Genomic DNA, 288358 nt, shown 5'->3' with positions numbered 1-288358 from the left:
GTGGCTCCAGCAGATCCCGGGAACAACATAGGAGATCTCTGTCCAGAAGAGCGCAGTCCTGGGAACAGCTAAGATACTGCGCAGGACCCTCAAGCTCCCAGGCCTCTGGTAGAGGACCCGAGCTTGAAGGATAAACCGCCCGCAGGGGCGTGCTGGGTGGGTTTTTTTTATATACATATGTGTGTGTGTGTGTGTGTGTGTGTGGGGGGGGGGGGGGGGGGTTATAAACATGCAGTAATATAAGCATATAGTATTTATATCAATAGATCTGGTTTTAAAGTGCTTGATAAGTGTGTCATTTTGCTGCATGTAGCAGAGTAACACAATGAAAAGCACAATTTAGCTAAATAAAAAAATGAAAGTCTCAAATTATATACCTATAAAAATATTTTATAATATTTTGTATTGCATATCAACAGTGACGGCTAGGCAGTGTGAGAGTTAGAAAATATGTGTTCAAATTCTGAAAACACTGAAATATGGAAATATTGCATAGTAACTGTTGAAGGAAAGAAACATTTATTTATTCTCATTGCAATTTACTGAAACAGACATTTAAATAAAACAAAATCATAATTATCCAGTTTTAGAAGTTTTATCAGAGCATTGAGTTTGTTTGTTTCAGAGCTTAAATCCTAGTAAAAAGATTTTAACCCCACGAAGCCTGAGCCGTCAAATAACTGCCAGAAAACTATAATTTTGTCTGGCAAATAAAAAAAATTACATTTAAATGTCGGTTTATATTTATAAAATACCTTTGAATTTAAATATGTTTTTGTACAATTTATTGCTTAAAATTGTATGCAAACATGCAAATATGCAGTTTATTCAAGGGAAAACACACACTGATGATGATGACTAAAAAAACCCCATTAAATTTGATGCACTTGGATTAATTACTGCTTTCTATCATTCTCACTTTTTAAAATGATGAGACATGAAAGTCCAGGTACGTGTTGGTAATATAGGAAGGTGTGTGTGTGTGTGTGTGTGTGTGTGTGTGTGTGTGTGTGTGTGTGTGTGTGTGTGTGTGTGTGTGTGTGTGTGTGTGTGTGTGTGTGTGTGTGTGTGTGTGATGGAGCTGCTGACAGGTATTTTCTCCAGCCTGGACTGTAACAACCTCACCTCTCACATATTTACTGCAGATTTTCCGGAGAGTTCCTGAGTGTGTGATGAGGTGTTTGGAGATTAGAGGCTTAAACTCCTTCAACACTCTTCCACCTTCATCTCTGCTGGGAACTTCTCATCTTCTCCTCTCAGTTCTCCTCCTCTGCTGATAAAGTGAAGGGTCTTCAAGGGTTCTTCGCTGAGCTGGGAGGTTATATTTACTGACTTATTCCAAGTGCATGCGCATATCTGACAAGGTATAAAAGTTCCAAAATGAACTACAAAAAAAATCCACAGGACTAAACTGGACTGTTACTACACTCGTGTTTCTGAGAGGAAGTCCAGTTCTGCTACAATTCCTGCTCATAGTGCATAGTGCTAATGATTGTTGTTGGGGGGTTTTTGAGCGTCTTAAGGCGACTGCTGTTGTGATTTGGCGCTGTGCTTCTCTCCTTCTGTTTCTGTTCTTGATGAGACAGCTTCTGCTTAACTTAGCTTTTCTTTTCTTAGAGGGGAGGTGGAGGAAAGGTCAGTGGTCAAGTGAGTGTTAAAATGACCCTAAGAGTCAATAACGGTCAGCGTTTACATCTCAGTCGCTCTTCAAACACTCTCTGTCATGTTTTAATATCACAATCTCTGCGAGACATTTAAACACAGCTGATTCACACACATACACACACGCACACACACACATCTGCATCGTGTCCCGATGAGAAACACAGGTCAGGTGACAGGAAGGAAGCGGGGTAGTGCTGCACCTGCAGGTTATTCGTACCGCACGGCTCCCAGAGGACGCGTCTGTGAGCTTCCTTCATCACAACAATGGAGCATTCTGTCCTCAGACAGCAGACATTCATACAGTCTGTGGGAGTGCATTAAAGCTGCTGATAAACACCCCTCAGCCCCACCTCCACCGGCATGCAGACGTCCTGTAAAGGTGTTAAGAACGCGCTTCAGTTTTTCGCTTTGAAAATAAAGAGCTCTCACATATAAAGTGGTCAGATGTCGTTTCTGCATCTACTCTTTGGTTTAAAGTTTCGCCATCGATGTGCTGATGTTTTAATATCTGGTACTGCTGGTGAGCATTTTCAATTAAATCTACTTCCTATCTGAGTGTCGGCAACACAGCACACGATCATCAGCAATACAAGACACATGTAGAGGTTTAAATAATTAAATAAATTGTAATTTTATTGTTGTTTTGGGGGAAAGCAGAACAAATGTGTCAGACTGTTTTAATGCAAGTACAGAATTCACATCTATCCATTTTTCTGAATGCTTATTCTACTCAGGGTCAAGGAGGCTGGCTGGAGGTTGGGTGCGCTCAGAACGGGTCACCAGTCTGTCCCCGGGCTAATTCACAGCAGGAATGTGAAATAATCCAACCACCGCAAAGAATAAAAACATGAATACGCCCTCTAAAGTGTCAGCATATTCATTCCACACCAAACAGAATGTGGTTGGTGCTGTATCGTGTTCTTTTACACATCGGCCATATGTATATGTATTTATAGAGAGTATTCAGGACTTGGAGAATTCAGGACTCGGAGGTGTTTCAAGAGATGGTATCTGGGCAGGATGTGTCTGGCTTGGCTTTGTCCAAACACCAAATCACAGGAAGCTGCTAATAAAAACATGTCAGGCATCAATCACTCAATGTGTGTATTCACAGAGAAGCTGATTTCCTTTTACCAGAAGAATCCACAGATCTGCTGTTTCAGAGAGCATCCTCAGACAGCAGGCAAGTTATTTACTGTGCACGTTCCACCACTGTCATGATGCTGTTTAAGATCTAAATATAAATACAATGCAATGCTAATCTCATGAATCCAAATTTCATAGACAATAGAACACAGAAACACGTCCACATCCAGACGTGCATTTCATGGAAGGCCTGCATATTTCAGCAGGAGGATGCTAAACCACAGACTGCATCTACTCCAGCAGCACGGCTTTGTAAAAGAAGAGTCCGGGTGCTGAACTGATCTGCTTGCAGTCCAGACCTTTGACCAGCTGAGAACATCTGGAGCATCATGAAACCCACAACAGGACAAAGCAGTGGCAGGACTGCTGAGCAGCTAGAATCCTCCATCAGACCAGAACGGGGCAACGCTCCTCTGTTAAAGTTTACAGCTACTCTCCTCAGCTCACAGATGTAGACAGAAGAAGACGGGATGCTGTGCAGTGGCAACAAGGAGCTGCGCAGTTCCTACAGAACAGCGCATCAGCGTTCCAACTGGTTCCACGTTCAAATTCTGTCTGTGAACTGATGCAGACTCAGTGTCTAGGTGTGGTTGTGTATCATTGGTCTGTAGATTTTATATATGTGTACATGCTGCAGGTTTGTAAGGTCACCAGGAGGCAGGCTAACAGCAGTGATGAGCTGTTTTTGGTACTTTGTCTCCTGCGGATGAGACAGACGTGTGAGGATACCAAGAGTGTCTCTGTGCTGAAAGTGAAACTAAGGAAATCGGTGAACACTGCCCACTGCATCAGTCATCGTCTGAGCTTTTAACGTGTGTTTGATTTGTTTTTAGCTTCTTTGTCTTGATGAACTTTTCGAGCAGTTAGCATTCGATGTACACGGCTACATGCTGTTAGCTTTGTGGTGCGGATGGATGGATGGATGGATGAACAAAAGTCCCACAATCTCTGCAAATTCAACGACCCACATTCTACGTAAAGGGTCAGGCAGCAAAACTCAAGGATTTCTGTACCAGTCGTGGGAGTGCTCCAACGCCACCATCTTCATCTGGAGCTGATGAACATCGTCCCCATACTGCTCCGTATCCATTATAAGATTTGCACTAATGGACCCCAGCAGCAGAGGAAATGCCATGTAACTGTGGAAAACTCAGCTCTGCAAACAAAACGGTCCTGCTGTGGAGGAGACAAAGGAGAGCGACACAAAACTGAAAGAAAAAGGATCAAACTCCAGACAGCTGCAGATGCAACACCCTGAAAACAGGCAGAGAGGCTGAAAGGGTTTCTGCTGCATGATTTGCATGTCCATGGTGCTGCTTGGAGTCTCACAGGTCCTCCCAAAATTCAAAGGAGTTGTGAGGTGAAACAGCATGAGCTGAAACTGCACAGAGGACTCTGAAGCCTCTGCGGGAGCAGTTATCTGCTCAGACACGAGCCGTGCTCCATGTTGTTTCTGAGCACACTGCCTTACTATAAAAAGTGATGTGCCCGAAGCAGTGCTTAAAGCCTGAAGGAGTCTGAAATCATATAACGTCTGTGATTCAGCCCAAGGAAAAGATGTTTAACTAACTGTGTGAGGGTTCATTGAACAGTCTGTAAGGACACTGTAACATGATAAGCCTGATAAACATAAAAAAAGAAGACAGAAAAGAAAAAAACATCTTTTAATCACTTTAACAAGTTATTGCAATAAAAATTGAGTTTCTTCTTATTTTCTGGAAAAAAGATGACAATTATGGTGTGTGTGTGTGTGTGTGTGTGCGTGTGTGTGTGTGTGTAATGGATGTCCTGTGGGAACGAGGGGTCGAGTGGTGTGAGGTCCGAGGCGTCGTAACGACGGACGGGCGGCGAGCACCATTTAACTGAGAATAATACACCATTTCCTCCCATTCTCTCTCTCTCTCACACACACACAGTGTATAAACAGACACACACACACACCTCCCAGTCATGTTCCCTTGTTCCAAAAGGATTTCCGACTCACGGCCCAGCACTCTGGCTCAGCGCTCCCTGAGATATTACCCTCTACACACAGAGATATTCCTCCCTTGACACGCTGCGTTTCCTGCTATAGGATGGCCCTGCTTGTCCTCTGTGACCCCCGACACCAATAAACCTCTGATATCATCAACACACACAGAACCGGGAGTGCGTTGGCAGCAGCTTCTCTTGTAAAACAGCTTTAACTGAAACTAACTGTGTTTAATTGACATCTGAGTTTCTGCTCATTTATTTTCGTTTGTTCCTTTGTTTTCCGTCTCAGCTCAGAAGCAGAGGTTTTCTGACTGACGCCGTGTGAGGCTGCATGAACTGAGCTGTGTTAGTTTGTCCCAGATGCAGTCCACAGCTGAACTCTGGGAAAGTTTCACCTGAGCTCCACAGCTGCAAGGCAACACCTTGGAGTGAGACTTTTCAGTCCAGCAGAAACCCAAGCTTCTGTTTCTGTCAGTGTTTGGTGCCACTCTAACTAATATAACAGTTATTGTACTTTGTTTATCTCCATGATGGGTGGATGGACAGTCAAATATTCCATTTCCTGTGTGCTGTCTCACACGTCATTCATGTGGGAGATGGAACTAAAACAGCAGCTTGAGCTAAAACTTCTGGACCATGCTCAGTGCCACAAAGTGACAAGAATGTGACGATGAAGCGCAAACTCAGCACAACCCCAAAGCTGGCACTTTATCTGAGCTCCTCTGTGAGCTTGGCTCTCAGCTTTGTGGTAATAAAGAAAGATTTTCCTATTATGGTACGGGTTTGTGTAGATACACTGTGGACTTCATATGAATAATGCTTAAGTGATGTAATGAGTGTAGCTCTTCTTAGAGCTTCACAGAGGTCTTCTTGGAGAAGTTCATCATCCCTCTGTGCTTACTGCAGCTCTGCACATCAGCCTCATTCTTGAAAACATGCAGCAACAAGTGAAATAATGCATTACTTTTTCTTTTTCTTTCTTAAAAGTACAGAGTAATGCGTATTACTTTAAGTCACAACTCCCAAGTTAGAGGGCGAATACGAGCCTCATAAAATGAGTCAGAGTTGTTCCAAACTTTAGCTTTACCAAATTCAAAACAACAGAAATGAAGCACAACAACAGCAAAAATCATAACTACGGTTTCACCGGGCGGCCTCATCAGCGGTGCAATGAGAGAGACCTGCAGGATGGATATATGAAGGACCATCACAATCCTAAAGCATTTTATTTTGAAAGTTGATGGGTTTAGTTCACCTCCTCTCCTGTAAGTCTTTTGTCCCTTAGACTTGACCTTCCAGGAGAGCGAAACCTGAGGACAGCTGACTGCTTCATTTTTGAAGTGATGAAATAAAAATTCTGATGTTCTCGGAATGTGTACGGACTATTTGACTCCAGCTAAATTAAAGTTGTTACTCGACTGGTAATTTGTTAGAAGTGCAGTACTGTCATTTCATGACTTCGTGCAGGCACGCATAAAGTAAGCAGACCTTTTAAGATTCAAAAATGTAATTACTGATTTTTAAACTGAGTCAGGATTCATCACTCATGTCTTGGATAACACCTGGAGTTCTTGCTGTCTTCATTAACTGACCCGCAGCAGAGGTTTCCATCCCGCAGGAAAAATCTGAGATTTCATTGCATTTCAGATTTGAGCTTTAATGAAGGCCTTGCTGTGTAGATGTGTAGACAGACTCACTGTTACAGTAATTACCCGGACAGAAAGAGGAGGAGCTCAGCCAATGAGAGGGTGCTGACAAGCCCACTTGAAGTTATCAGAACGAACGGAGAAACGGTGGAGGGGGAGGGGGGGGGGGGTCCTGTGTGAGTCTGTGTGCTCGTATCTGCATCAATGTGAGGACCAGTTTGGTTTTAGTTAGTCCTCGCAGTGAGACCAGTCTGTGTATCAGTGTGTGTATCAGTGTGTGTATCAGTGTGTGTGTTGGTACAGTATAATTCCTGCATTAAATCCTTGTTGCACCGCTAACAGATTAGCAGGTGTGAAAAGACAGATGCTTCTGTGTGTGTGTGTGTGTGTGTGTGTGTGTGTGTGTGTGTGTGTGTGTGTGTGTGTGTGTGTGTGTGTGTGTAATATTCCCACAGCTCCTGGCTGTGTTCACTGAAACCCAATCATCGTGTGAGAGAGACCAGACACACACACACACACACACACACTAGCCTTTTTCTGACATGTCATACGTAATGTTTCTGGCTAAAGCATCTTTCCGGCATGGCAGCAAAGGATTGGTGGATGCAGGTCCAGTGGGTCAGAGCCTCATTTTAAAGTGAAGATTGAATCTGGTGTAAAAATCAATAAATGGTAAATGGCCTGTATTTGTATAGCGCTTTTCTAGTCCCTAAGGACCCCAAAGCGCTTCACACTACATTCAGTCATTCACCCATTCACACACACATTCACACACTGGCGATGGCAAGCTACATTGTAGCCACAGCTGCCCTGGGGCGCAAAAGCAAAGTAACATCACATACACAAAACACAGTTCAGACTCACAGACAAGAACTTGAAGTAACGATTTGGTGAGTGACTTCTCTCGGTCAGGACGTTTGGCCCTCTCTGCTTCATGTCCGTCAGCTGACTGTGGGTGTTTCGTGCTCATCTCTCCTAGCATTTATGTCAAGCTGAGGTCCAACAACTTACTGTGTCTTGAGATACAACTCACCCCTCTTTACTGCACGATGGTAACCGCTGATGTCTGTGCATCAGTCTCTTTCATCCTGCACAAATCCGGCCAACGCTTCCAAGTTCATGTCGTTTTTCCTACTGACCACATTCAGCTTCCTGACCATCTCTCCAATGTCCTTCTAGGATGGAGTGTTAGAGTTAAATGGAGTGTTAAAGAAAATGTTATTATTGTTTTGAGGGAAAAAAAAGATATTTGGACCAAAATATTTGATGTATCTCTAATTCCATCACACCACAGAGACCAACGCTCAAGCTGCAGGTTTTCACTGTTAAGACGTGCCTGAGGACGCTTGGTCACCACCTTCACTGACCTCCTGCCTCCAGTGGGCTGAAGCTGAATGTACCCAAAACCTTCATGATGCCATTTCAGCCTTCTGCTCTATCAGCCTCTTGCTAAAGTGCTCTGAGCAGTCAGTAAGACGAGAAAAGTACTTTATAAACTTTTTTAAAAGTATTTTATACTATGGAATAAAGCATCAGTGGGGTGAGCTGCTGGAAATAAAAGGACCTCAGAGCTTCAGAGGACCTCAGGTTTGCGGTGCAGCAGTCACTCTCAGACCTGCTGCCTGATATAATCGTTGTTTTCTGATGGCCTCGTTCCCATACATGCACGCATGCGCACGCTCGTGTACGTGCGTACTCCCTCCGAACCAGACGCACCTCAGTGTGTGTGTGTGTGTGTGTGTGTGTGTGTGTGTGTGATTCCCAGGCTTCGTGGGAAAGCTCCATCGGCAGAGGAGGAGGAGGAGAAGGAGGAGAAGGACTCACCGGTCAACAGTCCAGTCTGCAGCCGACACCCAGGCCACCTGTCCCGGACTTCTGGCCGGACACGCACCGCTGAGAGAAACCGGAACCCTGTGAAACTAACGTGACTTTTATTTGGAGAAAACGTTTTTTGTCTCAGGAACCTGACCCCGTGGATTAACCGCACACGCTCTTAGGGCACATTAACACCAGATCATCAGGACCCACCGGGTTTCGATCATTCATTCACTCCGGTCTGATCTCCGGTCAGCAAATTCGCAGGAGTAAAAGAAGTCTTTGAAACCTTCGCGTCTCCTCCCGGGACAGACGGCCACATTTCCCCGCCAACAACGCGCTATGAAGCGGCCGTGCGAGGACAGCAGCTCCGCGGAGAGCGAGGTAGAGGAGACCATCGACGTGGGCAGCGAGAACATTTATCCGGGGTGAGATTTCACACACGTTTCTCTTTTTCTTATGACAGAAATGAAAACATCGCAGTTCGTTTAGCTTATGTCTTTATATTTCACATCGTTTCAACCTAAATGTTGACGCTCACGGAGCTCTTTATTACTGATGTGTCTAAACAAACATTAATCGCCCTAAAAATAAATGTGAGGAATTTTAGCGGTTCATAAAATGTCACAAAAGATTATTGGCAAACCTTTCATTTCTAATCAGATTTTCCAGTGAATGAGACAAAAAAGGAACATAAATAAGACATGTAAATACAGGGACTTTGTGCTTCAAAAATGAGTCAAACAAAAACGTTTGCTAATTCAGCAGATCTCCTAAAAACCGAGATGAGCACAAGCTTTTAATTATTCCTGAAAGAAAAGGCAAAGGAGAATAAACATGATGAAAACTGCGCTCGTTTTTACCGAGTGACGTCACTGAACCTTAAAATCCGCTCAAAGCTGGAAAAAGTTCAAAACAATAAAATTTTACTTTCAGCTAATTTTCCCTCCAAATTACTTTTCATGGTTTGTTTGTTTTGGTTTTGTTCAGTTTTGTATTTCTGAATTTAAAAGTGAATTTAAAGGGCTCGGTTTATTCCACATGTTCTACTATTTATATTTTACTTTATTCCTGCACAGCTGGAGTGGAGCACCCACAATTTCGTTGTACATGTATAATGGAAATAACGGGCTATTCTATTCTATTCTATTCTATTCTATTCTATGTTCACTGTTGGTGAAATGCTCAAATACTTCAGTAAAAATAAAGGTACTGCAGATTCTAAATACACCCTTATAAATACCTTTAAAGTGAACTGGTGCAGTCAAATGCATGCATTTAATAGAAATCCATCAGCGTGTAATCAGCTGCTTTTATCTGCTTTTAATACGATCAGTTTAGTTGAGCGGTTCCCAAGTTAAGGGTTACTCCCCATTCAAAGGATCGCCTGATAAACCTTCGGTGTCAGAAGAAGATGAGAGGAAAGGAAATCAAAACCAGCTTCGTCTCTCCGAAATCTTGTGTATTAATTTGCAGAGTTTAAAGGAGCTGCTTTTTCACCGGAACAGTTCAAAGACCAATGTATAAAGAAATCACGGCATACATTTTATTAAATGTGTTACAAAATTGTTACAAGACTATTTCTGTAAAACTGAACAATCTTTGTCGTTATCTAAATTTAATTGTCGCAGTATTAATATCTTAAAGGTGGTGAAACGAACAAAGCATGAAATGGAAACAGTGAAGTTAAATACCTCAGACTTACACTCTAGTAAATGTCTTCTGTAAGAAGTAGATGCGGTGCTCGTTTATTATATGTTAATATAAAATTGGGCAGTTTAGTCTAATAAAATCTACTATATTTTATCCAAGCATGCAGTGTTATTAATATTCTACACTAAGTGGGGTGATCTGCAGAGGAGTGAGTGGATGATGGGTTAGAGATAAGAAATGAAGACAAACACATGATGAAATATAAATAAATATAAAAAATCTGTCACACAGATTTTTGCAGCGTTTACTCTTCTCTCTCTAACCTTCATCTCTCATAAATAAGCAGAGGAATAAACTTTGCAGTCCCGGTGTTCACATGTTTATGTCGACACAGCGGCGCTCAAACTCTGGGGCGGGTCCCCCTGGCGGGGCACAAAGACACTGCAGGGATCTTTGTGCACCACCAGGAAAATTATGCAGAGAGACTGAGGTGATAATTTATGTGTGTGTGTGTGTGTGTGTGTGTGTGTGTGTGTGTGTGTGTGTGTGTGTGTGTGTGTGTGAGAGGGGGGGGGGGGGTCACTGATGATTTCCTGACATTATTTTAATAAAATCTAACTTTTTATTTTTAGTTATTCATAAAAAATTTCTTGTGTGCATCATGGGCTTCTTTTCTTCTTCTGCGCATGCCTGAAAAGGTCTGAGAAAACCAAATTCCACAGTTCGTTTATTTTCCACAGACACATGAAAGAATCTTTGGTAAGATGTGGCTCTCCAACCACGACGACGCAAGTGATGGCGAGGAAGAAACGCAGAGGGGTAAGGTCACTGTTTCTGTCAGCGGATGTGTACAGGAGTATCCAACGGTGATGATTTCAACTGATTTTAATATTTTTTCTTAAGATTATCGAGAAGAGACGCAGAGACAGAATCAATAACAGCCTGTCGGAGTTACGGAGACTTGTCCCAACAGCGTTTGAGAAACAGGTACCGACTGACAGTCTCCTGTTTACCTGCTGCGTGCTCAGTGGGTGTGTCTCAATTCAGGGGCTGTATAAACCAAATAAAAACCAAAAAAAATCCAAACAATAACATTTTTAAGTTATCTAAGTGACTTATATATCATGTTTAACCTGAGTAGTGAAAGACCACGCGGGGTCTGAAAACGATGTGCCAGGAGTTTGCTGTTCTTGCCGGGCTCTAGTGAGCCTTCATCACCCAGTCAGCTATCAAGTTGGCGGGTAACAGACTTCTCCGAAAACGACAGAGCACTTTTGGCGATATGTGATGTCTTGATAAACCGAGCAGATATTTGAAGTTTACACACCTACTTTCTCGCCTGAAAATATGTTAAAACTTTATATTGTGACCCAGAAAGAGCAATATTTCAAACTCTTTAGCTGCGCTCCTCCACCATTGCCGCATTTGACAAGAATTTTATATCATTATGAAAATACTGGTATTGAAAAGAGTAATAAGAGTAATATTACAACTAAGTAGCTGCCGCCATTGTTGGAAACTGGAAATGGCTGGGCCACACTATGAATCCTGGGATAGGTTGGGCCACTAAGGATACATCGACCCATCTTTCAAATTCGGGGAAATGAAGGACGCATTTGTCAGCCTAATTTGGAGCAGCCTTCTAATAGGGACATCCTTCGTCACGTCGCTTTGACGAAATCAGCCTTCAAATGCGGCCTCCAAAGGATGCAGTCCCTGAATTGAGACACAGCCACGTGTCTGTGCAGCGCTTCCACTCCACTCCAAAATACATTTGAGTGTCATCTGCAAAGAAATGTTTTCTTATATGGGAAATTTCAAGATTTGACCTTAGAAGTAGCAGACAGATGGAATAATAAATCATGAGGTCTAAAACTAAACACTAGACAGGTGAAGTAGGCAGTGAGGAGTTTCACGTACATGCGAGAAGAAACCTGAAATAATCAGCGTAGTTGTCTTGAAAACATTTATCGCAGCGTGCATGTGGGCTTGTTTACAAATTGTTGCTCAGTGCATTAAACTATCGCAGGAATAGCAGAATGGATTTTACAAAAACACAGATATAATCTACAGCAGTTTGTATTTTTAGATTACTAAGCATTAATCACTTGGATGTTACGCTCCAAGTGGAAGATTTTACAGATGATGCATTACATGACTTTTCTTTGCTTAGCAGTTACATTTTAATCGGACTTTTGATCAGACGCTTTTGTGCATGGACAGCTGCAATAAACTCACTCCAAGTGTGCTGCAAACATGGTTTTTATTTCATGTAAAACTTCAGTACTTGGTGAAAGTGGATCAACCCGCAGGCCTGGTTTGGAGTCACCCTCAAAAGAGGATGTTTTACTGGAATCGGTGTGAACTGTTATCTGTCGTCCCTCTCTGTCAGAGTTCAGCTAAACTGGAGAAGGCAGAAATCCTCCAGATGACTGTGGATCACCTGAAGATGCTGCAGGCCACAGGAGGAAAAGGTACCCACATTACTCCATACTACCACAATATGATTTTCTACGCTATGGTAACAACAGCTGATTGGTAGCTAGGCCATGACTGATCAGGGTTTGGATTTTGTTCTGCTGACCTCGCATAAAAACAGAGTTTGGGTATGTACTGGGAGGTCGTCAGTGTGGAAGTGATGCACAGTCAGGTTTTGGAATATTCTAAGTTAAGTAGGCAGAAAGTGACTGAATGTACGTCAGTGTGATGTCCTCTGAAGTGATACAAACAGGACTGTGTGTGTGTGTGTGTGTGTGTGTGTGTGTGTGTGTGTGTGTGTGTGTGTGTGTGTGTGTTATTGAGAGAGAGAGAGAGAGAGAGAGAGAGAGGGCGGTGGTGAGTCCATGGGAAAACGCTGCAGGGATAAAAGTAGTACTTGACCCTGAGCAGCGCTGTTTGCTTTCATAAAGCGGATTGGTGGAGGTGGGGGGCGGGCAGTGTTGGCTGCGTTCACAGGCGGTCTGTGCAGCATTTGTTTGGGTTTACAGCAGCAGAGACGGAGCTGAGAGTACGTCTGGCTCTCACAAACTGAAATCTTAGTGCAAACGTTTCTCTGGAAGTGTTTGGGAAGCAATGACGGCCGTTTGTCACGCACAGTGAAGCTGAGCGTCACTTGAAAGTGTTGAATATTGTCACTCCACAGGCTTACATCACTTCCGATCTTCACTCCACTGCAGACCTTTTCAGTAATGAGATGCGTCACAAAAAGAACGTGTCGGGTTTCTGGGATTCAGACTCAGGCCACTTTTGTTTTAATGCTCCTCAGAGCTTCAGACAAACATAAATGAACCAAGCCACAGTAAACGCAAAACTTATGCACAGTACTTTTTATGTTACATCTGAAGGGATCATGCCTGCCTCCATGGTCAACATTTTTTTAAAGAAATTTAGGCATCTCTGCTGTACTGCATGCTTAAAAGTGTGCAGCGCTGATTTTGGAAAGTGCCTGCAGCCAGTTACCTTCCAGTCCGCTCCTGAAGAAAAGCCAAGGTAAATAGAAGATGAGACTTATTTTCCTGAATTACTGCAAAAACAAAGAAACAAAATACAGCTCAGGCATAAAGACGTCTACAAATAAATCAATAAATAAGAAAGAATGAGGCGGAAAAGTCAAACAAAAAGAGGGAGCATGGCAGGGAATACAGGGGAAGGACTATTTATACACACTAGCCTGAACATCCAGCAGCAGTGCAACAAGACAAAAGTAAAAGCAGTCACACACACACACGGGAGCAAAGGTAACACAAGACATGAACAAGAAATAACCAAAGGAAACTGAAACAGACACAAGAAGACCCGCAGTGAACACAGAGACAGTGACAGAAAAACAGGACTGACAACCTTAACATCATCATTAGACTCCAAAGAGAATGGAAACAGAGGACCGAGACAGAGAAGAACACGAAAGCTCAGATTATTGGTTAATCCAGAGCACAGGTGTTGAACTCCAGGCCTCGAGGGCTGGTGTCCTGCAGGTTTTAGACACGTCCAGCTGATTTAAATGGCTAAATTACCTCCTCAACATGTCTTGAAGTTCTCCAAAGGCCTGGTAATGAACTAATCATTTGATTCAGGTGTGTTGACCCAGGGTGAGATCTAAAACCTGCAGGACACCAGCCCTCGAGGCCTGGAGTTTGACACCCCAGATCCAGAGGTTCCCAAAGAGGGACAAACAGTATCCCACATTGTGGAATTTTAGTTCACAAACACTTCTTATAATGACTAACTACTCCTGTCATTTTGGAGATGTCAGCTCTTTAAACAGTAAAGTTACAGTGGGATACAAATAATATTAGGGTGATCCTGCCACGATTTGTTCCCCCGGTTCAAATCACAGACAAACAGTATCCCACAGCTGTTTATGTTTTTGCACAGAGAGGCATTTTAAAAAAATGTATTGATAGCGATGTTTAATATTATTACACAGGAAAAAAAACAACTACACATAAAATAATTACACCATGACGCCTCTGCCTCTCTAAATAGAGGGACAGTAACTGCGTGTGTATATGTAAGCGTGTAAAAATTGCAGATAGTCAGAGTAACAGTAACAGTATTTTATCTCTATCCGCCATTGTAGAAATTCGTCTCATGTAAACAATAACGTGGCGCACAGTGTGACGTGAAAACGGGCACATACCTTTGACGTTGCGTGACGAACTCCGTATTCCTGGTCCACAGTTAAACGCAAAAATCTCCAACCTGACAGGAGTTTTAAAAAAGTCTCAGTTTTCGGTGATTCGAAACGCTGTTTACGTGTGGACGAAAGGGCCAAACGCATAGAAACGGCTGCGTTTTCAAAAATACCTGTGTAGGTGTGGACGAGGCGTAAAAGAGTCAGTAGTTTATTTTATTGCTACCTGTAATTTCTTGCAGTTTACTTTTATTTGTTTAATTGTTTACTAAATGTTTGAGGTATGAAATGAACCGCACAGGATTTTGAAAACAAAATATGTCTGTTGTGGTTGGAGGTTGTGATTGTGCGGGGGGGGGGGGGTTATTCTGTGCGGTCACATACATGCTCAATGAAGACATGAGCAGACTTTTATTTCATAGACATTTTAATGTGTAACTGATGTCAGCACTGCTCTGTGTGTCCCAACATGACACACAGGCACAGTGTTTGCATCACCTGCTCAGGTGATCGACTCTTCTTTGTTGTCTTCTACTCTTTTTTAAAAAATTATTATTCTAATTTTACTGGCCAATTAACAAACCAGTTTACAGGTGCACTACTGCTACATTGCATAGATCCCAGCATGGTGCATAAATAGGAGACTGATCAGACACTGAACCCTGAACCTTCAGCTTCACCTGTGCTCACCTGTCCTCCCACAGCTGAGCTTAAACCAACACCCCGTCACCCCAAAGTGACTGAGGGAAACCTGTTTAGTGTTTCTGGTGACGTTTGTGTTTCTGGTGGAGTTTGTAATGACTGGCTGCCCTCATAATTTTTCAATTTGATTTAGAATCTGATTTTAAGCCCCGCCTCCCTCCATGATGTTAACCCCACCCTTTTCTGCCTGCAGGTTATTTCGACGCCCACGCTCTCGCCCTGGACTTCCTGTCTCTGGGCTTCAGGGAGTGCGTGACTGAGGTTTCCCGCTACCTGAGCGCTGTGGAGGGGCTCGACTCCGGCGACCCACTGCGCTCCCGTCTTCTCTCCCACCTTGCCTCCTGTGCCTCCCAGCGTGACGCCGCCGCCCTTACAACTGCCTCCCATTCGTCACACCACCCCCAGCAGCCCCACCCCCTGCCTCACCCGTTCCACCACCCGCACCATTGGGCGGCTGCTTTGGCCGCCTTTCGTCCTTTGCCCTACAGACTTAGCGGGCTGGTTTCTCCAGACGTTGGAGGGGGCGGAGGCTCCCAGCGCGGTGTTGTCTCCTCCTCCTTTTCTTCCCATGCAGACTCCACCTCCTCCTCGCCTTCTTCCTCCTCTTCCTCATCCCTCTTGCTCCCCTGCACCCCCACCCCTCTCTCCGCCTCCCTGCTTTCCCTCTCAGCGTCGTTTCCCATCGCCCTCCACGGAGGCATTCCCATCCTCCCTCACTCCTCCTTCACCTCCTCTGCTGCCAGTCCCCCCGTCTCCTCTTCCTCGCAGACTCCACACAGCAGCAGCGGTAAACCCTACAGGCCGTGGGGAACCGAGGTCGGAGCTTTCTGACTGTGTGCTGCTCACTAACCTCTGCTGACAGTTTAACAGCCTGGAAATGTTTGAGCTCCACGGCTGGTGTTAGCATCTCGTTATTAACTTCTTGGGGATGTTTGTGACTGACTTCCACCTGCTGCTTTCACACACTGGCTCGATTCAGAACAGGAACGTGTGGTTTGTCTCCTCTGAGCATAGTTTTCATGTTTCAGCTGCTTCAAACTCACAAAAACTTTGTTGTTTAACCGAGATAAGTCAGGTTAAATATTGTTTATTACTAATTTACCTCAACCCCACATATACAATGCTACTTGCCCAAATGCTCACTAAAAGGTGAGATGTGAATGAGTCTGCCACTGAAAATAGGTCCCAACAGATGCCCAGTTTCCTCCTGTTTGTTAAAAACTAGCTTATTGTTCCAGTTTTTAAAACTGAGAAGCTACCGACAAGACGCCAGGTAATGCTGCTTATCACATCCCATTGCACCGCCACACACCAGGTGTTTTTTCACTTTGATGCACCTGCTGTGCGGTCCACATCAGGGGGCAGCAGGGCCGGGGTAGGCACTGGTCTCATGTGTCAGGTTTAACAGCCAGCAGGCTGTGGTTGGTGTTTCTACTTCTGCTTCCTGTATTTAAAATACAGCCCTTCACAGCAGAAACCCTGTACGCTGAAAAACGGCTGTCAGCGTGAGGGACACATAACCAAGCCGCACCACCAGCTTACTGTGCACCCAGCCGGGACGCTTGAGTTTGACTCTTTGACTCTCTCAGCTGCAGTTTGATGGTGTTAAAGAAATCTGTCCACACAGGTATGAAGCTCCATCTACAGGTGATTAACCACAGACTCCAGCACACCAGCGTCTTTTAAAGCAAACCTGACACAAACTCACGTTCACGTTTAACCTGACTAACACAAACAGACTTCTGTCGTATTTGATCGTTTTGATGGAGAATCTATGAAGTGACAGAAAAGTGTTCCCCAGCAGACTTCAGAAAGCTCAATATTAAATAAATAATATTGCTATTTGATTATATGAAATCTTCTTTAAAGGTTAAAGGTGAACTGTCACTGAACTTTGAGCCAAATGTCTCTGATACCTTGTGTGCCTTGTACAAATAAAGACGACTAAACAGATTGCTGCTGTAGTGAAAGCTCGAGTCGTGACGTCTTTTTCTTATTTTACTTATTTATTTTTTTTATATCTATAATTAAATTGTGAACCGGGCTCTTTACCTGTTGCTCTACTGCAACCCAAAACAGCAGCTCTGCCGCTGTTTTTGACTCTGACGTGTCAGGCAGCGTTGAAGTCTGTAAAATGATTTTTCTGCTTCATAAAAGGTGTTTTTTTGTGTACTGACAAGCGTCTCCGATATTTTTCCACCATCATGTGTGTTAATATGGTGGACAGAATATTCAGAAATGTGTTTGCAGTAAAGAGTTTATGACTATTTTTTAACAAAAAAATAAGAAACAACTCTCAGCAGTTACTGAGGGTTAGTGTTCAGAGAGAGATCTCAGGTAAGGCATGAGATCTCTCACAATGTAAATGCCACCTCATAACGTCATAATTACCACAGTAATGAGGTGGCAATTACATGCATGTTTCATCATTGTGTTTCACTGAACCATAAAGAGACTTACTGACAATAAAAAGACCAGACAAAATTAAAAACGATCACAAAATGTAAAAAAGTAACAGAAAAATGTCCTTAAATAGACACAATGACAAACACGTAAGCTACCATGAGAGAAATAATATACTTAGTTATTTGACAGAAAAAGGCACAAAGACAAAAGAAAATGACCACAAAAAGACACAATGACTATAAAATGACCAGAAAGTAGCAAAAACAATACAAAAAGACGCTTTAAAAATTCCAGAAACAAATCAAAAAAATTGGCCATAAAGGGCAAAGAAAAATGCAACGACAAAAACAACACTTCTACCAGGAGTCACAAAATGATGGTAACCAAAAACAAAGAGAAAATTACTCCTTTCACAACATGAGATGAAAAAGTTCAGAGAAACCAGAAAGACACGAGGAAAGGACCGTAACAAAACAATCCTGAGACAAAGTGACATGAATACAAAGACGCACAAAAATGAGACAGACTATCTTGCAGAGACAACACTACAGTGAGGGGGGAGGAGCTTTTACATGTGTGAGACCAGGTGAGCTGACTTCACCTATTCAGTCAGGTCACGTGATCTTCCTCAGGGCTGGACAAAACAGCAGGTCGTCCACCACAAGGCAAACGTTTTTACCTCAGTATGATGGCATGTGTGACCAACCACACTGTACACACATGCACGCACACACACACACACACTTGTCTTTGCCTTCGTCTTGTGGCTCAATCGCCGTTACAGCCGGTAAATCCTCCCAGAGCACAAAACAGTGTCACTTCCAGCTCAGTGGAGGATTAAAGGCCGACAGCCCTGGGAACGACGCTGCGGGCCGTAAATCTGCTCCGGTCAGCCGACATGGTTCTCACGCTGCGACGCGGCTTTGAATCAAGCGGCAGTAAATTAGGTGACATGATTCATGCTTTATATCCTCACAGAGGGAGAGGACGGATTACAGCGAGGAGGACGTGAGCTGGGCACTGTAGTGAGTACTTACAAACTGATGACACATTTTCATCTCTTAAATTCATCAGATTCCATTTACTGCTCGGATGTTTGACTTCAGTTAAAAGTGCAAATACCTCACAATAAAAATACTCCATTACAAGTAAAAGTACTGATAACTGTATAAAATACACAGTGACAGTTTCGGAAGTCTCAAGCTGAACATGGTCTCCGTCTACCATCTTTAAACCCTCCCTCAGATCAGAGCTGAGACCTGTTTGCTGACGCAGGAGTCGCCCTCTGCTGGCCAAGACAAAGAACACAGGTTTAAGGTGCTTCAGCCTTATTTTTCAGAGCAGGAAATCTTCCATCTTTTATATACAGACAGTGTGCGCTGCAAACATAATTCTGAAAACTGAATTTGTGCAAAAACAAGTAATTTGATCAGAAATAAATACAGTAAGCAGGATGTCTATGTGCCTGCAGCTCTGTGCACTCATACAGATGTCTGACATGAAAAAACACAGCTTAATATATGTATATCACTCTTACTACATACCATTTCAAATAAATGTCATGAAGTAAAAAGTATGACAGTTACACCCAACATATAGTGGAATTCAAGTAGAAAGCAGCATGACATAGAAACACTCAAAGTCAAGTGAGTTTATTTCTATGGCACATTTAAAAACAGCTGTTCAGCGAAGTGCTGCACATCTGGAATAATGAAAAAAACAGCACAAACTGTGAGCAGGTTTGACCATCTGTGCTTTTATCCATTTAAAGCGTAAATGTGCCACATTACTTTATTATATCCTTTACTGTTAACATGACATAACGTTCATAACGTACAGTCCTCCTCTGTTTCAGTGATGCGACTCTAAGACGACATGAGGGAGAACGTGTTGTTTGGACTTAAGATCTCGATCCTGAACAAAGGCCAGACCCTTCCTTCTACCTGCGACAGCAGAAACAGACTGTCATCAGTGAAGTTCAAGGATAGAAGCTGACTTCCATCCACTCCTTGCAAAGTACAGGCCTCAACTCAAACAGGCGACCTGACCAGCTGTGTCTGTGCGCCCCCTGCTGGTACAGATGTGTCAGCAGCAGAGCGCAGACGAGGTTCTTCAAGACTGAGGAAGATTTTTTTACTTTTTCAAACTTCACAATGTTTAATCTAATCACCAGTCACAGAGGCTCAAAAGCTTTTTCAGTTTTAAAAAAATCAGTTGATGAAAGGCCACCTGCAGGACAGGTAGGGGCTGATTGATGAACAGTGGAGTTTGGCTTCACTATGGTGGTGTTTTGAGGCTGGACCGCTGACTGAAAAACTCACCTGTCTCTGGTTTCTTGACAAACCTCACTCCTTGCTCTTCAAATAACTTGCAGGCAGCGTAAACATCAGGAACAGCAATGCCGATGTGACCTGCGTGGAAGCGGGACAGCAGTGACAACCACAACAAGTCAAGCATTGAGAAGCAAACGAAACGGTCTGAACGTTGAACAAACAAGTTCTCACCAAATCCTCACGGCTCATTGTTCCCGTTGTGGTACGACAGATCTGCATCAGACTCCGTGCCCCAGTTACTGACAGGTGGAGGAATATTATTTATTATAAATAATACTCATATCGAGTTTAACTGTTGAACTGGTTGTTTCCATACGTACTGCGTGAGCTCCAGGGTGGCTCTGCGGGAAAATGTCCACACTGTCCTCTCCTTGACATCTGCCGGGGTGTCCGCCTTGTCCTCGTAACCCAGGGAGTAGAAGGTGAAGGCAGAGCAGCACGGGAGAAGTTTGGGATCAGACTGAGGAATTACATCATTCCCAGGATTCGAGTGTAGAAGTCCAGTGAGCGAGCCGGATCTTTGACCCTCAGCATCGTCTGCTGCAGCATGTAGTCCTGCAGAGAGCAGGTGGGGGAGACCAAAGCAGAGCTGAAAGAAGGGTAAACACTGGACTCCTCTGTGCCTGTGCACTTCAAAATAAGAGCAGGAAACACAAACCAGAATCCTTCACATGAAATTTGTCATTTCGTGTCATCCAGACGTCGTTTTATGTCACTTTGTATCACTTTTGTGTGTTTCAGTGTAACACATAGGAGGACACGGAAAATGAACTTTAACATGAATGCAGTGAGATTCAGGATAACACGACGGGCGAGTCAGGAGCAGCGCCCTGACTCGCTCTGACCAATTCAGTTCAATTCAATTTTTATTTAGCAGCGCCAAATCACAACAACAGTCAACTTATATTGTAAGGTAGACCCATACATATGAGAAAAACCCAACAATGTCCCACTATGAACAAGCACTTTGGCGACAGTGGGAAGGAAAAACTCCCTTTGAACAGGAAGAAACCTCCCACAGTACCAGGCTCGGGGAGTGGTGGCCGGTTGGGGAGAGTCACACACAGTGACTGGCTTACAGCTCCCAGAACAGGCTGTGAATGTGCTGTGGCATCAGTCTGTAAGTCTGCGTACTCAGGTACATTCCACAGGTGCTGGTTGGGGATGGGCAGGACACCTTCAGTCTGATGGTGGAACGATAACAACATTTTCACATAAAACTGCAGCTTCACATAAAGCCCTTAAGATAATTTGCGATTATGGCTTTTATACTCATTATTTTAACAAACCTCTCAACTTTACCTGAGTTTCAGGTGTTTAGCCTGCCTGTGAGTGTTGCTGTGGTCTCCTGCATGTTTACACACAGCCATTCAGCGATCAGTCCTGACTTTTGACCCTGTGCCCGAGCTATAGAATCAAATCTGAGCTGTGAGGTTTGAAGCACTGACTTTAGTAAGGGCGTGTCCCTCTGAGCAGGCGGTAGACGCAGCCTTGTCCATTTCTCAGATTCCACTGATGAACGCCATCGGCGGAGCGGGGGGGTAGCTTACTGGGCTAAACAAACACTGATCGGTTTCAGTTATTTACTGATGAACACAACAATGGACATAAGGGGCTTCTTTCAAAGAAAAAAACTCAAGTAGATGTTATTTTATATATTATGCTTTGTATGTTGTTCAGTATATTTCTATGCAAAACAAGAGGAACTTCAATACACAGCAGTATATTCACAGTTTAAACCAGATATTTACATACACTTTAGGGAAAAACATAAAAACCTTTTTTTTTGGTAAACACCAATTTAGAGTAAACTTGTTTTGGATAAATAAATATTGAAAGATCTTTTGAATTAGTTAAATGTCAGAATAAAGAGAGACAGAGCTGTCTATTTTTTATCACTTTCATCAAATGTAGGAGTGCATATACACTAAGTTTATTGTTAATTAATAAGAAAACTGCAGACGATTCCATTCTGAGCTGAAGAAGCTTCTGATAGGTTCGTAGAGTCCATGTGAGTAAATTGGTGGCACAGCTGTGGATGCATAAGGCAAAACACAGAGCCTGTTTCTGTGACATGGGAAAATCAAGAGATGTCAACCAAAACACCAGGAACAGAACTGTGGAGCTCCATAAGTGTGGCTCAGTTTTGAATACAATTTGGTGCCATTTGCAATTAAGAAATACAGATAGTTTCTCTCTTTGCTCTTAAAGTTAACAAATATGTTTTTTATATTTATCAATCTAAAAAAATAAACATTTAGTCTGATTTGATGTTACAATTAAAAAAGTGTTTGTGTTTTTATCTGAAGAGTATGTAAATATCTGGTTTCCACTGTATGTTTGATGATGTTGATGTTTGGCTTGATTGTCAGCATAAAGAGGGAGAGAGAGCAGGTGAGACACACGTTAGTCAAACGGTTGTTTGCCAAAACTCATCAGAACATGTATCTCGTACCTAGTGTAACTTTTTAAATACCATTTGTTACTTTTCAAATTCTACATTTATTAAGTTATGCAGGCTTGTTTGCACAACAAGGCTAAATAATTATATAAACTTTTCTCAATCTAAATAGTGGACTTTGGTAGAATTAAAAAATAAGTGTAGTGCAGGTCTATGATGATTTTTAGTGCTACTATCATCTAGTTCTGATTCTGGTTCTGTCTTGGTTAAGTCCTCAGTAGTTCTGATTTTGAACTGTTGTGTCCTGTTTTAATTCCGGATCAGTTCTGGGTCTGGTTGATTTGGGGTTTAGTCCTCGTGTCGTGATGCAGCCCTGATTTTGTTCTGCCTTGCTGCTTAATTAAAAAACTAGTTTAAGGTGTCCTGCATATGTGATATATATTTTTTCCTATATGAAGTCATTCTTTTTTGAACAAAACTCAAAACACTTCACTTCAACAAATCTTTCAGTCATTTCTAAACATGAAACACACACGCTGGGTAAGTTTTGGTTTTTTTTTGTTGAAGTTGAGACTTTAAAAAAGAGAAAAAAGTTGTTTTAAAATTTATTTTAAAAGATGAAATCATGATGTCTCTATAAATAAACATGCAGGTGGTGAACTGGGGGTGTGATTAAAAAGCCATTTAAAGTAAAATGCATAGTTTGAGATTATACAGTACACATTAGTCTCTTTAAAGTCTTCATTATCTGATGATAATCCGAGCTGAAATCACCAGATTCTAAAAAGCTGGGACGCTGTGAAAAATATCCATAAAAACAGAATGTAAAGATTTGTAACTATTCATCATAAAAAGGCAGCGACACGTCTCAACGGGGCAGCAAAAGTAACATGACTGGACAGAAAAACAAAAAAAAGACTTTAAATATGGAATCATCTACAGTAAACACACTCCTGATCAAAAGTCTAAGACCACTTGAAAAATGGCAAAAAAAATCATATTTTGCATGGTTGGATCTTAACAAGTTCCAAGTACAGCTTCAACATGCAGCAAGAAGAAATGGGAGTGAGACAAAACATTTAATGAGCATGCAATTTACTGAAAACAAAGCTTAAACTGAAACAGGCTGTTTTACAGCTGATAAAAAATTTAGGAACACACCTCCAAAAAAAGAGTAATGAGTAGCTCCACCGTTATTGTTGATCACTTTAAAAATTCATTGCGGCATGCTTGATGCATGAGGTGAGTGGGAATATTTTTCCAAGTGGTGAAGATGGCCACACGAGGGGCATCTACTGTCTGGAACTGTTGTCCATTTTTGTAAACTTCCCCAAAGGTTCTCAATTCAGTTATTACTGAATCATCAATATCATCATCACCATCCTTTAGTTATGCTGCCAGACTCAGGCTGCTGCAAGACTTCCCATGATGCACTGGGAATTTTAGACATCACCACTCCCTTTCATTAACTTGATTTCTCTCTTCTCAGGTTTGTTTCGTTCTCATCTCTGCTCCTATCAGAAGATTGCTGCTTGTCTGTGATCCTGGTTCTGTCTCGTTCTGCTAAAAGGGAGTTTTTCCTTCCCACTGTTGCTGATAGGGGATCATCTGATCAGAAAAGCCCCCTTATCTTTCATTTAAATGTAAAAATATAGACAAAAAATGAAGCTTTATATATGAAATCCATTTTCGTTCAACATAACTTTGACACAATTCTCCTTCTCAGTGAGGCATGCTTGTTATTATTATTAAAATTATTATTACACCTGCGTCAATGACAGAAAGATAAAAATAAACGCCGTTTAACAGAACATGAAACATTACAACTTGTGTACAGTGAACATAAAACACTCACAGGTACAAATATCTTTACATGTGACTGATAATCCAGAAATAAACCCATGAACTACGACCATCTTTCCACTAAAATCACACAAAAACATTTTGATGTTTAATGTTTCTCATCATAAGATGAATGAAAGAAGCTGAATTCAATGCTGTTTTTAAAATTTAGAATAAAAGCAGGTCAACATTTATGCTTTATCAGTTTATGTTTGTCTCCTGCCATCTTAATCCCTGTTTTCAGGCTGGGACATTTACCAAAGTCCCTGCCTCACTTACTTCCTGAGATTGTCAGTGAGACAACAACATCAAATTTTTATATGTTTTGATTTGTCCGGTTGTTTTAATGAGAGAAGAAAAAGGTCAAAAACAAAACACTGAAAAACGTGTTACAGTGAAGCTTCAAACAGACTATCGTTTGTTTTTCAAGGGAAAAAAAATAAAAAATAAAATTGTTTCACAAAATGGGAACAAATTCAATTTAAAAAGTGACCTAAGAGAAATATACATTTATGCATTTGTACGAGCTGAAATGCTTCACTCCTCCCGCGATGCGTTCACAGTCCGATGTGTCAAAGAGTGTGCGCTTAAACGAGTGCAAACGGAGGATAAACAGCAGCCTTTTTTCAGAGCGAGGCATATCCGTTATCTCCGCACCGTCTTGCGGTTCTCCAGCAGCAGCACCACCAGCCGGCTCTTAAGCGTGGGTAGTTTGTTGCCATAGTTCTCCTGCAGAACCGTGTTCATCCGGCAGCGGAGGCTCCGCAGGCTCGGCAGCGAGCCGGAGTCTGGAATGTTCAGCAGCGTGTGAAACAAGTCCAGCCACAGGTCGCTGTGAGGGTTTCTGGGGGGGGGGGGGGGGGGTTTACCATCAGCACACATATGCACAAAAAACGAGGTCAAATAAAGACAAATGGGAGCTTCCTTTGAGCACTCACCTTCTAAACACGCCGTTCGTCTTCCACACGCCTCCTTCGTTGGTCACCTGCATGTACGTCCCAAACAGCATGCAGTACACGGTCCCCGCAATGCCAAAGTAGTCGGTCTGAAACCCAAACAACAGTCAGACCTTCAGAATAAAACTCGTTTTCCATCTTTAAAAGGAGTCTTCAACAAAATCTCCAGATGTTTCTTTCTATAAAACATGTGGGGCTCCAGATGTCGTGGTTCACACATCGGGTGACATGCAAAAGCTCTCTGTTTGAGAACAGAAGGCGACAAGCCTTTTGGCTTTGTGTCAGGAAATGATCGGCTATATGAAGGCACAGCTGAAAATAGCCTCCTATTAACCATCAAAAACAGTCATCAGGTCATGAAATGTGTTCATGACACTTCCCGGTGTTCCTCTGAGTGTCTGAGGGACGCCTGAGAGTGATGATCAGCTGAACCCTATAATCCCCTTTAAATCGAGAGAACTCGGCTCATACAAGATCTACAAGAGCTACAAGATCATTTCCCATAACATCATGCTCTTTTCATTCAGCCAGCTGACTGAGTGACCTGCAGAGATGAAACTCATCATACAAAGACACAGGCTACCATCACAAACTATCAGCTGTGCAAATCTAAATATGAATTATCGCGAGGAAAATGAGACCAGCAAGACCTTTTTAATGAACCTGGAAACTTGATAAGCTGAGTTTTGGACTTTCCATTAGATTAACAACACTACAAAGTTTCCCGTACACAACTCCAGGGACAGAAACAACAAACACTGGGCGCTAACCCACAGAGACATTACTCTTAGCTCTCAAACACATACAGAGTATGAGAGAAGCTGCAGCTCAGGAAAAACCGCACTACTGTCCAATGCTGCTGAAACGTGGCAGTGTTCGACCCTCCCTGTGTATGTTAATGCCTCTTCTTGTCCTTGCTGTGCTCACCTGGTAGTTCCACGGTTTTCCACTCAGCATCTCTGTGCACTGGAAGCCCGACGTCAGGCACTTGGCAGTGAATGCAGTGCCTGCTGGGAAGAGCTCCATGTCGATGCTCTGCCCGAGGTCGACAAGGACCAGGCCGTGGTCCGTGCTCTCTGAATCAAAACGCTTGTTCTCCAAGAACCTGAAGGACACGAGTGATGACGAGGCGTTTCAACAGAGCCTGAAACTGAAGTGTCACGAGGGGAGGACCGGGCCTGCCCGCCTCACCTCTGACACTTTTAAGCTGCAAATACGAGCAGCACAGAGATAAAAACAGCGTGTGATTGGTACCTCTCTCCCAGCAGGAAGTTGTCAGGTTTGATGTCGGCGTGGATGATGTGGATCCTGTGCAGCAGCTCCACCATGTGGAGGATGCAGACGGTGAAGTACATGACGAGGGGCTGAGGCATCACTTTGTCACTGAGGGTTCTGTACATGTTCACAGCGTTCTGCAGGTGGAGCAACAGCATTACAGTGAAACAGAGAAGCTTTAAACCGACCGAATAGTCTCTGCAGACTCCACAACAATGGTTTAAACCCTCATAACAACTTATGGGGGGAAACTGTTTTTATTATTAAGGCTTGTATTTGTAAAATTTGATACCAAATAGGCTGCTTGGCTTCAATTCCACTAATTAGAGCCCCTGAACTGGACGTCTGGACTGTGTACTGTTTTAGCCTTTTTGGAGCATTTTTAATGACATCATCTGACGAATAACAAGGCTGCTGTGAGGTTACCGTGCCAACAGACCGACCCACATGTCCAAGCTCAGCTGTGGCAAGCAAAACTCTAGTATTTAAAGTTTCTCTTCCTTCATACTGATTAACAGTCTTTGTCATCCATGTTATGGATTCATTATGTGCTCAACTTATTGTTTAATTCACTGAAAAGTGACCACTAGAAAATTCTGTAACAAAAGTCAAGTTACGTAAACACAGATCAAATCCGAAATTATGGCGCAAAAACTAAGAAACCAACAAATTACTGGATTTTAAAAACATATATACAAAAGTAAATTCATATCCATAAATCCACACTGACGGTAACTGACCAGTAGGGTGCCGTAGCTGTGAAGCTCACCGAGCAGCACGCTCCCGTTATGGAAGAGGTGAGCTGAGTGCATACTGCTGTAGAGGTGACGGACGTCGGGCCTCAGCCGAGCGTCGAGCTGGGTGTTGATGTAAAACTCCCAGGGGTTGGCCGGCTTCTGAACCTGCAGCGAGGACACATGTGAATCCTGCGGTCATGTCCAAATGTCTCTGAGAACACGGTTCATTTCTGAGATGATTCAATAAGATTTGTTTCACCACTACATTAAAAAAAAGGAGCTGAGTAACACAGAGACAGGGACGCGGCACTCTTCATCCGCAGCCTCACCTTTAAAACGGTCTTCTCTAAGGTCACGGGGTTCGTGGCCTGGTAAACTGTCGCAAAGGCTCCCTCTCCAAGAACGCAGTCCACTCTGAGGGACTCCTTTCCTGTCACGACACAAACATTCATCGTTTCAATCAACACAGCGTACAGTTTTTCTCTGCAGCTGGATCAAAGCCAGACTTCCACACCTAACGGAGCAGGCGCTGCAGATCTTACCCATGCTGATGGTCATTTTTGGAGTGATGTTCGGTATGTTGCACTGCCAGGTGGTGCAGCGCGGATGTGTGGCGAGAGGCGGGCTGAGTCCAGACAGCAGGCTGGAGATCAGTTCGGTGTCCCAGGGATCCGACATCAGCTGGACTGCCCCCGTCTGGGCTTTCTGCGGCGTGTCACTGTTCATTGAGATGTCAGCGCTCAGCCTCAGCCCCCTCTCTGGACTCATGGGTTCATCCTCCCTGCTGATTGATGTCGGGCTCATGGGCACGTCAGCACAGAGCTGTGGGTGCCCTGGACTCATGGGGAAGTCCAGATTCTTGGGCTGATGGGGACTCAGGAAGGCATCCAGGTCTGGCTCGGCCATGGCCTCTGGGCTCCTGATGGCTAGCCAGTCTGGTTTGAGAGCACCCTCGGGGCTCATGGGAACGTCACAGACCTGATTCTGGGCTTGCTGGGGGCTGCTGGGGGTCTCTAGGTCCTCCATGATCTGAAAAGGTTCGCTCATGGGTCTGCCTGAGATGAAGGAGGCCTGTTTGGGTGGCTGCTCGGGGCTTGCATACACCTCCCAGCCGGGCCCCGCTGTCCTAGAGGAGTCGGCAGGACAGAGCGTCTGGTCCCTGAAGGAGAGCACGCCGGGAGGAGGAGGCTGCACCATGGTGAGTGAGGACGCAGTAAGGCAGTGCTGGGCCGCTGCAAACTCCTCTCCCACGATGGTGCCCTGCCTGGCAGAGGAGGGCACCGTCTGGCCGACGGTGCTTTCGTCGGTCGGACTCTGCTCCAGGATGGGGCTAACAGAGGAGAGGACACATCTGTGACATCTGCACTGATAACAGTGACACGAATGGGCAGTGGATACCTGAAGACTGATTACCTCAGCTTTTTGGTCTGACGCCTCAGGTAAGCTTCTTCATCAGCTTCCCCCTCACATTTATTCTCTGTGGGGCAGAAACATTTATTATTTAGGGAAACTTTAGATTACTTTCAGCTTGTTGTTAAAATGAGACAGGTGCGGAGGCTGCGGGAGGAATAAGCCGCAGGTTTGGCTCCTCTTACCTCGGTCCTCGAGGAAGTCGCTGCTGATAAAGGTTTTGCAAGTGAATGGCGTGGAGACGAACTGAGCCAGCATGGCGAAGTCTGTGGTGCTGTTGGGACAGGCGGCGAGCGAGTTGAGCGAGTTGTAGCGAGCTCCCCACATGGTGCTCTCATCTGGGATCAGATCTGAAGGAGTCTCCTGATGAGGATAAGAAAAACACGAGGATGTGAACCTGAAACAAACACACCAAACACTCGTCCAGAAATCTGGAATTTAGCTTAACATGAGTAAATTCACTCACGTTGGGTTTGTCTGCCTTTGACACCGGGATTTCAGCCAGAGCTCTGACTCCTTTAGGCTTCTCGGCATCAGCAGGAGCAGCGGCACTAAACAGCACAGAGACAAAAATAACAGGAACACTTGGCTGTCATGAAGATGCACTTCATTTTATCCTCAAGGTTTCACAGCAGCACAAACATTAAGATGAACTGATCTACAAAAAACATACGACAGAATGAAATGTGTGCCGTTCTGCACCTTGACCCCAGCAGCTGAAAGAGTCCACGACAAACAGGAATTATTTAAAAACGGGGGTTTGTGGGTTTTTCTCATAAAATAAATGAAAAATATGTCTGTGTTTGTTTTAGCAGCCTTTAGCAAACACCATTTCCCAGAAGCCTTGAGTGTTTGTGAACTAGGTCTTTCCTAGTAATGACATTTAAATCTCAGTGTGAGTTCAGTGAGACCTGAAGCTGGAGATCACATCAACATCTGAGTGGAAATCAAAAGTTAAATCCTCCTGAAAGCTCTTTTATTGCATTCACTACACGAGCTAACAGAGTAAACAACTGTTAAAAAAAACAGTCTATAAATTACCACCTTTATTATTCATATTCAAAATTAAAAGCACTAAAGTGTCCCCGAGTCTTCTCAGGCTGAAGCACAAAATTCTCTTATCCTGGATAAGCAGAAGAAGATGGATGGATACAGGACATCCAGCACAGACAGAATATCACACAGGTTACATGGGAGTGTAACATCACAGCTGGGGTTTAGGGTGTCCACAGTGTGGGGGCCATATTTACCTGCCGTTTTCTTTGTTGTCGTCATCCTGAAAGATGGTGAATGGAGTCGTGGTGGGAGGCTTAGATAATGAGGAGGCTCCTCCTGCTAATCATCAGAGACAGAATAATTAGGTTATCTGGAGCGAGACCAAGAATCAGTCTCAGAGGTTCAGGCCTGAGTTTGCTTTGACTCAAACAGGAGGAACATTAATTTTAAGCACTGGTGACCGGATCCAGTTAGATTCTGTTATTATCCCGACTGTGTTCAGAGCCTATTTACCGCCTATCCAGAATCCGGCTTCAGACTCCTTCTCAGCAGCGTGGAGGACTGATGTGCTGCTGAACGGTTCCTCGAGTAAGGTCGGAGCCTGGAACATGTCCATGATCACGCCTGAGTCGACACAAAGAAGAAAAGAACTCAGTGAAGGAGTTTTTACCACAGCCGCCAAAGCCTGAGCAGCAGTGAAGAGCAGTTTGATTAAAGGACAGAGACATAACATGAAAGTAACTCTTTGAATCCAAAAACATTAAATTTGATATAAAAACACCTCTGACGTGACAGCAAAGAGACAAACTGTCGTGCTCACCCAGCGCCTCTCGTGTGTTGACAGTAGGTGATGGCAGCACCCGCGACGGCGTGGCCTGAACGAAGCCGAGCGAGTTATTAGGAGTGACGTGAGACAGGTTAGCTGTGGCTCCCTGCGACACTGAGAGGGACAGAGAGGGCTGTGACTACATCTACCAGAGACACGCAACAGCTCGACAAAATAAAAGCACACTTACCATCAAGCTTGTCCTCAGGCTCTGCAGGCAGACCCACATCCCTGAGAGAAAGACAAGATCAGTAACGCATCTAAAATCATTTCAGTCAGCCATCGAAATCATCATCATGTGTGCAGGAGAATTTCTAATAAAATCGGAATACAATTCATACACTAACTGACTAAAGAGAAAGCTGCTTATTACTCCATTACTTATTGTCACAAACTTTATGGCACAGGCATCATGTAGTGATGAGCCCATCAGCAGGGCTTGAACTTTAACAGAAATCAGACTGTCCAATAATAAAACGATGAGGGACAGAAAAATAAAAATAAACTTGTGTGGGAAACACGGGGGGGGGGGGGGGGGGGGGGGGGTGTTTCCTAAAAAACGTCTCTGTAGCTGTTCTTACATCTCGCATTTTCATGATATTAAATATTAGGTTCAATGTTTTCCTTGCACAACCAGAAACCTATGCTCCACAGAGTATCAGAAGCAGTGTCGAGGGAGTTAGAAGGTACCCACGTTGCATTGTTCTCTGGGGGTGGGAGCCTGTCTGTGCTCTCAAAGCTCACAGGCTGATGAAGTGGCGTATGTGGGACCGCTGAGGCCCAGGGGAGCGGCTCCCGATCTGCAGACTTCTGCAAACCCATGTCCCGCTCAGCTGGGACAGAGGGATGATGGGATGCCACCGAACTTAGCGTGTCAATGTTCTGCTGGTGAGGAGGTTCGGGAATGCTGGCGGCGGCCTCTTGGATGAAGGTCGGCTCGGTGTTTAATCTCAAGCCAAGAGAGCGCCGGCTGCTCAGACGGTTTGAGGGTGGAGGTTGCTTGAAGGAGGGTTGGGTAAGACTCGGGTTTACATCGGCAGCAGTTTCTGCTGCAGGCGGCTGAAATAAAGAAGAAGAAAAGCCTCTCAGACTGACGCAGTGAACCCGATGTGCTTATCACTCACTGTTTTCATTCTTGGATGCTGCTAGAGCAACTTTGCATGATTCGCAGCTCAGACTAATCCTTATTTGTCTATTTTTGCTGGCACTTTGGCTTTGAGCCTGAAGCTTAGGGCTCTGATGCACATTCAGCACAGCCTATTGCATCAGGATGCTTTTGTCTTACCTTTTGAGATGAAGTCTGTCTGATTTCAAGATCGCAGAAAACTTTCTCCGTCAACCATTTATTCCTCTCCTCAAACTCGCTCGGTGTCAGCGCTGACATGAAAACAATAAAAAGGACATTTACTAGAAATCCAGACAAGTGTTCGCAGCACGGATTTATTTTAGCTGCAGAATTAAAAACTCACTGAAGTCTGTCTTGTCTTTCTCCTCCTGCTCACGGAGCTTGCGGAAGTAATTCTGAGCTCGGGCCTCTTCGAAGCATAGCTCAGATTCGTCGCAGACGAGATCTTCTACCGTGTACTCGGACACGGTCTGAATGCCAGAGCCCTGACTGGTGGGAATTGTCCCGGAAGTCTCAGAGCGAGAGACTCTGTGAGCGACAGAAGAAATCAGGTGACATCATGCTGTTAAGATCCTCGAAACTGTGCGAGTGTAGATGAATGTAAAGTGAAGCTCTTCTGCTTCTATTCTCTGTCACAGAAAGCCCATCCCAGTACACGAATTTTTACATTAACTGGAAGAAATTCCACATGAATCAATCCCTGTGAGCCCAAAGCCATCATCAGGCAAAGCTACTCTAGGAGCAACAGCTGACATTTGCCACATTATGAATTTCTAAGATGCTTATTCCACCTTTGATGAGATAAAGGAAGACAGATTTAAAAAACAGAAGATCTTTTTCCAAAAAATTCCAAATAAAACAAACAAACCCTCCTAAGACACTTTTATTTACTGTTCCTGTGGTTAATGTAAATCTAATTTGCTTCCAGAAACACAGTTAAAGGGTGACTTAAACTCTTCCCCCCCCCCCCTATTTCTGTCTTTGAGCCTCTTCCTTTTTCATCTCATGGCTGTAACATGTTGTGTTGGTACGAGCGCACTCTGCTGACATCAGAAACAGGAACCCCAAAAACTGAGTTCAGTGTTTCACTCACATGTCGATGAATTTACTCGCAGGTGGTTTGGAGGGACAGTCCACAGACATCTGTGACAGAGGACGCACAGTGTGAATGGAAAAGCAGAAAATGGCATTCATGCACAATTAGGATGAAAAACCAGAGATAAACACACCTTGTTCTGAGTGACAGGCTCTCTGTGGGGCACCTGATTGGTTAAATTGGAGTTCTGCAAAGGGTTTCGACTTCCTCCTTCATAAAATAGACATATAAAAATAGTCAGACAGTAGAGCAACAATAAAAATTTCTAAAGAAAGAAATCCAACATTATATAATAAAGGAACTTTTAAATAAACCATCTTACCGGACACTGCCGTCTCACTTCTGGTTCTGGTCTGAAACTGCCTGCAGATCAGAGTTTCTGTTAGCCCACAGTATATAACATGCAGCACAGTAACATACCGCTGTCACTGCATGTGTAGAGTGACTACACACAGCCAGATATCATTCACATTAGAAGGCCAGATTAATATCCAGGCTTCAGTTGTTAACACAGACTTTAAATTCTTTCACTTCTTAATTGCACCATCCCTAAAAGATTACAGCAATATTAGAGTTTCCATACCCCAGATTATGTGAACGTCCTGCCCAGACGAGAGTGACGTAAATGCCATCATCAGAGGGTGAACGCGAGGCTCAGAGCAGATGCTCACACTTTATTACTGCTGGGGCTTTCCATCACGCTTCCTTTAGACCAGGAGTCTCAAACTTAAATGAGCTGTGGGCCACTGCTGGCATGGTCACCTCATGCAGGGCTCCAAACCAGGGGTGGGCAACTCCAGGTCTCGAGAGTCAGTGTCCCTGCAGGTTTTAGATGTGTCCTTGAACCAACACAGCTGATTTAAATGGCTAAATTAGCTCCTCAACATGTCTTTAAGTTCTCCAGAGGCCTGGTAACGAACTAATCATGTGATTCAGGTGTGTTGACCCAAGGTGAGATCTAAAACCTGCAGGACACTGGACCTCGAGGCCTGGAGTTGCCCACCCCTGCTCTAGACTAACTTTTTGCCGTGGTTGCACTGGTGTGCCTAACTTTTTTTCTTAGGTGCACCAGCACAAAAGTTAGGTACACCCAAACCTTTCAACCGGCTAGTCGCACCGTGTGTGACACAAGAATTTTTTTTAGTTGCACCACTGAGAAATTAGGGCCCCGGAACGTCTTGCTCAGACCAGAGTGATGTAAATGACGTCATCAGAGAATGAACACGAGGCTCAGAGCGGATGTTCACACTTTATTACTGCCAGGACTTTCACGCTGCTTTCATGCTTCTTTTAGACCAGGGGTCTCAAACTTGGGACTTGGGACCAAACTTGTGTTTGACAGCTGCCTATGTCTGCGTACAAGTGTAATTCTGATCTTAGTCATACAAACTGAAGAAACTATATCCAAATACCAAGACCACACCAGTGGTGATGCCTGACAGATGAACATCGGCAAATCTCATGTCCTGCAGAGCTGATGGCAGATGTTCAGCGTTCTAGAATTCAGCGCTTTCAAGAGCACTGTAAACTCAAACAAATACTACAGTATCTGATGTCTGCAGGTTCCTCAACTTTTTTTAGTAGTTACACTGAAAACAAACCACCGGCCACCATGATGATAGCTGCCCACTAGTGAGACCACATATGTGTGTGTCGTTTTAATACTTTTAATACAGTAACAGGCTGGAGGTTGGTTTAACAACAGCTACACCACAACACAGAGGTTAAACCACTTCCACACATTTCAACTGGCATACTTTCTCTACAAAACACTCTGAAAGGTATCTACATAGGCCAGACTCCCACCGACACTGGCACAGACAGCTTTGTATTTAACCGTCTGAGGTTACCATGAGAAACTTCGTCTCACTCTTCAAATGCTTACTTGTATTCATGGAGAACAGTGCTGGCTGGATGAGCTTGGTTCTCCAGCGCTTTCTGGTATACTGCATCAGCCTGTTCATGCAGTCCTCTCTGTTCAAAGTGCTGAGCCCAGGCCACATACAGGCCAGCTGTCCTGGTGCCGACGCCCCTACTGAAGACCTGACTGTACAGGGAAACAGGGTCCACGTAATAACTTGCCTGTAAGACACAGTGAGGCAAGAAAAGAGCTCGAGTAAGACTTTATCCAACTTAAAAAGATACAAACTATGGAGACAACTGTAAAAATACAATGTTTTAATCAGACTTACACATTTGATGCAGTAGTTCACATATCTGATGTCATTCGCATATTGCTCGACATTCAAAAATCTCTGGATGAGACGCTCAAACACCAGCAACATCCCTCTGCCACCATCTGTAGGTAGCCTCTGCTCCAGGTACTCCACAAACCTAAAGAAGCACCCAGAGAAACTTGCCTTCAGTACTTCTCATTTTGTGTGTATCTTTTTGTATTAAATCATCAAAAAATGATTCACAATATTTTTAAGACAGACTATTATTGTATTTTATTAAGATATTACGCAGTTATTTATCTTTGAGGCTGGTTGGTTTGCTGTTTTGTGTGCTCTGAGACAAGCAAACATTTGTGATACATATATTCAGCCTTAATATCCAAAAGTGTTATTAAATAACCTAAAGCTGGAAATAGACGGTAAAGAACAGGAAGTGTGACTTTGAAAAGTAAATCCAGGTCTACTTCCGACGTCAACACTCAAAAATGAAATAAGCGGACGATCATTTGTTATGTACCTCCTGTGTTAAGGCTGTCTCTTACACTCTTACAGGTTTCAATATGATTTCAATGGCTGCAGGACTAATAACTTTTCCTAAATTACTATAAAACATTACACATCAATGAAAACAGTCGAAATTCTCACTTGATCCAGGCGTCCAGTGGGTCGTCACCTGTGTATGAGGTCAAACTGTTTTCAAAACGCCTGAAGGGTAGAAGTATGAGTAATTAAAACATGTCTGACAGCTACGTTGTTTATGAATTAGTTATAAAAGATCCATACATTCATGTTAGCACTGAAGCTAACCCCTTCAATTGAGCTAACAGCGGCTAACGTCCATGTTCCATCGTGACTTACTGTAAATACGAGGCGATATCCATTTCGCTTTAAGTTAAAAAAAAAAAAGTTCTCCCAAGAAAACCGATAGTAAACTTTTTTGTAGCACTTAATTCCTCTGGTTTGATTGTTTGCTATCTAAAAAATTCGCATATTTAGACTTGTTGTTGTCCTCCGAGCCGCTAACGTTCCCCTTACATTTCAAATTTCGCGCTAAGCCAATAGCGTTTCAGAGGGCGTGGGAAATCCACGCCCATAACACGTGACGCACAGGCGTAAAAAAATTAAACAAAAGGTATTAAAAACTAAAAAAGATCACACAAAGTGCCGTCTATATCAAATTCAAATTCAAATTTTATTTGTCACGTACACAGTCATACACAGTACGATATGTAGTGAAATGCTTGGACAACTGCTCGTGACCTAAAGAAAACAAAAAAGGAAAAGGCTATGAATAAGATAGGAAATAAATATGAAAAATTAAAAAGGGTAAATTTAACTAAGAAGGAATAAAATATAAATTAAGGTTCAAAATGAAATAACTGTACAACACAAATTAGAATGAAGGGTAAATTTAACTGGGAAGAATAAGATAAAATATATAAATTAAAGTTGAAAATAAAATAACTGTACAACAAAATACACAATATAGAACTATATAAGAATGTATGAAGAAATCTAAATATAAATAAATATATACACAATAACAGCAGCTGTACAAGTATTAACCGGAAATGAAGAATATAGTGACCAGTGTTGTGCAAAAAAACAATGTGTGCAAAAACAATGTCCAGAAAGTCCAGTGTGTGTGTAAGAACCATATGTGTGGGTCAGTACTGTGTGGTGGTGTGATTGAGAGACCGTATCGCCTGCGGGAAGAAGCTCCTCCTCAGTCTCTCTGTGTTGGTCTTCAGGGAGCGGAATCGCTTTCCTGACCTCAACAGAGAGAACAGTGTTGTTGGGGTGGCTGAGGTCCTTCACGGTCTTCCTGGCCTTGGTCCAGCACCGCCTGCTGTAGATTGAGTGCAGGTCAGGGAGCTCGGAGCGGATGGTGCGCTCAGCTGACCGCACAACCCTCTGTAGAGCTCGTCTGTCCTGCATGGTGCTGTTCCCGAACCAGGTTAAGATGTTTCCCGTCAGGATGCTCTCTATGGTGCACGAGTAAAAGTTCCTGACCACCTTGGAGGGCAGTTGGAAGTCTCTCAAGCGTCTGAGGTGGTAGAGACGCTGTCGGGCCTTTTTCACCACGGTGTTGATGTGACAGGACCATGACAGGTCCTGCGTGATGTGAACTCCGAGGTATTTGAAGCTGTCCACTCTCTCCACTGGGCACTCGTTGATGACGGGGGTCTGGTAGTTCCTCTCCTGCTTAGTGCTGAAGTCCACTATCAGCTCCTTTGTCTTACTGACGTTTAGAAGGAGGTTGTTCCTCTGGCACCAGTTCTCCAGATTCCTAATCTCCTTCAGGTAGGCCGTCTCGTTGTTATCAGAGATCAGGCCCACCACGACGGTGTCGTCAGCAAACTTGATGATGGTGGTGGAGCTGGTAGTGGCCACACAGTCATATGTGTACAAAGAGTACAGCAGGGGGCTCAGAACACACCCCTGGGGGGCTCCAGTGCTGAGAGTGGTGGAGGCTGAGACATGTCCGCCCATCCTTACTGCCTGTGGTCTGCCAGTTAGGAAGTTGGAGATCCACTGACACATAGATGAGCTGAGTCCCAGATGCTCCAGCTTGGTGGTGAGTGTGGAGGGAATTATGGTGTTAAATGCAGAGCTGTAGTCTATGAAGAGCATTTTAACATAATTCCCCCTTCTAGTGTCCAAGTGAGTAAGTGATGTGTGGAGGAGATGAGAGATGGCATCGTCTGTGGAACGATTTGGACGGTAAGCGAACTGTAGTGGGTCCAGTGTGTCTGGTAGTGAAGAAATGATGAAGTCTCTGACCAGGCGTTCAAAGCACTTCATCACTACTGAGGTGAGGGCTACAGGGCGATAGTCATTGAGAGAAGCAGGGTGGGGTTTCTTCGGGACAGGAACAATGATGGACTCTTTGAAGCATGTGGGGATCACCGACTGAGATAAAGAGATGTTGAATATCTCAGTGAACACAGGAGCTAGCTGGTATGCGCAGTCTCTTAGGATACGACCTGGGATGCCGTCTGGTCCTGCTGCTTTCCTGGTGTTCACTCTCTTGAAGGCTCTCCTTACTTCATGCTCGGAGATGACGAGCACGTTTCCGGTGCTGGCAGTATCTTCCTGTCTGCAGCCGTTAGCGCCGCTAACACTAGCATTGTTGGAGACCTTAGCTACAGCCTCGAAGCGAGCATAGAAAGTGTTCAGCTCGTCTGCCAGAGTCACGGCCGCGTTCGTCATACCGGTTGTTGGTGCTTTATAGTCCGTTATTGTCCTTAGTCCCCGCCACAGGCTCCTGGAGTCACTCTGTTGGAGTTGTGACTCTAGTTTCCTCCCGTAGCGCTGCTTCGCCTCTTTCACCGCCCTCCGCACGTTATATGACGCGGCTTTGTACGGGTCCATGTCCCCCGTCATGAGTCCCGTGTTGTAGGCAGCGGTGCGGGATCTCAGAGCGTTGCGGATGGTTTTATCCACCCACGGCTTCTGGTTGGGAAACGTTGTGATAGTCTTTGTCTCCACGGTATCATCCGCTAGTTTCCCGATGAATCCCACAACCGCTTCCGTAAACACGTTGACATCATCGTCGGCGCTGTTTCTGAACATGCCCCAGTCTGCGTCATCGAGTGCGTCCTGTAACGCGGCCACCGATTGATCCGTCCAGCGCGCGACCTTCCTCTGAACCGGAACTTCCTGTTTCAGCCTTTGTTTATATTTTGGCATGAGGAAGATGGCGGCGTGATCAGATTTGCCAAACGGAGGGCGGGATTGTGCCTTGTAGCCGTCCTTGACCGTAGTGTAGCAGTGGTCCAGTGTCCTTTCACCCCTGGTGGGGCAGGTGATGTGTTGATAAAAGTTCGGCGCTGCGCGTTTGAGGTTGGCGCTATTAAAGTCCCCCGTCACAATAAGCGCAGCGTCCCGGTGTTGTGTCTGGTGCTGTGTGAGTGCCTCATGCAGCTCGCATAAGGCGGTGACCGTGTCCGCTTGTGGTGGAATATAAACGGCACTTACAATGACCGATGTAAATTCCCGAGGTAGATAAAAAGGACGACACATGATGGACAGTAGTTCCAGATTTGGTGTGCAGGAGCGTGTGAGAGTATATTGCCCTTTCTGTGAGATTCAGTTTATTTTACTGAGAAAACAATGCTAAGTTTTACTATTGAAAATTTGAAATGGACGAACGCCATGATTTTAATTTACAGGTTCTCCAGTTGAAGGATCAAAGTAAATAAGACTTTACTTCGAAATAATCCGGAAGCACCTGGTGTCTATGTGCTTAAACATCTTCATAATAAAATTGCAAGAGAAAAAATAATCATCTGAAATTAATTAATTTACTCTAAAAGCAGTGTTACATTTACACGTACATTGTATAGAATATACATTTAAACAAGCAGTATATTTAAACTAAAATACAGACATCTCTTTGTTGTAAAATAAAATAAAATAAAATAAAATAAAATAAAGAATCACTGGTTCAACGCCACCGTTCGAAGCCCCAAAGTAGCCCATGAAAAGCAGTTTCAGAAGCCCCGTACACGCAGGGGGTGGGGTGGAGAAGCGGAGTTTGCGACGTTACGTAGCCGCCATTTTGTTTCACCGGGAGTAAAGAAGCCAGCCTGAGAGCCCCGGCGTGAAAATTTCCCCTCATTCGGACTACCTAAATTACGGCGGAGCTGCATCGTGCACCCAAATTCAGATTCGCATGGTACGTACGCTCTCGAGGCAACGAGAGGGGATGTTAAATTCGGCTATTAACCTGCAGCTTTCTGCACTCTAATGTTCGATGCATTGCACGACCGGGTGCTGTTAGCATAGCAGCTCGTTTTCATGGCTAGCCGGCATTTTGGAAAAATAACGGGCCTGTTTGCATATACTAATGGGAAAATAAATGTGCTCTACGTTATGAGTAATGGGCCAAACACACGGAATCACCACAAATTGCACGTGCTTGACCTTTGGATCTTGTTTAACTAATGCTAATCTCGTGCATTGTGCACTTCCATGCGTACCGCGCTCGGTGAGGCCTGTGATCTGTACGAGCCACAGATGTTAGCTCACAGACGCGTGGTGACTACATGGATGCCGCCTTTTCTGCTCACTGCTTAGCTGCTTGTTTGTGTGCTGTTTGGGCAAGTTTGTTTTTCCGCTGGCGTCTAACACGTGGTGTTAGTTTCGAAGCGCTTGCAGGACTTGCCTGTAAACCAAGTGGACGATGGCGCCAAACTGCACGCTTGATGTTGTTGTCCCACTTTAGTCCGGCGAGTGCGTTGCTGCTGGTGGTAAATGTTTGCTCACTTCTCTGCGCAGATGTCTGAAGACATGGCCACAGATCACGTTAACGGGAACGGGACGGAGGAGCCGATGGACACTACAGCCGAGGTGACCCACTCGGAACACTTCCAGGCTTTACTGGAGGCAGGTTTACCTCAGAATGTCGCTGAGAAGCTGGATGAACTTTATGTAGCAGGTAAGAGAACGCCCTGCCTCCGTTTTCAGCTCACAGTGTGTGCACAGATAAATCCACCCTCCAGCACACAGTGTGAAAGTCAGTAGTATCTGAAATTTGTGAATGAAATGTAGTACAGTACCTGGAGAGGTGATGCAAACATTACAAACACAGGAGTGGTGTGCTGGTCTAGCCTGCTTGAGATGACATGGGGTAGCCCATGAACCAAAGTTGAGTTTGACTGAGTTAAAATATTTGTCATGAACTCTTTGAAATCCTCTGCCACTTTCTCCTTTGTTGTTCAGGTATGTTTATTAGTGTTTAATTACCACTAAAACCTTCCTGCTCCTGAAGGAATGTCAGCACAAGTTAATGAAATTTGTAATTCAGAGCAATATTAACTCTTTTTCGTGTCTTTACTGGTTATTTTGTTAACCAGTAATAAAATAAAACGATGACAGTGAATTAAGCAACACCCTAAATGAACAACAGTGAACAGGGAGCTGATTCAAAGTAGTTAAACCAGTCGTATCAGCTGCTGACAGATGGCTGAGGGAGCATCAGATTGATCATTGTCACACTGAAGTATAGAAATCAGAGAAAATGAAATAACTCCTGTTACTACAAAGGCCTGGGTGAAGGTAGATGGAGGCCAGCTGGCAGGAACAAAAGAGCAGCTGTGTGTCCACGGCAGGTCAACAGGACTGTCTGAACCTCCAGCAGATGGTGACAAACACTGAAAGGAGACCTCAGGGCTTCTTCAGCCTCCTGAAACCTGGCAGTATGACAGGAAAACTTTTATGTCCATAATAATGAAACTGCTTCATACCTTCAGCTGTTTTACTTTGCTTCCTTTTGGATCACATTGATGATCCATCCTCAATCCTCTGTTGCACAACTGCACGAGTCCCACTGCCTCTGTGAACCTTCTCACCTGTGCTGAGTATTGATGAAGTTGATCGGGTTTCTAAAGTTGTATGGGGGTGTTTCTGGTGGGGTCATGTGCGTTTGCCAGTTATTTTGAGGTGTGTTTTGTGTCCGTCAGGCCTGGTAGCACACGGTGACCTCGATGAAAGAGCTATTGAGGCTTTGAAAGAATTCAACGAAGATGGAGCCCTGCAGGTGTTGGTGCAGTTCAAAGAGAGTGACCTGTCACACGTGCAGGTGAGTTTTAAATCATGCGAGACATGAAGGGAACGCTCGGCTGTTTATTTTTACCCCCTAACGGCAGCTAAATGTCCAGGTTTCTAATTTTCTGTTGTTTCTTATTCCCCAGAATAAAAGTGCCTTTCTCTGTGGGGTGATGAAGACTTACAGACAGAGAGAGAAACAAGGGACTAAAGTTTCAGACTCCATCAAAGGACCAGATGAGGCTAAAATCAAAGAACTCCTCGAGAGAACCAGCTACACACTCGATGTTACAACCGGCCAGAGGAAATACGGCGGACCCCCGCCAGAGTCCGTGTACTCGGGTTCTCAGCCCCCTGTCGGCACAGAGGTACTCCTCGTCAATTCATAGAAAATAGGGTCTTGTATTATTTCCTGAGATGTTACATTTTCACATCATGTCATTGGAGAATTTGGTTGTTTTGAAATTAGGAAGCTGTAAACAAAAGGCAGGCACAGACAGAGGTGCTTTAAATGGTTAAACCCACGATCAGAGTGGCGTCAAGATTCACTTCATTAGCTTCTGTGAAGCAGGAATCACTGCTCTGCTGAACAGGCATAAACGTAGCTAAAGTAAACTTACTTATATTTAAGATTTTATAAACCACCACCAATGATTTTGACAATATTTGGTCTGAAATTTTATTCACAAAGGTTTTAAAACTGATACATCAACACTGAGTTTGATTTATAAAAAGTGTTGGGAAGAACATGAAGCAGAAGAAGAAGAGTTTCTTTTAACGAGGTGAAAATTATGCGAGGCTTCAGTTTCTTACTGCTGAGAAAAAAAGATGTATAAATTAAACTCTGAGGACCTAACGAGATGTACTTTGAGTTTTAGCTGCACTGGGGTATATATTTGGTGTATTCAGATATGCTGACTTCGCTGTGACAGGTCTCGCAATGTGATGTGGGCTTTGGATCCGTAGATGTTTATGTGAATTGTTTGCGTGTCATTGGCCTCACGTGGACGGGGGGAACGAATGCACTGCTCAGTTTATCCTGTCATACAGTCACCTAACGGTGCAGAACAAGGAGCATTTCTTTGCTGGATTAAGTGGAGATTAGTAAAGTTTGGGCTGTCAGTTCTTCTATAGCATGAACAGTTTCAGCATTCTCTGTAGTTCCTGTGGTCCGATACTAGCACCGGTTAACTCATCTTAACAGATGAGGCGTTTGTGCAGAAGGCCCCTGACGGTCCAGCTCAGTTATTCCTGCCTAGTTTTTCCCTTCAGCTGTTTTTACGTGGGGTTCTCCACACAGTGTGGTCACCTTTACCTCCTCACATGTTCTCCTCCTCAATATCAGTATCTCACACGAGGTTTTTCTTCGCTTTTCATGAGTTATGGTGCAGTAATATTTGTTTCGGCATTATCACAAGACTGAGCGTAGCCAGTTTTAAACTTCTTAAAGTGTGCAGCACAAGCTAACCCGACACTGTCTCAGTGTTTACCAATGTCAAAATGCAAGGATGCATAAGACTGCAAATATTTCTGTGCATATTTTATATCAATATAACTTTACTGAGCTTTTTAACATGCACGTGTTTAAAAAGGCGTAAAATGTGATTTTCCTGTTGGGCAGCGTTTATAGGAAAAAGCTGTACAGACATGAAGTGTTTTCAGTCCACTTCACTGAAGCAACTTTAAGAGTAACTCCTAATTAACATAAACTGCACTTTTGAAATGAAACCATTTTCAGCTGGTTAACTAATAAATATTCAATAAAACCAGTTTCTTGTGGGTGTTTATATTTAGAATATCCTTCTTTCTTTTTTGTCCTCTTGTAGATCTTTGTTGGGAAGATTCCCCGTGATCTGTACGAAGACGAGCTGGTTCCTCTGTTTGAGAAGGCCGGTCCGATCTGGGACCTTCGGCTAATGATGGATCCGCTGAGTAGCCTGAACAGGGGCTATGCCTTCATCACGTTCTGCAGTAAAGAGGGTGCCCAGGAGGCTGTAAAGCTGGTGAGTTTGTCAGGAGCACGCGGCTGAGCATGTCGCTTTTCTAGAAAGTGACGGCGTTCAGGAGACCTGTCACTTTGTAACGGAGGAAGCTGTAGCTCAGGAGGTGAAGGGGGTTATATTCTGATTGGAATGGGTTTTGCTGGTGGTTCGATCCCTGCTCCAGTCTGCATGCCAAATATTCTTGGGCAAGATGCTAACCCCAGGTTGCTCATGAATCTGTGAATATTAGATATAAAGCACTTTCGCATGAAAACCATAGAGAAAAGTGCTGCATGAATGCGTGAATGAGGCGTGTTGTTCTGCTCTATGAGAATAGGTTACCTCAAAAACCTGTGTGCTGGAAAGGTTTTGAGTCTAATGAGAGTCCATCGGCTTTATTTTTTGCAGTGCAATAATCATGAGATTCGCCCTGGCAAGCACATCGGGGTGTGCATATCTGTTGCCAACAACCGGCTATTTGTTGGTTCAATTCCCAAGAGTAAAACAAAGGAGCAGATTGTTGAAGAGTTTTCCAAAGTCACAGGTAATGCTTTCTGACAGTTTTGTTTTTCTAAGAATGCCCTGCTGTCCTCGTTATTCTGCTCAGAAACACCCAGACTCTTAATATTGAACCACAGGCAATGTTTTTGTTTTCTTTCTTCACCCAGAGGGCCTGAGTGATGTCATACTCTACCATCAGCCCGACGACAAAAAGAAGAACCGAGGCTTCTGCTTCTTAGAGTATGAAGACCACAAAACGGCCGCTCAGGCCCGTCGCCGGCTAATGAGCGGCAAGGTGAAAGTTTGGGGCAACCTCGTGACCGTGGAGTGGGCAGACCCCATCGAAGACCCCGACCCAGAAGTCATGGCCAAGGTGAGCATTGGGAATCTGAAGTGTTCTTCAATCTTTAAGCCATAGGTGTCAAACTCTGGCCCGCGGGCCAAATTTGGCCCGCAGCATAATTACATTTGGCCCGCGAAGCCATACCAAATGACCATTAGAGCTGGCCTACTGGTATTATACAGCTAACATAAATATAGTTTAGTATTAAGCTTTGCTTGTTCCATATTCAGTTTTTCAGCAAAACTTGTTTGAGTCCATAAGAAAAGATTCATTCTTATATCTGGAGCAATAAATATATTTCAATAAATATTAATGTTAGCCCACGACTTTGTTCCAGATTTGAATTTTGGCCCACTGTGTATTTGAGTTTGACACCCCTGCTTTAAGCCAACCACCCATGAACTTAATCCCACCTCTCACTTTAAGGTCTGAAAGGCTTTTGTCCAATTAGTGATTTAAAAGCTCCATTAAATAACCAGTAACTAAAAATAACCTAAAGCTGTGGGATTTAAAGATTAAAAGTTATTTCCCCCCCCCCCCCCCCCCCCCTTTTTTTTTTTTTTTTTTTAAATGCTGAACTCGTTTCTATTGAAACGACAGCAGAGCCAGAGTTAAAGCTGTTAATGAAGAAGGAAAATGTTAAGATCAGATCTCAATCTTTGGCTCCTTTTGATGATCGGATGTCAAATTCTTGCATTTGTAGCTGACTCTCCAAAGCAAACCATGTCTGTGTTGCTGATTCCAGTAGGAGGCCCTGCACTGGCAGCAAAACATCAGTGCTTATGCCCTTTGTGCTGTCTTTGTTTTTTGTTTTTAAACACGAGATAACAAGCTAGATGACACACATCAGCATTATAATGAACTGTTGTATTTTTAAATGTGACGGTGGGTTCATAAAAACTGAATCTTGCCCTTTTTTCCCCTCTTAATTCAGTGATGCAGAAAGTGCCGTTAAACAAGCAATACCACTGAAATCACAAATCTTTGCCATTTCTCTGTATAATTTTAAGGCAGGTTATATAAATAATAATAAAATATTAACATTTAACTACATTCGTGTTGTTGAACATAAATCTGTTTGTTCATATTGTGACCCTTTGTCTTCTTTAAATCAATCAAATTTTCCAAAATATGTGATTTTACTGCCTGCTGATAAATGTGCAGGAGGAGATGAGCTGATTAAATCTGAGCTTTACTTTGTTGCAGGTGAAGGTTTTATTTGTGAGAAATCTCGCTAATGGCGTCACGGAGGAACTCCTGGAGACGTCCTTCAGTGAGTTTGGAAAGCTGGAGCGAGTGAAGAAGCTCAAAGACTACGCCTTCATTCACTTTGAGGAGCGGGACGGTGCGGTGAAGGTATGTGTTACCCTGATGGTTGGCGCTGGATTAGAAACGAGGTGCAGAGACGTTAAGTCTTGTATTCTGTGTCCAGGCACTGGAGGAAATGAACGGGAAGGAGTTGGAGGGAGAGCCAATCGAGATAGTGTTCGCCAAGCCGCCCGATCAGAAAAGGAAGGAGCGCAAAGCCCAGAGGCAAGCGGCTAAAACGCAAATGTAAGAAATGTCTTCTCGAAGCATTCTGAGCAATCAAACCTTTGTTTTTGTCAGACCTGTCTTTCTAACCCGTGCCGTCTTACTCTCATCAGGTACGATGACTATTACTACTACCCTCCCCCTCCCCACATGCCCCCTCCCAGCAGAAATCGGGGTCGAGGAGGGAACAGAGGCGGCTACGCCTACCCTCCTGACTACTACGGTTACGAGGACTACTACGATTACTACGGCTATGACTATCACAACTACCGCGGTGGCTACGATGACCCCTACTATGGGTACGATGACTTCCAGGCCCCAAGCCGGGGGCGGGGCGGGAGCAGGGGCGCACGGGGCGGATCCTCCCCGGCCAGAGGACGTGGCGGCTCGGGGGCACCCAGAGGGAGAGCAAACTTCTCGCAGCGCGGCGGGCCAGGACCAGGTCGTGGCGGGCGCGGCGCAAGAGGAGGCGTGCAGCTGAGAGGGCGAGGAGGGGTACGTGGTGCACGGGGTGGCCGCGGTGGAAATGTAGGAGGAAAGCGCAAAGCTGATGGGTACAACCAGCCAGATTCCAAGCGTCGCCAGACCAATAATCAGAACTGGGGCTCTCAACCCATTGCTCAGCAACCGCTCCAAGGTGGTGATCATTCTGGTAACTATTCCGGTTACAAATCTGACAACCAGGAATTTTATCAGGATTCTTTTGGGCAGCAGTGGAAGTAAACCCCGTAGTGCTTTGATAACAAAACCCGTGTTTGTTTTTGTCTTTTTATTTAGAGACTTGATCTGATTGGCCCTCAATCCCATACGGTTGCCTGCATTTTTTTTCTTTTTGTTTTCCTCAAAATTGGTGACATCTGGCAAGATCTCCTTTTTGTACATATTTTAATAATCCGCTTGGACTCGTCTTAGTCACACTCCCACCTGTTTCTGGCGAACTGGTTTTCTCTCTTCCTTTTGGGGTTTTTATTTTTTATTTTTTTAAAACGACGAAAAGAGAAAAAATACAATGGGCGTTTAAAAGATTTTCCATAACGGAATTTGAAAAAATTTTTAGATGCAAATGTGCTCGAGCTGTCTATTTGGCTATAGCTTTATGTCTGTTTTTAGAAATTCTGGTTACCATGTTTTAAGTAGCTAACGGCAACAAAGCATATGTCTCCTAAACATGTATTTAAATCCAATGAATACGATTTGTATTGTCAAAAAGTAATGCGTGTCTTGTTATTGAAAAGAAGAAAAAAAGGACCATCGTAGTCCTATGGTTTTTCTTTTTTTGGCTTTACATTTTGGCTTGTATTCTTTGCTGTTTGTCTGCTTTAATAAACATACACGCACTCGTGTACAAAACTTCAAATTGTGTTGCAAATTCATGTTTCGGCAAATTCTCTCTTCAAATTACCTTCAAATTTAAGGCTCCTTGTGGAAGAAAATGGACCAAAGGTTTGCCAAATGTTTGGCCACGTGCTACAGTGTCACCTTGCATGCCATCAAATTCAAATCACCTTCTGATAGTCGGCATCTCTCAAGTGCTCTGTATGTGTAGTGACATACTCCATCCTTATGAGTTTCTCTCATGTCCAAAGAACATTGTTTCACAAATTGGTGTCCGAAATTCACTCTCAGCAGCGTCAGGGTTAAGCCCCGCCCCCTACAAGTCTCTTAGTCCTTGTTATCAGCTTTGGTTGGGGGTTTTTTTGGGAGGGGGGGCATAAAAGCACAATTTGATTTGTTTCAAAGTGAAGCTTTTCCTTGTCCCAGAAGGATCTACTTAGCTGTTGAAGGCCTGGATACTAATCTTGCATGTTTTACTCTGGAGGTCTGATAATTGTGCTCTTGTGCATGACCTGCTTCTAGGTGTTTTGTTTTTATTTTACTCCCCTTTTGCTTTTACTGATAATGATGGCTGCTCTTACCCCCCCCCCCCCCCCACCTACCCCCTTACCTTGCTCCCCCTCCTCCCTCCCTCTGTCTGTCTTGAGCCGCGTCTCACCTACTGCACCTCCGTTTTACGTTTAATAACCGGCCCGGCTGACTCTGCTCGCCGTCTTCTCTTTAAGGCATTGCCATGTGCATGTTAACGTCTGAGCTTGTGCGTGTGAGCTCCAGAAACTGTAAATGTGTGTAGATGTGATGCGATCCTGTTTTCAGTTCTCTAATTGCTTCCTTTTGTTACCTGACTAGCAGGAAAAAGGGGGCGAGGCTGGTCCTGATGTGTTGCTATGAGGACTGACGGCGACGCACGCTGCGGGCTTCGGTGGATGAAATGGTAAGGTCAGCTGACTCAATGGTCCAATGGTTGTCCAGCCTTTTATTTTATTTATTTTTTGATTTTTTTGATTTTCAATGTAAAGGAAGGTTTTTTTCATTTTGTTTTTGATCATCTTCGAACTGCCATGTTTGAAGATGATCAGAAGAGTAAACCCCACCTCCTCCAACCCTAAGGCAGCCATGTGAGATGTACTGAGGTCACGGTGGACATCCTTCTGGAAAAGGCTTTGCACTTTTTTAAATTGAGGCTTGGAGTGGTGCAGTGGGACTTGTTGTTTCTGAGTTTTTGGACTGAGACGTGTGAGGTGCCGACACCTGGGTCTCGCAGGAAAACTGGTTCACGAGCTACCTCGGTTTCACGGAAACGCCTCAGATCATCTACTTAAGGAAACTGAGACAGGGCTCGAGCCTCTCCGGCCTTGCAGCAGAGCACTTGATTTAATTGAGGCTCTCGCTGAGACCTGGCACCGGCCGGTCCTGTGGGAGCGAGCCTGAACATGCCTTTTTTTGCTGTCTTTGTACATGAACTGAGTGACAATGAAGTTAACGGACAGATTGTTTTGTCTTTTATTTGTAAGGCTTGAAAACCACAGCCCTCCTCTTCTTCATGTCTTCCACAGCCTGACCCAACAGCTGTCTTAACTACAGATTTAGGATGTCATGTGACATCCTGCCATGTCTAAGAGGGTCTGGAAGAAAATGGGTTACATGTTTTGCATTGTATGTATGCCTCTGTAGACTATCATGCCATGTATGTATGTGCTTATGAGAAATTTACCTGTGGTGTTGACTCATGACTTCTCACTGGTGCGAGTGTAAAGGAGAAATTTACTGCTGGCTGCTCAGTATTTGGAAGGGTGGGAGTTTAAGGCTTGTTTTGATTGAGAAGATGACCAACCAAAGAGCCTGAAAGTAGTTTTAACACTTAGTTTTATACTCCTGCGATTTAAAACTGGTTAAAAAGAGTAAAAATATAGTCAGACATGTTAGAATGAGAGTAAAACATTTTAACATCTGTCTGTTCTTTCAGCGTTAAACGTTGAAGGGAAATGCAGACCTTGATCTGTGGTTTTATTTGAATCAAAAGGAGATAATTAATTTCTTCAGAAAACAAAATTTAAAACAAGTTTTTATGCTCAGTGTCAGATAAAAGCTTTTTCTTTGTTTATTTATTTTTTTAACCCTGACAGATAGGGCTGTGCGATATGACAAATCTCATATCCCGATAGAAGACATTTATCGTCCTGACAACGATATAAATCACAAACATGTCATATTTTCTGTAAATTCTGACTCTCGTCCAACTCGACTTGCATGAAATTTTTTCAGCTAGGCGTCCTTTACCCTGATTCGAGTGTTTTAACCGATGCATGAAACTATACATTTTTAGACATAAGTTGTAACGGCCACCATTTTCTTTCGAAGTTTGAGTCTAAGGTTTATTTTTAGCACCTGACGGCTTTTTTTTTTTTTTTCTTTCTTCTCATCCCTAAACTCTCTGCATACTCTTTGACATGATTCAGTTTATTTTGAAAAGTCTCAACAGGATCTTGAGCTTTATTGTGAAAGGTTTACGTGGAAAACAAACAAGCGGACAGCGGAGCCACGCCATGGTGTTACCGTCGTTGTTGCTAACGACAACACGTAAAAACAGACGCTTGTCCGTCAGTAGTGTGGTTATATTAAATATGAGAAAGAGAGAACTTTAAGAAATTAATATAGCCACTACAGTGACCATCAAAACGATGAAAAAATATTGCTGTAAACACTTTATTTTAGGACACTACGAAACAAACGATAGCGTAATAGGAAACAATAGACGTTTTTATATCATCTTATGATATATATCGTTATATCGAACAGCCGTAAAAGGCCACTGCAGTTTTGTCGTCAAGCCACTCGAACAAGGCTACTTACAGGGTCGGCCATCGTTTAAAAACATTTTAAAATGGGTTCTGCAGGAATACTCGTAACTTGTTTTCCGCTTGATGTTTCTGTTAAAATACTATATTTGGAAAATATTTAGTAAAAGGGGTGATGCCTCCCCCCCTTCATCTTTTGTAGAAACACCCATAAGTCAGTGTTTTTAAAAACACTTGTCTCTAAACACGTACTCGTCCTTTAGAGCTGAAATTTTAATTATGTTGCATCTGCTCTCGTGAGAGAAATGATCTCTGAGCATGAAAGTTGAAATGTATGCCGCTATGACATCGATAAACGCCAGTTTGACCATTTTGAATAATTTCAGAACTTTTAATAATGACAATATAATGAATGAATAATTAAATTATTTTGTTTAGAAACTTGTTTGGAGGTAAATGGTTTGGTCGCTAGGTTTTGGTGGTGTTACCCCCACCATGACGCTTTCATCTTTGTTCTACCTCGCAGAGAGATCAATCACTCTGATCGATTAGTAGAAAGAAAAGAATGATCTGTTACACGTCCCTTTAAAGTAGAGGAATTCTGGGAGATCGGCGGCTCCAGAGTCACTGCATTGTAGCCTTTGGAAGGACAATGTGAGGTTGGATTTCTCCTTTAAGCTCCTTTCAGTGCATTTTTGTGTCTCTGCCTTGTGTTGTGACCTTTGACCTTTGACATGAGCCCAGAGGCTTGGTCTCATGTTGAGCTTTGTCCCATCTCTGAGGGCCGTGCTGCTGCTGCCGCCGCCGCCACCTCCTCTATGGGGAAAAATAGAGCCACATTAGTGTTTGTTTCCATGTTAGACCAGACTTGATTTTATGGGTCAACAATGTGTTTTTGTTTGTTTTTGCTAACGAGTGTGTTTGCAGTTTGCAGATGAATTGTTTTATACTGTACAGCGAGGTGACGTAAACCTATTTTTCTAATAAAGCCATGGACTTTGAACTCGGCTCTGTCTTCTTCTATTTTGAATTTTGCCAGTGCATAATCACATTTCAGAGAGCCTAGAAATGTATTGGTGATGTTTAACATTTATTAAATGCCTTAGCTCAACCCAAGCTCAAAAGAAAGAGCAGGGGTAGGCAACCTTTCTGATGAGTGCCATCTAAAATTTCCTCAGAAGTCAGTGTGCCATATGATTGCATTAGCAATAAATTTACTTATGCTCTATATCAATAGTTACACACTATATAGAACAACTTTATACAATTATATTTGTGCGCAGATGTTGGCAGCTATCAGCGACTAGTTTTCAGCTATTTTGAAACAAAAAAGACTTTTTATCCATAACAGCAAATGAACTGTACAACAGAAAATGCAAATGCTATTTATGGTCTCCTCACAACAATGATAAGAAAAAACTGGGCCAATATGGCATGTTTGTTAATACAGAGATACACATGTTAATGTGATCTCTGGTCTCCCACTCAGAGACACAGGTCCCCGAGTGTCCAGCGTTCAGACGGCTACCTGAGGACTCGTGTGAGAGAAAATCTGCTCACACAGATATGTAGAGCCAAATACTGTCAATAAGGCATTTGCAATGTTCTAAAGGCAGTTAAACTTATTTTTAGCCAATTACAACCTGAATCTGATAGTTGGGGTTGTTAGCTAAGATACCGTCATTAAGAAGCAGCACAACTGTTTCTATGCGAGCTAATTTGCGATGTGCACCGCTGGCCCGACCATTTATTTTTTTTAATGCACCTTCTCAGATTATTTCACTGCGTGTCGTGCCCAGAGTTGGACTGGGACAAAAAATCGGCCTGAGCATTTTGACGAGACAGACCCACCAGGTATTAAAGCCATAAAGCCTTTGAATGAAAACAAACACTGTTGTGACAGTGATGTACAGTCTTGTTGGTATATGTATGATTTCTATACATTTTATGTCAGATAAAAACTTTGGTTGTAAGATTCATCTAATAAAAGCTAGACATTTTAAATGCGAATAAGAAAGAAATGTACTTCTTTGTGCCCCCCTTTCCCTGTTAACACCCTAACTGGCCCCCTGGCAACACTTTGCTAGACCCGCCCCTGCACAGTTACCAGCTGTCGGCTACATAAAAAAGGATCCTGGTGTTATTTGTCTCTCAGAAACAGTTCATAACTTCCCTTCAACTCATTCATGTCACCTAAGGTAAACCTGTTTCTCCATCACCTGCTCAGCTCCGATGATTCAGTAAGGACATCTCCTGGTTTCATCCTCATGTTTCTTTCTCACCACATATACAAACCGATATCATGACCAGCAGCTTTTACAGCTGTGGCTCCAGCAAACATCAGCTGATACTAGAAATGAATATTAAATAAATTCTAACAACAGCTGATCAAGCTTAAAGGTGCTGCTGTTGTTTAGCGCAACATCCGCTGGTTTCCTCCTTCTGGTGCAAAGTGGGCGATAAATAAACAAGAGAGAAAAGCCGATCAGCTGATCATTGATCAGTTTCATGATTGAAGTAGTAACAGGAGAGGGAGGGGGAGAGAATGAGAGAAGAGGCAGCTGTGCAGCATAAAGACGCAGAAAAACCCCAGCTTTGTGTCTTTTTCCATTCTAGTTTAAGTATATTTTCTCTGAATGTGGGACGATTCTGTATTTTACTGGACGGTTGGCTGTCCTTACAAAACGCTTAAAACACACACAAACGTGATGACAGTATTTAGAACAAAGCATGGCTTATATATATTATCATAACTCTGGATTTACTGGCCTGTAGTTAAAATTTAAAAACTTTGAAGTCCGAATTTTCAATGTGGGCTGAAATAGAAACTCAGCGTGGCTGCAGCTTGTTGCTATGTCAGCTTACATCAGTCATGTGATTTGGAGGTGCAGCGTGTCCGTGGACCACAGAGGGTTAATAACACTCACCTTCCTTCCATTTCCAGAGTGTAACATCCACCCACCTGTGTAAAAAGTGAAATTCCCATGGTGTGGTTCAGAATGTGCTCTGGCACAATCATAAGCATCGCTTGCTACTGAAAACAAGAAAAAAGCCGGTGTTGTGCCAAAAACTGATTTTCGGTATTTGCCAAAAACTGATTGCTCGTATTTAAACTGCTATAAGTAACTTGTTGGGCTATACTATGTGAAACATATGTCAAATGCATCCCTTATGGATGACATAAAGTCATCTTGAGCCACAAACAACATTCGTGTAACAAGGTAGAAGGCGCAATCAGTTTTTGGCAGTGACTTTTATATAACCTTTATTTATGCAGTTAAAAAAATCTCATTAACATTAAAATGTCTTTTGTAAGAGTAAGTTGGCCAAGAGCACAGCAGAAATGGCAGCAAATATTACAATAGTTCTGTAAAAATATTTTAAGTGGTTATAATGTAAGTACAATAACACAGAGTTGTAAAGATACTTGAAAAATGGATAATTTTTTAATTCTCTATATAACCCCTTTGTAAACCCTGTTCACCGAAGTCTATTTACGAATATACGTAAAGATATCACACATAAAAAATACACAGAAACATTGGAAATCAGTTTTTGGCAGACAATCACTTTTTGGCACAACACCCGATCCTGCTATGGGCTGAACCATTTGTTAATGGTGGAGGGGGGGTAACACTATGCAATATTTTCAATTTTAGCATTTATATTCACTGTTGACTGTAACTACGCTCAAACTGTTAATGCTATCTTATTTTAATAAACAGCACTGTCATATGCAAAACTGGGGTGGCACTTGGGGTGGCAAGGGATCATTTTAGGGTGGCACTTGCCACCCCATGCCACCCTTCTAGATCCGCCCCTGCTGTAGATACCCAAACAGTTTTGAATATCCAATTTAAATCACATCAGAAATGAGAATGTCCTGTCCCCCTGAGCATTAAATTATCGCACAATAAACTTGTTATGAAAAGCCTGATCTCAGATTATTTACTAGTTAAAGAACAGAAACTCGCTTTCTAATGATCAACCCCCAACTTATCAAAACAAACCGCCTTACCGGAAGTGGCGTTGCTTGGGTCAAGGGTTGCCATGTCTGCTGAAGAAGTTACGGTTTCATACAGTTACAGTAAAATGCTTTACTCAAGAAAGATAATCAAATCATTTTTTTTATTCAGCTAATATACAGATTAAATCACGTGACCCAAAGTAATTCACAGCTCGATGTTTAACTGATTTATAAGCAATACTGGGAGTCCAGTGTTTCAATAGAAAATAAATATACAATAATTTTGCTTCTTGGCATATAACTGACTTAATCAGTATATTCTATTAGTATTATTATCTAATTTTGACATTTAAACTAAAAAAAAAGATAAGTAATGCTAATATCAAAAAATAAAATTCCGACTGTCCTAAAATCAAAGTAACTAGATGAATCTGATATTTCTTTATTGTTTACACTTTAAAGGACACTTCTTTGTACACACGTAAATAAAATAAATAGTAATCCCTGTTTACTGACGTATCAAGTGGAAAAATCCCACCCTCAGCTTCAGCTGACTGTGCTTGAAACGTGTTTATCTGCTGGTCATGCGCCCATCAGAGAGCCTTTAAAGAGGCGGGTACCGATAATTTTTACGTTTTTCCATAGACCTGGCAACTCGCGGTGCGATTACAACTCTTTCCATCTGTTGAGGAAGTGTGTCAGACGTCGGAAATTATTCTGAAACCACGAAGTGAAAACTTTATAAAGTGAAGAGAGTGGATTTTGTTCGGGAGCAGAGTGCGCAGCAGCCTCGGCTCGTGCCACGGAGCCTGTTTTGTGGCTGTCACGGCTCTGACGCTAAGCGCTACGTTCAGGCTAATGCCCGCGACACCCAGAGGGTCAGCCGTGTACTGTCAAGCTGTGCGGGAGAAAGTCCGGATCAGGCCCGAGCCGTGCCCGGCTGTTTCTGGTCATGTCCGAGCTGCCGCTGCTCTGACCGGATGGCGGGAATACTAACGTGTGTGGAGGACGTGAAGCGGCGGCTTAAAGTGCACGTCCTGCGGGAAGCCGGCCGTCAGTATCCGCTCACCTGCTTCGTCCTGGTGTCTATGCTCGCGCTAACGGTGCTGCTCAACAGGTGAGCTCACATGACCCCATTCACCTGGAAGATTCACCGACGTGCAAAGTGTCAGGCGGTTCGTGTGTAGCACTGTGACCTGCACCTGGTCAGTCAGTAGACCAAGGAGCAGGCGCAGGGCAGAACCTGCCTGAGAATATTTAGTTTTTAAGCTTTGTTCTCTGTCAGAGCACCTCCCCGACATATATCTGTACAACAGAAGTCACAGAACAAACAAAGAGGTGCCAAAGGCAAATTCGGCATACTTTATTTCACAAAATCTTGACACTTGAAATTTCCTCAAACACCACAGGTGGCAGTTTATTAGGCAGGTCTTTCCTGTGTATCTGCCTTTTTTGGTTATGGGTTTCCTCCAAAGAAAAATCAGATTTAATTTGCTTAAGTTTTTCTTAGAAATGACCAAAAAGTAAAATGGGAAGTGCACAGGCATCGGCAAAGCCAGGTAACATACACTCTTTGCCTAAACTAAATGCAGTCCAGTCATGCTTAGGTGTACAGCGTCCCCCTCAAAGGTCCACTGTAAACTAGTAAAACCCCTGTTGGGTACAAATCTTCTTTAGAGGTCGTCACAGTGGACCATCTGCCTTCATCTCACCCTATCCCAGCATCCTCCTCTGTCAACCCTCTGCCTGTACTCCTTCATTACATCCATGAATCTCCTCTGAGGTCTTGTTCTTTTCCACCTGCCTGGCAGCTCTGAGCTGTACCTCTGATCGACTCATTTATATTCTTTCCATTTCCATCCTGGTCACTCCCATAGAAAATGTTAACATCTTCAACTCTCCCACTTTCAGCTTGAACTCAGCTGTCTTTTTATTCTTGGACTCTAATGAAATAGTTTTGTATGAGTCTGTCTTATACTGGGCCTTAATGCAGCCCCTTGGTTCAAGGTGTATCTAAAACAAGCTGTTTAAGCTCCACTTTTAAGCCAGCTTTGTTCTGATTGGCTGTCCCCTCATAAACAGAAGGTTTGAACAGCAGATGGGTGGAGCTACTCTGCCTCAGATGTTTGTTCTAAATTACATGGATATTTACAATGGGAAGCATGAGTTTGCTCTGTCACACATAAATTATGCAAAATAAAAGCTAGAACCAGTTTCTACTTTTGTTCCTTTGCCATGTTTTTGTTTTTCAGATTTTTAAGCTGAAACTATCAAAAACCTCACTTTTTCTTTACTTGCCTGAAATAGAATATATGACCCTTTGTCTGTGGAAATCACGTCCATTGCTGCAGTTCACAGGGAGTGAACACTAGGTGGTAAATGGCCTGCATTTGTATAGCGCTTTTCTAGTCCCTAAGGACCCCAAAGCGCTTCACACTACATTCAGTCATTCACCCATTCACACACACATTCACACACTGGCGATGGCAAGCTACATTGTAGCCACAGCTGCCCTGGGGCGCACTGACAGAGGCGAGGCTGCCGGACACTGGCGCCACCGGGCCCTCTGACCACCACCAGTAGGCAAACACGGGGTTAGTATCTTGCCTAAGGACATTTGGCATGCCGCCAGGAGGCAGCCTGGGATCGAACCACTGACCTTCAGGTTAGTGGCTGACCTGCTCTGCCACCTGAGCTACAGCCACCCCTGTAGCTCAGGTGGCTAGGTGGTGCCCTAGTTCATCTCCTCATTCACATGGAGAGTCTGTGTAATGCTCTCCCTGCAGGTATATTCACATCCTGATGGTGTTCTGGTCGCTCCTGGCTGGTTTTGCCACTTTCTACTGCTCCCTCAGACCAGAGACTCTCCTTCCCAGCGTCCTGTTCACCGCGAAGCCCAGGAGCAGAGTGAGGCACACACCTTTACCTGAGAGGCTCTGACTGAATGATGATTTCTGCACACAGACAGGTTTTCTGTGATGAAGTGTACATCTTTACTGACTGATGTTTCTCTTCCTTTGCACAGCAACGGGAGCAGGAACTGTTTCCTCTGGGTCACAGCTGTGCCGTGTGCGGGAAGGTCAAATGCAAGCGTCACCGGTACGTTCACCTGACCTCTGACCCCACATGTTCAGACTAGAAAATGTTTAACAGACGGTGTTAGTCTGAAAGATTAACAGTACTGTCGGCTGATTGGTTAACAGCAGAAAAGATTTGGTCTTAATCAAGGAAACGCACTTCACGATCAAATAATCAAACTTTATTTGTGGATTTTTTCGAGAGCTTCGCAGAGATGGCTGAGCTCTGAGATGTTTCAAAGTAAATCAAACTGCAGAGAAGAGGTAATAGTTCTCAACTATTGTTATTGTTATTTTTAGAAATCTGGCAACATCTTTAAATGCATTCACAACATGAAAACCTCCACTTGTAAATTCCTGTGTGGGGCTTGACACTGACTGGTTAAACTGAGAAGATAACCATCATTTTTCAAACCTCAGAATAAGCCAGATGATAACTGTACCTCAATTCCTCTGCAATTTATTTATGTACCAATTTAACTAAATACATTTGATTAGATATTAACATACAGTTTGTGCCGCCTGTCTGGGCTCTACATGGATATGTTCACCTTTCTGCACTCCTTCCTGGCTGAAGAATTGTAAGTTATAACTACTGTTATGGATTGCTGGCCGTGACTACACTCAGAGCAGTGAAAGTACAGCCACTGACACCTTGTCACGCACGCTGGTCTCTTATCAGTTTACTGCTGTCAGATTTTTCCACAATGCATGTGCAAACCGCCAGAAACAGGCTTCTGGCCTCTCCGCTTGCCCAGCTCCAGTGATTGTTGATGGGAGATGGACACGCCCTTTAAACAAATTCTATGCGATTTTTAAGAAGCTTTCAACAACAATTGCTGACTGCTGCCACAAGATGGCAGCGATTTAAAGCCTGGATGCATTTGTTAATCAACAGGTGAGGAGTTTTATGACAGCGCTGTCTGAGATGAAAGGAGAGAGGTCGCTTTACTTTGGTACATTTTAATTTATGCCTATTTTTAGATCTGACAAGGCAGCCACTGCATGCCTTGCTTGTCCTGACAGATTCAGTAAAAGGACTAGATGTTACAATCCCTGATAGTGCATTGCTTCAAATGGAGAAAGTACGGTGACCCTGAGAGGCCAAACGGAATGCCACTTAAGAAAACACCAGCAATAAGAAAAATGCTGCAAAAGCACACAAAACACAACAGAAATAGAAAAAACAAAACAGAAATAGGAAAAAACACAAGGGAAGTGTTTCTGGGGAGACAATAACCCGACGGACCAGTTGCAGGAACCCAAAATATGATAGGTGTGTTTTATCATGATTCGTATAATAATGATGATGGATTTTTAGGCTAATAGTCAGGCTAACACACTTACCTCTCATCTTTTCTCTCCTCACAAAATCGATAGATCCTCCACTTCTTTTAAGTGTCTCCCAGCGCAATTCTTAGCATATTTTGGTTCCTGCAACTGGTCCGTCAGGTTATTGTCTCCCCAGAAACATATCCCTTGTGCTTTTGGAAATCAGTTTTTTTTTCCTATTTATGTTTTCTTTTTTCCTATTTCCGTAAGAAAGTCTTGAGGGACGGCTGTTATGAGGAAAGGCATCCCAGAAAGTTAACCAGCGGGACACATCGTTGTGTGCCTCAACTTCACAGGGTGTTTCGCTCTTTTATCCCAAGCTATTCTACCATTTTTTTCCTTCCTGGTTTAGGGATTAAGAGATCTGATCGAGATGATCATATTAAAATCATCTCGATCAGTAGTGGACCTTGGATTCATCGGGTGTTTTTGCCATTATCACTAGACACCCTCATCTAAGAAGGCCCTGCCAGGGTTGATCAGGCCCCGGGGTGTGTCACTGGTTTATGTTAAATTGTTATTTCTCTTCTACTTTCTTCTGTTTAGTTTTCTACAATTTATTTTCTTCTATCAATTCACTGCAACTGAGAAGTAATATTTACCTCCTTAATATTTATGGAGCCTGACTTCTTCAAAGGAATAGAAAAGGTGATAGAGAGAATTTAGACAAAAGAGACAAGATAGGAGAGAGCAGAGAGGAGGGCTGGAAGGAGGCGCCTGATCTGGCATCCCACACCTCCCCCACCGGATCAACTTCAAAGATCAGAACAATCCCCACAACTGAGCAAAGATTCGTGCAGCTCCATCAGTCTTTTTGTAAAAATCCTGCAAACAGACGAAACAATCAATCATAAACCTGACTGACTTTCTTTCATTAACTGCAGGCCGACACTGCTCCTAGAAAACTATCAGCCATGGTTGGACCTGAAGGTTCATTCAAAGGTGGACGCCTCAGTAGCAGAGGTACCTCAGCTCAACAGCTGGACATGTGCTTAAGTGAAACATCCAGATGTGATTATGTGGTCCTCTCTGACCTCTCTACTGCCCCCCCCTCGCAGGTGTTCGAGTTAGTCCTTGAGAACTTTGTGTACCCCTGGTACAGGTAGGAGGACAGCTCAAAGCATGTTTTTACCCATGTACTGGTAAAGACGTTTGTGTTTCTTTTTTTTTTTTTTTTTAAACTGCCGCCTCTGGTTTCAGAGACATCACAGATGACGAGGCGTGTTTGGATGAACTGAGGATGACTTTTCGCTTCTTCGCGTCGGTGCTTGTCCGCCGAGCTCAGAAGGTGATGTTCTTTCTCACAAAACAAACTGTGAGGATTACAGATTTGCTCCACTGAAAATGAGATCAGCAGCTGGTTTAGAGTGAAATCCAGTTTATAAATAGTATGAAATAATATTAAAAAAAACCTTCAATGTGTTTCCAAAGCCACAAGTTTTTATGACATTGTTTATGTGGTTGATTTTTAGAAATAAACAGAAGTATAATTCCTCGCTGTAATTCCTCGGGCCTTAAACTAATCAGCTTTGTTTTAATTACTTATCCAATTACAGGTAACGTGTGAAGTTTATTTGATTATAGCCGAGCTGAAAGACAGGAAAAAAATAATCTATATAGTAAAATGCTACATAATAATAATGATAATAAAGATAATAATTAATAATATATTTAGTAACAAAGCTTGTTTGGCTCTATTTTGTTGGAAGTGTCAGTGAACTCTCCTGGAGCCGACTGTCAGTTTTCTGTTTGCTGCAGTGAAATTAAATCAACTGGATTACTCAGATTTCCGTTCAGAAACATGTTCCAAATCTCAAACGGATCGAATGCAGTGCTGTTTTTAATGATTGCCACCCGCCGTGTCTGGTGCCTATTTTTGATGATTTTTGTGTTAATCGTTACTTTTTGTGTGTTTCTCACTGTTGGCAGATTGATATCCCTGCTGTGTTTGCAGACAAAGTGATGAAAGCTGCGATGAAGCACATTGAAATTATTGCAAAAGCCCACCAAAGAGGTATGCACGTGTCCGCTCGTGCTTCATTTCTAATATGCGTGTTATATTCAGTCGTCTGTGGGAAGCATGCTGGCTGTGGTTGTGTGGCGTGGGGTTCACTCGGTGCAGGGTTGCACCCTAATATTTATGTCTGTTTGTAGTGAAGACTGTTGACGGCCTGCAGCAGGCGGCTCTGGACGAATATGGCGCCGACCTCCACGTCGCTCTGCACAGCCGGAGAGACGAGCTGCTGTACCTGAGGAAGCTCACGGAGATGCTGTTTCCCTATGTCATGCCTCCCAAAGCCACAGACTGCAGGTACAGAGACGACCGAATGAAGTGTTTTTCTGCATCTGAGACTTTTTGATATTTTCACACCTTCATCGTTGCGCCGTACAGAGACGATTTCTGTTCTTTCTCTTAGATTTCCATTGTAGCTCTCAAACTCTGAACAGGAGATTTTCAGTCCAGTTTCCAGCCATCCATCGATTTCTTCCACTTATCTGAAGTTGGTTTGCAGCTGGTTTCTTCTCAGATACCTTCAAATGTTCTAATCTGTCCATCAAGTTCCAAGTCGGTTGGATCTAAAAAACCATAAACCTTCTCTCTTGCCTCGTTAGGTGTTCTTATACGACTTTAATGCATCGCGGGAGTCTCAGGCAGAGTTTCTGATAAATTTCTGAGCTTTGGTTTTTGCTTCATGTGGTGCAGGTCTCTGGCTCTGCTGCTGCGGGAGGTGATGGCTGGATCCGTCATCCTACCAACCATGGACTTCATGGCCGACCCTGTAAGTAGCCACATGATCGCGTTGGTCTGTATCTTTGGTGCATCAGAGTTTGATTTAAAAAAAACAAAACAAATATGTGTACGTAAAATCCCCAAATCAGTTCAGTGTTTTGAACTGTTGAACTGCATTTTCTCAATCACATAAAAATATATTAAATTAAAACAAAATTAATCAAGATTATCTGTTAAATTGGTGAAATTATAAATGTTTTATACAATATGAATCCTAATGTGATGATGAAACGCTGTGACAGTATAAAACTTTTTTTACATCATGTCCTGTTTCTCCTCCTTTTCAGGATACAGTGAACCTCATGGTGCTTCTATTTGTTGATGATACTCCAGTAAGTGAACCGCCTTCCTTTTATCTGCGCCCCACAAAATTTAAAGGTCAAGTGTGGAGGAGAGCCGACATTGCTATGAGAGACCGTGTCACAGTGTAGATTCAGGAGGCTCATTTTAATCCAGTTATCTCCAGCTGAATTAGTATTTAGTATTTATTTATTTATTGTCATTGTCAGAGAACAATGAAATTGCATTTGGGGCTTCCGTACAACCCGTAAATAAAATAATGAAGAAAATAATAAATACCGCTTAAAACCCAAGTGTAAATATTTAACCCAGTGTGACTCCAGTGCAATAAGACAATCCTTAGCAACAACATGAGAACATGACAAGTAAACATGAGAACCTGACAAGTAAGTTCAGTGCTATTAAGAAGTTGGATATGGTTATTGTCCATGAGAGGGGGGCAGAGAGTTCAGGAGCCTCACAGCCTGTGGATACAGGCTGTTGGCCAGTCTGGATGTTCTGGCCTGTATAGACCTGTACCTTCTCCCTGAGGGCAGCAGGTGGAAAAGGTGGCGCGCAGGGTGATGTTGGTCCCGCAGAATACTGTGCACCCGTCTCAGACAGCGAGTGGGGAAGATATTACTAATCTCTGGCAGACTTATTCCAATAATTCTGCCAGCTTCTTTCACCACCCGCTGGAGTGCTTGCTGATCGGCCTTGGTGCAGCTGGGGAACCACACTAGAAATCCATACGTCAGAACGCTGCTGATGGCACAGTTGTAGAAGTTCAACATCAGAGATCTGGGAATGTGTGCGCTCCGCAGTCTCCTCAGGTAGTAGAGGCGCTGTTGGGCTTTCCGTGCAACTGAGGTGATATGGTTGCCCCAGGACAGGTCCTTGGTCACAGTTACCCCAAAGAATTTAAAACTGCTCACCCTCTCCACCGCCTCACTGCCGATGAAGAGAGGCAGATGGTTGTTATGACCCTTCCTCCGGAAATCTACAATGATCTCCTTGGTCTTTTTGGTGTTTAAGACCAAGTTATTGTCGTGGCACCATGACTCTAGTTGTTGCACCTCTGTCCTGTAGTTTGTCTCATCGTTGTTGGATATAAGTCCGAGCACTGTGGTGTCATCTGCAAACTTAACAATGAGATTGGACGCGCAGGAGGAAATACAGTCATGGGTGAAGAGAGTGTATAGCAGAGGGCTCAGAACACACCCCTGAGGGGCACCGGTGTTGACCACAAGGGTGGAAGAGGTGTTCTTACCCACTCTGACACTCTGTCTACGGTTAGTGAGGAAGTCCACAATCCAGTTGCACAGAGAGGAGTTAAGTCCCAGTTGGTGGAGTTTGGGACGGAGTTTATATGGCCGGATGGTATTAAAAGCCGAGCTGTAGTCTACAAAGAGGAGCCATGCATAGGTGTTCCTGTGTTCCAGGTGCTCCAGTAATGTGTGCAGCACTGTGGCGATCGCATCCTCAGTTGACCGGTTCTCCCTGTATGCAAACTGGTACGAGTCCAGGGATGGTGGAAAAGCAGCTCTGATGTGTTTGATGACCAGTCTCTCCAGGCATTTGGCGGGAATGGGGGTGAGTGCCACAGGTCTGAAATCGTTCAGACCTGTGACATTTGACTGTTTTGGGATGGGAACGATGGTTGCTGCTTTGAAACAGGATGGTACCAGTGAACAGGACAACGAGGTGTTATATATATATATATAGAGGTGAAGACATCCGCCAGTTCCGCAGCACCGTCTTTTAGCACCCGTCCCAGCACTCCATCTGGCCCGGCCGCCTTCCTGGTGTTAGTGCTCCGGAACACACGCATCAGCTCATGAGTGCTCAGGACTGGAGCAGGGTCGGTTGAGGGGAGAGGGGACAGGACAGGGTCGGTGTTCTCCCTGTCAAAACGGGCATAAAAGAGATTTAAATCCTCAGCCAGAGTAGAACTGTCGGCTGAGGGTGATGGTGTTCTCCTTTTGTAGTCCGTGATAGCCCTGATGCCCTCCCAGACCTGCCTTGGGTTTGTGTTGTTCTCAAACCTGGGTGTTGTTCTCAAACCTGGCCTCGATACGCCTCCTGTGCTGCTGCTTGGCAGTCTTGATGCCTCTTCTCAGGTTGGCCCTGGCAGCACTGTATGCCTCCTGGTCCCCGGATTTGAAACCAAAACCTTTCACTTCAGCCTGTCAGCTCCTTTATAAGCTCCGCGTTGAGGTTTACCGTTATGAACAAAGCTCTAAACATCAGACCTGAGTCCAGCCAGTAGGTGATCTAAATCCTGCACAGTGGACCTATAACATACAATGTGTCCAGCATGGAAAACAAACACATTAAAGATGAAGAGTCTTTTTTTTTTTTTTTTTTTTCACTCGTTTATACTCAAATCAATTAATTTAATTGTAGTCAAGTGTTCTGAATTAATGGCCTCTTTGAATCTGTCCTGTCCAGCCGGAGCCAGCCACAGAGCCTCCGTCTCCACTGGTTCCATTTTTACAGAAATACGAAGAAACGCATCAAATCAGAAGCCAGAAGCCGTCTGTAAGTACCTCAGAGTGCGACAGGGCAGGAGAAAAGCTTTTCCTCCAGACTGCTGTGACTTCAGCAGCTCAAACTAAGAATGAAGGTCTGATCACACTTCTCCTGATAGAGCTGGGAATTGTTTCTATTTAAAGCAATTTAAGTCAACTTAAACAGTGCTTTCCCAACTTCATAAATGTAATAAGTAAATTCAAGTGTATATACATTTACTGAACTGGTGTTTCTAATAACAATAATAATAAACCTTATATGGTAAATAGCCACAACGTTGATCCCTAAAACATGATCCCCTTTTGTTCTTAGCCTGAATAATAATCGAGGGTCTAATTTGAGGTCTGGAGGCTGGTGTAAGGTGTTATTTATAAGTTGTATAAACATGTAGTGATTTATAAAAAAAAAAAAATTTTCTGATCAGTTTCCACACAGTGTGAATGTGGCGCAGATTTATTTTTGAAGCTTGTCTGACCCTCCCTGTGTGGTGCTACAGGTGCTGAAGCTGGAGCTGAAAGAGATCAGGGAGCAGCAGGATCTCCTCTTTCGTTTCATGAACTTCCTGAAGCAGGAAGGAGCCGTGCATGTGCTGCAGTTCTGCCTCGCCGTCGGTAGGAGTCCATACATTTGATCTCCTCATACAGCTCATCCTGTAAACAGTTTTGCTCCACTTACATGCAGCAAGCATGAAAATGTTTCTCTGTCAAGCAGTTTGTAACTTGATTAATAAAGTTTTTTTGTTTTTTTTTTATCATTATTATGAGTTCTAAGACATGCAGTGAGGTCCCTGTTGGAGCCTGTTATATAAATGTGTCGGACTGACTATATAAAACTTTTTTTCCCCCAGAGGAGCTTAACGATAAGATCCTTCGTCCGGAACTGAGCGACTCTGAGCTGCTGCATTTGCACGGCGAGGTGGTGCACATGTACGAGACGTACTGCCTCGAGGAGAGCATCGACAAGATCAGCTTCGACCCGTTCATCGTAGAAGAGATAAGGAACGGTGAGAGTTGCTGTTTGCATGATCGTTACCTCGCCTTTAGGCTTTAACACCTGTCACCTGACCTGAAGCTAAATGTGAAAGCTCAGAGATGAGCTGTGTTGTATGATGCTCTGTAACTGCAAGCGGCAGATTGTGAACGATTTCATTCACATTTCTGAAAATTTAATTGTGAATTTTCTTATGAAATATTCTTCAAATTCCATCAAATTTCTTGATACAGAGTGTTTTGGAAGCGATTAATGTCCAATTCTACACAAGTTTTTTTTTTTTTTTTTTTTTTTTTTTTTTTTAAATCCAGTAACAAACTGTCACTGATTTGACCTAAAAAAAAAAAAAAGAAAAAGAAAAGGTCACCAAAAACTACTAAATTATTGCAAATTCACTGCGTTGGCCAGTTTACATAGCATTGTTGTTTCTTGGTTAAATAAGCGTGGTCCAAAAGTGGTCCAATGAGCACGATTACAGGTCTAAACACCAGCCAGTCGGTGCCATATGTGGGGCCATCACATTTATCACCATTGTTATTATAACTCAGGTGACTGATTGTGTGAGATTTTCCCGACAGCAGCAGGGCGAAGATGGAAAGTTTTGTTTGCATCGTGGCTCCATTTTCATCCAAATGGTGTTTGATATCGAACATCGTGAGACCCCCTGAACCTGCGCTGGTGAAGATGGTGTTTCATTTCACAGCTTATGGATCCACAGCTGGTGTTTGCATCAGTTTAAACTGAAATATTTTAATATTAATATTTTGTTTCGATCATTAGCTCTGATTATTGACCGTATACACTGCTGGCCATGCAAACTCTTCTGGCACTCAGTTTCTGGGAGTGTAAGCTCATTGCATCAGCTGTGTGCACTGACTGTGTTTTCATGCACATTCTCCCCTGTTAGCCTGTGGGGATATCTCAAGTTTCAAGTTTTATTGTCACGTACAGATAAACAGTGTAGCCACATTTATCATAATGAAATTCTTTGGCTTGTGCTCCTCAGCTTTACATGAGCATGTAGAGAGTGTGCAGTTATATTAAGAAGAAAATAACAGAATTTAGCAGCATAATAATAATAATAATAATAATAATAATAATAATAATAATAATAATAATAATAATAGGAAAAAAGAAGAGAAAGTATTAAATATGAGAGAATTGAAGACTAGTTGGTATTTACAAGTCTGTGCAAGAGTACACAATGACGGCTGAAGTGTTGGTATATATTTAGTTAAATCCTGTGTTTACGGAGTTGGACACTTTAAATATTTCTGTTTATCTTCTGTGTTTTGCACACGTTCTGGTTATTCTTACAAAGAAAAAAAAATCTGTTTGTGCTTCGTGCGCATAAAGATTTTGGAACCTTGTACGTGTGGACGCTGTTGGAAAACAGCCGCTCAGGTTTAATCTGATCCAAAATTCAGTTCATAGAAACTGTGAAACATGACTGTTACGATGGTGTTTGACGTGCCTGTGTTACCTATGTATATAGCATGTTCTCTAAGCTCTGTAACTCAGTAAGCGGAAGCACGCAGTGACATCAGCTCGTGTTCTCTGTCAGTCGCCAAAGGTCCGTACACTGAGGTGGTGAAGCTGCAGCAGATGCGCTGCCTGTTTGAGGCGTACGAGCATGTCCTGTCTCTACTGGAAAGAGTCTTCACGCCCATATTCTGTCACAGCGATGAGGTAAGACCTCTGCAACCAGACTGACCCACACAAACGCAGCACATCAAAGCACAACATCACAAGGTCACCAGTTTGTGCTTCAGCTGCTAGCTGCCTTGTTTGTTCCACTTTGTCATAGGTGCACGGGTTAACCTGAGCCAAAAGCCCAGCCTCCTCCATACTCTCAGCTTAAGAGCCGATATCCCTAATATGGTTGACGTTACGTTTGTGAGGGGCAGCCAATCAGGAGAAATCAGAAGAATCAGCTCAAACACATGGACCTAAAAAGTTTTTTATCATATTAACTAAGGCTCTGCATCCAAGGTCCAGTGTGTGACACATAAAGATTATTCTGAACTATGAATCATGCAAAGTTACTCTAGAGTCCAAGAATAGAATTCTGGAGCCGTTAGTGAGTTTAATTTCTTATTCATTAACAGTGTTGAGGTAATAGCTATATATACACGAAGCTGTAAGTTATATAAATGAAGAGGAAGTTGATCTGACTTCTATTTGTTACACTTAAAATACTTTTTTACAGGATTATTTACAGATTCTTTTTCACCAATTTGTCCAAAAACGTACCCGATTTAAATTTGACTGCTCTTCTCCTTTTCTCTGAAATATTTTGATCACACTCCATCGTACATTTCTCAGGACTTTCAGAATCTCATATTAGTCACTACTTATGTACCTTTTTCTCTTCTCCGTGCAGTACTTCAGACACCTGCTGAAGGGGGTGGAGTCTCCAGCGAGGAGCTCGAAAGTCAGCAGGTTTGTGATTTGCACTAAACTTCACGTGTTTATTTTGATAGGTGTTTAAAATTTTAAAAAAAAAGTAACAATGAAAGGGGTGGGGGGGAAGCATTTATTCTGAAAACACAAATTTGTCAACACGTGCATAAACACAAACATGTCCGAGTAATTTGGTTTGTTCCTCCTCATTTTGAGCGTTGTGTTCGCAGTGACCACCGTAAACCTTTCACTGTGAGGCAGCACACAATCAGAGCAGCTCACTGTGCTCATGTTTATTTCTTTGAGGTTGTCTTTTGTCCAAACGCCCGTCTTTAGATGCGCTTCTTATTCCAGAAGCTTCAGCTGGGACGAGACCAGGTAAGCACTCGAGCAGCATGTTGCTCGTCTGCACTGAAACTGCCTGCAAACAGCACACGGTACGATGCATGCGGATAGAGCACTGCTGACCGCAGATTTGTTTGCGTGATGCTCGCTCAGCGATTTTAACTTCCTGCTTGAGAAGATGGAATAAAGATGCTGGAGAGTCATTAGAATTTCTCCTTGTGGTCGGATGAGCAGCACTGAGTCTTTGCATCGCATTTGCATTTTTGCCTGACACTGATTTTTCGTTTTTAGTCACTGTTCTTGATTCAGGACTCAGCAGTCGTGCGTTTAGTGCTAGAAAGGCAAACAGATTTTCCCCAGATGTCCTACTAAATACAAAATTCTTGAGGAAGAAGTACAGACATGCTGATGCTGGCTGTCCTTTCTTAGTTCATGCCTGCTGCATGACTTGTGCACCACACAACACGTTTCCAAAGAATTGAGGGCAAAGAACTGTCAATAATAATGATAATATAATGATGAAAAAAGAATGCACTCCTCTGCAAGTCATTTCAAACCTGTGTTACATAAAAAAGATACAAACCCAAAATCTAATGACATATCTTTAAAAAAAATTCTGGCACAGGCTGGAAAAATCGTGTAATGGTTAAAAGAAGAAGTTAATTACTAAGATGATCGTGTATGAAGACGCTTTAGAGAAGTAAAGGAGAGCGAGACCGCGGGAAGTTTATGATGATTTAAGTTTGAGTCCAGATATGAAAACATCTGGAGTGCTATGAAAGCAAACTGAGCTGTTGAGTCTAAAGAGTGTTTATCAAGTTTCCAAGCGCAGACCGAGTGCTGTTAACGGAACGGTGATTCAGCAAAGTGCTCTTTTGTACTTAACTTCATACGAGTTTGACATGATTTGCAGATCATTGTATTCTGATTACATTTTACTTACACGTCCTAGCGCACAGAGAAATCCTCCGTGTGAATTTGTCCTGCAGTAAATGGAGTCCAGAGAAACGAGATGAAATATTCTGTTATCTTTAGAAACACGTCCAAAAGAGGGGAGTCGTTCGGTATCAGAGGAATTGGCAGTAAAATCAAAGGCGTGTTTAAGAGCACGACCATGGAGGGCGCCTTACTGCCGTCCAGCGCCATGAATGACGTCGACGACGATATGGTGAGTGCAGCGGCGTTTAAATATAGATCGATGGTTTTTCCACATCGGTGCTCGATGTCTTAGTTGTGAGTCTCCTCTGTCCGTCCTGAAGGTGGAGGAGGCCACAGTTGTGATGGAAGACGACTCCCCCGACGAGCCGGCCATCCCACCTGAACCCCAGAGGAACCTTCTGGCCTGGAGTATCACCATCCCCTACATCGACTTCTACGACGACGACATCAAGAAGGAGCGGATCCTAGTCTTCTCCATCCACGTCGAGCGCAACGACAAAAAGAACGGTGAGCAAGCGGAGAGGAAGGACGAACCTGAAGATGTTTGTAGGAAAATAACCTTTAATGAGGTTTTATTTGCTCAGAGCAGACATTTGTTTGTTATATAATCAGAAATAGTCCTGTGAGGTAGCCCAGACTCAGTGACTCATCAGTCAGATGAGGTAATGGCTTTTGCTCTCGTCTACTTTAGCTGATCACGAAGCAGACAAGTGGTTGGTGCAAAGGAAGTACATGGAGTTCTACGTCCTGGAGTCAAAACTCACCGAATTCCACGGTAATACAGTGTTTACAAAACCAGAGACTGTATATAAGAGATGGACTCTGCTGAAAAAGGGCTGAAAGGTAAAAGTGGAAAGTGAAGTTCTTTGTAATGGCCAACAGATGGAGACTCTGTGATGGCTCTTGCATCTGGTTTTAATGTTAAAGGATTCCACAAACCACAGGCTGGCTATGTCCTTTCTTCGTATACAGTCTATGTACCTACCTCACTTTATCAAATGACCGTGTTATATTTCAGCTGTTGGTATTTTACCCCGTTTTCCCCCCGCTTGACTTTGTTCTCAGGCCCATTTGAAGATGCACAGCTTCCATCCAAAAGAATCATCGGACCAAAGAACTACGAGTTCCTCCTATCTAAAAGGGAAGAATTTGAGAAATATTTGCAGGTATTGGAAGTTTGAGGAGCATTAAAGAAGCTAATGAAGTACGGCTGCTGTAGACTCTTTATTCCATATGCAGGTTCTCTTAGTCTATAAAGCATCTCGCCCCCAGAAAAACAAACCTAAGAGAAGCAGTAAAGTTATCAGTTAGTCTATCCACCGCTGCTTGGCCTGATGACTTTGAGGGCTTGTTGTATTTTTCTGTAAGTCTTTATTTGAGAGGTGAGCATCAGTCTGACTCTTGGCTCTTTGTGTTTGTGCGCAGGCTCTCCTACAGCATCCGGAGCTCAGCAACAGCCAGCTGCTGTTCGACTTCCTGTCTCCTCTTGTGGAGCATCAGTTCCTGGACAGGATGCTGCCCGATGTCAACCTGGGTACGTAACCAACGCATCACACATGCCCTCTGTTTTTTTGGGGTTTTTTTTTATGTGACTATTTCAGAGTAGCTGCGCTAATAAAGGGTGCTTTTAGCTCACCTGTAGCCGGTGGAGACCTGGTCCATGTGTCACTACATTGATCTCGCCACAGCTGCAGAGCAGAACGACCACCGCCAGAAACTGCAATCTGAGAATGGTAGCTAACATCCATCTTCATCCGCTTTGTCCGGGGCCGGGTCGCGGGGGCAGCAGCCTAAGCAAAGAGGCCCAGACCTCCCTCTCCCCAGCCACCTCCTCCAGCTTATCCTGGGGAATACCAAGGCGTTCCCAGGCCAGCCGAGAGATATAATCTCTCCAGCGTGTCCTGGGTCTGCCCCGGGGCCTCCTCCCGGTGGGACATGCTTGGAACACCTCACCCAGGAGGCGCCCAGGGGGCATCCTTGTCAGATGCCCGAACCACCTCAGCTGGCTCCTTTCGATGTGGAGCAGCAGCTGCTCTACTCTGAGCCCCTCCCGGATGGCCGAACTTCTCACCCTATCTCTAAGGGAGAGGCCAGCCACCCTTCGGAGGAAGCTGCTCCATTATTTAATGTTGCAAAGCAGCATGAGTATGAAGTCAAAATGAAGACTTTGTGCTGCATGTCTTGCACACGTGCAGTCTAAGAGAGTTCATCTTCTCCCACTAAAGAAATAAGACAGTCACTGTCGGTTACTCTGGTTCAAATTCAAACTGACATTGTGGATGGATGGCTCAACGCCATGACTGAAGTCATCTCTTGCATGAAGTAACAAAGCACTCTACCTTGAAAGCTGGCGGTAGCTGCTGGTTTACTGGTAAATGGGGTTTAATCAGCTTGTACTCACTGACTTTTACTCACAATGAACACGCCTGACCTTTTTCTACTTCGTGTGATTAATAATCAGACAGTGATGCCATCATGTCTGTCTTTACTCAACATTTTCTTTTGCAAATTAAAATCTCTCATTATTACTTTTTTCTTTTAAAATAATTTTATTGTGAAACATTTGTATAAAACTCAGACTGACTTAAGAAAGTGATGAAATAAGTAAATAGCATTGGTGTCAGTGGCCGTGTCATGCTTTTGTATTAATTGAATTTGTGCACTGTTAACATCAGTGCTTCTGCATTGTAATCTGTATAAAGCAGTTAATGTTACTATGGGAGCAAATATCATAATTTTTCATTCAGCGCTCGCTGCCGCCATCTTTCTGTGTTCGGTTTGTGACTAAAGTGTTTTGGTTTTTTTCTACAGGAAAAATCTTCAAGTCTGTTCCTGGAAAGCTGATAAAGGAGGTGAGTATCTCTTCCTGAGCCGGGGATCTTCTCTGTTTTTCTTTTGACTTTGCGAAGGCATTATCTCAGTTAATGAAGCAAACGTCTCCCGTTATCTGGAGTGATTTTAGAAGCGTGTGAAAGTGCAGCTTCTCTGTGTCCCACCTTTAAAAGCCACGTCTTATTGGTAAGCTGATATTTCCCTCTGCAGACCCAGAATTTCACTGTGAGCCAAAACCAGAAAGCAAAATTACTCACGATTCGTTTTGTCTAACCTCTAGAGTCGCAGGCAGTCACAAGCATTGGGAATATACACACAGATATACAGAAACAGCCGGAAACATGCCAAACCCCACAAACAGTCTGTGATCAATGACATCTGGTGTCATGCAGCTGACCCGACCTCTAGGACAAATTCACATTTCATTTAAGGTGGAATTTACCCACAGAGTAGAGCTTTCTTGTACATTCAAGGACGGAGATGTATTTTGGTTATGGTTGTCTTGGTTGGCAGTGTATATAGCTGTAAGCTTAAAAAGTCTGACCTGGGGGGAGGGCTTGAACTTTTTCTATTTTTTTGTGACACACAAATTTTGCTGTGTCCCACCATACATGAATAATAAATGAATATGTAATGAATCTCGAGCAAATGAGTGGGAAATATCTTCAAGTAAAACAACTGTTTCAGTTAAAAAAAAAAAAAAAAAAAAAATTGTGTTGAGAAAATCGTGAGAAGAATTTCAGGAACCGATACGACAAACATCCTATAAAACTCCTGTAAAATAAGGACAACATTTCAGATAAAAGATCTCATTTTCCGTAAAAAGAACAGTGTTTGGTGAACTTAGTGGCATCAGCATGAGGTTCAAAACACAGTTTACGGTCTAGAAAAATCCCTAAATACTTGTAAACACTCCACAATCTCAATATCAGCGGCTTTAATGATAGTAGGTGATAAGCTATAATAGACTTTCTGCAGATATGTTGCACATGTTGTGAAACTTGCTGACGTGTGTTTTGCAGAGAGGACAGAACCTGGAGCGGTTCCTTCAGTCCTTCGTCAACTCGTGCGAGTCTCCCAAACCCAAACCGAGCCGGCCCGAGCTGACCATCATCAGCCCCACAGCGGGGAACAAGAAGGTAATAAACATCTGTCCTATAAATGCATATGGAAGCTTTAACGCCATGTCTGAGCCTCAGTCATATCCTGGCATTTAGTCATGAATACTTGTAGAAGCCTGGTTCAAAGAAAAGAAGATATAATCAGTCAATTCAGTTTTTTTTATACAGCACCAAATCACAACAACAGTCACCTCAAGGTCTTATTGTAAGGTAGACCCTACAATAGTACATATGGAGAAAATCCCAACAATCATAGGACCCCCCATGAGCAAGGACTTTGGCCACAGTGGGAAGGAAAAACTCCCTTTTAACAGGAAGAAACCTCAAGGAGAACCAGGCTCAGGGAGGGGCGGCCACTTGCCGCAACCGGTGAAAAGGAAAGTTTAATCCTAATCTCAAAAGTACAGATTGTGTCTCCTGAATCCAAGATGGGAGCCTGAAAACTGAAGGTTCTGTGTCCCATTCTATTTTGAAGTATATGCTCTATGAAAGTAACACGGTATTGTGGGGTCACTAGGATAAGATGGGGCCTGATTGTTCAAGACTTTGTCTCCTGTGTGTTATGAACTAAAGATCCTCTGCAGGTACTCGTCTGTAGCTTAGCCTTGTTTTTTTCAATATTTCTTCGTGTTTTAAATTACGTCGAGCATTTTAATCGTTACGAGGTAACGGTATGTGCTCGTTGTCCTGCAGCTCGTTAGCAACCTGTTCAAGAACAACGGCAACCTGTCGGAGAGGAAGCACAACCCCAACTTCTTCGCAGAGACGTTCACTGTGGACGGCATGTACGACTACATGATGTATGTCGGTGAGTGAGCCCGAGGAGCCGTTAGCAGCCTCTAAAGGCAAGATCACAGCTTTACAGGAAGTCTGTACAGCCTCTGTCACAGTGTCCGTGTAAGTAACCGAAGTCAGAAACACGACGATGACGGGACCAAATCGCACACATGTGGAAATGCTGGAAGCTGGAATTTCTTGCAGTCAGAACATTTGAGGGAAAAATTACTGCAGGAAAGCATCCAATGATTTCCTTTCTACGTTTCACTCCTCCTGCAGCAGATACTGTGGCCTTTAATGGTAACATGATACACGTTGTACTGATAATCAAAGCAGGGATGAAGACACTTGCATTAATCACAGACCCACAGTTTAGCTTAGAAAGCAGCCATCGTGCTAACTTGTCCCACCGAAGCTCTTTTTACTTTCGTTTCTTTAAGCAGAGATTTTGCTTTGAACGCGCAGACCTGTTATGATTAGAAGACTTTAGATTGGTCACCTAAAGCCTCTGAGATGTTTCGATCTGTGTTTCTTGAACTGATTCGGGCCTGACTGTCTGTATCCGTCTTGGTGTTTGAACTCGCAGGCCGGGTGGTGTTTCGCATGCCGGACTGGCTGCATCACATTCTGTCTGCTGGGAGGATCTTGTTGAAGAGCACATTCGAAGCCTACATGGATCAGTACATGCAGTTGAAACTGGAGCAGATCCTTCAGGAGCACCGCGTGGTCTCCCTCATCACCCAGCTCCGAGGTAGGACGCCACCCGCACCGATAAAGTCTTTTCTTATTTCCGGCCTCAGTATCGCTGCTTTTAAGATGATTTCCAAGGTGTTCGGATTGTTTATGACCCCAAAAGAAGCGTCAGTATGTGGAAAGGTCTTTTCCTGCTTTTTAAATGTTACACAAAAAAAAGCCTCACGACTCAACCTGAGCATCATTTTAAGCTCCTGCATCACCACGATAGCTGTTCCTTGATCTGAGCTGGTAGGAGTTAAACTTATCGAGCTCAGGATTTGAGTCAACAGTGAGTGAACCGGAAAGAAAAGAGAGTCTGAGTATTTTATTAACGTTCAAATCATAAAAATGCAGATCTGAATCCTGTCAGCAATATAAACCTGCAGTTAGTACATCAAAGGGTTGTTTTTTTTTTATTCCAGAATGATTCCTTTTATCCTTCCTCATCCTGCAAAGGGCTCAAAAGGCTAATCAGAGAGAAGGTTATAACTGCACATAAATCTCAGAAGCTGCATCTGATTTAGGTTTGGCAGATCTCCCATCTCCTCAGGTGTGCCCAGACAGCTTCCAGCATGCTGCCATCATTACATTCCTGCCAGGAAATTGAATTTCTGGGAATTGTCAATTCCTCACCAAACCCACTGCCTCTAGGCAGTGCGTTCGGTTGATGCCACTGAACTTCTTAACAAATCTTCAGCTGAGGTGAAATCGGAGCACTCGGCACACGTGATCAGCAGCGATGTGTCAATGTGTTGATGCAGAGAACGAAGCACCTTTTAATTGGACAAAAAAACTTGTTTTTGAAGATGATTCATCTTGTGTGACCCTACAGAAAATCTCTGCTTCTGTGCAGATGTTTCAGTTTCCAAAAACAAAGGAGGAAACATTAACTCTGTGATTTGTTCCTGTTCATTTCTGCAGACGCCGTCTTCTGTGAAAGCAGCGAGGAACGAACAGCAGAGGCCAAACAAGCCAGAGCCAAGCAGACGTTCGAGGAGATGATGAAGTACCTGCCAGGTCGGGTTTTAGTTCAGTCACAGTAATCATTAATAATCAATAATCATCTCCTGGTATGTTTCACGTTGAAGTATTCAGTGAGGCTGTCTCTGCAGACCAGGCCACGCCGGTTTATGACGTCACATCCTGAACTTCCAGCTTCAAAACTCTGACCCGAAGCTGTGCTCAAAGTTTATCTGCTCACTCGGAGACATTATAATTAATAATGGCTGTGCATATCAGCACAACATCGCAGTATACCCTATCATATCAGAACATCAATAAAGATAATAAAGTATGTTACTGTATCCGTGTTAAAATCCGACTCTTCTAAAGTGCCAGTGAACATCTCAGAGCCTGTTTTAAACACGTCACAAATCTGATTTAAAGGGGGTAATAACATTTAGTTAGCTGTGAGCGTGCAGGCAGTTTCTTTTGATCTGTGACTTTAAAAGTAAAAGTGGAAATGAAACCACAAGACCTTTGAGGTGTTCTCACTTCCCAGTTTGCCAGTCATACTGGATCTAAAGTCCCAGTTTAAACACTGGCATTGTCCGTGATGCTTTTCCTTTTGTCATTCACGGTACGGAAGAGATTCATCTGCTTTTAAAGACACAGAGGTTTTCTTACAGCTGGATTCCTGCACAGAACGTAGCTGCTTTAACTACAACCTGGAAACGAGAGCGCCACTTTATCTCCTTCCTGTTATCAATTTGAGTATTTTGTTTCTTACATCTAAAGTTCTGGACTGCAGTTCCAGGTTGCTCTGCTCAGACAAGAGTTTCCAGTGTAATAAAGAATAACTTGTATTAGCCTAGCACTTCATAAAACACACAGTCACAAAGGGCTTGGAAGTTTGAAGAGTGTCTCTGCCGACTGTCCTCCAACTCTTCTACTCTGATCTTATAGACAAACAGTCCTGGTCTTTGCTGTGTATTTTTAACAGGTTTCGGGTCAAACTCAATAAATCTGCATGCTTCACATACTCATGGCTTAATAAAGCTGGACGATGTGCTTCGATTTCAGACTTTGTGGTGAAGTGCATTGGCGAGGAGTCGAAGTATGAAGGTATCCAGCTGCTGTTTGACAGTTTTCAGCAGCCGTTGCTCAACAAGCAGGTAAACAGTCGTTCTCCTAATCCACGGTTCAGCTCAGCATTTACGAGAGCTTCCTGTATGTTCAGGCAGGTTCAACGGTGATGTGTAATGTAATGTTAGGGTCTTTTATAAAGCGCGCGCACACACACACACACACACACACACACACACACACACACACACACACACACACACACACACACACACACACGCCAGTACTTGCTTAATGCCACACTCTGAGGATGCAAGCCGATGACTTTCAGTTGAGCCTGTCCTGTTTTCAGCTCATCACTGTGCAGCTCTTCCCACTCACATTGTACTTAAACACCGCTAAATTATTTCTCAGGGATCCTCTCAGGCTGAGTTTACATTAAACTGAGTCATCACTGGTTTATGACTCAGGGATAATTTGCTGCTCTTGCCAATGGTGATGTTTGAGTGAGCAGAAAGACTAAAATGCATGTTTTCTGAACTATAAGATAAATTAATATCTGAAATCAGGAGTGTTTGGATGTTAACTTTCAGTACTGACATACTTCCTGTATGTTTTCACTTTGTCTTACTGGCACAATGAACAGTCAGAGGAGATTAACGTTTCCCCTCTGACTCTAACTGGCCTGATCATTTCTCTTCCTCAGATGACGTACGTCCTGCTGGACATCGCCGTGCTGGAGCTTTTTCCTGAACTCAGCAAGGTAAACAGCTGACAGTGGGGAATGTAAAGAAATAAAACAGGATGAGCTGGAAGTTAAGATAAGACGCCATTCTCAGAATATATCAGGCAGGAAAAGACCTGTTCAGGAGTTCACTGTATGTGCACGTGTGCATTTCCAAACATGAGTTTTTTTTCCTGGTCAAAACAGATGTTTTACTGCACATTTAAGTGCACGTGGTCTGCAAAAGCAAAAAGGTCTGTTTGACCTTCACCGACAGACATCTGTGCATCTTGAAAATACAGTTTTAACAGCAGATCCTCATTGTGCAATCTTTAACTGCATTTTTTTTATCCTGTCATCCACGTAGTGATGGAAATACATTTGAAGGCATTTAATGGATACTTAGGGAATGCTGGACTTATTTTGTGTGTTAGTGAGCAGATTTGTTGCTTAGACAGGAAATAAATTGTTGTAAGCAGCTCAGATTCTCAGTGAGTCTGCTAACCATTAGTGCTGCTGGCTACAGATGTGGAGGCTCCTGTTGGCATCTACACTAAGTGCTTAGTGCTCATTTAGCAGTTTATGATGCTCGAATCAATATCTAATTAACGATGATGAACGACTGAGTGGATTTGTTCTGATGAATCAATGTCGTGATAGTCAAACTGAGGCTGCAGATTTCTGCAGCTGAGTGTGAATAAGCAGAGAAAACCTACAGATAGCAAAGCTATGCATTAAACTGAATTTTAATTTGACTTATCGTTATTAAAACATGATGATTGAGATAAAAGGATTGAGTAGTGACCAAAGGAACCAGGATGTTGCAGATACATGTGGAGGAAACTGGTATAAACTGTTGTCTGCTTCCATAGAAACCTGACCACAACAAAGAGCGAGGATGCAGGAGGGAAAAAATGCCCAACATGTTATGTTTCAGTCGGCTGACACTGGGACACAAACACATAGCAACTAGCACATAATGCACCATCGTGAGCATCAGTAGCGCCAAGGATCTCTCTACTTAAGTAGGCGATCTCGTACCTTTAGAAAGATTTCCTGCAGGAGATCAGATCAGGTATTAGAGAGAGGGTAAGGAGTTCAGTCATTTGAGAGTGGTTTGGGCATCTGACAAGGATGCCTCTGGGGGTTTCCTAGATGAGGTTTTCCAGGCACATCCCATCAGGACATGCTGGAGAGATTATATCTCTTGGGCTGTCCTGGGAATGCCTTAGTGTTTCCCCAAATAAACTGGAGGAGGTGCCCGGGGACAGGGAGATCTGGGCTTCTCTGCTTAGGCTGCCCAGACCTGGATAAATCAAAGAAAATTAATGGATGATTTATTGTGTCACGATCAGGCTTTATTTTGTTTTTCATCCCCCAAACATTGATTTTGTTGCTTATAAAATCAGCTTCTCATAACTGTTCATTTTACTTTAAAGCCAGACTAATTTCACATTGTGAGCAGAGAAACGCATCTCCTTTCACTGCAGCTGTGACGGGAAACCAGGTGATAAGGGATTCAGGCTGGTTTCACCTGAAGCAGCTCTTCAGTTAATGCTACGTTTAGTTAGCATCTTTCCTCCATGTCCCAAGCAAGTGAAACGAAAAACGAAATGCTTCCATCAGCCCTGATTTTTGTTGTTGTTGTTGTTGTTCTTCCTTCTTTGTTGTAAAGCGTCTTTAAAGCTAGTAACATAGGCAGAGTTAGTTCAGCGGGATTCAGATGCAGCCGAGAGCCTGGAACTTTCTCTCTGTGAGAAACCACAGCTCACATGCAGCTCACACGCCCACACCTCCCTCTCCCCAGCTACCTCCTCCAAATCTCCTCAAGCCAGTAAATTTCATCATCAGAGAGTTAGCGTGAGGGTCCATGTGGACATCCACACCCCAGCTAGTTTTCCGTGAGCACATGACACAACTGTGCTTTCATGCTTTCCACAATAACACACTTCTTCGTCATGCCGACCTCGGTCCTAACCCTGAATGCTGTGATATTTTAGATTGTCACAGATCGGGCGGGCCTCGTTCTCTCAAACACTCGAATGTGACCTCACAGGTGTTTTCTGTTTCCTCCTCAGCAGGGGGCGAAGGAGGCGTTCATCGTGTGACCCGGACGAGGAACCGAACTCCATGCTGGAATGTGCAATACTGTCAGAATATTTCCAAAGGCTCTGAGACCATCTCTGCATTCCGATGTACATTAATGCACTAATAAAGAGATATTTATTGATATCACACTGCCAGTCGTCTTCTCTGCAAACACCAAGGAGCTCATCTGCTCATCAGAACTTTTTGCTGCTTCATCCCAGCTCAGCTTCACATATTTTCACTTCTGCTTTAGCTGAACTGTAATGAAAGGCTTGCTTGGTCTGTTTCACACTGAAACAAGCTACCTTGCTCTCTTTCAAACCCAGCTAGTTTCAGTTGATCTGTGTTAGGAGTTCAAACCTCAGCTACAAACTGGCTAGTTTCCAGTCTCTACGGACCGTGAACTGCCAAGTTGTTGTAAGCTGCAGGAAGCCATAAGGTATAACTTTAGGATAGTTCAGACTTTTTCCTGTTTCCGATTTCTGTGTGCAAACGGAAGAAGACAAAACCATCTGGACAAACAAATATATGTGCAAACAACATAAAAGTGATGGATTCTGTAATAAAGTTATTTATTACATTATTGCATGCAGAGAGAAAAACAAGCTCTGTGAAGACTTCTAATGCACAAAAATGTGCCAAAGTGAGTCAGAATTTCCATAAAAACAAGGTCAACGAATACAAGAATTAAGCAACAGAGTTCGTTTTTTTTGTTTTTTTTTCCATCTGTGGGTGGACCTTCAAATAACACTCCTTAGATAAGAAACAGTTACTGGAAACATTCTGGCTGGCAATCAAAGAGTGGTGATTATCATCCTGTCTGTATGAGTTTACAGTTAGAGGACCACAAACAGACCAACATGAGTTCGGAGAATCCCTGAAAGCTCCTTTCAGGGGTTCTCCAAAAGTAAAAAGAAACATAAAACCTGTCCTGAGTGTGTTTCATTGTCGGCTGCACTCTCAAAGAACGCAGACAGAGAGCAGTTCTGCGGTTTTAATGAGCTTGTTTTCCAGCCTTTGGCAGCTTGTCCTGGTGCAGGCCGGAGCCAGCTAAGTAGATGTTCAGTGCAGCGACTAATAAGGTGCTTCCAACATTAGCAGGCAGCGAGCGTTGTTTGAGAGATCCCTGACACAGAGGAGGCCTTGTTTAGGGTATCGCTGGGAAGCTCTGGTTAAAAAGGAAAATGAGAGAAGTCCTGACAGCCACAGGAATTTCCTGAACTCTGCTACAGGACAAAAAAAGACATGAGGGAAATGGCACAGCCTATTTTCTACCCTAAAAACAGTCTTTGCACATCTTTGATTTTTTTGTTTTAGGGGCAAAATTAAAGGGCTGGCAGTAAAATCTTCCTTAAATACTCATGCTAAACGGAGACAAAAGGAAAAAAAAATGTGGAAAATGTAACATTTCCGTGACAAAATAGGCAGTTTCATTAGGGAAAAAAAACAAATTTATGACAAATGTAGATTTTGAAAGAAAAATTAAAACTAAGGAAAGATTATGAGAAAACTGGCAAATTTACAAAATACTTTTACATGTGTTGTAGCTTTCAGTAATACTTTAAATGGCTCAGTATAATGTAAACACTTTTAAAACTTTTAACTTGAATCCAAAATCCTGTTTAAATATGTAGTATATGCAATTCATCCATCATCACAGGTGTGGTTTTATTAGCTCTAGCTTCATATTTACCATTGAGACATGATCTGTAGAGGTTTTAGCTTTGCTTATTTCAGCTTTTCTGATTTTGACCATTTTTGTTTTTATGCAGAATTGTGACGTCATGTGATAGTTGAGTTCAAATACTGCAGATAAAGCAATTTAAACATTTTGCAGGACCGATTTTTATTTTTTTATTTTTTTATTATTATTATTAAAAGGGAAGAGCAAGCAGGCAGCATTTGTGCTCTGTCACAAATTCAATTAACAAAGCTAAATCACTCCAGAGCTTTGCATAAACTCCGAGTCAGGACGGCGTAAACCAACCGAACTGTATGAAATTCACTTTACTGCTGCTGACACTTTCATCTTTAACCCTTGCAAACATTCAATTCGCCTTTCAAATCATTTCTTTTTAATCTGCACAGAGGAATCTGAGTTTATTTCAACAGCTTAATGTTAAATTTACCATCTTTCATGCATGTAGTAAGAAAGTTAAATACTCAATCACTGCAGTGAAAAGACGTCGCTGAGCTCTTTAAGGGTTTGTAAACTACTTAAAGTTGAGTGGAAACATCTGTGCAACACATAGATTTGAAGGCCACAATTATCCGTTTACTGTTTTTACATATTTCATTTTGAAATTAAACAACCATTTCTGCCAGCTTCCACACTTCAAAGGCCTAAAATTCCCAAAGATGTGGAAACTTGGCTTGACTTTCCTTGAAAGAAAATTTATCTGCAAGTTGGAGCATTTAGATACAGAGACGTGAAAGGAAACCCCACAGTGCCAAGTATCCAAACAGAAAAACAGGAAAGGCAACATGAAACTGAATTTAAAGTCTGAGATGGGGTTATAGACATGACACTGTAAACCAGCTGTTATTAAACCCTTGTTTCGTGAGTTTAAAAGTTCTGAACCCCTAAAAGCTTATGAAGATTTTAGCTGGTTGTTAATTAATTTTTCTCTTTGGCAACTAAAACACACTTTTTCACAAGTCCTGTGACATACACCTGTCACACACCTGTCAGCGGTTTATCCCAGCTGTTGCCTGTGACAGCAGGGATAGGACACCCTTTCACAGCTTCAATCCCACATGATGAAAACACTCTTTAGTGCGTTTAAAAGTGGCTCACTTTAATCTCAGGCAGGCTGAACCAGTGAAACTCCTTTTTCTGTTGGTGCAAAGACTTTGATATAGAATATTTAATCTCTGACATATCTTAATATAACAAAATGAAGTGCAATTTCAACAATACCTTTCAGTTTTCTGCATGACTAATGTGTAAAGTAACAGGAAGTACTCTTGCTGCAGCATTTTGGATTAGCTGAAGGCTTTTCAGCGAGTTTTTTGGACATCCTGATAATAATGAATTGCAGTAGTCCAGCCTGGAAGTAATAAATGCATGAACTAGTTTTCAGCGTCACTCTGAGACAGGATATTTCTCATTTTAGAGATGTTGCGCAAATGGAAGAATGCAGTCTTACATATTTGTTTAATATGTGTGTTGAAGGACATGTCCTGGTCAAAAATGACTCCAAGGTTCCTCACAGCATTACTGGAGGCCAAGGTAATGCCATCCAGAGTAAGAATCTGCTTAGATACCATATTTCTAAGCTTTTCAGGGCCGAGTACAATAACCTCAGTTTTATCTGAACTTAGAAGCAAAAAGTTAGCGGCCATCCAGGTCTTTATGTCTTTAAGACATTCCTGCAGTTTAACTAATTGGTGTGTTATCTGGCTTCATGGACAGATAGAGCTGGGTGTCATCTGCATAGCAGTGAAAATGTATGCTATGTCTTCTAATGATACTGCCTAAGGGAAGCATGTATAATGTAAACAGAATTGGTCCTAGCACTGAACCCTGTGGAACTCCATAATTAACCTCAGTGTGTGAAGAGGACTCTCCATTTACATGCACAAATTGGAGTCTATTAGATAGATATGATACAAACCACTGCAGTGCAGTACCTGTAATACCTACAGCGTGTTCTAATCACTCTAATAGGATATTATGGTCGACAGTATCGAACGCTGCACTAAGGTCTAGCAGGACAAGCACAGAGATGAGTCCACTGTCAGAGGCCATAAGAAGATCATTTGTAACCTTCACTAAAGCTGTTTCTGTGCTGTGATGAGCTCTGAAACCTGACTGAAACTCTTCAAATAAACCATTCCTCTGCAGATGATCTGTTAGCTATTTGACAACTACTCTTTCAAGGATTTTTGATATGAAAGGAAGGTTGGAGATTGGCCTATAATTAGCTAAGACTGCTGGGTCTAGAGATGGCTTTTTGAGTAAAGGTTTAACTACAGCTAGCTTGAAGGCCTGTGGTACACAGCTGATTATTAGAGATAGATTGATCATATTTAAGATCGAAGAATTAATTAATGGCAGGACTTCTTTGAGCAGTTTTGTAGGAATGGGGTCTAAAAGACACGTTGATGGTTTGGAGGAAGTAATTATTGAAGTTAACTCAGAAAGATCAATTAGAGAAAAAGAGTCTAACGTAACATCAATGGTACTAAGAGTAACTGTAGATAATATTACACCTGTGGGATGATTATTGGTAATTTTTCCTCTAATGATAAAAATTTTATTTGTGAAGAAGTTCATGAAGTCATTACTAGTTAACGTTAAAGGGATGGTTGGCTCAACAGAGCTCTGACTGTTTGTCAGCCTGGCTACAGTGCTGAAGAGAAACCTGGGGTTGTTCTTATTTTCTTCAATCAGTGATGAATAGTAAGATGTTCTGGCTTTGCGGAGGGCTTTCTTATAAAGCAGCAAACTATTTCTCCAGGCTAAATGATGATCCTCTAAATTTGTGACACGCCATTTCCTCTCCAGATTACGAGTCATCTGCTTTAGGGTACGTGTTTGAGAATTATACCACGGAGTCAGGTACTTCTGGTTAGAGACCTTAGTTTTCACAGGAGCTACAGTATCCAGAGTCGTACGTAGTGAGGAGGTGAAATTATTAACAAGATAATCGACCTCTGTTGGGGTAGCGTTCAGGTAGCTGCTCTACTCTGTGTTGGTACAGGGCATTGAAGATGATAACAGTGGGTGGATTATATTCTTAAACTTAGTTACAGCGCTTTCAGAAAGACATCTACTTTGATAAAGTCTACTCTCCACCGCTGTGTAATCAATTATTGTAAATGTAAATGTTATCAGGAAATGATCAGACAGCAGAGGGTTTTCAGGAAACACTGTTAAATGTTCAGTTTCTATGCCATATGTTAAAACAAGATCTAGAGTGTGATTAAAGTGGTGGGTGGGTTCTTTTACATTTTGAGAGAAACCAATTGAGTATAATAACAGACTAAATGCCATGTTGAGGCTGTCACTTTTAGCATCTACATGAATGTTAAAATCACCCACAATAATAATTTTATCTGAGCTCAGAACTAAATCAGATAAAAAGTCTGAGAAATCAGACAGAAACTCTGTGTAAGGCCCGGGTGGACGATAGATGATAACAAGTAAGACTGGTTTCTGAGTTTTACAGCTGGGGTGGACGAGGCTAAGCATCAGGCTTTCAAATGAATTAAAAGTCTGTCTTGGTCTTTCATTAATTAATAGGCTGGTGTGAAAAATTGCTGCCACACCGCCCCCTCGGCCTGTGCTTCGAGATTTCTGGTAGTTAGAATGGCTCGGGGGTGTTGATTCATTTAAACTAACATAATCATCCTGCTGCAACCAGGTTTCTGTAAGGCAGAGTAAATCAATTTGTTGATCAATTATTAAGTCATGTACTAACAGAGACTTGGAGGAGAGAGACCTAATATTTAATAATCCACATTTCACTGTTTTACTCTTTGGTTCAGATGTGGATACTTTATTGTTCTTCCTTTGTGATTGTTTATGTTTAAGTTGTTTGTTGCTGGTTTTTAGTTTGTCTGTTTGGGAGCTGACACAGTCTCTATGGAGATGGGTTTTTGGGGGGTAGCAGGAGGAGAAAAGCTGCAGAGAGGCGTGTAAGACTGCAAGTCTGCTTCCTGGTCCCAACTCTGGATAGTCATATTTTGGGGGGTTTAATGAATTTGTCCATATTTCTAGAAATGAGAGCTGCTCCATCCAAAGTGGGATGGATGCCGTCTCTCCTAACAAGACCAGGTTTCCTCCAGAAGGTTTGCCAATTATCTATGAAGCCCACATCGTTTCTGGGACACCACTCAGACAGCCAGCAATTTAAGGAGAACAAGCGGCTAAACATGTCACTCCTGGACCAGGAGTGACATGTTTTTCTTTTTGCAGGTGTTTTTCTTTTTGCAAGTGTTTTCTGAAGTTGCAGTCCGTTTGGCCTCTCAGGGCCACCGTATCAATCCCTTTGGGTTTGATTATCATTCGGGATTAATAGAATGTTTAGTTTTTCACTGATTGAATAATTACTTGCAGACATATCAGTATAAAAGAATGTGCTGAGGCAGTTGTAGACACGATGACTGGTGCCTGATATCCATCATAGCCACTTCTTAGCTCAGGGCCTGCAAAAAACAAGCAGCTTCATTCCACCAGTTTTAACTGGTTAGATAGATGCACATTCTCATATAAAGCTCTGTGAACTGCTAGGGAGGCTAAGCTCTTCTGGAAAGTTGGCTGCAGCGAACTGTCTTAATCATTCAATGCTTTGATAAATAATCAAAAGAAGTGCTTCACTGGTGATTCCTCAAGGTGGATAAACAAACACTTTATCAGTCCGCAGAATATTTTCCCAGATGTTTGTTGGCAGATATGAGACGAGTCATTGTGATCTTTTTGGTCAGCAGTGGTTTTCTCCTTGAGTTCTCCCGCGGAGGCTATTTTTGGCCAATCTCTTTCTCATTCTTGAATCATGACCTCTGACTTTAACTGAGCCAAGTGAGGCCTGCAGTTGTTCAGATGTTATTCTGGTTCTCCTGTGACCACCTAGGTGAGTCATCCATGTGTTCTGTTGAAGTGATTTCTTGAGAGGTCTGGCAGTAATCAGGTCTGGGTGTAGCAGTGAAACTAAACTTTTTCAAAAAATTTTCTTTATTACAGTCAATTCATGAATCATGGGGGGACTTTTTTTTACATGAGGCAGGTAGGTTTGGATAGCTGTTTTTCCTGAATAAATGAAATCACGATTTAAAAACTGTTTGCTCAGGTTATCTTTGTCTAATGTTAAAAAAAAGTTTGATGATCTGAAACATCTAATATATGCAAGTCCCCACCACCACACCACACAAACACACACAATCTCTGTATTTCACTCTGGTCCATTTTGGTAGAAAGACCAAGTGACCAGCTTTCCACCAGCTAACAGCTAAACACTCAACACGCACACTCAGTTTTTACCATATGTTTATTATGAAATGGCGGCACTGTCCAGCTTAGCAGTGCAATACCCGTCAGTACCCAAATGTGCAAAATATTAATACCACTGTGCATCTGCCACAGTAGGCAGGTATTTGGCTAATGGTGTGGTGTGGGGGAGTCTGATGGTTCCTCCGGATCTCACAGTTAGCAGAGCTTAAAAAAGATCAAACACAAAAAGCCTTGTTGGTGCTGATTTCATTTTGAGGCCAAAGTATATGGAAGACGAGTTATAGCTACACACAAAAGATATTTTACACTTTTTCTTCTGACCACAGCACTTTTTTCCCCTCGAGGCTGCCAGTGATTACTGGAGAAACCGCAGCACTTGTTTCAACTCTTGGCTGCGTTTTTTGCACTTTTGTCCACATTTGTTCCTAGAGGGAAGTGAAAGGTATTACCACACTGGCTTCCCTTTTCGTTATAAAAAAAGTATTAGTCATTAATGTCAGGGTTTTATGAAGAAAGTTTTCCCGGTCCTACATGATTACATCAGGGTGTTATTTTAATCCGTCGTGGTTTCACTGTCTTTGAAAAAAGTTTTTAAAAGTTAGATGTTTCCACGGAAACTCCAGAGAAGCACGAGTGAAACCATAAAAATCAGGGAAGCTGTTTGGCCCTCAAGTCCAGCAGCTGAGTTGTACAGCTTGATGCGTCCTTCGACAGAGGGATAAACTTGTTTTCTTTGTGTGATGTATCTGGACACGACTGAAATGTCCAAATCCCCTGGAAGCAAAAGAAACAAGTGTGAAAAGAAGCGCTGGAAAAACATTAAACCAAGCGCAAGACTAACAAAACCCTCACCGCTGTTATGTTTGAGGAACCCGTCTTTGATCATCGAGAATCCATCGCCTCCTGTCACCATGTATGACGGCAGCACCACCTTGTAAACCATCTCATTCTCGACGGGTTCATAGACAGGAATGCGGCATTTGGTGCAAAGGATGCTGAGGCTTTTGACGCGATGCTGCGGTGGTTTGGAGAGGTCAAATTCTACACGAATTCCTGTTGGAGGAAACAGAGACACTATCAGTCTGAATCAGATGTACTGTACGGGAAGCCGGAGAGTAAGAACAGAGAACGTTCTCTCCAGCTCCTTATACATGAGGAATATGTATAATGTGGTGAAAGAGTCTTGACACAACAGAGTACTCAGGTTCTCTCTGGTGCTGACTAATTCCTGGGTCAGATAGATCCTGATTGAAACCAACCAGATGATGATATTTTTAAGTTCTTGCCCGGTTTCTAGTACTTGGACAACATTTGAGGCACGCTGTGCTTTTCAACACTGGATTTAAGTAAGTAGGGTACAATCTATCAAATGTAGCTGATGTTCTGTACATCCACGTTATTCATAGCTTCAGATTCTGTTGCCTTGTTTTCTCAATGAGGCAAATGTTGATGGCACAATCTAAAAACTAAGTAATGTCACCATCTACATGTACACTGAGTCCATCTTTCACAGTTCTTCATCTGAATGAAGAAGACTGTAACTTTAAACCAGAATATCAATGATGCAGTAGCTCATGTGGCTCAGGATCCTTTACAATTCACAGGTTTTTATAAAACAAAAAAATGTGGCCAGTTTGGGTGAAAACCCATTTGGTGAACACTGTATAGAAGTTGATTAGATTCTGACCAATAATATAGCAGTGGGCGCCACTGTGAAATTTGGAGAGATAGTCGCTTTGAAATGGCTTAAGCTCATTGTTTCTTTGGCCGGATGAGCGAAAAACTGTTCTCATAAGCTGAACACAAGCAGGTATTTTAAAAAGGAGAGCAAATCCAAAGCAGCAGGAATGGGTGGGCTGTGGAAATGTTATCGAATGGTTTTATTATCTAAAGCAAACCCAATGTTCCCACAAAGATTTCTTCCTACTTCAGGGTTTCTCAAAAAAAGTTCAGGTTCAACAGATTTAGATGCTTTACTGAACTCTTCCCATCCGGTACCATCGTCATATTAAAAATTGAATTTGTCCAAAATGAGATGCAATCGATCAGACCCAGTTCTGGATGTAAAGAGTAAAAAGAATGCTTATATAAGTTTAGCTCATTTACTCTTTGTGGAGGTGTACAGAAGTTGTACAGAGATACACAGGAAGATGATGTTGAAGGGGAACATCAGAGAATGTATGGCTTTTATAGTGACATTGAGTAACCTATTGAACCTCATATTGGACCACCTGAAATTATGAAGTGAAAGCGCTGGAGGGCAATGACATAAGTTTTTGTACCAACAAAATCACAATTGTGCACTTCAAAGCTGCACCAGAGTAAAAGTCAGAAGATCACATGGTTCCACTGGACATCAATTAAAATTGTGTGCCAAAAAAAACGCTGATATTTCTGTATGAACCAAATAACCAGAGTAGATGTAAACGTGCAGATACCGGACACTTGAAGGAACTCTCCGGTGCTCTGGCCGTATCGTTCCACCGAGTGTTCGAAAGCTTTCCTCAGCGTGGAGCCCTTTAGCTCCACCAGGTCAAAGGTTCCGCTAAAGGGTAAGACGGCTATCAGGTCCTCCATTGTGATTGAACCTACAGGAAGTCCATCACAGAAAACAGTTTTATAAAATCCTCTTGACACAAATCAGAAACTGCTTTGAAGAAAAATCCCAAGTAGTCAATAACAGGTTGTCCCAATGTTCTGACTCTGCACATGAAATACAGCTCTGTTTATTTGACTTCACCATTCCTCGTGTGCTCGTCGATAGATGCCCGAACGCCTCCTCCGTTCAAGATGCAGGCGCTGACGTGGTTCCACTGGACATCATTTGAGAAGCTGATGTAGTTGTCGAGCTGAGGAACAGAAACAGGAAGCAGATTTCCTCGGTCACACGTGGATCTATGGCATGTTGCTACAACTTCTCCACCTCTGACAGATGTATATGCTAGCCGTTGTTATAGTGCTTTTATACTGTTTAATTCATAGTTCTGGAACTTTGGAACAGATAGCACTGCCTAAACTGCTAAACTGGAGTTAGTCTGAAGTTTGATTCATGGAGATGATGCTAACTGCTAACCCTCAGCTACAAGCCTCTGAGAGCTAGGAGGAGGAACATAATAGTAATAGTATTTCTCTAAAGGCTCACCATGGCGTCGCAGATGAGATTTCCCAGGTTGCATTCCTTAAAGCGGCAATCCTGAGTCGAGCCGTTCAGGAAGACCAGAGTCTTTCCCACCACCTGAGCCGAGTAGTTGGCCAGATTCTTCTTCCATTCCTCCACATCAGCCAGCACCTCCGAATCTGTGCAAGACATTATTCAGTTTTAAAAACAGTCAAGCAGTTAACAGTTTTAAATGCCTGCGTTACTGCTTTGACACCAAGCTCCTAATCTACACATCATTTACATAACCCACTCTGTCTGACCGACTAAAATCCACTCCACTCCATCCAAGCTCCCTGCTTCTGTTTTACAATCTTCTGATATCAAAAAAAATAAACAATCTGATAAAAAAAAGATGTCTGTTTGCAAAAAGCAGAGCTTTGGTATATGCACATGACAGCAGCTAATTTTATTTGCAAGCATACACAAGGTCATAAAAATACTTCCAGACAGAATCCTCGGGTTAATGACAAGATGAGGACTTTAAGTGTGGATCCTCAGAGGTGGTTGTAGCTCAGGAGGCGGATCAGACCACCCACTAATGTGAAGGTTGGTGGTGGCCAAAAAGTATCTTTGGGCAAGATACTGCCTGCATTCATTAGACCGTGAGTGTTGGATAGAAAGACATAGAAAAAGATGCTACATAGAAACCAGCACATTTAATAAGTCCTTACTCTCCCCATAATCCACAATTTTCAGCATAGCAAGTATAAAAGATGGACATAGAGACTGGATCTAAACAATGAAGTCAGTATGGAAGTGCCTTTAACCTGGATTCTTGCTAATGATCAGCAGGGGTTGCAAAAGACAAATATCTCCCTTATCTGGGACCTTAAAGACTTTCCTGATGAACTGATGGTATCATATTGTAGCTTCAAATTATACTGAATACTAAAGAAGGTTTGATATTTGATTGCTATGTAAATTACGGCCAACATTACACTAATAAAAGACGGCGGCGACAGTGAGCGCACTCATCTTTTATACGCCTTCTGTAGCACAGTAATAGAAATGGGTAGAAGCTACAATTTTAATGCATAACAGCATGTTCTTTTAACATCAACAGCTGTGCAGCTCGGAGGGTGTCCCAGGGGCTTTTGTGCTATTCATGAAATTTAAAATCAGAACCGTAGCACAAAAATGGCAAAATACATTCAGAGAATGTGAGCTCTAAATGTGACAGCCAATCAGATTTGTCCAATTTGCACCAAGTAGAAGATAAAAGATCCCACAAACTCTCTCAAGGAACATTCAGATTTCAGCTGCTGAGGCAAAACATCCACAAAAGACGCCAGAGATCCCTCATGTGCCCTGTCACCCTGTGACAACTACAATCAGAAATCCTCCAACAGCACAAAGACGGCACTAAGAATCTGGTAAAAAACAGAAAACGAAGAACAAAGATGGCAGACTCTGCTTCATTACCCTGTTTGATGGTGCTGTCCAAGAGGATGGGGTTTCCAGTTGACTTCACTACATTCCCAGCATCATCAAAAGAGACTTTCAGGTAACCCAGATATTTTCCAAAGGCGTAGGCCTGCACAACAGGAACCTTTCGCCCTTCCTCTGAGGTCACCATGTAGGGATATGTACCAACTGGGACTTCAGTAGAGGGAGGAGTTCCTGGAAAAACAGCAGAAAAAACAAAAGATGGAAAGAAAAAGACGATAAGTTTTCTGAATATAAACTTGAATTATTGAAGTCATTGAATATAAACTACACGCAGATTTTTTTCCCCTACGACTAAAACATGTTCACCACACTTTTTAAAAAGCAGTAATTCACATCATAAAGTGTAAAGACTGTTGTCAGCTGGTCTTCCATTAATGGTCTAAACATCTCATCACTTAATCACGCGGCAGTTTCTCAAAAATGAAGGATGAAACTGCATCAAATGAAGCTTTCAGAATACCTGGAAGTCTCCAGGAACCCCAAAACATTCTCAGCTCTTTGTGTCAAAGGGCACATTTGAAAAGATTCATCCTCCACGGTAATCTTCCTGGAAGGAAGCCTCAAAACTACAGCACAGAACGGGCCTTCTGAAGTCATGTGACCTGGGCAGGCGGCTCAAAGAGCTTCTTCTAGTCTGATATCAACTCAGTTTGATGACATCACTCCGAGACAAAGATGTGAAATCTGCACTTATAAATATTCATTCATTCAATGAAATTCCAAACAGTTCTCTTTTTTACTCTCCTGTTCTTCAGTAACATCCTTTCACTGTCTGAGGTCTAATCTGTGCATTCGTGACACTTCCAGGGGAATGTTTACCATCACGAAGAAGCTAAAGGCTAAAAAGAGCAACGTTTAGAATATCCACTAACCAACGCTGATTAATGATGCTTGGCTGTCTAAACACAAGTCCAATTCGCTGTGCAGGTTTATCTGCACAACATCAGCACAACAGGAAGACTTCAAGGACTCTCTTCCTTCCTGATCCCCAAATAGTGATGAAGCGCTGCCCAAGCCACTAAGTGAAGGCAGTTCCACACTGCAGGAAAACATCTGTGCAGTTAGAGGTCCAAACCTCGTCCTGCCCATTTACATGCAACACTTCAGAGTTATTTATAAGAGGCTCACTCGCACAGACAGCCTGTTTACTCCAAAGCGAGCCAGAGGGATGAAGACTCAAAGTTTCCTCCCATGAAGAAACAAAGACATGCCTCACAGAGATGGACTGCGGGAGAATGAAATGCATGAAGCAAGATGTAAATGATTTTGCTCATGAAGATGCATGAAAGAGCAGAGCCACAGCAGCAGATCGAAAAAACAAAACTAAGATTGGTTGGATGAAAAATCAGGTCACTGTTTTTACCGCCTGACCATTAACAGGGCAAAATCAGCTGAGGTATGAGGAGGATTTTACCCGTCTAAGTAAAATCTGTTGTTTCGCCTATAATGCTAATCAGCATTGTAGGACTTACAACACTGACAGACCACTGAAAGAGATTACTTAAAAAAAGAAACATAAAAACAAGCAAAATAAACTTTATTTAAATGCATTAAATAACCTGCTGATCAGTTTAAATCGTTAAAAACTGCCTGAGCCTTCAGTAATAGTGTGAGCCCCACAGTGTAGGTGACAGATGTGGCAGATGTGACAGCTTTATCCGCCTTCCTACCTGTATACAGGAACGTGTTGGTGTGTCCGCCGATGACGACGTCGACCCCACGGACCTTCTTGGCGATCATCTGATCTACAGTGAAGCCAGAGTGACCGAGAGCGATGATCTTATTGATCCCCAGAGTCCGAAGTTTGTCCACCTGTACCTGTAGAGAGGTCACCTCGTCCAGGAACTGCAGGTGAGGTCCTGGGGAGAAACACTGGCACCGGTCAGTTTGTGCATGTCTGTCTGCTTTTCAGCCAAATCCAAAAAACAGCACAGGCACTATTTTCATATTTATATCTGTGATTTATCATAAGTAACAGTTATTTCTGCTGTGACCAACAAACTTCTGTGAAGAGGAAGAAGAACAAAGTATTTCTATGTCCTGTCCTTATTTCAGTGTTCATGTAGGCCTGAAGACCATTTGGTGGCCAACAGACAAGGATGTTTTAACAGCTCGAGTTAGACAAAGTATATTCATCCCATTGTAAGGAACAATAAATGTTGCACGTTCCAACACCTGGGACCGGCCGTCGCAGCTCATTCAAACACAGAAGTCTTCAGTAGCCCCAAAACATCGCCAGCAGATCTGCAGTCTTCGTGTCAAAGGCACATCTGAACAAATCTGACCTCCACGGGAAGCTTCCTGGGGAAATAAATACTCGACTACAACACAGAATGGGCCTTCTGAAGTCACGTGACCTGGGCAGATGGATCAACGGTCTTCTTGTCTGGCCACAGCCCCAGCTGGCTTTTTTGGAAACAAAGAGCTTTAAGAAGAACTTCACAGCAACTGTGAAGCATGGCAGTGGAAATGTTCTGCTGTGGGGTTTCTCCACTGTGCCAGGGTGCAGTCATTACCAGAACACATCTAAAATGCATTGTACTTTAGATGTTTTATTTGATGGTTGTTTCCAATCTTGTCCAGTGAAACACTTTGTAACCTGATTTAAAAGGATCTTAATAAATAAGATGAATGGAGGATTATGGAAAGGCCCAACTCAGAGCTTGGGTTTTAATCCTCATGGAAATGCTGTGGTGTTATTTTCCAAATTAAAGCGTGATCCCAGTTCCCGATACCAGTTACTTCCTTTCACAGGAAAACACTACATCCACTGATGTATTTGTTCATTAATAAACCATTAAACAGTTTCCATGGGAGTTTTTTCACATTAGCTCAGAGGAGCCACTTACCAGGCTTGGAGAGAGCCGGTGTTTCCTGTGTGGTGTACCCCACCACGCCCACCTTCTCTCTGCCAATGGTAAATATCTTATAAGGTAAATAAGTGATCCCAAACGTTGCGTTCAGAGTGTGGTCCGGTTTGATGTTAGCACTGAGAATGGGACACTTGATCTGTTCCAGGAACGGTTTCATGAGTCCTTCGACTCCATTATCGAACTCATGGTTCCCAAAAACCTGAAAAAGAAAACAAGGAATGAAGAGCTTGGAGACAAAGAATGAACTGATCAGCAGAAGTTGGTTGTTACTCAAAACACCCCACCAACTAAGCTCACGCTCTGTCCTTCAGTTTCTTCTGGTTTGGACCACCATAACTGCCTTCACATCACCCATGGCCATGAAGCCGTCCACTCACCAACTAAAACCACGGAACCTTCTCAAACATTGCTTTCATATGAAAAACCTTCTCTTGCTTTTGAACCTGTTCTGGTTATATAGACAGAGTTTCTTCTGAAAATGTAATTATTTTCTTGTTTCAGTGTTTGGGGCTAAAATAAAAATCCTGCTGCAGCTGGATGGTGTAGTGGTAAGAAGCCGCAAGTCAGATTCCCTCCCAGTATACAGTAAGGGTCCTGGCTAGGCCCCCCATGCCAAAACACCAAGCCATGGAATGCCGCGGCTACGTCCGCAGCTCGGACACGACACATGTCACTGCATGTTGTACTCTGTATGATTTCGTACGTGATCTATAAAGCTCCTTTCTTCTTTCTGTGTGCACTTCCTGCGCTTCTATAAACTCACCACAGACCTCAAACCTTCATACAAAGAAAACGTTAACCTTGTTAAACTGCGCTGGTGTAGTTTCTGTTTCTGGTGATCAGAGTTGAGCAAACAACTCGGAGACCAAACAGCAGAGTTAGTGGAACCGGCCACATTTAAGTCTGGAGGGGGCTCATCAGCTCACAAGCGCTTATTTAGGAGTTTGCCGTGCAGGATTGTACACCTTGAATTCAGCTGCTGAGGTGACACTTTGTGCAGAAACGTCTAGTAAAACACCCTGAAGCCTCTGAAGGTGAACGATGACAGGAGATGAGCTGGAGTTTCCAGGCCAAACCAAAAACCTTTGACGGGGGTAAAGATGACCTTTAAATTTGGATGGTGTGAGTTTAAGTGGGCGTAGTGTTTCACCAAGCCGCAAATTGTTTTGCCTTATGGAAACTTGCTTTGTTGTGTACTCAGTGAGGTCATTCATATTTTCACATAAATTAATTAAATGTAATGTGTTTTTATTTTTCATTCATGAACTTGTATTCAGCTGTGTAACATTTAGCTCTCTTGACCGCTAGAAACAAATCCTTCTTCCCACTTTCACAATTTAAAAGACGAAATGTTTAGACTTGCTGAGCCAATAAAAACGTACTTTTGTTACCCACCAAAAGTAAATTAAATGGAGACTCTAAACTTGGATCTCTGATTCTGTCTGAGAGTTAAAAAGCAGAAGAGAGAAGAAGCTGAATAATTAGATGAATTAAAATCGAGTGCAGCCTTTAAACCTGAACCAATAAATCAAGCCTTTCACTGAGTGCAGTCCTGCGTCTGCCTCTCCCAATTAAAACCAGCACGGTGATTGGACCCCACCATCTCTGCAGAGATCAAAATTGTGTTTGAGATGCTTATATTCCTGCTCTTCATCTTCATGCTAAGATTTCCATAAAGCCCCTAAAGGCATAAAAGCAATTAGGATCTTGCAGTAATTTATTTGGGTAATTATCAGATCAGACCGTCTGAATGCTTCAGCTCTTACACTAACTCAGGGACAGCAGCACCATGCACTCGGGCTGTCAGATGTTCTGTTTCACCCCTCTGAGCTGGTGCACATGTGGCTGTGCTCTCCAGATGTGAGTAAGCAGCTCGCTCTCTGCCTGTTTTGTGCTTTTTTCTTCAAACTTTGGATCTCATCAGCTCAGAAACATTTTCTAAATTTCAGTCCTCCACTGAACTTCATTAGACCCCCCCCCCCCCCCCCCCCATCCTTGTTTGTCTGGCAGCAGAGAGCAGATGAAGGAGGTGGATGGGGGGTCATGTCTGTGTGGGACGGGTAATTACGATCACTACTATAGAGAGTAATCTGATTACTCAGCATTACTCAGTTAACCCAGCATCTACAGGACCTGAACAGCGGAGCTGGGGAGGACAGGAGGCGCTCCTACCGTGGCGTCGTAGCGCAGCTTGTTCATGAAGTGTGCCGCCTCGGCCCCCTTGTAGAAGTTGAACCACACGGTACCCTGGAACTGGTCCCCGGCGTCCAGGAGCAGCACGTTGTTCTCGGTGCTGCGGATCCTGCTGACCTCCGTGGCTCTCCGGGCCACGCCGGCGAAGCACTGCCCGTTAACGCCGCATTTCCCGGAATTAACGTCGGTCTCCTCCACACGAGCGTGTACGTCGTTGGTGTGGAGCAGCACCAGGTCCCAGACCGCCGACGAGGACACGGAGAATCCCAGGAGGAGGAGGAGGGGGAGCAGGCACACCGCTTCCATCGCTGCGCGCAAAAACAGTGCAGGAGGAGCCCGGAGAACGGCGGCTCCCTCTCCTCCTCCTCCTCCTCCCCGCCCTCAGACCCGCTACTTGCTCCCTGTGAGGGGGCAAACAGAGCATGAGAACCTGGAGCAAGTTTTTCATCTTTTTGGAGCTTCGCCTTCTTTGAACTGTGGGGCAGGACACATGCTCGATCCCTGCTTTTTTCTGAACTTTCTTCACATTCGCCTGATGTTTGTTCTGAAACACTCAGTGTGATGTTGAGTTCACGGACTTTGATAAACGTGCTGCATTCACTGTTTGAGAACAACAAACATTTCAGACCCAGTGCCCAGTTTTCTTAGAACGAACAGGTGTTCTGGGAATCCATCCTACCCGTTGTTTCTACGCATGCGCACAACACGAAATTAAGTGGCGAACCATCCTACCTTTGTGAATATGAGCTAGAAGCATAATTTTACAGCTAGAATTCAGTGGCAAATCATCTTACCTTTGTTAATAAGAGCTAGAAACATACTCTGACGGGTATAAATACGTGCCAAACCATGCTACCTTTCTGAATGGGACCTACAAGCACACTTTAACGGGTAAAATGAAGTGGCAAACCATCCTGGCTTTATGAATGTGAGCTACAAGCATACTCTGATGGGCAAAGTTAAGTGGCAAACCGTCATACCTACTTACATTTGTGCTGGAATGACTCTGTGACAGCAGAAATGTGCATAAACTACTTACGGTAGGATGTTTTACCAAAGTAGGAACACCGGCCACGCTCACATAACCTTAAATATAAGGATCAAACCTCCTTTTATCAGTCCTTATTATCCAGTCCCCTGGACACCAAAGTGCTTGTTCATAGGGGGTCATATGATTGTTGGGTTTTTGTCTGTATTATGTCTACCTTACAATATAAAGCGCCTTGGGGCGACTGTTATTGTGATTTGGCACTGTATAAACTAAACTGAAATGAACTGAATAGCGATGTAGCAGAAAGCGGCATCTGGTCAGAAGGACAAACAACCAAATGTGGAAGAGTTTATTTGTCCAAAATGAAACATATCTGCGGTGGTCGGATGTGGGGTGATTGACGGTTATGGCCTCCTGAAATAAAGACGATGCATCCATCGTAGCACTTTTTTCCCCCCACCAAGGCTTTTGGAAAGGGAACAGCAGCCGTGGCAGTGAAACAACAATCTAATAATCTCCACATTTATTGTCAAAATGATTTATATATTGGTTTCAACTGTCCAAAGGATTTTCTGGAGATCTGCACAGCTCTTTAGATGCTTTTTTGTGAACTTTGACCTTCCCACTCCTGAGTGTAACCAGCGGTTTGCACCTTGTTGTAAAGTCTGTGTATTTCATGAAGGCATTTCTTGAATGTAGACCTGGACAGTGATACTCTGGCCCCTCGAGCATCACTTTCGTGGGTTAAAAGTTATTTTTTTAAGCACAGAAATAATTCTGTCATCATGCACGTTTTCAGGCCTTTTGTTGTTGCCGAGCTGCTCAGTGACATTCTGATTTTTCCACCTCTAAAATGTTTGCTTTCTCTCTGGTTTATTTTAAATTTTCAGCCTAATGATGGCCTCCATCAATGCAATGACCTTTCTTTGGAGCTTTTATTTTAGAGTTTCATGGAAAGATACTAAACTGTAATTCCTGAGCAGAGATCACAGAGAAATGTGTCATTGTTCCAGAACTCATTGCCCTGTCTGTACGGTAGTTCCAATGAATGAATGAATGAATAATCCTGCATTCAGAGTCTTAGAGAGCTACAAAAAGAAAATACAAAGAGAGGTGAGAAATTTCACTGTGGTGAGATTTCCGGTTTACAGACCTGGGGCCCGTTCTTCGTACCTCGCTAAGTAGGTTAGCCGGATTAGATTGTTGACGATTTCGCGTGATCCTGGATCAGTCGGTTCCCCGAAGCTCAACCTGCTCGGGAGCAGGTTTACTTTATGTAAACAGGATTAGATCGCGGCCACGCAGGTATGTCCGCTTCATTTATACGAAAGCAACAGCGATATTTTTCCACTGTTTCACCATAAATAAATATTATCAATGTAACTAAAGATAATGCAGCACTTGATCCTTTTATTGATGTCACACAGATACATACAGGTCATTTCCTAAAAAAGGGAAATGTACTATTAACATTCTATTACATGTATGTGATTATTACAGATGTAATTCATATTTCAGAGTAGTAATTGTAAATTACTTCGTGTAATCAAGATGAGAGACCACGGCTATAAAAGCGAAGGTGGATTTGGGAAGCCTGTCGCAGGCATATCCTGTCCGTATACGCGACCAACCCATTGCGGAAGGTGCAAGATTGATAAGGAGAGTCCTCAGAATTCAGCGTATATTGCGGGACAGACAGGATCCTTTAGCTCAGCGCGACAGTGTGCTCATAGAGAGATATCGATATTCCCGTGAGGGTATTATTTACTTAACCAACTTGTTGACGAGGGGGTGCAGGACCACCACCTGTCTTTTTTTCCTCTGCCCTTTTCTTGGTTGCTGTTATGAACAAACTAACAGAGTATTACAGGCCAGTATTACCTTGCCAAGAGACGCAAAGCAATCTAAGAGATAAATATTACCATTCTGTAGAATACTCCTGTATTCCACTTTTACTTGTTCCCATGTTCTTGTGGGTCCTGTTGTGGCTCTAATGTGAAAGGGGATATAATATAACATATTATAATATAATATAATGCCATATGATATTGGACAATATAGTGTCATATGATAGATCTACCCTACCGCCTACTGGTGTTGGCCAGAGGGGCCGATGGCGCGATATGGCAGCCTGGCTACAACCGTAGCTGCCTCCACCAGTGTGTGAATGTGGGAGTGAATGAATAGTGGTATCGTAAAGCGCTTTGGGTGCCTTGAAAAGCGCTATATAAACCCAATCCATTATTATTATTATTATTAAATTACCTACGAGTTTGATTTGTCAGCAACTTTCTGCCAGCCCTCTCTCCTTGCTTTTGCAGCCTTTGCAGTGTTCCCTTGCGTTTTAATTAGACTCTGAAACTCCTGAAATCCCTCACTCATGAGTTCTTGCTCTGCTGCCGGAAAATACCGAGCACGCCCCTTGGACATTTTCGCCGACCAATCAGCGGGTTGCCGATCAATGTTTCTACTATCGATGCGTAGCCCCTTTTACGACACCCAGTGATGTCACATTCCTGCGTCCAGCTGTAGTAATCGTCAACAGCAGGTGTGTTCGGGGAACCGGATTAGCGAGCTCACGGTTAGCGCGATGATTTGATCTTGGATGTGTCATTTGATCTTGGATGTAGTAAGCGACGTACGAAGAACGGGCCCCAAGTGTGCAAACCCTGCTGGACAGAAAAGTTCCTTCTTAAGCAAGAGTGTAATCGGTCCCACAGAGCTCAGTTTGATCTTGTAGTGCATTCCTCCATTCATAAAAAAAAACCTGAGACTTCAAAAAAGACACCAAGATTAGTTTTTATTCCACATCTGACTTCATCCTAAAACCCACCATCATATTAGAAAACTTCATTTATACAGCTCTCCCCGCAGCACCCCTACCTGAAGCACGTTCCAATGGGTGTGACCTGCAGAGCTGAAAGATGTGCTAAAAAAAACTGCAGTTCCTCTAACGTCCACTAGTGTCCTCTAAATATCCAACTTTACAGCAGAAAGAAACCTGGGGTTCGTTCTTCGTACCTCGCTTACTACATCCAAGATCAAATCATCGCGCTAACCGTGAGCTCGCTAATCCGGTTCTCCGAACACACCTGTTGTTGACGATTAGTATAGCTGGATGAAGTAATGTGAGATCACTGGGTGGCTTAACAGGGGCTACGCATCGATAGTAGAAACATTGATCGGCAACCCTCTGATTGGTCGGCGAAAATGTCGAAGGAGCGCGCTCAGTATTTTTCGGCAGCAGAGCAAGAACTCTTGATTGAGGGATTTCAGGAGTTTCAGAGTTTAATTAAAACGCAAGGGAACACTGCAAAGGCTGCAAAAGCAAGGAGAGAGGGCTGGCAGAAAGTTGCTGACAAATTAAACTCGTAAGTAATTTAATAATAATAATAATAATGGATTGGATTTATATAGCGCTTTTCAAGGCACCCAAAGCGCTTTACAATGCCGCTATTCATTCACTCTCACATTCACACACTGGTGGAGGCGCTACGGTTGTAGCCACAGCTGCCCTGGGGCAGACTGACAGAAGCCAGGCTGCCATATCGCGCCATCGGCCCCTCTGGCCAACACCAGTAGGCGGTAGGGTAAATCTATTATATTATATTACATTATATTATATTATAATATGTTATATTATATCCTCTTTCACATTAGAGCCACAACAGGACCCACTAGAACATGTGAACAAGTAAAAGTGAAATATAAGAATATTCTACAGAATGGTAATATTTATCACTTATATTGCTTTTAGTCTCTTGGAAAGAGACCCTGGAATAATCTGTTTGTTTGTTCATAACAGCAACCAAGAAAAGAGCAGAGCACAAAAAGACAGGTGGTGGTCCTGCACCCCCTCGTCAACAAGTTGGTTAAGTGAATAATACCCTCACGGGAAAATCGATATCTCTCTATGAGCACACTGTCGCGCTGAGCTAAAGGATCCTGTCTATCCCGCAATATACGCTGAATTCTGAGGACTCTCCTTATCAATCTTGCACCTTCCGCAATGGGTTGCTCGCGTATACGGACAGGACATGGCTGCGACAGACTTCCCAAATCCACCTTCGTTTTTATAGCCGTGGTCTCTCATCTTGATTACACGAAGTAATTTACTATTACTACTCTAAAATATGAATTACATCTGAAATAATCAAATACATGGAATAGAATGATTAATAGTACATTTCCCTTCTTTTAGGAAATGGCCTGTATGTATCTGTATGAAATCAATAACAGAATCAAATACTGCATTAGCTTTAGTTACATTGATAATATTTATTTATGGAAAAACAGTGGAAAAATATCGCTGTTGCTTTCCTATAAATGAAGCGGACATACCTGAGTGGCCGCGATCTAATCCTGTTTACATAAAGTGAACCTGCTCCCGAGCAGGTTTACGCTTACGGATCTGTTGCTATGACAGCAAGTCCCGGATGAGCTTCGGAGAACCGAACGATCCAAGATCACGCGAAATCGTCAACAATCAAATCCAGCTAACTTACTTAGCGAGGTACGAAGAACGGACCCCTGTTCAATAAAGGTGGCCATCACAGCAAGTACATCCATCCATCTTTCTCCATCCGATTTGGAGAAAACCATCTGAAATCCTTACAGGTGTAAAGAGAATCTTCACTTTCATAAGGATCCATTAAAAAAAATAAAAAATAAAAATAAGCAGCTTTTCTTCCAACATTACATACACAGAACCATTTACAGCTCACTGCACAACACACTTAACTAAACAGCAGGAATGTTTGACATCTTCACGATTCAGATTTTGTTGATATATAAATATACTTTTCAAAGATTTTCATCCTGCTCTGTGATGACGAACAAACAGCCAAGCCAGCACGGAGACAACAGAGTTGTGAGCGTGACCGTGGCCTCCTTTTGGATGTCAGCATCATTTTCAGGTGATCTGTGAAACAGGACGTAATGAGGCTGCAGGGATATCACTGCACATCCATCAGGCCTGTGACCCTCTCTGCTCTCTAACTTCATTCAGCACGTCTTACATGAGCAGCTCAGTCCTCCGCAGTGACACGACCTTTAAATTTACCCACCTCTGCTCCTGTAAAACACTTTGACACATGCTGTACAAACACAGCTGTTTTACTGCCTCATACAGACATGAACCCTCTGTGTACACAGCACGCACACATGCACACAGTGTCCATGTGCAGAAACACACATAAAGCTCATCTATCCTCCAGCTCGCTTTACACTTGTTTATTATTTCTAATCGTGCACAAACACTTCAGTGAAGCTGCTTCACCTGCAGCGACGTTCAGACTGGAACGAAATGTCCTCACAGCGTTCGCTGATGGATGACTGAACTGAGATGGGGCAGGAAATAAACAGCTGAAGGTGCCGCGGTGTCGACTTACTTTATTATGAAACCAAAGAAAAAGATGAAAAAAAATTACAGATTGTGCCCAGACGTGTTTTGCTCAAAGTTAAAAAAGAAAGAAAGAAAAGATTTTATTAAAAATGTGACTCAGGGTGGTTTCATGTGGTGTACAGCAAGCCTGTTTGAGTTCACACCCGACATCAGTTGACAATAAAATCTAATAATGGTCACCCCGACGTTTGCATCAATGAAACAGTCCACGAGCTCCTTCTGCTGTTTCAGGAAGTCTCTCCAGCGTAGTTGTGAACTCGGAGGTGAATTTCTGCTCTGTGAACAGACCATGCAAACCTCAGCCCCAGAAAATGTAATGTTAACCAGAATCCGCAACAGACACGTCTGTAAAATATGATGCTGAGCACAGAAAGAACAGAGCAGTCAGGAAGACGAGAGAAAAGAAAGAGAGAGCTGAAAACTCGGCAATGGTGGAGTAAGAATGGAACAGGAATAAGTCCCTGGACTTATGTTCATGAGTTCTGTTCTCTCCAAAGTGCATGAATCCCCCCTGTGGTGAGCCTTTAATGCTTCGTGTAACCCCTTCTGCTCATATACAGTCTGGTGGATCTTTGTGAGTGAGCATATTTGGAAAACCACCATCACCGATGGAAGAAACTTTGAGACATGCAGACAGAGCTTTCCCTCACAGCGTCCACGGCTTTGCTGAAATGGACTCTTTGTAAGCCACAATCTGTTCAGTTAGAAGTTCGATATGTGCCGCTGTCCCTTCGAACACCAGCACAGTGTCTACACATGAACCTGGGACAGCGGCTCAACGTGAAAAATGTTCCTATATGAGGCTTGAAGGTCAGTCTTTGGGTTCAAGTGGCTCCTTGAAGCATAAACACAGCCAGATATCCCCCAATCACACTCAGGAAAGGGCCTCCACCTGCCGTGACCGGAGGTGAGAGGAATGAGACCAAAAGTTGTTCTGTCATCGTGAATCTGCTAAACTTCTCAAACCACCAATATGGGACAAACTCTGCGTCACAGTAAGGAGTGCACAGTCATCTCGTGGTTTCTCAGCAAGCAGAACAGAAACCTCCCTAACATCTGTGCTGGGGTCAGCTTTATGGTAAATTATGAAGTCTGTGAACGCGTTAGTCCTCCCCCGTGTCTGCAGAAGCGACCACACAGGAAACGAGCTTCAGTTCTGTGTTTGGCTTCAGCTGTTCAGCAGAAGTCAAATTTAACCCAATAATTCACTCGACCTCAGACTTTAATTATAGTGCAGCTCGGACACAAAAACATCTCATTACGCTGAGCTGCTCCTTCTAACCTGAATAACAGATGACTTGAGCACAGTTCGTTTGTTTTGTTAAACTGTCTGCACACTTACACCCACAAATCAAATGGACCCGGTGAGTCCTCACCACGTTCACTATGATAAACGAATAAAAGATGTGGCGTTTTTAACGGGATGATCTGCTAACAGCGTGCTTAGTGTTCAGCCCTGAAGTTAATGCTGCTGTTTAATGCATAACTCAAGTCTTTCCAAGAGGAAAGAACTGCAGAAGACACAAATTAACAGAAGTCTTTGCTACCTGGTTCTATTAGAGGTTTATTCCTGTTTAATTAGAGTTCTTCCTTAAACTGTCACCAAGTGATGCTTGTAGCAGCAACACTGGTCAGGTTTACGTTAAAAAAAAGAACAAATATGAGGGGAAAAAACAATAATCCCTGCACCACAGCACTGCTCATCAACTTAAGTGAACAAGTTCTCTCTCAATGGGAGAACGTGACAAGAGAAATAATAAACGACTTTCTGTTGTTGTTCTCTAACTTTTACTCATAAATGTGACATGTGAATGTGCCACAGCTCAGTCATCATCTTTACCCATGTGTCACTCATGAAATCAGCCTGCAGTCACAGCATGAATCACAGCGTGACTCCTAACCCGAGCCAGTCACACACACAGACGGCGCTCTCCCTCAGGCCTGGTATCTGCTCAGCGAGGGCCTTTTTTCACCCGTGAACTAGGCTTTTCACTCAACGATAGCAAAACAGTACACAGACTTAATATTTAATGGGAGAAGCTCTGAGCCGCAGACTGATTAGCGGCGTTAGTGCTGTTGAATGGCGCTGGCTTCAGTTTCAAGCTGTTGGCTTTGGTTTTGGCTCCAAGCACTAAAACACCAAACCTGGAACTTAGTTTTCACTGAAAATGGTGAAAAAGCTTGGAAACATTGTGCTTGTTGGAGTCTCCTTACAGTAGCTTATGTGCTGCAGCAGAAGACTCATAAGCACAAGCTCTTAAAAATGACAAACTCTTACTACAGAGCAGGGCACTATGGCGCCTGCACACCCAGGTAAGAGGACTTCAATCACATTAATGAGGCTTGTTTTAGTGAAAATGGACCATACTACTCTTGGCTCTTGACAGAGGTGGTCGCACTTTCTCCTTCTCCCTTATCTTTCCTGCTTGGCTTCTCATGTCTTTTGTATAGTCTCACTTATTCTCTAACCCTAAGAGAGTCTCCCAGACTTGTTCTCTAAAAACCTAAAGAAGAATTATGGATTTGATCAAACTGGTACCTTAATGAAACTGACACCCTCCTGGGCTGGGGAGAGCCCGATTGTCGTGCAGAGATGTTTGCTGCCGGATACTCGATGGTCGGTTGCGTTGTGTGTCTAGCGATACTCTTGTTGGAGGATATTGACCATTGACCGACATCTACCAATTCGGAATTACGGTAACAGAGTTCTGGCTGATGGAGCTGGCTCAGACCTGGCTTATCGAAGAACAAGAAGCGGCTACAGCTGTTCAAAATCCTTTCAAAACACTTTCTCTCGGTTGAACACGGAACACACACACACACACACACACACACACACACACACACACACACACACACACACACACACACACACACCTACACTCCCCCCCCCACCCCGTCCAAACGCCTTCAAAGCTTATGTCTTCTATGTTGTGAGATGTGATGATTCATTGGCTATGTGCTGAGCACATGATCTCCCTGCTGGAGCTCAGTCTGGGGGGAGTTCTTTTTTCTCCTTGTCTTTCCTCATGTTGTGCATTTTCCATTGTTATACCTCTCTGACCTGTCTTCCCCGTGATGTTTGTGTAATGTAGGTATGGTCGGAAGGATAAGATGGTGCTGGCAAGGCTGGCAGCCTTAACCCAAGTTCCCTCGGGATGAATAAAGTATTATCAATCAATCAATCAATCAATTGAACCAAACCTGAGGCAGAGCCTCATACAGCCGATCTGCAGCTCCTGCAGGCCGGGAACGTTCAACTGCATTTGTCTCCTGGGTTTGTGCCGACTTTCCTTCCTGTGCTCTTTCATGTCATGTGATTCAGTTTTGCAGTCTGGTATCACTAGAGGGCAGCAGAGGGCAGGGAAAGCATTAATTTAGGTACAAGTCTCACACAGAGCACAACAGATTTAAATGAAAGAAGCAAAAATTCTAACCTGTCAGCTAAAGTCTGTGAGAATTTCATTATGTTTGGAAACCGCCTAAAACATACGAGACCTGCAGCTCATTCCAAACCCTTGATTAACCTCAAAGGGAGTGCCCATTGTTCCCAATTCTACACGTCAGCTGCACTTTCATTTCTGCAAACTGCTTCACTGTATGATTCATCTGAAGCAAAATAAATCTTTGAAATGCTAAGCTGCTCGATTAGAGGAGGAAGATCAACCTGCCTCTGAGAGCTTTGATTGTATGGATGTGGAGAGCCTGGATACTCTTCCCAATCTTTACACTGCCATTTTGCATCACATGCTACTCTGGGAGGAAACAAGTGTGAATTCAGTTAGTCCAAGAAAAGGAAGGCCTGAAAATGTGCCAGATGTGTGAATTCAATTTTGCTTTCTGTCTTTTTTTTTAATTATTTACAATAGAAAGTAAGCTTAGCATTATAATTATGAATATTTCACATCTCAGAACACAAGGATGGGACAGCAAACATCGCCCTCTCCTTCGCTGTAACTGCAACCATCCAAGACATTTGATGGGAAACACACTGCAGAAATGGAGGACATTAAAATAAAGGCAAAGCAGATGAAATCAAAGCTCCATAAAAGAAATGATTAAAGTCAGGACTACTTAAAGCTGAAACAACATCTGGATAACCAGAAAGAAGCTCACCTAAACTGTGCCTTTTTACTACTAGTCCCATTCACTCAAACACATTATATACATGCTTTTTCTATACCTAACATGTACACACACTCACACTCCAGAGTTTGTTTCAGCTCAGGCTGACCTCTCTGAGCAGCTCTGTGAGGATCTCCAGGAACAGTTCTTCGGGTTTCTGGAAGGATGTTCAAAGCTCTTCTTTGGATGTTTCTGCCTTTTGTTGTGTTCTCTGCCAGGATGATCTCACACTGCTTCAGTAATGCTGAGGTCAGAGCTCTGATAGAGTTCCCCTGTGTGTTTCTATCCAGGTTTTACTCCACAGCAGTGTGTTTGGATCATTGTCAGGCTGAAACATGAAGCTACTATAATCAGATGTTTCCAGATGTTACTGGATGGTGGATCAGACTCTGATGGAACTTTTCTTCTTTCATAATTCATCAGTTCATCAAAGATCTCCAACACCACTGACTGACCTGCAGCTGAAACCATGACAGAGTCTCCACCCTGTTTCACTGATGGCTGCAGACTCTCACAGTTGGACTTCCTCCTTATATATACTCTCTTATATATACTGATCATGATGTGGATCCATCTCTCCATCAGACTGTTCTTCTGATCTTCAGACTCAGACTCAGACTCAGACGGTTTCCTGTCAGCCGTCCTTCCTCTGAGAAATCCTGTGATGAGGCTTCAGAGAACAGTAGATGATCAGCTGACGCTCCTGAAAATGACTAGAAAATCTGTCTCCTTGGAAACAAAATATAAATAAATCAGGGGTGGCTCAAGACTTTTGCACAGTACAGGATTTGGTAGCTTTCCTTTAGAATTTTCAGCAAGGTCCGAAGAGATGTCAAAGATGTTAACTATGCTGGAAAATCAAACGCAGACTCTACATTCATGATCATTTTTCAGAGTGCGCCAGGTGGAAGTGAGAAGACGAGCAGAGACCTTTTCTCTGTGTCTCATTAATGTTAACTGGACGCGTTGCAGCCTCCTAATTGGATAATTGTGTCTGACTCGATGTGAATAAGTTGTTCTAATGAATCAGGCAGTAAACGGAGTCCCGTGGTGGTAATCAGTGTCTCCACTAATGAGCACAGCTTTTATTAATCCCCTCTAATTTCAGCGGCGCTGGCTTGCATCTGACCTCGATGTAGATGAGATGAAATGCCCCCACAGAGATCAAACGCACCATGAAGACTCCACATGGGGGGCAGGTCACCATTTCTCTTTCCTTAAAACAGCTGCAAACCGTCCAACAACACATCAGCTCTGATTCAGAGCCGTGCGTGGAGGTTTGGTGGGTCACAGAAGATTTCCTTCCAAAGGTTTGAAATATTGGCGGTGTTTATTTGTTTTCTGAGCTCTGATGGAGTTTTCCTGGTTACTGTCCCGAAGCCTGATGTCAATCAAATACGACATTTAGAACAGGTACAGGTGTCACAGAGCTTATGGCCTGGTTTAGATTTATGCCCACTTTTCATTAAGAGGCTGGGCTCCTTTCGTCGACCTCTGTTGGATCCCCGTATTCTGGCCTCCTACCTGTGACACCAACCTGCTGAACCTTTCCTTCTTTGTCCAGCAGAGGGCAGTAGAATGATAGAGATGAGTCTGGGCCAGCCTCTCAGAGGCAGAAGAGTAACAAGTGAAGCAGAATTAAAGCTGATTTGTCTCCATGTGTGTCTCTGTGTTTGTATGAATAATGGACTGGTGGTGCTGGTCTGTTATCATGAGGGATGTTTGGGTATTTTGACGCTCGCTCTGGGGGAATAAAGGAAATGGATGAGGGTGTGTGGACCAGCAGAGTGACGCAGCCTTTTCCTTTCAGCCTTTCGTACTCCGGCTGATGGATAACAACGGCTCTCCAGAGAGAGGCCGGACGTATCAGGAGGACAAGAATGCAGCAGGCGTACGGCGAATAATAAAACTCCTCCTTCACGCCTTCATCCTGCTCGCCCTGCATTAATACCGCACGCAGTGACGGCGTGCCCCCACGGATTCATTCTTCTTCTCTCTGTTGCACCTAAAACCCATTCGACGGCGAAGGTGACGGAACATCAGCCGCCATCTTTGTGAACTTGTTTCACCTTTTCCTCGGAGAAGATGGAAAATGGAATTGAGTCACAAGGTTCTGTATGAGGGATGAGACCCTGTAGATGAAGGTGACTCGTGTCCTGCGCTCTGCAGAAGATACCTGGACAGTTTTGGCTACGATCACTCTGGATTTCATTTAATCGTTATTATTCATCTCATGCTCTCTTCCACAGCGTGTCTTTGTCCTGTCCTTTTCCTCTCACCCCAACAGGTTGTGGCAGATGCCCACCCCTCCGTTCTTCCTGTTAAAATGCAGTTTTCCCTTCCCACTGTCGCCAAGTAGTAGCTTATAGAAGGTCGTTTGATTGTTGGGGTTTTCTTTGTATTATTGTAGGGTCTTTACCTTATAACTTTAAGAGTTCATTAGTGAAGAGGCAGTTCAGAAGAAGCACGGTTTCTAATGACCAGCAGTGGGTTAATGGTTTCAGTTGTTCATTTCAAGTTTAACTGAATGAAAAATCATGTTTTTCTTTCTTTCGGGGGAAATTATGATACTCACCAGAGTGATACAAGGATACAATGGGAATCTCTTGTTCGAGCTTTGTTTAAAAAACAACAACAAAAAACAAAACAAAACAAAACAAGATGGTGATGGCAAAAACAAAAACACTCAGCTTGATGCTTCAAAGCAGTAATCTTAACACAACTGGTTGGCGTCACAGAGGAAATGGCCATCTTTTGTGTTGTTATGAAACGGTTTTGTGCAGGCAGGAAAAGGACCCAAAGTGCAGACTCCGGAAACAGACGTGAACTCAAAGTAACAAACTTCCAAAATACAAGTGTCAATGGAAAATTGTATTTAGTAGTCAGTATAATCTTTTAGTGATATAAGTTTGCATATAGTAGAATACTGCATGTAGTTATTTGTATTAGGAAATATTCAACCATGTATACTTAGAGGCATATAATCAATTGTGTGTGATCTCTAACAGGCTGCAGGCTTGGTGTGCACTCCAGGAATGCACCCCCACGTCCTGGGAGCATGAGAGTTCGTACCTTGTTTTATTGTTTTATGGTAGGATTAACGTAGCTATGTTTGTTTTAGTTTAAGTGCTTCTTTACATATAGATGAACTGCTGGACTTCCTCACCATGTTATTTAGGGTGAGGGGGAGACTGCCCTCTTTGTGACCAAGGATGTACCTTTTGTGCCTTCATGTTATATGAAAACACACACACACACACACACACACACACGCGCGCGCAAGTATAAATAAAGACCGGGGCAGTTTCTTAGTGCGAGTCTCAGTCTGGAGGCTGCCCTTGCTAGCAAGAAGTTCTGTGTGTTTCTCTTCTCTGAGTCTTTACTGAAGAAGTGTTTTAGAATATTTTCCCTAACAACAAGCAAGCAAGCAAGCAATGCACGCACGCACGCACGCACGCACGCACGCACGCACGCACGCACGCACGCACGCACGCACGCACGCACGCACGCACGCACGCACGCACGCACGCACGCACGCCACACAGCATAGTAAACGGTAGATCGCAACACTGACACAGAGAAACACAGGGCTTAAATACACAGAGGGAGCAATCAGGGAATGGGTAACAGGAGGGAAACACAGCTGGGGTAAATCAGGCCTAATGAGACAAAGGAAGCACAACCAGACACATTCACATGAGACACGGACTTTCAAAGTAAAACAGGAAACATAACACAGACTGAACTTACAGACACAGACTCACAGGCAGGCACTGCAACAGAGGGAACAGAGACGTAGACAGACACAGCGGTACAGCAACTATGGAACAGAACAGAAAGCAGAAAGCACAACTCTGACAAAGAAACCAAAAGACTAGAAATGATAAATAAAGGCAAAAATCAAAGTACAATAATAATGAACACTCAGAACTCTGGGTCAACGACCCAGGCACCCCAACACAGTCAGTGACTCATTAACTGCCTTATAGGGGAGATTTTTCTAATGACTCAAACATTTGGATTTTATTAAGGCTCAAAGTTTCAACGATTAACTGACAAATTACATTGTTTACTTTGAGGTACTTGACATCCAGTTTTTATTAAGGTCCCAGATCCCAACAAACACAAACACTCTTTCATATGCAACTTCAAAATCTAATAAATTGTGCATGACACTGCCTGTCATTTAGGACGAACTCTATCACATTATTCCTAACTCTCTTCCTGAGTAAATACAATAAGGATAAAAAGGAAGCCCGGGTTTGTTCTTAAGGTCTTGTGCAATGGTCTTCTTGCACTCCTTTTATTTCAGCTGCTGTCCTGCTGGGAACAGTTTTTGGGCTTCAGTTTGGATGCAGTCAGACTTTTGTTTGGCGTACTTTTATCTGACACTCATACTGAGTCACATCACACACATTTTCCCTCCTGTGCCACGCAAAAAATAACTCTAGCCAAAAAGACACAAACAGTTTCTCAGAATATACTGGCCTTCGTCTTCTGTGTGATAGTTTCTATCATGTTCAACATAAGCACCATTTCATCGATACAGGGTGGCACAGTGGTGCAGCGGTTAGCACTGCTGTCTCACACTGCTGGGTCTGTCTGGGTCGGCCAGGGCCGTGTGGGTGGAGTTCCCATGTTCCTCCAGTGTCCTTATAGGTCCTGTCTGGGTGCTCCGGCCTCCTCCCACAGTGGCGACTTTAAATGGGTCGTAGGTGTGAATGGTCTTTCTGTGACACACTCTCCAGGTGTGCACCAGCTCGCCACGAGCCTGAAGTGGAAGGATGGATTTCACCCATACTGTCATGGTCAGAAGTTCACTTCACCAGGAGGAAATCTGCTGCACGTGCTCCTTTGGGACCTCTGACTCTCTCATGGTCACAGATGGACCACACTGGAGGATTTTTATTCAATGTTATGATACAGAGACACCACATTTGCTCCTCCCATGGTCAAATTAATGCTGTTAACATGACCTCCACTCCTCTTGTACTGACGTTCCTCCAACACTGCCATCGTCTTTTCTCTCTTTTATGCAGTTTGTGGTTTTTCCTGTTTGTTGTTCTTAGCGATTTATTCCTGTTAAAAAGGAGTTCTTCCTCTCCACTGTCGCCAGATTCAGCCCATAGAGAATCATGTGATTGTCGAGGTTCTGTTGTTATTATTGTAGTGGCTTCAACTTATAGTCTGAGAGTCTAGAGCTGATAATCCCCACACAGGCTGCTTCACCTGAGGTGGAGCAAACAGCGAGTGGTGAACACAGTGATTTACAGAGAAACCCATCTGTCAGCAGAACACGGGAGATACTACAGGTTAAAGAAGGCTCAACACCCGCCAACACGCCGCTCGCCACCTGTCACGATTTGCGTCACGATCTCCTCTCCGGCTGTCGGCGCACATCAGCTGCCAGCGACGCGCCTCCCACGGCGAGCACAGCGTGGAAGAGGTCTGATGATGAGGTGAGATCTGCTGCCCTGTCACAGCCGCTGAGAGTCAAGACCTCAGCTTCAACTCAATCTGTCAACCCGTCCGTGTCTGAAATCCTTCCAAACAGGCAACGAAGACATCGGAGAGGCCCCGAGGACGGAGAATCAAACTGAGGTGCAAGGGGAACACCGGAAGGGGTTTCTCTACAAAACAAGATGTCATAAATGATGGAGAGCGTGTTCTTCTCCTCATACGCTGATGCCTCAGGTGTACCCGTCTACCACCCAATCAATACATGTCAGTAGGTACAAAGAGACACGGCAATCTTCCAGAAAAACACAGTTTTATTTTTACATTCACTCTGAATCTCGTGATTTCCGCTACACGAAAAGCTTGGATGTTTTCATTCCTCGTTTTCCACCTCTCATGTTGAGAAAAAGCCATCAAGGTTATTATCTGTTCAAAGACAATCATTACCACTACCGGAGCAGCCACGCTTCTGAGGATGAAATCTGCAGTTTGCAAACGCAGTCACATATCCTGGGAATCACATTTTCTTCTTTTGAAGACCACAGACATGGAAAACTTAGATCTGCTTCCCTAAACCAGCCTCTGACTCTTCTGCTTTCACCAGCACTTCCCAGAAATACAGACAAATATTCAGGGGCTCCACATCATTTGTCAAACGATGAGAGGATTAATAAAATATTTGATTAGATGTATGAGCAGGAAATACTGCGAAAGCAGCTCAATAAAAATAAAGCTGCCAAAAGCTCACAGATTTTACTGATCATCTGTATTTTATTAGTCATGAAATTGCAATAAATCTGGTAAAAACCCAACACGAGCCCATTAAATGCTTTGCTCTGCTGTGTGAAGAGTTTGCATCTTCTCCCTGTGTCCTGGTTTCATAAAGATTTCTTTTCTTAGGGGTCACCAAAGTGGATCATCTGCCGTGTTCTCACCCTATCCGAGCATCCTCCTCTGTCACTCCAACCCTCTGGACGTCCTCCTTCACTACAACCTACAACCTCTGTGGTCTTCCTCTTTTTCTCCTCCCTGGAGGAGCCGCTACATTTAAAGGATTTTATACTGGAGTGCTTCCCGACACCCCCCTACCCCCACTGATCCGAGCTTTGGGCTTACAATATGAGCAGACTGAACCTGCAAGTTCCACATTAAATCTGAACCTCACGTTACAATATAAAGCACCTTTAGGTGACTGTTGTTGTAATTTGGTGCTATACAAATAAAACTGAATTGAACTGAATATAAAAGGTGGACACAGCAATTGATCACCTGCTGATTGATGGATGTTCTTTGGAGCCAGAGGTCACCATGTTGTACAACCGAGAGCCTAAAATATGAATAAAGGCACACTTGTTGGTTTTCAGCAGTGACTCTGGTGTTCTGCCTGCCACCATGTCGTTTCAGTCTCGGGGTCTGAAGTGACGATACATGGATGGATAGATGGATTTCCTCTGTTTGTGCTTCTACTACAAACTAAACTCTGACCAAATGTCATTGGGACAGAAAAGCATAAATCATGTTGTCAATCAGTCCCTCACGTGTTGAGCTGCACAACAACGTTGGAGTAAGAGCTCAAAAATCATTACAGCCTTCATCCTCCGAGCAGGAAATGTATCCCCCACTCTTGGGTAGAGGGTGAAAGTAAAATGAGCATCACAAACAAAACATAACAAAACGATGACCTTCAGGGAGCTGGGTGTAAATGCAGATTGCATTTACAAGTCTAATACAGTCGGCATTCAAACACACTCACCGCTCTCCGGGATTTCCGAGGACGAGGAGGGAGCTGTTATCATTGGCTTCGCGGTACGGCTCTGACGTAAGCCTGTGCACCCGAGAGCCTGAAAACCAAAACTTAGTTAAACACATCGGAAAAATGGAGCAGTATAACATTTTGGGAAATAACTCTTTTCAACCTGGCAGGAATATTTTCCACCTGGAGCCAGGAACTTCCCATCCAGATGTCCACACGGACATCCGAGAGACTGAGACTACCCCTTAGCACCCATTCTCCCCCACTTCAGTTAAGTAGCACTCCTGAAGTTTTCTATTATCAGGCAAAGCCACATGAGGGTTTTACTGTTAAACAATGGTGCCAAGGTTTCTCTATATGAGACATTTTTGGTGAATAAATGACTTTATAAAATAAATGATTGGTTTTATTGTGAACTAGCCCCTTTTTCTCGAAGGCACTGTTTCAGAGATGTTCAAGTATGACCTCCGAGCCAACACTTTCAATCACTTTTCCAAGGATTTTTAGGTTAGTGTGGTGGTAAAGACGAAGAGTGAAGAAAGCAGCAGGTGATTCTGAAGGAAGGATGTAAGCCACCTACCCAATCAGAAAAAGATACTGAAACTATGAGTGCTATTTTTCTAAACAGAAAACAAAACAAAAAAATCGATCTTGAGGGCTGAGTGACTATGGAGGTGGCATAAACTGCAGTTCCTCAAATGTCCACTTGAGGCTCTAGGTGAGTTAGTCCCCCCAAGACTTCCATGTTAAAAAGTCTGCCTTGTTTACAGCCTGATATTTAAGAGTTTTGGCTTCTCTGAAGAAATCTATCTCTTCATAACCACTGTCGGGTTACCTGAGGGGTTTTCTAAAACGACCAGCAACCACTCGCCAAACAGAAGAGAAATGTAGTTTTTTTCCCTAGCAGCTGGTGGTTACCAAGGGTCTCACTGACCAGTCTCCAGGCCTCCATGACTAGGGCTTAATCACTGCTCTGGATGCTGTAATTAGGGGTTTGGTCACTTTGATATTGTGACCATAAAATGCATGATGACACCTTGATGTCATTCCATGTTCTGAGGCATTAACCTCAGGGTTTTGTCCCAGCCCTGCCCCATAGTGACTGCTGGCCTGCACCGGTGCCGTTCAAAGAGCCGATGAAGGTTTAAGGTGTGACACACTTACAGTTAGTAGAGATTATACATCGCCAGTCCAGGATTTCTTGGCTGCTTCGGAGTTCGTGTGAGTTGTTTGCAGAGTGTCACAGGCCATAAATCAGTTTGGGGAGAAAATTTAGCGTCCACGCAGACATCAAAAATGACTTGGATTAACATTTTGATGAGATATAGGTGGAGGAGGAGAGGAATATTATTCATTCATTTCCCCACACATATTTTTTCCCAGATGGTCTGGAAGTTGGAGCCAGTGATTTGCTGCTCACACGCCCACTTTTCTATCCTTGAGGCTCGTTGGCAAATGACAGTTGGAGCAGGAGGAGGATAAGAAATACTTTCTGCCCCAGAAAAAAAGGGGGATCGGGGAAAAAGATTGTGCAGATGACAGAATGATGCTGAAGATGAAAGAGTAAAGGTGACTTATAAGAAGTAAAAACGGCGCCTTAGCACGGCCGTCCAAATCAGCGTTGCTTCTCTGCAGCATAAATTTTCATGCAAACATTTCACAATAGTTTGTTGTGAAGATTAGATTTTCCTTCAACAAAAGCCAGATGGTTAACGGTGTGTGAAGTGCTTTTGAGATGGCTCGATACCAACAGCAGCCTGCCGCTCATGAAAGGAAATCTCTCCGAGCATGCTCAGAGACCCGGGGGTGCTTCAACCATGACATGATTAATAACCCTGCACTTAAAATAGGCTTCACAAATAATTATAGAAGATGGATGGGGGAAGTGAAGTTTCTGAATCAGAATCACTTTAATTACAGAGTACAAAGGACGAGGAAGGATTTGTGTTGGTGGGATCAGTGCCGAGTCAAAGCAACGATAAAGGCGAGGGTCTGATACCGCCAGGGATCGTTGGGTTAGACCAACTCAGCACAAAAGGGCGAAACGTGCACCAAGCGACGTGGAAAACTCCATTTCCATCACATTAATCCATCAACGTCCTCTCACCGCTGAGTTTGGTTGATGTTTGATTGCATCAGTGCCGACTCCTCACAGCAGGTTTCAAACAGAGGTCGGGTTATTAGCTCCGGTTTGATCTTCAGTTTGATCTTCTGAGCTACATGCAGTGAAGTGACGAAAGGGCTGCTGGGTTAAAGGTGAAATGACAAGAAAAGGGCCAAAATGAATGCAAGTTACAGTGGAAATGATTAACCAAATGACTGATTACATCGTTTTAGTGGGAGCGTCTGCTCATCTGCAGACTTCTTAAACATCTGGAGCAGAGGGCGGCATCACCCAGCGTAAAAAACAAGAACTCATGCACAACAAAAACTGAGCCCCGAAAACAACGAACAACAAGATCCACTCAGAGAATGCCACCATCTGCCAAGGCAGCGCACAACAGGCAGTATTTACTTTTAAGGAATTAGTATTATATTTTCTGTATATTCAGTTTTCTTTGTTCCTTTAAGTTTAAGACGTTTGTAGTGCAGCAAAACCAGTGTGAAGTGCAGCTTATTGTGTCTTTTGCCCCACTGAAACTTGTTTTAATCTACCATAAACTTTATGTGGATATAGTACATGTGCAGCACTCACTGTTTAGTACATTTTGCTTAGGTGTTTGGTAATAAATACGAAATGAAAAGGTTTTTTTTTAATCAAGTTTGCTTTCCACAAAAAAGGCACCCATGAGTTCATCTCTGCTTTTCTATTGGCGGATTTGGAGAAAGTTGACTGGACATTGGTCTGATCCAGACTCAGGAAACTGAATTGGGCACGGTGGAAACAGAGCTGAGGTTTCTGACTTGGGTCGGTGTCGTACTCATGCAGCAGGCCAGCAGCAGCAGCAGAGGTCTAACAGCAGTGACATCATCAGCATCTCTTTGTGCGTTTGCATGTTTTTTCTACTTAAACCCAAACTGCTGCCACGGATCGTCGAGACGATGACGATGCGTTCTCCTCACAGTTCTGGGAAACTTTTATTACACTTAAGGTCATGGTAACATGTTTCCATCAACTTGGTTATTAATATTTACCTGTCTCTTATCAGCACGTAACACAGAGTGAAAACAGAAACAGCTCTGAGCTAGTTCAAATAAATGAATTTCCTCAGTCTAATTACTTTTCATTTTATTTATCCTGGGCCTGATGCCGCCTTAAACATAAAAGACACTTGTGTATTAAATTAACACTGAACTCAGATCATGCTCGGCACAGGCAGACAGCCAAAGCCAAGGTACTGGTATCAAATCAGAAACAGAGGAAGTTGGATCGGTACACAGTGTCAGAAAAAAGATTTATCGAATAACAAACTGTGCAGCTGTAAAATTGTTAGCCTGGATGTTTTCCAGACCACAGACCAACCCGTGATTCTGGTAAACAATAAAAACGTCCTCCCTACATCACAGCAGGAAGATAAACCAGAAGAATACTCGACACAGGAAGGCGACAACGGCAAATCGAAAACAAAAAATATCCCATAAAAATGCTGTAAAGCGATTTTCACAGCCAGCATCAAACTGGAGCCGCCATCTTGATCCTCTTCCTGGTCGAATGTGGTTTTATTGGCCTTGCTTGAATCAGCATCTCGGTAAATCTGTGACATCTTGTCTGTGCATGGCCGTGGAGAGTATTGACGAAAGCTCAGATTGTACTTCGAGTACAAATTCAGTGGCTTTTGGGGCGCAGTGGCTCATCTGGGTATTGACTGTTTGCTGCCATAAAATGGATCTGCTGGCTTCCTCTGAATAAAAGTTAAATAAGTTCACCTTGTGCAGAATAAACCTCACGTGTCACAGCGCAGTTTTCTTTATACCACCTTCCACATCTGCTCCACACTTGAAGAGGAATAATATGAGGCTGTGCTCTCCATGCTGCTTCTACCAAAGTTGACCTCGATGCCTCCAGAAAGATGAACTGAAGATGATCCACCTGAAAAATTCTCCACCGAAGAGCCTCTACATTCTTGAGAGCTCCCACTCTCTGTGATAGCCACACTCAAAAAACATGAATACGGCTCGAAACGGGTTTCTTCTGGAAAACGTAATTATCTTTTAACAGAAGGGCCTAAGATGATGGTCTTGTGAATTTTGAGATTTTCATCATGTTTATGCCACAGGTTTGATTTTTGTCGTTGGCTTTGAGTTAACATCACACTGCTCCGAGGCCGGTGCCTGCAGCGTACCCTATGGGAGCGATAATTAAACACAAAATAAACACAACTTTGGATTCAGTACGACTTGAAACACTGAACTGACACGTTTTCGAGACAGAGACCACAGAGTGACGGCCATTAGAAAGAGTGCAGGTTTGAGGACCTCTGCATTGGCTTGGAGTGAATTCAATTCAATTTTATTTATATAGCGCCAAATCACAACAATTGCCTCATGGCGATCTATATTGTAAAGACTAGGGATGGGTACCGGTATCATGGCGCCGGTTCTGACATAAACGGTAGTAACCAGACCGAAAAGCAGCGCACATTTCGGTGCTTTATTTCGGTGCTTTTTTTTTCCTGAGCTGTGATACACTTCTAGCCAATCATTTTACGTTTCCGAGGATAGTAGGCGTGTCCAGGTATGTACGTTCTTTTAGAGCAGAGCTACAGCTTAAAAATGCCCAAGGCGAAGTGGTCAAAAGTCTGGCTGTACTTCACAGCAAAATATGCAAACTCAGCAGCCTGCAACAAGTGCTTTAAGCTGATACTGTGATACTGTCAAAGGAGGTAACACCTCAAATCCGATGAAACAGCTGGTTATGCAAAGCGTTTGTTTTTTTTAAAAGCCGAGAAATGCGCCGTATTTGATAGCTTGCTGTGAGATCTCACACCGAGCACATCTACTGTGGGTGTGGTGCCTGTTATTGGACCCGGAGTTAGCAACATCCCCCAAGAACCCGAAGAGGAGAGTCCTGGCCCCTAGCCCTGCCAGTGTAACAGAAATGATGATGGCAGCAGCAGCCGTTCTTCTCTGCGTGAGTAGCTTAATGTTGTTCATGTGTAATTTACGTTGAGTAGGCTAACCACGTTATTAAATTAATGCATGTAAGGTGAACTAGCAAACACCATCATAGCTACATGTGGCTGTCTTCTTGTTTGATGGCAGATACTCCCTGCACCCTGGCCAAAAAGGCTAAAATGACCAAAGGAAAAGTGGAAAACAGTTAAACATGAGAGGATTTTGGACAAAGTTTGTGTTTTTTCCATTGTTTAAGCACTGCTTCCAGCCAAGAGTGATACCATATATGCCCCATAGCTGCAGAAAAGGCTAACATTGTTATCTTTTTACAAAAAAACAGCTGAACATGAGAGGTTTTTGGACCAATTTTGTGTTCTCCATTCTTTAAGCACCGGTTTGAGCACCGTTTAAGCACCGGCACCGTTTCAAAAGTACCGGTACCCATCCCTAGTAAAGACCCTACAATAACATAGAGAAACTCCAACAATCAGGCGACCACCTTATGAGCAAGCACTTGGTGACAATGGGAAGGAAAAACTCCCTTTTAAACAGAAGAAACATCTCTGGAAGAATCAGACTCAGTGAAGGACGGCCATCAGTCAGAAATGAATAATAAATAATGATTCTTTGGCTTTACCCCTAAAATACTGGTAACACTATGCTCGGCAGTCAGACCTGCAGTCAGCTGAGACTGAAGAAGTCACTTGGATGAGTGACGAAACGTTTCTCCCACTGAAAGCGCTACGTCCAGATGAACAGAATAAACTTTTGGGGGTTTTCACTGATATTACAAATATATAAAAATCAGCCAACGTCTGTGGTGGCTGTGGAGAGGCAAGTCTGGGCATCTCTACTTGGACTGCTGCCCCCATGATAAGCAGCAGAAGATGGATGGGTGGAATTTAGACATACTTTGGTAAGAAGCAACTCGCTGTTATCATTTTTCTGCTGCTGCTTGTTTCACGCCTCAAATCAGGGTGTAGGTGATGTAAAGGCTCAAGGTGGTATGAAGGCAAAAACCCATCCATCCGCTTATTTGGGTTCACAGGGGGGCTGGGGCCTATCCCAGCTGTTATTGGGTGATAGGTTGGGTACCGTGGGCAGGTCACCAGTCTGTCACAGGGAATTCACGTACTGAATTCTATACATGGAAAACATCAAATACTGAAATGGTGCAAATAATGAGGTGAACAAGCTGTTTAGCTCCATTTACTCTGATTCAGTCAGGACTCCGAACAGAGGCAGTCACTGCACTTCCCCCAAGTAATAATCCTTCACATTCGGCAGGTGATTTTAGTGCTGGTTGGGTGAGTCATGTGACTGCAACATGCTGCAGAAGTGGGTTTGAGTGGCAGTGGCAAGATCAGATAAAATGGGAGAAGCGTGGAGTATCTTTATTCTGTGCCTCCATTAGGACACTGGAGAGCTGGTCTGATGCTGCAGAGCTGTGAGCGTAACGCCACATCGCCTCACAGGCCACGTGTTTATCTTGTTGCCAAGCAACGTCACTACAGGGGGCTCCGACAAAAAGCCTCGAAAGGAAAAGAAAGGGCTTTTAAAGAAATCTCAGTTTAATATCAGAGTGCTGTGAGCATCCCTGACATGTGCAGGTGGAATAATAATACCTGCGACCTCTTTCAGTAACATCTTTGAACTCAAGGTTGAACTTAAGTGGCGTGCAATTTACACGAGTCATCCATAAACATTAAAAACTAAACACAGATATTATTTCCTTTCATTTATGGTTTGTAGTTTTAGATGCACAAAAATACCTTAAAATAAATGAACTGTAACCACTTTAATGTCAAGGCAAATCTTTGAAGTTGTTTCTGAGGAAGAAAAGTTGTGAAAGTCATGGCAAAAGCGAGAAGAGCGATATTATCAGCGCGTATAAAGATTCTAGACATTTTGCGTAGTTAGTGTGCAGTATAATCGAAACATGAGGCAACTCCTGAGGGTCGCAGGTGCTGGCGAAGAGCCACCAAAGCCACGAGGAGTGATACACCTGTGTGTCAGGCCTGTAATGTGCCCCTCTGTCTCGTTGTGGTCAGGAACTAGAATGGGACGAATAATCTGTGTTGCATCTTATTGTGACACCTGATGCTTCTGCAAATAGTTGTAGAAGAAACGCCAGAGGCACTGCCTGCATGTTAATGTAAATACTTATATATAACGTTGCTGTTTGCTGAATTTGGACATAAGTTTGCACCTCAAGTTATAAAAAATGATCTGGTCTGAAACCAGATCATGAGAAAGCCAAATGTTGATGAGGCAATGTGGCGTTACCCCTCCTGAACCTCTGCAGAGCCCCTCATGTGCTCAAACATAGATATCAGGTATCCTAAAGCTGACTCCTCAGACTAAATATCTTGACTGTCGATTCAAAAGTACTGATGAAAATGTTTCTTCAGTATTCAAACTGAAAAAAACCTGATAAATACAGACTGAAGATACACTCGGGGCTAATTAGCTCCCTGGTAACCCCTCGCTAGCTCAGCAATGATTTCCAAGCATATTGTACGGTGTGCTGTAAGGCTCAGAGAGCCGTGCAGCCGGCTGACTGCTGGGTTCAAGGTGTAATTAGGATGCAAACAAACAGAGACACCCATGGAGCCGCTGACTGTCACATACAAACACAATCTGTGCAAGCAAATCTGGAATTCAATTAAAACTAAAGTTTACTTCACCGAATGTCCTAGGAAAATGTTTCCACTACTCTCTCCTGACAGCTCGAACATCTTTATTAAACTTATTTTACTGTTTTCAACGATGACTCACACACAAAGCTTTTCCAGAATCCAAAAGACTGAGAGGACATCATAAAGCAGGAAATATAAACGCACGTTCATGTAAGTCAGGAAAGAAATCTCCTCTCCTGTGTGTACTCAAGCTGTCCAAGCAATTAAAACCATCATAGAAAAGCAACAGCAATCAACAATGACTGTGTACAGGGAAGAGGTGCTCCACCAGAGAGTTCCCCCTCAACACCAGGAAGACCGAGAAGAAAATAGTGGATTTCAGGAAGGAAAGAGCCGACCTGAGCCTGGTGACTATAAACGGAGAGATGACTTTGTCAACTTTTCCTGCAGTTTAGTTCTGCCACAATTACCCCAACACAGCACGAGTGGTGGAGCACCACAAACTGATGTACTGGAGCATTTACCTCGTTTTCACAGAGTGAACTTTTTAAATAACTGATGAGTTCAGATGTAGTCAAGCCTCCTCTCACCAGAGGAAGGACCGTGCCAGGCTAACACATCCACACCTACCTGAGCAAACACAAAAACAGAAAAACATACAAACTGCAGAAAGGTCCCAGCCAATCAGGTGGTCCAAACCAGGTGACGGTGCTAATCATTGCACAAGCGTGCCCCCATGATGGGGCCGTCGTGCTCGCTGTTCTTGTACGACAAACATGACGTCACAGCTACTCACGTGTGGCGCGCTTTGGTGTCGTTTCAGCCGGCCGTGCACGTCCTGAGTTTTGTAACCACACTTTAATGGCGGGTAGACGTGTTTTTCGCTGTGTGATGACATCACTGTCATTATATGAATCAACCAATCCAGCGGGCATAATGAACCCTGAGTCACAAGTCTTTGCTAGCTATGATCAGCTTAAAGGTCTGGTGCAGAGGTCAGCCCTCATGAATCATGAAGATGAAAAGTGTTGAACTGAACTGTTCAACTGCTGCGTGTTTACAGGAAGTTGTCCTTCCTGTTTGATAGCAGCAGTTTAAGAGACAATAAATGTTGAGGAGAAAGTGTGAGCATGGATGCGGGACACGGTCCGGACTCCTCGGGCCATGAGACTTAACCAGCCGGCCCAAGTTTGCAGCTCTGATTACTGCTGTTCACATCCACTTTGCATTTACAGACTCATGGTTGCATAATGAACATGCTTCATACATATTAATGCAAACATTACGATGCAGTGCCACAAGCACACAGCCCCGCTCGTCTACTGCACACAGACCGCCGCAGTCAGCGATCAATAATTAACGCTGGCATTTTTGCTGTTTTCTAACATAACCTGTCAGTTATTTAGTCATATAAAGTGACCAAGGTGATCCAACTCACTGACCATGATCCATGATCCACTGCCACAGAAAGTATGCAGTGCAGTGTGGTAATGCTGGGGTGTCGCTCAGAGCCACAGTATGACAATGTTTAGCTATAAGCAGTCAACCCTGCTAAGGAGCCGGCTCTGGGACCAATCCCCATCATCAGCTGTGCACACGAGACCCACACAGCAGAAAGAAACTCAACACAACGTTCAACATCAGGGGCAGCTCCCAGAGCCAGCTGCTCACAGTCGGCTCATCAGCAACAGGCAGCCTAAGACTTAAGTTTGCCTACATTTCTTTATTTAATGTATTCCTTCGTGACTCTGCACTGCAGAAATGTCAACGTTACCTCCAGGTCTCACTCAGAGAGGTCTGGTTTTCTCTTGGTTTTGGTGGTATTGCTGGATCCAGACACACGAGCACAGATGAGAACCATACAAATGACAAACCTTTAATCACACTGTCAGAGTCGACCGGCTGGCGTTGGAGAGATGGACAGAACGGCCACTTCCTTCCATTTGCTTTTGAATCTGGTGGGAATTCAGAGGTATGTGAGTGTGTAACGTAGCATCTGATGTGTGGGTGGGGTTTATCATAAAAGTTCCATCCATCCATCCATTCGCTACCGCTTTTCCTTTTCAGGGTCGCGGGGGGCGCTGGAGCCAATCCCAGCTGTCGTAGGGCGAGAGGCGGGGTATACCCTGGACAGGTCGCCAGTCTGTCACAGGGCTAACACACAAGGACAGACAACCATTCATACTCACATTCACTCGCACATTCACACCTAGTGACAATTTGGATTTTCCAATTAACCTATCCCCACAAACTGCATGTCTTTGGACGGTGGGAGGAAGCCGGAGTACCCGGAGGGAACCCATAAAAGTTTATAAAACAAATTAGGAAGAGTTGATGCTTGAGGAAAAATCTGAGATGAGCTCTATCAGTAGCTCTGATTTTGTCTGACAAGAAGTCAGAGAGGTAAAGATGTTGTACGGAGATGAATCTGAGAAAAAGCTTTCATTCAGTAAGCTGTTCAGTATTTTAAGGTTTACATTCATGACAGTCCGGATGATTGAGCATGATTTCGGTTAAGTTAAAGCATAAGTCTGATTTTCATTGATGAGAACAATGCCTGCATCTCCTCTCAACCAACCAAGGAGCCAAAACGCAAAATGTTTTATTCACTGTTACCTCGATCAATGGGCGAATATGGACAAACATACAAAATAAATTCTTTCTCATAAATACTGCAGTGTCTCTCGAGCTAACAACCTTGATTTGGGGTTTAAAGCAAACCCAGTGTAGCACAGATAAATGCAGCAGACAGTGAGCTGCACTTTTTCCCTGTGCAAACTGATTTTGAAGTTAAAACCAACTTTCCCCGGAGAATGGCTCCCAGGAAATCACAGGGCAAAGGTTGAGAAGAAGTTTAAGGTAGAAAGAGAGCCTCGGCTCCTTCAGTCACACTGTACCTCTCAGCCACAGAGAACCTTTACCCTAATGATTCTCTCCACTTTTCAAAAGCCTAACATGAACTCCAGGAGTCACTTTTTACTTTCGCAGCTGTGTTCCACTCTGCTGCGGGCCAGGGGATGACCTGCGGAGGAGGCCGGAGATTTAGCCCAGATTTCAGAGTTCAGCTCATCTGAAGAGCCGGCACTGCCCCGCTGACCGACTGCAGACGCTGCCTCCTCAGCCAGAATACTAACAGGCCTCATCTGTGAGTGAAGAGGCTGGAAGTGGAATCTGATGACAACACGTCGGCACAGCGGTGAATTAAACTGAAAAGACTCCCGAGTCTTCAGCGGTGCCGTTAGCCTGATCCAATATCAGTATGCAAAGCAGAATAATTAGATTTCTGTCTGCCGGCAGCATGACTAAAATTAAAATATAGATTCAGACCCAATCACCAGGAATTATTCTAATTATACTTCATAATAAAATTTACTGGAAACAGTCCGTTTTAAACACTGAAACAACCCCAATTTAATTAGATTAAATCGGAGAGCAACACAAATGTTTTTTTAATGAAGGTGAATTTTAAAGCTTTAAAATAATTATATTTTCAATTATGATCAAAGACAGGAATAAATTCTGCAACAAACTCGAATTAAGTCAGTACGACAAGCAGCAGATGATTAGATGGATGAATGATGGATGGTTGGATGGATGAATGATGGATGGTTGGATGATGCATGGTTGGATGATGGATGGATGATGGATGGATGGATGGATGGATGGATGGTTGGATGATGGATGGTTGGATGGATGGATTTATCGATTAACCCTTGAACTCTGCGGCAGTAACAGAGGCCTGACTGTAAGGCCAGCAGGAACCAGCAGTAAGTAACATGTACTCTCACAGTGACTCAGTCCCCTTGTTAAAATGTCCAGATTTACAACAGAAAGCCAAACTCTCCTTCATAACACCTGAACAGGAGTTGCTTTTTCATATATCTCACTTATTGTGTTGAATTAACACTTAAAGTCTGCATTATCTGGTTGGTTTTACCCTTCTATTTATTGTATTTCTTTTAGCTGCTCCCTTCAGGGGTCCAATCGTCTGCCTGAATCTCACTCTGTTTTTAGCATTTTCTTTTGTCACTCCAACCCCCTGCATGTCCTCCTTCACTACATCCATGAATCTTCTCTAAAATCTTCTTCTCTTCATCCTGCCTGGCAGCTCCATCTTCATTACACTTCATCCAGCACCCCCACTCTCCCTCCTCTGCACACATCCACACCATCTCAGCCTCACCTCTCTAACCTTTTCTCCAGACTCTTGGTCCTGAGCTGTCCGTCTGATGGACTCATGTCCAATCCTGCTCACAAAGATCTCACCATCTTGAGCTCGACCTCCCGTCTTTGTGTCAGTGCCACAATTTTCAAACAAAACATAAGACCAGGTCTCATTACCATCTTATAAACCTTCCCTTTCACTCTTGCTGCTATTCACCTGTCACACATCATCCCTGATACTCATCTCCACCCACTCCAGCCTGGATGATTCATCCAAGTGCACCTTGCTTGCTAGGCAGAACTAGCGTTAGCTCAAAACTCTGCAACATCTAGCCTCTCATCCAAGTATGGTGGCTTCAAAGCAGCAGTCCAGAAACCAAAGGATGGTGAGGTAACTTAAACCCCTGATATCTCACTCTGCAGTCACATTTAATCCTCCTGAGCTAACTCATGGAAATGACAAGAAGACAACAGGGGACAGGAAGTGGACAAGCCCCAAACTCATAGTTTTGGACTACCAAATGGAAACATCCGGGGTATGTAGGAGACCCCAGAGAGCTGTCCACTGTAGAAGACCATAGAAGACGGCGTAAGACGCCCAGACGTTCTCCTAAATTACACCAAAACCATTTTTCGATTGATTAACAGGCTTTTTAATGAGCTGCAAACCTAAATAAAGCCACCAAACAAGCTTTGAAACTAATTAGAAATAAGGCGGAATAATTACAAGCAACCTTTAAGAAAACCCCTTGCCCCCGTTCCTTTGAGACTAACCTCCCGTCTGCTTTACTGGCTGCTGACAGCAGGGTGAGTCCTCCAGCAGAAGGTGGCAACTCTGTGGAGTCGTGACAATCCTGCGCTCATTAGGATCAGCTCTGAAGCGATGCTCTGACTGACTGCAATTTCCTGACTGCTGGCTGTATCACAGTCTCCTCTCGCAGGAGCTCACTGGGTATTTGTGTCAATCATTCCCAGCTGAAATCATTCCTGCCCGGCTGCTGACAGGCTGTCCAGACTGCTAGGCTGTAACGGACTCAATAAGGGTCTGCAGCACACGGCAGTCCAGATGGATGTGCCACAGGTAAACAAGATGCTGTCAGACACACCAATAAAACAAAAGCAGAATTACTGGCATTAGGGACATGCAGCCTGAACTTTAGAGAAAGTGCCCACCTGGCCTCCTCAAAATCAGCAATAATTTTAGTATATCTAATGAGGACATGCACTTTTCTACCTTCATATGATGAAAATTGAGTTACAGGCCTTCAAAATAAATTTAGGCAGGTTGGAATTTGCTGCCAACTACCATACAAGCCATTTCAATCATGGACATCAGAAATTTGAGTATACATCTATCCCAGCTTCATCTGACCTGCTGACCTGTTGCACAATGAACCTGCACACACCTGTAACTGCTGTCTTTACTCAAACTCTATTCTCCTCCTAAATGTGAGGCCATGCAGGCTGCCGTCTATCCTAAGTAATAAACCAGACAACCCAACTTCCTTTTACAGGAAATACATATTTACAGCAAGAAACAACCTTTCACCCCTCAGCCATCACAAGTGAAGTCCTAACCAACCATCCCAGCCGCATATCTTGGCAGAAAAAATGAACTGAAGACGTGTTGGCCTTACCCTTTTAAAGATTTTCCAGCCCCCTCAACTGGTGCTAATATTTTGTCTGTTCTAATCACTTCAGTGTTATTTCTTTGTTTTGGATGATAGTAGCCTTACAGTAGCTTTGCATGACTAACAGTTCAAAATAATCCTTCTTTATCCACTACAGCACCTTAGTCCATCATCTCATTCAATGAGCTAAGACATTTTCGCACCTCTCCCTTTAAATCCAACTTTCTTCTGATTTGCTACGTCTTGTAAGCAAAGTGTTTAAATGGAAGATGGGAGGGGCTTCTGCAGCTGAGATAACCGTATTAAGGGGTATCCTCTCTCTATGATATCATATAGATCCAGGAGTAAGAAAAAACAGCCTCAAAGTGAGTGTTTGGAGCAGTTCGAATAGTTTTTAGTTTGAAGGGATTAAACTGACCTCATTTTAAATTTTAATTACTATAAATATAAATAGCTAAAAGTCATTATAGGTCCACTTAAAGTCATCATGTCGGCCTGTGGAGTCATAGAAACTGAAAACCCACTTTTGTCCTCCTGTAGCTGCAGCAGGTAAAATTGAAAAACACAAATCTGTCTAATTCAGACCCAAATCTCCTGAGTTACAATTCCCCCCTCCCTGTTTCCAGACGGGGTAAATCTCATTTTGGATAATTTGTTCCAATTACCAGCGAGTCAATGAACATGATTAAAAAAAAACATGATGTAGCTTCGGGGAGCCTTTCATCCAAATCTCTAATTGAAAACTGAGATTTTCCAAAGGGAAATACTACAGTGGCCTTGTTGGCTCTGACACACACACACACACACACACACACACACACACACACACACACACACACACACACACACACACACACACACACACACACAGACACTTTTTCTGTCTCCTGCCTCTGCTTTTGAATTGAAAAGGAGACACAGCACGAGTCATCAGTCACGAGTGATGAAACCGAGTTTCTCCGAGTGTAACTCATCACTGACTCCACTGCATCCTAATTAAGATGTGTTCACTGTGTTCCTGACAGCTCCACTGTGATAGAAGTGTAGGTAGTTGTTCAGCACCAAACTCAGACGGGATGTCGTGATTTACTGGAACCGACTATGGAAGACAGATGGAGTTCAACCACAGTACTGTGCAAAAGTCTGGAGTCACCCTTCACCTCTTTAAATCTTTGTTAGTAAAATGCGAAATTTGTACAAAAACAAAGTTGGTACTATTCTAAAAAACTTGAAAGTGAATATTTGGTACGACTGCCTTTATTTTTCAGCACAGCCTGAACCAAAAACAAATTATTTTCGTTGTTTGTTTTCAGTGATTCAGTTCGATCATTTGAGAATCTGCGTGTTGAACTTGAATTTGGATCCAATCCAATCCAAGGATTTTATCCCACAGAAGCAGAAAACGGATCCTATCCTATAAGTGTCACAGGCTGGGTCTCCGACCCAGCACTCTGAGTTTTCTTTGTATTTTTTGATATGTTATTAGTTTGTGTTATTTCCTATTTTGCCTTTAGTTTAGGCAGTTATTGGTTATTGTTCCTGGGTTTTCTATGTTTTGGGGTTTGGTATTTATTCATCACGTGTTGGGTCTGTTGTGTTGTCATGTTTAGTTGTTAGTATTTCCTGTTTTATTTTGACAATGTCATGTGTTCTTTGTTCATTGTATTTAGCTTTCTCTCCTGGTCCTGTCATTAGGTTTATGTCTGTCAGCTGTTCCCCCATGTGTCCCCACTTCCCCTGATCACCTCATGTCTGTATTTAAGCTTTTTGTTTTCTTCATGCCATTGTCGGTTCGTCTGTTTATCTCACCAGGGTCACAGTTTTAGTCATGGTCTTAGCCTGTTTACCTCACCTCAGTCATAGTTCTAGTTTTCATCTGTTATGTATTATTAGTCTTAGTCATGGTCTTTGTTTATTATTTTTCCACCACAGTCATAGTTTAGGTTTTGGTCTCAGTACCATTTAGTATTTTGTTTCTTAGTGTTTTGCCTGTTTGTTTTTGGTCTCTTGGTTCATTTCCCTGCCGTCATCGCATTAAAGGTTCACCTTTCTGTTAATCATTACAATTCCTCGTCATCATCTGCTTTTGGGTCCTGTTTCCACACACATCGGCGCACCCCGCCGTGACAATAAGTTCTGCTGATAATATCCTGTATTATGAAACATGCATGAAATAAAGGCTATTACTCAGAGGTGGGGGGGAGGGGGTCTGTGAAGCTGCATTCATTTTCTAATATATGCTGATGGAGACTTCTCATACCCAGGAGTATTTTTAAATGTAGGCCCACATTTGTGTTTCCGATGGCAATTGAAGCACCGCTGGGCTGATCTCCTTCCTCCCTTTCAGACCCTCACATGGCTCGCTAATGGCTACAGATGGTCCTTCACCACACTGAAACCTACTTCAGAGGATCCTGGAGGGGGAAAGGTCCTCCACCTCCAAAGAACCCTCAGCGGCATTCACGCTTTGTGACTGTGTTGCTTTCCATTTGTGTCTCTCTTTTCTGCCACAAACACACAAACACCCACACACACCTGTGGTGGAGATGCATGCAGGTCCATACAGAATCAAACTGATTCATAGAGCGGTCGGACTGTGTCTGAGGGCAGGGTTTACTCGAGTTCCCACAGCAGATGTTGATATTTCTCCGGCCAAAACCACAGATGGCTCATCCGTCACACTACATTGCCATAGACGAGGCATATTCAATATTAACAGGTTTGTTAGAGTTTATTCACCATTCTAGCAGTGAATAAACATTTTATGCTTTCATCAGTGGTTGTCAACTTACTTGAAAGTAGTAATTAGTTACTAATTACTGATTACTTCTCCAAGAAAGAACTCCAGTTAGTTTACTGATTACTTATTTTCAAAAGTAATTAGTTACTTTATGACTTAGTTACTTTAAAAAAAAGATACACAACCTGAATATGTAATAAAGCAATAAACCTTTCAGCCCAATTCTACTTTTTTCTCTTTTTAAAACTTGTTTTATTAGTTTTATTCTTTTAACTTTATGAACATTGCCTCAAGCAAAAATGCAATTATATGCAACAGTCTTTGGCTTTAAGAAATGTGTTTAACATTTAAACCAATTTTCTGCATATTCCAGCATATACAATAAAATAATGTTTTGTGTTTACACTCACTCTTTCAATTACATTCAAATAAAACACAGAAAAAATAAATAAAATCAAAGATTCAGCGGCACTAAGTCCTGTCGCTCTTACCGGTAAATCTATTATCACCTGTTTCACAGGAGTGGAGCAGGCAGAGGTTTGCCTGGTGCCACAGTGGTCATCTCAGTTTGGGGACCTGGGAGATTCTCTGTGAATTTCACATTCCCGTGGCAGCGTGCTCGGTGCTCGCTCAGATTTGAAGTTGAATTTTTTGCTGTAAAAAGAAGTTATCCTCCCACACAGATATGGAAAAACGGACGCTGCACGGACGCTGCATGGTCGTACGTCATTGTCATGAGACACTCTCACAAACAAAATCACGGTTTAGTAACGCAGCGTGCTTATGGGAAAGTATCGGTAATCTAATTATTTTTTTGTAATAGTAATCCCTTACTTGTTACTTTAAAAAGTAATCGGATTACAGTAACGCATTACTATGAGGTGCCGTAAGGGACATTATTACTGAAACGCTCTCACACACACTACTGAAACGCTCTCACACACACTACTGAAATTTTACCTCTCACACACACTACTGAAACGCTCTCACACACACTACTGAAATTTTACCTCTCACACACACTACTGAAACGCTCTCACACACACTACTGAAATTTTACCTCTCACACACACTACTGAAACGCTCTCACACACACTACTGAAATGCTCTCACACACACTACTGAAACGCTCTCACACACACTACTGAAATTTTACCTCTCACACACACTACTGAAACGCTCTCACACACACAACTGAAATTTTAGCTCTCACACATACTACTGAAACGCTCTCACACACACAACTGAAACGCTCTCACACACACCACTGAAACGCTCTCACACATACTACTGAAACGCTCTCACACACACTACTGAAACGCTCTCACACATACTACTGAAACGCTCTCACACACACTACTGAAACGCTCTCACACACACAACTGAAATTTTAGCTCTCACACATACTACTGAAACGCTCTCACACACACAACTGAAACGCTCTCACACACACCACTGAAACGCTCTCACACATACTACTGAAACGCTCTCACACACACTACTGAAACGCTCTCACACATACTACTGAAACGCTCTCACACACACTACTGAAACGCTCTCACACATACTACTGAAACGCTCTCACACACACTACTGAAACGCTCTCACACACACTACTGAAATTTTAGCTCTCACACACACTACTGAAACGCTCTCACACACACTACTGAAACGCTCTCACACACACTACTGAAATTTTAGCTCTCACACACACTACTGAAACGCTCTCACACACACTACTGAAACGCTCTCACACACACAACTGAAAAACCAAGTCATTTCAGTTGAACAGGAAGGCATTTCAGTTGAACAGGAAGGTGTTTCAGTTAAACAGGAAGGTGTTTCAGTTGAACAGGAAGGTATTTCAGTTGAACAGGAAGGCATTTCAGTTGAACAGGAAGGCATTTCAGTTAAACAGGAAGGTGTTTCAGTTGAACAGGAAGGCATTTCAGTTGAACAGGAAGGCATTTCAGTTAAACAGGAAGGCATTTCAGTTGAACAGGAAGTTAATTCTTGACAAGGAAACTGAAGGAAAAAGTGTTAGATTTCAAACAAACCACTACACAGATGTCTACTCAGCAACCTGTTAGTTAGGGGTGGGTTTTTATAATCGATTTATTGATTAAAATCGATTCTGGCTTGGATAACGTGAAATCGATTCATTAAAATCCTGAATCGATTTTTTAATATAAATTTATTTTACCCGAAATGCCAGAATCTCTGGTGAAACCTCACAAAATTTCAACAACCACCAAACAGCTAAGACAGTAAATGAGAGCAGGTACAGGGCTTCTGCACAAAGACGTAAACACACAGCGCGGACCCGCGGATCAGAATCAGTGAGATGTCGCCTTTCTCACCCGACAGCACGGACACGGTCGGGGCTGAAAGCCGACAGCTCGCTGACTCTGATCTGTCGGCAGGTCCGCGCTTTGTTTTCACGCCGTTTTTGCGCCGATTCTAAAGCTGTTAGTTTTATCTCTCTCCAAACAATATTGACTGAACCAGCAGCAAAAGAAGATCCAAACTGCGCTTCACATAAACATCGTCATGAATTCCCTCACTGTTTTGCTTCCACCACGATAAAATCGCACGTCATGCACAGCCCTCTCTCTCTCTCTCTCTGTACTTCAAGAACAGTTTCCCGTCTAAAAATCTGTTTTCTGTATTATTCGCTTGCTTGTTATGCACAAGTCTACTGTTGTTTACAGCGCAGTCGGCCGCTGTTTTTTTTTTTCATTTTACATACTTCCGAAAAGAAAACCTAATTTCTGCCGTTCAATACTGAATAAATTTAAACTTTTTAAAATTATGCAAAATGCAAAACGTTAGCCGTGTCTCTAATAAAACCGCTGTAACGTCAGAGGTAACGTTCATATGGTTTTCTTTCGTTTTTGATGTACTGCAGAATATTTTTTATAAAATCCCAGGCCAGGAAAACCACCTTCATGTTTTTATGTGTTTTATCTTCAGCTACTTTGACACAAAGGCATCTGCTGTGATGCTCACACCTTTGATAAAGTCTTGCGTGTGTCAGCTTCCTTTTTTTAAATACAAAAATATGTAAATGTACTGATCTGAATTATAATATTTCTGACTGTCAAAATTCCCCATAATCAAATTGAATTGAATTGAATCGAATCGTGGAACAAATCGATTCTGGACCTTAGTGAGACAGCTGCATTACTTAACAATATATTAGCCTCAGCATAAGTCAAAATTTAGAATAGCAGGAGACGTGCATTATCCTGGTTATTTTTTTGGCATATGTGCTTTTTGTCTTTTTTAGCAAAGAAAAATATCTTAAAATCATCAATAAAACCAGGGAGAGAAGGCTTAGCGTTCCTCCATTTAGCACAATGGATATGATATTTACTCAAAAGTATGATGATGTTAATAATGTCTGAGACATCCAATGCTAGATGATCCATATAAAAAAATTATGATGTAATTCAAACAGTGGCACATCATTAATATTTAGGGAAATCCATTTTTTTAAGTTGCACCAAATACATTGTGTGATAGGGCATAGGAAAAAAAAAGATGTTCTAGGGTTTCATTTTCATCAGTACAAAAAGAACACTGATCCACCTCAAAGCCAAATCTCTTTTTTTAGAAATTCTGCCACAGTATTAGTTTTGTTTAAAGTGTGTTTCTTTAACTTTAGGTAGAATAGGCTATTTCATAAATTTTTAGTATGCTTTATCCAGTGTATATGAAATAACTAAATTAGAACCATGCCATGTAACCATTCTGTTGTAACTATGAAATATTTTGTCTTTGAGGAAACTACTAACAAATTTCTTATTGCATTTTTATCAAACAGCTGACATTGCCCTAGCAATAAATTTGGGAGCACTGATGAGAAATTATTGTATATCATAAAAATTTTAATCAAATGAAGCAGAGGCAGTGGGACCAGTTCACAAAATTTGTTATATTCTCTTTGAGAACAGTTTAGACAATATTTTTCTGAAAAGTCTGTGTAACTTAGAATGACACCGTTATCATCCAACAAATCTGTTATGAATATAATATTTTTGTTCAAACCAGTCACTCTTGAAAATTGATTTTTGATTAAGTGTTATTACCCTATTATTCCATAAGGTTGAATTATGGGGAGAAGTTGTGGGTAAATCTCATTTTCCCAAAAATGCAACGTCTGTTTTGGAAAGTTTGATATCTTTATGGGGATTTTATTTGCCGCAAAATCACATTTCAAAATAAAGTCTAATCCTGTATACTATTTTATTAAACAAGAATCATGGGATGTGGAGCTAAGTAGAGTCTGGCTGTGACAGACAAGATTTTAACCATTTAATTCTAAGGGTGCCAACCATAAATTCCAATTCTGGAGTTTTGATACCACCTTTATTGTATCCCTTCACAAGCTGAGATCTTTCTATGTAATGGGTTTTATTCCTCCACAAAAATTCGAACACATTTCTATTTATGGTTTTCATGGTATTTATCGTTTTTTTATTTCTTATATTGTTTACGTGGCGCAAAAAATGTTGGGGACTGCTGTACTAGCAGGTTGCTGAGTAGAAATCCTTGTAGTGTTTTGAAATATACCACTTTTTCCATCAGTTTCCTTGTCAGGAAACAACTTCCTGTTCAGCAGAAATGCCTCTGGTTTCAGTGGTGTGTGTGAGAGCGTTTCAGTAGTGTGTGTGAGAGCGTTTCAGTAGTGTGTGTGAGAGCGTTTCAGTTGTGTGTGTGAGAGCGTTTCAGTAGTGTGTGTGAGAGCGTTTCAGTAGTGTGTGTGAGAGCGTTTCAGTGGTGTGTGTGAGAGCTAAAATTTCAGTAGTGTGTGTGAGAGCGTTTCAGTTGTGTGTGTGAGAGCGTTTCAGTAGTGTGTGTGAGAGCGTTTCAGTAGTGTGTGTGAGAGCGCTTCAGTAGTGTGTGTGAGAGCGTTTCAGTAGTGTGTGTGAGAGCTAAAATTTCAGTAGTGTGTGTGAGAGCGTTTCAGTAGTGTGTGTGAGAGCGTTTCAGTAGTGTGTGTGAGAGCGTTTCAGTAGTGTGTGTGAGAGCGTTTCAGTAGTGTGTGTGAGAGTGTTTCAGTTGTGTGTGTGAGAGCTAAAATTTCAGTTGTGTGTGTGAGAGCGTTTCAGTAGTGTGTGTGAGAGCTAAAATTTCAGTAGTGTGTGTGAGAGCGTTTCAGTAGTGTGTGTGAGAGCTAAAATTTCAGTAGTGTGTGTGAGAGCTAAAATTTCAGTAGTGTGTGTGAGAGCGTTTCAGTAGTGTGTGTGAGAGCGTTTCAGTAGTGTGTGTGAGAGCTAAAATTTCAGTAGTGTGTGTGAGAGCGTTTCAGTAGTGTGTGTGAGAGCTAAAATTTCAGTAGTGTGTGTGAGAGCGTTTCAGTAATAATGTCCCTTACGGCACCTCATACATTACTGCCCATCTCTTGCTTTCATGTTAAAACCAGTGAAGATTCAACTGATGTCAGGAGGCTGGATTTGACCTGTTTGTCTTTCATTTTATCACTTTTCGACACACTTTTCCTTCCATTTCACGCTCAGCAGCTTTCGTTCTGAAGTTTTTTATTAAACCTGCTGCTGTGGGTATTTATCATTTTAGTTATCAATAACATTATGAATCCCATGACTGATCTGACTCCTCACCTGCAGATGCCATGTTTGAGAAACTTGGTCAAACATCAAACTGAACTGTTCCCATCGTGGCCCAAGCAGTCATCTCATTTCTCCACATTTTTATTCACTTTCCACCGGGATTAAATCTCAGCATTCCTGTCAAAAAAGGAAAAAGCTTCTTTCCCATCCTGATAAAGGAACATCTGCACATTTGCACTTCTGCTCCGTGCACTCCACTCGCCGGCTTTCATCCCTCGCTGTCCGGAGGAGGCTCCGGCCTGGCAGCTTCTTTTCCCCCAGGAGGCGCACACACAGATGACTTTTCCATCCCTCATTATTCCTGTTAGTCACATTAAACAGCCCTGCTGTAATGAGCTGAACTGCATGCATGGAGACCACCACCCAGCAGTCGAGACAGCAAACAGTGTAATTCTGATGCCGCACAGAATCCCTCTGCAGATCCCAGGCTGTGCAGCTTCGATGTGGCATTGTTCATCTTTTCGTGCCCTCGAAGAAAAGCTGCTAATAATAATTCATTCAGTCCTCTTGGCTAAGGAGACACTTCATCATCACAACTGTGGGAAAGATTGATTTAAAAACTGTGATTTTATTCGATTAAAGCTTGTGTGTCAGTCTGCATTTTGTACAATATTCTTTAACTAAATAAAGAAAATAATGGTTTCAGTTTCTGAAAGGTGAGAATTTGATGCGTTTCCTTCTGTTATATGATCGTGTAAAGACCATTAATGATGAAGGTTAATAGATACTGGAGATGTGATCGGAAAACAGACTGCTGATCGTATATATGTTAGCAATTCTACAGAGGAAAAATAGGAATAGCAGCACGTAAAACCAGAGATTTGGTCTCAGTGGGAGAAAATGTGGATGAGGGATGTTTGCAAAACAAGTACTGCAGCATTTTATGGCAAAGCATCACCAGACGAAACCAAACCAGAGACAAACGAGCGCTAAATGTCAAAGCTATCTGAGCCTTTAAAGAGGTCTCAGCTTCTGCCCATCCAGTCTGTGGCTCTCGAACTAAAACTGGAAGTAAAACACATTACAGTACTACCGTTTACTACAGTATATGGCAATATATTGTGTTACTTGATTACATAAATATGAAATGAATGGACAGAAAAGCAAGAAAAATCAATGCAAATGAAGTAAACTGACATGTTAATGGAAGTGAAATAATGCAAACTTGTTTAAATTGTTTCATAATGCAGTTTTATTCAAATGTACTCACACATTCACTGACCGCATCATGTGAATAATGTAAGCAGAATAGTTCTTAATATTTATGCCCAGAGAATAATAAATGTTGAAGCTCAGACACTTAATTTTAAAAACAATCTGAATCTGCCTGCAAACTCAGATTTTCAATTACTGAAGAGAATAAAAAATACTTGATATTTGTCTAAGTAACTGAGGGTGCTCTCAAAAATTAAAAGAGGTAACAGGTGATGATGAGAGCCCCACAGAAAGCTACTCGCTATCTTTGGTTAGAGCAGACATGAGCTTGGGTCTGCATCGATGTTACAACCAAAACTGTCGGTAAAAGTTATTAACTTGCATTTCATGAGTGTGTGGTATGTGTGGCTTCAGCCCGACAATCTGCTGCTCCGAAAATCCCTCAGTGCTCCGTAATAACGCCCACGTTGCCATGGTTTTTGTAAGAGATGCTGGATTTATAGAGGGAAGGAAATCTATGAATTATTTTACCCTGTTTGAGGCAAAACTTTAACCCACCCACTGACAATCAGAGGGCTAAATCAAAGGCTGGTCGGAATAATGTGACGGGTATAAGTGGGGTTAAAGTGCAGACTGTTAAAGGCCCTTTTTTAGACCTTTATGGAAGCAATTTACGACCTAGTTAACAGTCATATAGGAAAAGGGTGTAAAAAAACATGAAGAAAAACAGTATAACATTGCACTAGGGTCACTTTGGGGTTCGTTTTTTTAAATTGAAGGTGGCTGGAAAAAGTTCACAAAAAAATACCAAAGCAGCAACATTACATTACAGTTCACTGTAACGGAGCACAGCTAATTGTGCATATGTACAGTGATATGCATGCATGCACAGTGTGCATTGGGTATTGTTAGTGTTGTACAGTCATGTCATAAGAAGTCAAAGATGGCTCGTTTTACTGAAAATGAGATTGTGATTTGTTGTCGGCTTTAATGGTGTGACTGGAAGAGTGCTTGCTGGCCTTCTATTAATGTTTCTAATGAGTTATTCAGTTCTTAACCTTGAAAAGTGAAGTGATGTAACTCAGAAAAACACTATTTTTACGAGTGTGAAATGTTTGGTGAGTCAGTGTAAGGCTGCTTGCTTATGGCAAAGACCATAATCTCCAGTACATTGGTCAGTAAATGTACTCTCTTATTTTAGTCACATTTGTTGATCTCTTTCCCCATAAACTTTAAATATATTTAAGTAAAAACAATAAGTAAATAATCATGCACCACCCTGGTGAAGCATTTCATGCTGAGGCCAAAAACATTCAATTCAGTTCTATTCAATTCTATTTATACAGCTCCAAATCAGAACAGCAGTCGCTTCAAGGTGCTTTATATTGTAAGGTAGACCATAGACCAGGGGTCGGCAACCTGCGGCTCTTTAGTCCTTATAGTGCGGCTCTGCGTGGTTTGGGAAAATAAATTAGAAGTATTTAGCTGAAGTGTATTTTATTTATGTTAGTTCTTTTTTAACTTGTAGTTCTAAATTGGAAGATTATTGTGATATTGAAATATAAAAATAAAATTATATTTATTTATTTATCGAAACTTTCAGCCCCAGGTAGGCCAATTATGGATCTTCGGATCCACATTGTGTCAGCAGCTGTTCTCCACCGTGAACTATGTTAAAAACAAACACGGCTCATGCCTCACAGATGACAGCTTACAGTCCTGCGTAAAGATGAAAGTGACTTCGTACAGCCCCGATTTGCAGACGCTGTGCGCAGAGGTTCAGGAGCAGAAGTCCCATTGTACCATGGCAAGCCTGACGATGTTTGCATGAACACGCTTTTCAGCATCTCTTTATTGACCACTTTTCACACACGGTTGCTGTACACATACAGCCGGCTGTAGTTTTGCAGCTCACAGCCCAACATATATACCAACAACAGCATAGATAGCACATACGTTAAGGTGGCGAGGCGTGATTGCGGGTGCCGCTCAGGTGCATCCGCGCTGCAGACCACGCCCCGCCACACACATTAACCAAGTAAAATACATATTTAGGCAGAATTTTGCCAATATCTATTTTTCATCTTTAGCAGCATAGTGCTTTTTTTCCAATAATTTTTTAAAAGTCAGGTCAAAGCTCCAAAAGCCCAAAGGCGATATAAGGGTGGCGGCTCACAACAGTTTTTGTTTGCTACATGGATCATTTTAGTTCAGCTGGGCGTCTTTCCTTTTGTTATATTTCTTTACGTTCAAAATGTGTTAATTACATAAATAAAATGTTATTTTATCTGTAGCACTTCATGGATTTCATAAGCAACACACCTTAGTTGTTCACACAAAGCATAAAGGTAAAAAACAATATATACAGTGTTATCTTCATTTTAGATGTCAAAAAGGATTTGCGTCTCCCAGTGTTTTCATTTGCGTGGAAACCGGGTCCAAATGGCTCGTTGGGTGTTAAAGGTTGCTGAGCCCTGCCATAGACTAAACATGAAAATTTTCCTACTACAGGAACCCCTGAGATTGTCTGTGACAGAAAACAGTCACATTATTAGTTAGAAACCTGCATTAAAAATGCTCCAAAAGACACAGACTCAACAAACACAGTCCAGAGGTCCAGCTCAGAGTCTCCAATTAGCTGAGGTGAAGCCTGGCAGAGAGGTGGAGGAGGATGGAGGTTGGCGCTTTGGGTAACCCTGTATTCAGTATTAATGTACACTGATGGGATCAAACAATAATAATGCTGATTAACTCCAGGAGTGGAACATGGGGAGGTCTGGGATATATTAGTGGTAGCTGGAGTCAGTACGGTGGATGTGACGGGGGTAAACCGATAATAGCATGATGGAGGACGGGGTCGAAGCATCTCCATAATCAAAACGTGTTGGCACTTGTTCTCAGGCAGCTGCTGGCCGCTATCAGCAGGTTCTTAAGTGCCACTTTCTTAACAAACAAGAAAACCGGAGTCAAGGAACAACTCTGTGCTTTGAGGGGAAGTCTGGAGGCGGTGGGCGAGATCCTGACTTTGACTGATGGGTAAATCAATGGAGCCAGACATAGAGACCTGTCAAGACTTCAAAATATCAAAACTGCAATTAGTGCATTTTTTTTCTCCTCCTGATGAGACTCAATGTGATTTGTGATAAGGCTGGCTCAATGGTGGGGATATTTCACAATAAAAGTTTACCATCTTTGTTTGAATTCTCTGAGCCTGATAATTTAAAAAAAAGGACATTTTGCACTCCAAATGTACTTTCCCTCATGTTACATCTAAGAAAAACAGTGGAAATTGTGTACGCTTCCAAAACACGAAAATTATACAGTTATTACCACATCAAATACGGTGTAAAGGGCTATCCACATGCTAAAAGAAAGAAAAACACAGTAAATCACTTAGTTGTAAATCTTCATGTCATTAGCATTTACTTCTACAGTAGCAGCTAGCTAGAGAAAACCTAACTGGCATGGTTGCTGTTGTTATACGAGCATCTCCAAACCTGCAGCTGTGTTCTCGGTCTACAGGCGTCAGTGTTGATCAAAGTGGTCCAAGCAAGGAATACTGCTGAACCAGCGACAGGACGGTCAAGGCTCACTGATGTACATGGGGAGGGAAGGCTGGTCCATGTGGTCTGATTCAACAGACGAGCTGCTGTCGCTCAAACTGCTGAAAAAGTTCATGCTAGTTGTCCAAACACACAAAGCACCACAGTTTGGGGCGATCGTGGTTCAAGAGTTGGGAGTTCGTCTTGTAATCGGAAGGTTGCTGGTTCGAGCCCCGGCTCGGACAGTCTCGGTCATTGTGTCCTTGGGCAAGACACTTCACCTGCCGCCTACTGGTGTTGGCCAGAGGGGCCGATGGTGCAATATGGCAGCCTCGCTTCTGTCAGTCTTCCCCCAGGGCAGCTGTGGCTACAACTGTAGCTTGCCTTCACCAGTGTATGAATGTGAGAGTGAATGAATAGTGGTATTGTAAAGCGCTTTGAGGGGTCCCGAAAAGCGCTATATAAAATGCAATCTATTATTATTATTAGTAGTAGTAGTTTGTTGTATATGGGGCTGCAGACCTGGAGACCAGTCAGCGAGCTCATGCTGATGCCATCCACCACCGAAAGTGCCAACAATGGACACCTGAGCCTCCGAACTGGACCACAAAGCAATGGGAGAAGGTGTGCTGGTCTAATCAATCACATGAATCATTGGGTGATTACCTGGGGAATACCTGGCACCAAGATGCATGGAAGAGGTGGAGATGTTGGCGGAGACGATGCGATGCTCTGGGCAATGTTCTGCCAGGAAATCTCGGGTCCTGCCATCTATAGGGATGCAACTTTGACACTTATCACCTACCTAAACATTGTTGCAGGCCATGTACGCCCTTTAGCGGAAATGGTACTCCCTGATGGCTGTGGCCTCTTTCAGTAGGGTAATGCGCCTGCCACAAAGCAGAAATGGTTGAGGAATGGTTTGAGGAGTACAACAACCAGTTTTAAGTGTTGGCTTGACCTCTAAATTCCCCAAATCTGAATCCAGTGGAGCCTCTGTGGGATGTTCTGGACAAACCTTACAACTTGAATGACTTGTTGACGTGTCAGATACCACAGCACACCTTCAGGGGTCTAGTGCAGTCAATGCCTCAATGGGTTCAGGGCTGTTTTGACAGCAAAAGTGGGGCTGACATAATAATCATCACAATGTTATGCCTGATCTGCGTATATTTACTATGAAAATTGCCATAATATGTCAGCCAAAGCCAGCTGGGGTAGGCTCCAGCCACTAAACAGATCAGAAAATGGATGGACTACAATAATGATTAGTGGTTTGAAGGAAACCTTCCCCACTGACAGAGTCTGACAGATGATTCACTTATCATGTTTTTATTCACAGGGAATGAAAACAAAGCTGAGATGATTTGTATGGTTCAGACAAACATGGGCAGGCAGTGTTTGTGTGCTAATGGGCCTTCACTCCAGGAGGTGTTGACCAATTCTCAGAGAAGCGCTGTTACACAAACGTCTCAATTAGCTGGCAGCTTGTTCGCCAACAAATGTCAAAGAATGATGGATTCTGTGGTGAGCCTGAAAACGCCCAAAGACCTGCAGTGAGAGGACAGATTCATCATAATGGAAGACCTGATCTGAAACACGATCACAGTGGAAAAAGGAAGTGTATCTGTGGCTATGAGGTTTTGGTTGTCTGAGAGCTCAGATGCCACAGGTGTTCATACTGCCTCTTAAAGGTGGAAAGCACTACCGGCTGCCGAAGGGTCCAAACTAATAGAGCAGAACTTGCTCCAGCAGACGGCAAATCAGCTTCAGATATATCTCATGTTTATCATTGAACAGGTCTATAGAATAGCTCTAAAGGCAGGCATCCTCTGCACACGGCCATTAACAGCCAGAAGAGTCTGTTCAGTGACAGGTTGCTTCTCCCCAAGACAAGAACTAACAGACTTAAAAACTCCTTTGTCCCACACGCCATCAAACTGTTTAACTCCTCCCTGGAGGGGAGAGGGAGGGGAAACAGGAGGACAAAGGAGGGGGGAACAACTAAGCTGTAGTGCCTCTTCACCCCACTGTGCAATACCTTTTGTGCAATACTTTTGTAAATAGTCAACAGTGCAATAGACCTCAATACTCGAAATGTGCAATTCATTCACTTGTATTTTTATTTTTTATTCCTATTTATTCTATTTATCCCCTTCGTATATTTTATTTATATTGTCTCTGTATTTATATATGTGTGTGTGTGAGTGTGTGTGTGTGTGTGTGTGTGTGTGTATATATATATATATATATATATATATATATATAATATTCTGTAACTCTGGAACTTCTGTCGGTGCTGTGCTTTTTGGAAATCGAATTTCCCAGAGGAACCCACCCGAGGGATTAATAAAGTTCTATCTGAAGGAAACGGTTTCCAAGGCCTAATCCGTGGATCGACTTCCTTCGAGGCGTGGATGTCTATCAGCAGAGAATGTCCCTTAGTCTGTAACACAGTCAAATATATTCTCAAGTAATATTCAAGCATGCCATTCAGCGTGTTAGTACGAGCTCGGGAGCAGCTTGGGAGAACAAGAAAACAGAGACTGCTTTAGATTGTCTTCCCAAATTGACTCAACTTTATTCACAAGTACAACAGTTTATATAGAGGGTAAAATTCATGAGACAGCAGATTATCAGTTTAAACCAGTACAGACCAAGATAAGGGAGTGTCTTCCTGCCCTTGGGTGAAGAAGCATCCTTTGTGTAGTTTATTAGTTCAGCTACAATTGTGATTATCTCAGCGACATATTTTCAAGGCACAAAACAAAGAGTTCTTTCATTAGTGAAATCTGAAACAAACCATTTGGCCTTCAACAGGCGTCTAAAAGATTAAGAAACTAATGTAGCTGAGGGAGTGATCTCTGTGGTATTTCAACCTTGTACCAGCCTGTGATTCTCACACATCAATTCTTGGGTCAAAGAGAAAAATAACTAAAACAAAGGGGCCTTATTGAATGACAGAGTTTTCCTGCATAATGTCACTATAAAACAATATCCAGTAAATGCTACCATGGTACTAAAATACCTAACACTATCTAATCTAATCTAATCTAATCTAAAGGTGAACGATGTCTTATTTGACTATCGTTTGTCACCCTGGGGGACAAATTCACGCCACACAGCCCTGTAAATGTTGGAATAAAGATGAGCATCCTCCTGGTTTGAAGGAAAGATGCCTGATTTGCTGCCTTCAGGGTTGGAAACTGTAAACTTGGTCATCATTGCAAACCCAGCTGTTACCACCAGAATGGCTGGTAATACAAAATTATTTTGATATCTGTGGTGAAATCAGAAAGACAACTGTAATTTGTCAGAAAAGGACTGAACATGGCCGAGAAGGAAAGGTTTTTATTTTTATGGACAGATCCAAGAGCCTCTAGGTTAGAATTAAAGTGACTGTTACACTGTTCAAACAGCACTGCCAAATCAGCTAAAAGAAGACACTCTTCACAAAAAGCAGAATTTAAAATCTCAGGGAAACATGTCCAGTCTCTCTGTCTTTGGAACCACAGAGCTTTTTGGCACAACTTCACTGACTTCTAATCTGGCCAGAGGAGAGGAACACAACCTGAAAAGGTCAGAAACCCATCATATCGATTATGAGCGGGCCTACCAATAAAGTTGTTCTACACTCTACCAAGCAATCCTTGCTGGAGCTTTGACCTCTCCTGTCTCTCTTTCTCCCAAAGTAATTAAGACTGGTGCTGTGGTTAGGCAGGTAAAGACTGTTAATATCCCACTACAGGACTGTAAGTATACGTTTTTATGTGCAAAATATACTTAAAACTAGTCCAGACAATGAGTGTATCTCCTCTGCATGTGTTCATCACCTAAACATGTCAGAGAAGTCATGAGAGAGTGAGTCTGCGTTACGACTACAGTGACCTTCACAGTACACGCCCAAGAAACGACTCAACGAACCTTCATCGTCTTGACCGCTCACATGATTTTTGCTGATGCTGCAATGCTATAGACTTCATTAATTTAATAAGGTTCACACCTGCACCTCCAGAACAAAGGAGCTCAGTACAAACACAATCAGTTATTCACTGTTTACCGCCCGAGTTAATTGCCCTGCAGAACGGGAAGCGGCAGGATATTAGTCCAGTGACATAATAGCTTGAGGCTAACGATCTGGGACAAACTCAGATTGAACTCCCTGCTGTTTCTTCCTGGTTTATGTGCTGTGTTAGCTTGCTACAGTTGACACCCATCACTCACTGCTACTAAGGTTTTGGAAATGCCAGCAACTTTGAGGATGTAAACATCATAGATTTGTTCTCAATAAAAATGTGAAGAAAAACAGAGGATATGCCATGCCTTAGAAATGAAATGGGTTGTTTTTCTCAACAAAAAGTGTTTTTGACCCCGAAATTATGGGCATAAATTATGCTTTTAGACAAGTACAATCTTATTTTGATAAAATAAAAACATCCTGACATCAAACAAGACTGTCAATTCGTTCCAGTCTGATTCTCACCTCTGGAACCAAGAAAACAAAAACAGAATAGAAGAGTAAGTACCTGTATGTGTGTTGACTCGGTAGGAACAATAATGACAAAAGTTCAGAATAAATATCTGTGACCACTGCAGACAAATATTCTACAGAAAGTCACTGTAGTATATTCTAATAAAAGTTGAAATGTCCACAAAAGGTACAAATGTCAGTTAAATCTAATGATTTTCTACAGCTAATTAAGCAACACCAAGACCTCCCTTTATTCAACCCTTCTGTGCGGACAAGGTCTTCCCAAGCCATCCAAGAGACATAATCTGTCCAGTGTGTTCTGGGTTTCCTTCCAGCTGAACGTGAACTGCTTCAGCTTCACTAGGATGCTTCCGTTGTGTCCAGACAGGACAGATGCTTTAACTACATCCTCTGAATCCTTCTGAGCAAGAGAATCTGCTCTACTGTGAATCATTTACCCTACAAAGGAAACTCATTTCCACTACTTGTTTCCAAAATCTCATGTTTTTTGGTTACTGCCTGCAGCTCAAGGTCGACATGTTAATCCACAGCTTTGCTTTGACGCTCAGCTCTCTCTTCACCACAACAGGCTGGTACAGTATCTGCATCACTGCAGAACCAATCCATTGGTCAATCTCCTGCTCCACTCTTTTCCCACTTATTAACCAGACCCCAGGACACTGTATCTCCAATTGAGGCATTCCTGGTCCACCGGTTTTCCAGCAAAGAGCCATAGCTTAAGACCTGAAGGTGCTAATTCTCATTCCAGCCACTTCAAACTCTGCTGCAAACTATTCTAGTGCAAACTGGAGGTCTTTGCTTGATGAAGCCAACAGAACCACATCATCTGCATAGATTGGAATTTGACCCTAAGGCTGTTGAACCAGACACCCTCCTCCTGGCTGTGCCTACAAATCCTGTCAATAAAAGTTACAAACAGAATCAGGACAGCCATGAGTCCAACACACACCAGGAACAGGTCAAACTTATCTGCAGCAATGCAAACGTACAGGGAATTAAATAGCCAACAACAACAGACCCCATACCTCATCCATGCATTTCCCAAAGCGCACAAAACACATGTTAAGTTAACACTAGGAAGGCCCAGAGCCCAGCCATTTGGCTTTTCTACCTTTAAAACCCGGAGAGCAGCCAAATGGCTGGTAGGCTTTTAGCTAAGCTTTAGCTTCAGGCAAGTGGAAGCTAAATTGGCTAGTCATTCATATGTAAATTGGGTTGTTACCTGGGAATTCTGGAGGGAGGGGAGTGGGGGTGTGTGGATGAGGGGGTGGGGGAGCTGCTAAAAGCGGTGAGCTTCCTTTTGTTTCATCTTGATGCATTCTCAATCATCCAGGGAAACAAATCTCCAAAAGTCACCAACTTGGAGTGTTTCAGTTTGCCATCTTAGGGAGAAATCAACACACATGGGTGTATGTCCTTTGTTGCTGAGATTTATTGATAAAAACAGTACAAAAAATCAACCATTTGTACACATTTTTACAAATAATTATAAAAAGTGAGTGAGTACATTTCAACATTTTCAGCAATCACTCACAATCCTGGCACTGCCATGGTATCTGTAGTCTGCATTTACCTTGGCTTGGCTTCCTGATCAATTGTCCACTACCAAAAGGAAGCCAAGCCCTGCCACCCTTTACAACAAAACAAGGTGTGATCACATTGATGCCACAATGGACGACTGATCAATGCTCCACTACCAAAAGGAAGCCAAGCCCTGCCACCCTTTACAACAAAACAAGGTGTGATCACAGGGCTTGGCTTCCTTTTGGTAGTGGACAATTGATCAGGAAGCCAAGCTTAGCTAAAAGCCTACCAGCCATTTGGCTGCTCTCCGGGTTTTAAAGGTAGAAAAGCCAAATGGCTGGGCTCTGGGCCTTCCTAGTGTTAAGCAAACTCTCACACAACTTCAAATATCTTTAAGAATATAATGAGCTAGATTGGACAGCAGTTTTCCAAAACTGGTTGTCAAAGTACAAAAAATTCATCAAACTGAGGGAAATTAAAATATCTGAAGGTCAGAATTTCCTTGTGGGTCCACAGACATCCTGCTTATGTGATCTGATGTTTGACAGTTCACATTAAAATAACACCTACGTGTAATTAATACATACCTCTGGCTTCCATAGCAGGGCTACATTGAAAGGTTCCTTTGATTAAAAAGAAAGTATTTAAACAAACCAATCTGGACTGAGTGTAATTATAAAAGGATTCCCTGAAGATATTTTGTTAAAATGTGAAAAACTAAATGTAAAAAAATGAAATAAACATTCATAAACCAAATAAATGAGCTTTGGTGCAATTGCCAATCTCGTTGAGTGATTTCGTGATCCCTGAGGCCCCCCCCCCAGCCCCCCAGCAGCAACACGCCCGCTCTGTGTCACAGGGCTCTCAAACACATTCTTGCGGCGCTCTCCCAAGCAGCTGTTTTAGCTCTGCAAGTCTAATTTATGTATCTGTGAACACTGTTGTTGCTCCATCAGCCTCCAGGGTCACTGCAGACAGTGTTGGGGAATACTAACGTAATGCAAATCCCTTTAATTATACATTGTTTACTCCTCTTTCCCTCAAAGTATAGCTTGACTGCAAAGTCCATGTCTTCCTTCAGTCTGAGGAGCAACAGGAAAGCAGTGAAGTGAAGCAGTGAAGCCTGGAAGTCAGAGAGGACCATTCATGCTGAATTTCTATGGTTTTGAGCTTCAGGTGATGGTTGTAAATGTTAGCAGAAGCATTTTTTCCATTAAAATCGATTAGTGATGAGAGTAAATGTAAAGGTCCATCATATTTCTGAAGTGTAAAGCTACTTCCTGAATCTTACGTCAGCATGATGTCACCGCTGACAGCATCCAGTTTAAAAATCTGCTAAATCAAACGTGCAGAGCTACCTTCTGTGGTGACCCCTTGCAAATATGGGAGGAAGTGAAAGTAGCTGTAGTGATTCTTTTCTAGGTCTTTTTTTGCATTACTGCATGTTTCATGTATTGGGTTATTTTGGAAGGTCGGTAGCACAAAGGATGTGCTGAAAACACTACGAAACGAGGATCTCTGGTTATAGAGGCAAAAGAGATGGTTTGGACATGTGCAGAGGAGGGATAATGGATATACTGGACAAAGGATGCTGAAGATGGAGCTACCAGGCAGGGGGAAAGGCAAAGACTACAGACGAGGATACTGGATGTAGTGAATGCTGATAACCCCTGAAGAAGCAGTGCTAAGTGCTAAGCTATGAACTAACGCCGGTCACAAAAGCAGTGGTGGCCTAGTTTCTCAGCTGATGAACGCAGGAAGTCCCTGAATTGAAAAGGTAGTACAAGTCCAGGAAGTTTGTACTCCAGTTTTGATGAGTATGTTTCTGTTATTAAGCACAAATGAGCAGATATCAGTTTCCGTGTGTTAGAATCGATGGGTGCTATAAGAGCCACTTACTCCCTGTTTTTGCATTATTACATGTTTGAACACTAGGGGGCGCTTACTTGTAATATACTGCGTATCAGTAAGTTCCGTAGTGACTTACCAAAAAGCAGGTACGTCACTAGGGACACACAACCGTTTCCGACCGTGTTCACTGCAGCAGCAATGTCAGCACTAACAATATTAAGTTAGGCTTCATAATTCAAATTGTTCAAGTCATTAAAAAAAGATGTTTGGATGTACATAATGTTCCTAGCAGCGGCTACTAGAAATGATGCATCTTTTGAAGCAAACTAGCTAGAGTTAACTGAAAACTTCACACTCCATCTTATCCAAACATGGTCTTTTTCATGCTCGAAATTCGCAGTGGTGACACAGAGGCTTTAAAATGTGCAGTCTTGTATACAGTCTATGGCCCAGACAAACATCACAGCATCTTTAATCTAAAGCAGAATCGCTGGGCCTGCCTCAGTGTCCCACGGAGGACCGGGGCTGTATCTGCCGGAGAGCTGCTTCGAGGAAAATCGTGCCAGCTCAGCAACTTCTCCACTGTAAAAATAAAGGTCAAACGAGCAGCCAGAGACAAAGTTTCATCCTCTGCTGAGTCAGACTGCGCTGCTGCTGACCTTGGTCACTGCTATATGCCTCACCTGAAAATAAAGGATTAAGTTGTTGGTACTCTAAATCAATAGCTACCAGCAGCTTGTATCGACAGTGTGAGGTACTTCTGACAGATATTGTTCTTTACCTTTTCATAGTTTATTACTTATCGAGCTGCAGGTACAACATGTGACACTAAAATCTGTGAAATAAGAAAAGAAGTTGACCTCATGCTGTTAGTGTCCTCCTTTTCCTAATATGATGATATGAGGAATACTTGGAGGATCCTGGGATTTTTTACCAAAGCTTCATCTTTTAAAATGTGACTAAAGAAGGTTAAAAAAAAACCCTGAAACAAACATTTAAATCTAATAATGTGGATGCTGATCGTGTTGCTACTGACAGATGAATCATAGCGAGATGAGGCAGGTATGAGCAAGAAGTCTGATCATATTAAGCTCTGCATTGTTTGCAGCACGACAGAAATGAGCTTCATGCGTTTCATCTGAGTCATTTTCTGTCATTTCAGTCTGAAAGGTGGATTCAGCCTGGCAGGGAATTCCTAATTCATTAGTTATCCGTACAGAGTGATTAACTGAGCTTTACAGAAGGTCTCAGCCTCATATTTATTCTCTTCCACTTTGCAGAACAGAGTTGAAGTATCACGATGTGCAGAAGACTAGAAAATTAACTTCTACAGGATCATATTTAGCAGTTACTCCAAACAGACACCTATGTGAAGTATGAATAAAGTCAGCTCTGCATGTAGAGACTCGTTCATTTAATCAGTGCGAGTGTAATAAAAAAAAGAATATTTGGTATTGACATCATGAAGCAGCTTTCAGAGAAAACTCATGCTTCTCTAAAAAGTAGATTTTGTGAAAAGACATTATTTTTGCCACCAATAAAGACACCTTTGTATATATGAATACACATACACATGGATTTGTGAGAGTAGCAAAGTTTGCAATGATCTTTTTTAGCACGCCAGTCGAATCCTTTAATAAACCAGAGGTTAAGTGGTTGAATATATGCAGGGATGGTGGCCGTGATGTCACCCGTTTGTTGGTGCTTTAAAACCAGATTTCTTTTTTGCACCCAGACGAGTCACCCTGTATGTTTGGAAGCTAGCATCTTTTAAATGCAATCTATTGTGAGAGACCGTGTAAGACAGACTACACTGAAAAAAAGAGCATGTTGGATTTACTTAATTCAATAGTGGACATTGGTTGCACACAATTGTTTTGCTTTGGCAGAAACTTAAATGACGTAGTTAAATCAACACAACTTATTCATATTCAATAAGCCAGTGCATTTTGTGTTGATGAAACGTGACTGAAACATATTCAGATGAAGTAAATTGAGCTCTTGGAATATTTTAATCCCCACAATTTTTTCATTTTATTCCAACACTATACAATAACTTTTACGCCAATACTACTTGTGTCACGGTTCGGCATGGCAAACCGTGGGGGGTGTGGGGAAGGAGGACCCAGGCGCGGTGCTCTATGTACAAGCAGTGCGTTTATTTACAGTGATGGAACTGATACACAACAATAATACATCCCCGTGTGCTCCCAACTTCCACTCCGTGTCTTCTCCCCGTGTTTGTGCCCATGTGTCTGCTCCCTCGTGCCAGTGCACTCTGTGTCTGCTGCCCTCTCATCCAGCAATCCTTCCTGGGAAAATAGAGGCAGTAGTTAGTACCCTCAGTTCACTTGGTAAGCTCACACTCACAAACAGACCAGCTGGAGAACTGACGGGAAGTCTCACGAAATGATCCCGTGTCGGTGGGAGCTCCAAGACTCTCTTAAGTAGCTCCCCCGACGAGGCCTGATCAGCAGCAGGTGTGTGGCTTCGGGTGTGGCCAGTCCACCAGCAGGGCCACACCCACCAGGCCTGAAGGCGCCCGCAGAAACACACACACACACACACACACACACACACACACACACACACACACACACACACACACACACAGGGATAACGAGGGACAGCAATACAAAATATACATTATAATATTAGTCCATAACTGCTCAGGGATCCTGGGTCTGAGCGACCCAGGACCCTGACAACTTGGATCTATTGAACCAACCACCATGCCACCAACCCAGGGTTAACAGAAGTAGAAAAGCTGTGGTTTGAAGGCTTGATGCTGAATTTCCTGTATGTTTTTGTCCTTGACAGGTTGTCTGCCTTTTATAACTCCAGTGATTTTCCTGCAGTTTGAAATCTCATGCGATCTTGTAAATTTCATCAGTCCAGAAACTAACCACTCTTACTACAGTGTATCATGTCATCTCAACTTACAGATCCTACATGATTTAATTACGTTCACCATAGAAACATTAAATTATTTTGTTCAAATTACAAGTTAGACTTTTGTAAATGTAACAACCACACCGAAAAAAGTAGAGGCGACTGCTCGACTTGACTGAGATGGATACCTTCCTCAAACCACGATCCGAAGCGCGCGAGATTAAATCATGTGAGATTTAACATTGCCATATTATTGACTTACTTTGCTCAAACATGATATGAACAATTTAATATACCCTCTCTGCATATCATGTACTTTCTGCACTATATAATTACACTTAACTTTAAAGCATGAGGCAATTGTTTTAAATATACGTAAGATGCTTACATAAATTCAAGAGATGGCAAATCCCTTTTTTCAGTGTAGACACTTCTCTCTCCTTGCTTCTGAGGGATCTTGATGTGTTCCTATGGTACATGAGATGGTTTCTGCAGACCTTTCTGGGTTTTCTCCACAAGACACCAAAGGCACTATCGAACAGTCTCCTTCAACTCTTAGCTGCCATCACCAATTGACAGCTGAATTGAGAAACATGTCAGCAAGTCGTGTTCTGCGGATGGCATAGTGGTGCGGTGGTTAGCGCCGTCGTCCAACAGCAAGAAGTCCTGTGTTTGAATCTGCTGGTCCACTAGGTCCAAAGGTGATCAGAGAAAAAAAAGAGACTATGAGCTACGATGGCAGAACTAACATACCTGGTGACAGCTGAGATTTTCTCCGTAAGAAAAGGGATGGATGTTTTTTTAGCTGGTGCTTGTGAGGACAGGAGAGGTTCTCCACAGGTTTGAAGTTGTAATGTTGTGAAACTGTGCTTGGATAGGAAGGAATTTCCCCATTCAAATAGGCTCATTCAAACCAGGAGAACTTAAAGTGTGACAAAAACTTTATAGAGACTGAACAGCAGCTCAATACCACAACATGAGAAGGGCCTAATGAGTCAGTCAATAACTGAAATGAAAGTGCTTAAATGACATTTGACAGAAATAAAAGTCCCTGTAGTACTCCATTTAAAGCTCTCTGACAGTTTGACATATGATCTTTCAAAATGTCACATGAACTACTTGAGTTACATTTAAATTCAGCTCTCCTGCTGATGGCTGAGGCCAGATGACAACACTTTGCATGATTTACAGCCTTTTCACACCTGACAGCCCAAACCAAGACTTATTTTTTATTACAAATGCATAATATTTGGTGCAGTTAGTTTCTGTTCACATATCACGTACACCCAAGGACTAAATTATTCTACATGACTTACCTATATCTACTTCAAAATGACTGGTTTGTAAAGCAGTGTGTGTCTAGCATCAATGCAGTGCTTAGAGTATTATTTGAAGAAATCAATTAACAGATTAATTTTGTAATCACACTGTATTGTGTTTGCACACTGCTGCCGCAGCTTTATTGTCTTCTTTATTACCTCCAATACCTTGCCTCATCTTTCTCACCACCTCTTTTTTGCTTGACTTTCATCCTGCATTATTGTTTTTCTTTGTTTTGGTTCTAAAGTTAACCTGACATTCTCCACATTATTAGTCTGAACTATCCAAAATAATGAACAAAATGTCTCTAGACTGAGACCATCCCTGTTTCCTTCGACCTAGAAACTGCTGTTTGGTCAGTCCGGAGATAGATGACGAGATCTGTAAAATCACAATCACGAGAGAATTAATCGTACCAGGCTCAAACAATCAAAGAGCTGGTACAGACCAAATACTGGCCAACATGGTTGTAGCTATGAATGAAGGTTTATCCAAACCTGTCAACTTCATGTGCACATTTTCCTTACAATGACAACAAGAATCACTTAACAGTATGCTAACTACAGAGCAGAGAATTGCCGTCCTTACCAAAAGGTTTTCAAATGATTCTCTGTAGGCCTAGGTCATTTAGGTTTTATATCAAACTAATTCGTCTGATGTTCTAGGCCAAATAATTTATGCTTGCATATTTTCTCCTGCCATGTGAAAAAAAATTAGAACAAAATGTTTAATGTCGTTAGAGACAGAAATTCTGAAACGGTGCACGATGGCTTAACACAGCGGTCCCCAACCTTTTTTGCGCCATGGACCGGTTTATGCCCGACAATATTTTCATGGACCGGCCTTTAAGGTGTGGATAAATACAACAAAATAAAACAAGTACCGGTACTGAAAAAAATAAAATTTATTCATAACACATGTGAAAAGACCCAGGAAAACCGAGTAAACGATAAAAACGATAACAAAATAACGCTGAAAACCGATAAAAACCCTGAAAACTATACATTTCACACCTGAGCCTCAACTCTCGCGGCCCGGTACCAAACGACTCACGGACCGGTCCGAGGCCCGGGGGTTGGGGACCGCTGGCTTAACAAACAATTGTTGTGCTTGTATATATCCAAATATATCGAAAGGCTTAATAATATCCCATCGTTCTGTGGCTGCCCAAACATATTCAAGACAAACGCATAAGAGATATCAGATGCAATGAGAGAGCTAAAGTTTTTCAGTGATACCAACGTCACCTTCTTTTGTACCTCCTTTCGGTGTGCCAGCTAATTTTTATGAAGCTCCACAGAAATCTCATTATGACAACTTAAACTTCTTTCAAACAGAGCAGATCTCTTCTGTGTCCAACTAACTCGACTTCTATAGGAAGGAGCTTTACTGGTGATGAACTCCTGGGTTTCAGCTATTGACTCAGCTCTGACTTTGGATGCCCATGTAAAATCTTTGGTTCGCTCCTGTTTTTATCACTTGAGAAACATTGCTAAGCTGAGTCCCATTGTATCGCGCTCCGAATTAGAAATTGTCATTCATGCATTTGTTTCATCTCGTCTGGACTACTGTAATTCTTTGTTTACTTGTTTATGTAAAGCCTCTTTGGATCGTCTGCAAGTTGTTCAGAATGCTGCTGCAAAGCTTCTGACCAAGTCCTCCAAGTTTTCCCATGTCACACCCCTGCTGATTCAGCTGCACTGGCTCCCCGTTAAATTCAGGATCCAGTTTAAGGTTTTGACCTTGACTTTCAGGCCCCTGCATGGACAAGCACCAACATATATAAGTGAACTTTTGCATCCATACATTCCCAGCAGGTCCCTGAGGTCATGTGACCAGGGCTTGCTTGCTGTCCAGCACACGAGGCTGAAAACAAAAGGCGACAAAGCTTTTGGAACTGTGGCCCCCAGATTGTGGAACTCTCTCCCTTTGAGCCTGAGATCTGTGGACTCAGTGGTCACTTTTAAAAAACAGCTAAAAACCCATCTTTTTAAACTTGGTTTTAGTTGATTTTTATTTTTAGGTTTTAGCTTCTGTGAATCACTTTGTGATTTTTATCTTGAAAGGTGCTATATAAATAAAGTTTTACTTACTTACTTACTTACTTTCGGCTGTGACCTTTACAAGATTGACACTGTCAACGAGAACACCACAGTTTTAGCTCACCACACATCGACTTGACAGATACGCCTACCTGCAAGTTCACCGCCTTTCCCCGACGTTATAATTCAAAGTTTACCATTGTGACAAGGTAGCGGAGATCCACTGAGGAATGCAGAGGGACAGGTACGAAAGGGTAGAACTAAACGGAGCTGGTCCGAGGCTCGATAGATGAAGTTTCCAAGATTATCAGCCTTTACACAAACACACACAGAAATACAGAGGAGGATCTTCAGACAAACTTAATATCTCTCAAATACATAAAAACCAAGACCTTTTTATCGTGTCAATCATATTTCTGACAACCCTTTTCTATCTTTGGAAGTTCCAGAATGACCAGTGAGCACATCTTAGAAACACATCTCTATCAGTCTAGGCAACCCTGCAGGAATATCAATATTATATGCATGGATGGAAATAAAGCAAGAAACTTACTGCAATTAAAACTTTATTGCCAAATTGAAACTAGGCAAAGTCCCTGAATGCCTTGGTCTCTGGCATCATCAACATCATCTCAACGCTGAAAAATAATCCCCAACAAATGCTGTTACACCTGTCTGAGCAAAGTTTTGTAAAGGTTAACTAACTGTGTTGACAAATGACTGAAATTTGTGTTTTATATATAAAGCTGAGCCAGTTATCTTAAAGAATCATAAGCTATAAAGGAGGAAAAGTTTCAGTATCTTCTTAAAGCACACTTTGACAAAGTTGACTGCTTCCTGTCATGGCACCAGTTTTTCGAATCTTCTAACACCAGTGGACCCCGGCTCTCACCAGCTTTCACCAATCACTGCCCTCTGACTACTCTCACAAATCCATGTGTATCTGACGTGACAAAAGGTATAAAGAAGGTGATCAATAAAGGATGGCACAAGACAGAAAATAAGGGATTGTTTGGAAGGATGCACGCTCAGCTGCACTCTGACAACCGGAGGCAATTCGAAGACACCCAAGCTCCCGCTGCTGCTGGAGTTCAGCTCGCTATTTGTTGAATATTTTAGAGGGCTGCATGGCAAGAGGGAAGCAATGAAAACTTCACTCTAGAGTGAATTAAGTAGACTCTGACAGAAGTCAGATCAAACCGGCCAGTAACACAAGAAAATGAGGGTCCTTCCCGTTGACTTAGCTCTCACGACTTATTAGGTTGTTCCCATGGGGGTCGAAACACACAGCAAAGGCCAAAATTTGCCTAGATAAATTGAAACTGAACTTTAGCAGTACCCGACATGCTTGGAGAAAAAAAATCTAATCATGGTCATTCTGTGTTGAAGTAACTTAGTGACTAATCAGCAGCTGCTAAAAAGTCATTCTGCTTCAAAGGGAAGGCTCTCTAAGAGGTTTGACAGTTCATTTAGGGTCACTTTTAACCTGTAAATGACATAATAAAAAAGAAAATTACTTAAGGTGGATTTTTTGTGTGTTCAAAATAAAAATAAGACAGCTATACTGTTTATTTTATACAGTTTGATTAAGGAAATATATTAGCTTTAAAACAATCTGGCTGCCGTGTAAGAAGGAATGAATTAAAATCAGATTCTGGCATTTATAGATATTTTACTCCACTGCATAACAATCCTCTGCTGCTGCTTCTGCTTACTCACATATGAGCCAACACTGTTTACAAGGAAAAGCAAACACTCTTCTTGTGCTGCAGGAAAGCTACAAGTAATTTCATTCTGCAAAACAGATTCAGTCTGGCAGGATTTTCAAATTCATTTCATCATCCTACCAATCCAGCTGCCCTGCACTGCAAATACACACTGTGTTTGGTGCTTTATTTCTAATTTTAATAGCCTGGAGCCTTTTGCAGGACATGTCAAAACAAGTACAGAAAAAAAGTATAGAAAATGTGAACACTAGTGTTGTTTCTGCATTTCACAGCCATACAGCTACAGTCGCCTACACCAGTAAATTATTTTGAGACAGAACTAGATGATCCTGGTATCAAATTTAGGTAAAAAGGACACCTGTCATATGTTCTCACTTGTTCTGAGTAGCCATCTATCCTTCGTGGTGATACAGCCAGAGGGTACCACATGTTACAGACAAGAAACTGGTACAGTTTTCTGACACTGGGGTATAGCCCATGACACCAATGTGCAAACTCTAGCCCACTCGTAAAGGTCAAAGATTTTTATAGTATCAAACTATAGATCAAGGGTCATTAATATACAAAACAATTGCTGATTCTGAGGGGATCAGATGGGAGCTTTGAATGACTCTATATCGAATGACACATTTATTGTGTCATAATTTAAAAACAATGAGCTGATGATACAGTTAATATTAAAAAGACTGTTTAGGAGAAACGGTTATTTTATTCCTTACTGTACAGAAGTGCAAGAGATAATGACAAAGCATTCAGTTCAGTGTAGATGTATAAATAAAAGTATAAACAATATATTCATTATTGTTGCATTTAATTTCTTTTATAAAGTGTTAATTTTAAGTGAAAAAAAACCCAGCAGCTAATATTCAAGAATCTAAGTGTGTCCGCATTTTGTAGAAGGACCCGGGATCGAGCCCTGAGGAACACCAAATGTTTGCGCAGTTGCACTAAAAACACACAGTTTCACCTTACAGAAACTGATTTTAAGAACTTACCACGAAGTCTTATGATTTCCTCTCTGGTTTTCATCTGAAAGAAAAGTTGGACAGGTCCTCCTCTTTCTGACTGGTGGTATCAGGAAATCCTAGCTAATAGGTTTTCATGATGTAAGACAAAACAATCCTATTTTATTGTTTTAACCAATGTTAAAATATTTCAAGTCATGAAATGTGGATTTGCCTCCGTTTGCATTACCAGGCGCAAATTTCACATCAGCAAATGTGTACTTCCAGTCTGAGGTGCTAGAGTGGCTTATTCATACACAAGGTTTCCTCCGGAGGCGGAGCTTGACACACCTGATTATGGCATTATTGAGACATCTGTCACTCCTGACTTAGACTGAAGAGAAAATAAAAGAAAACCCAATTTAGGAAGTATAAAGTTCCCACCTGCACGTTATGCCTGGTCTTCTGGCTCCAATGGACTCACAATCAAACAGAACTTTAATCTGCAAAAACATGTACAATTGGACTAGCTACATTGTTGAACCAACAATACAACAGCACAGGTGTTAATCTTGAGAGTTTTTAGCAGGTAAATCACACTGAAAAAAAAGAAGTATTTTTGTAGTGGTGAGAATAATATCCCCTATTCTCCTGAGTGAAATAGGGGACATCAGTATAGTTCTGAGGTATTCAGGTGGTTCATTTTCACCTGCAGGAGTTTCTGTAGGCTCTCGTAATATGCTTTTTTTTTCCATGGAGGAAATTAATTAGTGAAAACTGTAAACAGCTTTTTAAACTCCCCACATAAATGTCCCACAGAAAAGAAGCAGAAAGAAAGTCTGTCAACCATCCAAGAATTACAAATGCCGCAGATGACAAACTCAGAGAGAATGATTCAGAGCTTTGACAGCCTGAAAGAGGAGAGTCTGTGCCGCGCAAGAGGTTTTTATCTATGCATTAGCGGGTCGTTATCATTCCGTGGGTTTGAAATAATGTTGTTTTGTCAAAGCTGCTGGAGAGTCTCAGTTATGCACACCATGTACTTTGGAGGTGGTGCATGACACACAGGGTTATGGTATTACTGATATGAGGCTGTCACTCACAACTTCTCATTTTCCAATGCAAAGGTGGCGTGTTTTTCACCAGACCAGCGGGTTTTCCTAAAACCAGATTTGGCAAGGAAAGAACATTTTGACACAATTTTAGGTGGATGAAGTCCATCATCTCCTGACTGATGACACCTGATGAAGAGAAATGTCTTGGATTAATGGTCCTCAGAAATTTCCCCCAATGTTTCCCCAATGTTCATTAATGTTTTTCCCCTCTTTTCTGGGAAATCTGAGGTATTTTTTCATCAGGGTGGCCCTTTATTCAGGTAATAATAAAGATGGGGTTCCAGCAGTCCTAAATAGACCACGAAAGTCCCCAGAAATATAAAGCTGAAATCCATTTATCGGGTCTAAATTAGATTCAGGTGCAGAGTGGAATTAAGATGAATGAAAACATTCAGCTGGCTTTTCGAATCAATCATCTACTTGCAGGTCTTACTTGAAAACTTCCGGACTGGAGATGCGGTCTCCGGGTGGGGGAAGCTTTTTAACAAACATGCACTCAGCCGCTGTGGCGGTGGGACTGGCATCACAAGCAACACTTCCTGCTGACTGTGTTATTGACAGTATGCATCCATTACTGGTTGTGCTCCTGATAAATGAGTGTCATTAATGAGGAGTGGACAGCACCTGGTACTGATGGTCACAATCAGCCTCTGGAAAGACTGAGAGCTAGCCAGCAGGAAGCCGTGGAGGACAGATGCTGGCTGTCAAATTAGCCTAAATTAAAGATAAAATCATCCATTTACCAGAGAGGATGGATTCAGACGTGTAAATCAGATTCAGAGGCACAAAGCCTCAGCTATTTTCCTTTTTTTTTATTCTAACACAGATTTAACACGGAAAACACGGAGGTCGTGTTGGTGGCTCTACGATGGAGCTTATGATGAATCGGTGTTTGGAGTCTGACTCTGTGTTTATACTGTTGGTCATTTGATCACGAGTTCTAAGCTAACATAGTTAATATGGCTGCCTTTTAATCCAAGAGCAGAAGAGAGGCAGTGGGGCGTTCAGGAGAGAGCATTGATTTTGTCGCTCCACCGAAAGGTTTGAAGCAAGCAAGAGAGCTAGAGAAGATCTCATTTTTTAAATTAAGTTACAATAAACTCACACATTGGCAATAAAATGTTTAATACATGAAAAAAGGTAGCAAAAGGTGAGCCATTTCTAAAATGAGCCGCTGAGATGACAAAACTATGACAGTGAAAATGAGATTTCCTTTCCCAACATGACTCGGTCACATCATGATAAACAAAAGAAATGAGAAATGTGAGCACTTTCCCTGGCTGGTATTTGCTCGACAGTGTGTGCGTTACTAAGAAAAGCTTTATATACTGAGATTGATTGACATCATCTCTTCCCCTGTGTATTTCCACTGATAAGCTGAGACACAAACTGAACGTGACCGGGGTGGAAATTGTGCTGCAATATTCCAGTGATGCAAAAACCTGTAAAATTAAGATGAATGAGCAGAGTCATCCTGAATTTACAGCTTGCTAAAGCACATTACATTCATCAGCCTGACTGTGTTCCCACAGAGCAACCATGGGAATAAGCGGAGGCAGTCACTATGTTTGCACTGACTTGACAGCAGGTTATTAGGGGGAAACAGAAGACTACAGGGACACTGGCGGATACGGATACAGCTGAACACGTCTGCTTGAGTTAAAGACACTTTCTGTTATTACATCAGGGTGCAGCGGTTTACACATAGTAAGAAGTTGCAGTGAGTAGCTGGTTCCCCAGTGGTTGAACGCTCTGAGCGACTATTTTCGACTCCAAGACACAAGGTGGGAGCCAACCAATCTCTAACCTTTTTTCCTATTGTGGCCTGCTTTGGACTGACTGCAGTCACTCTCTCAATGTTTTTAGATTACTGCTGTTTTTCTGCAATAAGGGATTCGACTCGCCTGGTCACCATTGGGCTGGAGTCTCCTTATATAAAAGCGAGGTTGCCAAGTTTGCTGTAACACAAAAATTTGTGGACGAATTTCTGAACATCTGTTTCACATTTAGGAAGCTCGGGCTGGATTTTGAACCAAAGTGGTTAATAGGAATTTCTGTGCATCTAGACAGCAACAAATTTGTGATTGTCACCAACTTCTCACATTTAATTCACTTTTTATCACAAATCGATTGCATGTGATTCTAACCTGACTCCATTCAATTGTAAATTTATTACTATTTTATCAAAATCTTAACACATCAAATTTCTCAATAACTTTATCTCTGACCTGTCTGGTGTCTAAATCCAATTGAGAATCTGTGGCAAGATCTGAAAACTGCTGTTCACAAATGCTGTCCATCTAATCTGACTGAGCTGGAGCTTTTTTGCAAAGAAGAATGGGCAAGGATTTCAGTCTGTAGATGTGCAAAGCTGGTAGAGACATACCCTAAAAGACTGGCAGCTGTAATTGCAGCAAAAGGTGGTTCTACAAAGTATTGACTCAGGGGGCTGAATAATTACGCACACCCCACTTTTCAGTTATTTATTTGTAAAAAATGTTTGGAATCATGTATGATTTTTGTTCCACTTCTCACGTGTACACCACTTTGTGTTGGTCTTTCACGTGGAATTCCAATAAAATTGATTCATGTTTATAATAATAACATTGCATTTATATAGCGCTTTTCGGGGCCCTCAAAGCGCTGTACAATTCCGCTATTCATTCACTCTCACATTCACACACTGGTGGAGACAAGCTACAGCTGTAGCCACAGCTGCCCTGGGGCAGACTGACAGATGCGAGGCTGCCATATCGCGCCATCGGCCCCTCTGGCCAACACTAGTAGACGGTAGGTGAAGTGTCTTGCCCAAGGACACAACGACCGAGACTGTCTGAGCCGGGGCTCGAACCGGCAACCTTCCAGTTACAAGACGAACTGCCAACTCTTTGAGCCACGATCGCCTACATGTTTGTGGCTGTAATGTGACAAAATGTGGGAAAGTTCAAGGGGGGCCGAATACTTTTGCAAGCCACTGTATATATAAAATGTATTGAACTGTACTCTGTTAGTGAAACAATACACAGGGACCAAGATAAATAACACAAAAAGTATTTAATCAACGTATTCAGATTTCAGCTCAGTGTAAAAGTCTTTACTGCTCTTACTTCCATACACGTTAGTTTCATTTCTCAATGTCAGTGTGCATTCTCAAACAGAGCAGATAAGATTCAGGTGATTTAATGAAAACAAAATGCTATGTTGCAAGAAGGAAAGTAAAAGGTTAAAAAACAAGTGACAAACCTGACAGAACAACAGTGAAAGTTAGTGCATGTGAGAGGCAGGTGATGAGTTCTAGTCTTTGGAGCTTCCAAACCAGGGGTGTCAAACATAAGGGCTAGGGGCCATCATTGTTCTGACAATCTGGCCCTCTGGACAGTTTTGGAAAATATGAAGGAGGGCATAGATCTGAGACTTCATAGGTTTTCCTTACTGATAAAGACCCTTCCTATGGACATTCATACTACAAAGAAAGTAAATGAGTAATAGATAAACAAATGACAGAAACTTCCTGTTTTTCCACTATCCACAACAGAAATGTATGACTCTTGCAGTGGATTCACTGTAGGAAATTTAAATTAAAGTGTAAACATACACGGCAGACCCAGTGGCATTTTGATGCTTTTTATTAATGCTTTGACGGTTGCTGTCCACAATACTCACAGAGCTGCAGCTCTCCCGCTGCCGACTCAACATTATCACAACAACAAGGCCAACCACAGGACCCAGTACAATATTTAATTCGGCGGGGCGTGATTGCGGATGCCGTGCAGGTGCGTCCGCCTCCTCTGCACGGCACCGCAGACCACGCCCCGCCACATAAAGTCTCTGAAATTGTGTCAGGTAACACAAATTTTCAGTTTTGCGCAGACTGTCATTGCCCAGAACAGTCTGCGCAATGAGGTCACAGACCTTTTCTTATAATTTTGATGAGGGTCATTGATGGGCAAAGACAAACGGCATCATACGATGGGAAGAAGAAGAACAGACCAAACCTCAGCCACAAGAACACCATACATGATCCATCCACAACATGAGGTCATTCATTAATATGCTGCTGCATGGTTTGGATAACTGGCTGTGAAAGTCCTGATCCTGAGCTTCATGTCCATACGGAAAGAGCGTTACTTTTCCAAGTCTTCAAATATCTGGTGTCCAGGCCACTGTGTGCCCAATTTTTAATGTTTATAAATCATAAATCAATGTAAGAAAGCAAGCACTTTGTTTTTTACCAGATAAATCACATTTATCTGTCTTCTCACGCAGAGAGAGACTAACATCAGTTCAACGAGCACCTTGCAGCCCAGTTATTAATATCCTTTCAAGGTCCCAATTTGGTGTGCCAATTACTCTCTGGTAATAAAATGATTCGCTGCAGTTACAGTTGATTTCTGAATCATCTGTCATATAAAGCCACAGACTGAGCATCTGGAAGTTCAATCAGCTCCCGGATCAGTCAAGGTCACAACAACTCAAGAAAAGTCATCTTTATCAGTCTAAATGGATCAACCCCCCAGCCCCAGCCCTCACGGATATAAAGAAAAAGTCTTTATACCTCCCATTTGACTCCCTTTAAACCTCCTTTGCATCCAAAATGTGCCAACACATAAAGGCTTAATCCTCTTCTCTTGCTCAGAGGATTCGGATGCATGTTTCTTTGAATCAGTTCTCTCACAAATTCAATTCTCTCTGTATTTATGGTGATCCTCATGTTAGCCTCCATGCTGTCTTTTCTCTCTTCACTTGTTCTGCTGCTTAACTCCATTTTTGTCATCCTTTCAAATACAGATTTGATGAAGCATGTGCTGAATTTAATAAACCTGTAGAAAGCTCAGAAACCTCCAACTTCACATTTCTGACCTTTATACCACTAGATGGTTTTAAGTATTTTCCTTACCTATAACAGCAGTGACAGAACATATGGAAAATTAGCTTCAGATCAATCAGGGTTGTGTAGTTTGAAGAAGTCAGAGCTCATAAATTATCCAATCCCAATGGGAGAGTGTGGATAAAGCTTAGTGATGCATTATTTACACAACCTGCTCAGTTTCTGCGGGGCTTTCCACACTAAGCCGTCTCACAGCCTCACTGATTTATGCTCTTGCACCCGAACTTCAAGCTCTCTGTGCTTTTCATCATCCCTTCAGTATTTCACGGTCAGCCCGTCCAGCAACTGCCACAAACTAGATTCATCTCCGTCACAACAACTCGCAAATAAATAAGCATAGACACACTTGAGGGTGCAGCTTTTTGACCCAACAAACGCCATGAAATTACCAAAAACTTGCCTCTAATGGTTTTCACTTCTCCACACCGAAGAGGATACCCCATACAACTTCAGCAGTACAAACTTAAATCAAGCCTTGTGAGGCTGCAATGCATCTCTTTGAGTCTTCAGTTTGGAGTCTTCATTATGGTTATAGGGTTGCACTGCCTCCCCCACCGCTCAGTGCAAATCACAGGGTTTAACGTCCCTTATTTTCCCTCAGTACATCACTGTAAATAATAATAATAATGATGATAATAATAATAATAATATTACAGGCAGTCAAAGTTGTTGAATTAATGATAAGTGAAAAACAATACATCACTTATATTCCTCAGAGAGGTTTGGTCTGCTGCCTAAAGTACCACTGCTCCTTCAGAGGAAGTATAAGAAAACATTTCTTCTGCCACGCACGAAAACTAAACATATTTACTGCTGTAACCAGACTATATTTCCCACTCACACACTGACTCGTGATCTTCATGACTCACACGATGGGAGGCAGGAGCATCGTCTCTCAGGACGACATTTGAGGTGGTAAAAAATATTGGGAATCCCCATCAGGTGTCAGAACTGAAGAAGCCTTTTGTTATCCAGGCACCTGTTTATTTGGCATTTTATTCTGCCTCCACAGTCTTCTCCTGAGGTTTTGCAGATATGTGAACACCAACTACGTAACTTTGACCTGTTTGCCATTTTCAGTGTGTGAGAAGCAAGGTAGGCTAGTGTAGGCTCCAGTCACACAGGCCTAAAGTCTGATCTGCAACCACCTGGCAACCAGTGGTCATTGGGGGACAAATGTATATTTCCGACTGTTTTGGCTGTTAGCATACCGCTGCAGTTATAGATTGAATGGAAGCAATAGACTCGTCCACAAACACGGAAACTAAAAGTTTTGCCTTTGAAAAAGTTTGCCTTGCACTTTCTTGAGTTGTTAGCAACCATTTGCAGATAAAAATGAAAAACCAGGCAATCTTCTAACAACGCCAACATGTCTTCTTGGGAACTGATTTCACCCAGCAAGAGCCAGAAACCTCCAACAACTACTGCCAACCAGAATAAATGTCTCCTCAGCCAGCGTTTGAATCGCATCCAATATGGCACACAACCCTTAATTCATGTCGTGTGAGAAATCTCAATACACTCAGATGTCATTTTTCAAACACAGGTATTGCCCCCTGGTCGCCATTAAATAGAATGCAGATTTCAGGAACTTCAGCAGAGGCAGTGACACTAATATTTACAGACATTATCCAGTCGAAAGACCAAACAGAGCCTGAACCAAACAACTCCTTTATGATTCGAATGGCCAGCTAATATAGAGCTTAGATAACGTCAAAGGAAAGAAGATGAAACTAATGTTTGTCCAATTACTAACTTTGAACCTTTGCTGGAAGCATGCAAGAGGAACCACATCACAACAGGGGCAAATTTTCATGTAAAGCTAAAAAGCTAATAAAGTTTGAAGATTTAGAAAGTGCAGACATGTAAAAAGAAGAACAAATGATTCAGGCTCTATATGCTAAACACAAATAAACCAGGACCAGCCTCTGAACTTCTCATGTTATGAAGTCATTTTCCCATCATCCATCATTGGGAGTGCCTCTCACTGGGGTACTCAGCTGATGACCCAATCCGCCATGCCTGCGCCCGTCAAACACCCCCAACAGGAAGAGACGTATCCACCTCTCCACAGAGGCACATTAACCAGCAGCGCACGTATGAGCGACCCAATTTTATTTTTTCTAATGCGAGCCCTATGCCTGGTTTGCTGTTCTCAACAGGATATGAAAGATGAGGAGATCACAGACGGAGAGGGCCAGAAGCCTGCAGCAAACACAATAGGAGCGATGGTATCGATGACGTACCAGGAAGCTTATTTAGCCGCGCTCGTGCCCAAATTATTATTTCACACGCCGAATGAACAGCAGGGGAGAGAGCAGCACTGCTGATGGAGCCTCTCGGCTTCCCGAGGAGGGAGTTGGAAACCGAACGATGGCAGCCCACATCATTAGGATGCTGACAGAGATACAGCCTCCATTAGAAGAATCCGATACCAGAGACAGTCAGGGAGTCATTTACACTCCACATAATAGAGCACGTCTCCTCTGACTTTTTAAAACCTCGTTTTAGTCCCTCTACATTTTTCCCTTCCTAAAATTCAGAGAGAGAGATGAGTGGATGTAAAAGTCAAATAATTTCCATCAGCCGTAACATTTACAATAATTTCACTGTAATAACCACAGTGAGTTCTATTTTCATTTATTTTTGACTGCAAATTAAAATCGGAAAAACTATCGGAAAACTAAGCCATTACTTAAGTCCCAAAACATGCAGTTCCTCTGAGGGTCTCTAACAGTGCCTGAGTCCCCACAGGCACACATGTTAAGATGTCCAATCTTACCATAGAAATAAACTTGTTTACAGCCTGATAAAAAAAACAACCTGTTACTAGTTTCTATGTATAGTTTGCCTGTTAATCAGAGGCAGTGATTTTTTTAATAACTTTGCATTATTAGGGCCGTGACTGTTACAATCATCAAAGATTGTGCTCCAATTTTAGTGAATAAGGAAACTTAGTTAGCACTAATTATCAGCCACAGCGTATGGACACAGTTTAGTTTTGATCACTTCTGGCATCAAAACAACTAACATGGTGGATTTAACGCCGAAGCTGATGTTTGTAAGCCGTCAAACACATCAATTCCCTTTGTGGATGACGGAGGAAAGGAAAACTTGAAGCTCATAAACGACTAACCATTATTTCATCATTATCCAATGCATTCTGGGAAATAGGATCCCTCTGTTTTATTATCCAGATGGACTATTAACCTGCAGGAAACAAAAACTGAAGCTTGATTGCAGTTTGAGCTTAACTGGCCAAAATGAAACCAGAAAACAAAACAGCTCCTATACACTGCCTACAAATGGTTTGTTTTAAGTGATCAGCCACGTAATGTCTTTGTTTCAGAAAGAAAAACTTTTCTCATTAGTTAAAATGTATTTATTAGATATTCTGTAAGTCTTAAAAACTCAAGTTGGTGCAAACTTCTTTTTAGGTTCATGAAGATGTTTTCAGCCTGCACAGAGATATGGTTATGCCTGGCTCGCTAAGGACATAAAGCAGATTCCTTTGTTAAGTATAAACTGAGGAAAAGAAGGACAAAAGAAAACTACGTGCTAACCTATAACCAACACGTGACTGAAATTAGAAATAACTACAAACCAAAGCAGAAAGATGACCTAAGTGGGGCGCCAGAAAGGCACCAGCTTTCTGGGAGGAGAGAGAGTGAGGAGCTGCCATCTTGGAACGATATCAGCTCATATAGGCTCCCAAACAAGTGAAGTTCTTTTTTCCTAAAGAATGGGAGGGGCAGTTAATGAGGACCCGGACAGAAAGAATCAAAACAAATGGATGGATGGATGCATGAATGCTTCACCTTTTATCTGAAAGGCTTCTTTAGTTATCAAAGCTGATGAGGAGTTTGAGATAATGAACCTCTAGTGGGGTTGTCATCTTGAGGTGTTGCCAACCTATCAGGGTCACATGGGCCTAATCTAAGGCTGCCATGACCTGGAAGACAGCAAACCCACGGGGACCTGCTGTACATGGCATTTAATAATAAATGGTACCATTCATCATGAGTCATTCATAGTCTTTACCCAAACGTTAACAGCGTGGCCTAAACCTGTAGAGGAGTTTAAAGACCTCCAGAACGTTTCATCTATTCCATGTCAGATTTTTAATGGATTCATTTTATACCTGCGTTAAGAAATACATGAATAAAATGGATGGATCAAATTATCAGATCAAAGTTTAAACACTTGCCTTCCAACAGCTAATAAGTTTCACAGACCTGCTCTGACTCTGTTAAACACCAAAAGCTCTGATATCAAAGGTCAAGAGCTCCAGTCATTATTCACAGAAATAAAGCGGGTCTGTGTCGGCTTCACGGGGAAATCAATCCTATTAGCGCTCACCGTGAATCATTTCAATTATGTTTCAGTGTCATTCATCCAAAGACAAACACTTTAAAGTCCAGCAAATCCCCACAGAGCTCATAATGAAATACTGAGACAGTTAATGTTTTTGTACCACTTAGCAGAATAAAGACGCTTAAAAAAAACAGACTCCAGTAGAAACATTTCACATTTTTGGTGGTTTTATCTAAAGTGATAGAAGGAAAATATATTATCTCCTGACACAGGAGCTAACGCAGATAAATTCATTACAAATAGATCAAATTAAGGCTGTAAATAGAGAAAAATACTTGCTATGTGTTTTTAATTTTTTAATATGTCTGTGAGACTTCTGTGTATGGGAGGGTTGGGGTCGTCTACCAATGCCAATTAAAGCCTTTCTTTTTTTACAATAATAGGGTGTGCTGGAGCTCTTTCTGCTGCACCATCTGACGCCTTTGGTATTTGTGGCAAATAAATGATGTGTTTTGGTTAAGAAACTACAGTGTGTGCCCGCTGTGGCACAAAGAAATGAGATATCTGAAAATAAAGCACTCAAAGCGATACATTTATTTAATGTTTGGGGTTTTTTTTGTCAGATTTTTTGCATTAAGAGAAAGGAATAATGTTTCCAGACATATCCTATCTGCTCAGAGGGGTGAGGAGACCTCGTATCCCCCACATTCGGATGGAAAATAACGGAAACTCATCGGACAGGAGGAAGACTTGCTGCTCCACATGGCTCAGGAATTCCAACTGTTCCGGGCCCACCTCGACCCTGTGCGCCACCTCGGGTTTCTGCAGGAGCTCCTCCAGGACGGTGAACAGGTAGCATGACTTCTGGTACCGGTCGACGGGAAACGTGTCAAGCACCGAGCCGTCACGCCCCTGTAAAGGAAAATTAGTTTAACCAAAACTCGAATCTATGAAAGGACCAGTTTCCTGTGTGAGGTTTAAGGTCAGAATTCAGCACAAAACAAGGAGTACTTGTTCCACTCACTTCACTCACTGTTACAGCGATACAAATCTCATCAACATGAGGGGAGAAACGCGGCAAAAAGATGAACAAGGACAAGAAGAGGGGCAAGAGGAAAGACAAGGATGAGAAGACAGAAGATGATGATGAAGAGGAAGGAGAAGGAGGACATGAAGAACAAGCAGGAGGAGATAATTTTGTATTGTTGATCTTTTTAAACGGGGGGTTTCCAAACTGGTCTCATGTGATGAAGGTCTGCGTAAGGTGCTGGCAGGTCTCAGACATGACAACAGCGAGACGAGCTGTCGCAACTCATCCTCGTTTTTAAGGAGACAACAACAACAAAAAAGTAATTTGAAATATTTTAGCGTCAATTAAGGGCTTATTTTCAAACTGAGATCATTGACTTTGAAGACTTGAAGGATCTGCAGGAGCCCAAATGATTATTAAAAGAACTGGAGCACTGGGGTAATCCCTGAGACGATGGGTTTTTAGATGATGAAACAACAAATACTCGTACCACGAGTTATTTAACTGCAGATGAAAGATGAGAAACACGAGATCCGACTGTTTTCAGAGCACAAACTGAGTGAAAGGAAATACAACACACAACAGCTCAAATCAAAACGTAATTATTCAAACCAGCAGAAGCTGCCGCATCTCATACCAACTACATCCCAGTGAGAGAGAGAGTGTGTGTGTGTTATTTGCATGTCAAAGTTGGTGTGTGAGGGATATCACAAAGAAAAACAAGCGCCAGATGGCTGTCAGGTATTCCTCCTGGCAAAAACCTTCAGAGAACCGACAGGATGTGACAACAACACCCTCTTAACCCCACACACATACACATGCACACATGCACACACACAAACACAAACACAAAGGCCCAGACCCCATCAGCATCAGGTCAGCAGCCATTTTTTAAAATCCCGATTCATGTTTTTCTGCCTGAAAGCTCTCCAGCTTCTCCTCTGCTGACACAAAGAGACAAAACATTGAGAGACACACAGATTCACCAAAAACACATAAACTGTCAAAAAATCATTGAAATATTTCAGGGAAATGTGAAATTGTGAACACTTCAAATATGTCATCTTCCACTGTAACAACTGTAAAAATCTAAATCTTTGGGATCTCTGGTCCTCCGGAAGCGCTGATTCTGTGGAGACTACGGATCAGGAACACTTCCAGAAATCACTGAACACAGATGCCATCAAATTTAAAGTGACTTCAACTGTTTCTCAGTGTAAGCATCTGATGCTTTGTGCGTTGTACTGTGAATAAATATTTATATTTTCCAAAGTGTCCCAACATTTTTGGGATCCTGGGTGTATTTTAACTTCCGCTCACGCAGAATACTAGAACTGTGTTTTTGTTGTTGTTCATTATTTGAACTCACTGAATTAAAAATGCCTCTGATAGTCTGACTGGAGAAAGGAAAAAGCCAATTTCACCATCACCAAATAAGATAATATTTAGTCGTTGTTGGGTCTGTCTAGCACAGGCCCACCGCTGGAACGAGACAGTTTAACTACACAGCCAAAAGCATTGAACAGCAAGTAGGCAAAGTTCTTCGTGTTACTCATGCATGAGGGAGACCTGCCTGGAGCCAAGTGTCGTTCCACCCACTTGACCTCCGCCAGACTCTCAGCCAGGTTCCCCATAGCACTCCTGTTATTGTGGTTTACATGAATATGCATTGGTTCATTAACATATAACATCTTACATAGGTATACTTGTCTGTGTGTGTGTGTGTGTGTGTGTGTGTGTGTGTGTGTGTGTGTGTGTGTGTGTGTGTGTGTGTGTGTGTGGTCAGAGTGTGACCCCATAAATGACTTCCCTAAATCTGGAAGTCCAGCAGTTCATCTAAACAAAAGGCACCTAGCCTAAAACAGATAAGTTTATCCTACCATAAAACAATAAGACAAGAATGTGGGTGTGAATGCCAGAGTGCTCTGGAATGCACACAAAGTCTTTGCAGACAACTAAGGATCACACATCCTATCACTACACAATCGATTATACACCTCCAAGCATATATGGTTAAATATTTCTAAGCATAAATGACAATAAACAATACAAATCTAACAGTCGTGATGAGTTGCTCAATCACTGCGTCACATTTCTGAGATCAGAGCTCCAGAAACACCTGCAGGTACATTTAATCGTTCCACCAACACATTTAAACCCAAGCAGCTACAGCACTTTAACTAACTAACCTTTAACTTGTATAGTTATAAAAATGTCAGTAATTCCTGAAGAGTTCATGAAAAACTTTTGTTGAACTCCTTGAATTAAAGCCAAAAAATTCTTGACTAATTTAAAATCTACTGTGGTGTTGTACAAAGGCAAAGCTACAAAAAATCAGTTAAAATCCTAAAACGTAAGAATTTAAATGTATTAACCCTTTCACGCATAGTGGTGACTACAGTGGAAAGCTAGTCAAAGACTGTTCTCTTGTATTTGTGTCAGTGTTAATGGTATACTTGCACATAAACCACAACATTGGACAGCGATGTGTCACTCCACACCCTGCCACCCACTGGTCGTTTAATGTAACTATAGATGTATGACATGTTTCATGGTAATGAAAAGAGCTCCCAAAAAGCCAGCTGAAGCTGAATTACAACCGATAAGACACTGTTAATAAACAGATTCAGGGAACACTCGATCGGCTCAGTACAACACAAAGTCAGGGATATCAAACCACTGTTAATCCATTTCAGCTGCTTTCATCCAAACTGACGTGAAAACAGATGAACAGGAGAGGGAACAACAAACCAACCCTCACTTCTGCAGGTGGTGGTCACAGACCGCTGCATTTTCTTCACTGATTTTTCTTAGTGTCCTCTACGTCACCTTCAGCCTGTTCAGCTTTATGTTAGCACAGGAAGTCCAGCTTATCCATACGTGTCACCTGAAGAAGGTTTGCCAAGTGTCCTGGCACAATCACGGGGGTGTGAAGGAGACACCAGGAGGCACCAGTAGGGATGCGAGCTCCACCGAGGCTCAGGGTGAAATAAAGGATGTTTATTATGATCCGTAAATCATGCAAAGCTACTCTAATAGAATCCAAGAGTAACAATACAAAGCTGGAAATGTTTAATGTTTATAGCTCGTTGGAGGGCTCACACATAATGATTATTCAATATGTGCTGTGCTGTTTCCAGACTGCACCACACACATGCAAAGCTCATGCTTATGTAACTGTGCTGTTTATTTAGAGGCATGTCAGTCAGTGTGAGCGTGACAGCAGGTTACAGTCCTGTTAGCTCTGCGTCTGAACCGTGAATTTATGGTATGCACATACTCACAGCATGTGGTTATATTTGGTGGAACACGAAGAGGCCGCAGATATTCGCACAATCGGCCGTCAGCGGCTGTCAGCAAGATGGAGACGGTTTCATCTGATGTGGTGAACACAGGCGTGAAGGCAGAGACGAGGCTTCGCAGGTCTTTGCTAGAGAGGCGACTCAATCCGCTCTGAGTCCTTCCTCTTTCACGTCATTGTGCCGCCGACAGGCTTTGGTCTACCATCCGTTTAAAACCAACAAACCGACCAAGTGGTGAAGCTGAGACGAGGGAATGAAAGCGGTTCACACAGAGGGATAAGTGCAGAGAGAATATCATGATTAATTTTTAAAAGAACCTCTCGCTTTATACCAGAAAAACAACCAAAGCTCTGCACTGATCTCAGGAGGGCTGTCAACCAGTGTTTCATAATTTGATTATATAATCAGTTAAAAAAAAAAATTAGACATTCAGCTGTGAAATTAATATTCAATCGTGGGGGGGAAAGCAGCTCGCACAACTGCTGTCTGTCTCCTGAGCAGCAAAGTGGAAAACCTGACAGAAATACATGGAGCTATTCAAACATAAAAAGTCCTGCTCATTACCTGCAGATGAGCCGGCCCTTTGTTGTGTTACACCCCTCGAGTGAGAACGTTCTGTTATTGTTTAATCTAAATGCGGCGTTTGATTAGTGAGAGTGGACCAGCACTGGTAGCTAATCACTGAATGCAAACGTCTGTGTTTGGAGCATACTAACAACACCAGGAGAGTCAGAGCATTAAAGACTATTAGTGCATCAGCTCGGCCAGCAGATCCATCGCCTGAGTGAAATACAGCAGCTGTGGATGAGAGCAGAGCTCAGGCTTACATGCTGCTTGATTAACTGCTGTTTGATATCGGACACATTCAGCGTCTGATTTCAGATTTTCAGTTCAGTCTTAAGGCTACATACGTCGTTGCATTTACCCTCAGACTTACACTCAGGTCATTTTCTCCAGTTTGCATAAAAATGTTATGATAAAAAGTTTGGACACATATATAACGGTGCCTGTGAATTAATCAGTTAAAATTAGAGTAGTAGAAATCTGTTCTATTCTATTCGGGTTAGACCGTCAACTTTTTGTTTTTGTGGCACAGCTTGTGATATTTGCTAAGTCAAGCATAAAAGTGAAAATAGCATTTACTTCATTTTTGTGACAAAGAATTTACAAAAAGTATTCTGTTTTATTTGAGTATTAATGTGAAATATAACTATGTACGATTCAAAAATGATCACTACATAGTTTTTGTGCTATAAATTTTTTTGTTTTCTTTTTAACGCTCAACTAAAGGACTTTGAATGTTTGAATGTTTTAATATGCAAAATGTCAATCACACTTCGGGCTTCACATGAAGCCGCTGACTGTAGTTCTGTTATTACCTTCACTGAGTTTATGTAACAAAGATATGACCTATCTTTGTTCACCTCTGTCAGTGCGCCCCAGGGTGGCTGTGGCTACAAAGTGTGAATGAGTGGATGAGTGGTTGTGGGGGTCCTTAGGGACTAGACCTCCTCTGACCACTGGTGGTGGTCAGAGGGCCCGGTGGCGCCAGTGTCCGGCAGCCTCGCCTCTGTCAGTGCGCCCCAGGGCAGCTGTGGCTACAATGTAGCTTGCCATCGCCAGTGTGTGAATGTGTGTGTGAATGGGTGAATGACTGAATGTAGTGTAAAGCGCTTTGGGGTCCTTAGGGACTAGAAAAGCGCTATACAAATACAGGCCATTTACCATTTACTCTCTTGTAATTAGCACAGGCCTAAAAACAACCAGACCTAATCACTGTTGATGAAGTCCAGTTATTTTCATTACTACCCATCACTGGTTCAGCTAACCGACTTGCGGTTTAATTGATAGAAATCTAACATGACAAACCGGCCAGAGGACACACAGAGGGGCTGCTAAACTGTTCGCGAGTTCAATCAGTCAACTTATTGAGGACCTGGGGAAACATTTCAGTTCTAACAAGGTCACCAAAAAAACAAAGTCAATAATTTAATGGCTCTTATATTATGACTCATCAATATCAGTGAAATCCATCAGCCTAAAAGAAATACTGCAGGTGATACAAAACCAATCAATTCGAACAAACCGACAAGGAATTCGTGGTCTCTGGGTCCTCCTTCAGGAAAGTCACAATCTCATTTGTGGGCTTTGGACTGTTGATAAGAGGAAAACAATAAAACCCAACTTTTACCTTTGAAATATGTGCAACCTGAATGGTTTATTGTCTGCAGACCTGTGCGTCCACCAGATTTAAACCTCTGTAAAGGAGAATATACCACGACTTTCATTTGACAACAACAAAGCAACGTCAAGGAGGTCGAGCAGCTTTATGCCCGTGAGGTTGGCGAGATATTCCATTTTAATCTCCAACCTGTCAAACACTCACATGCCCATGAAATTTATGAAGCCATGAAGCGAGATTCAATGAACGGCAGAAATCGATAACTGGAACGAGGATCCAGAGGGAGCGGTGATGGAGCATCTGCGAGGAGCATATAGAAACATAACGGGGGCTCGAGCTCCGCTGCAGGAGACAGAAATACTTTCAGAGGACCTGCTGGGCCTCCTCCTATCAAATCTGATTAAGAAAATCAACAACCTCCCAAAGTTTCTACATTTACTCCAATAAAACTCATTTTTCAGGGAGTTTAATGTTTCTTTAGTCACAGGCTGTATTTTACAAAACAACAAAATCAACTTCAGGCTTCATTCAGTGAGCCAAGAAACTCATCAGGAAAGCGCTTGCTGAGGTCACAGAGCAAAAGTGTCAAGATCTGCGGAGGCAGATCGTGCGGAAATGTGTGTAATGGACCCAGGTGCGTACACAAGTGAGTAGACGGGAGTGAACTTAACAGAAAGCGAGCCTTTATTATGGCTGGAGACAAGGTGTACAAACAAAGCAAGGATAGCGTGGCTAGGCTATAACTAAACTGGGAAAACTACTACTGTGACAAACTAAGGAAACTCAGAGACTATGATGTTCGCTGTAAAGACTGACCGGGAAAACATGGAGGTGAGAACACAGACGACGCGACACAGACTGTATGAAACACAGAGTCTAAATACACATGAGGGATGATCAGGGGAAGTGGCCACACATGGGAGCACAGCTGACACACATGAACCTAACGACAGGACAGGAGGAGTGAAACTGAATACACTGACAGTGAATACAGACTTTCAAAGTAAAACAGGAAACATGGAGATTAGACATGACACATGAACCGGGGAGACTTAGTACAGGGGAAGATGACATAAACAACTAAGGAACAAAACTAAACTGCAGTCTAGAAATTAACTAGGTGAACTAAGCTAGGTGCAAATGAATACAGAAGATACATGGAACTCAAATACTGGGTCGCTTGACCCAGGACCATGACAAAAAGCACCTAGGGCCTTTCTGCAACGACAAGAATCGCCCCCTGCTGGTCATTAAAAATAATACCAGTTTAAAGCACTGAAAAGCTTCATTTTTCAGAATCTGAAGCTGCATCCAGCTTTCTGCATCCACCCACTGGTTAAAGGAGCCTCAGCATTAGCTTTGCGGCTGCTGCCATGTTAGTTTCAGTTAGAGGTCACAGAGTTATTGAACAACTGTCCACCATGTTTACATTAAAGTCTCTGCAAAGACACAAATTGGTGGCAGGAAAGGTGAACATATGTGAATCTGCTTCTGTGGGACTACAAATAAAAAACTTTGGGAATAAAATCAGCTTCACGCCGTGTTTGCTAAGATACTTCCACAGACTGGATTTTCACGATGCCACCAACAGTAAGAAATGGAGGGCAGGTTTTGTCGTTGCTGTTAAATTTTGTTTTACAATACAGAAAAACAGAGAGAGGAAGCTTGGAGGAAAGCGAGTAAAATCATGAAACTTCGTGTTAAGTCCTGAAAACATGTTTGTGATTGTAGCCATCACCTGATCGCCTCCTCCTCATCCCATTGGCTGTTGGGGTGAATATTTATGGGATTTCAGTGTGACTACAGAACTTTGCTTCTTATTTAAAATGAAAGCGAAATGAGGATCATTGAGTGAAATCTGAGCTTGTTTGGCTTTGTGTCATAATTAACTTGTAAGTCTTCAGTTAATTCAGCCTGTGATTTATGGCATTTGTGTGAATCTTGCAGGAGAAAGCTCACAAAGAAAACCTTCATTTTGTCCCATCTTTCACCCGAGCTGATGGGAGTATATTTTCAGGCTGTAAATGTGTTAATTTCTCCTATAAAGACATTTTAACCTAGGCGGTTATGAGGACTGACTGCCAGCCACTAGTGGACATTAGAGGAACTGCAGCTTTTGGTGCTTCCACGCTGGCTTCACTTCTTAGTGATCAGATATTAGAAGTGTGAGGTACTGTACTGTAAGCTTCTGTAACATTCAAATACATCTGTGACTTTTCAGCAGACTGCTTAAAGGCAGTCTGAACCAGTCCTCCTCCTCCAATCCAAAGTACAATGCACACCAAACCAATCAATCCAAACCATTTTCTCTCCCTCATCTAGGAGTATCTGCCCCAAAAACACGAGGTACAAACACCACAGACTTTAAATAATCACTCTTCCATTTCCCCCACTCAACAGCACATCTAACTCCTCCTTTAATGTGCTGCAAAAAAAAGTCAGCGTGAACTCTGCTGTGACTACAGAACTACAGTCCGACCAGAGAGAAAACAAGCTTTCTGAAGAAAAAGTGGTTAAGAGCGTCCGCACGCAGAGACGAGCAGCATCTCATCTACTGCACTCTTCCTCAGGTCGTCTCCAAACAAAGGAAAGGAGATGTTAAAGAGACTTTCTAATGAGCTGAGACCCCTCCATCAGTGGGTGCTTCTGATCCTCTCTGTGGGTCTGAGAGATTAAAATCTCCCTCGGGTAATACTTCTCTTTTACAATCCACCAGATGATTTTAATGAGTAAACAAAACCAAATAAACCTCCAGTTAAAATTGTGCGACCAGCAAAAGAACAGACAGCAGCTGAAGGGAACGAGAAATCCAGTGGACCAAGCAGAAACAAACTTATTTGCAGAGTTTCTCTTTTTGTGTTCATTCAGCAACTTTGACAGAACTACAATAACAATAATAATAATAAAAAAAAAAAACTTCTGCTGCATGAAAAATAATAAAGTTTGTGTTTCTGGCCACACAAGCTTCAGGTCCCTCCCTGAAAAGCGGACCTCCTCTTCCTGCAGTTCTCTTTACAGTGATGAACTGATTGTGTTGATTGGTTAACGTTTTAATTTTCATTTAATGGTGCTACAGGTCTGAGGGCTGAATGCTGCATTCAGCTGAACTAAACTGCACATATGGCAGCAGATTTGCATTATTTACACCCAGGAGGGATATGAGAGGATCATTTATACTTAACAGGCTGTGTCTATTATAGGCTCAAAAGCAGCTTTAGAAGTTGCCAGATCCTGGTATAGGCAGGAAGGCAGCAGCAGCAATCATTATAAACTCACTGTAAACGTGGTTATTCACAGAACCACAGAGCTGGCATACAGGAGAAACCAGGAGACAGCAGAGGATAACTGCATGTTTCCTGCTGTAAACGCAAAGCTGGAGACAACATGATGGGCTGAGTGTCGGGTCGTTAGCGCTCCTCCTCCTCTGCAGGCTGACAGTGATGAGACAAGCTGATCCTGATAAACTGCCCTATCCCTCCACGCCAGGTACAGATTTTTAATCCAGGCCAAACCATGAGGTCACAATGAACCTAAACATTTTCACAGCGACCTGAGTCTGAGGCCGAGGTCCAGGCAAGTGCTAACTTTGAAAGCTGGCAAAATGGAGTTTGAGCCAATTTTCTGGAGGAGTGCAGGAAGTTGAGATGTTACAGAGACGTGTCCTCTTAAAAGACCACAATTAGAATCAGTTCATGTTTACTCTGTGCAGCAGGAGCTCAGCACCCAGATTTTAGTTTCATTTTAATGTTATTCAGTAACTCCACAGGAAATAATACATTTATAGCATGTGATCAGAGGTGTTGTGTGGTGTTTAGGGCTGCCACAAACGATTATTTTGATAGTCGACTAGTCACCGATTATTTATGCGATTAGTCGACTAATCAGATCATCATCCACTGGACGTAAAACTACAGCTTATTGCACCAGCAGCATCTGCTCTTATATAACTATCATTAGCTTACAGCTTTAAGCTTTTAAGGTGCTAACTAAAAATAAAGACAAGATGATAGTTTATTAAATTTTAATGAAATTTGCAGATTGTTTCGGTGAAGTTTAATAAACTCCTTGCTATCTAAAATATAACAGGACACCGGAGTATATTCTCCAGCATCTCACACTTCTGATAATCAGCTGTCTGCTTGACATTTATTCAGCTGTGTAAAAACTATAACTTTAATCTCAGACAAACCGATTTACTCAGGAACAAATAAAATACAAAAAAAAAAAAAGCCAAACAACAACTTTTTTAATTTATCTAAGTGACTCATATATATTTAACCTGAGTAGCGAAAGACGGCGGTGGGTTTGAAAACAATTTGCCGGGAGTCCGGTGTTCTCACCGCGCTAGTGAGCCTTGCCCCCGGCTAGCTATCGAGCTAGTGGGTAACAGACGTCTCCGAAAACGTCGGAGCGCTTTTGAAAATATGTGGTGTCCTGATAAACTGAGCCGATATTTGAGGTTTACACAGCTACATTCTCGGCTGAAAATATGTTAAACGTTTATTTTGTGACCCAGAAAGAATAATAAGAGTAATATTAAAACTAACTAGCTGCCGCCATTGTTGGAAACTGAGCTGGGCCGCGCTATGAATTCTGGGACACAGCTGCTTCTTCTTCTTCTTCTTCTTCTTCGGGGTTTAACGGCAGCTGGCATCCTTGTACATGCAGTGCTGCCATCTTCTGTTTCAGTCCGTTATTACACTCTTAAATCCTGCTACTTATTCCTGCGTCTTTTGGGATCTTACAAAGCTTCAAACGACGCGTCGACTATTAAATCAGTCGTCGACGATTTTGATAGTCGACGTAATCGTGACTAGTCGACAAATCGTGGCAGCCCTAGTGGTGTTGTGTCATTATTCGATTTGAATATGGACTTAACTGTACTACAGCTCCTGACATGTTTAAAAGCAGCAGGTAAGGAGACTTACCTGGAGAAAGGAGGGGAAAGGAGTTTGTGCTTCTGACTCTGCAGTTACCTCTTGATATATTTCAGGTGTTCATGACGGTGAAGTGCAACTGAGTTATAAAGGCATTAAAAACTTGTGGGCCTTTAAAGAAAACACTTAGAGTACCTGATTAAATTATCAAAACACAAACAAGTCTATGTTTTTACAGTTCCATAAAAAATATATTCTTTAACTGTGCTAGCAGTCCATCACATCGATCCAGACTAAAATATCTACGTTATGAGCCAGAGTCCATTAGACTGGGACATACATTACTGTGTCCCTCAGGAAAAGTTGTAACAGCTTTGGTGATTTCTAACCCTGTCATCAGCGGGTCGAAATCTCCATTCATTCACCCATTTCCTCCATCATTCATCCAAGCGGGGTCGCAGCGGGTCATTGGCTAACAGGCTGGGTGAACCTGTTAATTACCACTTCGGGGATTTGGAAATATGCGGGGCAATTTGCACTGAGGTGGATGGGTGGAGGTGGAGGACCTGCACTTGGCAACCCTTTTAGATCTGTATGCAGCGAGGCAGTCTGAAGCACCACGACCCAGATAGCATCAGCTGCCCTGAGATTAAAGCACAGCATTCTGAAAGGTATTTAATCGTCCATTTGATTAGACTCGGAGCTCGTAACACCACAACTGGACCGCAGCAACGCACACCGTTGATGGTGATGGAGGGATGGTCATGCCGAGGTGTTAATCAGAGTTTCTCCAGTAGAAGAAAACAAGAATGGAGGCAGAGAGAGCGAGATTAACAGTACATAATCACAAAAGGAGTCCAGGAGTCATGACAATGATGTCAAATGTGTTTCCTGGTCTGAATATCAACTAAAAACTTTGAGCTGAACATCTCTGACCACAGAGACAAGACGCTACCACAGGCCTGATTTTTAAATCTTAAAGCAAAAATTAGACAATACAAACACAAATATGTTCACAGCTGCATCTTCAAGAGAAAAAATACACCAAGATTTGGCTTGGAAGAAGTATCACCCCCCCCCCCCCCCCCCCCCTCCACACACACACACACACACACACACACACACACATCCGAAAGAAAAATGCTTTTAAACCTTCTTTAACCTCCTAAGACACGAACTCTTTCACAGCATGCATTTTTAATTTCTCTTTGATATTTGGGGATATTGGGGCCCGATGAATGTAAAAACAAAGAATTACCATTATTTTTTTTTACCTTATTTTTGTTTTTAAGAAAAATAAGAGCCACATATGAGGATATTCGTTTAAAATTTTGATAGAACAGTAGCAGTAAGTGGATATCAGGCCCTTGTAGAGCAAAATGGAGTATTTTGGTCTAAATAACCCAAAATGTGATGTCCACATATGTGGACGCCAGATCCTAGGAGGTTAAAAGCATTTTTAAGCATTTTAAGCCAAATTCAAGCAGGCATATGTGAAACCATGTGATGTATTCAGCTTATTTGCTGTGGATCTAAACTTAGGTCAGATTCATCAGTTTCCTTGAATTTTCCTTAAGACATGTGGAAAACGTGACTGAAGCCCACCGGCAGCAAACTGAATAGATTACACAGAGTTAACGACGACTCGCACCTTTGGTCCTGGCGTTTACACCAAACATCAGGACAACAAAACTCAACTCTCTCTATATGATCAGACCCGAACCCAACCGAGACCGACAATAAAGCATCGAGGATCACACACACCAAAGTTCAGGCCCTTTTAAATGTGAACCGGCTGATTTCTGGACTTCAGTCCTTCAGAGGAGCTTCTTACCATTGCTTTCAAAAAATCTCACATCAAAGTGCTAATTGACGAAACTCCTTTAAAGCAGATAAATGGTGCTAATTAGATTTGAGCCTTCAGTGACTCATCGCTGCACGTCTGTTTGCAATTCTGATGTAGACTCCAGAGTTTACTCAGTTTTTTATATGCTCTTTTTTATAACTATGCAGGTGCAGACACACAGGAAACCACATGGAAAAGCAGAGGGAAGGTGGTTCACAGAAATTGGTCCAGAAAGCCAAACAGAGAAGTCTTTTTTTTTCTTTTTTTTTTAAAGGAGGAGAAGTGGGAATCAGAGGCAGAGCGGCAGAGGGAGAGGCACATAATGAAGCTGTGCTCGGCCGCCAGCATGAAGGGCAGTAATTTACAGATCAAGGACGGGCTCATCTGTCACCCGAGTGCAGGGGAAAGCCCACAGTGAGAGTGAGAAGCTTCAGCTTCTCAGCCCACACTCACAACAACTCTGTCAGTCAGTCAGCCTGCACAGCAGCACCGTACACAGAGCTTCAACCCACCCGCCATCACTCATTATATTTATTTTAGGGCTGAACGATATATCGCATTTGCGATAATATCGCGACATGATCAAGTGCAATTTTCTAACCGCAAAGGCTGCGATTATACTGCGATTATATTATACAATTCATGGGCTGCATCCTCCTGAGGCCGCATTTGTAGACCGATTACGTCACAGCGACGCGCCGAAGGCTGTCCAAATTACTACCATATCCCAGAATTCATAGCGCGGCCCAGCCAAACTCCAGTTTCCAGCAATGGCGGCCGCTACTAAGTTTTAAAATTACTCATACTAATCTTTCTGGGTCACAAAATAAACTTTTAACATATTTTCAGGCGAGAAAGTAGTTGTGTAAACATCAAATATCTGCTCGGTTTATCAAGATATCCCATATTTGCAAAAGTGCTTCGACGTTTTCAGAGGCGTCTGCTACCCACCAGCTCGACAGCTAGCCGGGAGCTCGAGGGTTACTGATGCGGCCGAGAACGGCACAACTCCCGGCACATCATTTTCAGATCACCGCGGAGTTTCGCTGCTCGGGTTAAACGTAATATATAAGTCACTTAGACAACCTAAAAATGTTATTGTTGGGCTTTTTTCAGTGTTTTGTTTGTTCGTGAGTAAATCGGTTTGGTTGAGATTAAAGTTATTAGATTAGATAAAATAAAACTTTATTAATCCCCCGGGTGGGTTCCTCCTTGGTTTTCACACAGCTGACTAAACGTCAAACAGAAAACTTATTAAACAGAAGTATGAGACAGTCGAGAATTTACGCCAGTGTCTGGTTATATTTTAGATAGCAAGAAGCAGACGGCCGAGTTTATTAAACTCCACCGAGACAGCGGTGACGCTAATCAGAACTAGCCTTCTGATTCAGAAGGCTAGACCGTCCAATTTCACGCCTTTAAATTTTAAAGGCGTGTTTGTGTGTGTGTTTATACAATTGCTATTATGTTTGCACTTTATGTGTAATGTTACTGACTGCAGAGATCAGTAAGATGTGTGTATTTTTTATTTATTAGTTTTATTTATTTAATATTATTTTTTAATTGAATGACTGTCTAGTAGTTCACAGATGTTGAAAAACTGAGTGTGGTAAAGCCACTGATTTTTTTAATGTATATTTCTGCAATCTGCACATTGTACTGACTTTCATTTTAATGTTTACACCAGGGTTCCTTGTCAGCACTTTATGCTCAGATGTTTGTAAGCTAAAAATAAACTATTGTGTATGTTCAAATATACTGTTGTGATTGAAGAAGTTAAATAAAAATGTCAGTCATCAATTCATGCATCACCTCATGTCATCATAACAGAGGTCTGTCTTCCAGGAAAGAACAGTTTAAAATTAATGTAATATAGTATTGGCCATACTATATGATGTATTGCTTGTCTTTGTTTAATAATACAGAAGACAAATACCTTAAAAAATAATCGCATATCGCATCGCAATCGCAATATTGGGGCAAAAAATCGCAATTAGATTATTTTCCATAATCGTTCAGCCCTAATTTATTTCATATGTTAGAAATCACAGAAGACATAAGAGCTTTAGATTTGGAACTAAACTGGGTATTTTACATCATTGTGACTCAGTTTGTCTCGATCTGAACGTGCTGTCGGCTTTTAATCACTTTTTTATTCCAGAACAGTAAAGCCTGGAAGAACACGAGCTTTCACTGAGAAACTAGAGTAACTGATGATAATCACTTCACACCCTCCAGTGGGATGAGTTCTCTCTCTGGGCTCCTGCTCCACTGGGAGTTACAGGTAGCTTGGCATGTCACACATTAGCTCCAACGATTTTAATTGCTCGGAGTTGAGATCAGTTTAACTTCCTGTTGAGTTTAATGATAACCACATCGCTGTCAGTCTCTTCTTGTTACTGCATATAGTGTTGGTGGAGTGTTTATATCTATGTCAAATTTTAAAATCTACTATTGTATCTTAAAATCTGGTTTCTTTTTCCTTTTAAGGGAACTCTGATTTGAAATTTGGGATTGTAAGGTTATTCTAGATCACTAAAATAAAAAATAAAAGCTTGACACTGGAAAACAAAACTATGTGAAATGATTTTGTTGACTCTGAAAACTAAACTAAAACTACAACTAAGCCCTAGCTTCAGTATTCATTAACTTGGCGAGAACTGGTTATCACAGTTTGCAGATGAAGCTTAGATGGGCCTGTTTATTGAGCCTTTGGAGATTCTTTCAGAAGATTCTGTGTTTTTATGCTGATTTCCTTCTGGCATTAAACTAACACTAACACTAATAAAAACTTAAGCAAAACAATCAAAACTCACTCTGGAAACTAAATGAGACTAAACTGAATTAATAACAAAAAGTCAAAACAAACTAAAACTGCAATAATTAGAAAATACTCCAGACGTGTTTGGATGTGAAGAATTGCTTCCTTTCTTAAAGCATAATCAGTTTTACATTGTTGCGCTGCTCTTTCAGGCTGACTCACTGCATTTATTAGCTGTTTATACTGTAAAAATGACCAAAGTATTTAAACATGAAGTACTGTAAAGTTGGTAATGGGCATTTTGAGCAGTGACTATTCACTGAGAACTATTCGACAGAGTTCAGCAGTGGCAGACTTTTTGATCTCTGAATGTCTACATGTGTCAAAAAGCATCTGTTATGCTTTCAGAAATATTATTTCCACATAAATAAAACCACAATAATCTTAATTATTATTATCTTAATGTTTTGTTGACTCTGTTTACCTGGACCTAAGGTGAGGAACACAGACTATTCCTGTTGGTTCTGCACTGACGTGAACACGACCACTCTCTGCTTTCCGCACAAACAGAGGAGGAAACAAGTCCCCGAAACTGACGGCTTCCTTTTTCCTCTCTTTGTCCGTTCAGGAGCCTCTCCTACCCGTGTTTTATTTTCCTTCCCTGCTAACCATCTGGTTCAGGGTGGTCCACTGATTCAACTGACAGAAAGTCGATACAATCTCATCCTAGTCGGCGTTCTCTTGGCTCATATCTTGACATCTCGGCTGCCCGGGGAGGTGGAAGAACACAGGTTTCTCTGACACACACACACACACACACACACACACACACACACACACACACACACACACACACACACACACACACACACACACACACACACACCTGTGAGTTTCTCATGATCAGAAACTTAGAAAGTTCCACTGGGTTGGGTGATTTGTCAAGTGGAGGTGGCAGATCTGACAGCGGCGTTCCCCCATAGACCAAACCACAGTATTTACAGTGTTTACCCAGTTGGAAAGACTTGATAGAGTAGAAATGCCAGAACTGACAAATAAGCTTTACTCTTTTTCCTCCTTCTGTTTGCCTCCCTGTCTCTGAAGCCTCTGAAGGTCAGAAATAATCCAGAATATTAATGTTCAGACACATGATGCATCAGCTCAGGTTAAAGGACTGTTGTAAAGTCTGTTTATTACACATTTAACTAAACTGCCTTTGCTGCAGTTACTTGTTCACAGCTCTCCTGTGCAGTGACTAGGGTTGCCACAAACGATTATTTTGATAGTCGACTAGTCACTGATTATTTTTGCGATTAGTCGACTAATCAGATCATCCATTGGATGTAAAACGTACAGCTTATTGCACCAGCATGCATCTGCTCTTATATAACTATCATTAGCTTATAGCTTTAAGTATTTAAGGTATTTGCTAACTAAAAATAAAGACAAGATGATAGTTTATTAAATTTTAATGAAATTTGCAGATTGTTTCGGTGAAGTTTAATAAACTCCTTGCTATCTAAAATATAACAGGACACCGGAGTATATTCTCCAGCATCTCACACTTCTGATAATCAGCTGTCTGCTTGATGTTTATTCAGCTGTGTAAAAACTATAACTTTAATCTCAGCCAAGCCGATTTACTCAGGAACAAATAAAATACTAAAAAAGCCAAACAATAACATTTGTAAGTTATCTAAGTGACTCATATATATTTAACCTGAGTAGCGAAAGACGGCGGTGGGTTTGAAAATGATTTGCGGGGAGTCCGGTGTTCTCACGGCGCTAGTGAGCCTTGCCCCCGGCTAGCTATCGAGCTAGTGGGTAACAGACGTCTCTGAAAACGTCGGAGCGCTTTTGAAAATATGTGGTGTCTTGATAAACTGAGCAGATATTTGAGGTTTACACAGCTACATTCTCGGCTGAAAATATGTTAAACGTTTATTTTGTGACCCAGAAAGAATAATAAAAGTAATATTAAAACTAACTAGCTGCCACCATTGTTGAAAACTGAGCTGGGCCGCGCTATGAATTCTGGGACACAGCTGCTTCTTCACGGTTTAACGGAAGCTGGCATCCTTGTACATGCATTGCTGCCATCTTCTGTTTCAGTCCGTGGGAAACAAATTTCCCACGTGTGGGACTAATAAAGGTTATCTTATCTTATCTTATTTTATCTTATCTTATTACACTCTTAAATCCTACTACTTATTCCTGCGTCTTTTGGGATCTTACAAAGCTTCAAACGACGCGTGCGTGCAATGGCACACGCATAACCCCCATTTCAACTCCCCACGCTAATACATCGGCGCCACAATACGATTGGGCTGAAAAAGGTGAAACACCCTCACAAATGAGTAACTGTTTTGCCCCAGTGTCACGCAGAATGTTAACAGCAACTTTCTTCTCTCCTCCCACCAAAGAAGCAAAACCTTTTTTTTTTTTGGGCCTGTCCCGTTTGGCTCTTTTGCCATCAGAATTGTTGTCTAAAGGCAAAGAAAGATGCCCAACGGATTTACTTTACCAAACTGACCATCCCAGCCTTGCCGTAATGGTCCATTTGATTCACCTTTTATTGTTTATTTTATTTTCACTTACTGAATACGGGACAGACTTGACTGGGGGAAAGAAGGGGAGAAAGAAAGAGGGAAAGAGAAACAGCTGAGAAGAGGGATGGGGGAGAAGGGCAAAAAACAAAAACCAACAGAATGAGCAGAAAAAAAAATGCATATATCAATCACCTGGATCACCTGCTGAGAAAGAAAAAAGAAAACAACCAGAAGAGAACAAGAGTAATAGAATAAACAACATCACAATGATATATGGGAATATGACAGTAAATACTAAATATCAAACATTATTGTGCAGCACATAAGATCAACAGAACACAGTGTGCTTTGAGGTAGGAGCCAAAAAGGGTGTAGTTTGTGGGTGTGATCACCCGTGTGTACACCTGTGAACATGGACGCGCTTGGGTTTTTTTTTTGTTTTTTTTTGTTTTTTAAAGGTTCCTTCATGTAATGATCTGCTAGAGGGTGTGGGGGGGCCACAGCCCCGTCCTCCAGGGCATGAAGCAGGTATGGAGGAGATCAAAACTCCAGACATCCAGAGGCCCCCAGAACACAAGAGACCAAGGAAGACCAACAGAGGGGCAGCCGCGCAACTGTCCCAGAAAGAGCTGAGGAGAGTCCCAGATGAGGGCTCACTCAGCAGCCGCGGAGCAGAAGCCAGGGGGAGTTGCAGTGATGCGCCCGTGAGCTCCGCCGGCAGCCAGCCATGCCTGAGTGACCGAGCCCCAGGCCGAGAGGCCGGGGGCACCCCACCTCCGAAGTGGCCCGAGCGAGCCCCAGGCTCCAGGCCCCGATAAGCGGCCGCCAAGGAGTGAGCAGGTGTGTACCTGGACGCCCATCCCCGGACACAAAGAACCACCAACGCACCGATGTCTGAGGGAGTCCGCCACTGGCAGGGGAAGTGGTGGTAGGGGGAGATAGGTCTCCAAACCTTGGAGGGCCTAAGATGTCCCCAGAGAGGTGGCGCCTGACACCCAACCTGACATATAGACACAGAAATACAGGCACACACATATACAAACATCCATTCCCACCCTCATGCTCTCATATGCACTTACTCCACACTCAACCAACGTGGAGACAGACATAAAGAGACGCTGTACACACGATCACACTCCTCAAGCGTACTCTACAAACCGGGTCTAGGTACCCTTGCCCCTGGAGGGGGAAACTGCACCCAGACCCAGGTGGTGTTACCCTTTTCCCTGCGGTGGGGGGAGGCAGACCGCCCCGACTCCGCAGCAGCAGGGAGGCCCCACACTCCAGACCGCAGTCGGACGGCCAACTCCTCCTCCTAGCCCCCCCGCTCCAGCAGGTCGCAGAGAATGGGGGTGAGAGAAGACTCCAAACCTCCCTCCACCCGCTCATTGTAGTGTTGATGCATGTGTGTTCTAAGGTGCATTTAAAACCCAGGAGGGCATGGAGCTACCTGCCAGAGAGCAGCAGGTAAGCGCATGGTCCCTCCTGCTAGCCCTCAATGTCTACGTGTATTTAACCTTGAGAGGTGGGCAACGACGCCAGGGGTGGGGTGTACACCCTGATGGTACTTTGGATTCCGTGTACCGTGCCCACCCCCAAGATCCTATATGTATGTGTAATGAGAGTGTGAGTAATGTGAATGTCTAAGTTGTGGGATAAAATTGAGGCAGAGGCAGCCAGAAGGGGACAGAGGGGGGGGGGGGGGGGGGTAGCCTCCTCTGCACCCTGGTGACATACCCCTACTCCAAGGTCCTGCATGTGTGGGTGGTTGTGGCGGAGCGGGAAGAGGGAGGCAGCTGGAGATGGGGAGGGAAGGAAGGGAGGGGCAAGTGAACCCTCCCTGGGGCCAGCTCCCCCGCTGACCCCAGTAGGCACCCCCATACTCCGCGACCCGCCAGGGAAAGGGGGCCCAGGCCCCACAGAGCCCGGGACAGTCCACCCAACCCCACCACAGAGAAAACTGCACCCACCCCACCATCCACTCATCTTCCAGACTACATAAGACAATAAACACCCAGGCTGAGATCTTCCTCCACCTCTCCTGTATCTCCCCCTCCTGCAGAGAAGCAAAACCTTTTTACACGAACGGTTTGAACTCGTCATCTATCCTGTCCTTCTCAGTTTTAAGTACGGCCACCCCTTCTAGAGCATACGGTTTGGTTTGCAGAAAGCTGATTGGGGAAGGAGATTTAGCCTTCCTGGACTGCTCCTTTCCTCTTAAGAACGGGACAGGCAGCAATGAGGTGTCCTTGCTCATGGCAATAGTAGCACTCTCTATTTTCAGTGGTTGCGGATGTGATACTGCGGGTGTTCTTTGGAGACCAGATTTTTGGACTGACTGAGTTTGGTGTGCTGTAAACAGGAGATGAAAACACACTTTTGTGTGTCAATGCAAACTCATCGGCCTGTACAGCAGCAGCGGCAAGAGTTGTAACTTTCTGTTCATTTAAGTAGGTTACTACTTTCTCTGGGAGTTGACTTTTGAACTCCTCCAACACCACAAGCTCACGCAAATCATCCAAGGTTTTTACCATGGTAGCGTTACACCATTTATCAAACAGAGTTTTCTTTTCCCTGGCAAACTCTACATAAGTCTGGGTAGCAGTTTTTCTAAGACCTCTAAAGTTTTGCCTGTAAGCTTCTGGGTCAAGCTCGTATGCACGTAGGACAGCAGCCTTTACCATTTCATAATCCAAACTGTCCTCCAATGAAAGAGCTGTGCACACCTCCTGAGCTTTCCCCACCAATTTGCACTGGAGTAGAAGAGACCATACAGTCTTTGGCCAGTGTAGTGCACCTGCAATGTGCTCAAACACTATGAAATACGAATCTATCTCAGTCTCTCTAAAAGCTGGGACTAATTTGATGTGCCTACTTACATCAAAGCCGTCCTCTGACTGCGGGGATGGTGACTGCGGGGCTGACCGAGGTGTAGGAGGACTGGCAGATACAGCGGCTCCCACCTCCAACTGCTGCTTCTGTAACTCAACCTCCTTTATGCGCAGTGTTAACCGCAGAAGGGCCAGTTTGAGGAGGGAGATCTTTCAGTGGGGCAGGAATGCCAGCAACAGCTCCCGCCTCAACTCCCTCTGCAGGAGCTGGCTCACCAAACAACCCCCTTTCATGCAGTTTAACACACAGGAGCTCTTTCAGCTCTTTCTTCTTCACGTTCAATGGCACAGGTACATCAAAAAAGTTTGCAATTAGGGTTGCAAAATTCCCGGAATTTTCAAAGATGGAATCTTTCCATGGGAATTAACGGGAATTAACGGGAATTTATGGGAATAAACGGGAATTAACGGGAATTTATGGGAATAAAGTGGGAATTTTCAAAATTGAAGGTTGGCTCTTCTTAGGGAACTTAAATATAGTTGAGGAAAGTATATTTTAGCATAATATTGACAAAAACAAACAAATGCAATTCAAATACACTTGAATATCCATGCCATTCCTTAATCACATGTACAGAGCACAAGCTTGCTGCATGGCTATTGAGACCACCTACTGGCACTGTGCATGCCTCCATCACATGTACACATGGACCACACTTTTGAGCCTGAAGGACAAAGAGTATTAAAGGCACACATTTGAGCCTGTGGACTTAACAAGTGAGGTAAGTTTTGATGATATTATGGGAAAATATATTCATTAAATGTTTAAATTGTGAATATCACATAAAATGTATTAATCTGGTAGATAGCAATCTGATAAGATGCTAAATAAAATGCTAGCATCTGATAAGATGCTAAATAAAATGCTAGCATCTGATAAGATGCTAAATAAAATGCTAGCATCTGTTAGATGCTAAATAAAATGCTAGCATCTGTTAGATGCTAAATAAGCCATAGCTAGTATAACATAAAGAAGATGCTAGCTTCCTCATTTGGTTGTTTTGTTTTGAAGATCATTCCAGTTGTTTAGCTAGCCTTACTATTTATATCTGTTTATTATCATATTGCAATTGTATTATTACGATCTCTTGCATTGCATTAGCATTTTTACAAGCTCTTGTTTTATTTTACAGAAAAATGCCACGTGCGCTATCTGATGTGTGGAGACATTTTACACCAGCTAATGTACAAGGGAAATCTGTATATATGTGTAAGTATTGTGATAAGACGTACGTGAAGAATGCCACAAAAATGCAGCAGCACATTGCAAAGTGCAAAAAAATTCCTCAAGGCCCAACACATGCAGCAGCCAGGAGTTCCACTCAAGGGGAAAATGAATCTGTTTCAGCTGTATCAGAGTCAGATACCCACTCATCAGCTCCTGGTCCCTCTGGCATCAGAGGATTCTTTGATTTTATGGATGACACTAGCCAGAAAAACGCAGATGAGTGTTTCGCTCGTGCAATCTATGCAACTGGCTCACCCCTGATGCTGACATCCAATGTGTACTGGAAGAGATTTTTGAATGTTCTCCGACCAGCATACATTCCCCCAACCAGACATGCATTGTCTACTCATCTACTGGATGAAGAGTTCAGTCGAGTTCAAGCAAAGGTGAAACAGACCATTGACCAAGCTGACTGTATTTCAGTCATCTCTGATGGATGGTCCAATATCAGGGGACAAGGAATTATTAACTACATAATCACCACTCCTCAGCCTGTGTTCTACAAGAGTGTAGACACAAAGGAAAACAGACACACAGGCCAATACATTGCAGATGAGCTAAAAGTGATCATCAATGACCTTGGACCAGATAAGGTTTTTGCACTGGTCACTGACAATGCAGCCAACATGAAGGTTGCCTGGGCACATGTGGAGGAGACCTACCCTCATATAACTACTATTGGCTGTGCAGCCCATACACTAAACCTTCTCCTAAAAGACATAATGGCACTAAAAACAATGGACACTCTGAATAAGAGAGTGAAGCAAGTTCTGAAATATGTTAAAGGCAAACAAGTAACTTCCGCTACATTTCTGTCAAAGCAAAAGGAAAAGAACAAGAGTACTACACTGAAGCTTCCCAGCATAACGCGATGGGGTGGTGTTGTTATCATGTTTGACAGCCTTCTGGAGGGAAAGGAGTCTCTGCAAGAGATGGCCATATCCCAGTCTGTAGGCATCGACAGTGACATCAAGAAGGTCATCTTGGATGATGTGTTCTGGGAAAGAGTATCTAGCAGTCAGAAAATCCTCAAACCTATTGCAGCAGCAATAGCGAAGATAGAGGGGGATGGTGCCATCTTGTCAGATGTCCAGTGCCTTTTTGCAGAACTCAAAGAAGAAATCCAGACAATTCTGCCCACTTCCCTACTACTGAAAGCAGAGGAAACGGCTGTGGTCAAGTCATTGGAACAGCGGAGGGAGTTCTGCATGAAGCCAGTGCATGCAGCAGCATACATGCTGGACCCCAAATATGACAAGGGCATACTTTCCGGGGAAGAGATCAACGGTGCCTATGCGGTCATTACAGCCATGTCTGACCACCTGGGTCTCGATAAAGGCAAAGTTCTAGGCAGTTTGGCAAAGTATCGAACAAAGCAAGGCCTTTGGAAAGGGGATGGAATATGGCAGTCATGCCAGCACATATCTGCAGCCACCTGGTGGAAGGGACTATGTGAATCTGAGGCCCTTGCACCTGTAGCCTCCATCCTCCTCCAAATCCCACCATCATCAGCCGCCTCCGAGCGCAACTGGTCACTGTTTGGGAACACCCACACAAAGGTTCGCAACAGGCTCACAAATGTGAGAGTGGAAAAGCTGGTCGGCATTCGGGCAAACCTACGGCTCTTTGAGCCTGACACAGAGCCATCCTCAACAAAGCTGGAAAGTGACACTGAAGAGGAAGACTCAGAGTTGGATGCTGAGGAAGTGGACATGTTGTTGGATGATGATGAGGTCCAGGAAGAGTCTATTGACTGAGCAAAAATGAGAAAAGAGGATTGCTTGAAGGAAGATTTGAATGTTTAATGGGACGTTTTGGAGGATAAGTGGCATTTTTCATTTAACCTTTTGAATGGGACTTTGTGGAGATTTTTGGACAGGGGGCATTTTTGAATGAGCGGGGTTAGGGGATGGTAATATTGAACTCAACATTTCTGTTTTTATTCATCCATGAAACAAGTTATTGAAACGTGTTCTATTCTACTGTACTTACAAATAAATCTGTTTAAATATCTGTTGAAAACATTTTGCATGGAGGTTTTCTTATGATTTCTGTTTATATTTATGCTTGGAAATAATATATTCCCAGTTAGTTCTCCTAAATTCCCATTAATTTCCATAATTCCCATTATTTCCATGGACAGTTTCCAATATGGAATATTTCCAAAATTCCCAAGCTTAACTTACCATGGAAATTTACCGGAAACTTTTCGGAAATTTACCGGAAATTTTCCTCCCCTTTGCAACCCTATTTGCAATGAGCACCAAATCACCCTTTTTACACCTTTCCAACTTCCCCTTAGTTGGACTCATGGTGAACTCCTCTAATTTAAACTCCATACTAACACACCCACTACAAACACCCTGCCCCCCACACAAGAAAAAACTGCCAACCAGAAAAACAGAGTCAACAAATGACACCGGCAACGACGACTACAACAAATAAAGAACGAACGAGCCCACGCCCCAAGCCAACCCAAACAAGACGAAAAAAAAGGAAAGGACGAGCCCCCAATTACGTTACACCCCAGCCCAGGGAAAACCGGCGTGCAACATAAGGAAAATAAAAATAAGGAGAAATGCCCCCACACTCCCTGCTCTCAAGGAAGAAACCAACAAAAAACAGCTACCACGGATTTCACAACAGCCAGTCAGTTTATTAAGTTCCAAAAGGTAGCAGGCGTCAGGGTGAGCATGGCCAAAACACCAAACAAAAAACTCTAGAAATGAAATGCAGCTGGCTTACCTTCACAGAAAACCCCAAAAGAAAATTACAGGTGTCTTACCTGCCTCCCTAACCAAAAACAGGAGAAAAGGTTCCCAAAGAAAAATGGCTTCTCACCCCTACAGCCACCGAGTAAAAACAAGTATCGACAACTATTTACATCTATATACAACAAACTATTTACAACACGGCAAAAGCTCCCAGAATACAAATTCACACGCAGCCACATGCACAGTTCATTGGGAACAGGAAGTAGGCAAGGGCGTGTCAGTTGAAAAGGGTCCTCATTTATAGCCGGCCTCTCCCAGTCCTCCACCAATGGTCAGCCTCCACCTGTAACTCACATAGCAGCAATAACACAGGACACAAACTATGGCACCCTCTGGGGTCCGTTCTTCGTACCTCGCTTACTACATCCAAGATCAAATGACACATCCAAGATCAAATCATCGCGCCAACTTTGAGCTCGCTATTCCGGTTCTCCGAACACACCTGTTGTTGACGATTAGTATAGCTGGATGAAGTAATGTGAGATCACTGGGTGGCTTAACAGGGGCTACGCATCGATAGTAGAAACATTGATCGGCAACCCTTTGATTGGTCGGCGAAAATGTCGAAGGAGCGCGCTCAGTATTTTTCGGCAGCAGAGCAAGAACTCTTGATTGAGGGATTTCAGGAGTTTCAGAGTTTAATTAAAATGCAAGGGAACACTGCAAAGGCTGCAAAAGCAAGGAGAGAGGGCTGGCAGAAAGTTGCTGACAAATTAAACTCGTAAGTAATTTAATAATAATAATAATGGATTGGATTTATATAGCGCTTTTCAAGGCACCCAAAGCGCTTTACAATGCCACTATTCATTCACTCTCACATTCACACACTGGTGGAGGCAGCTACGGTTGTAGCCACAGCTGCCCTGGGGAAGACTGACAGAAGCCAGGCTGCCATATCGCGCCATCGGCCCCTCTGGCCAACACCAGTAGGCGGTAGGGTAAATCTATTATATTATATTACATTATATCATATTATATTATATTACATTAAATCCTCTTTCACATTAGAGCCACAACAGGACCCACTAGAACATGGGAACAAGTAAAGGTGAAATATAAGAATATTCTACAGAATGGTAAGATTTATCACTTATATTGCTTTTAGTCTCTTGGAAAGAGACCCTGAAATAATCTGTTTGTTTGTTTATAACAGCAACCAAGAAAAGGGCAGAGCAAAAAAAGACAGGTGGTGGTCCTGCACCCCCTCGTCAGCAAGTTGGTTAAGTAAATAATACCCTCACGGGAAAATCGATCTCTCTATGAGCACACTGTCGCGCTGAGCTAAAGGATCCTGTCTATCCCGCAATATACGCTGAATTCTGAGGACTCTCCTTATCAATCTTGCACCTTCCGCAATGGGTGGCTCGCGTATACGGACAGGACATGGCTGCGACAGACTTCCCAAATCCACCTTCGTTTTTATAGCCGTGGTCTCTCATCTTGATTACACGAAGTAATTTACTATTACTACTCTAAAATATGAATTACATCTGAAATAATCAAATACATGGAATAGAATGATTAATAGTACATTTCCCTTTTTTTAGGAAATGGCCTGTATGTATCTGTATGAAATCAATAACAGAATCAAATACTGCATTAGCTTTAGTTACATTGATAATATTTATTTATGGAAAAACAGTGGAAAAATATCGCTGTTGCTTTCATATAGATGAAGCGGACATACCTGAGTGGCCGCGATCTAATCCTGTTTACATAAGATAAGATAAGATAAGATAAGATAAGATAAGATAAGATAGAACTTTATTAATCCCTCGGGTGGGTTCTTCTGGGAAATGCATAAAGTAAGCCTGCTCCCAAGCAGGTTTACGCTTACGGATCTGTTGCTATGACAGCAAGTCCCGGATGAGCTTCGGAGAACCGAACGATCCAAGATCATGCGAAATCGTCAACAATCAAATCCAGCTAACTTACTTAGCGAGGTACGAAGAACGGACCCCTGGTGTGGAAGACAAAAAACACAGTACAAAAAAAATATCCATGACACTGAATCATAACAACTTATTCCTGCGTCTTTTGTGATCTTACAAAGCTTCAAATGACGCATCGACTATTAAATCAGTCGTCGCCGACTTTGATAGTCAACATAATTGTGACTAGTCGACTAATCGTGGCAGCCCTAGCAGTGACACATTTTATTGGAGCTCACTTTCAGTTTAACATACAAATGAAGTGGTTCATAAACCACTGGTTTTAATGTTAACAGCCCAAACTTAACAAACATAGGCCAACAAGGTCAAGAAAGTTCTGTAACAGCACCACTGCCAAAGCTTCAGCACTTCAGTCTTTCCATCAGCAGGTAAACTTTACTTCACAGCCGGCTGGTCAGGTTAAATTTGTTTTTGACGAGATCAGGGGAGAGCGGGTGACATCACGCAGAACCTGCAGCAGGTACCGAGCCGCTTCGTGTGCCACGACACCACCAACACCAAAACTGAAGAACAGGACCAACACAATCGCTGGCTGCAGGTTAAAATGCTGGTGTTCGCAGAACAGGAGCACCATTAGAGAAACAGCTGAATGACACAGAGAACCACCATAACAACACCAGACCAGGGAAATTTCAGTCACTACTAACTCTCTACGAACCGGGCATGGAGCGCTAAATATTTACCTAGCAAGCTCAATTGGCAAACTACACCTTTAAACTGTACAGGTACAACACACTACATGGATACTGATACACTGATAAAACAGTTTTATTACCACCTTCTTGGGTGGTCTGCACCACACAGGAGGCCTTTTTGGAAAAAAAATTATTAAAATGCTCCAAATGTCAGCAGCAGCAAACACACAGTCAAAAGCTCCAGTTTAATGACTTGTTCATTAAACTGGAACTTGGCCACTATACCCCTACCTTTAAACCTTCACTGTAACCAAATGGATGAGTTATTAATAAATGAATCCCCCACACAGCTGTTATGTAGCAATAAATGCCAAACAGTTTTAGTATCAGGCTGTAAACATGTTTACAGCTGTTGTGAAGATTTAGCATGAGTTTATAAAAGCATCAGAGGAAATGCAGTTTTTGGTGTGCTCAGGACAAAAATCTGAAATGGTGAATGCTTTCTATGAGAAATAATCATCTTAGAAATTCTAAAATTAAGATTCAAGCAGTAATCTTTCCCCGTTTGTAAATGGATGGGCAGAATGTTAAAAGCCTGTTTTGTATGACCTCGTGTTTGTGACTTGGAGCTTGTGAGTAGTAAAGTAACCCCTCAGACTTGGAGCTTGTGAGTAGTAAAGTGACCCCTCAGAGGCTTCCACGTTTACTTTTCTAAAGTGACTTTGATCAGCTGCTCTGAACATTCCTCTAATGAGGCCGGTGTGCTGTGAGGACAGAGGACAGCTTTGATCTGCAGCTAACTGTCCGTCAGTTTATTCGCCTCATCCTGTTTAATCTGACCATTCTTCAGATGTCACACATGCACCGGTGGACGGACAGAGCCCACCTCACCGCACAGAGAGAATGTCCATCATCAGGCTGTTTAGGCGGAAAACCAGCCACCAGTGGTCTCTAACTCTAAACAGATCTCTAAACCTATGCTGAAAGCAGATGAAATATCTGCAGTTTTAGGAGGCCTCTCAACCTCATTTATCTCCGTTATCGGATTAATGATTCAATCTGGTTCTGATTTAGGCCAGAGTTAAAAGGAGTAGAGTGAAAATAGCTGGGCTTAACTGCAAATATGCATAGTTCTGCACTGGTAGCACACTATGGACTACCAAGAAAACCCCTTAGATAGAAAAGGGGGGCTCTGCAGTAAGAGTTTGCTCTCCCTGAATATGAACTTGTGTGTTATTTATTGCCTCTTCAATAAAAAAAATTGTCCTGATTGCTCTTTTCGTTCCAACAGATCTGCTAAGGTTCCTTTATGAAACTTTAACACCACTTTCCAAGAATAAAAAAACGATTTTACTACCGCTACACCACTGCTAGCACCCTTAACACAACCTTGGTTAGTTTTGTTTCTCTTTTGCCTACATTATGTGCTTCTGAGGTCGCTAAAGTTAGACACATCAGTGGATTTTGGAAATAAACTGGCAGACAGTCTCTCTCTATGTGAGCTCAGTCATAACTTGGATTATAGTCCAGAAAGTTTTGGCGAAAACTGGCTTTTGTCTGCCAAATTTCCGCTCTTTAAATGTACTTGGCAGCACCGGAGATCGGTCTAAATATTGGCTCAATTAATTTTATATTTTCTCCAGCAGTGACAGCCAAAGTTGAGCTGCTATGCAGACACACCACAGTGTCAGGATGTTGCTTCTCAGCAGATTTGTAGGCCAGTCAGACAGTAGCTCAACTGAAAATGCCAAAGACGTTACAACTGTGAGGAGCTGGTAGCTTTACATGAAAATGCTGCAGCTTGCATTTACGTGGGGAACAATTAACTGACAGTAAGACACTAAATAATGCTTTTGAGCACTAAAAAAAAGAGTCAACGAAGGGAAAGAGGAATATCTTCTCTGTCTTTTCTGCTTATATTAACTCATCATGTTACATGAAGGCCATAAAGGCGATGAAACCATATATTTCCCATCCTGTCTTTGCCAATTCATTAGAGTCACTGCAGCTCCTCGATGTGGTTATCCATCCCGAGTCGCCTGACGCATGTGATACTAAAGACTAAGCAGAAAAGTGGATCCAATTGATTATTTAAGTGACAGCTGAGACAGGCGGGCACTGTAGGAGGAAGACGACAAATAGAGATAAAGACAACAGACAGCCCGAGAGCCCAAGAATGCTAATTAATTAAGCCGTCGCCACAGATGCCACCAGAGCTTCAAGACAAAGGATGCAAAGGAAAAAGAAAACTCCCCAGAAAAGGAAGAAAAGTATAAAAATGACATTAATTCTTCTGTGTGGCTTCCATCTGTGACTTTAGAATTAGAATCAGAATCAGAATGGGTTTATTGCCAGATGTTGAGGTTTACAACATTAGGAAATTGCTGCGGTGCTTCAGTGCAGACAATAAGAATTAAAGTGCTATGTAGAAAGAAAGATATGTGCATGAGATATACATGAGATATATACATGAGAATAAGAATTATGAGTGCTATGAGTGCTATGTAGAAAGATATATACATGAGTGCAGGTGGTGATCAGTGCCAGACATATATACATGAGAATAAGAATTATGAGTGCTATGAGTTTAAAGAAAATAACAGACCTGCTGCTTACCACACTAGTGTAACACACATCATAATCATCATCATCCTCCAGTGTGTGAATGTGTGTGTGAATGGGTGGATGACAGGTTGTGTAAAGCGCTTTGGGGTCCTTAGGGACTAGAAAAGCGCTATACAAATACAGGCCATTTACCATTTACCATCATCATTTTCCAGATCCCGCTGGTCTTCATTCTGCAATCCAACATCTTCTTCAGTCAGTTTCACACCTCTTGGTGCCTGGCTCCCTATTTCCTCTTAACAAAATGACATGCCAGCAGGAATGAGACAGCAATTTCATATGATGCTCGAGATCTTCAGTGGGCTTTTGCAGAGCTGCATGCTAGTGATGTAGCTCCTCCAGGAAACAGGATGGTACGAAGGATGCAACTGGCAGTGCTTCTGAGATGCATGGAGAAGATCAAACCTCTGACTAGGCTGAAGTTCGAGTAACATCTGGAAGAACAACTTTACTTCTGGACCAGCACATTTCAGCCTGTAGCCTTCATCAGGATCATCGAGACATCTTCCAGACATACTTTAAATAGCACTGATGTTAGTAGAAAATATTTCTAGTGGACAAAACAACCAACTGTAAATATCCAACATACACATCTACCAATGGAGCACCAGCAGGGATGGGCTGGCCATGTGGTCATTCAGTATAAGGCCAACTGAGGAGTGACCAATGTAAAACCTGAGTTTTAATCACAAGAGTGCAACTTTAAGATGGTCTTCATCAATAAATGTTGGTGAGAAGACTAAAAGTTCATGCCGGGGATCCTCGATGGCCTCGCTGGACAAACTCCATCATACAGCAGGAAGAAGGCACCATAAATGGAAAAAACTTCAGTCGAAGAACATCTGAGCACCGGGTTAAGTCATTAATATGTAGCTGCATGGTTTGGGCAACTCGATATAAGTATTCTGATCCTGAACTAAATGTCACCACTAAAATCTGAGTGATTCTTTTCTTGGTGTTTGGGATATTGTGTGGCCATTAGGCCAAATCTTAAAGGTGTGCTGCACGTAAACCGTGAAAATAAAAAGCTGGAGAGGCAGAGAAGACAATAAGAAGCAAAGCACTGCAGCACATGACATGACGAGAACCTGATCGGACAGATTCAGCCAAACTCATGCATGCTGCTAGATTAATGATGTTGCATCTTCAAGTGTATTACCGTAACAGCTATGGATGACTGTGGGTAATCCTTTAAGTCATTAAGTTTATTGAAAGGAGATGCTAAAAAACTGCAGCTCCTCTAACGTCCACTGGAGGTGGGCTCCAACAGAGTACATGCCTCAAATCATGAAGTTGGTAAATTCATGTGTTCTTTCATTCACAAAACCATAGATTTGGGTGAAGCTTATTGTCTGTGTCAGACAGGAAACTTAATTAAAACTAAAAGTTAATTTCTTATTTTTGGTACCAGAAATAAAACGTTTAATTTGGACCTGCTGATCTGCCTTTTTCAGCCTTGTCAGCACCTGACGGTTCACTGATTATTACCTGACAATGCCTCCCGTGTTCTCAACCGCTTTTCAACGTACTGCTGACTCAACTCAACATGGCCGCATTCACCAACTTTAGCACCGCCTCTAGGATTGATGTCATCATTTGTTTTTCCGTTAAGGTGTTTTATTGGTTTTCTGTCCCCGCGAGGAACAGAGCGGAGCTGGTGAGTGAGGATAAATAAGAAAGCCAAGAAGTCCTGACAAAGCTTGCTGCAGGAACTCCAGCTGAGACTCAGGCTTTTTATAATTCAGTTTTTAATGTTCATCCACGTTTTCAGAGTATAACTGACAGAACTGCATGCTGCACACTTTGCTTGTGAGCATACGATTCATATTTTTCCCTTTTGTGTGGAGATGAGATTCAACATCACACACAGAAAGGTCCTTTTTGCTCAATTGTTTCTTATCAAACTGATTCTCTCATCACCATCTCAGTGTGATGTCCTTAAACCTCAGTGTGAATCTTCTGTATGAAGAGACATTTGTGGGAAAACTTACCCAATTCCTCAATACAGCAGCCCATCATTTTGTCTTCAAATGATGGGTTTTAACAGCTGATTTACCAACGATCACTTTTATCAGGACTTAACCGAGTCAAGGATTTCAGTTCTCACCGTCACACCTACAGAGGCTGAACGCTTTTTGGAGATTTCATCAGTTCACCTCTCATCTCTCCTTGAGACTTTCTCCTTCAGAACACCTCTGCCACTCAAACTGAAAGCACAATCCCATTAAAGCCACATTTTTCTGAGTCAGAGATCACCAACAAGCATCAGGCGGCTCTGGAGAAAAAAAGAGGACTGAGTATTTGAAAGTCCTGATATTTGAAGATTAGATGCAACACACAGCTGAGGCCCAACAGTGCCGGTGTCACCGCCTAGGCTTTGGACCCACAGTTTGGGGTTTCTGTGAACAGTTGTGATTTTGTTTTAGTTTTGAGGATCATTTGTGTTTGAGTTTTGCTCCTTTTGCATCACAGGCTGTCCGTTTATGTTTTACCTTTATCTTGTGGAGGTCTCTGTGATGCTTGGGTAAATAGTATTGAGTTTATTCCTTTTTTGTTCCTTTCTGTTCTGGTCTTAGTTTTTTTGTCCTTCAGGGTGTCCTGTGTGGAGTTAGTCTAATCTCCACAGTCATCTCCTTCTTAGGTTTCTCTGCCTTTGTCTCATAAAACCAATTAGTGTCAGCTATGTTTCATCATATCACCTGTTTCATTACCTGGTGTGTGTATACAGCGGGGCAAAAAAGTATTTAGTCAGCCACCGATTGTGAAAGTTCCCCCACTTAAAATGATGACAGAGGTCAGTAATTTGCACCAGAGGTACACTTCAACTGTGAGAGACAGAATGTGAAAAAAAAAATCCATGAATCCACATGGTAGGATTTGTAAAGAATTTATTCGTAAATCAGGGTGGAAAATAAGTATTTGGTCAATAACAAAAATACAACTCAATACTTTGTAACATAACCTTTGTTGGCAATAACAGAGGTCAAACGTTTACTATAGGTCTTTACCAGGTTTGCACACACAGTAGCTGGTATTTTGGCCCATTCCTCCATGCAGATCTTCTCGAGAGCAGTGATGTTTTGGGGCTGTCGCCGAGCAACACGGACTTTCAACTCCCGCCACAGATTTTCTATGGGGTTGAGGTCTGGAGACTGGCTAGGCCATTCCAGGACTTTCAAATGCTTCTTACGGAGCCACTCCTTTGTTGCCCGGGCGGTGTGTTTTGGATCATTGTCATGTTGGAAGACCCAGCCTCGTTTCATCTTCAAAGTTCTCACTGATGGAAGGAGGTTTCGGCTCAAAATCTCACGATACATGGCCCCATTCATTCTGTCCTTAACACGGATCAGTCGTCCTGTCCCCTTGGCAGAAAAACAGCCCCATAGCATGATGTTTCCACCCCCATGCTTCACAGTAGGTATGGTGTTCTTGGGATGCAACTCAGTATTCTTCTTCCTCCAAACACGATGAGTTGAGTTTATACCAAAAAGTTCTACTTTGGTTTCATCTGACCACATGACATTCTCCCAATCCTCTGCTGTATCATCCATGTGCTCTCTGGCAAACTTCAGACGGGCCTGGACATGCACTGGCTTCAGCAGCGGAACACGTCTGGCACTGCGGGATTTGATTCCCTGCCGTTGTAGTGTGTTACTGATGGTGACCTTTGTTACTTTGGTCCCAGCTCTCTGCAGGTCATTCACCAGGTCCCCCCGTGTGGTTCTGGGATCTTTGCTCACCGTTCTCATGATCATTTTGACCCCACGGGATGAGATCTTGCGTGGAGCCCCAGATCGAGGGAGATTATCAGTGGTCTTGTATGTCTTCCATTTTCTGATGATTGCTCCCACAGTTGATTTTTTCACACCAAGCTGCTTGCCTATTGTAGATTCACTCTTCCCAGTCTGGTGCAGGTCTACAATACTTTTCCTGGTGTCCTTCGAAAGCTCTTTGGTCTTGGCCATGGCGGAGTTTGGAGTCTGACTGTTTGAGGCTGTGGACAGGTGTCTTTTATACAGATGATGAGTTCAAACAGGTGCCATTCATACAGGTAACGAGTGGGGGACAGAAAAGCTTCTTACAGAAGACGTTACAGGTCTGTGAGAGCCAGAGATTTTCCTTGTTTGAGGTGACCAAATACTTATTTTCCACCCTAATTTACGAATAAATTCTTTACAAATCCTACCATGTGAATTCATGGATTTTTTTTTTCACATTCTGTCGCTCACAGTTGAAGTGCACCTCTGGTGCAAATTACTGACCTCTGTCATCATTTTAAGTGGGGGAACTTGCACAATCGGTGGCTGACTAAATACTTTTTTGCCCCACTGTACATATTGTCTCCTTTTGTCCTTTGTCGCACCATCCCTCATTGTTGTGTTTCCTTGCCCTGGATTCCCTGAGAATTTGGCTTTCTCTGTATTTTGATTTACCACCATTAAATCTGTGTTTTGAGTAGACTCTTGGTTTCCTGAATCGTGAGCGTGTGGGTCCCCAACCTGCCAGCCACAAAGTCATCAGATGTCTAAAAACTTACCTGACCCCCAAATCCAAACTTAGAATCATTTAGAGATGCTGGAGTTAACCCGTTAACTCCAGCTTCCTGTCTTGGATGTTATTTATGTCACAAAGAGCTTGGTAAGAAATATCCACATTGGAAAAAGACTGGAAGACTTGATGTTATGGTTTGTGTGCTCAAAAGCATACAGAAAGCAGGTTTTCCAGCTGCTGCTGAACGTGCAAACGTCTGGAAATCAATGAATTTTCTCTCTGCTTTAAAATGATGACATTTAGTTGAAAGCACCGCTGTGTCAGAGCAGACTACCACAACTTTATATGAAGCAAAAGCAGTCATTTGCTTAGTCACAAACCACAGAGAACCTCATCAAACGTTGCATGCTGATCTCTTCCAGCTCACGGTTTGTGTTTGGTGGCAGCAGCGGGCAGCTGTTTTCATCAAACTAGCTGCAGTAAAGTCACCAAACACCACCTGCCCGGCACAAAGCAGCAGGCGGACGCAGGCAGGAAGTGAAGAAAGGCGGATGTTTAGCATCCAGAGCCAGATATTTGTCTCTGGAGCCTTTAGAAAAAAAGCCGGTTCTGCCTTCAGCTCCTAAGATGTGTCCGTTTGTGTTTCTTCTCTCTTCCTCGTCACTTTGTGCTCACTGGCAAACTGTCATGCTCTTTATTTTCCACCATTTACTGAGTCCAAACAACCATCTTCTCAGGTATGTCCACAGCTTTTTTTTTTATTTCTGACTTCACTGCAGACCCCAAAATTGTTTCAAACTGACCTGAATTTATATTTAAGGATCGTCCTTTAAGAGCTGGCACTGCAGCTGAAGAGTCCGCACGTTCCAAGCCCGGAGACAGCGCCTCAGGTAACTGGGAGGATTCACCGGATCATGCACCGTGAATTTGTCCCCAGGGTGAGACTGAGAACGTGAGACCTACCATGATGTCCTGAGGCTTGAGGGAGAAGATTCAGAGGCACCAACAGAACTGCAGCGGTGACGTCACATCACGCTGAAAACGCTTTTACCACACCAAAGATTTATTTCCTGCCATTTCCTCCACATCCTAGAGATTAAAATTGACCTGAAGGAATATTAAGTACCTTCAAACAAAGGGAGGCCATTTTTATGGTCTGTTTTTACCCTGTAATAATTTTTACTGGATTAATGTTGATTGTTCACTGGTTTTAACTTTTGATTCTTACATTTTTAAAATTCTACTCTTGATTGTAATCATTTTCTGTGTCTTCTGTAGTTTTAATAAGTTTTTAGCATCCTCTTGTTGCCTTTCTGTTTGTGTTTGCCGGTGACTGTTGTTTCTTTTTTTCTGTTGTTTCTCATTTTTATCTTATTAATTAACTTGCTCACGTCGGTCTGTTGACCGAGTTTTACATCTTCTTGTGTCGTGCGTGCAGTTTCAGTGCTAGTTTATAGAGTTTTGCATGATTTGGGCCCATTTCCACCGTAAAGACATTTATTTGTCGTCTGGTTTTCAGCTTGTTCAGCAGCTGAGATTTGGTGCTTTTGTCTGTTTTCACCCTCCTAAAAATCTTCTGCACTATCAGTTTAAAAAAAAGAAAAAGAAAAGGATGAAGTATCCACCGACACTTTGCATAAAAGGCAGACGCCGGGACAGCAACCACTGAGGGTGCATAGTAATGGCGTCAGAGTGGCATTTACACTGCCCAGAGGTTTGGCGGATCTCTGCGTGCTTTGTCCTAAGGGGCTGCCACCGAGTGTCACGGACCTCTGACAGAACAGCGAAACGTCCAGATGGTGAGGCTTATCTGTATGCTGCGTCGCTCCAAGGACAGCGGCACTGGGCTGGAGCATCTCTGAGGGCATATGTCAGACAGGAACGCCCGCCTACACAGTGCCGCAGCCCCTCATCCTCTCGCCCTCCTCACTACTCACTGAGAACTCGTGTCCTTGAAGCCGTGCATGTGAAAAAATTAAAAAAAATTCCTTAGTCGTGACAGCTCTGAATTTCAGTGATGCGCAGTTTATCATCTTGCACCTCAGTGTCATCATATGGAAGTTTACATGCTAGTGTCTGCTTTGCTTTAGTACAATCATCAAGTCTACCTACACATTAACACAGAGCCTCATCACAGACTCACATTATCTGATTATCAACATTGTAATTCAGGTTTATGATGAATTCTTGACCTCCAGCGGGTCAGTGTGGATTTTAAAGCTCCTGGTAGGACGTAATGTGCTACAACCATCAGAGGGTGGTGCTAATGCAGCTATAAGCAGGTTGCAAACCTCCACTAAACAAAAGCAGAAGAAAAAAAGCATGACACTGCCAACAGTCTTCAAACAGGCGTTTGAAGATTAGGATCTCTCCTTCAACTAGGATCAGAAGGGTAAAAGCGACATATATGAAAATCCAAAGACAACCACAGCTACCCATCTTTAGTTAAGTCAGTGGGGTTAGGACTCTACCGTGTTAGCACTTCTGCCACAGCCATGTTGGTTTTTTAATACAATCTTTGAACAAGAGGGAGGACTGCTAAGTTATCAGCTAAGTTATCAGAGCTAACTCTGGCCAGGTTAGTGAGTAAGCTGCAAGGCAGCAATACAGATCCCAATTAATCATTTCTGAGTAACGTCCAATTTTAAATCCTAGAATATTACTCACTAAAACTGGAACTCAGGTGTCATGGACAGCGTGACGATTAGCTGCACAGCAGACGATGGCAGATAAGCCTAGCACACAAATACCTCTCTCACCATACACCTGTCAGTCCAAGAGACCACACCCCTAAGGATTCAAACTTTAAAGCCTTAATAGAGTTTAATGCTCACCAGCTGCCTGGACTGCTGTTAGGAATACGGAAACTATTCCTAACAGACAGCAAAACAGTTTATTGCTGGACATTTTAGTAATGCACGCAATGAGAACCGACTCTCTGTTGGAAACCCTAGTGGACATTTGTGGAAAAACATTATTACAAGCTTCGGCCTGAAGAAGACAAATCTGTTCATTATGATTAATCTAATCAAACTGTGGGACTAAATAGTTTGTTGGGTCTGTCAGTTAGGCTGCTCGTTCAGTTTATATATTTATAATAGGAAAATATCTCAAAGTAATCTGGATCCAGGCATTCATAGTGTGGAAGACATTTCTACCTTTCAGAATGTTTTTAAAAAACATTTTTGAATTAATATATCACAAATAATACATATATATTAAATTATAATTTTGTATGTGTTTTTGCACCCAGTATTGAATGCTGACTTGTTAAAACCAGTTTAACTGCTGACATACTGACATATAAACTGTAATAATACAGTTCACAATAGTGTCATCAGCACTTGCAGCCACTGAAAAACCAACAAATAACATCCCTGTGCTGGTATCCATTTTAATTCTCGCTTGAATGTGCTTCCAGACTGGCTCATAGCACAATGTTCAGGTCTCTGACTAGACAGCACGATTGACAACAAGGAAATAAGGTTGATGATGTGTGAACCTGACACCACGCCCTTCAGCCATCATCGCCTGTCCTTTCCACCACTGGAAAAAGAAGGCCTGAGTCAGCGGAGAGTCCCCGGACAGATGGGAACAATCTGCTCTCTGAACCACCAGCTGGAGAAAAAGAGGGCCGGCAGTGTGCCGATGACCTGACCACTTCAATTAATTACTGCTTTAACAGTATCCGTACACACAGCCAACCAAATGGAGCTTCCTCTTCATTTATTATTTAAAAAATGTTTCCATGTATCAACAGTTACTGGTACAGCGCACTTTAAATGGAAACTGAGCATAAAATTTAAGATATGGAACCAACATGTTATTCTGAACACTTGTTACGCGTTCGTAAACCTGAATGTCAGTGCTCTCTGGTTTCTTTCCAGAAGGACAAAATTATGATTAAAGTTAGTTAGTTGGGTAAATAGTAAATAGTGTTAGTTTCTGGGTTTTGTCCAGTTTTGCTCATTTCTATTAATATTTATGAAAACAAGAATAAAGATACTGTTTTAAAATCTACTTAATGACAAAAGTGGGGTCTGAACTTCGAAAAGGGAAAACCTGCCTCTTCAAAAGTAACAATAAAAATCTAATGACTTTATAGTGAGATTTAAAAAAATCTCAATGTTTCCTCAGTAAAGCTAAATGTCGGGAATCTGTGTTGAGGTTTGCAAAAGAAATGCTTAAAGTCAAGTTTTTGTTCGGGTAGATGAACTGCTTCCTGTCCGGGGGGAGGGTCCTACAGAGAGGACTGGAAAGCCATCTGCTTCTGTTATCAGCAGGAGTGAAGGGTTAACTGAATCTCAATGCCCACATAAATCATTCACTGACAGACACTAAAAATAGAGAGTGCACAGTACCTGGATGTCTGAGTAACCTGTGGGAACACAGCATGGGACTCAAATTCTGCCTTTAAGTCTTTTTCTGTAAAGTTACAAAGTTTCAGCTCTCGTCTCCCAGGGGAAACGTTCTTAATGCACCACCTGAGCGCCCAGTTCAAGCCTTTCTTCAATAGCCACCAACAAAAGTCAGCATGTGGGAGTTTATAGTTTGACTTGTTTATCATGGCTTACGTCTTCGACAGCAACATTTACATCCTTGCTTTTAGCTGAAGGCGGTACACTGGTCTATTACACAAAAATCAATCAGCAAACCTTTGCAATAAATGTTCTGGACGTGAGTGAAGCACTGCAGAAAAAGGCCAACAATAAAGCCACCATTATTAAAGAGAAAGAAAACTGCGACAAATGATTTGTTAAACTTAAAGAAACAACCAAAGGGGAAAAGAAAATCATCAAAACACAATGTGAAAGGTTTTGAAATAATCTAAAAAGTTTCAGTTTACTGAAGCCAAGGAGAGAGGCATTCATAACATTAAGTTTGTCCCTTCAATGGAAAGAAATTACTAATTAAACAATCAACTGTTCAATTAACCAGCCTATCAGCGTCGTTCTAAAACGATCTGGTAGGTCTGCAGAAATCCAACATCCTCTTACTCACCGCCTGAGAACCTCAGTTTAGCCCTCAATGATGTATTTCATTTCTAGGGAAATACAGCAGAATGAATGCCAACAGAAAGCTGCATTTATTTTCTTCATTTTTCAAGGCAAAATCACAAACCCAGAGAGAGGCACGCTCAAACCAAACAAGGTTTCAAACCAAGGTTTCTCATCACTCCAGCTCCCAAAGGTTTCCTGTAAATTTCAATGTGCTGCTCGTATGACTAATGCTCAGCTCTGATTAATGTAATCAGTGTTTTTTATCAAGAGTAGACAGAAATGCATAGCAACTCACTATTTGATGGATAACTCATGACGCACACAGCTCTATGATCGTGTGCTACAGGGCAGCAGCGTGTTTGTCAATGCAATCCAGAGTTTAACGTTGTTTATATGCATATTTAGATTGTCCGGTGTCATTTATTCCCACAGGAATAAATGATTACGAACATTATTAGATGCTGTTAGACAGAAAATCAACTGAATGACATGACAAATCACAGACACAATAAATAAACTGACCTGCTGATCGCATGAAAAACATGTTATTTTTGCGAGTTATTTACATCGTTCAGGTATTACATGAAGACAATAAATCTTCATGCAATTGCAAAACAGAGACTAAAACATACACCAAAATATGTCCAAACCACCAAACCACGTTTAAAGCCAGTCAAAAACTAAATGTACTCCAAACTCAGACACCCTCTACAGGAAAGGGCAGAGCAGGCTGTACCTGCTGCGGAGACTCAGGTCGTTTGGGGTGGAGGGCCCACTCCTGAAGACCTTCTATGACTCTGTGGTGGCTTCTGCTATCTTTTATGGTGTGGTCTGCTGGGGCGGCAGCATCTCTGCTGGGGACAGGAAGAGACTGAACAGGGTGATCCGAAGGGCCAGCTCTGTTCTAGGATGCCCTCTGGACCCAGTGGAGGTGGTGAGTGACAGGAGAATGGCGGCTAAGCTGTCATCCCTGTTGGACAACGTCTCCCACCCCATGCAGCAGACTGTGACAGCACTGAGCAGCTCCTTCAGTGGGAGACTGCGGCACCCACAGTGTGGGACGGAGAGATTTCGCAGGTCTTTCCTCCCCACTGCTGTCAGACTCCACAACAAAGACTTTAACTGAACAAACACACACATCCACACATGTGCAATAACACTAAGTGCAATAATCTTTTCTGGCATCGTTGTATTTTTACTCAGTTGTATATAGCATTCGTATTCTATTTTTATCTTATTGTATATTTTTATTCTATTTTATTCTACTGTATATAGTATATTATTTTATTCTATTCTGTACAGCTGTGTACTGTATTTATTCTTATTGTATTCTAATTTTTGCCTCATAACTTTTGCACTGTCCACTTCCTGCTGTGACAAAACAAATTTCCCACGTGTGGGACTAATAAAGGTTATCTTATCTTATCTTATCTTAACTCATCTGCCATAAAGTTCAGCCCGTTCTTATTCCCAAGGCGTTCCTGAGGAACGCGAAAGGTGACCTTCAGCGTTCTTATGCTATGCGCCAGGTTATGGGTTAAATCCAATAGAATTATGGTCCCGCGGTAATACACATTCCAGCCATGTATTCCAGCCCTAACCCTAACCTGATCCCTAACCTTATCCAGCACTATAATGACATTAAGGCTATGTCCACACGTACCTGGGTATTTTTGAAAACGCAGATTTTTCTATGCGTTTGCACCTTTCGTCCACACGTAAACGGCGTTTTTGGTCACTGAAAACGAAGATTTTTAAAAACTCCGGCCAGGGTGGATATTTTTGAAAACTCTGTTTTTGCATTTACGTGCGGACGAAAAAAACGGAGAAAATGCAGCGTCAAATGTGTGCGCATTTTTTGATGTCACACTGTGCGCCATGTTATTGTTTCGGTGAAATGAATTTCTACAATACTGTTACTGTTAATTGTACTCTCTGCAGTGTTTAAATGCTTACATATACACACACAGTTACTGTCCCTCCACACATACGACTCGGTTCTGCTTCTATGCCCCAGCTTTGTTTACTTTTTCCCACCGAGGCTTCTAGACTTCTGATTGGCCAACATTTCTGCACGGTTAGGAATATATCGCCACCTGCTGCTTTGGCATGTTCCTAGCAGCGTTTTCCTTCATTTCTGCCTTTACGTGTGGACGGGATTATTTTTTAAAACGAAAACGGAAAATCTCCGTTTTCAAAAATACCCGTGTACATGTGGACGTAGCCTAAATAGTGTTTTCCAAAGCGATTTAAGTAAAATGAACAAACATGTGTAGATTGATTCCAAATGGTTCTCATGTTTCCTAATTTTTCCGATTTCATAATTAAGGGACGTGTTGGGTGCCCAGAAGTGTAAGATGTTGACGATTTGTCACCTAGCATAAAATATTACACTTTGGGAGTGAGAATGTGTTGCAAAGTTTTAGTCACTTTAAGCCCGCGTGGGACTGAATCTGATCTGAATCATTAGTTTAAAGATGAAGGTTAGCCAAAAAACTGTAGTATCTCCAGCTGAGAACTAGGGCTGCTATACAGCATTAAAATGACTAAAACTTTCTGGCACATTCCTTAACGGCACCACACATAGCAGCTAATTTCAGCCTGAATGTTTATGTCACTAATACTGACTGCGTGATTTGGAGTGACATTAAACTACATATTACTTTGCTGCCACAAACGATTATTTTGATAGTTGACTAGTCACCGATTATTTTTGCGATTAGTCGACTAATCAGATCATCACCCATTGGACGTACAGCTTATTGCACCACCAGCATCTGCTCTTATATAACTATCATTAGCTTATAGCCTTAAGTGTTTCAGGTATGTGCTAACTAACAATAAAGACAAGATGATGGTTTATTAAATTTTAATGAAATTTGCAGATTTGAAGTTTAATAAACTCCTTGCTATTTAAAATATAACAGGACACCGGAGTATATTCTCCAGCATCTCACACTTCTGATAATCAGTTGTCTGCTTGATGTTTATTCAGCTGTGTAAAAACTATAACTTTAATCTCAGCCAAGCCGATTAATCGTGGCAGCCCTACTGAGAACTGGATGTACTTTTATACTTATGTGGCCGGATGGGTTGCGCGTGTCTCTCTCTCTTGGTTGTTTGCTTGCTTGCTTCACCTTTTCTCTCTTTCCGCTGCATTCGCTCCTTGTATCATGTGATTGGGCTAATTAGGAACCTACCTGCATATTGATTACAGGGTGGTGTCTGTCTGTATGAAGGGAAGCCGTTTTTTTTGTTGGTTCATTCCTCCCGAGCTTCTGGCGCAACACAGTAAATGCTGGCCTATCGTTACAGGTTAATTTACCGAGATGATCGGATCATGTGACTGCTACAGGTAAGTAGTGAAACTAGTAGTAATATTTCTGCGGCAGAGTATGTTTAGAATTAGATTATTAATTAACCTAAGCTAAAGGTTTAAAGGCACCGTGAGGTGAAATAAAGACACACCACTGGGTATTTTGTTTTGAAATGAATGTGTTGGTGATAAATTTCTGTCACCCAGTGATATGCTATTATGAAGGAGTGTTCACTTTCTCTGATGGTCCTGTTAATGTTGGCAAGAAAAATCAAAACATTTGAAAATGAAAGGAGACAAATAAAATCCACCCACTCACTTCTGCCACTGTCATGATGGTTCTCCTGTCAAAAGAAATCCTCCATGCTGAGAACTACTTTTCACTCAACACTGCTCATGGGGTCTGCTGCTACTGACAAAGAGCTGAGGCAGGGGTCTGTTCATGGCGTTGACTCAGCCTGCCGAGAGTGTGAAAGATCTCAGTTCTGTATGGGGCGAGCTTGTAACTGCAGAGCTCAGTGGTTTTCGAATGACGAACAAGAAGCTCTTAGAGGGTCTTTGTAGCGTCCCAGCGGGTCGCCGGCAAAGTAATATGTAGTTTAATGTCACTCCAAATCACGCAGTCAGTATTAGTGACATAAACATTCAGGCTGAAATTAGCTGCTATGTGTGGTGCCGTTAAGGAATGTGCCAGAAAGTTTTAGTGATTTTAATGCTGTATAGTGTTGAATTGGTTCATTAGTTGAAAGACTAAAGTTAGGATTTGAAGCACTTTGGACTTTTTCTTTGGGCTTTAGAAGCCTATTATATCACTTTAAAATGTAGTCAAACTATTTTTACCTAAAAACTGCAATAGAAATTAAGTAAATGTTAAAGCATTCATTCTAGACCCAAAATCTAAAATGTTAGATTTTTTCTGACACAGTATTTTATTCTATTGCATATAGTTTTGTATTTACCCTGGCCCTGAGGTCGTCAAGCTTGTTCTCCAGTGACTGGACGTTGGCGAGCAGGATGCTAGGCAGAGGTGTGCGGTGTGCACGAGCTCTTAGCCTGCTCGCTTCCCTCTAGGCTGCCACCGCTTCCCTTTGTTCTCCCTCAAGATCTCACTCGGCCAGCTCGGATCCGGAGTTAAAAACTTCGAATTGTGAGTAAATTGTATACCAATAGAGACAATAGTGTCACTGTCATACCTAATGTACTCAATGGTGATGATTTTGCCGATTTAGAAACGCTGAAAACTAACTTAAAAAACAAAGACAAAGACAGTCGTGACGGCAGCCGACCTCACCGGCGCCATCTTCATCTTCATCTATGCTCGCTTCGAGGCTGCAGCTAAGGACTCCAACAATGCTAGTGCTAGCGGCGCTAACGGCTGCAGACAGGAAGATACTGCCAGCACCGGAAACGTGCTCGTCATCTCCGAGCATGAAGTAAGGAGAGCCTTTATGAGAGTGAACACCAGGAAAGCAGCAGGACCAGACGGCATCCCAGGTCGTATCCTCAGAGACTGCGCATACCAGCTAGCTCCTGTGTTCACTGAGATATTCAACATCTCTTTATCTCAGTCGGTGATCCCCACATGCTTCAAAGAGTCCATCATTGTTCCTGTCCCGAAGAAACCCCACCCTGCTTCTCTCAATGACTATCGCCCTGTAGCCCTCACCTCAGTAGTGATGAAGTGCTTTGAACGCCTGGTCAGAGACTTCATCATTTCTTCACTACCAGACACACTGGACCCACTACAGTTCGCTTACCGTCCAAATCGTTCCACAGACGATGCCATCTCTCATCTCCTCCACACATCACTCACTCACTTGGACACTAGAAGGGGGAATTATGTTAAAATGCTCTTCATAGACTACAGCTCTGCATTTAATACCATAATTCCCTCCACACTCACCACCAAGCTGGAGCATCTGGGACTCAGCTCATCTATGTGTCAGTGGATCTTCAACTTCCTAACTGGCAGACCACAGGCAGTAAGGATGGGCGGACATGTCTCAGCCTCCACCACTCTCAGCACTGGAGCCCCCCAGGGGTGTGTTCTGAGCCCCCTGCTGTACTATTTGTACACATATGACTGTGTGGCCACTACCAGCTCCACCACCATCATCAAGTTTGCTGACGACACCGTCGTGGTGGGCCTGATCTCTGATAACAACGAGACGGCCTACCTGAAGGAGATTAGGAATCTGGAGAACTGGTGCCAGAGGAACAACCTCCTTCTAAACGTCAGTAAGACAAAGGAGCTGATAGTGGACTTCAGCACTAAGCAGGAGAGGAACTACCAGACCCCCGTCATCAACGAGTGCCCAGTGGAGAGAGTGGACAGCTTCAAATACCTCGGAGTTCACATCACGCAGGACCTGTCATGGTCCTGTCACATCAACACCGTGGTGAAAAAGGCCCGTCAGCGTCTCTACCACCTCAGACGCTTGAGAGACTTCCAACTGCCCTCCAAGGTGCTCGGGAACTTTTACTCGTGCACCATAGAGAGCATCCTGACGGGAAACATCTTAACCTGGTTCGGGAACAGCACCATGCAGGACAGACGAGCTCTACAGAGGGTTGTGCGATCAGCTGAGCGCACCATCCGCTCCGAGCTCCCTGACCTGCACTCAATCTACAGCAGGCGGTGCTGGACCAAGGCCAGGAAGATCGTGAAGGACCTCAGCCATCCCAACAACACTGTTCTCTCTGTTGAGGTCAGGAAAGCGATTCCGCTCCCTGAAGACCAACACAGAGAGACTGAGGAGGAGCTTCTTCCCGCAGGCGATACGGTTTCTCAATCACACCACCACACAGTACTGACCCACACATATAGTTCTTACACACACACTGGACTTTCTGGACATTGTTTTCACTTCATCACTTAAATCACTTTAAGCATATTTGCACTGCACAAGACATAATGTGGATTGCACAACACTGGTCACTACATTCTTCATTTCCAGTTAATACTTGTACAGCTGCTGTTATTGTGTATATATTTATTTATATTTCTTCATACATTCTTATATAGTTCTATATTGTGTATTTTGTTGTACAGTTATTTTATTTTCAACTTTAATTTATATATTTTATCTTATTCTTTCCCAGTTAAATTTACCCTTCATTCTAATTTGTGTTGTACAGTTATTTCATTTTTAACCTTAATTTATATTTTATTCCTTCCTAGTTAAATTTACCCTTTTTAATTTTTCATATTTATTTCCTATCTTATTCATAGCCTTTTCCTTTTTTTTTTTTCTTTAGGACACGAGCAGTTGTCCAAGCATTTCACTACATATCGTACTGTGTATGACTGTGTACGTGACAAATAAAATTTGAATTTGATATTTTGATTTGTATTCTATTGTTTAGAGTGAGTTATTCTTTTTATCTTATCCTATTCCATAATTTTTCTTAATTTTTGCTGTTAAACTAGATCTAAAACCAGCCCAAACCTAAAACAAAGTCTAAATCCAGTCCAAACTCAAAACTACATCTAAAACCAGCCCAAACTCAAAACTAGATCTAAAACCAGCTCAAACCCAAAACTACATCAAAACCAGCCCAAACCCAAAACTACATCTAAAACCAGCCCAAACTAGATCTAAAATGAGTCCAAACCCAAAACAAAGTCTAAAACCAGCCTAAACCCAAGATCAAAACCAAGTCTTAAACCAATCAAATCCCTAAACTACCCAAAACTAAGTTCAAAACTAGATTTAAAACCAATCCAAACCCATAATAGATCTAAACCAGCCCAAAACCAAAATAAATCTAAAACCAGTCCAAACCCAAAACAAACCTGTCTACAAAAAGGCCCAAACTCTAGAACAAAACCAAGTCTCAAACTTGTCTAAACACAAGTTCAAAACCAAGCCTAAAGTGAAGAGAAAAACTTACCCACAACCAAAACTAGATCTTAAACTACTCCAAACCCAAGCCAAAAAGCCAAAGCTAAGTGTAAAACCAGTGCAAACCCAAGAACGTTGACCTTTAGGCTTTGTTATACAAAAGTTTACATAGATCTCTACTTCTGTGTATCAGATTATTTATACACTGTATGTATTTTCAGGAAACTAAAGGTGCTGGAGCATTTTAAGAACCTCACAGTTGGGGAATGACCTACATGCACAAATCAGACTAGAGCCTGTGACTGTTTTTCAATCTTATCTATGACATAGTACAGTTTTCACTGAACTTTCACTGGATGTTTCTGTTTCACTAGTTAACATCCCGCAAGTCTCTGGTGAAATGTTTAAGGGGTTATGTTTTACTCTACTTACATTTCAGCCCAATAGACCTGAAATCGCTGTTGTTGAGGAGTTTGCTTGGTACTTAAGTTAAAAGTGAAGTTAATTCCTCATGAATGCTGACAATGAATGTCATTTACCTTTACTTTGAGTTTTTTTTTGTGCACTTCACCCTTGGGGTGAAGGGCAGAAATTTCTAAAAATCAGTCTGAACTCATATAGTCACTAATCCCCTACTTGGACATAGCAGTCTTACATAAAGCACTTCTCACTTTGTCCTGAGGCTTTCCATTTGGTTTTACATTAAATAAGTGGACAACTCAGCAGTTTCCCCTTGTATATAAAACTGTACAGAGTGCAAATAATGGGTTTAAAACATTTTCCTGATATAAAAAACTGGCCCAGTGTTTTCTTTTTTCCTTAGGCAAATGTATGCATTTGCTTTTTGTGCAATGAAGCAAAAGTAGGACCACAAGGAAGGAAAAATCACCAGGAATTTGGTCAAAATTGGTTATTCTGAAGTAATGTTTAATCTGCTACAGCTTAAAATAAATGTTTGTTTATTAAAACAAAGGGAAATGCACAGATGGTGTATGTAAGCAAGGTGATGCAGACTTTCTTTTCTTCATGTGGACCAATCTCACTGAAGGTCCATTTTGGGGCAGAAAAACTACTACAGAGTCAAAGACATCCTCTAATTTGAGTCCAGCCAGCTCTACCCCAAACCACGAATACATTCTATGTGTTTTTAATAGAGATGGGCCGATCCGATATTACGTATCGGTCTGATACTGACCTAAATTACTGGATCGGATATCGGAGAAAAATAAAAAATGCAATCCGATCCATTAAATATCACGAAAGCACCTCACAAAACTTGCAACACACCGTAACTCACCTCAGAACGTTAGCACGTCGGAGCAGTATGCATCACGTGATAGAGCGGCTGTGGCATGCGGGACCTGTCGGTGGTCTGGATAGCATTTGGAGCTTTGCTAGCAACCCGGCATTTCATCTCCGACAAAGTTATCCCCGAGAGAAGTAAAGCAAGTGTGTAAGTCCATCTCTGAATGTTTGTAAAGCATTCCTGCATTAAGCTTAACAAGCGACTGCCTCTTCTTGCTGCTACTTCAATCATGAAACTGCTTAACGATCAGCTGATCGGCTTTTCTGTCGCGAGTCCGTCTCTCTTGTTTGTTTTTGGCCCACTTTGCACCAGAAAGAGGAAACCAGCGGCTGAACAACAGCAGCACGTTTAAGCTTGATCAGCTGTTGTTAGAATGTATTTAATATTACTTTCTACTCGAGGATCTTTTTCTACGTAGCTGACGCTGGTAACTGTGCAGGGGCGGATCTAGCAAAGTTTAGCCAGGGGGGCCGATAGGGCATGAACAGGGAAAAGGGGGCACAAAGACATACTTTTCTTTCTTATTCTCATTTAAAATGTCTAGCTTTTAATAAATAATTATCTGACACCCAAAGTTTTAATTTGATGTAAAATGAATAGAAGTCAATTACTGTATATAGTGACTATTAAGTCTAATATATATACACCCTAGTAAGCTATAGTACTTTTTCCTTTGGGAAGGTACCATCTGTGCAGTCTGCAATTTTGTTGAAGAAAGATGTTGAATCTATTTAATATTTCTTGAAAAATAATTGATTTCTGTGTATTTTTTTTTCACACTGCATCAAATTAAGGTTGATTACGTCGATTAAGCATCATGAGGTGGAGCGTGAGGGGTGGTTCCCTATTTTTTATTTATTTATTTTTGTTGTTGCTGGGAGTTGGAACCCTATTAGTTAGGTTGCTTAATATTTACGCTAAGTACTCTTTAAAATACCAGAATAGGGAGGATTGTCATGATCCTGGGTCCTTTTGACCCAGCATTTTGTGTTTTCTCTTCGATTTTGGTTCTGTTCTTCCTTTGTTTAGTGTTTACTCTGTTCTGCCCGTGTGTTCCTGTTTTATTGTGAAGGTCTGCGTCTTATGTGAGTGTTTTCAGTTTGCCTCCCTAGTCTCGTTATGTTAATCACTCCCAGCTGTGTTTCCCACCTGTGTGTAATCTCCCTGTGTTCTCTGAGTGTATTAAGTTGTATTTTCTGTCTTAGTAATTGCTGGTTCGTCTGTGTTGTTTCCCCTCGGTCTCCCTGCGTCTCTCCGTATGTATTTCCCCGGACCTCTGCATCTTCGTTTCTGGTTTGTTTTGTTAGTTTTACCCAGTTTAGGTTTTCCTGTTTCACCTTCACCCATGCCATTGCTGTTTGTATTTTCTTTTGTTAAATAAACACTCACCTGCTCCAGAGCTGCTGCCCTTTGGGTCCTTTTCTACATTCCACACGGCTTGCCCCGGCAATCCGTGACAAGGATGGTGTAGGTTTAAGTTTATTAGATTGATCAGTATTGCTGAACTATGAAACTTTTTTTTTTTTGCATACAGGTATGCAATAGCTTTAGTGTAGTTGTTGTTTTAAACTTGAGTATGAACTTATACAAAATGCAGCAAGATATTTAAAAAAACAGTTTTGTTGATTAAAAAACACTATATCGGATTCATATTGGTATCGGCAGATATCCAAATTTATGATATCGGTATCGGACATAAAAAAGTGGTATCGTGCCATCTCTAGTTTTTAATAGCATACTTTGTTAGGAGAAGGCATTTAAAGCATATTGAGGACTGCGGGCTGAAATAGTTTTCTTCTGAAGGCTGTGATTGAAGAATTGAAGGTTCAACAGAGGCAGCCATCATCATTTACTGTGAAGCAGAGCATGATTGTGTGTTTCAAATGCTGCTCTCCAGTTTTTTACATAATGGGAGCCACACAGCTCTTCCCCCCGAGAGGCTGAACCACAGAGAGCTGCAGGCAAATATGGGACCGCCGTCTGCAAATACCAATCTCAATCCCATCTCTCTAGCCTTGAAAGAAAAGAGGAACAAAAAGCTTGTGGGGTGGGGAGGGATGGTCTCTGAGACATTTCCATGGACACACTGATGGCTGCCCGTGTGCTTGGAAATGTCACACCGTCATAGCAACAGGTTTAACATCCTGCTTAATTCAAGTTCGCAATTACAGGCCTCGTGCATGCACACAGGATGATAACAGGGCCGCACTTTTACGAAGGACTACCTCTTCAGAGTCTTGCTTACAGATACCCATTACTGCTAGTTTGCTGGAGACAAAGGCTTCACTGCAGCTCAAGGCTGTTTTGCATTGTCAATATCTCCAGTGAACAGTGTGTTCAGCTGTTTGTCCTCTTTAACTTGGCTCTAAAAAAATGCAGCATGGATAAATTTCAAGTGAGCGTGACCGACCCTGCTGAGTGGGAGGGAAGCTCAGCAGGAGCAGTGAAGGGGGAAAATTGTCTGTATCCTTTTTTTTTAAATTTTGATTTTTACACATTTCCATTTCGCAGGACCCCGGAGGCATGACACCTGCCTCTGTCTTTCACAGGAAGCAACGCCGGTCACACGCAGCTCTCACCTGGTCAGAGAAACCCACTGAGAAACTCTTGAATACGGTGGACAGGAAACCTGTAGGAAGCGGTATTGATTACGGTCTTTCAGACGCGACCGTGGCAATGAGTCGATAAGGGCAAACTGTTTGGGCCTGAAGCCTCGTACAAAGGGCGACTTTGAGGAGCAAAAAGGTCAAATAAAAAATAGATGTATGAGAGAGAGAGAGAATCTGTGGGGAAGAACAATAAAAACAAAACAAAAAAAACAGTCAGCACAAGTCACACATTTATGATCTGAACATGGTTTTTTTAAAAAAGAGCTGCAAAGCTGCAGAGACTGGGAAAATAAACCTGCAGTTTATCAGCGGGCAGCGGAGGACGAAAGAAACAAAAGGGATCAGCATTGTCACTGAGCCAAAAATAAAGACACAGGAGAAGAGGTGGAGGAGCAGGTGTGGGGAAGGCAGCGGGCGTTTACCTGGAAGGCTTGCCAGAGCTGATCGGCCAAGGCGCCGATCTCTGAGAGGATGTGACGAACGAGCAAAGATGCTGACATGCGGCTGCTACCCAGCGCGATCACGTACTCCATCAGCTTCTCCGCAGGCTCGAGCTGAGTTTGGAAAAACACCACGATGATGCTTCCTTAGAACTTTAGAACTTAATAACACAGAACATAAAATCTGTAAATACACTGATTCTGTTTCTCAAGATTCTAAACTAATCATAAACAGAGTTTCTGCAGGATTCACCTCCAGCATCAACAGTTCATCATGATATCTAACTTTGTAAAATAAACTAAAACGTGGACATCATTTAGTGATGCATTTAACATGGATCTCTCTACACTCACATTTTACAACAGACACAATAAATAGTTAGTTTATGAAATTAATAAAGCTTTTTCTATTGACACATGAGGAAAAGGTAGAACAATGTTTCCCAGTTCAAAATAAGCTTTCTTAATCTGATACTGGGCCTTTGTGCAGCACCTCATATCAGCCTGTGACCGGAATAAGCTGTTTTTTAACAGAGGGTTTGTCACACAGCAGCGGCACGACCAATGGCAACTCAATAACGACTTGAATTCACCAAACTTTTGTGAAAAAAAACACTGATGTAACAAAACAAAGACAACCAGAATCAGGATCAATCCTGATCAGCAGGTCACGAAAAATGCAATAAGTGAGACCTTTTCTGAATAAACCCAGCAAATAAAGACATAAAAAAGATAAGAATAACATTGTTATGTTTAATGTAAAAAATGGCTCCAGTGAATGGTTCAACCTGAGCCAGAAGAAACCACTTTCACGATCTGTGATTTTTTTTTTAAATTTAACATAATTTTCATTTAACCTTTATTTATACAGGTAATGATATTGAGTCTCATTTAAAAGAGAAACCTCTTTCAGACAAACATACTAAAGTATTGAATATTAATGGCTGTAATTGTACTTAGAGCAGGGCGATATGACCAAAAAATATTTATCACGATATACATTTGAAAATTTGCAATAACGATATAACTGACAATATAATTACACTAGATAGAATACTTTACAACTCCACAACTTTATTAGTGCAAAAAAAGAAAACCATCAATGTATTTTCACTTAAACAGCAGCTGTTTTTTATGTGCATTAAAGTTATATAAAAATTTAACAGTGCAAATGCAAATTCCTCGCTGACAGTTTAACCAAAAGACATATCCTCAGCATAACCATGTATAATATCCACAAAACTTAAAAAGAGGTTATACACACACAATACGGTAATATTATGTTGAAGCACAGTACGTATCACTCTGCGAGGCTCCTGCCAACGATAGCCATAATCCTCCGACAATCCATCAAGCGGTGCGGGTTCGTATCCATCAAGGGGGCACTGTCGATTTTCAGAAAAATCAAAGGATTGATTTTAAGTGTGCCGTATTTTCCAAAAAACACGGTAATAACGACGGCCCGCTAGCATGCTCTACCAAAAATAGTGCTTTGTTGTGTATCTGACGGACGAAAGCTAAACCAGTTCCACACTGAAGTTGCAGCATTTTTACAAACCAATTCTGGTTCATCCGTTTCATTCAACGATCTGCTTTTGCCCTTCTTATTCTCCGTTGCCGCCATGCTTTTTCCGCCATGTGCTTATGAAAACAAAGGCACTGAGCATGCGCGTTTTACCCATATTCTATCACGATATTTCATTTTCTTATCGTTGCCCAACATTATACCGGTATTACCGCGAACGGTATGATATAGCCCAGCCCTAATTGTACTTTAGGTTTATTTTATGTCACATTTATTTACTTATTTAATATTAGTTAGTTGGTTGGTTGGACACAGATTATAGAGCATATCTAACGCACATCTTCCCTTATTGTCTTTTATTTTCTGCATTATTTGACTCAGGAATGATGAATGGATTTATAAGAGATCAGGACCCTACCTATTTCAGATTTTCCTTTTATTTTGTGCGCCACAAAGAAACTTCTCCACACACCAACACATCCTCTGTGCTGCTCCACAGTCTCCAGACGCCTCACATTTAGAACAAACAAACACTGCCCGAAGCTCATTAACAAACTTTTTAAATTATTTCAGCTGCTGATTTAACTCCAGTCGGGAAAAAAAAATCTAATTTCACTGAAAAGCTCTGCTGAGCTGAGAAAGTGCTCCGACACTCGATGACAGAGGAGCAGCCAAATATTTTTAGTCTTGAGAATATTTTAGAGCATGATTTATAGCAGCATGCTCAATATCTGACATGGAAATACTCAAGTGGAGCAAAAGTTGCTTCATTTTGTAAAATAATGCAGTTTTGTCAATGGAAATTCCAAAAATGAATACAAAAGAATAAGTTTTTTACTTCAATGATAAAACACTCAGACTTCGATCCAACCGCAGCAGAGCTTCTTTCCTTGTTTTCCTATAACTGGATGCCCCAGGTGTAGAAGCAGTCGACTCAGAAAAGCTGTTTTTAAATTCCAGATTACGCTCAGAGCGCATCCTTTGCCAAGGCTCCAGTTTTGCAAAGATGGATGAATAAACTGAACTCTAGCATTTTTCTTTTCCTTTTTTAAATCAGCCTTGTCAGTTTTCCATTGGTGGAAATCATAAAAACATCTTTATATGAAAACCCTGTGGTGTATGTGCTCTATGTGTTACATTTCCACTTTTTCATGTTAGTTCCCTTTCTGCCAAATCAAACACGTGGAGCTCCTCGCTGTGGCGACCTCTCGTAAATAAATACCAGCTGAAAATAACTTTTCTAATTATCAATTAAAATCTGTGAGTTTTGTCTGTGAAACCAAAAAGATAAATTAGTGCTTGTGTATCTAATACAGTCACAAAACATGTATTATTATGCATTATTCTGTTAAAGAAGCTGGGGTTCACCTACCTTTACTTGCATGTGTGCGGTTATTTTGATCGGTTGTGGTTTTCAACGAACGTGCATATTAGAGGAAAATGTCTTTTGTACTGTACTACTGTAGCACTAATTTAATTTTGCAGATTCATCTCATTAACATAAGTTAATAGGTTTTTACAGATTAAGTTACCCGGGAGTGTATAAAGTAATTAACACCGACTCCAATAATTCCATGTATACAGTTCTGCATAATGTGCACTTCCAGTCTGGGAATTTAAATATACTTTGACACATTTCCAGTAAGATTATTTTTGTTTCATTATTTCAGCTTTTACTTAATGATCTTTCACCTGTGGACTGGAAAAAAAATTATGCTGGTAGATCGATTCTGTGGAAAACAGGTGCCTTATATGTGATAATTAAATATTGATTTGGTGAAGATTATGTGATTTTTGTGGTTAAATACTGTGGTGGTTGGAAAGCTCGCCAAAGCAGGCTGAATGTGCGACTGAATCCATTGTGAGAAATCTGTTTTGTGAGGTTAGCTCCTGTCTGAAAGTTCTTCAGAACCTTCGACGATTGTCGTCTCCTTCGCTTTCTGCAGCATGAATATTAGAACAGACTTCAGTCACAGTCTTAAATCCTTCTGAGAATTCGCAACTCTCAAACACACGAGAATCCTGAAGGCAACAATCACTCGACACTGATTGAGGCTGACACTACGAACTTAAATGACCTCCCAACCAAACAGAAGCTGCCCGATTAAAGGTTCACAACAGAAACCAATCAAACAAACTCAGATTAATATTCTCAGGTTGGGTAAAACTATGGGCTCAAAATGTGGTCATAAATATTTTGTACTTGTAAATCAGTTTCCTTGTAAATCAGTTTCGTATGTGTAAAAAGAATTTGTGTGTGTGTAACAAAGATTTGTGTGTGTAAAAAATAATTTGCGCGTGCGTAAAAAAGATTTGTGTGTGGACTTAGCCAAAAAAAACCCTGAAAGTTACAAGTACGAATTTTGACACTATTTTTCTTCCTTTTATCTGATTGGTCAATGTCATGTCAATCACAAATGTAACAATCCAATCAGAGAACAGATGGGTTTGGCTGTCGGAGGGGCGCTTTTTTTGAACTGCAGGTCCTTGAAGGGTAATACAGTTTGAAGCTGGAGGATCTCTATATAAATATCCGATAGCAGCTAGGTCCCCTAACTGTTGAAAGGATAAAGTTGTGGTATATCAGTGGTTAGAAATATTATTATTACTTTAGGATTAGTTTAACACAAAGTTAGGGCTGACCCGGGACCACTGCTGTGAGTCACAGTGCGCAGCATAAAAGTCCTTTCACATCGGACGCAGGATGTGCTGCTAATGCTAACTGCTAACTAAAAGCAAAGGATCCAGAATTTGTTGTGCTGGCTGCTGGGCTCTGTGGGTTTTTGCAGCAGCTCTACCTGTACTAGATGCACCTGCTCCTTGTCGTTTCTATCTCTGACTTTATGTCCTCTACAAGAGTTTCTGGTTTTTTTGCTAGTTCTTCAAATGTTAAATAAAAACATCTATGCTAATTCATAACGAAGAAAGCTTTGTAATGAAGACTGTCATTTCCAAAACACTGCCCGCCCCCACCCCGCGGTCCGCAGCGCTGTTGAAAAGGCTGTGGAAGTCCCTATATTAAACACGTAAACCTGTGACACAAAAATCACCAAACTCGGACAACCACAGACTGTTTTCCTTCGTGGTGATTAAGGAAAACGCTGGGTTGGCATGTAAAAGGGCTTTTATTCCCTTCAAAGACCTGCAGTTCAAAAAAGCGACAGCCAAACCCATCTGTTCTCTGGTCGGATTGTTACATTTGTGATTGACATGACATTGACCAATCAGATGAAAGGAAGAAAAATGGGGTCAAAATTCGTGCTTGTAACTTGCAGGGTTTTTTTGGCTAAGTCCACACACAAATCTTTTTTATGCACGCACAAATCTTTTTTACACATACAAATCGTGATTTACAAGTACAAAACCGATTTACAAGTACAAAATATTTATGACCACATTTTGAGCCCATATGAAACCAGCAGATCACCAAGTCCTCACTCGGTGACACACCTCCAACACCATCTTTAAAAAAGGGGTCTTTACTTTAACCAGGCAGCTAGGTGATGTTGCACCCATCAAACATACAAAAACAGTGCATTTGTTTAGGACTATTTTCAGTGGCGTGTTTGGTGCTTTCTTGAGTATTTGTGGCAGCAGGACTCTTCAGGGTAGCAGTGCAGCTCACTGACGTGTTTTTAATAGTTTTAATGGAGCACACAAGAGGTTTTTTAAAAGTATACTGATCCCAAAACACACTGTCAGCCATTTTACAGCCGACACATCCAAACTGTCCTCTGATGTAGTTCCGCCTGGCAGCTCCAAAAACAGCAACCAGGGGGTGAAATACCCAACTCTCAGACTTCATTAAAACTTCAATTTTGAGCAGGGACCACGTCCAGTTAACCTACGACTGACCTGGCAGTTTGAAGCCCAGCAGAGAGGTGTAAATCTTTATTTATTTATATGAAAGAGACAAAAAGCCAGCCTGCATCTCCTTTCTGCTGCTGGAAAAATTTTTGCCTTTCAACCAGTATGACACACTCTTTGTAAAGGTTTGTTATTCTCCTTCTGTTCAGCTGTGAGACAGACTGAGGATTACTCACAGTCTTTGGTTTGATCGTTGGAAGTTTTTTTTTCCCCCCTTAAATTTACTGCAACATCTTCTTATTTCATGTCTTTCATGCGTTACCTGCACATCCTTTAAAAATGTATGCCTTTGGAAAAATGATGTTACAGAGTACAAACCTGTGCAAGAGGCCTATTTTTTTAAGCCTAGCTTCCTGATTTGTCTGCATATGTGAAGGCACTGTAAGAGTGAAAGGCAGCACCGTCAGAAAAATTAATGGTGTGATATGAAGGCGAGTTTAAACACTGGCTGGATCCAGGGTACGAGAAGGTAATAAAAGTTCGTCCAGCAGACAAAAGGATGACATGGGTAAGATGAGGCAGCGGTGGAGTTATAAGAAGTCAGACAGACACCAAACTGTTCACCCTCTGAAAGGTTACTGCATGAAATATGTCTGCAGTTCAGCACAGAGGGAGAGTGACATTTGAACGAAGCCGCTCGGGGATCCGGAGCTGGCAATTTCACCCTGTGAGCTCTTCATCTTGTCCAATCTCATTCGTCTTGGCACACAACAGCTCGTCCAGGTGTGTCTGAGAAATGCAGGCAGAAATAAGAGCTCACCGTGAGGACCTGAGCAGCTCTGAAGGCAGGACCTACCACCGAATAAACTGCAGCTGTAAACTGAGGCTGTAAGCAGTTTGCTGAAACTTGCAGAGGACTCTTACTCATCTGTTTTCACTGTTTGAATACACAGCCAGGGTTTCAGAAAAAGGCCAAACAATGATGGTATAAAACTGTCTAAAGCTGTCACATGGGTCTCCGTTTTCAAATTTAGTAACACCAAACAGTGAAATCTCTTGTTATTCCTTTCTGCACGACTACAAAATGACTGAGTGGCTCAACAAAATGCTGAAATGCATCTAATGAAGACTGTAGCTGATAGAAGTGATCAAGTTAATGAGCACAAAGGGGTTAAGTGCTAAAACACAGGCATGCACAACCTGTAGCAACTTATCCAAGAAGTCTGGAGCATGTGAATGAATACGAGGTAGGTTTGTCAGAAGATCCCAACTTTTAGAAGAATGTTAAAATTATAAACGCCCTGTCTCACAGTGATGTTGAAAACCCTTTCCAAAGTCGAAGTCTTGAATAATCAGGCCCCATCATACCTTGAAGACCTCATAGTAACCGAGCAGAGCTGTTTGCTCTCAGACTGCAGGCTTACTTGTTGTTCCTCAAGTATTTAAAAGTAGAATGGGAGGCAGAACATTTCAGGCCTCTCTTCTTTGGAGCCAGCTCCCCGTTGGGATATAGGAGACAGACATAAATAAAACTGGACCTTTCGAGTGTTATTGAAGGGTGAACTGGGGTATCTAATCTATTTAAAAACTAGTTGCATAAACAGCAGCAACAACAAAAATAATCTGTGTAAAAACATGAAGCAAATGACCTGAATATGAGCAGATCTGTAAGGTGACACTTCATAACTGCCAGTTTAGCACTTATTATCTGTAACTAAACTTTAGTTAATAGTTTTTATTAAAACTGACATTACTGACATTCAGCATTGAGCTGTAGCGACGATCTTTGCTGTGATTCTGACAACGCTGACTGTCACTACACAACAGATAATTTAGCTGCTTCCTTAGAAGAGTGCCATCTAAAATGTCCTCAGAAGTCAGTGTGCCATATGATTGCATTAGCAATAAATTTAATAACGCTCTATATTAACAGTTACACACTATATAGAACCACTTTATAGAATTATATTTGTGCGCAGATGTTGGCAGCTATCAGCGAATAGTTATCAACTATTTTGAAACAAAAAAAAGACTTTTTATCCATAACAGCAAATGAACTGTACAACAGAAAATACAAATGCTATTTATGGCCTCCTCACAACAATGATAAGAAAAGTAAACTGGGCCAATATGGCATGTTTGTTAATACAGAGACACACATGTCAATGTGATCTCTGGTCTCCCACTCAGAGACACAGGTCTCCGAGTGTCCAGCGTTCAGACCTGAAGACACTCTTCATGTGAGAGAAAATCTGCTCACACAGATATGTAGAGCCAAATACTGTCAATAAGGCCTCTGCAATGTTCTGAAGACAGTTAAACTTGTCAGGTAGTGATGTCCAGCAGGTGAAAAGCTCCATGAACACGCACAGCTGTGGATTCCAGCGTTCGTAGTTCTGCAAACTTTGACCCCCACAGAGTCGAGCTTTTCAGTTCAATCAGCTGCATTTCGATGTCCTCTGTGTCCAGCCAGTTAATGCAACACAAATCCAGCTGCTCATTAAAGCTTTCTGGTTTGATCAGAAAAGAAAACATTGGTCCATACACAAGAAAGTCCCAAAAACCCATTGTGAATTCTGACTCGAGTATCCGGATGTATCCGTGTATTTAGGTGGTGCTGATGCTCCTGAAGCTTTTGAAGTGTCTGAATATGGAACGTTCAACATTGCTTGAAAAAACTGCCAGCAAGCAACGTCCCTCTCACCGGTAGGCTAAGTTATTTTTAGCCAATTACAAGTTTAATCTGGTAGTTGGGGTTGTTAGCTAAGATACCGTCATTAAGAAGTGGCACAACTAATGTGTCTATGCGAGTTAATTTGCGATGTGCACCACTGGCCAGGTCATTTATTTTCTAATGCACCATCTCAGATTAATTCACTGTGTGTCATGCCCGGGGCTGGACTGGGAAAAAAAATTGGCCCGGCACTTTGACTAGAGACGGACCTACCAGGTATTATAGGAAAGGCCATAAAGCGTTTCAATGAAAACAAATGCTGTTGTGACAGTGATGTACACTGTCTTGTTGGTATATGTATACATTTTACATCAGATAAAAACTTGTTGTAAGATTCAGATAATTATTTATTAAAAGCTAGACATTTTAAACCTTTAAAACCGGTCGGAGCGGGCACGCTCCATTTTCTGTAACTATTTTTTAAATCCCTGTAGAACCAGAACCACGTAAGCTAGCACAATAATTTGTACTTACATCTTATTCCATCAACTTGTCCTAAGTCACGGTTTCCTTCTACATATAGCTTTGCAAAAACAGCATAAAAAGCGCTTGAAGCAACAAAACCATAATATTCCAGAAACACGCTTTGCCGATCCGATCACCTGTTTATAACACTTCCTATGTTGGAATAGACGTCAGCGCGAACTGTCGCGTGTCCACCATTACCTGGCCAAAACTGGAACTGACGTCATTTTCGTGGAAAATGTAGTTTTGTACCTTCGGGGCCTTATAAGCCTGTACTGGTGTTTTTAAAAGTCATGTTTGACTTCATACTTTTCTGAATAGTTTCTGGGATGCTTAGAACTCAAATTGCACTATTTATTTTCATTTTTCCAGCAGTATATAAAAATTTGTGTATCTCAAAACTAAAACTATGAAGACACTCAAAATAAATTTCCTGTTGTTAGAAACTATTTTGTGCAACCTTAATGTATTTACAGTTTTGAGGAACAAAACTTAAATTTCTCTAACTAGAAATATATGTAAAAAACAAAAAAACAACAACTATTTTTTGTAGTTTATTGCACTTTTTTGCAATTTATGTAGTTATTATAGAGTTAATGCATACATATTATCAAAATCTGGGCTATAACAGTTATATTGATGTATAGCAACTTGAAATACTCCCAAAAATGGCACTACAGCATGTACAAATATAAAGATAACTCTGGCAGACTTGGTTCTATGGTAGGTCTTAAAGGGTTAAATGAGAATAAGAAAGAAAAGTATTTCTTTGTGCCCCCCATTCCCTGTTAATGCTCTACCTGCCCCCCTGGCAAAACTTTGCTAGACCCACCTCTGCACAGTTACCAGCTGTCAGCTACTTAGAAAAGGATCCTGGTGTTATTTGTCTCTCAGAAACAGTTCATAACTTCCCTTCAACTCATTCATTTCACCTAAAAGGTAAACCTGTTTGTCCTTTACCTGTTCAGCTCACCACATATCCAAACCGATATCATGACCAGCAGCTTTACAGCTGTGGCTCCAGCAAACATCGGCTGATACTAGAAATTAATATTAAATAAATTCTAACAACAGCTGATCAAGCTTAAACGTGCTGCTGTTATTTAACGCGACATCTGCTGGTTTCCTCTTTCTGGCGCAAAGTGGGCGATAAATAAACAAGAGAGAAAAGGCGATCAGCTGATCATTGATCAGTTTCATGATTAAAAAACTCCTGCTTTGTGTCTTTTTTAATTCTAGCTGAAGTACGGGACAAACTGTGTTCCTTCTCAGCTCAGTACGAAACGCGTAATATTTTCTCTGAATACGGGACGATTCCGGTTTTTACAGGACGGTTGGCAACTCTATTAACTAACCTTATGAATAAAATAAAGTTCACTATCAGTAACATCATAGCAACCGAACAGCTGTATAGAAACTCCGTCATGCTAGCTAGTACACAGTAAGAGTTATTGTAACTGACTGTAAAAAGTCAGCACAACGAAAATAAACTAAACTTGGTTTAAATCTGACCCAGATAGACTGCAGGTCATAACTTCTTACCTGAAGTTCAGTTCTCTCCTCCTTCTGCCTCCCCTTTCCGTCATCCACCTGCTGGCCTCTGTGGAAGCTCCGCCATAGCCACCACCAAACAACTGAGTTATTTTTACACATCGACCAGCATCCGGCCAGTCCACCACCTTTCATTGTTTATACCGTTACAAAACAAACAAACAAAAAACAATCGGCCCATAAAAATGAAAAATCACCATCACAATGCCCGGTGGGCCGATGGCCAGTCCAGCTGTGGCACGCGTGCCCTGGGTTGCCGACCCCTGCACTACTCTATATTTCTAGGAATACAAAGTTTTAAAAAAGCAGTGATTAAAGTCACTTTATGGTGTTTTTAACTTTTTAAAACCTATTTCTTATGAGTCACTCGATTCAACATTTCAAGTCATAATAAGAAAAACAAAAGATTAAAGAATAAATCACTCCATCCTGGATGATCAGTTGTTTTATAGCTGTCCCCCAACAAAGAAAAACTGCGAGAGGACTCGTGTTAAACTGCACCTGAACCTCGCCTTCCATCTCCAAAACCTAATTTCCAGGACCTCTGATTCATGTATACAGACCACCTCTTGTTTTGTGGGGAAAAAAAGTCATCACATAAAGAAGAGTTAGAGCGTCGATTTTGATAAGACTTGTGCTGGATGGTGTGCGGTGGGCCTGTGCTAGACAGACCCAACAGATGGCATGAGTGAATATGTCCACACAGCAAGATGAGATAAACAAGTTAAATATTACAACATGCAACTGTCAGCCACAGCACCAAACACACTGACAGGTGAGGAGAATAACACTGATTATCTTGTTACAGTGGCACTGCCAACGGGTGGGATACATGAGGGCAACGGGGGAACAGTCAGTTCTTGGTGTTGATTCACTGATGGAAAGAAAATGGATCTGAGACTTTAGAAAGTCACAGATTGTGATGGTTGAATGACTGAGACAGAGCATCTCGACAACAGCAAGGACCAGTGATGAAATACCCACCAAAAGTGGTCCAAAGATAATCAGTGAGCCAGCAACACAGTCAGCCCGATGCTCACTGATGTGTGGAAGGAGTGAACTCTGGACCGAAGCATATTCAAGTGCACATTTGTTTTATTTGATGCCATTCACACACAAATTGGAGAAAGGGTTTAGGATATGGAACCTCGTCTTTCTCAGGGCCTTGAATGTATTGTAACAGCACATTTCAAACAAGTTTGGGCAATTCTTTTACATTTCTTCATCAAATAAACATGCAAAGAGTCAAGACTGTGGCTCTCTGTGCAAGTGAAACAGGCATGAGAGCCAAATAACTTAATCTGAAATATAAAAAAAATTCTTGATGTCTCTACAGGAGAGAACAGTAGTGGTGGCTGATCACAGGATCCTCTCAACCTATCAAGATAGCAAAGTCTACCACAGAGAGAAGACTGAAAATATGGAGGTTTCAGGTAAGTTGGATGGGTTTCTCCCAGAAGGTCGTCATGTTAGCTTCGTGTCAATCAGTTCTGTTTGACGCTAGACTGCTAACAGCCAGACGGACAGACAAACATAGTTTGAGAGATATAATTTTAAAATTTTGTGTGATGGCAGATACCAATAACCATTTGAGCTGATTTAATTTTAGTGAAAATCAGGTCAAGGTCACAACAAATGTCAAAATCAGTAAAAACATCTTCAAGCTTCCCAACAACACACCTGATCTTTGGGGACATAAGTACCTAGGTTTGCTAAGCTAACCTTCACCTTCATTATTAGCGCCCAAAGTTCACCTCGGGGAAAAAAATGTCTAGAAACCACATAGAGTAATACATCATATGAACAGGCACGAAGACAGCTGTCCAACACGCTTTTTATTTTTTCAATTCAGCATGACAGTGACACAATAACAGGCTAACGTCATCATAAAAACAAAGTGCTAATACAAGTTAGTGTAAGTGTTAGTACAGCCCTTACCCTAAAGGGGAAGGGCTGTACTAATTCTCTGAATGCTTTTGTTCTTAAAGTGCTGGACTGTTTGATTGGATCCCTTTAAAAACGAAATTTCATGTATAAAATTTCACTTTAAAATTTTAGATAAGTCCCTACAGAGTAATGGTTCAATAATTCATTCATTACTTTTGTATGCTGATGTATATTAGAATAATAAAATACCAAGGCCCGCCTTAACTCACACCAAACCTTTCAGGAACAATGAATTAGACCAAAAATGACCCAAAATAATCAGCAAAGTCGATCCAGAAATCTTTGAAGGTTGAGGTACGACTATGTTGCTCATTAATCTGATTTTATCAGCATTTCGACCCACAAACAAACGAAGACTAAAAACAGCTACAATAAATCCTGACAAACCATCACAAATGACTGAAGGGTCAGACTGAGCCGCATGCAAAAGACTCTCCACAGCGTATTACAAATTAGCATTTTAACAATGATTATGACAATTTGCCCAGCTACATGTTAGTCCTCGATAAGAGGAAATTGGGTATAAAAATGTCTGTAAGCGCTTGAGTTTTTAAACCTAAAATTAAAGCTGAGACTGTGAATCACACCTAGGTTTTTTAATTTCAGATAAATTATGGTGGGGAAGCAGATCCAAAATTATTCGCTTTATATAACCTATAATTTCCGCACATTTGGTTTATGTATTTGCAAAACGAAGAAGAACTCCGGGCAAGACAAGGAATACTTTGAGTTTAAAATCCTGAAAGATATAACATTTAAGTCCTCTCTTTTTTAAAGCAATTGCATGAGGTAATCACAAGCAGATTAATCATTTATTTAAAAGTAAGTTTTATTATTTTGTGTTCAATTGTGTTTGCAATTAAACGAAAGTTCCTGACAGAAACAGAGCGACTGCTTGTGTATAAAACATCTCACGATAAACTGGATCAAGACTGATGTTGTTTATTAAATGATTTCAACAGTTTTAATAGGCAGGGAGGTCGTAATAATGCACGATAGTGTTCTCCCTCATCTCTGTCAGTTAAAGGGAGACACTGAAATCTACTCAAAGCTCCACGAACTTTGCCAGACAATCTCGTCTGCTCACAGATATGAAATTGTTCTTGAACAGCGTGTTTAATAGATTAGTCTGGTGTCAGAAAGCTTTACAGTCGTGTCCCAGCTGCCGTTTTTTCCTCCTCGATCATGTCAGGAGCCGTTTCCAGTATTATAATTACCCCTGCCCTTCATCTCTGACCTCCTCTGCCATATACGAACTGTCTGTGACAATCAGTTTGACTGGCAGAGCGATGGCGTGTTCGTCAGAAACAGAAAGAGTTCATTAAACGGCTATCCTCAAAGTCCTTTCCAACGTCCTGACCCAAGAAGTTACAGAGAATGCAAATTTTTAATGGAAGCTGAGAGAAGGCTATCAGCTGCACAATGAAAATGCTTAGTGTGCTGGAGACCCCAGAGCCCCGCGTTTAAAGATAAAGCAGTGAATGACCACATTTTGCTTCAGATATAAGCGCTCTTAATTATTTAATAAGACGGTTCATAAGGTGCTCCTCTGCAAACTACTTAATAACAAATACGTAGAATAAGTGGGACCTCTGAGTATTTAAAAACCTAAAAATAAGTGAATGTTTGGATGGCATAAAACATGTGACACAGCAGGGTTCAGTATGTTTTCCATTTTAACAAGTGAAAACGCTTCACATGCTCAACAATGAAGGCCGTTACACCTGGTTTCTGTAGCCAGGTCCACACTCCTCCTACCAGGAAAATCAAGCTAAAGGGGTTTTTGTATGCTTGCATTTGATATGACAGAGCAGCTGTGTTTATCAGTGATGAGCTAATGATGAGCCGTATTCCAGTCCGGTCGTGTTACAGGTTAATCAGGAGTGACAGGAAACATGTAAACAGACAGCATCTGCCTCTCCAACTGCCAACCACGAGGTCGAAGAGCTCAGACTTCATGAAAACGTCGTGCTGAAAAGTTTCATTACCCTATTTTCTGTTAACACCGACAGACTGCGAACTCTTAACTTGGAGAATGCAACATTTCATTCATCAGACCAAAGCAAACACTGGAAACAAGAGGAGAGCAGAAAACTACAAAACCTGTGCCATCCCCAGTCAAAACAAAGGATGTGCATGATTTTTAAATATTCAAACAGTTATAATAACATATACCTTATATATCAGTCATGGATGGGCCTCCCAGAGCCTGGACCTCAGCATTTCTGAAGCAGTATGAGATCATCCTGACAGAGAACAGAACAAAACGTAGAAGCATCCAAAGAAGAGTTTTGATTGGAGAACGATTCCTGAAGATCCTCACAGAGCTGACAGAGAGCTGCTCAGAGCTTTACAAAATCTTTAAACCCATTTCCCATTTTCCCAGATAAATTTAAAGGGATGGCTCTAAACTTTTGCACAGCACTAGTTATTCCAGAAATCATCATCTGCTGCTGCTTTTTAATGCTTTAATGAGTTAAACACTCTGTAAAATGTTTTTACAGTATTACTGTTAGCAGTGCGCATTATCTGGGATGTTTCAGTGCCAACAGCTCTGAATTGACATGCAAAGGCTTCGTCCCAAAGCTGCTGTTTTGTTCTATAGTTCATCCACCACACCAGAGCGCATCGATAACAGAAGAGGTAGAAAAACCAGTTTCTCCAGGCTCGGCAGCATCAGTGCACCAGAGTGCACCACAGCCTGGAGCTGCTGCATTTTAAGAACGGGCCCAGCTGAGCTCAGTGAACTGCATCACCTACAGAAGAACGATCACATTTTAAAAGCTATTTCTCTGCCTGTGTACAACCATGTCTGACTCAGAGGAGAAACTTTACACCTCTGTGCTGAGCGCTGCTTCATTCTGCAAAAAAAAAAATCAAACCCCAGACTGAAAGAGGAGGGAGCACATCAGAAACAGTGATTGCACATGCATCACTGATTGGTCAAATCGAACCATCAAAGAGGATTTTTGCTCTGAGTTGGAGTCACACTGGGGAAAACTGTTGGAGGAGAAGTTACTGGAACCGTATGCAATAAACTTTGAATCTCGCCCCCTGTGAAATGGGCGCTTCAAAGACAGGGACCACATCGTTTTCAAAGTGACTTTTGCTCCATGAAGATGGTGATAAAACATAAAAATAACAGGCCACTGCATGCAATCTGGTTCTGGTTCTGCTAGTACGGTCATTAAATGTGATAAATCAGTGAAAAATCACAAATCTACGGAAGCGTAGAGCAGCCACCCAGGCAAAAGAAAAATACAAGTGTATCACGTTATAACGTGAAAGGTTTATTGTTCTAACAAGATACTTTTCCTGTTTGTACAATATACTATCATGTTTGTACAATATACTTTTTCACGTTTGAACAACATAATATCACGTTATTACAATATACATAATTATCACGTTCGTACAATATAAATATTATATTGTACGAACGAACCAATTTTACTCCAGCTTTCCGGTTTTCTCCAGACTGTTCTATTTTAAAGACTGAAAACACCCAAAAATATATAATCTCAGCATAAGAAAATAAGGAAATTTGTACCTTTTTTTTGAAAAACTTGTTCAATCTTCCCCCTCAGTGCCAAACAGCTTTTTCTGCTGTTGACTTTTGTTTGGTTGGGCTTGTTGGATTGGATGACTGAAAGGTCAAGAAGCGACACGTAATGGCAATTTAGCAATTTATTGATTTAGCAAACAGGGGGATCAGTAGTATGTGGAAGAACCGCACACAGCCACAAACGCCTGGCACTAGGGCTGCTCAATTAATCAAATTTTAATCACGATTACGAGCTGGGCTTTCAACGATCATTAAAAATGACTGAGCCGATTATGAGCCCCTCCCTCATGCTTTACTCTCGCGCTGCTCCGTGTGGCAAATCGAGCGCACCTCTCTGCATTTCGAACACCCGTCACAACAATTAGGAGGACCCGAGGGAAGCTCGGAAAGCTAAGCAGAAGTTATTTGGAGAGGAGAGTGACTGCCGTTGGTTGAAAAGAGGTAAAAAAAACCAAAAAACTTCAGTGGTGTGGAAACATTATGGGTTCGCGGAGTCAGATGTGGATCAAGTAGACATAGTGTGTAAACTTTGCTATGGTGTGGTAGCTGCACCACAGAGCAACACTGCAAAGTTCACTAAACATAGATGTTTACATTTTTCATTTATTTTTTATATTGCAAACATTTGCACTGTTATCAGTATTTGCACACTGTTTTATATTATTTTTCTAAAGTCATTATTCAATACATTGTTATTTTTAACCCTTTAAAGCCGGTCAGAGCAGCACGCTCTGTTTTGTGTAACTATTTTTAAATCCCTGTAGAACCTGAACCATGTAAGCTAGCGCAATAATTTTTTTTGCATATGAAACCAGAGGAGTTGTACTTACATCTTATGCCATCAGCTTGTCCTCGGTCACGATTTCCTTCCACATAAAGCTTTGCAAATATTGCATAAAAAGCGCTTGCAGCAACAAAAACATAATACTCCAGAAACACGCTTTACCGATCCGATCAGCTGTTCCTAACACTTCCCACATTGAAACAGACGTCACCGCTAACTCACGCATGTCCGCCATTTCCTGCCCGAAACTGGAAGTGACGTCATTTTCGCGGAAAATGTAGTTTTTTACTTGTAGGCCTTAAAAGCCTATACTGGTGTTCTTAATAAGTCAGGTTTGACTTTTCTGAATAGTTTCTCTGATGCTTAGAACTCGAATTGCACTGCTGGAAATAGTTTATTTTGATGCACATGCTGTTTTCTTTGCAAATTTGCATCATAGGATTGTTTTTCGTTTGTCCTGCAGCATATAAAAATTGCTGTATCTCCAAAATAAAACTATGAAGACGCTCAAAATAAATTTCCTGTTGTTGTAAACTATTTTTTTGCAACTTTTTTGTATTTAAAGTTTTGAGGGATAAACCTCTTAAATTTCTCCAAGTAGAAATATATGTTAAAAAAAAAAAAAAAAATGATTTTCAATTTTTTTGTAGTTTATTGCAATTTTTTGGAATTAATGTAGTTACTATGGACTTAATACATACATATTATTAAAATAATCGAGATCTCAATTTCAGTGAAAATAATCGTGATTATCATTTTTGCCATAATCGAGCAGCCCTACCTGGCACCTCCTCCTCATGGTGGTCACCAGCTTGGCCATGCTGTGAGTGACGGCCTCCTAGCTGCAAATCAACAGGAGCTCAGCAGCCTTGCTTTTATACAGAAATATGGCCAGTTCAGTCCCCCAATGCAAAGAGATAAGCTGTACTCGTCAGTGCAGGCTGACCCTGAGTAGTTGCAGTTTCTTGGCAAACTCTCTACATTTCTACATCAGACGGCAGTTATTTGCAAACCTTTACCAATGTCTCAGAGTGACTGCAGTCAGTCCGATTCAGACAGTGATTGTTTGGAGACAGTTTGCCAGGCAAAGGTGTTAAATGCTCAACCTCCAGATGGCCTGTTGGTCGCTGCAACTACTTTCAGTGCAACTACTGATTTTTGATGTTTATGTTTTTTTGTGTAGTGGCTATACAGGTTTACATTCATAGATTGTAAAGAATCACTAACAGCAATGATAAATACGAATTACAATTTTGAGGCTCTCCAGGCTAAATTTCTTTTAATGCGAGTGTAGCTTAAACAGATCAAATGTGCCCATTACATATATCCAGTGTTGGGACTAACGCGTTATTAAGTAACGCGTTACAGTAACTACGTTATTATTGTGGTAACGAGCACGGTAACTAGTTATTATGCCAAAACCGGGAACGCGTTACTCGTTACTGGGATTTAGATAGGCTCGTTACTCGTTACTTCGTGTGGTGGCTATCGCGGAGCTTCCACAGATTCAATAACATTAGCAAGTGGTGGAGGCCAGCAGGTGGCTGAGGGAAAAGGGAGGCAAGAGGAGAGACCCGAAGTGGCCGCTGGTCCGAGAGTGTCAGGTGAACTGAACTTCAGGTAAGAAGTTATAACCTGCAGTCCATCTGGGTCAGATATGAACCAAGTTTAGGTGGAGTTTATTTTCGTTATGCTGACTTTTTCGTACTGCGTGCTAGCTAGCATGACGGAGTTTCTATACAGCTGGGTGGGTGCTATGTTACTGATGTTGAACTTTATTTTGTTCATAAAGTTAATTATTAGAGTTGCCAACCGTCCCGTAAAAAACGGAATCGTCTGGTATTCAGAATTACGCGTTTCGTATTGAGGTGAAAAGGAACACAGTTTGTCCCGGACTTCAGCTAGAATGAAAAAGGCACAAAGCTGTATTTATTCTGTGTCTTTGCTGCACAGCTGCCTCTTATTCTCTCATTCTCTGCCCCTCCCTCTCCTGTTTCTACTTCAGTCATGAAACTGATCAATGATCAGCTGATCGGCTCTCTTGTTTATTTATCGCCCACTTTTCGCCAGAAAGAGGAAACCAGCCGATGTCGCGCTAAACAACAGCAGCACTTTTAAGCTTGATCAGCTGTTGTTAGAATTTATTTAATATTAATTTCTAGTATCAGCTGATGTTTGCTGGAGCCACAGCTGCAAAAAAGCTGCTGGTCATGATATCGGTTTGGTTATCTGGTGAGAGGGAAACATGAAGATGAAAGCAGGAGATGTCCTTACTGAATCATCAGAGCTGTGATGGAGAAACAGGTTTACCTTTTAGTTAACATGAATGAGTTGAAGGGATGTTATGAACTGTTTCTGAGAGACAAATAACACCAGGATCCTTTTCTAAGTAGCTGACAGCTGGTAACTGTGCAGGGGCGGGTCTAGCAAAGTGTTGCCAGGGGTCCATGTAGGGCATTAAAAGGGAAAGGGGGGCACAAGGAAATACTTTTTTATTCTCATTTAAAATGTCTCACTTTTAAAAAATAATTATCTGAGTCTTGCAACAAACAATTGATAGATTGATGCATATATACCATCAGAACAGTGTACATCACTGTCACAACAGTGTTTATTTTCATTCAAAGGCTTCATGATTTTTCCTATAATGGTGGGCCAGTCTCTAGTCAAAATGCCCGGGACGATTTTCTTGTCCCAGTCCAGCCCTGTATGCAGCTCATCTGCAGTCTGGTGTTACCTACATCTCCCTATTCAGAAGGCAGAATTTCCGAGTTCTGAGTACAATCGAAAGCACCACGACTGCAGTTTTTGTGTTGGATGTAAAAAGCAGGCTAGGATAGAATCAGGCGTGGGATTTCTCTCGTGGGAATGTGCACATTATCTTTTCCTTTCTATTGGTTGGTGGCACAGTGCACTTGTGGCAAGTAAGCAAGCTAGAAGACTGGAAATCTTGCTGGGTTACGGAAGCAACACATTAACAAGAGAATTCTGAGTAAAACCAAAGTTACTTTCCCTAGTAACTAGTTACTCTGAAAGTAACGAGTAACTTGAAGTAACTGAGTTACTTTTGATAGAAGTAACTAGTAATGTAACTAAGTTACTAATTTAAAGTAACTTACCCAACACTGCATATATCACATACTTTTAAAATGATCAAGCGCTGCTGCTGGTGTCGTAGTTAAACCCTGTTCTTCCGGCTGATGTTGCTCAGTTTGAATTCACTCTGCATTATTGTGATTATTAGTAAAATATATAAATATATAAAATAAAGCGCAGAATAAAATTGTAAATGTAAATCATTTACAATCACATGACTTCTCTGGATCTTCAGACATGCTGGTTAGATATGCTGTAATGCTCTCTCTTTCTCTACATCTGTTTGATGTATTAACAGTTTTTATTATTTTCATATTATTGTCCCTTCATTTGCATTTCTTTTAAATGGCTCCAGGAAGCTTAGAGCAAAGATATGGCTGCCATTCCAACCAGGCCGTACTTGTTCAGTCTTTTTCGTGAACTTTAACCTCCCACAGGCTGACTGAGGCCGGTAGAGTCTCAGATGGAGCTCTTGGGTCTTTTGCTGTTTTGCACAGTTTGACCTCAGGGTGAATCTGAGATGGGATGTCTAATCCAACGTGGCAACTGAATGCTGCAGATCAGCAAACTGCTGTAAGCACATACAGCAGCTGTTTTACAGTATGTGTTCACAGTTACTGATTATAAATCAATCAAGTGGATTTGACTGGCAGCACTTCAGTGTTACTCACACTTTAATTCATAGTTCCTCATCCAAACCAAGCCGAGGATTTTCAGTAATGAAAATACACCTGACCTGTGACCCCCACTACACATCCTATCAGTCTTCTATTATTAATCTATAAACATCTGCAAATAACTGACCAACTGCAGCTTTCAGTCACCCCTGTTGGCTACAGGCACTTCTATTAGAAAGAAGGAGGACAGCTGCTGTTGGCCTGCAGCAAAGTTTACAAGAAATATGAGGAATTGAGAGACTGGAGAAATAAAACTTCATCTGCATACAGAGAGCTTTAGCTTTTCATTTATTTTGCTGTATAACACAAAGCAGTGGTGGCTGGATGTTTCTCTTCATCTTGGTTGGAGGAAATATAATTTTTTTACATGTGAAGGTTTTGATGTCGACTGTAGTGCATCCAGGTTTAGTGTCCCGTAAACTGGACATCGGGCCACCGGTTATGTCGAACTGTGTACACTTACGGCAGAGCAACATCGAACAAACACTGTTCAGAATTCATGTGGAAAAAAGAAAAATCTCCAGTTTCATGAGGATGAAAACAAAGACAGCAACATGTTAACTCTCTGCACAACAAATATCTGCGTTGCTACAGCCACTCGCAGCCTCTCTGAGAGCCTCAGAGTTGCTCCTCTGTTTTATATCTTTGTAACTGAGTCTTTTCTTTCTTTTTTCTGTTTTTTACAGAGTAATTGATCAAAAGAAAAACTGGAGAGACTGAAAACAGTTGTGCTGTTTGCAGAGCCGGCTTTTAAATCCACCCCAGCGACGCGTCTCTTTCACCCCTAATCACACTCTGTGGTTGTTGGTGGTTCACTGGGCTAATGATCAATTTTTACATTTGCCTCTGAGCTCTCCGTTGCTGCTACATTCAGCTGAATCGACACATATTTTCACACAAACCCCCCAAAAATTAAATAAAGACAGACACAAAGACAAAGGAGATGATCCCTGTGTGAATGAAACCGTTAGCATGAGCCTTTGAGCACGTTTCACACAAAATACCCAAACAGAAAAGATCACAAAAGAAAAACTGCAGTGCAAAAACACATCGATGAGACATGATTACAGTAAGCACATTTTGGGGGCTGTAGTCTTTTCTCCATGTTGGTGTCCAAACTCTGAAAATCTTCACATACTTTGTCTATGTTGTCATAAAAGAAGTGTGAGGCTGACTTTAGTTTAGGACATCAGTGGTGCCCTTGAACGTCTCCAAACAAAGACACTCTGTTTTTTTCTGTGACTTTCACCATCATTCATTCTTCTGTGCTTCTCTGTCTGCCAGTTACTCTGCAGATCTCTGCTGCATGAAACAAAGAAACTCCCCACGATACACACTCACAGCACTGGGCTGAAGCCAAACTACCCACGATTACCACCGCTGAAAAGAGGATACGACTGGCTCCAGTCATAACTGACTGGCATACTGAAAGCCAGCAATGGCTCAACACACAACAGTCCAACTGGTCTACAAACTGGGAGCGTTTGTTGTAAATGGCCTGCAAATGGTAAATGGCCTGTATTTGTATAGTGCTTTACATAGTCCCTAAGGACCCCAAAGCGCTTTACACTACATTCACCCATTCACACACACATTCACACAGGCTGTCTTGAGGCGGAAACTAAACAGAAAACGATGAGGACATGTCCATCAGGCAACAAGTTAATGAAAACAAACACACCCAAAAACTAAATCCAGGAAGTTGGGAAAGGTTTGGTGAGACAGCAAAAGAATGTAAAGAAAAAATCTCTTTGAATCTGCAGATCATTGCAGACTAAACAAAAACTGTAAAATAGCTCAAAGCTTCTGTAAACAAAGCGACTGTGTAAATTATGGAGACTCAAACAGAGCAAACCCTCTGCAGCCCGCACTGAGAAGCTTAAACCTGTAACTGTACAGCTCTAACCTCGGGGAAGGTTTTCCTGTACTCACCCCGTTGGGCCAATCACTGTGCAGCAGCATCCTGCTCAGCTCCCTCAGTGGCTCTTCCACACGTTTTACAAGCTCAGCCGACGGCAGCTGCTGGGAGCAGTAGAGGTCCATCGCTTGGGCAGCGATCTGGCAGGCCTTCAGGAGGAGGTTGTGTGATTCCAGCGTGGAAGAATCCCTGCAGGCGGCCGCCACAGAGTCAAGGAGCTGGCACACGGTGTCAGCGAGTACTGACCCCACGTCTCCATCACACCCGAACCACAGAGCTTCCACTCCTCTGCTGTTCCCATCCACTCGGTGCAGGGCACACAGCGACTGCATGAACTGCACATGAGGATGCAGCGTGGCTTCATCACGGTGACTGCAGGGAAACAGCGGTGGAGGGGAAGCGGCGGCAGGCTTGGCTTTATGCAGGAAGAGCTCGGGAGTCTCTGAGTCAAAGTCTTGCTGATGTTCTTCGCTGAACTCCACTCTTCCTGGACCAAACAAATCCTGGGAAGGGTCATCCATCCTGCTGCTGTCTGCAAAAAGAATTACACAGAAGAATGAATCGAGCGCACAGCATGTTCGTTTCCTTCTGCCTCAATGGGTTTGTGTGTGTGTTTGCGTTAATTTGGTATTTTAACATCTGAATTCTGAATGCTTTAAGTTAAAAGGCGAATGAAGGTCAGGAGACTCTCATCAATAAAGCGGTTTTGGGGCAAGAGGCCATCGCGGCCTGTGGGCGGGGCAATACTGGCAGCATATGTATGGCTTGGTTTAATATAAATAGTATAATAATCATGTAATTATGCCATAAAGAAGATAATCACAGTCACTTATTTCCAATATGATCCCCGTCGTCAGGACAAGCTGTCACTGAGCTGCCTTCAGCCGAATTTTACTGTCGACCTTGGAAGTTACAAGGTGCCGACATCTCATAAACTGGAGTTATTGTTTCAGCCTGCGCTCTTCTTCACACTCAAAAACATCGAGAGCTCACACCTCTAAACACCTCATTTTTTTTAAAGAGGGAAACTGTTTTAAATACTTTTAGAACATTATCGTTAATGGTGTGGCATTTATAGTATCTAATGAAGAAGCATTAGGGGCCAGACTGATAGTCTAATTTCGTATAAATATGTATTTACTTAAAGTGTACGTTTAAGAGTTTCTCAGAGGTAAAACTTCATTTTTGACCTTGAGATGAACCCTAATGCTTTGTTGTTTTAAAGGTCTCTAAAAACAGATCAGTGGGCTTCTGATCTCAGAATTACAGCCGTCTTACCTCGTAACCCTGACAGCAGATGCACCTCGGTAGCCCTAAATGTCTCCCTACGGCCCTTGAGGTTTAGATTTAGGAGGACAAACGTTTTCCTTGAAACAAAAGGTTTCATAAAGGTGGCTCTATTTATAGCTCTGTTTGTTTTTATATGCAACAGTCTGTTAAATGACAAAAAGATGGAGCCTCTGCTGGGAACCAGGATTCATTCAGGTATGGGAAATGAATGATATCATCATTTAAGCCTGTCATGGCGCCTGGCGAGAACCAGCAGGCAGCTACAGGTCTCCCACATAAAAGAGGAATGATGGGCAGTAAGTGTGGAAAGAAGGAGAGCGCATATAAATGTGCCATATAGAGTTTTAGAAGTAGACTCTGTAAATAAGCAGCATTTCTACAGGATTTAATTCAAATTAAAAACTCTTTATTAATTATACTAATAAGCCACTCTGACTTCAGTGAGCTGACTCTGGAGGAAGGCCTACCTGCCACCTGCGTGCTGCTCTTTGAGGCACATGTCGCTGTGGCGATCAGTGCTTCCTGCCGCAGCCTCAGCACCTCCCGCTGCAGCTCCTCTGCTTTCTTCTTCCAGCCTTCATCCTGACTCCTCAGCCTGCAGCCCAGAGCCTCAGCGTACTGCCTGCCGCTCATACCCGGGGGGCGGTTTCTTATTAAAGCCACCGCCACCGCCACTTTAGCCTGCGTGGAAAACCACTCGGCTCGACTCAGTCCTAAAAGATAGGGGCAAATATTTCAGGAAGTCCACATTCCAAAAACTGATGGGCTGACTAACTGCATGAATGTAGAATGTAGAAATGTTATTAGAAACATAGTTTTATTAGGTTAAGCATATTTAATGTGTGTTTTTTTTTTTAATAATATCTATATTTTAAATAGGTTTAATTATATTTTCTTTCAGTCTTAACTTAAAATAAAAAAGTGAAACTTTAACTTTTGTTCTCCTTCCCTTTAATTAATTTTACTTCTCAGGTTTAATTTTATTGGATATTATTTACATTTTTTGCTCATTGGAGTTTTTTTCCTTTTACCTTTAATGCATTTTTTTTTGGGGGGGGGGGGTATTTTTACTTCTTATATTTTATTTAAATTCTTTACTGACTGAACTTAAATATTAAAGCCAAATTAACAAAAATTACACATTTTTCCTTTTTTCTGTTTATTGTTTATCGCTAATTTTACTGTTCTTTATAGTCTAGTTTTTACATTTGAAGGTGTTAATTTATTTAATTGTTATAGTTTAAGTTAACTAAACTAAGTTTAGTGAGTGTCTTCTGTCACATTTTAACTGAGTGCTTATCCAATGAGCCACAGTATAATAGACAGTACACAGGACAATACAAAATATGTAACGCATTTATTCACTGATACAATGAAATTATGTCCTTCATGCTGCATGTGGTAGTGGTGATCATTTTGTCCCAATTTTACCCAAATATATTATGCATCTATTTTTGGACAGGCAGCTAATAGAGCGCTAGAGAGAAATAAACCCATGACTTTATTTTACAGCTCACACAGTCCATCCGTTTTTATTTTCTATATTTTCATATACCCTTAGCTGAGAGGAGAACTAAAACTGAGTGAAACTTTGCTTCAGGTGAAGTTAAAACTACAAACTACAAAATCTAATGGGACCTAGCTAGCTGCACAGCTAACAGTCCAGCTAATGTTCACCATTTTTCTCTGCACTCTTCAACAAACTGATATACAAACTACACAAATAACTATTTACCTGTTAAGCCGTCATCCTCTTTCTCCATTAGCCGCTGCCTGTCCTCCTCACCTTCCGAATAAACTTAACTGAAAGTCCTTCACTTTCAGAGCTAGCCTATCTTCAGCAGCTAGAAAGATGGTAGTGATGTGTCGGTGCGAACGAAATGGCTCTTAGAGCCGACTCTTTGACGTGAACTACGTGAGCTGGCTCCTTTTGGGTTTTTTTTTCTTTCACCCTCTCTCTCCACTTTTTTCCGCTTCACTCTGCATGCCAGCCTTGTGCTTTGCGCTGAGCAGAGGGGGGAGGGGCAGTAGTTACACTTGCAGTAGCACAGGTATGGGCTCAAAATGTGGTCATAAATATTTTGTACTTGTAAATCAGGATTTGTATGTGTAAAAAAAAAAATGTGTGTGCCTAAAAAAGATTTGCATGTGTAAAAAAATTTGTGTGTGCATAAAAAAGATTTGTATGTGCGTAAAAAAGATTTGTATGTGTAAAAAAGATTTGTGCGTGCATAAAAAAGATTTGTATGTGTAAAAAAGATTTGTGTGTGGACTTAGCCAAAAAAAACCCTGCAAGTTACAAGTAATTTTGACCCTATTTTTCTTCCTTTCATCTGATTGGTCAATGTCGTGTCAATCACAAATGTAACAATCCAATCAGAGAACAGATGGGTTTGGCTGTCAGAGGGGCGCTTTTTTGAACTGCAGGTCTTTGAAGGGAATAAATGCCCTTTTACATGCCAACCCAGCGTTTTCTTTAATCACCACGAAGGAAAACAGTCTGTGGTCGTCCGAGTTTGGTGATTTTTGTGTCACAGGTCTACGTGTTTAATATAGGGACTTCCACAGCCTTTTCAACAAGCTGTGGATGATAAAGGATTCAGAAAGTTTATTCATGCAGGCCCATATGACAGAGAATGTGCATCTTCTTTTTGTTTTCATATTGTAATTTATATTTAATTGTGTTGTGGTTTGCAGGTTTTGTGTTGTTTCATTTTAAATTTGTTTAAAAGGAAAAAGCTGAAAATTTAAATAGTTAAAAGTTGAAATGTAAATAGTTGGTTTTTGTATTTAGGGCTGTGCGATATGACCAAAATCTCATATCCCGATATTAAGACATCTATCGTCTAGGGGTGGGGGAAAAAATCGATACTGTATAGTATCGTGATATTTTGTTTGCTAATAATGTATCGATACAGGGACAGAACAAATCGATATTTTGTTACAAAAAAAGTTTTTGTGGACTGGAACTCTGACTTCAGAGCATGTTGATCCTTTTTCTGAGCAAGAATCCTGACATTCCTTCACTGTCCAAATGTGTTTGTTTTTTGGCAGCAATAAACATGACAGTTTACTTCTTTTAATTTAAGACATGATTTATTTTAATTAAGTTTAAAACTTTTTTATTTAATGTAAAATTATATTTTGTTTTAATTTACTTTCAAATTCTTCAGTTGCTGAATGGGCTGCATAGTTATCATAAATTGCATAGTTCAGAATAGCTATAATTATACCAGATGGTTGCATTCAGTTAAGTTGGACTAGACTGTAATACAAACCGTTCAGTTTGTCACCAATAAAACTGACTGAAATGAGACAAAGACTGAGTGTGAGACTTTGACATTAGATAAAATGAATATTGATAAAGTTTACCTTTATGTACAGAATCTGAATACCGCAAAATATTTTTAAAAATTGCAATAATATCGTATTGTGCGTTAAGTATCGTGATAATATATATGGTGATTCCCACCTCTACTATCGTCCGATAACGATATAAATCACAAAAATGTAGCTTTTTTATGTAAATTCTGTGAATCTCGGGCAGCTCAACTTGCGTGAAGTGTTTCCAGCTGGGCGTCATGTACCTGGAGTCGAGTGTTTTAACTGATGCATGAAACTATACATTTTTAGACACAAGTTGTAACGGCCACCGTTTTCTTTGTGAGTATTTATTACACAGCGTGCTGCAGGGAAAAGCCTGTTCTAATGTTTGAGTCTAAGGTTTATTTTTTAGCACCTGACGGCTCTTTTTTTGCTTCTCATCCGCAAACACTCTGCATACCCTTTCACGTGATTCAGTTTATTTTGAAGTCTGAAGTCTTAACAGGATCTTGAGCTTTATTGTGAAAGGTTTATGTAGAACAAGCGGACACGCGGTGGTTTTACCGTCGTTGTTGATAACGACAACGCATAAAAACAAACGCCTGTCTGTCTGTAGTGTGGTTATATTAAATATAAGAGAAAGAGAGAACTGTAGGAAATTAATAAAGCCACTACAATAACCATCAAAATAATGAAAAAATATTGCCGTAAACAGTTTATTTTGCGACACCACAAAACAAACGATAGCGTAAAATGAAACGATAGATGTTTTTATATCGTCATCCGATATATATCGTTATATCGAACAGCCCTATTTGTATTATATGATTTATTTATTACATTTTATGTGGAGTGAATAAATAAAAGTATATTTACGGTGGCCCCTAGAGACAAAGCACGTACAAACTTCAAAACACGCACAAACCCTGAAGCACGTAAAAACTCCAAAACACGTACAAAACACAACAGAAGTGCTCCAGGATGCTAGGCCTGGCGTTGAGCTTTTGTTACCTAGAGGCTACACAAGCCAGCAAGTACCAATGACCGGGTTTGGTGTGTGGTAGTAGCAGGTAAATGAACATTTTTTTTAAAATTTTTGAATATATATAAGTGCTTGTGTAGAAATACACAAACAATACACATATGCTTTCAATTGTGTAATTTAAGTGATTTAGGTAGCTCTGTTTTGAAGTTCAGTTAACGCTAGAAATGTGTTTCGGAGTTTGTGCGTGCTTTTTGGAGTTTGTATGTGTTTTGTCTCTATGGGCCACTGTATATATTTATGTATAAACATATATAAATAAAACCACTTTTTTTTTACATTAGTAATTCCTTTTGTGCATAATTTCATATTATTGTTAATAATAAATTAATTAAAGCAACAAAACAACCTGAAGAGCGGTTCAGAGCCGAAAGAGCCGGCTCTTTTCAGTGAGCCGAACCGAAAGAGCCGGTTCTCTAAAAAGAGCCAGAAATCCCATCACTAGAAGATGGTACACTAAAAATCTGTTACTGGGAAGATTCTGCTTCTCAGAGGTAGCCATTAGAAAAAAGGATATAAGATAAGTTATGAGATTTAAATTACTGCATTAAAAATGTTATTTTTAATTTTAATTTTATGTTTTTTTAATCTGGTTATTTAAAATATCTATAGCTGTTTTAAAGTGGAAAGTAGAAGCAAACATTTTAAAATAAAAGCATAACCTACTGCAGAGGATAATTAGCTTGTTTGGATGTTGCATATCAGGTGTTATTCTTTCCTTTCAAGACCAGATGTTTAAAGTGTGATGATTATTTTTCTTAAAGTACTGGTCATTAAAGCAAAACTTAATCAACAAGATATTTTAATGCAACACTGCTCCATAAAACTTTTCTCTTTGCGCTAAAATGTGCCATGGTAGTTAAAAGAATAAAACAAATAAATAACTATATTAATTTAATGTGATTTTTTAAAATATATATTAATATTTATTGTTTGGTCTGCTGAAGATCACGCCCATATATAAGATGGAAAAAGTCAAAATATCGTAAAGGAACATTCAAATACATTAGACACATACATTAATTTGCTTTGATTATTTATTATTTAGGTAGCACACAGATAAAACGGGTTGAACTGAAGAGTTCTGTTTTACTTTTTTCCTCATGTCTTCCTCTGGCTTCACCTGTCTTGACATTTTTAAGGACTTTTATTCACCTTCTTTTTATACCTTCACATGCAGTGGCAGTTACACACAGTAAAGCTTACACTGTAAATGCAGGAGTGTTGGACATATATTTTTTAAATAAAAAAATAAAGATAAAAAATATAAAAGACTAAAGGATAACCAGAGACACAGACACAGTTTAAAATGTTCCCATTTTAAAAGATTTTTATTGGGCCTTTGAGTTCACAGTGTCATGTATACACAAATATATTTATATGTATTTCACTTGCAAAGCTACCACAGTGGTAAACATAGCTGGAGTGGCCATCGGGCATACCGGGCATTCGTCCGCTGGCGATTTTTTGATTTTATGGGCCGATCAATTTTTTTTTTTTTTTTTTGGAAGGGTATAAATGATGAAAGGTGTTGGATTGGCCAATTGGTCATGATCGACTCTGGGCTGGACCAATTACAGCCGAGGAGGTCGGATGCACCCTCCCCCTTGTTTAGCAATCTTATAGACGAACTAAAGAAAATGGAGAACAAAAAAAGGAAAGGAGGTGCAGAAAAAATTAGGGCCTCTGGATGGATTCCCTCTTTCTTTCTCCCCTTCTTTCCCCCAGTCCCGTATTCAGTAAGTGAAAATAAAATAAACAATAAAAGGTGAATCAAATGGACCATTACGGCAAGGCTGGGATGGTCAATTTGGTAAAGTAAATCCGTTGGGCATCTTTCTTTTCCTTTAGACAACAATTCTGATGGCAAAAGAGCCAAACGGGACAGGCAAAAGAAAAAAGAAAAAAAAAGAAAAAATTAGGGCCAAAAAGAAACAAGCCCTTCAGGCAGACGCTGCCAAATGTGTAAAAATAACTGAATTGTTTGTCGGTAGCTATGGCATAGCTTCCACAGATTTAGCAACATCAGCAAGTGGTGGAGGCCAGCAGGTGGATAAGGGAAAGGGGAGGCAAGAGGAGGAGTTATGACCTGCTGTCTATCTGTGTCAGATATAAACCAAGTTTAGTTGTAGTTTGTTTTCGTTGTGTTGACTTTTTACAGTCGCTTAAAATAACTGGTACTGCGTACTAGCTAGCATGACGGAGTTTATATACTGCTGGGCGGGTGCTATGAAGTTACTGATAGTAAATTTTATTTTATGCTTGAGGTTAGTTTCTCAAACTCCTCAAAATCTTAACAAATTGTGCCAATCCTTACATGTTGCACCAGGCTGATTTATCATCAAAAGTGGAGAAGTCTGTGACAGAGGAGACAGAAGAGCAGCAGAGAGAGATGGAGCAAGAGAGAGAAATAAAAGAGCAGGAGAGAGAGATGGAGATGGAGAGATGACTTTATGTCATCCATGAGGGATGCATTTGACATATGTTTCACATATTATAGCCCAACAAGTTACTTATAGCAATTTAAATACGAGCAATCAGTTTTTGGCAAATACCGGAAATCAGTTTTTGGCAGACAATCACTTTTTGGCACAACACCGGCTATTGCAGTTAATAATACAACAGCTTCTTGCCATTTTTTGTGTTTCTTTTTATCGCTGTGTAACTGAGTTCAATTGAAAGCCTGCATGCGCTAGTAACTCTTGCCACAAGTTCCCAGAATCCTTTGCGGTTTTACCCCTGAATGACGTCACATTTTTGGTGGGCCAGTCTCTAGTCAAAATGCCCGGGCCGATTTTTTGTCCCAGTCCAGCCCTGGTGGTAAAAACTCAAATATACATGTTGGATCTGCATGATATTAAGGATCAATTACAACCTGGCTTCCTGCGTTCAACATCAAATCTACAAACGGTGTTTTCAGCAGGAAAAAAAGCAGCTTGTAATTTTTTCTCCTGGTTCAGCTAAGAATTCACTGGAAATTACCAACGTTTCCATGCAGTGATGGCTCACCTTTTGAAAGTTTGCTGAATGAAATGCTGAAGTGTACGCATGTCAGTCAGTTTGAAGAAGCATGGCAAAAACACTGCCTTCACATCTGCAGAAACACAGCTGCACCGGTCTCAGATGCAGTCGCAGCATTTTTATTAGTGTGGAAATCATTTCAGACTCCAAGCAGAATTATTTTGACCTTAATGCTAAATGTAAAAAAAAAAATTATTCACCTACATTCTCCATTTTCTGTCGCTTATCCTGGTTCAAGCTGTCTAAACATACATGTCCTCCCAAGCCATCACCTCCAGCTCTTCAAGAAGAAGCCCGAGGAGCCAGCTGAGCCACATGTTCATCATGTGCTCCCAATGGGACACACCCAAATGCCACACCCAGCAGGCATCCTAATCAGATGCCCAAACCAACTCGACTGGAGGCAAAATGACCACAAACAGATTCAAAATAATCACAAAGTGAACCCAGCAGATTCCATCCATCCATCCATCCATCATCTTCATCCGCTTTATCCGGGGCCGGGTCGCGGGGGCAGCAGCCTAAGCAAGCAGATTCACAGTCATGATAACTGACAAATGACCACAAAGAAGAAAAAATATGCATGCAAAACAGCTACAAAATCAAGTACAACACCCACAAAGAGACACACAACAACAACAAGCCCTGTATCTGCCCTCTCTCCTGGACCCAACTGAAGAAAGTGAAATTAGTTTCTTGTCCTTAGAAACATTTTATTGTCTTAGCAGTTTTAGCCGTGTTTGTTTTTCTCCAGCTCTACATCCCACAATCGCCTCCACTCTGGATGGAGATGAATGTTTGCTGCTGCTAAAATGAGCCAGCCAGCTTTTCTTCATTGTGAAGAAGCAGCAGCTAGTTACAGAGGCCCTTTTGGTTCACTGAACGCCTCATTCCCCCGCTGAGACCGAGGCCTTTCCAGAAGAATTCATTTCTGAGTGTCTGCAACGTGCAGGTGTACGGGTGAAGGTCGGCAGGAGTTTGGGTGGAGGAAAGGGAGCATTGCATTGACTCAGCTGGCTGAGCTGCACAGCATGGACGCGACGTGGACAGAAAGAGAGATGAAGTGTGCTGAATGATTTATGCTGAAAATCTTGCTCTGATTGATATTGCTGGAAGCTCAGAGCTTAAAAATTGAACATCGTTTGCTGAAGGGAAAGAAGTGTCCACAGGATTCTTCAGCTAAACTAAGGCAAACTTTTACTGATGTCTCTCTAAGGTGGTTTAACATTATTTATAACACTGGCTGCTTGACATGTCGACCCTGTTTCCTCTCCAAGCGTTTGCTGAAGCTCCTTTGTTCCTTGTTTGCCCCCCAAAAACTCATCGTTCTCGACCTTTACAGCTTTTTATTAGAAGTATTCACATGCAACACGTCTTTAACATCAGTTTTTAAAAACTTGTCACATACACTGCAGCCTAAATCCACATTTAAACCCGAAAACCTTGATTGAATATGAACATTTATTAAACTATGAAATAGCCTGTAATTTAAGCTAGAAGACAGTTACTTGGCTCCCAGGAAGACACAGGGAGAACATGCAACATCTACACAGAAAGACCAGGGCCAGATGGTCGATTCGAACCCAGGCAACAGTGCTAATAATGACCTACCGAAAAGATATGTAAAATGATGATAGAGACACTCAAAATGACCACATATTGACATAAATTATCCACAAAGACAATTAGAATAAATACACACAGATGTAAAAACAACAACAAGAAAATAAAACACAAAAAAATAAAATAAGCAATACACTCAAGATTATGACAAAACTACATAAAGTCGCCATAGATACTCTGAGCCACTTCACGCCACTCTGAGACAGGATATTTCTAATTTTAGAGATGTTGCACAAATGAAAGAAAGCAATCTTACATATTTGTTTAATATGTGCATTGAAGGACATATCCTGGTCAAAAATAACTCCAAGGTTCCTCACAGTGTTACTGGAGGCCAAGGTAATGCCATCCAGAGTAAGAATCTGGTTAGATACCATATTTCTAACATTTTCAGGGCCAAGTAAAATAACCTCAGTTTTATCTAAATTTAGAAGCAGAAAATTACAGGTAATCCAGGTCTTTGTGACTTTAAGACATTCCTGCAGTGCAACTAATTGGTGTGTGAATCTGGTTTCATAGATAGATAAAGTTGGGTGTCATCTGCATAGCAGTGAAAATGTATCCTTTACCTTCTGATGATACTGCCTAAGGGAAGCATGTATAATGCAAACAGAAATGGTCCTAGAACTGAACCCTGTGGAACTCCATAATTAACCTGAAGAGGACCCTTCATTTACATGAACAAATTGGAGTCTATTAGATAGATATGATTCCAACCACTGCAGCTCAGGAGTTAAAAATAAGTTAATTATATTTAAGACTGAAGCATTAATTAATGGTGGGACTTCTTTGAGCAATCTTGTGGGAATGGAGTCTTAAAGACATGTCGGTGATTTGAAGGAAGTAATTCCTGAACTCAGAAAGATCAACCGAAGGAAAAGAGTCAACATAAATAACAATGCTATTGAAAGTAGTTGTACATAATGCTATGTCTGTGTGATGGTTACAAGTATTTTTTTTCTGTAATGGTAAAAATTTTATTTGTAAAGAATTTCATGAAGTCATTACAAGTTAATGTTAAAAGAATGATTGCCTCAAAAGAGCTCTGGCTTTTTGTCAGTCTGGCTACAGTTTTGAAGAGAATCCTAGGCTTGTTCTTATTTCCTTCGATCGGTGATGAATAATAAGATGTTCTAGCTTTACAGAGGGCTTTTTTAAAATAGAGCAATAAACTGACTTTCCATGCTAAATGATGATCTGCTGGCTAAATGAGGAACAGGAAATGATACTCTACCGCAGAGTGAACCAACACCAAGTGAGTGTAAAACACCAAACAAAAACACCACAAATTGGCCTGAAATAGCCAGAAAGACACCCACAATAATCACAAACAGATGTAAAATAACAATATATTGACTCAAAATGTTCACAAATTAAGAGAAAATGACCACATATTTACATAAAATAGTCAGAAAGGCATTCAGAATAGCTGCACACAGATTTAAAGCCACCATAAACATAATTAAAGCAAAAACTGTTGTAAAACATCCACAGAGACACTCAAACTATTCATGCAATAAATAAAATGACCACACATTGACATAAAATAGAAACACGCCTTAAAGATCATAAAAATACTCAAATTTACCAAACACTGATGTTGAATATTCATAGAGATACTCCAAATTCCCAAAACACATGTAAACTGGTTATAAAAACACTCAGAATTACCACAAATTAACATATGATGACCATGAAGATGAAAATGACTTGTGAAAATGGTTGGTTTGTTTGTTTTTTTAAACCACTGAGTTATGTTGAATTAGCTGCACTCATGCATGGGGTTTATTTAGTTGATTCTTAGTGAGTATCAGTGCAGCCTGGAAACAGTGTGTTACTCAGACACAGTTGTTATCTGAACTAAACTGTCTCTCCATTTTCATCTTGATAGGACCTGAAGGCTGCAGAGGATCGAAACCGTGTGACCTCAGTGACCACAATCCATCACGGCAATGATGCCGAGCACCTGCTGCTGCCGCCTCCAGCCGTCATGTGTTCAAATGGACATGAAAGGAGAACAGACGAGGAGAGTAACAGCAGACGTCTGCGCTGGCAGCATTTACAGTATGTTCCTTAACAAGGTCACACCGGGATATGAAACAAACAAACATTTGTGTGGAGACATCCAAGAAGACTTCAGATAAAACTAGCAGCAAGAAACACATAAGATAAGATACCTTTACTAGTCCCACAAGGGGAAATTTCATGTTAAGGCTGCCGACCTATTGCACGCAGTGGCGGCGCCATCTTACCCTCCGACCATACATACATTACACAAAAACATCACATGGGGAAGACAGGTCAGAGAGGTATAACAATGGAAAATGCACCACATGAGGAAAAATAAGGAGAAAAAAATAACTCCCCCCAGACTGAGCTCCAACAGGGAGATCAGTTTGAGAACAGAACAAAAAAAACACCTCTGCACATAGCACATGAAAAAACTCTTAATACACCAACACATGACAAGCAACAGGGATGGGTAAAGGGTGAGAGACAGCCAGTGTAGACAGTGCATCCGGGCCTGCAGCATAAGCGCTGGTCTCCTTGATCCACCATCAGCATCGGAGCGTCGAAGGCGTTTGGAGGGGGAGGGGGGATGAGTGTACATCTGCATGTGTATATATGTCTGTGTGTGTGTGTGTGTGTGTATGTATGTGTCCAGAGTTCAGCTGAGACAGTGTCCTTCGCCCTGCCAGGCTAAGGTGGCCTTGCATAGGATGGGAAGAACAGTCTAAACACAGTCGTTATCAGGATGTTGTTGTTCAGCTCCAGCCTTGAGACCGCAGCTGGCGCCGAAAGGGTAGGGTGAAGTGATGGTGGTTTTTACTTTAGTGCGACAACTCATATGAATTTCAAAGCTGTTCTAACAGTGCAACACTGGTCTCTCAATCTCCCGTTGGAGAGCCGCGAGCTTCTCCATGATTTTATCAACCTTACGCTCCGTGATGTTGTCATTCTTGTGCTCAAAGAGCCGATTCTGAAAACTCATGACCGCAGTGAGCTTCTCCAAGATGTGATCCAATTTGCGCTCAGAGGTGTTATTCCGAGCGAGCCCCTCCAAGATGTAATCCAGTTTGCACTCAGAGGTCATATTCTGAGTGTTCACGGCAGCCGTAAGCTTCTCCAAGATCTTATCCGTGCTGCACTCAATGAACCATTTTGAGAAACTCACGCCTCGTCCCATCGTTCCAATCCCAGCGGGCAGCCTTGTGGGGGTTTGAACAGCCGATTCTGCTTTCTTAATTCTTCGATAAGTCAGGGCTGTCTCTTGCTCTCCCTCTTTGTATCTTTCACTCACTCACTCACACAGACACACCACCATCAACTTTGCTAAATTACTAATGAAAAACATTGACTAGGCAGCTGCAATTGAGGTTGTTGTAGTCATGGTAATTTTGTGAGGCCACATTGAAAAGCCTCGGATACGTAAGAGTAGAGCTGCCACCCAGGCAAAAGAAAAATAGAGCTATATCATGTTAGAACGTGAACAGTTTATTGTCATAACAATATACTTTTCATGTTCGTGCAATATACCTTTCACGTTTGAACAATATAATTATCACGTTCCTACAATATAATATTTATATTGTATGAATGTGACATTATATATTAATGCGCCAGTGCCCGGCAGCCTCGCCTCTGTCAGTGCGCCCCAGGGTGGCTGTGGCTACAATGTAGCTTGCCATCACCAGTGTGTGAATGTGTGTGTGAATGGGTGGATGACTGGATATGTAAAGCGCTTTGGGGTCCTTAGGGACTAGTAAAGCGCTATATAAATACAGGCCATTTACCATTTACCATTACTCTATTTTTCTTTTGCCTGGGTGGCAGCTCTACGCTTACGTACTCAGATGAGCTTGAGAGCAAACTGCTGCTGAAGCTTAACTATCACCTCACTGAGTGAAGAAATGGCACATTTTTGCTAAATATGCAGAAATAAATGCACACCCATACAATTTATGGTAAATTGAGCTGCCTTGTATGTAAGATAAGATAAGATAAGATAGAACTTTATTAATCCCTCGGGTGGGTTCCTCTGGGAAATTTGATTTCCAAAAAGCACAGCACCGACAGAAGTTACAGAATATTATATATATATATATACACACACACACATATATAAATACAGAGACAAATATAAATAAAATATACGAAGGGGATAAATAGGAATTAAAAAAAAATGTACATATGTTGAAGATGCCTCGTTCTAATGTTTTCTCTGAGGCTGCTGTGCCATTTGGAGCAAAAATGAATATAAAGTTTACAGCATATCTTGTCACTGGAAATTGTTTGCACTGTTTATATATTTATATTATTTACTGTAGGTATTGGTGAAAAAAGCTTTATGTTGTGAAAAACTGAAATCTGGAAATTAGAATTGTGCCTTATTTTGTTGATGTTTTTACATATATTCCTTTTGAAAATACTAATAATTTGTATATTTGTTAATTTTTGTTTGTCTGATAGCATTTATTTATAAAATAAATTGGACATTTCAAACAGTTACTCACTACTTGAGTAGTCTTTTCGCCAAGTACTTTTTTACTCTTACTTGAGTAACTTTTTTGACGACTACTTGTCACTTTTATTTGAGTAATAATATTTTAAAGTAATGCTACTACAATTTTTGGATACTTGACCCACCTCTGCAGCTAACTGAGACTAACTGCAATCTACTGACATTTAGAGATGAGATTTGACACACAATATAACTTTAAAGCTTTATATTATTTCAGCCTACACTCATTTAGATTAAGATCACCTGAGTTTCCTGGCTGTGGATCCAAAATGTGATCTCTGGATCTCAGCTTTGAACTGAAGAATTATTATGATAATGATGATACAGGAACAACAACAGCAGAGGATATCAAATACACCAAATCCTAAACTAAAGAAAACCCATCTATGAATACAACATGAAAAGAAGTCTCTAATCAGACAGCTTCTTCAGAGATATATTTTGGGTTCAACTACTCTGCATTTCTTTATGTCTTGATGCATGCTCAATCATCCAGGTAAGTAAAGCCCAAAAAGTTGATTCTGTTCATTTGGACAGTGTCCAGATGAACAGAATCAACTCTTTGGGATCTGCATTTCTTTAGTTTGCTTCCAAGGAACCAGATTTTCTTGTCATTTTTTAAAAAAGTAGTCATAAGTAGCAGTTCTTCATCTTTGTGGTCTTTCAATGTTTTCTTTGGACATTGGCTGCTTTTTTGTTCATTTACAGGTAACATACAGATAAACTCAGATACTGATCCCCCATTTAAGAAAAAATCAGAAAAGTATCTGATTGGGTAGTAACTGAGTCCTCAGCACAGACTTTGTATTATTGCAGGGTGTTAAGTACATAGCACCTTGAGGCAACTGTTGTTGAACTGAATACCTCCCAAACCTATAAATATGTGATGCTTTAAATTGATTCTTGCGTCTTCGTTGCTCACAGACTCTTTGGTTGAGATGTAAAAGAATAGAACATTTTCGGGGGAAAATATTTGCAAGAGTCCTTTAACCATCTGAGATTTTTTAAAAAAAAGAAGGGGAGGGAGAGAGAGAGAGAGAGAGAGAGAGAGAGAGAGAGAGAGAGAGAGAGAGAGAGAGAGAGATAGGCGTGCGGTGCGTTGGCAGTATAAAACCTGGAGTCAGACTTGAGCAGCTCTGAACTTGTGAGGAGAGCTGAACGCGGATGAAACTCCCGCTTTCTTGTTTTATACTGAAAAAAAAAAGAGTCCAATATGAGAGAAAATGACCGGAGAATGATGGAGAGGCCGCCCTCTGAGCCTTCTAATTCTCAGCTGCTGGATATTTAAGTTGATCAGAGAGTTTTTATGTTAAACATGCCGCGGGTGACGCGAACAGGATGAAGAGGAGGAGGCAGAAATGTGTCGGATAAGTGCTGGAGATGGAGACGAGAAACGCGCGCGGTGGATGAATATCTGAGGAGCTTCGGAGCGGTCTCCTTTGCGCTCGATGACAGCGGGGTCTGACCGGGGAAGGTGGAGGGATGGAGAATGCCAGTCAGCTTAAACCGACTCCTGCCATCTACGGAGAGCTGCTAAACATCTCGACCAACGACACCCATGCCAATTTCACGGCGAAAGCGGAGCCCAAGGACAGTAATGTGGCTCTCCAGGCGGGTCTGGCCGTCACCTTAGCGCTCATAACTTTGGCCACGACGCTTTCAAACGCGTTCGTCATCGCCACCATTTACCAGTCCCGCAAACTGCACACGCCGGCAAACTTTCTAATCGCGTCGCTGGCGGTCACGGACCTACTGGTGTCTATCCTGGTGATGCCCATCAGCGCGCTGTACACGGTGAGCCAGACATGGACGCTGGGGCAGGTGGTCTGCGACATCTGGCTGTCCTCGGATATCACGTGCTGCACCGCGTCCATCCTGCACCTGTGCGTAATTGCGCTGGACCGCTACTGGGCCATCACGGACGCGGTGGAGTACTCCAAGAAGCGCACGCCGGCGCGCGCAGCCGGGATGATCGCCACCGCCTGGGTGATTGCCATCTCCATCTCTCTGCCGCCGTTCTTCTGGCGCCAGGTGAAGGCGGAGGAGGTGACGAGCTGCAACGTGAACACCGACCACATTTTTTACACCATCTACTCCACTTTCGGCGCGTTCTACATCCCCACGCTGCTGCTCATCGCCCTGTACGGGAGGATATACGTGGAAGCCCGGAAGCGCATCCTGAAGCAGGCGCACAGCAAGCCCGGGAAGAGACTCACCTCTGCGCACCTGATCACCAACTCCCCCGGCTCGGTGGCGTCCACCACGTCCCTGAACTACGGGACCAACGACTCCTCCTCCTGTGACACTACCTCGTCCGCGAACGTGAGCCAAGTCAAAGTCACTGTGTCCGACGCGCTGCTGGAGAAGAAGCGCATCTCGGCCGCCAGGGAGAAGAAGGCGACCAAAACTTTGGGAATAATCCTCGGAGCCTACATCATCTGCTGGCTGCCGTTTTTCATTTACACTCTTTTAGTGCCTCTGTGCGATTCCTGCTTCCACCCGGAGCTATTTGACATTTTCACCTGGCTCGGTTACCTCAACTCCTTAATCAACCCCATCATTTACACCATGTCCAACGAGGACTTCAAGCAGGCCTTCCACAAACTGATACGGTTCAGATGCTTCAGGGCGTGAAGGACGATGCCAGCCATGATTTTACCCCGCCCCCAACACACACACACACACACACACACACACACACACACACACACACACACACACACACACACACACACCTCCTTCAAGCTCCCATCTGTAAAATACCAGGATTGAGTCAAACATTGATCCCCCCCCCCCCCCTCCCCAATCCCCCTCCCCTTCTCCTAAAGTTGCCATCACCCAAAGCCAGATTTCTTTATGGCACAGTGGCTCCAGAAGGAGCGTCTGCCTGATAGGTGGTGCAGGTGGTGGACATGGACCTGCCTCCCGGCCTGTGCTGCTATTGAGGATGTTGGTGCAGATGAGAGGTGTCAGTGAGTGTAAGGCGTGTGACTCGTTTGCAGGTGATTGTATTACTATAAAGACTCAGAGAAAGCTCCCCCTTCCCCATACAGGGGCCACCCCCCGCCTGTATGTGCTGCACTTGGCTGCAGCATACAGACTCACTTTGCCATAAGAGTTTGACAGCCAGCCTCAGTTGGCTCGTAAGCACAAACAGCTTAAGACTAAGCTACCATGAGCCCGAAGGGCAAAAAATAAGATTTGTGTTTCATTTTCCCGTCAATAAGGGGAAATACCGGTGCCTACAACATGTTTAGTTCAGTTCTTCAGATGTGCCTGGCCCTAACGGGGGCAAAGGCATGATTTTAGTTTGTGGGAAAAGATCCAAATTTGGTTTATTCTTGTGGCCAGTGTGTGTATTTCTGTTTCTTTTTCTTGCTGTGGCTGATGTTCACCTTTAACCATGGCTCAGAACTGAGTGTAATTGTACGAATCTGTATGCATCAGTGTGATTTTTACATTAATTTGTCAAAAAAAAGAGGCTGGATTTTGCTTGGTCATACTGTAAAATAGTGCTAATCTCAGAGAGAGGGAGGAGCCGGTACTGTAAAACCCAACCTATCTACCAGAGCTCTCTAAAGATGCATTCCTAAGTGTTGATGTTTGCTTTAATGTGCCGTCTCATATCAGACTCAAACAATTCAGATCTGACTCTAACGGCTGCTGATGCAGACTCCCATCTCTTGGCATTTGTGTCTTCCACACCTCAAAAGTTGTGCAAATTTATTTATTTTTAAAAAGCTGGAAAATGTCACGATATTCTGATCAAAATCACATGTTAAATGTCAGGCTGTAGCTGCTGCTGCTGATCCCTTAAAAGAACATTTCAAGGGAAAAAATCTTAAAAAAAAAAAAATCTGTTTGCTTGCAGCTTCTAAAAAAATGTAAAAAATCATTTTATGGATTAAAAAAAAAAAGCCACACATGTGCAGGACCATAGCAGAGGCAGTGAGGTGATGGGCTTGGTTTTGTTAGGGCTGCTCTACTGTGGCTGTGTGGTGTACTAGTTATTCACCCAACGCGGGAGAGAACGCCTAATTTAAGGCCAACAGGAGAGATAAAAACCCTGCCTGATGGTCTCAGGCCTGGATCAATCAGAAAGGGCATCCAAATCAAGCATGTAGTGACTCATTAGCAAACAAGGGAACAGCTGAAAGGATGGTTCAAATCCTCTGGAATGACAGTGGATTTTTCACCCTTTAACTTTAAATTCAGCTGAATAAATGAAATAACTACAGTTTTAGGGTGATGGCAACTTTGGCTTTTTTGCAGGGTAAAAGTAAAGGAAAATTGACTGTGAATCTGATTTATTTTATCTTCATTATATACGCTTCGTAACAGGAAGCTGAACTTGTCCAAGAAATTAAGATCCAACTTAACTGCACAGTCTTAGGTGTCATTTCTTGGAGTTCTGTTTGTACAGTTATACCCAGTTTACACACTGGTTAGTTTTTAAAGCTTATTCTGTTCAGTTTGGGCCAACAACATATGACATTCAAGTGATTTACAGTATTTTACCATATTTTAGACTTGAAATTAACAAATTATTTATTATAAATTAGCAAATACAATTTAAAAATTAAATATATAAAAGGTAAAACGTTTTGTTTGTTTGTTTGTTTTTTTTTTTTAAATGAATGGATTATTATTTACTGAGTTGCATTTGACTCTTAATTTGACCTGTGTTTGTAAAATTTCCAGCGATGCCCTGAACATATATAATCCCAGAAAGCAGGTTGGAACCATGTCCAGGTAATTTATGGAAACTGTTAAATGGTTACTGGATTTCTGCCCTAGGGCTAAAGGAAAAGGTTAAGGCTACTCTCAAGACGAGACATCCAAATATTTATCGTCACACTCATACAATGCTGTCAGACAGTTTTTCCCTCCTATCAGTTCAGGAGCAGCTACAGCAACACTAAAGAGTCTGAAGTAACACGTAGAAATAAATAAACAGTTTGGAGAGGAAGGTGAGTTTCTAATATTGTACTAGCCTTGTAAAAATTCACAAATTTCACAAAGAAATTTCACAAAAATCTAAATTTTCACTTAAAATGAAAAATTTCCTCACAAATGTGTTCGGCTTTATAATCTACAATTCTGCCACTTCTGTCTTTGAAAAGAAGATTTTCTCTTTTTTTTTGTTTTTTTCTTACCCTCAATGCGCCCCCGTAGCTACAGAGATCTAGCAGATCTTCAGACTTTGATGTGAAGTCAGGAGGTGATAATATTAGCTTAACTTAGCATAAACATTGAACTCAAAGGAGAAACAGCTAGCATCACATCTCTTTTACTCAAATCTAGAGAGAGTACGCAAGCTTTAAAGGTGAAAGGTCGTGGGCTAGCTTTCTCTCCTTGGTTTATGCTTTTGCGCTAAGCTAAGATAGGCTAAGCAGGTGCTGACATACAAAAGAAAGAATGGTATTGATATATCTCACATAGAAAGCTGTATATTATATATATTAAACTTTTCCATCAAAATTAAAAGGCTGAATTTTCTACTCATCATAAAGGTGACCTATTCTGCTTCTACCTAACCCCATATTTTTATTTTGAGACTCCACGAGAGTAACTTTGGATAAATCCTGGTTCAAAATAATCCTTATTAAGCTCATACTGGCCCTTAAATAGTCCCGTTCCTGTCTTTTTAAGACCCACCTACCAAAAAAAGGCAGATTAGCTTGCAGAAGCCAGCTGAGGGATTAAAATTGTTGCTTTTGGCCGACAGAGATTATTTTTACTCACTTTTTACTGCGTTATTTGAAACTTCGGCACATTTAACGACTATATTCCGAAGATAATGAAGAGCAGGATCAGTCTCCTTTAACAAGGGAAAATTCACTGAGTTGTTCCCGATCAACACTGAAATTAATGAGTTTGATTCCCCAATAGAAACAGTGAAAGTGTCTATCCACTTTAAAAAATAGAAAATCCCGGTGCAGTTTCTCTCGAAGAGATCCCACCTCTTCCTGTAACTGAACGGCGGCCACTCTGGGATTAGGATAGCCATTGTGCTCAAATCCAGCTCTGTGACGAGTCGCCTCTTTGTGTACAGTATCGATCAGCTCAGTGTGAAATTCATCTGGTGGCTCCGTCAGTCCAATGGAAGTTGCATTTCATCCAGGTTAGCTTTTTGCTGTACAACGCTTCTGCGCACATTGGCGATGCACTGTAACTGCTCTCTGCTCTGCAGGATGAAATCCAGCCCGGATGGAGCACAAAAAGCACTGCTGCTGTTGTGAAAACTTAAAAAATGAATAAAAAAGGTCTATGGCATCATGAGGATGTGACCGTTTGCTCACTTGTGTTCATTTATTCCGATTTGAATGATTCTGAGCCTTAAAAAGAGGCGTCAAAGAGAGCGCTGGCATTTCTTCTATCTGCCAGAATCTGTTGGCGTTTCAGTTTGCTCTGAGAGGATAAAACATTTGACAGATGTGAGCTGATAGAGGTGCTGCGTGACGACATTAACAGTTCGTAACTTAATTAATCAGCAGGGGAAAAAAGTGGAAGCTGTGAGGAAAATGTCTGCTGTGACTGCCTAATGAAATGCACGCCCTGCTTCTTTTTTGTCTTTTCCATGCTTCTTATCTGAATCTGCATCCTCCACCGTGAGTGGGGATTATATGTTAATGCACCCAGCTCAGCATACATACAGCATAATAAGGGCTTTGTCACGCAACAGCAGTTAGGTGGCCGTTGTGTTGCGAGTGTATAGGTTTATTGCTGTTTTTGCATTTTAAGTGATGTGCAGTGTTTTAAAAGTCAGCAGTTATTCTCACAAACACCAAATGTGCACTTTAAAACCACAGAGTGACTAGAAACATATTTAAGTTCATATTGCAGTAAAAAATGACCCAACAATTCACCGCAAGGTCAAAGTCACCCTGTTAGTGTGTGGAGATGATTCTGGTGCGAGTTGCCCATTTTTAGTTACGATATCGGCTTTTCGTGAATACAAGGTGCAGTCAAAAACTTCCAGGAACAAAACCAGAAGCCTTTCCTGATTTAAATTTGACTGAACTCCCCTTCAATGTCATCTTTTTGTGTACCTTTGGATTGTTTCGGTGCTGTTGTCATCTTTAGATGGAGGACCTGTTATGTCACTTTATACTTTGTGCCTCTGTGATGGACCCTGGATTTCCTCCCGTGTAGAAAAAAAAAAGCGGTCCTTCAACTTGATTAGCATTTTGGGGAATTATGCCCTAAGATGCTGACAGTCTCGGTCCAGGGGATGAGTTCATGGTGCACCAGCTGATCTGTGTTAAACAACCATAAACTCCTGGTGTCCGTCCCACTTTCAGTTCCAATTTCAGGCTGGACTATTCTTCGGCTGGACGATGTTCAGTTGGAGCTAAAGACCGGTTCTACTTACCTGTGCAGATTCTTCAAATAAAATTTGGGTTGGTTTAAAACAGAAGACAGAGCTTTGTTGGTGGTGAAATCACAGAGTGAGGATTGTAAGTGGTTAGAAAGCGACTTCCAAACAGAGGTCTGAATGTAGCAGCCCTGTGTAAGCCGTCCAGTCATGCCTGAGAACATGGCCTTGAGTGGGACAATGACCAAATTTAAATCATTTAAAGTTTTTGATTCTGACAGACCTGTTAAAAACATATATTGAAAATTTCAGCAGCAGTGTTTGTTTCCAGAAAACGTGACCCAACAACTCAGGACAAAAATCTTCCTCAAATGTCAATGTGAACAGTTTCACAGAGGAACTATTTTCAAGCCACATCTGGAAAACACAGCGCAAAAGCAAGTTTGGATGTAAACGTAAATCGTAACATCTCAGCTAGACATACACTTCCGCCAGGACTGTTTTCAACAGCTACCCAGGAGGCCCGAGCCCCCCCAGCTGGCTCCTTTAGATCTTAAGGCCCATTATCTCAACTCAGAGCCTCCTCCAACTCTCCAAGATCCCCCCTTGATCACTAAGGCGAAGTGCAGAAACTCTATGGAGGAAACTCCTTTTGATTGCTCGTATCTCTCTCTTTCACTCACTGCCCAGATCTCATGACCATGGATGAAGGTTGGAATGAAGATTAACTGGTAAATGGAAAGCATCGCTTTGCAACTCATCTGTGTCTTCACCCAACTGGAGATCCGCATAACTGCAATTTTTGCACCAATCTGCTGGTCCATCTCCTACTCTGTCTTCCCATCACTCCTGAAAAAGATTCTGCGATACTTCAGAGTATCCGTGACAACCAATAGAGACCAATAGAAGCCAGAGGGGGTGTCCAAATTCATGGGCTGCGTCCTCCTGAGGCCGGATTTGTAGGCCGATTACGTCACAGTGACGCGATGAAGGCTGTCCCAATTCGTAGACTCCTCCGAATGCAGCCGACAAATGCGTCCTCCTTTTCCCCGAATTTGAAGGATGGGTTGGGTGTGTCCTTCGTGGCCCACCATATCCCAGAATTCAGCCAATTCCAGTTTTCAACAATGGCGGCCGCTACCAAGTTTTTTAATATTACCCTTATTACTCTTTCTGGGTCACAAAATAAACTTCTAACATATATTCATGTGAGAACGTAGCTGTGTAAACTTCAGATATCTGCTCAGTTTATCAAGACAGCACATATTTTCAAAAGTGCTCCGACGTTTTCAGAGGCGCCTGTTATCCACCTGCTCGATAGCTAGCCGGGAGCTCGAGGGTCACTGAAGCCGCCGTGAATGGCAAACTCCCGGCACATCATTTAAAGATCACTGCGGTCTTTCACCACTCAGGTTAAACGTAATATATAAGTCACTTAACAATGTTATTGTTTGGCTTTTTTCAGTGTTTTATTTGTTAGTGAGTAAATCGGTTTGGCTGAGATTAAAGTTATTAGATTAGATTAGATTAGATTAGATTAGATTAGATTAGATTAGATTAAAAAAAAAACTTTTTTAATCCCCCGGGTGATTTTCCCACAGCTGAATAAACGTCAAACAGAAAACTGATTAAACAGAAGTGTGAGATGGTCGAGAATTTACGCCAGTGTCCTGTTACATTTTATATAGCAAGGAGCAGACAGCTGAGTTTATTAAACTCCACCGAGACAGCGGTGACGCTAATCAGAAGGCTAGACCGTCCAATATTTGCTAATTTACTTCCGGCCTACCTGACCTCCTGAGGACCCAGCCCACTTAGACCGCGAAGGCCAGTCCTCAGGAGGATGCAGCCCATGAATTTGGACACGACTAGAGACATTTAGTGACTTCCATAAGTCAATGTTTTCTCAACTTTGAAGCAGGCAATTGAGCCAACTGCCAGTGATCGTAGAGGATACTGCAGATCAACATATGAGGATGATGTAAATACATTAGAGCGTTGCCTAGTCAACCGAAGCCTGGAACCAGCGACCAGCAGTCAGCTATACAGCAATGTCCAAGATGTGAGGGGCTTTCTCTGTGGACGCCCTTGGACGGTGCTTCCGTGCTTGTTGACTTGTGCCTCGCTGTGATGGTGTGGAGTGTGGGTATTTGTTAGTACCATCATCATAGCAACAACAATCAATCACTGAGAAAGCGAACTGAGACTCATTCACAAACTTTGTTGATATAGAACAGGCTGACGTCTCACCACAATGATCCAATCCTTGTTCCTTTTGATGTACAGCAACAGGCTGCACAGGCTACCACCTGATCAGCTTTACATGTCTGAGACCCTGATGTCACCTCCTTGGTCAGAGGCCATCAGCAAAAAAAACCCCAGCGGGTTAGCTGTTGGTTAGCTCTGAGTGTGCTCCAGATCGATGTCGTGAGGTTCAGTCACCCTTTCGTTATTGATGACGTCCTTATTCAACTGTCAACCAAAGCTACGACAGTCCACAAGAGAAGCGAAGAAGAGAGTGCAGGAAGGGGGGAGTGGGTGGAGGCGAGTTTCAGGGCTGATTTTTGACAAAAGGATAATAGCAAGGGTGAAAGGAAAGATTTACAAGATGGTAGTGAAAGCTGCTGTCATGTTTGGTTTGGAGATAGTGGCACTGACAAAAAGTCACCGAGCTGAAGCGTGAACAGCATGGACAGGACCAGAAATGGGGGATGGCTCAGGTTAAGGAGTTTGGACATGTGCATAGGAGAGAGAGTAGATATATTTGGCAAAATGATGGTGAATGAGGATGATGAAGATGGAGCATCCATGCAGGAGGAGAAGAGGACGACCACAGAGGAGGTTCATGAATGTGGTGACAGAGGAGGATGCTAAAGTCAGATGGAGGCAGAAGATTGGCTGTGGCGACTCCTAAAGAGTTTCCCCAACCCAACAGAATAGAAAACCATCATTTTCATCAGGTATTATTCTTAGAAATACGCCCATTGCTAGAAAACACACGCCTAATGTCAACTGCTTGGTCCTCCTGAAATCTCCACCTGTTTGTGTGAATCTGAGCTCTGAAGAACATGTCACCCAGAGCAAGTGTGCCTCATAATTATCAGTTTTTGGACAACTATTGAGCTCTGTGGCACAAAGAATGGGAGGCTTTGACAGACACACACACAGTACTTGTTAGCAGACACGTTCTCTGTTGTTTTGGCTCCGCACATGCGACAAAATATAAACCGTTGCCACACTTCCTCTTTTAAACACAAATTTAGAAGCTTGTGGTATCTGCCAAAAAACCCAGAGCCAATGTCATCCTTTCCTCTTGTCAGAAATTAATATCGCCGGCTCCCTTTGAAATTGATCAGTCCGTCGTGGCCCGCTGAACACTGTTTCCATGGTCTGATGCTCGGCTAAACCATGGCAACGCGAGCCCTGCTGGAAATGTATCCTGCTGCAGGAGCCAAATAAACACATCGACTGGAATGTAGATGAAGGCACAGAGCTGATGTCACAGCGCCGTACCTGCTTCTCACACTGTCGGAAGGTTTAATTTGGAACTAATTTGTTTGTGCTGACAGAGCCACACATGTGTGATGCTGTAACGTCCATCTTCAGGACAAAGATGATGGTCAGTTTGAGCTTCAGGGTGTGACTGAGCTTTACCCGGCTGTGCTTAGGCACAGCCTCTGTGTCTTTATCAGCTCTCACTGCTCACAGCAGCAGATCTTTACCTGGGCCTGAAGCTGCTCCGACCACACAATCTGTCGCCCACAGACACTGAATGTAAGGATCATTTAAACATATGTTGTTGCATTTTCCTGCAAATTTCTACATTTTTACGTTGTCTCTGTCTAAAAGTCTCTGCTCTGCAGCTTTTGAATGAATCATAGTTTTATTACTTTGATCAGTTTGAATGGAAGAATGGATTCAGAGTGTTTTCTGGTATTCTAAGGTACATTTTTGGCATTTATTACACACAAAACTGCAGAAGCAGTGAGGGCAGATATTTAAACAGAAAATATTCATCACATTTTCGATGCTCCACATCGAAAGGAGCCAGCTGAGGTGGTTCGGGCATCTGGCAAGGATGCCCCCTGGGCGCCTCCTGGGCGAGGTGTTCCAGGCATGTCCCACCGGGAGGAGGCCCCGGGGCAGACCCAGGACACGCTGGAGAGATTATATCTCTCGGCTGGCCTGGGAACGCCTTGGTATTCCCCCGGACAAGCTGGAGGAGGTGGCTGGGGAGAGGGAGGTCTGGACCTCTTTGCTTAGGCTGCTACCCCCGCGACCCGACCTCGGATAAGCGGATGAAGATGGATGGATGGATGGAAAATATTCATCAATCATATCTGTAGGTCAGCTTGTTTCAGTGTTTGGTGTTTTTTATTTTACTTTACTTAATTTTATTGAGCCATTTGTTCTGTTTTATTGTGTTTTGAGACTATTATTTCTTTGCACTCTCTTTCTTTCTTGGGAATTCTTTCATTTTATTGAGCTACATTACTTATTTCAATATTTTGTTATGATCCATGTTATTGAGCTGGATTTTTACAATACTCAGCCTCTGTGTTTTACTTTATTTTATTGTGATTTCCTTTTGTATTGTTGGTACTGGATTTTCAGAATTTATGGGTTTTATCTAAAAAACAACCCATTAACATAAGAGGGTGAATAGATTATTCTCATCCTGAAGGTCTCTGAATTTTGCGTGTCACAAAATGACTTTCCTACTGGAAACATTTTACTGATAGTGAGACCAGACAAACAAACCGAGCATGTCGTGACGCTGGTAATAATATTCATACAGTGAAGCCAAATACCGACAGAAGACCACAGGTGAAAAACACTAAATGTGGTAAATGAGGGAGGGATCGAACAAGAACAAGAGGAAGACCAGACCAGTGATAAATGCTGACTGAAGATAATAAGACACAGGTGAAGTGTGACAGGATAACAGAGTGGGAGAATTAACAAAGGCAAGTGTAGCAGATATCAAATGGTTGACTGCGTTGCGACGACAAACAGGCTGGTTGCAAAACTGGCTTTACAAAAACAACCCACTAACATGTGGATCCAAAAGACAAACTGCAGCAGCAAAATCAGTGGACACACACAGCAGCAGGCCTCGCTTCATCCCTGTATAGCTCAAGTGAAAAGCACACAAATGGGTGGAACAATGGATAAAAGGCAGTTTCAATTACTATTTTCCTCGTTCAAAGTAATCAAAAGCACTTTGGCGACCTTTAGCCCTAAGAACTAATACTTAGTAAAGCAAAATACACTAAATTGAAACTTTTAGTACAGGGAGATGAGCTACGTTTGTGGAGTCCATGCAACTCTGGCTGGGAACCCCCACACATGCAACATGTTTACTAGCGGTGTCCCACTGATTAATGCCCCACTTCAACAGTGAACTGTGGAAAAATAAAATAGAGACAATGCCATTCTGAGAAAGTTCACTCAGTACATTATATGTCAGCTATACAAGAAAACAATTGTTAAAATTCCTCATTATTCCAGAAGAAGCTCCCAGTTTGGAATAACAATTTCTAAATTAATTTCATACGGATTAAAATGATCTTTGCGTCACTTTATAGTTTGCTGTAGGGATACTGAACTAACTGAAAAATTGAGCGTGGCTCTTGTTGAGAAAGGTCAGTGTTTTCTGCTCAGCCGGTATCACAGCTGATCAGCTCATTGAACCAAACTAAACATGGAATTAAAAACTATGTTTCTGAAGGATAACGTGGAATTACGCAGGTTTGACATCCTGTAATGGACACACACACTTCCACTTAATGGAGTTTTCCTGTTTACTTATAAGCTCGATTGCAACCTGAATTTGTTTGAATGGTTCTGTGAAATTCTCCTTGTTCACTCACTCACGTTTTGACCCCTCAGCCATGAAAGGCTGATAAGGGATTGTCGTCACCTTGCTGGGTGGACGGGCGTCAGAGGGCATGGGACCCCAAGTTTTTGAACATAATAACTTGAGATTTTCAAATTAATAGCATAGATGCATCTACTAAAAATCTTAGAGGAGTTTGAAGATCAAGGTCAGAGGTCAGGTTTTCTGAAAATCTTGTGAACTCAATAACTTGAAAAAAGGCAACTTAAGAATTTTAAATTTATGCTTTAGGTGCATCTACTAAGGCACAACCGCCAGTATTTTTGTGCTGCAGTTACTGCTCATACTCTTGTGTTTGTCCAATGGTAAATTGGTACGTGGCTCACTCTTAAAGCTGCTTTAGACTGCATTTAATCACTGTTGCTGCTGCAAGCCACTTTGCAACTTTCCTCTATCCCAGCTCCTCGTTTATGTTCATTGTGGGGTTCCTGCTGTTTCTTTTGTGGAACCTTTAGGCCCCAAAAGCCCTCAGATGTTGAGTAAAAAGTGCAGAATTTTCCAAAAGTAAAACAGAATTAGACTGAAGTACCTGAAATTTTTACTCAAACACAGCATTTTGAGTGGATTTCCACTGTTGAAACCAGCAGTGAGTAAACTATTTCTGACACCTTTCCATCAGAAAATGATCTGAAACACTTCTTCCACCTCCATCTGTCCTCGTTGCTGACGCATCTGAATCTGAAGCCTTCCAACCATGCAGAAACCATCTTCCAGCAGCTCGTCAGGATTTCTGTGCAAACACAACCAGAAGAAGGGAGATACTGTACATTCACAGTAAATTATTCATCAGGACAGTGTTTTCACAAGCAGTTCATCACATAACAAAACCAATGCAAGACTGGAGCATATGTCAACAGACGACTGGAGGAGCTGAATACACACATTAACACGTCTTTCATCCATCCTCAGCGTCTGTGTGTGAATTCACGTCTTTCGTTGTCGTCGGCATGTTTTCGTTGTTTCGTGTCGAACAGATTCTGTTCAGCTCCTTTCTGTTTGTTTGGCAGTGGGATGCTTCACTGAGCTTTACCTCGCCTACACACATCATTGCTTCTTTTTTCTCTTCTTGCAGCGTTTGGGTCATTTAGCTTCAATCCATCTCTCGTTATCAAACATGTGCTCATCTCTGAATGGGTCAGTGCACCTTACAAGAAGCAGCATGCACACCTCGAGTCATCGTGCAGGAATTAGACTCAATTCTTTTTACTGACAGATGCTCCGTGTGAGCGAGTGTCTAATGTAACAGCTCAAAAAATCTATTAAATGAAGGGGGAACCAATTAGAAAAGCGAATCATCATCTAAATCTGCAGCTCCAAGAAGCTTTGTAGTGAGTTCTGTCTCATTCGCCTCTCTGGTCCATAAATTTACTGATTTACTCTTACTGCTCTCAAAGACTGATTTTTGGCTGTTGTGCAGACCAGACTCCAACAGAACGCTCTGACAATCCATATCATGCTTTGTGCCAGCACCAAACACCAGCGTCAGAACAAACCGAGGAGCACATTACTACTTCTCTCAATATTTTTTCTTTACAACAAATAGTCAAAATTTTGCGTAGAGGTTTTCCTAACTCAACACCATCAAGAGCTTCCACAGAGTTTTGTGTATATTTGAAAAAAAAATGGCTGAAGGGTTGAAGAAAATGTCTTAAATCTCATGACAGAGTTTGCAGCCAAGAGGTGAAGGTTGATTATATCTGTTGTGTCTGAGAGGGCTCAAGGAGGGGATTATGCTCAGCTGCAGACATCATGGATAAGGAGCTCCTCTTATACTTGTCTGATGTCTGTCTGCATTGTTGGGCAAGGTCAAGAATAGCTTGTCATGGCCCAGTAATGTTACCGGTGGTCAGGTAAGTGAAAGGGGACAAGGAGGACTCAGGAGAGCAGCACAGAAGATGGAGGAAGATTCTGAGAGAGGAGACAGTCTAGGTGAGTCAAATCCAAATTATTTACAGGGGTGTGTGTGGGTGGAGCAGACCAGCTAAAAGGAAACTTTCAGCCAGCAAGGAAACTATAGAGTGATGAGGTTAAGGAGAAGCAGGTTGTCCGGACTCCACCCAGAGGGATGGAGAATGCCTGCTCAACCCATTGGAGAGAGACAGTACCAGAACAAAGGTACATGGGCATCTGCACGGAGCCTCACGCTGACCACCTGAAGATGACATTTACATCACTCACTGCAAAGCGTCTCGTGGACACAGAAACTGTGACGTGTGTCTTCGTGGTAGAAGTGTTACAATAGTAGCTCCAGATATTACCTGGTATTACCTGCAACTTAAAGTAAACAGGGCTCAATTTATTCTCACTCCTTCAGCACCAGTTAGATGCTGAAGTATAGAAACAGCAACTTTACAGACATTTGCATCATGAATGCGTCATGGGAAGGAAAAACTGCTTGCACGGAAAGGTTTGAGGATGTAAGGAGGCCTTTGGGATATACATTATTACCTTATTTTTGAGGAAGTATCTTCATGCTGGAACGCCAGGCTGTATGACATGAAAAATCAGCTCACCCAACTGTATGATGCGTCAATCAGCCAATCAAATTTAACTATTGATTAGCTGATCATTCCAACCCACCTGCATGTATCCCTGGCATCTCTCTCTTGTCTTGTATCTGAAACTTTTTTTTCAGCTGCCTAACTCTGACCCCAAGTGTTTCACTGGTGACCCGGTGGGTGAGTGAAAAACAACAAGGTCTCATGAGGATCTCAACAGTTATTAAATATCCAAACAGTCCATTATTCTGGTGTCAGATGAAGAGTAGGACTATTCTAGCAGACACTGTTGGAAACCAGAAGCAGAGCTGAGTGAGGCTAAATGTTGTACTCGCATCGATTAGATAGACACAAACTCGCCTCTAAATGAGCAATAATGTAGCTATTTGTGATAATAAGCAACTATTTCCTGACTTTTACAAACCAGTCTGGAACTTTGTCAGTCATCGTGCCCCCGCTCAGATTTAAAATTGGCTCCTTTGCTGCCATAACGTTCAGCCAAACAACCACTTAATGGTTTGTTTTTGCCTTAGCAGGATGGATGCTTGTTGGTCATGAAGCATTTCATTCAGACTCCCACAGTTCAGCAAAGCATCAATCTTAAGCTGCATGAAATGTGCTGACAGCTTCTCAGAAACTTCCTGCTCCCCAAACTGTGGCCAAGTGGTGCATATTTATCCCTCAGCTAGAGACGTCTCAGGTGCAAAGAGAGGAAAGCTGTTGGCTATAAAGGCAGCAGAATTTAGCGCCAGTGAGGGCATAATAAATGGCTTTAATAGTTCCACCCAGTGTAGGTCATTACTTAAGGTGACAGCAGACAGAAGAGCAATGATTAAAAGAATAATTCAGATTATGGACGAGAGAGGAAGCCTGTAGTCCCGGTGAGGCCAAGGATGGAGGTGAGGATGACACTTTACTGGGAAAAGGTAATGGTTTCACTTTGTGCTGTCAGGAAATCATTACATTCACAGTGTGAGCTCACAGTTTCTCAACATTTAACTCCAGGAAGCTTAAAACTGGCTGCTGCAAGTTCCTCGTGAGCTTGATTAAAGCGAAATATTCTGAAATAAAAAAAACTTTCAGAGGAGAGAGTGAAGAAATACTGCATATACACTGAGAAAGATGCCTGGTGAACGATCATTTATACCACATTAATCATCTGCCAGTTACACCTTTATTAAAGACATTACTAAAAGAAGTTATACCCACGCTTACACTAACACCACTGTCAGATACATGCTGCCTAACTAAGTCACAGCTCGCTGGCTGATCTATAGAAAATAAATGTAAATTATGCGTCTTTGATTTGGCTGAGTAATGTTTGACATCAGAGGTGCAACAACTGTGTTCCAGGCCCCATCACGTCAGAGCGAGCACAGCAGCTCACATTCTCTCTCTCTCCACACACACCAACACTGTAAGTGCAAAATAAGAGCAAGCAGCAATCGTCAATAATATCAGCACCATGGACAGCAACCACGGTCAGCGTTTAGGACAAACTAAACATTAAAGACAGCTGTGACGTCTCTAAGCATAGAACAAAAGAGAGACAAAAGAGAGCACATGACCCACAGATCAGCCTGTCGAAGACCTCATTAGTTTGTGAATTAACACTAATTAGCAGGTATCTATGTCTAAACGCATTTCTGACTGCTGTTTGCTAACCAATCAAATTACACCTTCCATCCAAGTATGGTCACTTCCAGGTCTACAAAAACAAAATGAGTGATGTCACATCGTCATGTCCAGCTTTGTATACAGTCTTTATTCATGTACCGCTGGAGCGAAAACGCCACTATACAAAAGATAATTCTCTGACTTTCTAATTTATTTTTTATTTACGCAATAAAAGACATGTTTGATTGTGACCTGTTAAAGCCGAACACTTACCTGGATGGGTACAAAGTGTAGACTCCGCCCACACAAACCCTGCTGAAACCCAGTGTCATGGTCCTGGGTCGTTGACCCAGCGTTTTGTGTTTATTCTGATTTTGTATTAGTTTAGGGTTGAACCTGAAGTTTGGTGTATATTCAGCCCTACCTGTGTCTGTCCTTGGTGCTCTGTTCATGTCCCCGTGTTGTGTTGTAAATCAGTCTGTGTGTTTCCTGCTTTACTTTGAAGGCTCGTGTTCTGGATTTCCTGTTCTATTCTGACGGTCTGTGTCTGTTATTGTGTTCAGCTTGTGTCCTCCACTCATCATGTGTATTCAGATCAGCTGTTCTTCCCTCCTGTGTGCGATTACCCGATTACCGTGTGTGTGTGTGTGTGTGTGTGTGTGTGTGTGTATATATACTGGGTGTCGGTCTGTATTCGTTGTCGGCTCGTCTGCGTTCATCGGTGTTCCGTTCCTGTCTCTGCCCCGCACCCCTTTTGTATGGTCTCAGGTTTGTCATTTAGTTCTCCCAGTTTAGGTTTCTTCAGTTGTTTTGTCATGCCTCACTGCCTGTTTTTGCCACTCCACCACTTGTAAATAAACATCACTCGAATCATCAGTCACTGCCGCATTTTGGGTCCTCCTTTTCCTCCAACACCACACGGCTCACCCCGCCAGCCGTGACACCCAGCTGCTCCTTCCCAGAGCTTCGCACTCACAGCACGGCAATTTATAACGTCACGTTTATTTTGGCAATCAGCCAAACCGGCCAACATCAGGCCTTCAGCTGACGGTGATTCAGAGACAAACAGACCTTTTTGCATAACGGTCTCTGCTGTATTCGTGGTGGATGAAGGAAGAGGAGCTGAAGAGCAAGAAGAGGAGGAGGCAATGTGCGAGACAGACCGCTGGCCTGACTGGGTGGCCGCCGGCGAGGGCCTGCGCAGAGCGAGGCTGCAGAGTGGGTGTAATGATCGCCTCAGCTCAGGAAAACAAATCGGTGCTGCTGGCAAACAGAACTGAAGATGCTGTAAGAGGCAGCCTGAGGAGATCACGTTCAGGACCAGCTGGAAAAGAGCCGAGTGGGGAAACAAAAAGAGTTGGAAAGGAGCAATTAATATGTGAAACACAAAATGTTATTATTAATGTTTATGTTTCCCCTAATTGCCCCTAAAAGATTAAATTATCTCTGTTATACAAACGCACTCCTCTTCTTCCCCTGCTTCCAGGCTCCATGCTAAGCCGGGTGAACAACATCCCGACTCCAGCTCTGTGCTGAACACAAAGCTGTATTAGAAACTGCTCCTTTAGTCCCAAAATTACATGAAACAAACTGTTTTACTTGCCTGACGTTAAAGGCTCCCCGTGGAGTTATTTACCTCAAGTGCACTGCAGGTTTAAATGAAATGCATCCAGCTTATTTGTTAGACCTCGAGGATATACTCTGTATTTTGGCAAGTGTCACTAAATGAAAGTTGGTTTTTGGTCTTGAGCTGTTTCTGGTACTCTGCTGCAGAGATTAATGAAGGAGGAAAGTGTGTCACTTTTGTTATGTTTGGGCCACAAACGATCAATTAAGCACCTCGTAAGTAAATCGCAGCCTGAAGGAGGTGGTGGGGCGGATGATGGGCACATAAAGCCCACCTTTTGTGGTTATTGCTAGCCAATAAAGCAAGAGGAAAAGCTGTTTTCAACTGCTCCTTTAGTCAAACTACAGCAGCTCCACATGTTTGATTTGGCATTTTTGCCCTTCCTGATGCAATGTCAAAGGGATTCATTCCCTTCCACTCTACAGCAAAAGCATGACATGAATTAAAAACGGCCATTAAGAATTAAAGAAGTGTGATGAAATCAAAGTAAATGTGTAGTAACCTCACCTGATATATATATACAAGGTCCAAGCACAAGATTCAGACTCATTAGCATCATCCACCCTATCTTGTTATCACGTGTGTACATTATATGCACCTGACGGGTCATTTACGAACATTTCAAACCACTCTGACCATCTTTTTCTACAACCAACAAATAGTCACCATCAAAGGAGCCGCATAATAAATTCATGTCAGTAAAATACTTCACTGAGCAACAAATACTTATAAATTATATTAAAATGTGTATCAAAGGTCCCTTTTTGTCATGGTAATGCATCTTGTTCAGTTAAACCCATTAGCAAAGGTCCTGTGATGCTTACACGAGAAGTAATTAAGCATTAAGCAGTCATTGTGCAGAAAATAAATCCAAAGCTGTGACTCCAGGAGAAAACACAAAGCCATCAGATGATCCATAAATTAAAATAAATTCTAGCTGCAGTTCGAGGTTAAGCATGAATATTCTTTCACCTGCTGAATTCAATTTCTGGGACCATATTCAGGTTTACAGAGTCCGTCCAGGGCACAGTCTCCATGTTTCCATCCTCCTTTTATGAATTTGTAAATCCATCATTTCAGTACGGCTATGAATGCGCAGCGTGTGCCTCGGCAGTCTTTTATGGTGGAAATCATCGGCGGCTGCCGTCAGGCAGCTCTCTGAACCTGGTCAATCTCATGGATCAGTTTGCAGAGGCCGGCCGGTCCCCTCAGCTCCAAACACACCTCATTCCTCACAATTACACAGCTGCTTTAAAGCCTCGTATTGATGCGGAGGTCTGCTGGGAGCGACTCTGTCGAGTGTGAAAGCTTAATCAACTGTGTTTGTCTGCAGCATTGACAAAAGTCAAACTCGAGCCGTTACAATCAGACAGTTGGAGTTCTTTAAATGCTCGTTCATCACACGGATCACCGTGGAGGAGCTTCAGTGGTTAAGGCCATATTTGTGCACATTACCCACAACACACAGACTCGTTCTCCCACCAGTGTTTTTGTGTTTTCCTGCATTCTGTTTTACACCCATCCTGTAATTAGTGAGGAACTCAATATGTGCTGAATTATGAAGTCTTTACTGCAGACATTACGATCCATAACGAGGTTGGAAGTGCTAAATTACATTTGTTCTCATTACTGAAGCTGGGCATTTCCTCACATACATCAAAACTTTGAAACTAATAAAGAAAAAAGAAGGAGACAAAAAAGATGCCGTCCAGGAGCATGAAGCGTCAATCCTTTGTCATCGTTTGCGTGCTGCTTCTCTGAGTTCGCCGGAGGCTTTTGGATCTCTGCCTTGTTTTGCCCCTCAAGCCTTGATCGATGCATCGACTGTGGAGTCACGGCGCAGAAAGCTGGGGAGGTCACGGGTGTGAGGCAGGAAGTGAACTGTGTATGTGCTGAGAGGTGAACAGCTTCAAAGGGGCGGAAATCAAAGCAGAGACGAGAAAACTCCCAGAGAGGGCACACCTCCACCGAGGTGGCACACCTCCTCCTCCTCAAATAAATACTCAGAGAGGCTTCAGGTAGAACTATGTGTTACTGCGACGGCTTTACAGAGATGTAGATTTTTAATAAATATATAGTAATGAACTTACACGTCTCATTTAGACCTGGACCACCAGCATTGAAGCTCAGTTTGGTGTTATTTCTGTCTCCTGCATTTGGTTGTGCGAATTAATCCACTGCTCACACATCCGTAATATGACAAGGTGAGCCTGTATTGCGGCTGATCAGTCAAACTTAAAGACAATAGATCCAGAGAAATCCATATTCTAAAGAGCCAGGAGTTACCATGAAACAGACATGACACACTGGGGATGACTCAGTAAAGCTGGGCATACACTGTGCAATTTTTTCATTCGCATTATTCAGCTCTTGCTCAAACTGTACTATTGAATTGCAGGGGTTAGAAGTTCATAGGTCACGATGCGGGGTCTCACACTATACAGCCTGATGCTCTGATGCGACCTGAGTGCTCAAACTGTGCATCCATAACATGAAGCTTATCATGCAAAATCTGTCTCTCGCTCTCCCTCTTTGTATCTTTCATTCACACAGACACACACACCACCACCATCAACTTTGTTAAATTGCTAATGAAAAACATTGACCAGGCAGCTGCAATTGAGCAGCAATGTCCAACTCTTTCCATTGTTGCGGTCATGACAATTTTGTGAGGCCACAGGCTCAGATGAGCTTGCCAAAGTTCTGCAAGTTCGGCCTCCATCGCTTGTGTCCAGATCACACGCTGCACTCCCGTGCTACTCTGTCTTTTTCATTTCCATTTCTGTGTTTGTGCGTGTGCAGTGTGAGAGGTTGTGTTAAATTGGCTCGTGGCACTGCTTCAGCAGTGCAATACTCTCATGAGGGGCGACCAGGATTTCAAACAGGTTTTATTTTCTTGTGACCATACCATTGCTGTTTGGGAGCTGGTCGTGAGGTGTTAATCGCTTCTTGTTACCCCATGTGTACTACATGATGCACGTGATTAAGGTGAAACTTGGGCCGCTCCCCAAAACGGTTGCATGACTGAAAAATCATCTCAAAATGGGCTAAAAATCGCACAGTGTATGCCCAGCTTTAGACAGCAGTTACACATCTGCAGTACACAAACAACAAGAGAATGCAGGGGGACACGAGGATAAGGAGATAAAATCGCATCAAAGCAAGATTTATAAGGCTGTGAGACATCTCATATGGAGTCAACATATGTGCTCTAGAGCTTGAGACAGACCAAAAAGTGCTTTAAAACTGGTCAGCAAAATCTTAAAATCAATGAAAACACAAAGCCGATGGAAGTCTGGACCATGATGTAATGCCATCTTGAACGACCAGTAAGTAACCAAGCTGCTGCATTCTGGACCAGCTGGAGACACAAAGTGACCAGAGAGCTGCGGCCTACAGAAAACAAACGCATGGATGCAGTTTTAAGAGCAGATTTTGGAAGTATTGGTTTAATTTTTGCAGTGTCCAACTTTTCTGATGTGTGGTTCAAAGGTCAGGACTGAGTCCAAACATAGCCCTGAGTTTCAAGAGGTGGGGTTCAAATTGGCATATAAGGGCCTGTGGACACTTTCAGAACAGGTGATGTGGTCTGGATGACACACAAGAGAGTTAAATACACGTTTCTTGGGGAATGACATTCCAGTAATATGTCCATATAGAAGGCATCATAAATCCAGCAGCTAGAGGCACACAAGGAAACATACTGGAAGAATAACAGATGCCGTGACAAAGACATTATCAGTCAACGCCCGGGGGACACAGATGAAAACAATTAAGACAACAGGCAGGGGAAGAGAAACTGGACATAGAAATGAGAAAATAAACTCAGATCATGGCAGCTAGGCTTTCACCAGGTATTCAAAGTTCAGTGGTAAGTACATCTGCATAAGGTATAAAAGTGGAAAGAGACATTATTATTGTGACACTGGACTCCCAAACGCACACACATACCAGCGTCAAGGTCAAGCGACAGCTCTTTTATTTGTGGCAACACGTGTACACACACAATGCAGTTTTTAGCTTCTCAGCCCAGGACACAGATACTCCTGGATGGCTGATGGCTGCCGCACTCTTTTCCTGCTCAGCTCTTACTGTCCAAAAAGAGAAACACCCAGTCAATCAATGTGGCCGAGCACACCTGTTCCAACCCATCCCCGGAGCCTGCCCCTGCAGCTCACTGTGTCACCCCTCCTCTGCAACAGGCCAGAGACCACACCCCCGCCACAATTATTTTGACTAATTTGGCCAAGGGGAAGCATCTAAATCCGGTTGTTAAGTGATGACATATGAACCCTGCTTCCGGGTCCAAACATCTCTGCATTTATTTAAGCTGTTTTGTTTTTAACATGTTTTAATGATTTTTATCTTGTTCTATTTAATCTGAACAAGCCCCTAAAAAAAGACAGTGATCACTGTCGGACTCTCTCGGTCTTTATTACCACTATTCATCAGCAACACGTTTTAAAGCTCAGTTTTTAAAACCTTAGAAAGTAACTACAGCCCAGCCCATGCAGCAGTATATTAATGACTAACCTCGTATTGTGGATGGATTATCTCAGTTGTTCTCCTGGCTGACGTTTGGTCCGTTTACAGCATCCTGCCATGTGATTGCATTTGTCCCTAACCATCGGGAACCCTCACATTAGCTTTTATCTAGTGGAAAAAAGTTAGCGTTCACCCTCCAGCTTCAATGTGTTTATATTATGCTAACTATAGCTGTGTAGCTAGCCACTACGTTGCACATCAATATATACCAGCAGTAAGCACATGGTATATCATCTTTAGATGGAAACTAGTAAGCTAACTCTGTGCTTACTAGCTAACTCTGTTAAACTTCATAAATCCTATTTTCATGGATGCCTGGATTTTAAACTTAATGTTACACCTGGTAAAGCTGATCATTTTATTAAAGATGAAAGAATTTAGACAGTTTTTAACTCTCACTGATGCCGCAGTGTTCATTTGACTTTGGGAACTGAAGTCAGACTTAAAGACCAGATAGAAAATAAAATAGGGCTTAAACTCAGACCTTACCACAGGTAACATGAGCTGTAGGTGGTGAATAATTACCTGATGTGAGTGAGGAGGTCCACTCTCTCTTAAAAGGCTAAAAAAAAAATTCTGAATGCTGTGATTTTAATTAAAATTGGTCCTAAATATTTCTTCCTCAGCTTTCCTGCAATAGTGTCCTTTGGTGGTGGTGACGCTGTCAGAAGCTGCAAAAGAGCAGAAAAAAGTAGTCTAGAACATTTATGGAAAACCTGAAATCTGCCAGTGCACACGCTACCTGAGATGATTTTTCAGAAGCAAACAGGGCATAAAGAAACCTAATAGGAGCCATCAGGAGCTAAAACGAGCTATCTGATGGTAATGGAAGCAAAATGGAACTTCAAAAAATGTTCGCATCTGGAGAAAATTGCAGCTGTAAAGCAAGTTTAAATCCATTTGTTTCAGATAATTTCAGGATATGAACATAGAAATCGTTTTCACTTTAACCTGGCAATTCTGAAGGAAAACTGTACAAGTTATTACAACACTGACTGAGTCAAAGTCCAGAGCCCAGCACGAGGCATGACGAATGCACCGCAAACATGCAAATCATAGTTTAATGTGTCCGAGATGACCTTCAAACATTCCAGCAAATTAAACTTAAGCTGCAGCTGAGCATCATTTAATTTCCCCCAGAAATGAAGGAAATGAAGGAACATGCTACTACAAGGGATTTTGAGCTGATGAGTAACTTCACACTCTGCTGAGTTATTGACTTTCTGTCTGCTCCTATCATTTTATACTGACTGTGCTTGTTATTGATCGGATTATGTGCTTTTCCGGCCCTTCAATGGAGAGCCATTGTGCACTCAGTATTTCCCCGCTTCAGGCCGAGTGACCTCAGGAAAGGACTGAGAAACTCTGAAGAGGAAAACAGTGAAATTCACGCCGTAACCTTTCTTTCACAAAATGATTCTCTGAGTATCGACAGTTTTGTGGCAAAAGTTTTGCATTTGGTGAGACAAAGTGAGCTCTGGGCTAATGGGAGAAGCTGCCTCTGCAGCAGGGAACTACGATCATGTCTAAGAATAAAAACAGAAATTGGTTTTGACAGTTCACTTCAGCGGCTCTCTGAAAATCAAAGGTCAGGTCCCACAGCTTGTTTTATTTCACCTTCTACAAAATTCACGATCCCACAGCCCTATGCTGTCTGGGCTGTTCTCTTAACCTTTATTTGTCTGCTGATGTAGCTTAAAGTGAGACAATCACTCAGTGCTGTTGTGTTTGTCACGATTCAACCTCTAGTCCCTGCGCACAGCATATGATGATGCACTGTAACCAAAGGGGAAGCAAACCTTAAAGCACCGCTGCATCACCTCTGTGCCAAGCAGCCACCGCGTCAGCTGACACCAGCACGGGGATAACAGATACACCTGAACTCCGCCCACACAGGTGTATCTGTTATCCCCATGCTGGTGTTGTTCCTGTATCGTGATAATCAATATTGGTCCAGGTGATCAGGTTTCCACGATTAATTCAGGTGGCCCTCAGAGGGAATGTTCAGCCCCTCTTCAGCATCCTTGGCACCTCATTAGTGCCAACAGAAGGCTAAAGTCCCAGTTTGCTCTGTTCGGTGGTGATTTGTGGTTTGCTGCAGACAAGTAAGCAAATCATTTCACTTGTTGTTATTCTCCTCATTGTCAGTCAGTGATTTGTTCACTTTCTGTGATCTGGTAGTTTTATGAATGGATCATGGTTCCAGTTTTCATGTATTTATTTTGTGTTATAAATGAGTGCATAAATATAGTAAATGTTTACTTTGTGCAGTCGTATGTTACCAAAAAAAAGTTTAAATGTCCATTTTTCCCATGGTACACCATTCAGGAGCCACTGCACGGATATCCGTTCTAGTCTTTACTAAGGTTTCAGGGTAGATCTTATGTTGCTCTAACCAAACCGCTCTTATTTTACCCTCAGGTGGTTAACACAGGGCTAACTTAGCACAAGCCCAGCTGGTACAGCTGTTTTTACTTTGAAGGGGCGTTTTTTCATGCTTCTTGTTGCTTCCTGCCTTTGTTCTTTTTCCTTGTTTTTACTTTGAAGGGGCGTTTTTTGATGCTTCTTGTTGCTTCCTGCCTTTGTTCTTTTTCCTTGTTTGTGTTTGTGCACCCTGCCTTGTTGCCCATTCTGCCCTCGTGAAGCTTAAGGGTGTCAATGAATACTGAGTGTTGTGTTGGAAGGTTCCTGGTGGTCTCTGCACATATGGTCAAATTCTCCAAACACTCAAGAAAGGTGCTTCAGTGCTTCCTCCGTTACCTGCATTTCACTAGCAGGGACCACTCCCTTGGCAATGATGAGCAATGAGGGATGAGGAAGTGTGATTAGTGTTGCGGTTTGTGGAAGGCCTTGAAGGGGACTGGTGACGGCTCTCGGGCCGGGCAGAACCCCCAAAGATGGCATCCCCTGCAGAAGCAAAGACTGGGCATAATGGAGGTTTTGGAGAATGTTGTGAATGTATACCAGGTAGACTTGTGATGACCATCGACCCAAGAGCTTGCATGAGTGGTCAGGGATTTCTTTGTGGGAGGCAGAAGTCGCGACGCCGGTGAGGAAGGGATGGCCAGGGAAGTGATTTGGAGGAATCCCAGAAGACGAGGGTGCTTGGCGAAAGTGTGAGAGGGGCCATGTCCTGATTGGGGCGTGGCCAGATTCGGTGATGAACGGAGAATCTGAAGGTAAGGTGTGCTGAGATTTTCTGAAGTCAAGGTAAAGGGTTAGTCGTTCAAAGGGTCTTAAAGGAGAGTTTATTTTGAAGTAGTATGTAGGCATGGTGCTGCCCGATTGATTGGTTTGCTTTGTTTGAGTATGAAAATGAAGCAGTCTTCGGAGTCTGGGTGGATGGCACTCGTGCATGGATGTAGAGTCGGATGGAACTTCGAGGATGAGGGGGTGAATTTGGAACAGTGTAAGGCCAAAGAGGTGAGCAGGAACATGGCTTCGAGTGTGCGTGCCAGGAAGTAGTCACTATACTTCAGCCGGAGGGTAGAGATGCAGCGATGCAGACGATCTGAAGTTAGGGGTAAGCGGTGTAGGGTCGTGGCAGGTGACTGACGCTGGAGACTTTTGATGAGTAGCGATATCTGGAATGACTCAATGTTTGGGCATGGTGAACCTGTGAGCAGTTTGGCAAGGAAATTGATGCCGCTTTATGGAGGGAATTTTGATGCTCTGGAACCGGAAGGCATGGATATGAAGCTGGAAACTGTTGCAATGTCGAATGATGGGAAGGGCAGGTTGGAGTTTTGATGCTATGAGGCTATTTAAAATCGCTTCTTGGGAGATGCTGATGAGTTCTGCAATGCTGGGGTTTAGATCGTCGTGGCTGAAAATGGAGGAACTGGGGTCGGAGCTGCCTCTGCGTGGGGCACCAAGGCTCTGAATGTCTGGAGGGAGCGACAAGACAGGGAGTCGGCAATGGAATTGATGTGGCCTGGAATGTGTTCTGCTCTGAATAGGAACGGATGGGTGACTGATAGCCACGTGAGCCGCCGCATGAAGGGCATGATGGAAGGAGAGTTGCTTCGGCCTTTGTTGATAATGTCGATGTGGCGGAGGTGTGGTCCTGGGCGCGGCTGCAGGGGAGGAGTGGTGCAGTGGGCTCAACGGGGCGGTGCTGGAGATGCCGGTGAGAACAGCTGATGGCGATTTGGACTGATAATGGTTTCCTTCCCTTTTTATAGTGAGACGGCGAGGAGCGGAGAGAGAGGGAAATCAGCTGGGACCGACAGCTGTCAGACTGTGTTCAGTCATAACCTGGGAAAATTGTAAATAAATGTGGAACCTGGTGATAAAGACCTGTGTGTGTGTGTGTACCTGTGTATAGTGCATTTAACAGTCGACTACGGCTAAGTTGTGTGACCGAATGAGGATGGATTTTTTTTGACCATTCGTGGCCCCACAGTAAGGCTGCGATGACTAGATTTCGTAAACAGCTGATGAAGGCAGGAACCGATCGTGGATATATTTACGGAACTCGGGAGGCCAAGCTGAAGAGAACCACCTTCGGCCGTAATTGCCCCCAAAACCGGCGGAAGGGGCAGCATCTGTGAAGAGCTGAACACCATCAGGGTGGGACAGCCGATCGTTGTAGAAGAAGGTGATGCCGTTCCAGTTGGTGAGCAGAAGTTGCCAGAGACGCAGTTCGGCCCTGGAGTCGAGGAGTGACGGTTTAGATGCAGCGAGTGAAAGCAAGTGAGAAGGAGCGGCCTTGAGGGATGATGTGTAGAGCGAAGTTTAAGTGTCCCAACAGGGAGAGCAGCTGTCGTTTTGAGCAAGTGGGAGCGAGGAGAAAGTTTGGGAGGAGAAGGGTTGAGCTTTTCGGTGGGCAGGGAGGCCTGGAAACGTTCAGTGTTGAGGGTTATCCCGAGGAACTCCAGGGATGTCGAAGGTCCCTCTGTTTTCTCTTCCGACAAAGGAACGCCGAGTTCGGAGAAGACTAACCTCAGAGTGGATAACCCGTGAGCTGGTGGTGACGTGTGAGGGGAGATGACTAGGAAGTCGTCGAGGAGGTGAACCAAAAAAGGCAGCTTATGGTTGTTAGAGAGGATCAAACATCAAGCTTCGGAGAGTGACTCAAAGAGCTTGGGGCTGCTTTTGCGGGAGAGAACGGAAGGACAGCACGAGGGCTGCGAATCGTTTTGGGCCGGGACTATGCAGGCGGAAGTGGGATGTGGGGGGGTGCCGCACAACTTGCAGGAGAGGGAAGAACGGGCAGCAAAGACGCGGCAGTAGATTTCCTGATCGAGACTGCCCCAGAAGGTGTCTTGGTTAAATTGCTGAAGGCGAGCTGCCTTTGAAGCAAACTGGATGTGGTACTGATAGAATCCGGTGCTGCCGAATCGTAGTGCGAGGTAGAGAACAATGGTCAGATAGGAGTCAAACTATGGTCTTCGGGAGGAAAAAGCGGTGCAGAGGACGTCGCTGTATAATGAGAAGGCTAGAGCAAACTTGACCGGGGTGAGCTCTTTCAACTTAGAAGGGGCCGCACCATGTATAATAATGGGACCGTCATGGCCATCTAGCACCCTAAGAAGAGCAGGTTGCGAGGGAGGAGGAAGAATGAGCTCAGCTAAATCCACGTAATTACTGGCGGTGATTAGTTGGCGAAGGTTAGCAGATACGGGAGAAGGCTTTGGGGCCAGTGGGTTGGGAGGAGGAATTGCTGTGGCCAGCAAAAACTGGGTGGTGTTAGCTTGGAGAAATGGAGCCTTGGCGAAAAGGCTAGGCCAGGTGCAGCTCTGAACTTCACCAATGTGAGAAGGAAAGGCTGCTGGGTAGGAGGTTGGAGCAGTCGGACGGCTGGTTGTAGGAATGTTAGCTGAAATACAGTGGGAAGTAGCGGAGGTGAGAGGACCTGGCAATGCTGTGCAGGTGTTAGCTGTGGCGTTTAACAGAGGAGGAATGAGTGGCTGAAAACCCTGGCATCCCGGTGCCGAGGTTGTTGGCAGAGTTTAGCAATGGAGGAATGTGTGGCTGAGGGCCTGGCAACTCGGTGCCGAGAGGGTTTGTTGGGGCAAGCTGTGAAGGGATACGGGCACACAGAACTGGCAACCGAGTGTCACACTGAGTGGGAGGAGCAGCTGAGGAGGGAGCATGCGGAGTGGTGGCGAGCTGTGGCTGTAGCTGGCTGGGTGAGGCTGAAAGGAGCGAGGAAGCGTTGTTAATGGAAGCGCTAGCTTAGTTTGTGTCCGGAAGAGACTGCGTTCGGTGAATGAGAGCGGGAGCGCTGAAATGTTAAGAAGAAACGGAATAATGTAGCCTTGTTATCGGATCAACGAAAGTGAATGCTCCTCTCTTTCAGGGCTCGTTGGAGACAGGCGACAGTAAAGTCGGAGATATTCGTGGGCAAAGAAGCTTCGGGAGACCTTACCGGAGCGTGGAAATGGTGACGCGACCTCGGAGTTGAACGCTGAGATCGATTGTGTTTCCGGAAAGCTCCGCGGGGCTGGAGACGCGCCTCAGGGCGATCCGGAGTGGAGTTCTGCCGAGAACTTTTACTGGGAGGGGATCGTCCTCTAGCAGATCGGAGGTTGGAGTATTGCATGAAAATGAGAACAGCGGGTATTGGACGGGGGCTTTTATAGGCCGAGGCCAGAGGGGGCGTGAAGGAGGAATGGTCCCCTGAAATTCAGATGATATCTCCACTAATAGAGGATACACTGGACCATCCTTTATGAAACAAAAGGAAATAATGCCATCCCACAATTCTCAGGAGCTGACCATCGGCGCTAATGAAAACGATCAGAGTGGCACAGATAATCACATAAGGGGAAATCGATAGTTCTTTTTCTTTATGAATTTTCTTTACACCAGGTAAAATGATTGGGGAATTAAGTTTCTGGACTGCAGCCTGCAGCCATGTGCTTTTCTTTCCCTCTGCCAGATCATCTGTGTCCATCACCCGTGTCCCCGTGCTGCTTGTGTAATCATTACCTTCCATCCTTTGATTTGTTTCTGGATATGAATTTCCTCCTGTTTTTGAGTCCTTGAATACATTTTTTCATCATCTGCCTGCTCTTATATTTACACATTCATGTCCATGCACACTAAATTAATATTTTCTACTTTTAAAGGGTGAAAGAGTCCAAGCAGGAAGACTGGAGGGCAGTGAATTGTTTTGCTCCTCACGGAAGAGGTGGAAATGACACGGCACTGATCTCTGTGCTACATTTATAGTAAAACTACTCAGATTTAAATAAAGATCACAGTTCGATGGTTTCCAGTTCTCTTAAAGCCCTGCTTCCTTGGAAACCTCATGTTCACCAAGCTCCTTGTGTACTGTTTTTAACGCTGTGTTCTTTGAATTCAAACATCAGATGTCAGCACGGTCCTACCTTGTCTTTCAGATTTATACTATGGAAGGACACCTACTCTGTATCTGTTTAAGTATAAGAGCCCTTTGTTTAGGTGGACCACTGGACTCCTGGCACCGGCTTTTTAAGGAGGCGTTCGCAGGGTCATATCTTGACCCACACACACATACACACACACACACACACACACACACATACCTACACTACACACAGACAAGGTACTCTTGTGTAAGCTGTCATATGTTAATGAATCTATGCATATTCATGAAACCTCAATGAAGAGCAGAACTATGGGGGAGCTCACTGAGAGCGACTGGGGTTTGAGCGGCAGGAACAGCGCTCGTCACAGTTCTCTCCCTCGTGCACGAGATTACCCAAAGAGTTCAGCCTGGTGTCTAATGCTTTTTCTGTTGTAGTAGAATTGTCTTGGTCGTTCCAGCAATAGGTCTGTGCTAGCAAACCTATCATCATCGTGTTCAGAGATCAGATATTTTCCATAAATTTCTGTAGGAACAGACGTCCCTGTGCAGCCACAGGTGTGGCCATTAAAAAGACGGCTGGTTTAACTCTTTGACCTATAAAGATGAGCTCTCCTGAACCCTTAATGATGAGTTTAAGGATGTGAAGATCTTGAGCTGATTGCCTTTACCCATCGTGAGATGTTTCTTGTGTGATATTGTGGTAATAACACCTTTTTATAGGCATCAGCTGAACCAGCTGATATGAATTTGCTCTGAGTAGCAGGATTGTTTTATAATCACCGATAGATTTCAGCTGGTGTCCCTTTATTCAAGCGTTCTCATTATTGTACTTAATTTTTGGACATCTATGGTGTGATGTTTTTGTATTTGGATGTGTTGTTGCCAACCTCTGATTAATATTTCAGGTCAATTGCACCTTTAGAAATATATTTATTTGGAAAATTCAGTACTTATTTTACCTGCTGCACATCAATGAAGATTCGGTTTGACCACCATTACAAGAGTTTTCTTGGTTTTTCCAGGGTAGCTGCATACACAAAGACCACTCTCACTACCTTCTGATGTAAACCCAGTCAGCAGGCCAGAACCCACTCAGTTCAACAGTTACTCCTGGTAGTTTTCGAGGGGTAAAGAGTTGAGGCCACGCCACGCTGGCTTCATCCATCACTTACTGTTCCTATGAAACATGCTTCAGACATGAAGTAGGCCTACGCTTCCTCGTGAAAGGCATCAATCACAAACATATGTGACATTTTCAAGTCCAGTCCCTTGAAGAGCTTTTCAGGTTTATGTTTATGTTATGACCAGATGAGCTGATGGGTAGTTGCGTCATAAACAACTTGCAATTACTTCTGCTACCATGGATGGGCAGAGAGTTAAGTTAGCTCTCTTAAATGCAAGATCTTTATTGAATAAAACAAATGTGCTTCAGGACTTTTTCAGTACTTATAAGCTGGAAGTCATGTTCCTAACTGAGACATGGCTGCACGCTGGTGAAGTCTCACCTTTGCTGGAACTTTGCCCCCCAGATGCCAGTCTCTTCAGCTCCCCCAGGTTGTCTGGGAGGGGAGGCGGAGTAGCCTCTATCATCAAAGACTGTTTAAATGCAAACAGATACAAAGTCTTGGTGTTCTTACCTGATTTGAGTCTCAGCTGTCCTGTGATTTTAATTATAGCCATCTATCGTCCACCTAAATATAATGACTTGTTCATTCTGGAATTCTCAGACTTGTTTTATCACTCACTATGAAAGGATTCTTATAGTGGGGGACTATTAATCTGTGTTGTGAGGATAAATCCCCGGTTAAAGATTTCTTGAATATAATTGATTCCCTAAATAAACGCAATTTGTGTCCGGGCCAACACGTAAGGGCCACACCATCGACCTTGTCTTGGGTTATGGACTGAATGTATCGCTGACTGAAACTTGTGGTTTACCTACTTTAGACCATTTAGCAATTTTGATATTTTAATTCCTAAATCTCCAGCTTCTGAGAGGGGAAAATTGCCCCTCAGATCATCTCGTCACATTAGCCATGAAGCGTCGCTTAGAGTTGATTTTCATTTACCTGATGTATTGAATCCCATTTTTATCCATGAATTATGTGTGGACACGTTGACTGAACTTTAATAAAGCACTTCTTGAACTATTGGACTATTGTT

The 288358-nt window shown here is 42.4% G+C and overlaps 8 protein-coding genes, 3 long non-coding RNA genes and 1 pseudogene across 19 annotated transcripts; 7 read left to right on the top strand and 5 right to left on the bottom strand.

Moving 5' to 3' along the window:
- Positions 1-8151: 8151 nt before the first annotated feature.
- Positions 8152-17204, top strand: hey2 (hes-related family bHLH transcription factor with YRPW motif 2). Its single transcript, XM_026142375.2, has 5 exons — positions 8152-8674; positions 10640-10718; positions 10803-10886; positions 12292-12373; positions 15428-17204. Exons 1-5 carry the CDS (start codon positions 8589-8591, stop codon positions 16063-16065), a joined length of 969 nt encoding a protein of 322 aa, XP_025998160.1. The 5' UTR covers positions 8152-8588; the 3' UTR covers positions 16066-17204.
- LOC145420509 (uncharacterized) lies at positions 13211-13878 on the bottom strand. The gene is made up of 2 exons (XR_013901832.1): positions 13740-13878; positions 13211-13372 (listed from the first exon to the last, which is right to left on the bottom strand). It is a non-coding gene; the product is annotated as an uncharacterized LOC145420509 (long non-coding RNA).
- Positions 17205-19870: 2666 nt separating the features above from the next.
- On the bottom strand, positions 19871-21472 carry LOC113037454 (lactoylglutathione lyase-like; annotated as a pseudogene).
- A 2621-nt stretch (positions 21473-24093) lies between these two features.
- bub1 (BUB1 mitotic checkpoint serine/threonine kinase) lies at positions 24094-35883 on the bottom strand. 4 transcript variants are annotated; one of them, XM_026194532.2, is made up of 24 exons: positions 35674-35883; positions 35461-35520; positions 34831-34972; positions 34524-34720; positions 32961-33001; positions 32772-32848; positions 32636-32685; positions 31886-32070; positions 31702-31793; positions 31111-31475; positions 30607-30647; positions 30411-30530; positions 30104-30214; positions 29845-29929; positions 29061-29145; positions 28780-28957; positions 28598-28661; positions 27727-28514; positions 27514-27614; positions 27188-27349; positions 26427-26584; positions 26100-26277; positions 25155-25261; positions 24094-25060 (listed from the first exon to the last, which is right to left on the bottom strand). In XM_026194532.2, the coding sequence occupies exons 1-24, from the start codon at positions 35694-35696 to the stop codon at positions 24862-24864; spliced, it is 3609 nt and encodes a 1202-aa protein (XP_026050317.2). In that variant the 5' UTR covers positions 35697-35883; the 3' UTR covers positions 24094-24861. The 4 variants fall into 4 exon arrangements, with proteins under 4 accessions (XP_026050317.2, XP_026050318.2, XP_026050319.2 ...); XM_026194533.2 differs by having other exon boundaries at positions 29845-29926; XM_026194534.2 differs by lacking the exon at positions 35674-35883 and adding an exon at positions 35599-35616.
- A 3459-nt stretch (positions 35884-39342) lies between these two features.
- On the top strand, positions 39343-47083 carry syncrip (synaptotagmin binding, cytoplasmic RNA interacting protein). The gene is made up of 10 exons (XM_026194536.2): positions 39343-39496; positions 40099-40258; positions 41283-41401; positions 41514-41735; positions 43194-43370; positions 43758-43893; positions 44018-44223; positions 45400-45549; positions 45626-45747; positions 45840-47083. The coding sequence occupies exons 1-10, from the start codon at positions 39494-39496 to the stop codon at positions 46447-46449; spliced, it is 1905 nt and encodes a 634-aa protein (XP_026050321.1). The 5' UTR covers positions 39343-39493; the 3' UTR covers positions 46450-47083.
- A 774-nt stretch (positions 47084-47857) lies between these two features.
- Positions 47858-48164, top strand: LOC145420508 (uncharacterized). Its single transcript, XR_013901831.1, has 2 exons — positions 47858-47995; positions 48133-48164. It is a non-coding gene; the product is annotated as an uncharacterized LOC145420508 (long non-coding RNA).
- Positions 48165-54457: 6293 nt separating this feature from the next.
- Positions 54458-78965, top strand: LOC113037530 (sorting nexin-14-like). Of its 5 annotated transcripts, none has more exons than XM_026194742.2 (29): positions 54458-54943; positions 56613-56733; positions 56852-56925; positions 59120-59198; positions 59294-59337; positions 59436-59523; positions 60165-60249; positions 60390-60546; positions 60940-61015; positions 61314-61358; positions 63757-63846; positions 64334-64448; positions 64685-64840; positions 66392-66516; positions 67211-67269; positions 67585-67608; positions 68611-68743; positions 68835-69021; positions 69206-69289; positions 69580-69680; positions 69940-70048; positions 71326-71366; positions 72369-72485; positions 73161-73275; positions 73831-73995; positions 74901-74996; positions 76002-76093; positions 76711-76767; positions 78807-78965. In XM_026194742.2, the coding sequence occupies exons 1-29, from the start codon at positions 54807-54809 to the stop codon at positions 78834-78836; spliced, it is 2802 nt and encodes a 933-aa protein (XP_026050527.1). In that variant the 5' UTR covers positions 54458-54806; the 3' UTR covers positions 78837-78965. The 5 variants fall into 5 exon arrangements, with proteins under 5 accessions (XP_026050527.1, XP_026050524.1, XP_080145951.1 ...); XM_026194739.2 differs by having other exon boundaries at positions 67567-67608; XM_080289825.1 differs by having other exon boundaries at positions 67537-67608; positions 78810-78965.
- Positions 78966-85477: 6512 nt separating this feature from the next.
- nt5e (5'-nucleotidase, ecto (CD73)) lies at positions 85478-95877 on the bottom strand. Its single transcript, XM_026142804.2, has 9 exons — positions 95426-95877; positions 93230-93452; positions 92051-92239; positions 90354-90551; positions 88914-89068; positions 88512-88620; positions 88210-88359; positions 86624-86824; positions 85478-86545 (listed from the first exon to the last, which is right to left on the bottom strand). The coding sequence occupies exons 1-9, from the start codon at positions 95750-95752 to the stop codon at positions 86370-86372; spliced, it is 1728 nt and encodes a 575-aa protein (XP_025998589.2). The 5' UTR covers positions 95753-95877; the 3' UTR covers positions 85478-86369.
- Positions 92091-93187, top strand: LOC145420507 (uncharacterized). Its single transcript, XR_013901829.1, has 2 exons — positions 92091-92231; positions 92436-93187. It is a non-coding gene; the product is annotated as an uncharacterized LOC145420507 (long non-coding RNA).
- Positions 95878-167415: 71538 nt separating the features above from the next.
- Positions 167416-243824, bottom strand: mei4 (meiosis-specific, MEI4 homolog (S. cerevisiae)). 2 transcript variants are annotated; one of them, XM_026142479.2, is made up of 5 exons: positions 243598-243824; positions 242330-242575; positions 240587-241104; positions 218486-218617; positions 167416-167756 (listed from the first exon to the last, which is right to left on the bottom strand). In XM_026142479.2, the coding sequence occupies exons 1-5, from the start codon at positions 243623-243625 to the stop codon at positions 167511-167513; spliced, it is 1170 nt and encodes a 389-aa protein (XP_025998264.1). In that variant the 5' UTR covers positions 243626-243824; the 3' UTR covers positions 167416-167510. The 2 variants fall into 2 exon arrangements, with proteins under 2 accessions (XP_025998264.1, XP_025998267.1); XM_026142482.2 differs by lacking the exon at positions 218486-218617 and having other exon boundaries at positions 243598-243820.
- Positions 188598-191737, top strand: LOC145420504 (uncharacterized). Its single transcript, XM_080289823.1, has 2 exons — positions 188598-189004; positions 189416-191737. Exon 2 carries the CDS (start codon positions 189420-189422, stop codon positions 191265-191267), a length of 1848 nt encoding a protein of 615 aa, XP_080145949.1. The 5' UTR covers positions 188598-189004; positions 189416-189419; the 3' UTR covers positions 191268-191737.
- Positions 243825-256537: 12713 nt separating the features above from the next.
- LOC113006434 (5-hydroxytryptamine receptor 1B-like) lies at positions 256538-261681 on the top strand. Its single transcript, XM_026142412.2, has one exon. The coding sequence runs from the start codon at positions 256877-256879 to the stop codon at positions 258026-258028; it is 1152 nt and encodes a 383-aa protein (XP_025998197.1). The 5' UTR covers positions 256538-256876; the 3' UTR covers positions 258029-261681.
- Positions 261682-288358: the final 26677 nt, after the last annotated feature.

The sequence above is a fragment of the Astatotilapia calliptera genome, chromosome 15 (genome assembly GCF_964374335.1).
Source record: "Astatotilapia calliptera chromosome 15, fAstCal68.1, whole genome shotgun sequence".
Lineage (NCBI taxonomy): Eukaryota > Metazoa > Chordata > Actinopteri > Cichliformes > Cichlidae > Astatotilapia > Astatotilapia calliptera.
Note: the sequence above shows the minus strand (reverse complement) of the source record. Positions and strands in the feature narration are given on the sequence as shown.

What these genes read in the sequence shown, in the direction of transcription:
- hey2 (XM_026142375.2), top strand. Translation starts at nt 8,589, where the DNA reads ATGAAGCGGCCGTGCGAGGACAGCAGCTCCGCGGAGAGCGAGGTAGAG. An exon ending in AGCGAGAACATTTATCCGGG is followed by an intron (nt 8,675 to 10,639) that starts GTGAGATTTCAC and finishes TATTTTCCACAG; the next exon opens with ACACATGAAAGAATCTTTGG. An exon ending in GCAGGCCACAGGAGGAAAAG is followed by an intron (nt 12,374 to 15,427) that starts GTACCCACATTA and finishes TTCTGCCTGCAG; the next exon opens with GTTATTTCGACGCCCACGCT.
- bub1 (XM_026194532.2), bottom strand. Translation starts at nt 35,696, where the DNA reads ATGGATATCGCCTCGTATTTACA. An exon ending in GATATCGCCTCGTATTTACA is followed by an intron (nt 35,521 to 35,673) that starts GTAAGTCACGAT and finishes TCTACCCTTCAG; the next exon opens with GCGTTTTGAAAACAGTTTGA. An exon ending in GCGAGTAAATTCATCGACAT is followed by an intron (nt 32,071 to 32,635) that starts GTGAGTGAAACA and finishes TGTCGCTCACAG; the next exon opens with AGTCTCTCGCTCTGAGACTT.
- syncrip (XM_026194536.2), top strand. An exon ending in AGCCCCCTGTCGGCACAGAG is followed by an intron (nt 41,736 to 43,193) that starts GTACTCCTCGTC and finishes GTCCTCTTGTAG; the next exon opens with ATCTTTGTTGGGAAGATTCC. An exon ending in AGAGTTTTCCAAAGTCACAG is followed by an intron (nt 43,894 to 44,017) that starts GTAATGCTTTCT and finishes TTCTTCACCCAG; the next exon opens with AGGGCCTGAGTGATGTCATA.
- LOC113037530 (XM_080289824.1), top strand. Translation starts at nt 54,807, where the DNA reads ATGGCGGGAATACTAACGTGTGTGGAGGACGTGAAGCGGCGGCTTAAA. An exon ending in CTAACGGTGCTGCTCAACAG is followed by an intron (nt 54,944 to 56,612) that starts GTGAGCTCACAT and finishes CTCTCCCTGCAG; the next exon opens with GTATATTCACATCCTGATGG. An exon ending in CTGGAAAGCTGATAAAGGAG is followed by an intron (nt 71,367 to 72,368) that starts GTGAGTATCTCT and finishes TGTGTTTTGCAG; the next exon opens with AGAGGACAGAACCTGGAGCG.
- nt5e (XM_026142804.2), bottom strand. Translation starts at nt 95,752, where the DNA reads ATGGAAGCGGTGTGCCTGCTCCCCCTCCTCCTCCTCCTGGGATTCTCC. An exon ending in ATCTCATCTGCGACGCCATG is followed by an intron (nt 88,621 to 88,913) that starts GTGAGCCTTTAG and finishes TCTGTTCCTCAG; the next exon opens with CTCGACAACTACATCAGCTT. An exon ending in GTTCCTCAAACATAACAGCG is followed by an intron (nt 86,546 to 86,623) that starts GTGAGGGTTTTG and finishes TTTTGCTTCCAG; the next exon opens with GGGATTTGGACATTTCAGTC.
- LOC145420504 (XM_080289823.1), top strand. Translation starts at nt 189,420, where the DNA reads ATGCCACGTGCGCTATCTGATGTGTGGAGACATTTTACACCAGCTAAT.
- mei4 (XM_026142479.2), bottom strand. Translation starts at nt 243,625, where the DNA reads ATGGAGAAAGAGGATGACGGCTTAACAG. An exon ending in ACAGTGATTGGCCCAACGGG is followed by an intron (nt 218,618 to 240,586) that starts GTGAGTACAGGA and finishes TTCCAAACTCAG; the next exon opens with CTCGAGCCTGCGGAGAAGCT. An exon ending in AGCTCTGGCAAGCCTTCCAG is followed by an intron (nt 167,757 to 218,485) that starts GTAAACGCCCGC and finishes TTTCCTTTACAG; the next exon opens with GGGCGTGACGGCTCGGTGCT.
- LOC113006434 (XM_026142412.2), top strand. Translation starts at nt 256,877, where the DNA reads ATGGAGAATGCCAGTCAGCTTAAACCGACTCCTGCCATCTACGGAGAG.